Source organism: Haliotis cracherodii, unplaced genomic scaffold, assembly GCF_022045235.1.
Source record: "Haliotis cracherodii isolate W230 unplaced genomic scaffold, xgHalCrac1.p SCAF_21, whole genome shotgun sequence".
Lineage (NCBI taxonomy): Eukaryota > Metazoa > Mollusca > Gastropoda > Lepetellida > Haliotidae > Haliotis > Haliotis cracherodii.
Window position 1 is genome coordinate 13432248 of NW_027266277.1, and position 212840 is coordinate 13645087.

The 212840-nt window shown below is 39.1% G+C and overlaps 3 protein-coding genes across 9 annotated transcripts; 1 reads left to right on the plus strand and 2 right to left on the minus strand.

Moving 5' to 3' along the window:
* Positions 1-4939: 4939 nt before the first annotated feature.
* Positions 4940-26208, minus strand: LOC139470883 (uncharacterized). 3 transcript variants are annotated; one of them, XM_071253206.1, is made up of 2 exons: positions 26100-26208; positions 4940-8559 (listed from the first exon to the last, which is right to left on the minus strand). In XM_071253206.1, exons 1-2 carry the CDS (start codon positions 26179-26181, stop codon positions 6794-6796), a joined length of 1848 nt encoding a protein of 615 aa, XP_071109307.1. In that variant the 5' UTR covers positions 26182-26208; the 3' UTR covers positions 4940-6793. The 3 variants fall into 3 exon arrangements, with proteins under 3 accessions (XP_071109307.1, XP_071109308.1, XP_071109309.1); XM_071253207.1 differs by lacking the exon at positions 26100-26208 and adding an exon at positions 17135-17234; XM_071253208.1 differs by lacking the exon at positions 26100-26208 and adding an exon at positions 10030-10127.
* A 46406-nt stretch (positions 26209-72614) lies between these two features.
* Positions 72615-110020, minus strand: LOC139470838 (peroxisome biogenesis factor 2-like). The gene is made up of 8 exons (XM_071253154.1): positions 109973-110020; positions 109529-109606; positions 103056-103118; positions 80582-80779; positions 79393-79545; positions 74962-75009; positions 73428-73634; positions 72615-72809 (listed from the first exon to the last, which is right to left on the minus strand). The coding sequence occupies exons 1-8, from the start codon at positions 110018-110020 to the stop codon at positions 72702-72704; spliced, it is 903 nt and encodes a 300-aa protein (XP_071109255.1). The 3' UTR covers positions 72615-72701.
* Positions 86912-206449, plus strand: LOC139470836 (rootletin-like). Of its 5 annotated transcripts, none has more exons than XM_071253149.1 (30): positions 86912-88125; positions 154026-154313; positions 158741-158779; positions 179690-179872; positions 180844-180927; positions 182358-182461; positions 182789-182954; positions 183384-183596; positions 184018-184730; positions 185249-185500; positions 186743-186870; positions 187190-187353; positions 187911-188034; positions 188210-188316; positions 188719-189040; positions 189861-190030; positions 190482-190661; positions 191049-191245; positions 191879-192054; positions 192404-192589; positions 192853-193530; positions 193772-193998; positions 194518-194638; positions 199991-200154; positions 200409-200588; positions 201704-202114; positions 202382-202582; positions 202794-202963; positions 204528-204669; positions 205048-206449. In XM_071253149.1, exons 1-30 carry the CDS (start codon positions 87115-87117, stop codon positions 205384-205386), a joined length of 7440 nt encoding a protein of 2479 aa, XP_071109250.1. In that variant the 5' UTR covers positions 86912-87114; the 3' UTR covers positions 205387-206449. The 5 variants fall into 5 exon arrangements, with proteins under 5 accessions (XP_071109250.1, XP_071109252.1, XP_071109254.1 ...); XM_071253153.1 differs by lacking the exon at positions 86912-88125 and adding an exon at positions 141372-141473; XM_071253152.1 differs by lacking the exon at positions 86912-88125 and adding an exon at positions 141480-141599.
* Positions 206450-212840: the final 6391 nt, after the last annotated feature.

Sequence of the window (212840 nt, forward strand, 5' to 3'; positions counted from 1 at the left end):
GCTATAGCCGACCTACATGGATGGTCAAACACAGTGTAGCTATAGCCGACCTACATGGATGGTCAAACACGGTCTAGCTATAGCCGACTGACCTTGATGGTCAAACACGGTCTAGCTATAGCCGACCTACATGGATGGTCAAACACAGTCTAGCTATAGCCGACTGACCTGGATGGTCAAACACAGTCTAGCTATAGTCGACTGACCTGAATGGTCAAACACAGTCTAGCTATAGCCGACTGACATGGATGGTCAAACACGGTCTAGGTATAGTCGACTGACCTGGATGGTCAAACACAGTGTAGCTATAACCGACCTACATGGATGGTCAAACACAGTCTAGCTATAGCCCACTGACCTTGATGGTCAAACACAGTCTAGCTATAACCGACCTATATGGATGGTCAAACACAGTCTAGCTATAGCCGACCGACCTTGATGGTCAAACACAGTCTAGCTATAGCCGACCTACATGGATGGTCAAACACGGTCTAGCTGTAGCCGACTGACCTTGATGGTCAAACACGGTCTAGCTATAGCGGCGTTAGTCAGTATGTAAGTGCGGTATGGTGTTGGGTGGTGATCGTTGGAAAAAAACATGGTTTTGTTTATTTGTTTGTTTGTTGCAATGTTGCAATATTCCAGCTGTATGGTGGCGGTCTGTATATATTAATGTCTGGACCAGACCATGATTGACATCATGAGCATCGATCTACGCAACTTGGATACGATGACGTGCATCAACCAAGTCACGAAAACATGGTACAAAACACGGAATAAATTGAAACCAGAAGTGTCCATATTGTTTTAAACATGCCTGACTGTGTTGCTTAAACATTTTGAGAACATTATTTTATTGTAAATTTAATTTGACGCTGTGCTGGTGCCTCGCATCAAAGTTTTCTTGTGTCTGTATATATCCTGTAAAGACACACAATTTAAACGATTATATTTCATAAACAAATGAAGGAATATTCCCAAAATATCGACACTCGTCGCCTTGGCCATGTTTTATTGTACTGCTCATTTAGTAGTAAGGCAGTTTGCAACCTTTCAGCTGGCGAGGTTTCAGCACCACTAACCCGAAGGTTGATGGAGTTACTTCCCTTCCATCAGTACGTTACCGAAGCACGAGTCACCTGCTTCGTGTCGCTCCACATGACACTAAATTTAATGCTTCAGGTGTTGTTTCCGGGTAACAAACATTTCATGAGTTTATTTCAGCATAAACATTTAATAAGTTTGATTGAAGATGAAGAAGGTTTACAGTTAATGGTGTTCAATTTCCCTTATTGGGGAAGCGTATTGAAATACACGTCTAAATAGACGGACGCCATTTTCTTCTTTTGTCATCATATAGATTTATGTGCACCCATTGCCAACCACCTCTTTCAGATTGCTCTGATTATGAAACTAAACATCATATCAGTTCATTGAAGGTATACATGTGCCTAGACTAAATATCCTTTCCTCTTTGTAAGTATTGTGGCAGTGCAACCACAACTTTGTTTGTTTGTTGTTTAACGCCGCTCTATGCAATATTCCAGCTGTCTGTAAATAATGGAGTCTGGACCAGACAATCCGGTGATGACAACATGAGCATCGATCCACGTAATTGGGATACGATGACCTGCATCAACCAAGTCAGCGACCCTGACCACCCGATCCCGTTAGTCGCTTCTTACGACAAGCAAAGTCGCCTTTTACGACAAGCATGAGTTGCTGAAGACCTATTCTAGCCGGATCTTCAAGGGGCTTTTACTTGTGTGACGTCAGAGCACCAACTAGACAAGACGATAAGGCTTTCCTTTGATGATTTTATTTTAACTTATATTTCTTTATGCTTAAAATTTATATGAATTTATAAAACATGTAAACATATATCCATAAAAGGAGCGTTCGTATAATATTGTTGTTTCTGAGGCTCTGACCAATGGGCAGTGCTGCATTTAAACTCAAATTCCACAAACACGTTTGCAAAAGTATTCTCTCGCCCAGTCTAACAATTGCACTAATAAAATATTATGTACACAGTCTAAATGTGACAGACCGCGTATATTAGTCTCACACTAAAGTATGACACTAGGCCCTCAACTAAGCTCTTTATATGTAATGTTGAATGTTCTCTACAGTGAGGTATTTTGAAAGTCTATATTAATCCATACGACAATATCTTCTCTACGATACCCGACCGCATTTAACGATGTTATTCACACAGCGATCAGAACCGCCATTTCGTCACGGACTGCTGCATGGAAACTCAAAATTGCATATTTACATTATGACAATCACCCTTGTAATATTTCCAGGCAACACAAGATTTAATCAAATCGGTGATAACGCTGTCTTTCTAATCCCCTTATCGTTGTATGTTATTCAAGAGAGACGCGAATTCCGAAATGAACGACCTGATTTTAAATCTATCCGTTGATGAAGCTGCGTATTTCATATCGAAATCGAATAATGGCATATACCTGTTGTTGTACCTTTAGTAATATGTGCAACTGGGTGCCCGTATAATGTTGATGCAAGGGAACAGGTGTTCCAGGCCCCAGTCGAATGCAACCACGGGTAAGCGCTAACGGGGTGGCTTTGTCGGTATAGTCAGAATTCTTATAATGCAAACTGCTTGCGCTCGACTAAATCACTTTGAGGTGAATGATCTGTGGGATTAACACGGCTTTGGCTAGTACTTCAGTTATAACACAGCGGACCCGTGAAGATCCGGGGTAGAATAGGTCTTGAGAAACCCATGCTTGCCGTAAAAGGCGACTATGCTTGTTGTAAGAGGCGACTAACGGGATCGGGTGATCAGGCTCGCTGACTTGGTTGATACATGTCGCTGATCCCAATTGCGTGGATCGATGCTCATGATGTCAATCTCTGGAGTGTCTGGTCCAGACTCGATTATTTTATTCCTTTAGCTGGAATATTGCTGAGTGCGGCGTTAAACAACAAACAAACAAATGCTTGATGCTTGGTGAATTTATTACAGGTATAATTAGCGGTAGCAGCACTCAGATTACGAATAAAGGTTCCCATTCGTCATTTCGTGTGTTTAGGGTAATTATTCAATCTAAATCCAGGTTTGAAGTGAGGTGAAATGTGTGTTATGTAATATGCACGTGGTAGCCCAGAAAGAGATGAATGATCAGTTGATTTACTATTTGTAAATCAGAGGATCATTCCTCGCCATCAAAGGATCAACAGAAAATACGTTGATTGATTAATCACTGTTATCTTGCACTGTGGATTTGTCAAAAGTAAGTGTTTACATGTGTATGTTTACTAAAGCCAACGGAATACACTCACACCATGGCGTGAAGTGCCGATGTAAAAACAACATACTTTAATTTGTTCAAAGGGTTAACCGATAATACGTTGATTGATTGCTCATTGTTATCTAACTCAATGGATTGTTTTAAGAACCGTGGACATTATGAAAATAGTTATCACGTGGGCTTTCTCAGCCGACCTTTGAGAGACACCTATGTAAAACAACTGAAACAAACTAAGTGATCAGTTGAGAAACGAACACGGGTTATAATATCCCGAAACGATATTTTAAAATATTTTATTCTTACAGAGACAGGTGACATCGAATAAGTTTCTTTGTACAGCTGCAGACGTGTTGGATACATTCGTCGAACAGGGAAGCTGCCTAATATTATACATAACTTTGGTATGTTATTATTATGATATTTGCATTTTGTTTTTAAGCATTTGCTGTGGCATTGAATAGAATCATTCTTATTCCTCTACGTCTTGGTTGGAAAGTTCTTCGATTCGCGATAGACTTCTTTTCCTTTGTAAGCGTGTATATGTTACAGTCAATGTGTAAAATGTGATTCACTCAGGCAATGTCTAAATATTTCAGTAATTCTATAAATTGACTGAAAAATCTGTCCATATATTTAACAGACAGACTAAAAATTATTAAGACGGTAAATACATCACAATAGATTAATAATGCTAGGATTAGAAGCCAAACAATATACAAATGTACTTATAATCCTAACATTTTCAGTCACTTTGTGATGATATTAAACATGAAAATGTTTGGAATTCGTTATCATAATAATACAGATTGACATATTTTTCAATTTGTAATATAACTGAATATTTAAGCGTATGACTGTAAAATTATAAACGTGATAAAATAAGTAATTCTCGGGTGAAATATTTACTTTGTGTTGCAAGTCAAAATAGTGTAAAAGAACATCGCACATTACCAAGCATGTGATTTATAAAAACTTCGTCACCATTACCTACAAAATACCTACATTCCTTATTATTTCCACAACTGTATTTCATTTTGTTGATCAAAGTGACCATACGCCCTTATCATGCTTATACTATCAATAAAAGTGAAAAGTGATAAAAGGTCGCGAACTAGATAGATTTCCCGGGAATTGCTTCAGATCAGTGCCCTTTTAAACTGTCACTGATCGATTGACGCAGATGCAAGGCAATCAAAAACACTGCACTATAATACCGTACGTGCAGTACGTGCAGCTCCATGACCATTTTGTTAATGCACTGGGTGCTTTTTTCCGAATCGTACGTGTTTCCCGACTAATGGTTTGAATGTCTTTGTTGTGATCATTTTGATCAGGACAATTTGTCACTGACATTATAACACATTAAACCTCTTCATTTTGCACCTCTTGGTCCACTACGTTTCCTTATATGACCAAAAATACGCTTATTGCGTGTTTTTTTAAAAGAGTATACAGTGTAGCTGGAATATTGCAGAGTGCGGCGTTAAACAACAAACAAACCACACTATCCCGTGAACTTTGTCGGCACAATAGACTGGGCCCACTTGCACAAAGGGGTTATTGTAAGTCGACGTGTAAGTATATACAGCCTTAGCGCTAAGATTGCTTTGTGCAAGTGAACCCTGTTTGTATATTTATTAAAAAAGAAGCAAAAATAATAAGTATCTATTCATTTTATTGTAAAAGTAAAATATCAATGTAAAGGAATTCTGATTCAATGCATTTAACATGTAACGTTGCAGGCGTAAAACACGTAGTACAAATGCACGAGGATGCCAGTATATATTACAATTGACACAGAACACATTATACAGAATGCACAGTACACACATACAACACGCTCATTCATCCATGGATATATATATGGAATAGTAATCATCATATTAACAAACAAGAAATATACAATTCTATTGACAAGACGAGTCGTTATTGTGCCTTCTAACGCGATGATTCACGGTCCGATGAACTTTTGAATTTGAACACCTGACTGAACCCTCGACAAATGGACCTAACGGAGTACACGTTATGAATTATGACTTTTAACTGTTCCCTGTTTGGGAATTCGAGTTTTAAGGAAACCAGCGTAAAAGAATTGCCTTAAAGAAAAACGATTTCATATGTTTTAGCGTGAGTTAATTTTAACCAGACGACAAGGGCAGGCAACTCCTTTTCATTTTCCATTGCTAATGTAAAAAATCACCTATTCTTTTCTATGTACCGTACAAAACATATACTTTTCACAACCTAGACAACGAGAATCGATGTGGCAGTGTCACAGCCTATAGGTTCCATGTCCCCCTGTCATTGCTACAACACCCGTATATAGTCATGACGGTCGATCCGCTTTGATCTAGTCCGAGGTCAAGGCATAATAGATCGTTGCCCACGTTTACTTTGCTTGATTGGAATATGTATGACAAAAAGCACAGAAAATGCCTTCCCCCAAAAGGTTTTTAAAAAAAGGTTAACGCAATTTCTCAAAATACGAAAGAATAACCAATCATTTGTACAAGGTGTAAAACATTTCAGGTTATTTGGTGTCGAAAGTTATGAGAAAATGCAGCTCTTTTATGGGGCCTACTCTGCAAGTATTGCCTATAAAGAAACACAATTTATACCACATGTACAACGAACAATACCACGTGTGTGAGGAACAATAGAATCATTGATAGCACCAAGAAACGCTCACTGTGAGAACTATCTCCAGTGTTGCCTCGCTCATGCTTATGCAGGAGTCGAAGAGCTAGCAGAGGTATGAAAGAGCAATATCATTGATACCAATTGCAAGATGATAACTTCTTGCCAAAATGCCGCTTCAAGACAATATTTGGTGAGTCTTTTCAAACGAAACCCACACTTACATATATCTGCGTAAGTGGTCTTAAGTATGTACAGAATGTTGGGTATTTTGTCACAGTGGATCAATGTTATTAACAAGGGTAGAAAAGCTCGTGTAATAATTTTACGATAAAGGAGATTCTCAATGCTGATTGGTCAGTTTGGGCGACACACATCCATGCTCAAAATCGGTATAATGGATTACTTGTCACTTTGGACAAATCATTTCTCTCTACTTAATTTCTCTTACATATAGCCCATTTCTGGTGTCCCCGCCGTGATATTACTGGAATATTGCTAAAAACGGCGTAAAACCATACTCACAAACTCACTCACTCTTTACTTATACTGTAAATATTTGCACTTCGTCACAGCTGAAATGCTTGATCAGGGCATGTGAATGTCCACTCATCACAGTACAGAATGTCCCAAACCAGTTGGCCTATACTGCATAACGTCAGTTCGTTTCTCCATATGCCAAGCAAGAATGTTTCTCCAACGTAACAGATCTCTCGCATAATGTGGAGGCCAGATTCATCCGCCCCAGAAACATAGTTCAAGTCATCCATCGCCCTTCCATAACCAATTGGTCTCGAATGAAACGAATCGGGGCGGGATGTCGCTGACTGGATTTCAATTTGTTGAAGCAGAGTTCTTAAGTAGAGTTATCTCCCCTACACACTCATGACATTAATACCGGCGTTTTTTAGGATCGCTCTCGCGACGTCAATAACAATACCGCTGGTGTATTTTACCATGTCGGCATCAAGTTCTGGGAAGTTGTCGACCCAGTGTAGAGACATGGTGTCATTTTGCCAGCTGAACGATCGACCTGGCTTGTTCTGGATGAGCCTTGACCTATAATCACCCTGCCACGTGGGATGGCAGTTGTGGTTGAGGCATTTCACCTGAAGATGGGGATTCAGCAGCATCTGTTCGGGATGCAGCTCCAGTTCGTGGTATGACAAATAGTGGTCCATAAACCAAAAGTCTTTGTCGTTAAATTTCTGAAATACATGTCGCAGACTTTTCAGATACCCCGAGTTTCTTTTCGCCATAAGTGTGCCGTGATTTATCGATTCCGGCCACCGCCCATGCATATGCCAGTCAGGGGAGGCAACTGCGCTATAACCGAACAACTCGTGGGGCACTTGCTGGGTCCACAGAACATTGTGGTCGTTGTAGACGCCGCCGTATTTCAAAAGGATGTCCACACGCATCGTGATGGTTGCCATGGGAACGGACATCTGTTCTCCCGATTCCGTTTCCGGAAACTCCCTGTAGACGTAAACAAATCTGTGGTCCGAGGACAAGCGTTTCCACCAAGTACCTTGAGGAGGAAGGGGTCCGTGGATGAAGACTTTCTGAAAACCGGCGACGTAGATGGAACTGAGCATGCTCAAGTATCCGGTGAATTTGATGAAAGGGTCCTCAAGGCAAATGTAGTGAGCTATTCTTGGTATAGGCGACTTGAGGTCAAAGCTGGGCTCGATATGGCGAGAGCCATACATAATGACACGTGACAGCGTGGAGAACTTGTTCCTGCTCTTCCATATGTCCTTAGGAAACAGCTCCCGGTTGATAGTCACGCAGATTATCTCCCCTTTCCTGTCCCTGTTATATTTGGTCTCAGACGCACATGGTTTCAGACCGCCATGTTGCTCCCGCCCTTTTGCCATGACAACCTGCAACTCCTCCGGGGATTTAGGTTCGTTGAAACTAAGCCTCTTGCCCACCATTATTCCTTCCAGGAACTCAGCATGCGTCCGTGCGTAGGCACCCGTGACAAGAGGCATGCTACGGAGGTGTACGGGAAAGTCTATCAAGATGGCGTCTTCCGGTGTGTAGATGCCGCCATATTTGTGCAACAGACTCATTATTAGCATAAACCGACCTGCTCCTTTTCGGTGGCAGGAAGTGTCGTTGATCTTGTGTAACAAAAGATGTCCGATTTCTGCTAGGGACTGGTTAAACCACCGGTAATATTCTTCAGAATCTGTTGTCGGAAGTTCTTCGTAATGAAAGTAAACTTTATCAGGTTTGATCACTCTCACGGCGCTCTTTAACGCAAGGTAATGTTTGAATTCAAAATGGCGACTACCACACCATAAGTAATGGAGTGTTGACGGAGCGAGGTCAGGCAGAAGGTCATTGCTGGGGTCATATTCCGCTGGAATGTCAAGGTCGGTCGCTTCGGGCTCTTCTTCTACTTTTTGGACTGCTTTCGGAAAGCGGTTGTTAATACTGTCGACGATGTATTCGCTATCGGCAGTGTTGACCCTGTTGACACGTGCCTGCATCATCTGTAACGTCGCGTCGTTGAACGCCATCACAAGCACGCACAACAGCACCGTCGTTACCCAGAATGCAGTTCGCTTGGTCTTCCGGCTGCGAGGTCGAAGGCGGACACAAAATTTCATAAACTTCATCTTGGTTGTGGCTGTAATAGACAAAAAAAAGCACGTTATTTTTTTGCAAAGTAAGACGTTTTTATCAACGTATTCCTGAAAAAAACATCATCACAGTCTTCCTTAAGGTAATCTCATTCATACAGGGGCGGTCTAGTGGTTAAAGCGTTCGCTTGTCACGCCGAAGATCCGGGTTCGATTCCCGAGATGCGCACAATGTGTGAAGCTAATTGCTGGTGTCCCCCGCCGTATTACTGGAATATTGTTAATAGCTGCGTAAAATCAAACCCACTCACTACATTGTAATTACCCTGTTGCCATGTAACGTGAATATATTTATGTATGATCGTCATATGCCACAGTGTGTGAACAGAAAAGTCACGTCATGTCAAGATCTATAGGAATATTAAATCCGAATCAGAGATTCGACAGTGATCGTAGCGCTATGACGACTGTAATCCTATGTGAAAGTATTGGCAGTACGACAGTCGTAGGAGTAGGGACGCTTCGTTGGACTAAACACTAATATGATGAGATTGCCCCTCCTTAAAGAGATTTAGAATGTTCGTGTATGATTGACTGTGCTGGATATTACATTGGCGTTTATAAACACGTTCCAATCTTTAACAATATATTCGTCATCATTCACCACGATCGCATAACGCGTTGTTGGGGCAAACGGGTGAGCTTATAATGTACCATAGAGAGGCGACACAATGGCAGCCGGGCTTGCCGTGTCTTTAGGGTGGGTCTCGCTGAGATAGTTGACAGGAGTCACACCCCTTTGTGATAACGTTTCACACACAGTAACAGAAGCTTGATATTCAATTAATTCACCTGAATTCCTTCATTTAGGGCTCGATGAGAAGCGTTCAGGTGAAAGGGGATAGAGAGAAGGGGAGGAGAGTATATGATATATGGTGGTTGTGTTTGTGGTGTTGATGTGGAATCTCTGGAGAGAGAGGGGAGTGAGAGAGAGAGAGAGAGAGAGAGAGAGGGGGGGGGGGAGAGAGAAACTGGTCGAGATCGATAGAGAGAAGGGAGACTGGGCGAGATCGTGAAAGAGAGACTGGTCGCAGAGAGGGGAGACTGGGCGAAGTCGAGAGAGAGACTGGGCGAAATCGAGAGACTGGTCGAGAGAGTGAGACTGGGCGAGAGAGTGAGAGAGACAAGGCGAGAGAGAGGGGAGAGAGAAAGGGAGAGAAAGAGAGAGACTAGGCGAGAGAGACTGCGAGAGAGAGAGAGAGAGAGAGAGAGAGAGAGAGAGAGAGAGAGAGGGGGAGAGAGACTAAGCGAGAGAGAGGGGAGGGGTGGATGGACGAACGGACATTCAGACACGGACAGACAGACACAGGGAGAGACAGACAGGCAAAACACAGGGAGAGACTGGTAAACTGATTACATGAGCAACACATATTTATAAACTGATACTTCGAATTAGAGTCAGAAATATCAAACAGATTATCACTGTAAGAGACATTTACTAAAAACGAATATCTTACCAACGATAAACATGGTGTATTCCCGATACCCTACTCGTGTTAGAACGCGTGGCCTCTTCTACCCGTATGTTAACGCTGAATGACGAATGAATGACCGAGTCCCATTGATAACCTAGTCGTGCGCAATGAATGCTGGGATTGGCGTAGTCAAAACCACTTGTGACAAACAGTGGTACAGCGGTAATATTTGGTTGATATGTAAATAAACTATTGAATCAACACGTTAGGTTGTGTATTCGCATCACGTTCAGCCTATAGGTCCAAGTCAAGAATCACTTGATATCATATACACTGTATCTCATCGTCGCAATTGTGACTGTTACACAAATATGTTGATTTTGACCGATAGATTATTTAGATCTTGTGACATCGAAAAAAGTTAAGGAACGCAATTGAAAAAAAAGAAGAAATGTTGTTGATTGATTTTAGAATACTGGATGAGTGGTTGATTGATAAGCCACCGGAAATAAACTACTTAAAAGAAGTTAAGGAACACCCAATTATTTAATAAAGTTAATTTTGTTTTTTTTTATGTCATAATATGAGCACTTTATTTATTTTTTCATATGACTGTAGTTAATCTTTTTTGAGATGAACACGATTTTTTTCATGAATATAGTTAATTTGTCATAACATGACAGATTAACTATCGTCATATGAAAAAAAATCGGCTTTCTCTAACTTCTTTTGAGTTGTTTATTCTAGCTTTAGCACCACGGTAGGTACATAGCCCGGACGTAGAAAACCAGGGGATGACACCATGAGCACCACCACAATCAGGTCACACACTGTCACCACCCGATCCTCGTGTCGTCCGAGTGATGGTGGGTAACTTAGTGAGTTAAGCGTCGGCTCGTCACGCCGAAGATCCGGGTTCGATTCCCTACATGGGTACAGTATGTGAAGCCCATTTCTGGTGTCCACCGCCGTGATATTGCTGGAATATTGCTAAAAACGGCGTCAAACAAAACTGACTGATTTAGTAAAGCATAAATACTGAAGAAACGTGACCCCGAGGTTCCCAGCATAGTATAGTCAACACATAAAAACAGTCATTGTCAGTTCGATTGATATCAATTATAGTATGTATTAGAAGAACTTCTTTGGGAAGCGATAACATTGCGGCCTTTTTGGAAAGAGTATCTCGCGGTTCAATTAACAGCATTTGTCACAATGTGGAGAGACGTGACATGGCGATCATTACCATGTCACTCCTATAGTCAATAACCCAATAAACTCACACTATTGGACTATATACAGGGTTTAACTGGGGCCATGGGGGAAATTGTGAGACTGTGACCCCACCGCTGTATACACGTGGGAACAAACAGTCGAGTGTCGACGCATGTTGGTTGGGGGAGGTATCGTTTCTGGGAGATATTGGGCCTCATGCATGCACAAGCTAATATATTCCATTCAGGCCTCGACAGGTCAAGCAAAACAGATCCCGTATAGACGCTTTGTCATGTGAAAATACCAAGCTAGCTGTGTGATATAGATGAAAGCTGTCAGTGTTATACTCTTTCCTGCTCACATGTTATTTCCTTCAACGGATACTACAGCAGCTACCACTACCACTACCACTACCACTACCACTACCACTACCACTACCACTACTACTACTACTACTACATGCTACTTCAACATGCCACTCCTACTTGATGAAACAATTATTATTATTATCATGATCATTATTAATATCATCATCGTTATTATAATATCGGTAAAATATAATAATAATAATAATAATAATAATAATAATAATAATAATAATACACCTGCATACCATGGACTGTTTCTACAACATACCACAAAAGTGTAAAAAAAAAAAAGCCCTAAACGTGAAACAACCGTAAACAAACGCTGGTCGAATGCTTTGACGTCACAGCCGTAGCCACGCCCTCCATAAACAGCTGATCCTACATGCACAGCGCTATTGCGTGCGCATCGATTATACAGTCATTATGAATACAGTGAGGTGCCCCCAGCAGTACATGCACCTGGTGGTGAATGAACCGTTCTGAGAATGCCCTGGCTCAGTCGTGACGTGGGTATGCGCTTGAATGATTTGGTGTCAACAAAGTTGTTTGTTTGTTTGTTTGTTTGTTTAACTCGGCGGTCTGTAACTAACCTGACTGGACCATACAATCCAGACATCAGGAGCATCGACCTACGCAATTGGTATACGATGACATGCGTCAACCAAGTCGTGTTTATTGGTGTGCTCAGATTGAAATTGAAAGGGAGTGGTAATCAAGGTCTGGCCGGGGTAGTGTCGTTTCGTACCCTCTCGAGGATTAATATTTAACCCTGATGTACTTTGTCCAGGCCCGTCGTGATTTGGGTCAGAGTTGCTTCCCTTAGCGGATCGGGGGTTCGAATCCCAAATTCAACCCAATTAAGATCAGTCCTTTCCTTTTAAATTGGATTAAATGTTCAAACATCGTCATGTAGCTTTCTTTATCGCAATATAACAGAAATATTGTGACAAAAGTAATTCTGACCTACATGAAATAGGCTTTAATCCTGTGGTGTTATAAACATGTTGTATAGCATCTTGAGAGGTCATCAATAAATACACACCCCAATGGGTCAGACAGGTAATCAAATGTGACAAGAAAGGGAGATAGTTTCTATAAAAAAATTGATTCATTAGTCACGGGGATATAACAGAAAGGGTAATGGACCACCCCGACCCCCACTGCCCTACTGAACACGTTTTAAGACACCGGATTGAGTATCAAACGGTGGAGCTGCGTAAGGTCACCACAGGGTGGTATGCACAGACCCTGTGTGTATACAACGTTTCAACAATGAACATCAGTGTTGTACGGTGCAAATGTGACACGGGTGTGAGGGGAGGTGCCACCCCATACTCAGTAACGGGTGGGGCAAGGGTCATGTTTATATACAAGAAACAGAATGACAGGGACTGGCGTTAAATCATTCATACGTTATAATGAGAGATTGTAAATGTTCAAAAATGCGGTTCATATATGACTGGTCACGCTCTGGTGTTTTTATACATATAAAATAGAATACAATCAAATACAATAAACAGTTCTTTTCTGAATAGGAAAAACAGAATTAATGGCAATGCTAAAGATGTTGGAGTCTAGGGATGGGACGGAATAACGAGGTATATTAAAAGCAGGAGAGGGAACATGAATAGCGTTAAACGGTTATTGGATGGTGATGTGTGTGATACGGGTTTCATAAACAGCAAACTACGTATATAACGAACACGCTTATAACGAAGTGACGGATATGACGAACTTTTTTTTTTTACCCAGCCTTTTGCTGTATATATGCTGTTTACGATTACAGTTTGCAGTGTTTCGGCGAATGTTTTCAGCCAAGTGACGTTTTGATAACTTTTGTAATATTTCGGCCAAATCCAATTTACAAGAGTTTACTTCCTTTTTGCCTGGCAGTTTACATCAAGTCCCGTGAAACTTTAGAGTAAGCCATCAAGCCTTTTTTCATTGTACTTATCAAAACCAATTGTAAGCAGCAAGAACATTTTCTTGAACTCAGTATTGAATTATAAACTATATACATATTTTCTTACAGGGAGCATTCAAGTTAATTTGAAGGGGTTGAGGAACAATCCATTTTTTTCGAGCTGTATCCAACAAACTATTTATTTACTGAACGCCACCAAACGATTTTTCATTTTCACAATAAACACAAAAAATTGTTCTTTTGGTTATCTTCCACAAAACAAACTATTCATTTTCTCACCACAACCGTTAAACTATTCACAATTGGGCATATTTCTGAACAAACTATCCATTTTAAGACTATCCTGCTCCTCCCTACCCCCAACCCTTCTCCTTCATAGGGGATCCCCAATAAATAATATAAGGGTAACGCTATTTTTCAGGGCATTATCATTTGCAGAAGCCTCGAGGTCTTCCATTAACTTGAAAAGACCTAGGGCTCCTGCAAATGATAATACCCTCAAATAGAACGTTGCCGTTATTATAGTTAAAACGGATGGATTTTTTTTTCAAATATAAAGAAACAACAATATCGGTTTTGAAACATTTACTGCAATCAACAGGAATGCCACTGACCCACTTTTACAAATATGGAAACTTCATAGAACAAACCAGATGACGTCACTATTGAATGTGACGTCACCTATCCCTACTCTATGACGTCACCTAACAACGCACTTGATAATGGCCCGTCGTCAAGCAATATGAGGGCATTATCAAGTTACAGTGGCCCGCACATTTCTGATAACATGCGGGCGGGTTTAATGATAATTCTATCCATTTTAGCTATAAAACTAAATGATATTGATCCGTGGCCTTTTTGAAATTCCAATTAAATACATTTATAAAGATGCTATCTAGGGACATTACGGGTTAATATGATTTGGGCGAGTAAATCTGCCCACCGACATCAGCTCGTGAAAGCGGTATGGTAACCTCGGACCTTATCTAATGGAGGGCGGGGTCATAGGGGTGCTCCTAAGAGACAGAGTGGTTGCTCGGTGATCTACAAAACAAGTATGTTGAATTAAACGAAACAGAAAGGGAGCGCCTCTGAAATAACGCTGGACAATGACCAGACTCAAAAGAACAATGACCACAACATACAAAATATTTAGTTTCGTCACCGAATATATTTCGAAAGTAAACAACAATACCACCACCCGTAACTACACCCGTATATAAATAAGATTAAGTGACAGTTCTTACTCTTTGTAACAAGACCAACAACGGTATGAAGTTACTATTTCAACAAGCATGGGGAAAGACCAGACTAATTTGTTGACAAAGGTAATTCGATTGACTGTTTCGGACAGCGTGGAAAGGATAAGCTTAGAACTGTCCCGGAGGTTGTGAAACCAACACTGCCGTGTAAACAAGCGACAGAGGTACCGTTAGCCGTTTAAGACCAGAACGGTGACGCGAGGACTGGGTTTCGTCTGTGTCCAGGATGCGGTCTTGATCTCGTATCGAGGCGGGACATCCCTCGATATCAAGTGGAAGACAAGGAATTCTTTTCAGTCTGATATCGCATGTATGTGCAGAAAAATGAAGTATGTTTTCGCGCCCTGGGTGAAAAGGGTCACGCAGGAGATCTTAAGCGGGTTCGGTAATGTTTGCTTTGGAATAAATATTCGGCACGTCGAACGTGTCGCATTCAAAGAATTGCCTTATTAGATCAATTACTTGAACAGATTGGCGCAAGCGGGGCACAGTTGCGGCAACCAGTCTATCATATTTCATGCCATAGGTTGAAGACCTCAAATATTTCAGGTTAAAAGTATTAAACTTTATTTAAAATAACTGATCTTTCTGGCACCTAAGCAAACATATTTGTTCACATGTGAAATTTAAAACGAGACGAAATGGAAGTCTTTAGCTGAAGAACATTCTGTTCCTTTCAGGTTGGTAACATAAACAGGTTTTCTCTGACGACGATTGTAACATGATCGGAATCGGTTCTTTTCTGAATTATTGAATAGGAAATACGAATCTACACAAACAGGTAAGCAATTATCTCAGACGCACCATGCTGTTACAGGCTAAGTCTACAAAACTAACTGTCGAGGCGGCCGCTGAAACTCCTAACCTACATTTTACTGAACATCCATTGTGTGTACAGCAAGTCTTTGTACATACTCTTTTCTTCTTCTTTTTTATCTCTCTGCTTCGCTATGATTAAGTTTTTAGGATAGTCCTCCTTGGTTTTACAACTGGCAAACGTCTGAGACCTGCGCCATTCTCGTCTTCTACACTGAGTTCTCCTCTACGTTCGCCATCAAGACACTCGCCACTCGTCACCCAGATAACCATCCCTCGTCACCCAGACAACCACCCCTCGTCACCCAGACAACCACCTCTCGCCACCCAGACAACCACCTCTCGCCACCCAGACAACCACCTCTCGTCACCCAGACAACCATCCCTCGTCACCCAGACAACCATCCCTCGTCACCCAAACAACCCTCTTCGTCACCAAAACAATATCCCTCGTCACTAACACACACACACCCACCCCTCCTCGTCACCACAACAACCACCCCTCGTCACTAGGACAAATCTCCTCGTCCACCCAGACAACCACCCCCACCACCCAAACTATCACCCTAGCTTCCCCGAACTCAACCTCTACCCACCAACTGCTACCTTGACACCCTTTAAACACCCAGACACCCACCTCGACACCTCCCCCTTAGTGAGGTTGTCGAGTACACCACTGTTCCCCACACCTGTCGACAGACATACCTATACAAAGCTTGCAGGTATCATACTTGGCAAACAAGAACGCAATGTAAAGCTCTCTGTGGTGCACGCATAACGGCATATAAATACTTCAAAGTTAAGTCATTCTACACATCTTACCCTTATAATGGGCTATTTAAGCTCAAATGGGATTTTATTTCAAGCTGTTGCAGAAATTTGAAACCCAGGTAAACATGGAAACTTTTTGTCAAAATGAAAAATCAGTAGATCCACGGTGAAGCTATGTTTGACTTGCGAATGGGTCGCACAAAACTGCTCTTAAAAATTGAACTTAACAATGGGAGCGTGCGGGTAAAATAACGCACCTGCAAATATTATATTGGTCGAATAATCAGAGTCATTTTTAAATAGCAGGATTGTGGGTGAGGCGTGACAGTCGACCAATCACATATATATCCGACTTTCAGTTGTCACGCACATCTCTGGGTGTCACAAGCGGACATGACATTGATAAAGATCTATGGTCGGTTGACGTGAAGGAGTGGTTTCACAGCGTAGGCCTAGTGCTCGTGACGTCATTCTTTCAGGGAGGAGAGCATACGTTATGAAACACGTTGATGGTATAAATGTGATATACACTGACATCCATATTAATATATTTTGATATCTGAAAATGAGGTTATTACTGAAAAAAATTAGTGATATTTTATCACCTGTAACAGATTACAGACCTTTTCTTTATTCTGACCCTACATCAAAAAAGATGCTAAGATACCATCTTAGTATTGCCCATTGTTAGATTACAGTTCGTACGTACACCCAGTTACAGTTTTCAGTTCGAAAACCCTCCTCATTCACCATGAAAACTATGAAACAAAATGAGTTCATCGTATACTCACCCGGCAGGCACAACATGAAAATAAGGAGCCTACGAATATTTTGCAACATCGTGTACGCGTAGGCTGTCACGTTCCTCACACGCGCTGTGGGACTTGCTGATCTAACTGGGTATTTTAGTGTGCGCGTTCAGCTCCCACAGTGAATTGTTAAGAAAACACGTTTGGGGCTGACGAGATTTATTTAACTGCCCAGACTATGTGAACGAGTCCCATTGTGTTGTAAACGACAGACAGCCTATTCATGCGACAAGTTGTATTAGTCGTCCTAACGTTTTTCATACAGTTTATGGTTGAGCATGAGCGAATTGCAACAACACGATGTGGTAAGATAATGACATAGGCAGAAAGACATCCATTTACACTTGGCCGATGTAGCATTATTTGCAAAACATTTTTTTTAAAAAGGAAAATGATTATTACTTGTTTAATACTAATAATACAAAGAAATTGCTCTGGTTCAGCTGATGGTGAAAGGGATGCTGATGGGAAATATCAGTTATTAAGTTACCATAAAATATACATAGTGACGTTAATCAATTTGACATACGTTTGAGTTGCATTGTAAGTCAGTGCACATCACTTTATTAGCAGAAAAGTATAACACGGTCTGTTTAACCTCAGTTCTATATCGGACACAAAATAAAATTGTTTCTTTTATGTGAAAGGCCATGGTCTTAAAACCGTTTTGGTTGGAAATAAACTAGACTTACACACGTCTCTTGGGCAATAATTATTACTTTAAATCATAATTTCTAGATGTTTGCAAATAATAAGAACGTGTGCCTGTAAGAGATTGGACAGTCCGCTTATCTAGATTTGTCTATTATAAGGATATAAATACGATGCACCCAGGAACTTTACATTACGTACAGTCTTGGAGCAAGGCTTAAAGCATACCTCTGTTACGTGAAGCATATATTAGACTAATAGAATCTGTTCATGCATATATATTTAATGCCTTTAAAGTGCAGTAGACACGGTTGTACTTGAAGAAATAAAATATTTTGTAAACCGTTATATATATATCGAAATTTAAACAAGGGGTTTAATCTACAAAGAAAATGCAGTGAAATGTACATGTATACTTGTGAGAATTATTTTTGATACCATTACACGTATAACGCCTTGTGATTTTAAAAGTCCAAGGTTGTGTGTACAGCCTGAATGGAGAACAAGCAAATCCGTTGAAATACGTTTTCATAATTTCGATTCAGTGATGTAGAGATCATCATTGGAAGTTGAAGTGGAATAAATATCATTTACTCACTCACTCACTCACTCACTCACTCCATCGTCTAAGATACTATATGGATTGTTACTTTGTCCCCACGGTACCAGGTTGTTTAATCAATTGTTATATTGCATAAAGTCCCTAGATATTAGGTGTTGCTACTCAATCACCATAATTATTAACCATGTAAATTTTGTTCTCCGTCACAACAGATGATAACGCTGTGTAGGTGGGCTCAGGTTAGGGGCGGACATGTCAGATTTCTGATTTCTTGTTTCTGATCTTTGTTTTCAAGAAAACAGGGTTCAAAGTTCAGACAGAAGTCCTGACCCTCACAGGCAACAACTGGACATTGTCCAGTCATTATTAATGATCGTACTAAATGCAGAGCATCATTTTCCCAGGAGGAAAGAAAGAGAGAAATATGCTTTGGGAGGCCTTATTGTAATTCATCGTTCTATTGATCCTTAAACTTCAAATGACCATTCCGCTCCCACACCACGATGGCGTGACTAAGGTCACAATGAAGGTCACCCGTGTCCCTGGCTGTGCCCGATGCCATTTGGTATTCAACAATGGCACTAACATCAACCATTTACACCAGCCTTACGACTTCAGTCGGTAAGATATTTCCTTCTATTTTTACTATTGTAAGAGCGAAATATATGCTTAAATCGAGTCTTGAGCTTCTTAAATGGCGCGGAATAATCCGTTGGACTTTAAATTGAAATGACTTCATTGACATGAATTACTGTTCAACACTAACCCGGATTATTTTATCATAAATTATTGTCAGAAAGTCCAGTTTAAGCATCCAGGACTTGTATTTGACATGTTCTAAAAATGAAACCCCACTCCTTTGTGTACAATGTCTTTAATGGACTTCAACTAATTTTGCCAACAGTTCTGTCTGACCAGGGATTCTTTAGAACATACAAATTTCAGCTGAACATACACTCATGGATACTTAAAACTTCTAGTGCCCGAACTTTTTAAGTAACTGCTGCAAAAAATGGAATGCTCGTCCCTTTGTCCTCAGAACAGAGCCATCACTTTATTTTTGTCAAGTCAAGAACATTTCTGTTTGCTCAGCCATTTTCACTTTTTACATATGCATGTGTGTTGTCGGCGCTGTGAGCATGCTTTGTTGCGTGGAAGTGAGGACTTTATAAGAATTCTTATTATTATATATCAAGATTATACAAATGTAGGAGTATTAGTTATCTTTAAGATGCACATGCGATACAGGTTATAGTATACACTGGTAACATGTAAGATGTAGAGTGAAAGGACCCTTCGTCCCGGGTTCGAATCCAGATTTGTCATGATTATGAGCCTCGGTTTTCAAGCTTAGAATCAAGCGTATCAGGAGTGAGCTCTATTGATGTTCCGATCACATTTTTTATAATATTTGTTAAAAAAATAGTTTTAGATCATGATACGTAATAATACTTTCTAGCAGTCAATCATATAATCTCTAAAAATCCACGGTTATACACGGAAATATAAAATGTAGAGAGTGATTGAGTTTGAACACTACGATGTAGATTTAGAAAACCACGTCACCTATAATTGTTATAAATGTTTTAAATAATTCATAATTAATATATAAAAAATATTCCCGTAATATGATTACATGCGTTCGATAGCATGTGGAGATTCTTCAATTTAACGCTAATTGGAAATACAATTGAATCTCCTGTGGTAGTGGCAGTAGCAGCAGCAGTAGTTGTAGCAGTAGTAGTAAGGTTTATGGGGTTTAAGGCCAAGGGAAGGTTAATGCGCACCATATCTGGTGAATATATATATGTGTTGCTCTTTTGTCATTAAATCATCAGTGTCGTTCATAAATGACTATACAAGTCTGCTACCGATTTCATTTTTGTTTGTTTTTCTTTCAAGCGACATCATGGGCGACCCCAGCATCATTATCACCATCCTGCGACAGTACACATGTCCGCGATGAACGATATCCCATACAGGACAAATGCGGTTTTATTGATCTGCTCGCTCGTTGACCACGCTGTTCACAGGACTGGAAAAATGTCCATGAATTGAATTTACGACTTCATAAACGTATCGGAGATCAACATAATTGAACATGCTCAGCAATGAGGAATGATGTGCTAGCACAATACTACAGACGTATTCAGAAGTCAAGGTTACACTATTCACAAGGGAAACGTCAGAAAGGGCGGGGCAAGGAACTGTCAAACGCGCAGGTGGTTCTTTCAGTCGAGCGGAAAACTAAACGAGCAACGCAAATGCACATTTAATTGAAAATGTATACGTACAAGTGTGATTTAAGGTATTAAGGGATATAAACAGCATATATGTACAGCACTAGGGAGGGTATGTATGTATTAGAGCAATAAGCCCGTCGGTCTCGGAGGAATATGTCTTTTTAAGTGTCAAAATTCACTTTCGAAGAACTTTAACAATAAAATAGGAGGTTGACATCCTTCAAGTTTGAAAATGGGATCTTTTAAAACGAGTATATGTAAAATATTTCCGATGGATGCAAGGGAAGCACACACTGTAATATATACAGTGTACGAAATATAACGATATCGTGTTTGTGTAGGAACAGTTTAACGTAGGCAATATATGGACACGAAGTTTTAACTGTTTTGAAACAGAATAGTTCTCAGGCACTTCACTTGATGAGGCAGCGAGTTTATATAACGCTGAACGACTGTCACAACTGTTTTAATCAAAGGTATATATAATTGTAATTTGAAAACATCTTGACTAATTCGAATCGATTGTGGTACACCCGGAATATACAAACAAGACAGAGTGCACGTATGTCTGGAAATATCGGGTTTAATCAGATCAAAGCTGATTTGGACAGACGTTAAATCACAATTAATACATTTACTTTGTGATAATGACAGATGTTACTCATACTGATAGTGATATAAAGAGCAGCCGCGTGTTTAATTTGACAAAAAAGTCCCTTTCAACCGAGCTCATCAGACCGTGGCATTATGGTCTAATTGGTCAAAGACAATGCCCTATTCAAAACTGAAACAAGCGTTCGGTGTGATGAATATCGACCTTCACACAAATTAATTGCTTTGGCAATTTAGACCCAGGTTCAAAAAGGATGTCACATACCTAGACACCCGTCGTGTTTGTACACTGTTTTCTATGGCTAGTGGTGGATCAAAGAAAAGGTACGAAATGCCGTTGGCTATTTTCTAACGGTTGCTGTTTTGCTTATAGCTTTAACACCACTGATGGCAGACTTGATTAAATTGTACGCTGCTTATTTTAATTATAGTTAAAGCTTATATAATAGCTTATTTGAATTATTGCAATAACGCGTTTATGTAATCGGATTGTGACTAAAGATGATGGAAAAATTGTACAGCGAACCTAAGAAGACTGGGCCACCGTGCCCCCGAAATCTCCCCCCTCTCCGTTCTGTCTATCGACCACGTCATATTCACAACCATATTTAGATGCAACATATTTTTCTGAGGAAAATGATCTCATTCTGCTGAGTTCCTAGAAATACGATTACCTTCTACAAGGCATTATTTTTCACTCAGCCAATTGCATTTCGCTCTTTACACATAATAGTCACCTGTACGGCTTCCATCAAGTTTGTATTTTTCTCGTCATGTACACTAGCTATTGAGCCATGCTGTCGTTAAACAAACCAGACAATTGAAACGCACTTCAAATTCTTCTTTGGACCGGTCATTAACAGACATGTACAATTGGTGGCATTCTCGTAAAAGACGGGCCGCTTTCATAACTTTTCCTATCAAGCCCAAACTGATTATACTTCTTAAGATATCTTTTCCCGATGACTGCATGTTTCTGAACATATATTTTTAGGAGAATATAAAACTTGATCTGGTTGAAAACAGTGGAGAGACGTGCCGGACTGACATTACTTCACGGGCTTTCTTCAGGATTGCGCAAGCTTTACAAAACGACATCATTTATTATGAAATACTTGCTAAGTACTCTCACCATAGTGCAATAACTACAAGTACTTTGACTACTATATTTTAGCACGTATGTGCTTTTAATTGCACACATAGATGTACATAAGTGTCCTGTTAGCCGGACGTTGGTTGAATGGTTGGTTTGTTGTTTAACGCCGCACTCAGCAATATTCCAGCTATATGACAGCGGTCTGTAAATAATCGAGTCTGGACCAGACACTCCAGTGATTGACATCATGAGCATCGATCCACGCAATTGGGATCGATGACATGCATCAACCAAGTCAGCGAGCCTGACCACCCGATCCCGTTAGTCGCCTTTTACGACAAACATAGTCGACTTTTACGGCAAGCATGGGTTGCTGAAGACCTATTCTACCCCGGAATCTTCACTGGTCTAGCCGGACGTAGACAGTGTATATACCTGTAGACTGTCCTTATTGAGGTATCCACACGACTGTATGACAAGAGGGATGAGATCAACTTTCCGTTAGTTAACTTTCCCTTCATGTCGAGCCATATTTTAGCAGCCCCAGCCTTTAGTGTTTCAAACTTTTGAGGTACAATCGCGCATGCCCTTTCTATTTCAAAGAACGCCATACGATTATTAATCTGTGTGGTAAAATATCCAATAATAATAATAATAATATTGCACTTCTATAGTCCGGATTAATGCCAATTTTATAGTGCTAGCCCACTGAGATACCCTGCCGCAGTTTAACTCCGAGCCGACCAGTCCTTGTTTTAGACCCTTAATGCCGAGCGCCAAGCAGGGTTACACAAAGAACCATCTTAAAACGTCTTTTGGTATGACGCGGTCGGGGATCGATCTCCAGACTTTAACTCTCCGGGCGGACGTTCTACTAGACCACGGAGGTGGTCAAGTTATGAAGAGATAAGAAATGAATTATGACAGTAAAGAAGGTCAATCTCATGTACATATATATAAAATAAATGTCATGATTCCATGAAAACGTTTCAGTATAAATCACATGACCCTCAAGTGAACATGTTTTACCATTTTACAAGGGGTGTCAAATGGCGTTAGACGCCTTACATCACCATACACCATACAAATATATAAAATTTACATATTGAGTTAATGCAGTCAGAATAAGTAAACAAGCACGATGGGGTATAATGTAAGGAGTGTATAAATGCAATAACACCTCACTTGGGAGGGTTTTATAACATCTCACTTGTGAGGGTTTTATTGTCATTTTATATCAAATAAGGCGACCCCGGAGGTGGTCGTCACGTCTCTAACGCTCTGTTAAAGGTAAATATAACCCCGATTCTCTTTAATGCTGTGCACAAGCGCGTTATTCATCATGTACGTCTTCAACAACAATGTCGTAATGACTATGACGTCTGCATGTAGTTTTATTTCAGGAACGAGAAATTGAAAAGGATGGCTGTCTCCTTGATGTCAAACTGTTTCTAGTTGTTGTACATTCGTTTTATATGGTCATAAATACTCATATATGTGTTTGAAAACGTTTTGTGTGGTGACGCATCGTGGTTTATGCGTGTTAAATAAAAGTCATAAGTCTTTAAATCGATGTGCAGTGTTCAATGTGATCGGCTACTGTTAAGATAGCCACGTAATTCTGTCCAATATGTTCTGAGTGTAGGAGTGTGGGTTTAGGCCAGTTTTAGCAATATTCCTGTAATATCACGGCTGGGGACACCAGAAAATGACTTCACACAATTTACCCGTGTGTGGAGTCGAACCCGCGGCTTCTGTGTTACGAGCGAGCGCTTTATCCACTAGGCTACCCCACCACCAACGATTAGAATCTCAGATGAGGGTGGATGTGAGCGAATGATGTTGAGTACTAAAGCTACAAGAATTGCTGCTATTGTTCCTCTGTCCTTTCGGGGCCATCTGCTTTTTTGAAATTTTAACCTGTTATCTTGCAATGTCAACATAGCATGTTAAAATATAAACTTAATATCTTGGAATTTTTAGAAAATAATAGATTGCCCTGTAAGGATTCCGTATGAATCAAATCTTCATCTTTGTTGATCTTACAAAACCTGGCGCAGTTCAGTTGTTGTTGATTTTCTGTTGTTGTATTTTGTTTGTTTGTTTGTTTATTTAAAGCCGCACACAGCAGTATCCCAGCTATTTGACGTCCGTCTGTAAATAATGGAGTCTGGACCAGACAATCCAGTGACTGACATCATGAGCGTCAATCCACGCAATTGGGATCGATGACATGCATCAACCAAGTCAACAAAGCCTCTTACGACAAGCAGTCACCTATTACGGCAAGCATGGGTTGCTGATTTTCATTTAACCAGGTCCAAATATTTATACAATGAGTCATGACTCGGCATCTGAGAGTCTATTCATCACTATACAAGAGGTTACGCTGACATTAATGTCATGTGATATGAGCTGCTTATCCCGGAGATAAGTATACACCTTTCCACAAAACCATTTAACCTTGCTACTGTGTATTATAATAATAATTATGCTCTCGAGAGCCGCGCAGTGTTATAAAGAGACGGGTCCGTTTGAAAACGCGAGCTACTCCATCTAAACATGTTATCCTCTTGAAAGCAAAACATTATTAATAAAGAAATCAAAAGCTTCAAAATGAAAATTAACCTTCGAAAATATAGCTATGAAGTTAGGATACATATATTGCAACTGTTATATGCAATCAACCATTGCGCCGTGTATCCATTACAGACAATACACATTCATAATAAATTGATCAAACAGACATCGTAAGTATTCTCCACGGTATAAGAGTCTTGTATTAGTCATAAACCATAGCCTATCATAGGTGTTTGAGTGGTCACTGAGTGCCACTATTTGAACAGTTCAATAAGCCAACGCTCCTTAACAGGTAGGTTAATGAATGTGGATTAAATCCTTTTAGAGGTAACACGCTACTAAATTGAGATAGTATTCGCGATAACGGGACATTAGAGGCCCCGCTCCCAGATTTATTAATGGTTATTTAGAGGATCTAGCCAATAGATCAGAGACCTGTTTAGAAACATGCGATCATCATTATTATGTTTTTCATTTGGTCCCTTTGATACAGTATACAAAATTGTTTGTGATCGATAGATGCAATCCCCTTATTTTACTTGTACCCGTGCTTTTCAGGCGAACTGTTGTCTTGCCTTTGCGTGTGTTTGTGACGGTGCCACCGGTGAAGCGGGATACGCTCACCTTTCCTCGAACACCTGTATCATCACTTTTTGAAAGTGATTTGTAAACACATGCTCATGATAGTCATGAAGTTTTAAATTTAATTTCGATCACGACTGAAAGCGTGAGTAAGACGCTCCATTATACTTAACATTATGTCAGGATTGTTGGCGGACACAGCCCGACATTCCGCTGACAGAAGATCGTACAATAACATAGGCACACCCTCGTACTTAAAGCGTTCTATTTAGAGTATTATTAAGTATGCCGGTGCATAAATTTTCAATAACAGCACTTCAGTCTTTTTTTTTCATTTTACAAAGAGGCGGACAGCAAAACTTGTTGGATTACAGTTACCTATGCATAACCGACAAATCACTTTAAGTTACTTTTTTTTATTCAAATGATAAGGGATAGAGACTACTGGTTAAATAAACATTGATCTCAGGTTCTGAATTTACAGTAGCACACTTTGACATTTATTTATAGTAAATGGGTGTGTTCCAATGACGTTTTGTGAAACGTGATTAGAATTATGAAATGCTGAGCTAGACGTAATAGAACGATAAGGCCTAAAAGTACAAGAAAGTCAAAACGTACCTGCTCCTCTTAGTAGTCGATGTCCGAGTGTGAGGGGCTCCAGTGGCAGGTGAGGGGGTAACGGTTGTGGGAACAAACTCATTTACAGGTGCGTTGAGCAACGTCCAGGTCACTGTTGACAGTCAAACTGACCTTACTAGAGCCAAGGCAGCATTATAAAGCACGCGTGGAAGGCTCCGCCCCTTTTTCTGCACAATGGTGTGCGGCAAGGTGAGGCTTTGTCTCCTATCCTTTTGCTACTGTAAACAGATTATCTAATCAGCGTGGCTGCCTGGTCTGATTAACTATTCAAATGTTAAATACAATAGGGCTGACATGCGATCCCGTTTTAGTAATGCTTCAGATAAATATTTTCACTCTGAATAAACGATATTGTTTTTTGTTGTTAATATTTTGAATAAAACGCTACCGACTAAGACACTGGATTACTTAACTATCCGTAGTCTAACGATCTGGGACTGATATTGTATTTTATGTTTTGTTTACAGAATGAGGTTGTTAAAGCTGAAACCGGCGTCTATAACTAGAGTCTATGTCAAGTAGTACTACTTGGCTAAAAATGTGATAACACGCTCGGGGGCAGGTATTATGTGAGGACTGTCTGTTTCGACTCTTGAAATCCACTTCTAAGCGATATGTGCTTTCAAATATGCCGCTTTATCCTCCGAACACATTTTGATGTAAATAACCTGTACTTACAGATTAAGATGATCTAGCTAATGTCACATACCGATTGTATGCGTCATATATAGATATTAATGAAGTTTTGGTTCAATTTTATGAATATGAAGAATAAAATGAATATTAAACACGGTGCTGTATTTATTACTGTGTTTCAAACATTAATTTGTCTGGATGCACATATGGTTTTTTTCTTGGCAGTTGAACCTGCCCAAACCGGTCTTAACTTGGCTTGCCTTTGTTCATCTTTTCGCGAATATCTTGTATCATCACAATTTGTGAGTAGTCCATAAACACATGTTGATAATATAGTCGGAATCATACAGTTGAATCTACTTTCAGCAGAAATTTCTTATGAATATGGAAAGGTAGACACAATTTTATGGATAACAACTTATTTAACACCGTAAAAAGCGACGTTTCGGTATAGATCCTTATACCGTTGGGCAGTCTTGTTTGACAACGGTATAAGGATCTATACCGAAGCGCCGCTTTTTACAGTATTAAAGAAGTTGTTGTCCATAAAATTGTGTCTACCTTTCCATAAGAAATTTCTGCTGAAAGTAGATTCAAATGTATGATTCCGACTAGATTATCAACATGTGTCTTTCTTGTTATCCATCAACTTCTAAGTAATGCCTATCAAACTATTTAATATGGAAAGGGTTTTGTCGCTCTGATTCCAGAATACCTTACTTGGTGATAAATTAACAGAAACAGTTCCCCAAACCGCCAAAGGTGTATCATTATACATTACATTTTCAAATAACAGCACAAACACGACATGTTTCTTTTATCGTTCTTAGTCTAAGTGTTTTGAATGTGGTAAGTATATACCTAGCAATTGGTATTACGGGACCGCAGAAGTCGCTTTGACGCGTTGCCGTTTGGTCATGCACACGACTTCTCGGGTATATAACCACACAGTCTATATTGTTTTGGTCCATGCGCGAAATACGCATATGTCGGAAAGCGCACGTTAAATTCCTAATTTAAGTAAGTTGTTTTGGTTCCTTCAATATTTACAGTAAACTACGGTTATAACGAACTCAAAGGGACCTCTAATTTTAGTTCGTTATAACCGTGGTTCGTTATAAGCATATATGCAGCATAACAACAGCAAATAGTCGGGACAAAAAGGTAAGTTCGTTATATCCGTCACTTCGTTATAAGCGTGTTCGTTATAAACGTAGTTTATTGTAATGGAATTAGGCACCCACGGCACACTGCTGCATAATGTACACAGTCGATGTGCATGTATGCAGCAAGGTGGGGGCTGTAAATCTGCTCCGGTATTGACAGAGATCCGGATTAGACAGAGTCCAGTTTGGACAGATTCTAGTCTATATTTTAATTTGTATCGCCGTCCGTGTTTGTAGACATACATGCTGTTATTACAGGCTCGCCTCGGATAAAATACAACACGATACAAATACGATTAATAAATCTGAGCCACTTCATGTGGAGTTTCGAGCGACTTTAAAAAAAACGACAGTGAAAACATGGAAAGAGATAACTAAATAGCGGTGAAAATTATATGAATGGATCACGAAAAATCAATGATAACACCAGATGTTCGCGATGAAGGTAAGCATGCCCGGTCTTGTCGGTAGCACATATTGTATAAGCGTTATTAAATTGAAATCGTACTATTTTTTTATTTTGACAAAGTGAAAGACAAGTTGATATATTCATTAGAATAGCCATACATGGCTGTAGTAAATTCAACGATGTAAATCATATAAATGTTAACGATGCTGCATTTGGCAAGACTTGATGTTTGATATGTTTCATGTTAACTTTCAATGTGTAAATATTAAACGCCAACGCCATCGAATAACCAGTCTCGATTATCCGCCGAGAAGGATTCCATTGGGTGCAAAAGGTGACATAGCGTTCAAATTATATCAATGAAAACACGTTTATTATTTTTCTGATATCTTTGTAAGGGAATACAACGTTTCCCACCAGTTGGATTTTTTAGTACCCATGCATCTACATGTTTGAACTGCCGGTAGGGTATAAAACCTATTGTCTTCATCGTATTAATCCTAGTTGTTTTAATCACTCAAGGCTTAAGCCGAGGTGTCAACACGACCTGACAAACCCTTTGTTTTTTGGTTCTATTCTCTCAATGGTGTTACGACCCCAGCGGGGTTAATCTAAAAAGCCCTCCGCGTGCAGCTAAAACAATACTCAGATCCGGTTTTCATTCCGTCTTTGTTTGGGTTTGAATTTTGTATCCGATGCATGTCAGCCCTGTTAGCTCTGCTTGGTGTCCACACCGCCAGGTGTCAGGCTTTGTGTGCTTCTTGGGGCAACATAATATATGTCGTTATGTTTAATTACATATATTCAGAATATTCACTATGTGGAGTGCTAGAATGTGTACTTGACTAAGATTGTGTATATAACATATGCTACTTTTGACCACTCTCTAAACGCAATCGTCTATTCATATATTCAGTAGTATTGGGACAGTGAGAACGGAAATGCTGGTGATGATGATGATAATGATGTCGATGGCGAAGATGATGATTCTCTCTCTCTCTCTCTCTCTCTCTCTCTCTCTCTCTCTCTCTCTCTCTCTCTCTCTCTCTCTCACAGTATACCGATTTCGAGCCGACTAGTGTTTTGTTTTACTTGTTTTTAACTTAAGTGCCGAACGCAAGGCAGAGTAACAACAAGTACCATGAATTGTTTGATTACTTGGGAGTTGACGAATGACAAAGTAGACACAATTTATGGATAACAACTTCTTTAACGTCGCCTATTAAAGAAGTTGTTATCCATAAGTTGTGTCTGCTTTTAACAAGTACCATCTTTTAACGTGTTTCGGTATGACTTTAACAAGTACCATCTTTTAACGTGTTTCGGTATGACTTTAACAAGTACCATCTTTTAACGTGTTTCGGTATGACTTTTACAAGTGCCATCTTTTAACGTGTTTCGGTATGACTTTTACAAGTGCCATCTTTTAACGTGTTTCGGTATGACTTTAACAAGTATAATCTTTTAACGTGTTTCGGTATGACTTTTACAAGTGCCATCTTTTAACGTGTTTCGGTATGACTTTAACAAGTATAATCTTTTAACGTGTTTCGGTATGACTTTAACAAGTATAATCTTTTAACGTGTTTCGGTATGACTTTAACAAGTATAATCTTTTAACGTGTTTCGGTATGGTGCGGCCAGGGATGAAAGCCACGACCTTCCGCTCTGAGGGCAGACGCTCTATCAACGAGACCACGTAAGCCGTCAAACAACTAACATACATGTATTCTGATCCGGTTGACAATGTTAACATCCATGTTTATACTTAGTGGAATCTATCCATGAATTGCCTCCTTATACATCAATGTGATTTCACATTAAATATATTAGCATGATCTTAATGTCATTCCATGATATTGATATTATATAGTTCTTTTTTTTTATTCAGTCGGTGATGTTAGTATATAATATATATGATTGTGTTGACCTAACGGGATCGGGTGGTTAGACTCGCTGACTTGGTTGAAGCATGTCATCGATCCCAATTGCGTGGATCGATGCTCATGCTGTCAATCACTGGATTGTCTGGTCCAGGCTCGATTATTTACAGACCGCCGTCATATAGCTGGGATATTGCTGTGTGCGGCGTTAAACAACAAACAAGCAAACAAACATAACAAAATTTGACGGAAAAGATTTTCTAACGCAATCCATGAAAGTATTTGCGAGGGAAAGAAGGACTACAAAACGTTATACCCAAGAGCAGTGGTACCCGTTAGGTTTTCCTTAGCTTTATAGGTCGGTAGTGTAGCCTTGTGGTTAATGTGTTCGCTCGTCTCGTCGAATGCCTAGGTTCGATCCCCACATGGTACAGTGTGTGAAGCCTCTTTTTAGTCTTCCACGCCGTGATATTGCTGGAATATCGCTAAAAGCGGCGTGAAACCTAACTCGCTCACTCTCGTAACTTTAAGATTCTCAGTGTACAAAAGCGATCCTTTAAAATAGTAGTCGTTTATTCAATAAATATTATTCTTCATTTGTGTTGACCTAACATTAGTGTACCAGACTGCCGTTTCATCATTGTCAATGCTGGGTCTATGCCAGGTCATAGAACTACATCGAAAGGAGACTCGCTGTTGACCATTCTGTTTTTCCTTTGGGAAATACATATTGAGTAAAACACCAGTATTTTGTTTGGTGGCACGTGATAGCGTTGTACATTTATTATAACCATGTTTATTCAGGGACAGATAGGCACACATACGGATTTTGCCGATCCCAATACCTTCCCTGAAACTCCAGGTACGAATAGATGTATGTTTGCGCTGATCAACTTGTGGTATCTATTTTGTTTGGGGAATGTGAAAGATTAAACGTATATATTCCCTCGTATAAATATGTAAAAATGTAAAATGATATGTATCATTTAATACAGATTTTGTAGCATATTGTGAATTTGGTGTTGGACAAGGTTGGAAGCTATCACCATATTTCTTTTCAGTTCTTTTGATAACCGTGATCTTTTTCACTCTATTGCTTCATATTATGAGTGATGTGGATGTCATTGCTGGTTGTATCCTACTTGCTGGTATTGTATGCAAGGGTGAGTGAGTATGATTTTACGCTGCTTTGACCAATGGTCCAGCAATATCACGGGGGAGGACACCAGAAATGGCTTCACACATTGTATCCACGTGGCTGTATGCATGGCAACACTGCGACAGCACTGCGAAAGGACTACAGATGAGAATTCTTCATCAGTGCATGTGGAAAGTTGTAGTTGTTGTTGTTTGTTTTTTAACGCAGCACTCAGCAATATTTCAGCTACATGACGGCGGTCTGTAAATAATAGTCTGGATTAGACAATCCAGTGATTGAAATCATGAGCATCGATACACGCAATGGGGTCGATGACATGTAACAACCACGTCAGCGAGCCTGACCACCCGATCCCGTTAGTAGCCTCTTACGACAAGCAGTGTCGCCTTTTACGGCAAGCACGGGTTGCTGAAGACCTATTCTACTCCGGATCTTCATGTGGAAAGTAAAAAGGTTATTTTCATTAATAACTGACAGAGAATAACAAACGAATTATGAAAATATATTGAATATCTATGCTATAATGAGGTATATTATGAGCCATAACTCTTAGTCATTTTTTAATGCATTATTCATGTACAATGTACATGTATATCAAAGTAATTTTAATTTGACCGTTTTACTACTCCGTATGGAGTGACTCGTGCTGTTACCGATTATTTGTTCACATTCAAGGTACATAAAGTAAAGATCTGTCTCTGTATCGGTAATCTCCCATTTGATAACATTGAGGGGTGGTGGGTGTGTGTTGTTATTCGTGCAATTACACAAACCTGATTTACGGATCCTTCCACTCAAACTGTGGCATAAAATGAAATTTTGAAAATATTGACTTTAATGTTTATCATTTCAGTCTGTCAACTTATTTAATGATACAAACACTGTAAGGTAAGCCAATATAATAACCCTTTGACTTTACACTCGTTCTCACGTCTTTCTGTTCTACTTTGTTTTTATTTCCACAGACTGACAATACCTTTAAGGAATCACTTTAAGAAAGTGAAAGTGTTAAATTTGTAATTTCAATTTGGCCATCAACCCTGTGGGTATGAAATTCGTAAACCAAATAATGAAGAAAAATAGGTTTAATTCCCACACGTCTGAAGCTCGGTAAACTTTTATAAGTATACAAGTTTTCCGCGTAATCGCACCGTAAACAGCGAGTTTTATATTTGATATTAATCTATTCGAACCATGGTACGAGGTATGGCCGTGATTAATGTCATTGATGGCATGCACCTGTTGCTTTGCACACAGACAAGGGTATCGGTATGCTGTTCTACGTGTGGGTACAGGAATGTTGCTGCTGAGACTAAGATCAATTTTATCAGTGTATACAAATTCCATTTTCAATTTACTTTATGTAATTGTATTTCCCCTGCGATGTTTTGCAAGTTCGTTCTTTTCAGTTAGACACACCTTGTAGTCATACTTTTAAAATTTTTCAAAGAATATCTATTGTGGTTTAGAGTTGACAACATTTTATCGCATTTTACTTGTTTGGGTATTTGTATACAGGTTTCGTTTCAAATGTTTGTGAATTTCTTTCAAGTTCATTTGAGGTCAGAGATTCGATCATTAATGTTATATTTCCAGTGCTTGCTCTCGGTGCGTTGAACGTTAACACGATTGAAATGATCGCAATTTGGATGCACAAACACACATACACATACACATGCACCTACGTACACGCATATATATATTTGCATGCACAAACGCACACACACATACATCACACACACACACACACACACACACACACATACACCACACGCACACACACATACACCACACATACACACACATACACACACATACACACACCACACATACACACGCACACACACATAAACACATACACATGCACCTACGTACACGCATATATATATTTGCATGCACTAACGCACACACACATACATCACACACACACACACATACACCACACGCACATACACCACACATACACACACAACACACATGCACATACGTACACGCATATATATATTTGCATGCACAAACGCACGCACACAGGCACCCCCCCCCCCCCCCCCCATACACACACACACACTCACACACACACACACACACACACTCACACACACACATGCACGCGCCCATTTTGACCGGCATGCATCACCAACAATGACGACGTACACCGACACTGTGTTTCAAAATGGCGGTGTGTGCTAAAAGGCGTGGCCTTGGTACTTGTAGCCGACAATGTTTTTCCAGTGTCAAAACCTACAATTTGCTGTCAATTTCATAAAGACGATAGTTTAAATAGACCAAGGCCAAAGTTACAAACAAGGGTTACATAAAGATATGTAGTGTTTACACAAACTTCCCATTTGGTGAACTGCTATAGCTCCATTTCAATTATATGTTATCTATTCATTTCTGTAAAAACATGTCACAAGACGAGCCTTGAAACCGCCTTGAAACCGTCTCTTTGTGTTTCTGAACTGTGTCAAGTCCCGGAAACCACGTTCCGTGGTTTAATACTATATTTCAATTTTCACTGCTGACATCAATTGTTGTGCCAAATGTCTGTTCCCCTATAAAGAACATTGATAAAAACAATTCGGTATCGCTCTGCACTGATATCGCTTGTTGTGCCAAATGTCTGTTCCCCTATAAAGAACATTAATAAAAACATTTCGGTATCGCTCTGTACTGATATCGCTTGATGTGCCAAATGTCTGTTCCCCTATAAAGGATATTAACAGAACCAATCTATCACATATCAGTGCTGATATCGCTTGATGTGCCAAATATCCGTTCCCCTATAAAGGACATTAATAAAACCAATCTATCACATGTCAGTGCTGATATCGCTTGTTGTAACAAATGTCTGTTCCCCTATAAAGGACATTGATAAAAACAATTCGGTATCGCTCTGTACTGATATCGCTTGATGTGCCAAATGTCTGTTCCCCTGTAAAGGACATTAATAAAACCAATCTATCACATGTCAGTGCTGATATCGCTTGTTGTGACAAATGTCTGTTCCCCTATAAAGGACATTAATAAAACCATTCTATCACATGTCAGTGCTGATATCGCTTGTTGTGACAAATGTCTGTTCCCCTATAAAGGACCTTAATAAAAAACAATTCGGTATCGCTCTGAACTGATATCGCTTGATGTGCCAAATGTCCGTTCCCCTATAAAGGACATTAATAAAACCAATCTATCACATATCAGTGCTGATATCGCTTGATGTGCCAAATGTCCGTTCCCCTATAAAGGACATTAATAAAACCAATCTATCACATGTCAGTGCTGATATCGCTTGTTGTAACAAATGTCTGTTCCCCTATAAAGGACATTGATAAAAACATTTCGGTATCGCTCTGTACTGATATCGCTTGATGTGCCAAATGTCTGTTCCCCTATAAAGGACATTAATAAAACCAATCTATCACATATCAGTGCTGATATCGCTTGATGTGCCAAATGTCTGTTCCCCTATAAAGGACATTAATAAAACCAATCTATCACATATCAGTGCTGATATCGCTTGATGTGCCAAATGTCCGTTCCCCTATAAAGGACATTAATAAAACCAATCTATCACATGTCAGTGCTGATATCGCTTGTTGTGCCAAATGTCCGTTCCCCTATAAAGGACATTAATAAAACCAATCTATCACATGTCAGTGCTGATATCGCTTGTTGTGACAAATGTCTGTTCCCCTATAAAGGACATTAATAAAAAAAATTCGGTATCGCTCTGAACTGACATCGCTTGATGTGCCAAATGTCCGTTCCCCTATAAAGGACATTAATAAAACCAATCTATCACATATCAGTGCTGATATCGCTTGTTGTGCCAAATGCATGTTCCCCTATAAAGGACATTGATAAAAACATTTCGGTATCGCTCTGTAATGATATCGCTTGATGTGCCAAATGTCTGTTTCCCTATAAAGGACATTAATAAAACCAATCTATCACATATCAGTGCTGATATCGCTTGATGTGCCAAATATCCGTTCCCCTATAGGAGGACATTAATAAAACCAATCTATCACATATCAGTGCTGATATCGCTTGATGTGCCAAATGTCCGTTCCCCTATAAAGGACATTAATAAAACCAATCTATCACATGTCAGTGCTGATATCGCTTGTTGTAACAAATGTCTGTTCCCCTATAAAGGACATTAATAAAAACATTTCGGTATCGCTCTGTACTGATATCGCTTGATGTGCCAATGTCTGTTCCCCTGTAAAGGACATTAATAAAACCAATCTATCACATGTCAGTGCTGATATCGCTTGTTGTGACAAATGTCTGTTCCCCTATAAAGGACATTAATAAAAAAAATTCGGTATCGCTCTGAACTGACATCGCTTGATGTGCCAAATGTCCGTTCCCCTATAAAGGACATTAATAAAACCAATCTATCACATATCAGTGCTGATATCGCTTGTTGTGCCAAATGCATGTTCCCCTATAAAGGACATTGATAAAAACATTTCGGTATCGCTCTGTAATGATATCGCTTGATGTGCCAAATGTCTGTTTCCCTATAAAGGACATTAATAAAACCAATCTATCACATATCAGTGCTGATATCGCTTGATGTGCCAAATATCCGTTCCCCTATAGGAGGACATTAATAAAACCAATCTATCACATATCAGTGCTGATATCGCTTGATGTGCCAAATGTCCGTTCCCCTATAAAGGACATTAATAAAACCAATCTATCACATGTCAGTGCTGATATCGCTTGTTGTGACAAATGTCTGTTCCCCTATAAAGGACATTAATAAAAACATTTCGGTATCGCTCTGTACTGATATTGCTTGATGTGCCAAATGTCCGTTCCCCTATAAAGGACATTAATAAAACCAATCTATCACATATCAGTGCTGATATCGCTTGTTGTGCAAAATGCATGTTCCCCTATAAAGGACATTAATAAAAACATTTCGGTATCGCTCTGAACTGATATCGCTTGATGTGCCAAATGTCCGTTCCCCTATAAAGGACATTAATAAAACCAATTTATCACATATCAGTGCTGATATCGCTTGTTGTGCCAAATGTCTGTTCCCCTAAAGGACATTAATAAAAACAATTCGGTATCGCTCAGCACTCATGTATCTCAACTCGTCAAAAATGCGCTGCAATTGCACAACAATCCTAAACCGGTCTCTGTATAAAACGCTGAATTTACAACGCGCGACACATTGCCCAGGACAAATGTACAGCTGATTCTAGGTGCAACGGCTGCATGAATAGATGAGCGTGTGGACGAAATTTAATTTGATAACATGTTGATACATACAAAGGGTATAGAAAATAGACTCTACACATTAAATACGTATATGACAATGTCATGGTGGCAGTCAGTGTGTCAAAAAACACCAAAAAAACCACGAGAAATATGTGCCAATTGAGTCACTTTCTTAAGCATTTATAACATAACACGCCCAAGGCAACATCACACACCATTGCTCCTCGTAACACGTGCCGGTACCCGTGCACTTATTATATCGTTGCTCCACTTAAAGCTCTTGTAACAAGTCAGTTGATATACAAGACTTGTAAGGTTACCTGGTGACACAGGTAACAGCAATGGAGGAAGGTTGGCGTCACAGGCTGCCGTGAATGAGGTTGCTCGGATTGGCTAAATATTGAGACGGAGATTTGGCCAAGAAGTTAAACTTCAGCTTCAGTTATATCGATGATCTAATATCGTTCAGTAATCGTCAAATAGCCAGTGATTTAAACAAGAAGAGCAGTGAGATCGCTTCAGCTGTTTCATGTTCAGATCTATGCATTAAGACTCAGAGTCACAAAACACTCTCCACAAGACTTTATACAAAAGAGTTGACTTCAACTTTCCCATAGTCAACTTTCCCTTTATGTCGAGCAATATTCCCGAAGATCCAACCCTTGGTGTCTACATTTCACATTTTTCAGGTACAATCGAACATGCACTTTCCACCAAGATTTCAAAGAGTCTTATACAATTCTTGCTCAAAAGTTGTTTGATCAAGCTGACAAACGGGTGCCACCTTCGGGGCCGTTTTCCTTTATTATAACTACGGCCCCTGAATTGTATTGACAAATGTAAATTGATAGCGACCTAAACACTCGACAAAGATCTTAGTTTAATTGATACAATCTGATCTGGCACTATGATTTTGTTTGTTTGTTTGTTGATTAACGCCGCACTCAGCAATATTCCATCCATATGAAGGCGGGCTGTAAACAATCGAGTTTAGAACAGACAATCCAGTGATTGACATCATGAGCATCGTTCCACGTAATTGGGATACGATGACATGCATTAACCAAGTCAGCGAGCCTGACCACCCGATCCCGTTAGTCACCTCTTACGACAAGCATAGTCGCCGCTTACGACAAGCATAGGTTGCTGAAGCTATTCTATCCCGGATATTCACGGGTCTCGCGCTATGAAATAAATGTTTCGTAAACCAAGTTAGGGATTCACAAAGAACGATTAATTTTTATCCTGTCTAAATTTTGAGGTAATTGGATTGGGCTGCCCACTTTGGCATTGTGCTGTTTGAAAAGGTTTCGAACGAAGCTATGCCAGTACACACGTGCATGCACGTTGCCCTTTCAGTTCAATAATCTTGGACGCGACGTTTAACCCCATTTCACCTCACATCACTAAACAGCGAACTCCATGACACTGGATGATACGCCAATTTAGCATGTTATTCTCATGCTATTAGAGAATTAATGGTGTGTGAGCAATTGGTATTTGATGAGTTTCCTAATCTTGCAATATCTTTAAGATCTAAGACACTCTCGTGGGTTGGTGCCGTTGTCCGCGAGACCAACAAAACAGGGCTACTGGGTCAGATCCGCTTTATATAATGTTGTATACCCCCTTGACACCACTTACTGGGCCTTAACCCTGCATATAATGTCGGCACGTGGCCATTATCCTGGCATAAAGTATTGGTCGCCGTATCGGAGACGCGTCACGTGTGACCAGTACCATTGAAACAGTGGTCAAAGACTGACAGAATTGTACCAGTAAACTATAATGCTTTCTCCGAATGACGTGCAACCGAGAAATACTGCTCCAATTCCGCGAGTTCTTTTATGTTCCTTGGTCTCAGTGATGTGTGATGCTGGGGTATACTATATACAGTGGGCGGGTTTAGTTCGGCATTGATGGAAATGCCTTTGTGTCGGAAGCATTTACGCATGAGCACATAGCATTTACCAAGTCAGGAAAAATGTTACATTATATATGGTGAGTTGGTCCTTTTGGGCAAAGTGGGTGTTGAGTCCCAAAGCCTCCAAAGTGTATATTGATTAAAACATGAAAATGTCTTTACCATTTCAGTACAAGGCGTTTTTGTAATATATAAAGTGGAATGGTTCTATTAGGCATTGGTGGGAAGAGCTTAGTCCGTGAAGTATGTTTGGATCAAAACATTAAAATTTCTTTACCATTTGAGTACAAGGCGTTTTTGTAATATATATAGTGGGTTGGTGCTATTAGGCATTGGTGGGAATAGCTTAGTCCGTGACGTATGTTTGGATCAAAACATAAAAATTCTTTACCAGTTCGTTTCAGTTACTAGTTTACCAGTTTACCAGTTCGCCAAAGTTGTCACGTGTTTCTTGTGAGGTCGCGCATGATCCGACGGTGCCGCCTGGGTACTTCTGGACTCACTGGTTGACGCCATGCACCAGCCACAGGAGCACTCACGTTCTGACGTCGAAACGACCTTGAAGCTTACACTGATTACAACGTGACTTTCAGGGTCTAGATTTTCGAAACGATCTTAACGATTATTCTCAACAACTTGAGTTCAAAGATAAGATATTTCAAGTAAAAGATGAGATACATTTTCGAAACTACCTTAAGTATGTCGCAGATCGTACAAAGTTACGATACCTGTCGTAACTCTGAAAGAGAAGTCATTTGGGAAAAAGCGGGTCGTTTCCCAATATCGCCATCTTGGATGAAGATAAAATACCCTTACGACGGTATGGCGCTATCTTAGATTTGCGACATTCTTACGATAACATAGGGTTACGATAGTTTCGAAAATAGGCTACGACAGTCTTCGATATCCCTACGATGACTTTACGGTTATTTTAGGGCTGAAATCGTTTCGATAATCTAGGCCCAGATCTTTGAGTCAGTTTGGCAAAACTAAATTTACAGTGAAACCCCGTTAATCCGCACGACACCGTTCAGTCAAATGGAAAGGATTAACAGGTACTGAGTGACGTCCTAAAAAAAGAAATGTTTTTTCAATGGTGATGCACTTGATACGGGTATCACAGGCGATATTACATACATCATATCAATGAGTATCTCACAACAGGTGACGTGACCATGGCATGTGTAGGTCACAATTTTAAATCCAATTTTCTTGTGCACGGCAGTAGATGCGTCAGTTATCTCCCCGAAAGCAGGATTTCCAGAATAGCGGGGTCCGGACAAACGGGATTTATGTGATAACAAAGATATTATTGATTGACAACATTTTCATTAATATTAAACCTCGCAGATCTGACGTCTTGTACGCCGAGTTGACGGTTAAAATTATATAATGTTATGGTTCCAATACGGTCTATATCGGTACCTCGCTTGTCTGGAACTACGGATAACTCGACTTCGCGATAGCGAGGTTTCGCTGTATTTCAAATCTTCAAGGAAGGCAGTCGTCCAAGGCGTCGCAATTCGCTGTGCCTGAGTTGTGTCCCTTGGACGTACCAGAAACCAGTGGTCCTAGGTTCGAATTCCGTTTCAGCCGTTTGTTTCAGTTTCTAGGTTTCCAGCACCATACCCGTGCACGTGGGTTTCGCCAAAGTGGTAAACGTTAAAGCTGACATAAGGTGAAAAACTTAATACTGTCCAAAGCGGCGTTTGATTACAGCCTTGTACAGGTACGCACAGTTTTAAATAAATTTGCTGTCACTTCGAACAAGGTTACAGGTATCAAAATCATTTCATTAATTTCACTGAAACTGTCGCTAATTCTTTGAAATTGGAATATATTCTAATGATAGGTGACAATATTGAATAAATATGTTGGTTGATGCATGTCATCGTGTTCCAATTGCATAGATTGATGTTCATGATATCAATCACTGGATTGTCTGGTCCGGACTCAATTATTTACGAACCGCGGTCATATGGATGAAATATTGGTGAGTGCGGCTTTAAACAACAACCAATCAAACAAACAGCAATACCATTTCCAGCAAATGGTTATTTATTCCGAAATCAAGTTAAACTATTTTTGTTTTAATTCGCTCATTTACCGGTTACGGCTGATATGAGACAGCAGAATCTTAATAGGAGGACAAATCAGATTCGTTGTCTTGGACGGTTGAGTGATAAGTGAGTTTTGCTTATAAACTGAGGAGCAAAAGAAACTATACCTCATAATTTATTTTGTATGTTTACTTTCAATTTAAAATATCTTAAGTTAGCGATGTTATATCCAAAATAGAAGAATACCTCTACGTGGTAATATTTTTTAAAATGTAATTTGAATAGTAAAAAAAACACGCAATACATATTATATCCATAATACGCAATTGATGATGGGTATCTAAGAAAATCAATAAATTGGAGCTTGTTTCGGCAGAGATATATATATAACATGGTGGGCATGTTGCAATTCATTTTCGTACTCCAGTCTTCAGTGAACCATTTTTTTAAACACAAATTTACCCAGCCACAGATTATTGTTTACAAATTGTTGCGGGAATGAGTGATGGTTACATAGACATAACAAATTCAACAACAGTCCACTATCGGTATACTTTCTTTTCCCCCTCAGTATAGTTATTTCAAATCGTAAAATAACACGTGCGAAGCTGACATGACAGACTCATGACTAATCTCTTAAGACCCCACCTATGGCTAAAGACGTCAAAGCGGGTTCAAATCAAAGAAATCCAAGACATTTCGTTCAAATTATATAAGATATGTTTGTTGGTATATGAAACAAAGCGTGAAGTCGTACAGATAACATATAACAGAACTGTATCTATTTGCACCTGCTCAAACCGTCCGGGATGACAGTGCAATATATTCATTTCGTTTGATCAAAAATAAAGCTAGTTGCAGAAAAGAGCGTTTGATTTCTTCACAATAAGACGATGGTTAAGCTGAAGTGTTTCATGGTGAATAAATCCATTGACGAACTCACTCCTTTTCGTCGGCAGGATCGCGTGAAAGAATGGATTTGCTGACACAGAAAAAGGAATTTCACCGTTGGGTTAGGCCGCCGGAGAATGTAGATTCTATATAGCTGTTAAATATGCCGTTGTATGTCTTTCAGAATCGTGATTGATTGACACTTTATGGCAACCAAAGCGGGTGTATTAGAATGCGGGGGATTGAAGTGTGAAAAGGTCTTTGGGACCGGAAACGGCGAAGGAAGAGGTGGGGTGGGTTAAAATTGGGCTAAATGTTGGGTTCAGGTTTATTACACTAATATTTCGACGTGCCTGCGAGCGTGCATGTGTGTGCGGCTGCGTGTACTTGGGACGAATTGCGGTTTTATAGATACTGTTTTGTTTGTTTGTTTGTTTGTTTGTTGCTTTACGCCGAACTCAGCAATATTCCCGCTATATGACGGCGGTCTGTAAATAATCGAGTCTGGACCAGACAATCCAGTGATTAATATCATGAGCATCGATCCACGCAATTGGGATCGATGACATGAGATACCATGCTGCAGTTTTAACATGAGTACAAACCTCTCACACACAGTATACTGTAGCGTAGCAAAACGGAATACATTTTGTAGTAAAGTTCAATGGGTCTTTCACATAGATTCTTTACGACTTACACCAACCTGAATACCCCAATTAATTAATAAACAAGAGCTGGGTCGAACGCCGCTTCGAATAGTGTTTCAGTGAAGGTGTAGGGTCTTATAATTAATTCTAACCTGGAGTCCCCCCAGGTTCTTTCCTCGTGTTCTATTCATATATTCTGCATATTTTCATAATACAGATTACAACACACAGTTCGTCGATTGTAATAAAATGCAAATATTGAAGTTAAAGGACATATAAAAAAAGAAAATCTTTTCAATTCTTTTTCATCAATAAGTGTTCTCTTATAGATCTACATGTATCACAATAAAGGTGCTTGTATAATTTATGATTGACTATAGAAATACATGTATTATTCATGTGCAACTTCTTGCGTTTAGTTGTTATTTAGTTGTTAATTTGATGTATACGTATGGATGATACATCAATCTGTAATAGAACTATGTTTGCTGAACCATAGATTTTTGACATGTATGCTGAATGTTCTCACACTGGCGTAGACGCCACCTTTATCATTAGTGTGTAGCACAGCGGTGGGCGTACACACCCGAGAAAGGCGTGGTAGCCCTGAACTTTCATTAACATCTACTTGTGTTCCCCGGTTTAAATATTCCTCGGGTGTTTGGCACTGAATTAATATGTCTATGTTGATGTTAAAGTGATCACAGGATGTACGCGAAATGTTATTCTCTATAGGGTTCTATATTAAGTCAGTGAAGCAAAATTTATCTGCATTAGTTTTGCATTAGATTTGCATTAGATCGCATCTATTCAGTTACATTGTATTTTGTATACGGTGCAGATTTACCGGGGCGCTGCGTGGGTTGTAACCTGATGGTGAGTGATTTGTACGGTGTTTGTTTGTTGTTTAACGCCGTCTGGGCCAGACAATCCAGTGATTGAGATCATGAGCATCGATCCACGCAGTTGGGACACAATGACATGCATTAAACAAGTCAGCGAGCCAGACCTCCCGATCCCGTTAGTCGCTTCTTACGACAATCATAGTCACCTTTTACGGCAAGCATGGGTTGCTGAAGACCTATTCTACCTGCGATCTTCATAGTTTTTTTTGTTTGTTTGTTCGCTATATGACGGCGGTCTGTAAATAACCGAGTCTGGACCAGACAATCCAGTGTTTGAAATCATGAGCATCGATCCACGCAATTCGGATCGATGACATGCATCAACCAAGTCAGCGAGCCTAACCACCCGACCCCGTTAGTCGCCTCTTACAACAAGCATAGTCGCCTTTTAAGGCAAACATGGGTTGCTGAAGACCTATTCTACCCCGGATCTTCATGGGTCGGATGCCAAAGGGCTTATACAGTGAACCATGACATGTCTGCATGATGTGGGGGGAAAAAGATGCAGGTCTTGAACGTTTATTACTAAGGATAACCCACGAGCACGGGTATGGTGTGGACAAACCAAGAGGCAATTAAAGCAAATGAGGCATTCGAACCCATGAGTGGGTGAGTGAGTGAGTTTAACGCCGCTTTTAACAGTATTCCAGTTATATCACGGGGTGTCAACTTAATGTGGGAGGAAAGCCCGAAGTGATACAAGTCCTAGACGTTTACCACTTTGGTGAAACACGCGAGCACGGGTATGGTGCTGACAAACTGAAACAGGAGGTGAAACGATATTTATGAGTAAGGCTGCATAAAAAAGATGTTTCTCGACCATTTTCAAAAATAAATTATTGAAAACATAGTGACGAGGCAGGAACACTTTTTTTTGCCTCACCAAGATTGCCAAGAAACTGACACTCTTGAATACAATGTCAGTTGTTAAGCATGGATAAAAGCGTCTGTTTCATATGAGATTTAAAAAATATTTTTATTGGCAATAAAAGTGACTGGCGAGATACCCAAGAAACATTTCCTTTCTTTTAGCCTTAAGACTGTATACAATAGTAGGCTCCATATTGGGGAGTGGGTCTGATTTTACCCCGCTTTCCAATATTCCAACAACATCACGGCGTAGAGATAATTTATGCCTAACAATTTCTTTATTTTACTGTAATTTATGGCCAACAACTTTATTTACTGTAATCTATGGATAAAAACTTCTTTATTTACTGTAATTTATGGATAAAAATTTCTTTAGTTACTGTAATTTATGGATAACAACTTCTTTATTTTACTGAAATTTATGGATAACAACTTCTTAATTTGCTGTAATTTATGGATAACAACTTCTTTATTTACTTAATTTATGGATAACAACTTCTTTATTTTACTGTAATTTATGGATAACAACTTCTTTATTTACTGTAATTTATGGATAACAACTTCTTTATTTTACTGTAATTTATGTCCAACAACTTCATTTACTGTAATTTATGGATAACAACTTCTTCATTTACTTAATTTATGGATAACAACTTCTTTATTTACTGTAATTTATGGATAACAACTTCTTCATTTACTTAATTTATGGATAACAACTTCTTTATTTACTGTAATATATGGATAACAACTTCTTTATTTATTGTAATTTATGGATAACAACTTCTTTATTTTACTGTAATTTATGGATAACAACTTCTTTATTTACTGTAATTTATGGATAACAACTTCTTTATTTACTGTAATTTATGGATAACAACTTCTTTATTTTACTGTAATTTATGGCCAACAACTTCATTTACTGTAATTTATGGATAACAACTTCTTCATTTACTTAATTTATGGATAACAACTTCTTTATTTACTGTAATTTATGGATAACAACTTCTTCATTTACTTAATTTATGGATAACAACTTCTTTATTTACTGTAATTTATGGATAACAACTTCTTTATTTATTGTAATTTATGGATAACAACTTCTTTATTTTACTGTAATTTATGGATAACAACTTCTTTATTTACTGTAATTTATGGATAACAACTTCTTTATTTACTGTAATTTATGGATAACAACTTCTTTATTTTACTGTAATTTATGGCCAACAACTTCATTTACTGTAATTTATGGATAACAACTTTTTCATTTACTTAATTTATGGATAACAACTTCTTTATTTACTGTAATTTATGAATAACAGCTTCTTTATTTACTGTAATTTATGGATAACAATTTCTTTATTTTACTGTAATTTATGGCCAACAACTTTATTTACTGTAATTTGTGGATAACAACTTCTTCATTTACTTAATTTATGGATAACAACTTCTTTATTTACTGTAATTTATGGATAACAACTTCTTTATTTTACTGTAATTTATGGCCAACAACTTTAATTACTGTAATTTATGGATAAGAACTTCTTTATTTACTGTAATTTATGAATAACAGCTTCTTCATTTACTTAATTTATGGATAACAACTTCTTTATTTTCTGTAAATGCCTTAACAGTAAATAAAGAAGTTGTTATCCATAGATTTTCCCTACTTTGTCATCCGTCAACTTCGAAATAATGCCTATCAAACAATTCAGCAATATCCCGGTTGGGGACAACAGAATTGGGCTTCACACATTGTACCCATGTCGGTTATCGAACCCGAATCTTCGGCGGAAGTTTGAAACGCTTTAAGCACTTCGCTACGCCGACGCTCCGCTCTGTGAATGAACCGTCTGGATTTATTTTGTTTGTTAGTTTTTTGTTTATGTTTATTGTTTAACGCCCCACCCAACAATATTCCAGCTCTAATATCACGACGTAAATATGTAAATAAAGTCCGGGTCAGTAGATTCAGTAACTGGTTTGAGCAGCGGCGCAAGACGTTGCGCCACGATGACAAACGATCAACCAAGTCAACGAGTCTGTCCACCCGATCCATTAATCCGCATCGTTCGACAAGCTGGGGGTGCTTGGTTACTGGGTTGCTGGGGACCAATTCTAACTCGGACTAGCCAAGTTTAGCTGTACACGGTACGTGCTGTTTCATAGCTTGAATATTGCTGCGTTCACCATCAAACAGGCACTCAGTTCAATAAGTGCTACATACTTTCTTGAACCGAAAAGCTTAACCTGCCGGTTAAAGCAAGAACTGTTGAAATGTTTAAACTTTCAGCACCGGAGTGTTTAGTTCACAAACGTATACCCAAAAGAGCGCCAACAAGATCACGATACCTCCGTGTGGTACTTGATATGAATATTTATAATCACGACAACACGTGTTGTTTGGTCCTACCGCAGTACATAGAGGCCATACACGCTGTTCATGAAACATTCATAAGGGACACACCAACATAGGACGTTTGCTTGCACGTGTCTGAGCGGCTCTAAAAGTTGTGTTTCTTGGATAAAGATATTTCAAAAGATTTAGTTACGGTATAACATGCCAACAGTGCGAATAATAAGTATTGAAATTATTGCACCGTGAGCACGACGGTATTCGGTTATTGAAATGGTGCGTTAAATGAGTAAATCATATCACAGGTCACGTTTGTCCCCTCGCCTTGTCACACATTCCGACGTTGCTCCGGATACCGGAAAAGAGTTGCATTTTTGTTTGTCATTCTAGACACTTCGTGACTTTTTCTTTTGATCGAGTTTTGACCCGCTTTCTAAGCCAAGTATAAAACGCATACGTCGGGTACTTCCCTGTGTCGTACGAGTTGGTTGGTTTGTTCTTTTACGCCGCACTCAGCAATATTCCATCTATATGACGGCGGTCTGTAAATAATCAAGACTGGACCAGACAATCCAGTGATTGACATCATGAACATCGATCCACGCAATTGAGATCGAAGACTTGCATCAACCAAGTCAGCGAGCCTGACCACCCGATCCCGTTAGTCGCCTTTTACGATAAGCATAGTCGCCTGTTACGGCAAGCATGGGTTGCTGAAGACCTAATCTACCCCGGATCTTCACGTGTCGTTATGGGGTAGGTCTTTAAAGCGATAAAAATGGATCGGGTGGTCAGACTTGGTGTCGTGGCTGACTGTGTGTCACGTACTCCGACAGCGTGGGTCGTTGCCCATGCTTTGCTTTGTTTATTTATTTGTTTGTTTAACGCCGCAATATTCCAGCTATATGACGGCGGTCTGTAAATAATCAAGTCTGGATCTGACGATCCAGTGGGTGACATCACGAGCATCGATCAACACAACTGGGATACGATGACATGCATCAGCAAACAGACCACCCGATCCCGTTAGTCGCCCCTTACGACAAGTATAGTTGCCTCTTACGGCAGGCATGGATTGCTGAAGACTATTCTAACCCGGATCTTCAGGGGTCCTCATGCTAAGAAACTTAAAATATCTGTAACATATATAACATGTCGTCGCTTCCTTTCAAATGACATGCTTATCTCGTTTCGAGACTTTGAACTCTGACTATGACTTTATGAACAGATCAACTTTAGCAGTTCCCGAGATGAAACCAACATGTTATTTTAATACAAGACTCCAAATATCCTCCGGGTTGGAAGTGGTCCCTTGTACCATTAACGGATGAAGTGGTTTTTTTATATATTGAAATGTGGGGATGCCTCGCTGGGAAAAAAAGTAAGAATTCAACTTTATTTTCCTTTCAACATTTGTGACTTAGTGACCGGATCTTTATTTTATTGTAGGTAAAATGCAATTTTCTAATTACAATTTAGCGGGTGTCGGTTTAACGCCACTTTTAACAGTATTCCAGTTATATCACGGCGTGTCAGTTTAGTGAGGTAGGAAAGCCCGAAGTGATGCAGATGTCAGACGTTTACCACTTCGGTGAAACCCACGAGCACATGTATGGTGCTGACAAACCTAGAAACATAATCGGGGCGGACCGGGATTCGAATCCACAATCATAGGTTTCTGGCGTGTCCAAGGGACGCAGCTCTGCACAGCGAGCCGCGGCGCCTAAGACACTGGGCCACCCGTGCAACCGTCAATTATATAAATAGTATTTATCTTCTCACCTACTCAAGTTGGTTTCTTATTTCCTCCGTGGTCTAGTGGTAGAGCGTCCGCCCGGAGAGGGGGTTCGATCCCCGGCCGCGTCATACAAAAAGACGTTAATAGATGGTAGTTGTTGTTTCCCTGTCAGGCGCTCGGCTTAAAGGGGCTAAAACAAGGACTGGTCGGCTCTGTGTCCAAGTGGGGTATTCGTGTTAAACTGCGGCATGGTATCTCAGTGGGCTAGCACTATAACTCGGCATCAGTCCGGACTAGTACAAGCATGCACACACACGTAAATGCACGTCGCTATATAAGTGCAATAATCTTGAACACGTTAAACCCCTTTTTACCTCACCTTTTTCCTCCTTTATAATCATGAACATTCATGGAATGCTGACAAATGCGTTGCGGAAGATTCGTTAGAAAACAGAAAACCTACCCTTAAATAGGATGGACAGCCACCGTGGTCTAATGGGTAGAGCGTCTGCCCGGGGAGAGGAAGGTCAGTGGTTCAGTGCCGAGCACCGTCAAACCGAAAGACCTAAAAAGATGGAACTTGTTGTTACCCTGCCTGGTGCTCAATATTAATTTGATAAAACATTAAGGGGATAACAGAATATTTATTCGATACGGGCGTCATAGTTGTGTTTTGGGCCTTACGTTTGCAGTGTTTAGGCGACTGTTTTCAGCCTGGTAACGATTTGAGAACTACATTCTGTGATTTTATCGAAAAAAATCAATTGTCACCGAATTTTTTTGAATTTTTTTTATTATGCTTCCGACTGTTGAAAAAAATTTTAATTGCCTGTTACATTACTTACATTGTTGCACGGTGTGTTACTTTTAAAAAAATCCAGTTTCCTAGGTTTAAATAAAAAAATATGCAAAAGCTGTAACTGAAACAAAATCCAGGGCCTTCGTCGTGACAAGCGAACGCTTTAACCACTCCGCTACCCTACCAACCCCTCAAACCAAAGACGAGTAGTATGAATTGGGCGAGATTTAATGTTATCTTTTTTCGAACGAAAGTGAAGAATTAAGTTTCGTTTAGTTATCACTTCACTAAAAGACAGGGCAGTTAGAAAAACAAGTGAGGGGAGAAGTTCCAAGGGGGATTTTCCAATCTGAGGACGTTCAAGGGTCACATAAAAGAGGGAGTTGCAAGTCACTCGTAAGATAAGCCTTGAAGCACTGATAGTTTATACACTGCATACCGCCATTCAATGTTATGCGTTTAATGTCACATTTGGGAGCGGATGGCACGGTTCATTTACGCCTGTATTGGCGCCGTTTGACATCGGTTTGACCCAGGGATTGTGACACAATTTATCTGCACTGATCACAAAGGTTTCTCGAGGAGTTGAAGAGGTTGTTTACGCGTTAGGTGGAACTATGTTGGTACTAAAATGTTGATCGATCTATAACTGTGTCGAGGACGTCCTGTGCCGTTTACACAGATATTTGGTTTCAGGCTAGGACATCTGGTATTCATGAAAGACAACTGAATACGTAAAGGACGAGGGACGGTGGGAACCCGGGTCAGATTCTGTACATGGGTACACTTTGTGAAGCCCATTACTGGTGTCCCCGCCGTGGTTTTGCTGGAATATTGCTAAAAGCGGCGTAAAACCTCACTCACTCACTCACTCACTCACTCGTTGGCCTGAAGGTGTAAGGTACCTTTAGCTGACACACATTAAAACTACAACAGTCCAGCACTCACTTCAGGGAGATCATGTGAGTGAGTGGGTTAAACGCCAGCTCGATACCCTTGCTCGTTGGTTTAACCGAAGTGGTAAACGTCTGAGACCTGCATCACTTCGGGCTTTCCTCCCACATTAAGATGACACTCCGTGATATAACTGGAATACTGTTGAAAGCAGCGTTAAACCCAGCTCACTCACTCACTATAATCAGATCGGAATTGGGTGAGCAATACTTTTAAAAACATCAGAGCTAGGACTCGTCACTCAAGCTTCGGCTCAATTGGCCTTGTTAACCCTGCCTGGCACTCGGCATTAACGGAATAAAACAAAGACTGGTCCGCTAGGAGTCTCTATGGTGCGTGTGACCAGGGTAGCCATGTTGACCCAGTTCTAGCACTATAACACTGGAAGCAGTTCGGATTAGTTCAAGCCACTTGGGACACGATGCACATCGCTATAAGTGAAATTATCTTGAAAGCGACGTTAAACACCATCTCGCCTCACCCACCTTCCCGAGGCCAGGGTGTTAAACTGGACTTTTACAGTCAGTTATCGACCTTGCCTCGGGAAGATGCATCTAACCATAATACTTGCAGTTTCAGAGGAGGTGTAGAACTTGTAAAAGTTAACGATGAAAAGACGGACAATCGGACGACGGAAAACGGGCCATGTCAGTACCTTAGTTGAATGTCAGTCATTTAAGCTGAAAATAACCTTGGCGCTCATTGACCATGCACAAGTTTCGGAAAAACAGAACGATTTTGTCAGTAGTTCGGAAACAAAATAACAACATGGACGCATGGGCGACTTGCGAAAGTGAAAACGAACGTTGGTCCAGGAGATACAAGTTTTCAAACACAACATAGGACAGGAGTGTCGCAAAGTTTATTTAAATACACAAATATTTAAATAAGGATTATCAAGGCGAGTCAAGAGCCCAAACGTACTTCGTAATATAGTTGGGTGTGGATTCAGACACAGCGTCAATACTGCATGGTCTTGTATTAATCAGATAGTTCCTCCATCACGGGGAGACGAGACAATTATTGAGGGGCAGGGGCGGAGAGTATACACGCCCGTTGGGTGTTGACGTTGATTCAGCTAAAGTAACAACTGGGTCAGGTTTCACTGTCTCGTCTTGTCTAGACCGTTAGACGCCGGTCGTGGCTGCAGATGATATGTGAGTGATGGTATGGAACAGACCAACCAGGGGTTGACAGTATGAGCAACAATACACGTTGTCGGTTTTAATTAAATAAACTGCCAGGCGAAAGAAAGTATACACTCATGTCTGATGGTGGCTAGGCAAGAAACAAACAAGAAATGCTTATTGGAGGTGGTGTACTCGTATTTGATACGGGTATCAGATTTGTCTTGGAAGTAAGTCTATCATAAGTAGAGTGGGATTATTTCGAACTTGTTTTATCCAATTTCATAAAGCCATTAACTCAAGAGTCGATACCCTGTGTGTATGGAGAAATAATCAATAAATAGAACAGAACTTTATTTCAATCAGGCCGATATAGTCTGCAGATGACTTACGATGGTGGTGGTGTGTGTGAGTGTACTTGTGTGTGTGTGTCTGGGTGGGTGGGGGCGTAGCTGGGGGTATTTAACACATTAACACATGATTATATTACAGCATTTGCTTAATTCATCCTGATTCCAAGTTTGGTACATTTAAAAGAAGGTTGCAATCTAGCAGATTCGATCGAACTGAAAAACATTTAGGTAGATACATCTCTAAGGTCGCACCAATTGAACTTTCTATTCAGACATTCATTGTGAAGATTTCGAAATTCTCAGTACGAGTCAGCATATCAGACATATATGACATCATGTCTGTGATACCTAAACGAGATAGAATCACAAGGCCCCGTAGCTCACCTCAATCATAAAGAAATGATTTAATGTCATGTCAACCTTGAGAAAGTTAATATATTAAGATTATATTCAGGATGCAAGTGCTTTTAGACAGTTACGGAATTTGTTTAAGAACACTTTGAAAATGAGGAAGGAACAGTATTTCAGTGTACAAAATAAGTTTGTAGCACCTAGTAGGGACTATGTTTGGTGGTATATCAGAGTCAGTGTCTAGTCAGCAGTGGGTGGATCACAACGTGTCACTCCTGTCTGTTGAACCAGTCAATGTATTTCCCCCGCCTTTTGACAATTCGCTTCTTTCTACAGGATGACCAACTAGATAACTTTATCAACCACTATAATTGATATACAAAATGTTGATAAAAACAAATCACAAGGATCAGATGATGTGGCTGCCAAATGTCTAAAAGCTTCTTGGAATCTTACTGTATCTTATCTTGCTCAACGTTTTAATCAATTTGTGATAGATGATACCCCAGTTGCTGGGGTAAGGGTATTATGTCCTCTCTTCAAATCTGGTCTAAAATGAACACAACAACCATAGAGGTTGCAGGTAAGGCGACCCATTGTCACCTTACGTATTTCTTTTTGTGGCTGACATCCTAGCTTGGAACTATGATAAGAAATAACAATGATATCAAAGGAATAGCTTTGAATGGTGAACCGGACAAATGAGGTGTGCTGAAGACACTCAGTTATTTCTTGATAGGATTTTGTTTGTTTATTCAATTTTACTCTGGGCCACACGGATGAAATACTGTATAAACACGTATGTTTGTTTGTCTGTCTGATGAGTCAGAAAGGGGATTGTAGGCTGCAATATAAAACAGGCCTCAGAATTAATGTTGAAAAACAACAGTTATTTGGACTGGGGCTATGATGGGCAAAAGTGTACAATTTTGTGAAGAGTTTGATCTTGACTGCCAATCACGCAATTGGTGTCTAATTTTGGGTAATTCTAAATAAGATGCAGGACTTTTGGGTCATTAACTCGCGAGAATGACTAAAAACAGCTAAATGAGAGCTAGCAAACCGGAAACATGGACATATAACACTTACCGGTAAAATGACAGTTCTTAAACACTAGCTTTATCAACCCGAATGCATATTTTATCAGCATTACCCAAAACGACCCCACCCCACACACCACACACACCACACCCAACACCCACCTCAGAGCAATTCAATAAGTGTCTCATTAAAATATTCTACAATTTTACATGAAATGTAAAAAAATGACAAAATTAAAATAATTTACAGCCAAGTCATGAAGATGGAGGACATAGAATGATAGGTTTGATGTGTCAATTAAGGCCTTAAAACTCTGTACACAAAATTCATAATTCATAAAACAAGTTGGTTTTCAATAAAAGAATATATTCAGATTGGATGCAAATACTGGGGAAATATCCACTGCAATAATCCTCATTAGCAAGACATCGTTGTCCTTGGCTAGATGTCTAGTCAAGCGAAAGATTAAAACACATAATACAGCAAACTACGGTTATAACGAACTCAAAGGGACCACTAATTTTAGTTCGTAATAACCGTAGTTGTTCGTTGGCCGGGACTAAAAACTAAGTTCATTATATCCATCAGTTCGTTATAAGCGTGTTCGTTATAAACGTAGTTTACTGTATTCATATTTTGCCACAACCCCTTTGGCTAAATCACCATTTTAAAAACAAAACAACTATAATAAGAAACCGGTTTGATTAGGATATATGGTATATCAACATTTGAAATGCGGAAAGGAAGTTATAATATTGAGGGACCTTTCTGGGGTATCAGAAAATGCTACACTGTGTGCCCTTTAGTTGGAAGGACACTATTAGACTGAATAGAAATGTTACGATATTCAACATGGCAATTAGTCATAAATAGAGGGTATTTCATGTGTCGCGTGAAATGTCATTTTCTCTCATCGAGTGACGGGGAAAAGGGGAGTGGTGAAATATCAAGTGTTATGTTCACTTCAATGAAAATATCACTTTTCTCAACTTCAGAAAAGTCAGTCTTTCACAATGAAGTTTATAATAATATATACTTCAGAGTGAAAGACTGAGTTTTCTGAAGTTGAGAAGAGTGATATTTTCATTGAAGTGAACGTAACACTTGATATTTCACTGCAGTGGAAATAACGCTTTGGCGGAACTATTGTCATAAAAGAGTTACCTCCCCGTAAATCGTCCCCTTTTATTTTATTTTTATATATGTTTTAATAATCTTTATTCACATTTCAAATAAAATATAACGTGTAGCATTTCATCAATTATACGTTATTAAAAAAAACAATCCCTTTACATCAAACTTTCAAAACATATTGCAAATATAGACAATCATAAAATATGATATCGTACTAGTATTCTATGCTAGGATTGAAAAGCCTGTGGAAGGAAGACCAGAACTGAAAGAAAGCTGTATAATTGCAATTTGAGAATGCAATAAACTTGGTCATATTGTAGTATCTAATAACCTCACGTTGAATATGTTTCAACTCGAGCTGAAAAATCTTTCGTGCTTGTTTAAACACAATAAATTTGATAAGTAATATAACTACATTGAGAGAGTTGTTATTCTTCCCCTTAAATCCAAACAAAATATTCTCCTTTTATCGTACTTGTGTAGCCCCTACACAAACTGTTGACTTCCTTTTTACGTTAGGTCCACAATGACAAGGCAAAATAATTTCAGATGGCCATTTATGGAGTTGACATCGGTACTTGACGTTTGTCATTCTCTTGAAAATGTTTGTTTTAACCCTAAACTTCTAATTTAACTCGTCAGTCGAGACTGGTTGTTTCACGAAGCGCACTATTTATGTTACTTGACCAGGGTTTATTCTCTCGCTTCAAGGGGCGGTCGGGTAGCCTAGTGGTTAAAGCGTTCGCTCGTCACGCCGAAGACCCGAGTTCGATTCCCGACATGGGTACAATGTGTGAAGCCCATTTCTCGTGTCCCCTGCCGTGATATTGCTGGAATATTGCTAAAAGCGGCGTAAAACCAACCTCACTCACTCACTCTCTCGCTTCAAACAGCGGTCTCGTAGATTTCAAGAATATTTTTTGTTGAAGTTGAGTCTGTATATAATCTCATATAAAATGTAATATAAAGAATTTTCGTAACCCTAAATATTTTTTTGTTATTAATCAAGTTAATATTTAAGATTTTGCAAACAGGGAACTACTGTTAAGTCACTAATAAAAGTGGCGTTGAAACGGGTGTTATGTAGGGAAAATTTACGTTTCAAGGTTTTACACTTTTCGTGAAATAATTTAATTTTCCGGTAGACAACTACAAAAAAGTATATCATAATGCAATTCCAACTGTATCATGATGATGTGTTTATGAACCACTACCAAATAGTGATGATATCAGGTATTCGCGAAAAGGTGACCGTATCCTGCCCCTCCAATGGTACCCGTCATAAACACATGCAAAACCAAGTAAAGTTTCACTATCATTTTATGATTATATTATCACAGATAACACACACACCACTGTACACGAAAATTGCAAGTTCAGCTAGATACCATGGTCAGATATAGTTATGCAATATAGATATTGTACGAAGGATGTGAAGTTGTGTAAACTTTTGCACCCTATGATATACACTAAGAAAGACTTGAAATACAGCCATATCAAAATGTGTGCTCTTCTACCCCCTTGTACCTGTGCCCATGCTGGAAATACAAAAAATGTGGTGGGAAAAAACTATGGCGGTATTTCCCTCGAAGACTCAACCTGCAAAGTATATTGTAAATCCGATATAATATGCACAAGCGTGATCATGCTTTTGTGTGTATTTTGGGCCGGAGGACCTGTACTGAATAAAACTTATCAGCCTTGAAACAACATCTGTAGTGAGTCAAAAAAAAAGTGTTGCAATAGATTCGGTTAAAAACGGCTTGGGACTAGCTTTCAGCAACCTACAGTAAACTACAGTTACAACGAACTAAAAGGGACCACTAATTTTAGTTCGTTACAACCGTAGGTCGTTATAAGCATATATACAGCAAATGTATGATTGTCGTAAGAGGCATCGTATCCCATTTGCGTAGATCGATACTCATGTCCAACACTGCATTGTCTGGTCCAGATTCGATTATTAACCACCGTCATACGTCTGGAACATTGCTGAATGTGGCGTTAAAAAGCATCCAATCAAAGAGCATTTTACGATAATGAGGTTGAGTGCAAGCCTTGACCCATCTTCCCGAGGCAAGGGAGTTAACTGACTGTAAAAGTCCACATGGAAACTGGATTTTAATGTCAGTTACCTCCCTTGCCTCGGGAAGATAGCCTTGACCCAACTTGATTTTCTAATAGCCATTATCATTCACATAATGGTTGACCCGTGAACAAACGGGGTCTTCAGCAACCCATGCTTGTCAAAAGAGGCGACTAACGGGATCAGGTGGTCAGGCTCGCTGACTTAGTTGATGCATGTCATCGAATCCCATTTGCGTGGATGTAATTCACTGGATTGCTGTCATAAAGCTGGAATATTGGCGACAAACAAACACTGTACAAATCACTCACCATCTCACATCATATGCAGCGTCCCAGTATATCCGCATCGTATACAAGATACAATTAAACAAAATAGATGAGATCTAATGCAAATTACTGGATATTGCCCAGTGCGGGGTTAAACAAACAAACAAACAAATACAAAATGTTTCAGCTTTCTACGCCTTGTGTAAGATTTTATAACTGTTTATAAAATTTGTATTTTAAATATTTTTAACAAAAACATTTTTTAAATGACAAGGACTTGGACAAAATACGATGTCTTTAACAGAGGAAATATGAAAGTTTTAGTTCCATCATCCAAGCAGTAAGAAGATATTTTAAGAGCATTGTGAAAATGCAAAGATCTTTCCATTGCAGTAGCTTTTTAGAAGTCCATTACAAGAAAGAGACCCCTCTGTTAATTAATTTGTCCTCCAATTTAACTTTATAAGGAATGGAAACATGATTAGAACACAGAAGTTCACACATAGTACCCATGTCGGGAATAGAACCTTTGGCGTGACGAGCGAACGCTTTAACAACTAGGCTACCCGACCGCCCCCATCGCTGTTGTAGCATGATTGGAGCATGAACTGGTGCAATTAATAAGCCAAGAGTTGTCCCCCTTATATCGCGACCCGAGAAGTTTCTCGTTGGGATGTAAGAATGACTGAATCAAAATATTATTGCAATAAATGTTCACTGAAATCCCATTATCTTCAATTACTACATCGATTTGTCGCCTATTACAATGAAACTCCATTGAGGACTGAATCCTCTTTGACAATATCCGTGCGCGTCACAACTGGAGCTGCAACAACCTATATTAAGTGGTGCGTCACAACTGGAGCTGAAACAATTAGAGACTAACTCATTATGTAAAGTGGCGTGTCACAACTGGAGCTAAAGCATTAGAGACCAACTCATAATAAAGGAAAGTGGCACTACTCAATAGGACCTAAAACATTATACACCAAAATGATCATTATAATAGGAAGTGGTGCGTCTCAGCTGGAGCTGAAACAAAAGGGAGCCATTGATTATGGGACGCGGCGCAACACAACGAAATCTGAAACATTAAAAGACTAGGTTCTTATACAAGTGGCACGTCTCAACGGGATCTGAAACATTAAAAGACTAACTGATAACAATAGGAGATGTCGGGTCTCAACTGGAGCAAAACCATAACAGACCAACTGAAACATTAAAAGACTAATTGATCATTATAGGAAGAGGCACATTTCAATATAGAGTCTAGGTTTTGTTGTCGCTATGATCCTTTGGGAGTGATACACAGATCGTTATAAATCTCTACACAATTTAATTGCCGGAACGGGTACTCACACCAGAGGTCCTAAACTCGAAATCTTTGCACTGACTATTGTTCTAAAGTAATGGTCAAACGGAGACAGTGAATCTCTTCATTTTAATCTGTAGCGTGGAGCTTTTTAATATGTATCAATATAAGTGCAAAAGAGATGAGACTTCCAGACGACCTCAGCTGACACTGCAACTGCCTTTCTACGGTAACTGGGGTATCATTGGGTGTGGACAGCACCCGCAACTCATTCTTACACTTCACCATGAATGCGGAAGGTTATACTTTCCCCACTACTCGGAACATTCGGACCAGCAAAATACACCCCTATATCTACTGACCACATTCTTCACAGAGAAAGTCCAGCATATCATGGTTTTCTCAGAATGGAGCCCACGTGACCACGGACAGTTGCAGTGTGTAACCCATGTCCAGCACCTTGGTCGTCTAGGTATAGCCTACAATTGTAGAAGGACATGTTTACATTCAGTCAAAGTAACCGTGACTATAGAAACTATATGGAGTTAAAGTAGTGCAGAGATTAAACCATAATACTGAAGAAAAAATTGATTCTGTCTGGAAAAATACCAATCTGCTTCATCTAAGAGATGCGTCTCAACTAAATATGAATCATAACAAAACAACTCGTAATACTAAAAAGAGGCGCTTCTCAACTGAGAGAACATCATATAATTACAGATGTCTCAACTGGAGCTGAAACATTTCAGACCAACTCATTATATGAAGTGGCGAGTCACAACTGGAGCTGAAACATTACAGACCAACTCATTATATGAAGTGGCGAGTCACAACTGTAGCTGAAACATAAGAGACCAACTCATTATATGAAGTGGCGAGTCACAACTGGAGCTGAAACATAAGAGACCAACTCATTATATGAAGTGGCGAGTCACAACTGGAGCTGAAACATTAGAGACCAACTCATTATATGAAGTGGCGAGTCACAACTGGGGCTGAAACATAAGAGACCGACTAATTATGCGAAGTGGCGACTCACAACTGGAGCTGAAACAATAGAGACTAACTAATTTTGTTAAGTGGCGTGTCACAACTGGAGCTAAAGCATTAGAGACCAACTCATAATAAAGGAAAGTGGCACTACTCAATAGGACCTAAAACATTATACACCAAAATGATCATTATAATAGGAAGTGGTGCGTCTCAGCTGGAGCTGAAACAAAAGGGAGCCATTGATTATGGGACGCGGCGCAACACAACGAAATCTGAAACATTAAAAGACTAGGTCCTTATACAAGTGGCACGTCTCAACGGGATCTGAAACATTAAAAGACTAACTGATAACAATAGGAGATGTCGGGTCTCAACTGGAGCAAAACCATAACAGACCAGCTGAAACATTAAAAGACTAATTGATCACTATATGAAGAGGCACATTTCAATATAGAGTCTAGGTTTTGTTGTCGCTATGATCCTTTGGGAGTGATACACAGATCGTTATAAATCTCTACACAATTTAATTGCCAGAATGGGTACGCACAACAGAGGTCCTTAACTCGAAATCTTTGCACTGACTATTGTGCTCAAGTAATGGTCAAACGGTGACAGTGAATCTCTTCATTTTAATCTGTAGCGTGGAGCTTTTTAATATGTATCAATATAAGTGCAAAAGAGATGAGACTTCCAGACGACCTCAGCTGACACTGCAACTGCCTTTCTACGGTAACTGGGGTATCATTGGGTGTGGACAGCACCCGCAACTCATTCTTACACTTCACCATGAATGCGGAAGGTTATACTTTCCCCACTACTCGGAACATTCGGACCAGCAAAATACACCCCTATATCTACTGACCACATTCTTCACAGAGAAAGTCCAGCATATCATGGTTTTCTCAGAATGGAGCCCACGTGACCACGGACAGTTGCAGTGTGTAACCCATGTCCAGGCACCTTGGTCGTCTAGGTATAAACATACAATTGTAGAAGGACATGTTTACATTCAGTCAAAGTTACCCTGACTATAGAAACTATATGCAGTTAAAGTAACGCCGAGTTTAAACCATAATATTGAAAAACTGATTCTGTCTGGAAAAAACAATCTGCTTCATCTAAGGGATGCGTCTCAACTAGATATGAATCATAAAAAACAACCCATTATACTAAAACGTGGCGCGTCTCAACTGAGAGAACATCATATGATAACAGATGTCTCAACTGGAGCTGAAACATTACAGACCAACTCAAAATATGAAGTGGTGCGTCACAACAGGAGCTGAAACATTAGATATCCACTCATTATAGGAAGTGGCGCATCACAACTGAAGCTGAAATATTACAGACCAAATCAAAATATGAAGTGGTGCGTCACAACAGGAGCTGAAACATTAGATATCCACTCATTATAGGAAGTGGCGCATCACAACTGAAGCTGAAACATTACAGACCAAATCAAAATATGAAGTGGTGCGTCACAACAGGAGCTGAAACATTAGAGATCCACTCTTTATATGAAGTGGTGCGTCACAACCGGACCTGAAACATTAGAGATCCACTCTTTATATGAAGTGGTGCGTCACAACAGGAGCTGAAACATTACAGACCAAATCATAATATGAAGTGGTGCGTCACAACTGGAGCTGAAACATTAGAGATCAACTCATTATAGGAAGTGGCGCATCACAACAGGAGCTGAAACATTAGAGACCAAATCATAATATGAAGTGGTGCGTCACAACAGGAGCTGAAACATTAGAGACCGACTCATTATATGAGGAAGCGCCTCATAACTGAAGCTACAACACTGGAGACCAACTGATCATGACATGGCTTGACGCATCTAAGCTGGAGCTAAAACATCAGAAACCAACTAGTGATGATAGGGTTTCACATATCTAAGCTGGAGCTAAACACCAGAAACCAACTAATTATGATAGGGCTTCACGCATCTGAGCTGGAGCTTAAACATCAGAAACCAACTAATTATGATAGGGTTTGGCGCATCTGAGCTGGAGCTAGACCATTAAAAGACGAACTCAATATGATTCATTCATTCACAGTATTTCATGATAAAATCTGTTGTAGCAAGTTCCATCAGCGACACCGACAGCAACATCCCGGCTTCAGCATCAGCAAAACGCCCGACTCGCCAACAGCTTTCATGCTCCACCGTCAAAGTCTCTATCCAAAGCCTCCGACCCTACCACGATCCAACAAAGTTCTGCCCCCATTCTTCTTTAAATAAATAAAATCGGCAATACCCTTACCATATTCAATAGAAATTTCTGCGTAAAGCAGAGTAGATTTTACGATTCCGACTATATCATGAGCATGTAATTATAAATCACACGAGAATAGTAAAGATACCAGGTGTTCGCGAAAAGGTGAGCGTATACTGAACCACTGGTGGCACCCGTCACAAACACATGTGAAGGCAAGTCAATTGTTCACGGGCACATACCCCATGCAACCCCCATAGCAACTTAGCAACTTAGCAACAGGATCAAAACATTAATGTAAAATAGCATCAAATTATCAAATTTATAAATTTATAAATTTATATTCCAAATCGTAAATCTAGATGGACATGTCCCTTTACACGAAAAATATTACAAAACACAATTTTTCTAATTCGACCCATTTAGAAAAAAATAAATTCATGAATTCACAAAGCCATTGCAGATCTAAACTTTGCAACTAAACAACACAGTGATCAATGTAAAACTGCAAAACAACCGACAATCGAGGACCTTGACAACCCTCTTCATATCATGATCACTAACAAACTTCTGTTCAAGCGCTACATCAAATTATGAAAACAATCTAGCTTTACTCTTCAGACCATTTAATGCATCGGCAGTATTCTCGGCAGTTTCAAATTTCATTAAATATACAGCAAACAATTTAGATTAATCTCTAACAAATCAATATTCCAAACAAACCAATTGCCAAAACAACATTTCTCCATTTCGGAGCGGGATCGTTATTTATCTCTACATATTGTAATCTTCCTTCATATGGAAGAAATAAAGAATATCTTCTTTCTGTGAATCGACAGGCCCTCGTAGTCTTGTGGTGGGTTCGATCACCGACCGCGTCATTCCAAATGACGTTGAGAGATTGTACTTGTTACTCTGCCTAGCCCTCGGCTAAATGAAGGAAGCGTACATAAAAGGAAAGTAGTTTAGTTTCAATAGTAGAATAATACTTTGCATCATGTTTTTTTTCAAAGTCGAAATCAGGAGGTAAAGACAAGTAATCGCTCCAAACTTCCTGGGTGTCCTTAGGTTCCTCTATTACATTTTCTAAAAGCTAGGTATAAACGTAGTTAGTAATTCTTGTGGACCTCATGGTGCCTGGCCGTCAGCTGGCTTTGTATTCCGCTGAGTGCCACACTGTGATGACGTCGCGGTTTCTAAAACGTATACCTTGTATCAAAAGGGGCCTTATTTCTTAACACAGTGTAACCACATTGTGTAACATGCAACTCAAGGTCCTTCCAACAGTACCTAAAGTTAACAAATCCAAAAGATCTATGCTTTTTTGTTTGTTTGTTTGCTGTTTTACGCCGCACTCAGCAATATTCCAGCTATATGACGGTGGTCTGTAAATAATCGAGTCTGGACCAGACAATCCAGTGATTGATATCATGAGCATCGATTCACGCAATTGGGATTCGATGACATGCATCAACCAAGTCAGCGAGCCTGGTCTATGCACTGCCTAGCCATTGATAAAAGTTCTGGTATTGCAAGTTCTTAAAAATTAACGAGATTATGCTAACGTACTGCCACCCAAGAGTAAGTACACGCATATTCAACCAAAAATCGTTCAATCGTTTTCATGGTCAGCAAATCTATTCAAAAACCTATTTTCGATCACTCGTACCTCGGGCGCAACTTTGTCATACAAGCATTGCTTCGTTGTGCAATCACTAAGACCGCTTATTTATACTTCGGGTGTTATGATGTGTTAATGGTTTAAACCTAACTTATAAAAAACTGTTGTTTTGTTTTGTTTTTTTGTTTTTTGTCCAGGCCATTTGCTGTATATATGCTGTATGCATGCTTATAACAAACTACGGTTATAACAAACTACAAATAGTGGTCCCCTGGAGCTCGTTTTGACTGTAGTTTACTGTACAAGGAAATGATAACTTGCACAGGTGAAAGAAGGCAATATTATTGTTTTTACAGTACAAATATAAATACTGTCTAGATTAAGTGAAAGAGAAAATTACGGAAAATATGAATTACTTCAATTAAAGTAGTGTTCAATGTTCAATGTTCATGTTCTCAAAACTCAAATTGTACAAATTTGCTTCACTATGACCACTAGAAAACATACATCCTCGTCTCAGCATGTATTTCGCACTTGGCTGCCCACCTTATACCTTTGCTCAAAAGATACTTGCATAGCCTGTCCATGAAATACAACTTTTTCTTCCATATTGTGTTATAAATACCACCTTAGTGTTTTAACACCTAGGTATGAACATGTATACATTCAGGGACATGTGTGATTGTTTATTTCCAGTACAGTTCCCATTTTATCCGATTCTACAAAAGGAAATGTTTGAAATATATAATGATTGTAGGTCAATGAAAGTAATGGAATTATTTGTCATAAAAGATACAAAAGAAAGTAATTAATAATACTAAATACGTATGTCACTAATAGAAGTATTTGATAATTTAGACAATGCAGTGAAAAAAAAAATACAGTGAAATCTATTTAAAACATTAAAATTATGAAAAATCACATTTACACTAAAAACATTTTATCATCCAGAAATCGATTATTCTGTAAATATTGTGAGTAGATCTAATTACTTAATTTACTGTTATTAACTGAACCATACGTTAAAAAGGTTGTTTATTATTGGATCCATTTTGACAGCTTGCTCACTGTTAAACATTCCATTCCACTACTCAACTATATGCACATTCTTGGAATATTACGTCCTCAAACATATGAAAAGCATATATGTATACCAAAATTAGAAAAGTGCGCCAAATATTCTGACAGTGTTAGTCAAATGATAAACCGTCTCATTCACTCGTCGGTTGCCGTGGAAATCTTCCCAGTCGTGATGTACTATATCTTTCTAGTTCAGTCAAAGAGAATATTTTTATTTGGAAACTGAAAACACGTATACCCATTAGACTACCACAACATTAGATCAGCTGTTTGACATGATGTCATAACATATTCCTTTTTCTGAGGAGATGTGTATTTGATAATAGATATACATACACAGTTGGTTATCAATTATCTTTTACAATCACAGCATGTACCATGTACATTAGTCTCATGGAATATACTATTTCAGGAAACCAGGAGTTTCAATGAAAGGAAAAACAAATCCAAATCGAACTTTACAGCACATCGTATCCATAAGTGGTTAGAACACAAATGCAAAAAGGTATTGCTGTCATCATTTTAGAAGTTATGTTGATGTTTTCAGTAGTTGTATTATATGTTTGTATCGCGTGTACCAACGACAGAAACGGGGGCCGAGCAACAAGTGACACCGACCTTGACAAAATTTGTTTTCAATATGGCGTCGACTCAAGTGAGATGTCGTCGCCACACTTTTGAAGTCTCCTTTTGCGACTAAATGCCAAAAGGCTCAGGTTGGTCAGGTAGTTTTAGCAATCACACATGACCCTTCGTCATTTCATATGAAAAAAAGGAGCAGTTATTTGTCGAAACGGGCGTGCATGGTAGACAAGAAATCGTGGCACTGCTATGATGCGGACATGCCCTGTCGATCACTTTGGTCATTCAAAGTTTACGTTTTGATCATGAACTTCCTGCACATAAATATACACTATACCACCTTTATATTAACGATCATAGCTATCTTTCCAAATCTCAGATTTGAATATTTTCTGTAAATTACCATCATAAACAGAAAGACAATCTGCGCTGCCGTTTCGTCTCTAGCATCGTGCTAAATCTCACGGTCGATAAAAATATGCAGTACTTGAACAAAACACTTCCGTTGCGGACTTAATTTGAGTAGTCTTACGCCAATAGCTGTGCATTGCGGAAAAGTAAATATTTCTGACCCGTCTGATCAATTTCTTTTTTTCAAATTATCTGTCTGATATTATAATAGTTACGTGTATGTGACATGGGTGCACAATATAAAAATCGCCGTAATTCACATGAAGTGCAACATGGCAGAAAAAGGTCGAGAGGCGCGGTAACCACTTTACTAATTTCGCCATATTTCGCAATCCGTAGCACTGCATAAAATATGAGTTACACGATATTAATGCTAGATTAGGGTGATGATGGTTATAATTTCATTCACTGAACGTTATAAATGTAATGGAAATATATACTGTCGTTTTCTCATGTTTACCGACCATTCCGCCATTACCGATAGTCGATAAAAATAATTATACAAAACGTTTAAATAAACATGTTCATAAAGGAGTGAACAGAATTGTATTTACGCGAATAAGTATACAGTTGGGAAAAATATGTCTTTCTGACCACTCAGGTCATATTATTTCTTTTGAACACGGATTTTGAACATATTTACGTGTATGTGACATGGGTGCATAATCATAATTCGCTTGGTGTTCAAACATAGCAGAGAAAGGCCAAGAAGCGGGACAATCCGTAGCATTTATAATTGTATAAAGTATGAGGTGCACGATGTTAAAGCTAAGACGATTGGGGATGATGATGGTTATAATTTTACTTTGCGCACTCAGTGTTTGATATCAAAATTCAGTTTGAAAAGGGCATTTTCTCGGGACCATATATGGTCCCTTGGCACTATGCGGGTGTGAAAAGTGAGGGACCATATTCTATGGTCCCGTGGCACCAAGAGGGTTAAAAAAATAAAGGCTCAGAATCAGTATACTTTGACTGAGTGTGGATAAAGTGGGTATTCATGTATTCATAGTATCTTAGTCGGTTAGCACTATATAAGTCGCTATATAAGTGTAATAATCTTGAACGCGACGTTAAACCCCATTTCACCTCACCTATCTATGAATCTACCCAACTCGATTACACCAACAACTTATCTAGGTCACCACGCCCACACAACAACAACACTGCCATCATCAGCCGCCTTACCCCGTCTCCCAGCCCAAACTCTACCCAAAATTTATGTTTCACCATGATTCCATGGAAACGGAAAACATAAAACAATTCAGAATCTTCAAACTAGCAAAAGGCACAAGTACTCATTATGGTAAATTTGTGGAGCAAGCTTGATGAAGCTAGGATGCATAGTTAAAAAGATATGGGCCGTACAAATATCCACCCTAAAAGTTTAAGTTTCTAATGTTTCCATGGAAACGGCAAAAATTAAAAAAATTAAGAATCTTCAAACTAGCAAAAGGGACAAGTACTCATTGTGGTTAATGTTTGTAGAAAGTTTGGTGAAGCTAGGGTGCATTGTAAAAAAGTTATGGGCCGTAAAAAAGCTCGGACGGAAGGACGGACACACGGAACGCTATATACCCCCGATTTACTTCGTAAATGGGGGTATAATAACCAAATATTTCGCTATGCATATTTTGATACTTAATACATGACTTAACATCTATACATTTATAAACGTACCACCGATTCCCAGCTTACTAAGTTTAAGCCACTTTAAATACTATCAAATGCTTTTAAAATCTATGAATGCCCAAAATAATTTACCTTTATCTTTAAATAAGTGTTCTTATAACTGTATAACTGTACCATATAACCATGAAATCACCCCGTATCCTAACAAATATTCAAAATAAAAATTGCACCTATGGTTCCACATCCTTATTTAAATCCATATTGAGCATCAGATATTAAATTAAACAAATATGAAATATGTGATAAGCTACAATTTAAAACTTTTGTGAAGTGTTTTCCAAAACTGCTCAGAAGAGGGTTCCCCCTATAGTTATTAGGGTCTTCTCGGGAATTCTTTTTGTGTAGAGGTACAATAGCACCAACTGACCATATTGATGGAAAACACCCCGTATCCTATAAACAATTAAACAATTTGACAATATCTTTACCCATAACCTCAATCAAAACATCTGCATATTCAATCAAAATGTTATCCATACCAGGTGGTTTATTCTTTTTCATAATGCTTAATAGCTACATTTATTTCTTCTATTATTGGAGAATTTAAAGAATCATAACACTCAGTTGAGACATTTTCTAATAATTCTTCCGCCACAGTCTAATTTCTAAAGTTCATATCCGAATATATGGCCTTGAAGTGTTCATAGAAATCTGATATAACTCTCTAGTACATCCCATAAGATATAAATAAGAACATTTTTTCCCAAGGTTTTACACACACACACTAACACTAACACTAACACTAACACACACAGTGACTGAGAAACGCTTCAACGGGCGAGGTGCCCATTCCATGTGCTGTTTTGTATCATTTATAATATCACATCATCTGTGAATGTTTACAGCCTCGGCTATTATACTTTTACATAATCATATGTTCACAAATAGATTGTTTAATTACATATTGCTGCACTTACCTTGTCGTTTTGTTCAACGTCCTCTTCAGAATGAAAACATTCGACAGGGCAGGAAATCACGCGGAAAAATGTTCTTGTGAAAAGTCTTCATAATGCACATGACGTACCAAAGTTTTAAAAGCAGCGTCCACCGTAGTGCGCGTGAAAAATATAAACATGAGAAAAATGGATCTAAGCCCATTGTAATCTCCATTTTAAATGAATTCTAAACAGCTTGTTGAAATTAATTTAACATGCACCGGTGCATTTGATAAAGGGAGCGTCGTCTGCTTCGATGGATTGAGTCTGGATTACGCGCAGGAAAAACTCGTGCAGCGGAAGTGTTTCCCGATTGGCTAAACTCGAAACCATGACATCACGTGACTTTTCCGGTGAACACCTGCGTGAAATATACAACACTTCTGACCTGTTTGACATTTGTTTATGTAAATATTCTTAACCGACAAAGCCATTTGCGGTGGGGTTTGTCTAGCCAGGTTAAAGCGTTGGCTCGTCACACCAATTCACCACATGGGTACACCATGTAGAGCCGATTTTGACGCTCCTCTCCGTAATTTGGCTTGGATTTTGTTCAAAATTTCGTACATGTTTTTTTTATTAATAAATGGTAATTTTTAGCGGTATTCATCATAATAGAATGGGGATATGATACAGTGGAGTGAGTTGCCAAGCGCCTTAAGCAGTTTAATGCATTTTAATCATTATGATCATTATGACAAAAAAATACAAAATATTTATGAACAATATGTAAAAAGTACCCCACGAGCCAAAAATATATTAACTGAGGGTCAAAGGTTGTGTTTAATCGAATGGAAAATTAAAACAACTGTTGTTAAATTTGATTATATCTACTAGTATTTAACCATCATTCATTTCTCAACAGTTTGTGAAAAGTAATCTGTGGCTGGGTAATTTTGTGTCCAAATATATTGGTTCAATGCAGACTGGGGTGGGAAATGAACTTGCAACCACATGACCCCCAACATGTTTAAAATGTTGTTAATTTATGCCGAAAATAGCAAATGTTTTGATTTTGAAGATAAGATATCTGAGATACCCATCAACAGTTGTGTATTATTTGAATTATATATTTTTTTAAATTTTTAAAAGTTCAAAATCAAATCATATTTTAAAAATATAACCATATAGATTTTTTTTGAAAGCTAGCAAAGCGCCAGTATAATATTTTTGTGTATGATATTGCTAACTGTTTAATTGAAAATCAAAGATATGATAAAATCCACTGAGATGTATCGTTTCCTTTGCCCCTCAGTATATGGTTGGAATGCAACATAGCGGTGCAGCTAGCAAAAAGCAAGCGCTTACACTTTGAAAACGTTTAAAAAATATATTAGATGATCAAATGCTCTATAGTGTGTTTTTGCAGTCGTTGATTTTTTATAGTTTCATGGTCTTTGGTCAAGTTTTCAAGTGTGGAAATTGTCGTTTATGAGTTGACTCGATATCATTGTGTTTGCTCGTAACATCAGTTTTTCGGATATCCAGTGGTTCAGAGGATATCGGGGTGGGTAGGGTGGGGCGTGTGTGTGTGTGTGTGTGGGGGGGGGGGGGGGGGGGGGGGTAAGGGGAGTGGCATTGTGGTGGTTAAAAGCATTTGCTCGTCACGCTGAAGACCCGGGTTCGATTCCCCACATGGATACAACGCGTAAAGATCCGGGGTAGAATAGGTCTTCAGCAACCCATGCATGCCGTAAAAGGCGACTATGCTTGTGGTAAGAGGCGACTAATGGGGTCGGGTGGTCAGGCTCGCTGACTTGGCTGATGTCACCGTATACCAATTGCGTAGATCGATGTTCATGATGTCAATCACTGGATTGTCTGGTCCAGACTCGATAAATTAGAAACCGCCATCATATAGCTAGAATAATGCTGAGAGCGGCGTTAAATAACAAACAAACCCACATGGGTACAATGTGTGAAGCCCACTTCTGGTGTCCCCCGCCGTGATATTGCTGGAATATTGCAAAAAGCGGCGTAAAACCGAACTCAGTAACTCAGAAGATATGGCGAAAGGGGGAAAACAAGCTGAAGTTACGGAGAGGTGAAAGGATTAATAATCAGTTTTATAATGATATATTTAAATATACTGTCACATGCATAAATCTGTGGCACAACCGCTTTTGTTGTGATATTTTCAACATAATAAAACTATTTATAAACAAAATTACCACGAAAATGCCAAACTTATCAACAGAAACATCATGCATATTCCAGAGACACCCATACTGGAATTATAAGTACAAAAATAATCAACAGAAAATCTTTATTAAATATGGTGAACATGGCACCCATGTTAAGAATCGGATCAGAATTCTGGTAACAAAATGTGAAGAGACACCAGGGTTTTACCGGGGGCAAAATATTGCGCCGTGTACGCATAACAATTATGAACGGACGCAAATGATATCCATTTTTCACATATGAGTTTGGGTGTTGGAATGATTAAACTGAAACTATAAGATCGATTTGTATGATATTTCTGTTCTGATAAGATGTACAATCAATGTTCGGACATTCCTTGTCAGATTTCTTTACTCAGTCATTAAATTTCGTTTCAAACAAGATCGCCTCCGTGGTCTAGTGGTAGAGCTTGGTACTTGTTGTTACCCTGTCTGGGGTTCGACATTATAAGGGGCTAAAGCAAGAACTGGTCGGCTCGGAGTCAGTGTACTGTGTCTGAGTACTCATGTTAAACTGCGGCATGGTATCGCAGTGGGCTTGGACTATGAATCGGTATGTCTGGACTAGTGCGCACACGCACGCACACATGCCTAACTCAACAATATCCCAGCTATATGTCTGGACGAGACAATCCAGTGATTGATATCATGACCATCGATCTACGCAGGTAGAGGGAGCATGCATGCTTAATATGTTGATGATATTAGTTGTAGTTTGTTTGTTTGTTGTTTAACGCCGCACTCCGCAATATTCCAGCTAGTAGTATTAGTAGTAATAGTATTAGTCGTAGGAATAGAAGGTTTGTTCTGGGTTTGTTTTTTATTTAACGCCGCACTCAGCAAAAATTAATGAATGGACTCAAGACTGGTTAATTCTATATAATCCGAGCAAAACAAAATCAATTCTTGTTTCCACAAAAGAGCCGCAGAGAACTTTGAAATTAATTTTGGATAATCAAAACATTGAAGATGTTAAAACACACAAACACCTGGGTGTAATACTGTCGTCATCGGGCAAGTGGTCATGTCATATTGATTCAATTATTAAAACAACATCAAAGATGATTCATTCAATGAAAAGCTTAAGTATATGCTCTGTAGTGTGTTAATTAAGATTTATGTAATGTTTATTAGACCACATTTTGAATGGGAAGTTTGGGACGGTTGTACCAAGGAGCAGAGTGACAGATTAGAAAAACTCCAACTGGAAGCAGCAAGAATTGTAACTGGTTTACCAACCTATACTTCCGTCCAAAATTTATATTTCGAAACTTCCTGGGAGCCCCTATCAGAGCGCAGGAGAAAACGTAAATTGTGTTTATTCTATAAAATGTATAACAATATGACACCTTCATACCTTAAAGATCTTGTACCTCACTCTGTCGGGACAAACATAACATACAACCTGAGAACCGCTCACAATATAACTATGTCTCTATTACGAACTAAGTTATCTGAATCCTCGCTTATACCATCCGCGATCAAATTGTGGAATACATTACCTATTCAGCAAAGGAATATTGAAACATTCCCTCGATTTAAATCCAGTTTAAGAACAGATAGTCATACAGTTCCATCATATTTCTCATATGGTTAATGGAGAATTAACATAATACATACAAAATTAAGATATGATGACAGTGAATTAAAAAACGACTTATTTAGAAAAAGTTTAAACGAGGATCCAAAATGCCGATGTGGCAACCCATGTGAAAATTCATATCATTTTTTCATTGAATGTCCTTTATTTAAATCAGCTAGAAACGAAAATTGATGCACTCACTATTGTTAATTGTGAAAGATACTTGACCTGATGCTAGTTGGAAATGCAATTTTACCTAATTATGTGAACGAAAGCGTTTTTAGGAATGTACATACAGATATAAAGACAACAAAAAAGGTTTGAGTGAGCAGTGTGCATGTACAAACGTTTCTCTATCTCTTTCCTTTCCTTTCTGTCATTTGATTTATTAACTGAAAGCATACATGTAAATCTATGGGAGAGGGCGTTTCTAAGTTCACTCACTCAGTGGTTTATAGAGCGCTGGTCCACTGTTCATCCAGTGGTTGATAGTGAGAGCACTAATCCACTGTTCATCCAGTGGTTGATAGTGAGAGCACTAATCCACTGTTCACTCAGTGGTTGATAGTGAGAGCACTAATCCACTGTTCACCCAGTGGTTGATAGTGAGAGCACTAATCCACTGTTCACTCAGTGGTTGATAGTGAGAGCACTAATCCACTGTTCACCCAGTGGTTGATAGTGAGAGCACTGATCCACTGTTCACCCAGTGGTTGATAGTGAGAGCACTGATCCACTGTTCACCCAGTGGTTGATAGTAAAATGACAAGAAAATAAATGAAACAAATTATATCATGTGTATCTTTGAACCTACTCTTGTGTGAGATAGCTGCGAGGACACCTCAGGATAAACTGAGAAAAGAATCCATCCAAACATAAAAAAACACCAAAGCACTGTAGCTCACCTCCCGTGTAGTAAACCAGTTTAAAAGCTGTCAGCATTGCTATGTTGTGCATAATTACTCAGGAAAATCGAACAATATGGTTGCTGTGGTGGCCATATTTAAATTAAGATTTAAACCTCTTGTACAAATTGGGGGTGTCATCGTTAGTGGGAACAAGTACTTCATTTCAGGTTCTCTGGTTCACTGGCTTCTGGGGAGATGTTTACAACTGATGAAGCTTGCCGGCTTCCTTCACTTACCGACCCGTGAAGATTCTGGGGTAGAATAGGTAGAACCTATTCTTGCCGAAAAAGGCGACTTTGCTTGTCGTAAGAGGCGACTAACGGGATTGGGTGGTCAGGCTCACTGACTTTGTTGATGCATGTCATCTATCTCAATTGCGTGGATGGATGCTCATGATATTAATCACTGGATTGTCCGGTCCAGGATCGAATTATTGACAGACCGCTGTCATACAGCTAGACTATTGCTGAGTGCAGCGTAAAACAGCAAACCAACCAACCAACCAACCTTTACTTACTGGACAAATGTTGTGCTAATACAGTAAACTACAGTTATAACAAACTCAAAGGGACCACTGATATTAGTTCGATATAACAGTAGTTCGTTATAAGCATATATACAGCACATATACAGCAAATGGCAGGGAAAAGAATATGTTTGTTATATCCGTCGGTTCATTATAAGCGTGTTCGTTATAAACGTTGTTTACTGTATATTAAAAATTGTCGTAGCCGACAGAGTCCAGACACTAGTGGTTTGGAGTTTGGAGGATGTTTTTAGCATTAAATTTCCAGCAAGAAATGTAACAGTGTGTCTGGTTCTTACACCCTTTTGACAGTAGTTTGATTACATGGTGTGTCACTGACAACTGGGGCACCGATTCCCAGCCAGTATAGGAAGTAGTTCAAACACCACTCTGAACACAAACATCATCTGATGTAGTCATAGACAATAGTTTATTTCACACATTGCAGTAATTGCATGTAGATGCCCAGACCACAGAACATAGTCTCCCTTTAATAAAGGCATTGTAAAGCTTAACAGATTCCAGCCAATCAGGATTGTGGTTGTATCCGGAGTCGGACAGACTGAATACTGTCACAGTCGGGAATGTCCTTATTACACAGGGGACAGGTTAAACCAGGGTCTGCTTTATAGTTGCTCTGAAAGAGAAGAATATATACAAGTTCAGTTCATCTGCATGTATGGTTATTCACATATAACTGTAACCCTCTGGGGATGTCGGTTAGCCCAGTGGTTAAAGCGTTCGCTCGTCACGCAGAAGACCCGGGTTCGATTCCCGACATGGGTACAACGTGTCAAGCCCATTTCTGGTGTGAGTTGGGTTTACTGCCACTTCAGATAGTATTCCAGTAATATTACGGTGTGTCAGCTTAAAGTGGGAGTAAAGCCCGAGGTGATGCAAGTCTCAGACATTTACCACTTTGGTGAAACCCACAAGCACTGGTATGGTGCTGACTGAACCAAGATTCATACCCATGATAACAGGTTTCTGGCATGCCCAAGGGGTGCAACTCTTGTCAAAACCTTTGGATGAAAATCTAGTTTATTGAGTGAGTGAGTGAGTATGGTTTTATGCAGCTTTTAGCAATATTCCAGCAATATCATATCGGGGGACACCAGAAATGGGTTTCACACATTGTACCAAGGTGGGGGGAATCGAACCCAGGCCTTTGGCGTGATGAGTGAACGCTTTAACCACTCGGCTTCCCCCCATCCCTAATTTACTAAGGCCTAAGGAGAAATATATATTTACTTACATGTATACAGTAGTAGCAGAACACATGTACACAGCCGATCTCTTGAGGGTCAACCGGCCACTCCCCACACACACCACATGAAGTCAGATGGTGTCGGGATCTCTCCACCAGGGGGCGCTGTGTTGTCCGACGTGGGAATGTCCAACGTACCACAGTGTTTTTGATTCTCTGTAAGTTGACTAGTGGGAGGGCAAAGAACAAGAATTCCTGGAGGAAGAAACAGGATTGGAATCAATTTAGTGAAAAGTTGTAAAACAGATCTTAAGCAACCAGGGCTTCTTGTATGAGTGAGTGAGTATCGTTTTACACTCTTTTAGCAATATTCCAGCAATATCATGACGGGGGACTCAAGAAATGGGCTTCACACATTGTACCAATATGGGGAACTGAACCAGGTCTTCGGCGAGACAAGCGAACACTTTACCACTAGCCTACACCACCGCCCCCTTCTCATAAGAGTGCACCCAAGACAAGGTTTTCACCAAATGTATTGTCTACTAGGGAGGTGGGGTAGCCTAGTGGTTAAAGCACTCGCTTGTCACAACAATGGCCTGTGTTCGATTCTCCACATGGGTACAATGTGTGAAAATATGTCCCCCTACCATGATATTACTGGAATATTCTCTCTCTCACTCACCCTCCCACCCACCCAATAACACACTGCAATCTCGACTTCTAAGAAAACTTGTGAAGATTCTGGGGTAGAATAGGTCTTCAGCAACCCAGCTTGCCATAAAAGGTGAGTCACAATCACTGGGTTGTCTGGTCGAGTCTCAATTATTTACAGATGCCGTCATATAGCTGGAATATTGCTGAGTGCAGCGTTAACAACAAACAACACCCGGCTGTTCTACCTTGTGAGACCACGAGGCCGTTCTACTTATTGAGACCACCCGGCTGTTCTACCTACTGAGACCACCCGGCTCTTCTGCTTATTGAGACCACCCGGCTGTTCTACCCTCTGAGACCACCCGGCTGTTCTACCTACTGAGACCACCTGGCTCTTCTGCTTATTGAGACCACCCGGCTGTTCTTCTTACCGAGACCACCCGGCTGTTCTACCTACTGAGACCACCTGGCTGTTCTGCTTACTGAGACAACCCAGCTGTTCTACCTACCGAGACCACCCGGCTGTTCTACCTACTGAGACCACCCCGCTGTTCTACCTACTGAGACCACCCGGCTCTTCTGCTTACCGAGACCACCCGGCTTTTCTACCTACTGAGACCACCCCGCTGTTCTGCTTACTGAGACCACCCAGCTGTTCTACCTACTGAGACCACCTGGCTGTTCTTCTTACTGAGACCACCCGGCTGTTCTACCTACCGAGACCACCCGGCTGTTCTACCTACTGAGACCACCCGGCTGTTCTTCTTACTGGGACCACCCGGCTGTTCTACCCACTGAGACCACCCGGCTTTTCTACCCACTGAGACCACCCGGCTGTTCTGCTTACTGAAACCACCCAGCTGTTCTACCTACCGAGACCACCCGGCTGTTCTACCTACCGAGACCACCCGGCTGTTCTACTTACCGAGAAGCCATGCCAAAGCAGCTCCCTCGTCATGTACTCAAAGCTGACCTGAAACATGAGTTGTTGTTAGATTTGAGGGTGTTATTCAGTACTTGACAACAAAAAAGTCCATTGGAGTTCTTAACACACTTATTTTCTGCAGCACTCTCTTTCAACCTGCACAAGGATCAGTTATGAGACCAAAGGGTCACTCTGGAATCCAAGCATCATATAGATACATGGCTGAGACGCTGAGTAAAATGAAAAACACAAATGTCACCATTTTTCAAATTTTGGAACAAAGAATAAAAGTAATACTTTTATTAATAATAGTATTCCAATTGCACAAATTTCTGGGGTTTGAATCCCACAGGACAACATTTTTCATGGTTCCTGAGTGAGTGAGATGGTGGGTGAGAGAGTGTGAATGGTTGGTTGGGTGGTTTGGATACTTTCCGGGTGTGTGAGTGAGTGAGTGGTTGGTATGGAGGGTGAGTTAGTATATATGGGTGGATTGGTAGGTGAGTGGTAGGGAGGTTTAGATACTTCCTAAGTGAGTGAGTAAGTGAGTGAGTATGTGAGTGAGTGAGTGAGTGTCTCAGTGAGTCAGTGAGTTAGGAGGTAGGTGGGTGGTTGGTAGGGTGGGTGAGTTAGTATATATGGGTGGATTGGTAGGTGAGTGGTAAGGAGGTTTAGATACTGAGTGAGTGAGTGAGTGAGTGGTTGGTAGGGTGGGTGAGTTAGTATATATGGGTGGATTGGTAGGTGAGTGGTAAGGAGGTTTAGATACTGAGTGAGTGAGTGAGTGAGTGGTTGGTAGGGAGGGTGAGTTAGTATATATGGGTGGATTGGTAGGTGAGTGGTTGGGTGGTTTGGATACTGAGTTAGTGAGTGAAGGGAGGGTGAGAATAAGGTGGGTTGGGTAGATGTTATGAGTGAAGGGTGGGTGAGAATAAGGTTGGTTGGGTAGATGTTATGAGTGAAGGGTGGGTGAGAATAAGGTTGGTTGGGTAGATGTTATGAGTGAAGGGTGGGTGAGAATAAGGTTGGTTGGGTAGATGTTATGAGTGAAGGGTGGGTGAGAATAAGGTTGGTTGGGTAGATGTAATGAGTGAAGGGTGGGTGAGAATAAGGTGGGTTGGGTAGATGTTATGAGTGAAGGGTGGATGAGAATAAGCTGGGTTGGGTAGATGTTATGAGTGAAGGGTGGGTGAGAATAAGCTGGGTTGGGTAGATGTTATGAGTGAAGGGTGGGTGAGAATAAGGTGGGTTGGGTAGATGTAATGAGTGATGGGTGGGTGAGAATAAGGTGGGTTGGGTAGATGTTATGAGTGAAGGGTGGGTGAGAATAAGGTTGGTTGGGTAGATGTTATGAAAGAAGGGTGGGTGAGAATAAGGTGGGTTGGGTAGATGTAATGAGTGAAGGGTGGGTGAGAATAAGATGGGTTGGGTAGATGTTATGAGTGAAGGGTGGGTGAGAATAAGGTTGGTTGGGTAGATGTTATGAGTGAAGGGTGGGTGAGAATAAGGTTGGTTGGGTAGATGTAATGAGTGAAGGGTGGGTGAGAATAAGGTGGGTTGGGTAGATGTTATGAGTGAAGGGTGGGTGAGAATAAGGTTGGTTGGGTAGATGTAATGAGTGAAGGGTGGGTGAGAATAAGGTTGGTTGGGTAGATGTTATGAGTGAAGGGTGGGTGAGAATAAGGTTGGTTGGGTAGATGTAATGAGTGAAGGGTGGGTGAGAATAAGGTGGGTTGGGTAGATGTTATGAGTGAAGGGTGGATGAGAATAAGCTGGGTTGGGTAGATGTTATGAGTGAAGGGTGGGTGAGAATAAGCTGGGTTGGGTAGATGTTATGAGTGAAGGGTGGGTGAGAATAAGGTGGGTTGGGTAGATGTAATGAGTGATGGGTGGGTGAGAATAAGGTGGGTTGGGTAGATGTTATGAGTGAAGGGTGGGTGAGAATAAGGTTGGTTGGGTAGATGTTATGAAAGAAGGGTGGGTGAGAATAAGGTGGGTTGGGTAGATGTAATGAGTGAAGGGTGGGTGAGAATAAGATGGGTTGGGTAGATGTTATGAGTGAAGGGTGGGTGAGAATAAGGTTGGTTGGGTAGATGTTATGAGTGAAGGGTGGGTGAGAATAAGTTTGGTTGGGTAGATGTTATGAGTGAAGGGTGGGTGAGAATAAGATGGGTTGGGTAGATGTTATGAGTGAAGGGTGGGTGAGAATAAGGTTGGTTGGGTAGATGTTATGAGTGAAGGGTGGGTGAGAATAAGCTGGGTTGGGTAGATGTTATGAGTGAAGGGTGGGTGAGAATAAGGTTGGTTGGGTAGATGTTATGAGTGAAGGGTGGGTGAGAATAAGGTGGGTTGGGTAGATGTTATGAGTGAAGGGTGGGTGAGAATAAGATGGGTTGGGTAGATGTTATGAGTGAAGGGTGGGTGAGAATAAGGTTGGTTGGGTAGATGTTATGAGTGAAGGGTGGGTGAGAATAAGCTGGGTTGGGTAGATGTTATGAGTGAAGGGTGGGTGAGAATAAGGTTGGTTGGGTAGATGTTATGAGTGAAGGGTGGGTGAGAATAAGCTGGGTTGGGTAGATGTTATGAGTGAAGGGTGGGTGAGAATAAGATGGGTTGGGTAGATGTTATGAGTGAAGGGTGGGTGAGAATAAGCTGGGTTGGGTAGATGTTATGAGTGAAGGGTGGGTGAGAATAAGCTGGGTTGGGTAGATGTTATGAGTGAAGGGTGGGTGAGAATAAGGTTGGTTGGGTAGATGTTATGAGTGAAGGGTGGGTGAGAATAAGGTTGGTTGGGTAGATGTTATGAGTGAAGGGTGGGTGAGAATAAGATGGGTTGGGTAGATGTTATGAGTGAAGGGTGGGTGAGAATAAGGTTGGTTGGGTAGATGTTATGAGTGAAGGGTGGGTGAGAATAAGGTGGGTTGGGTAGATGTAATGAGTGAAGGGTGGGTGAGAATAAGGTGGGTTGGGTAGATGTTATGAGTGAAGGGTGGGTGAGAATAAGATGGGTTGGGTAGATGTTATGAGTGAAGGGTGGGTGAGAATAAGGTTGGTTGGGTAGATGTTATGAGTGAAGGGTGGGTGAGAATAAGGTGGGTTGGGTAGATGTAATGAGTGAAGGGTGGGAGGAAACATGTGGGTGAAGTCAGAATTTGAGTAAAGTTCACAGTGAGTGAATGTGTGAATAGTTCTGTCAAATTATTGTGTAGATGACGCCAGAATGAAAATCAAATCAGATCCTCTTGAACAAATTGGGTTTTAATTTTCAGTGGAGTGAGTGAGTGATTATTGCATAATGCCGTATCAGCAATTTTGCAGATTCATGAGAATCATCATTACAACCATATGAAGCTTCATCTTTTTTGGTATAAGACCAGAAACAAATGCCAACGAGCTGTGGACAAACACACCATGACTTAAGATCAAGTGAGCTTAAAGGGGAAGTGTACACGCAAAAATCACTTTCTTTCTTTTTCTAAACAAAACGCAATTTTAGAATTAGTTAGTATCTGTGTTTGAAAATATACACTCATTTTTTTTCACAGTGAAAGTAGGAAGCTCACAATAGTGTGAAAGTGATATGCTGTTATGAGGCCTTCGTTTTACGAGCGAAATAGGCCTGAGTTATCCCCCTTAGATTATGACGTAATTGGTGCCAATTCAACTGGGTCCCTGTCTATTCTCAACGCAAAAGATATCAAGGACCAGTTTGCGGTAAAACAACATGGTCTACGACACACTCCAGCGCAGTGGTGACTCAGCATAACACAATTCTGGCTGGCATCTGAGACGCTAGAATCACAAAACTGTACCTACACCACGTGAAGCGGCTCTAACAAAGCATGATGACGTCATAATGTTTATCAATTGGCACCAATGACGTCATATTGCAAGGGGCATAAGCCATGGTGTTTTTGTTATGGAAATAGAACACTTGGTAAATGTGAAAAATATAAATCGTTTTAGTGCAATAAATATGTTAATTAAATATGATGTTTGTATATTTTTGTCTATGATACTTCTATGTTAACACTTTTAATGTGGAAAAAGTACAAGAAAAACTGGTTCATTTCCGTGTGAACTTGCCCTTTAAAATGTCACAATCTATCATTTTGTTTTTGTTTGTTTGTTTGTTGCTTCACGCCACACTCAGCAATATTCCAGCTATATGACAGCGGTCTGTAAAATAATCGAGTCTGGACCAGACAATCCAGTGATTGACATCATGAGCATCGTTCCACACAACTGGGATCGATGACATGTATCAACCAAGTCAGCGAGCCTGACCACCCGATCCCGTTAGTCGCCTTTTACGACAAGCATGAGTTGTTGAGGACCTATTCTACCCCGGAATCTTCACGGGTCCACAATCTATCAAATATTGAGGTTCATCTATACAACACAGACAGGTGTATAAGGGCATCTTCCCACCTGTCTCAGACCCTGTCTCTGCGGGAACATCGACTGAACACCCAAAATCCTCTCCACCACGCTGAGGTAGCCGCCACGATGGAGGAACATGAGGAAATTGACCAGTGCTGCCACCTTCAGGGTCGTCTCTGCCCACTGCAAGTACTTCTCTATCTGGGACAGAGAAATACACAGTCAATAAACAAAATAAGTTGACCTGGGCCATGTTCTACAGAGCAATCTTAGTACTAAGATGACTGTAACTTCCATTCTTTAACATAGACTAACAACACTCGTAGCCTAAGATGACCGTAACTTCCATTCCTTAACATAGACTAACAACAGTCGCAGTACTAAGATGACCGTAACTTCCATTCCTTAACATGACTAACAACAGTCGCAGCACTAAGATGACCCTAACTTCCATTCTTTAACACAGACTAACAACAGTCGCAGTACTAAGATGACCGTAACTTCCATTCTTTAACATAGACTAACAACAGTCGCAGAGCTAAGATGACAGTAACTTCAATTCTTTAACATAGACTAACAACAGTCGCAGTACTAAGATGACCGTAACTTCCATTCTTTAACATAGACTAACAACAGTCGCAGAGCTAAGATGACAGTAACTTCAATTCTTTAACAAGACTAACAACACTTGTAGCCTAAGATGACCGTAACATCCATTCTTTAACATAGACTAACAACACTCGTAGCCTAAGATGACCGTAACTTCCATTCCTTAACATAGACTAACAGTCGCAGCACTAAGATGACCATAACTTCCATTCTTTAACATAGACTAACAACAGTCGCAGCACTAAGATGACCCTAACTTCCATTCTTTAACACAGACTAACAACAGTCGCAGTACTTAGATGACCGTAACTTCCATTCTTTAACATAGACTAACAACAGTCGCAGAGCTAAGATGACAGTAACTTCAATTCTTTAACTAGACTAACAACACTTGTAGCCTACGATGACAGTAACATCCATTCTTTTACATAGACTAACAACAGTCGCAGCACTAAGATGACCATAACTTCCATTCTTTAACATAGACTAACAACAGTCGCAGCACTAAGATGACCGATGCAGCTGTTCTAGGAGAATACAGGTCATTCAACATACTAGGTCATTACACAAAATGTACTGGCCTATCTGTGGCAGTTTTTGGCACCCCAGCCAATCAAAATTAACATACCCTATCCTCCCAATTCTCCAGGCGAAGTAATCTGACGAGGTCATGTGATCGGTCTCGTAGCCAGGGACAGCCAATGAGAATGAGGGCATATAACCACTTCTGGCGGCTGGACATCCATGCTTGGGGTGCCGTGTTGCTTCCGTATCTGATGTTGAGGATCTGCTGCCCAATGGAGGCATCCCATTGGTGGATGGAAAACTGAAATAAATGGCACAAAAACTTGTTTGGCAAAATTTGAGATCAGAGGTACACTTTAAATCACTGAATTAATGCATCATCCAATTAATGTGGTGGAAAGGGTGAATGGGAATCACGCACGCATGAATACGGTGTTAGCGTTTGGCATCTCAACGTGCGTGATACCCGTGCACCCTTTCGAGTTGAGTTGATTGGTTCAACTGTGTCATATGGCCCTGTGACACAGGGGTAGCATTATGCAGATGGCTGTTTCAATGAATGCTCGTTCCACCCGTGACGAACAGGTCTGGTTGTTGATGAAATATAGTGATAGCTAAATAGACAGAATTTCTTTTCATGCACCGATTGTCTTTAAATGTAATATCCAGTTATGTATGACTGTTTAATAATCTCATACCAACGTTGACCAGAGTAGGTCCAATAGTTTTTCAGATATTGTAGTAAACGTCGGTACCTTAAATTACCTTCCAGGCTATAAGTTCTCTTTTAAATATGTCTGATCAATGTGAGCCTGGACTATTTATATCCTGGCAATATTGTTTGAGTTATCTATTACAGACTTAATAACTTAAGTTTTTTGCAAAAACAAATATATTTCAATGAAAGACTGGAAAAAAGTAATGTAGCCTCAGGATTTACACACAAGCATTTTTTACGGACTTGCTGAATGTCCTAAGAAAACAAGTGTGTTGGGAATAGTAAAATAACTGTTGGTCTTGAAGCAGCGAAAATCCTAGACCCCTGGGGTATGAAATGGTATGTTTTTGTTTGTTTGTTTCTTTGTTTGTTGTTTAATGCCGCACTCAGCAATAATTCTGCGATATGACTGCGGTCTGTTAATAATCATGTCTGGACCAGACAATCCAGTGACTGACATCATGGGCATCAATCCACACAATTGAGATACTATGACATGCATCAACAAAGTCAGCGAGCCTGACCACCCGATCCCGTTAGTCACCTCTTACAACAAGCACAGTCGCCTTTAACAGCAAGCATGGTTTGCTGAAGACCTATTCTTCCCCGGATCTTAAAGGGTATAAGAAAATCATGAATGTGCAATGATCTTGTCAAGCTTGCGTGATGTATGGCCACATAAAAGGGACTCGCTTAAAGAGAAACAATAGCAACATTAAACAAATCTTCATTTTCTCCTTGTAGAAAGTAAAGAGCCCAGAAACGTCCCTGACTGGGACTTCTCCATTGACTGTTGCCGATCAACAAACGTACCTGACTCTTGAGCTGCTCTGACACAAGCCACAATAAATACTGTCACCGTTTTATTACCAACATCAACTTGAAATGAAGCAAAAGCACTCTGAGGTTATATACACCAGCTTGCACGAAGAGATTTAGTTTCGTGGGCAGATCTAGGGGGCCCACAATTTCAATGAGGGCATGAATTGTACATGCGTGCGTTGTTTACATTTTTGTCCATATTCATGCATATACCCAGGTATGAAATTCACTTAACCAGTTTGAAACAAGCTTGATGCTGTAGTAAACTTTGGAAATCTCAATTTCCTACACTAATTGTGCACAGACGACTTTGAAAAGCTTTAGCTACAGCCAGGTTGGCATTGTATATATAACAAGGAGCATCTTCGCGAGGCAAGGGATTTAACTGACTATAATGTGTGGTGAAATTGGGTTTAACGTTGTGTCCAAGATTGTTGACCTTATGTAGCGAAGTGCTTGCTCGTGTGTGTGTGGCTGCATGTACTAGTCCAGACTGATGCTCATTATAGTGCTAGCACACTGAGATACCATGCCGCAGTTTAACAGGAATACCCCACTCAGACACAGTATACTGACTCCGAACCGACCAGTCCTTGTTTTAGCCCCTTAATGCCGAGCACCAGACAGGGTAAGAACAAGTACCCTCTTTTTGTATGACGCGAACCCTGGACCTTCTGCTCTCTGGGCGGACGCTTTACCACTAAGCCACGGAGGCTGTCCAACTGACTATAAAAGTCCAGATTCCACGAAATGAAAATAAACACAATGTGGGAAGACATGTGAGAGATCTTGAAACACAATTGTTTGCACATACACTTCAAACTCACCCCTCCCTTCTTCAATATCTAGGATCCTCATAACTCTTTTGTAAAAATAAAGAAGACATTTTCAAAAAGACACATTTGGGGAATAAAATTATGTATGTCTATTCATAAAAAAATCTTATGCCGTGAAGATTTCCGCGCTACATACACTCCCACTGGTTTACAAGGTACACTGCTCATAGATATTTAGACAGGCGCCAGTCCCACAGGACTAGGTGCGTTTCCAAGTCATTCAATTCCATGAAATGGTAAAATGCATTAAATATCATTTTCACTCTCAATTTCATCAATTCCAAAAGACCAAACAAAAATAGCACATTCATATTGAACATATCAAGATCAGTCACCAAAGAATATTAAATGTCAAAAGCTCATAAATAATAATGAAAATTAAAGATATACCTTAACGACATGATCTGTCAATCTCACCTTGAATCCATTACAAATGAATACAATTTTCTCATGCATCATATCCCCTCAACATGTCTGTGAATCGAATAAAACTGGTAATAATTATCATAAAAGTTAATCATTATCATACCAAACAAAGAGATGCTTCCTTAAGAGTATGACTTTTACATGTTCCAGCTGAATATTTGCATATCTTTTAATCTTTAGTCCAGTCCACAGATCTTAGATTCCAATATACATCAACAAAACAAGTAACCCAAATATATTTCCAAGAACAACATTTTTGCATTTATTGATCTGTGATAAGTTTCCTATTTGACAATCTAATCACAAGCATTTGAATACAATTGATTTGAACTATTGACAATCAATAAAACTATCATTTGACCATCTATAAGGAAATCATTTTACCATTTACACATCCACGGTTACCGTGGTGATATCACAGGAAGCATATCGTGAGATAATATTTCTGAAAATGTTACATGAATGATTGATTAGCATGATTAGCGTGCAATAAATGGACCCGTGATAACAGATAATCAATATGCAATTATCAATACCCAGTACCCAGATATGACTTGATATCATGGGAAGGGAGACAACTCTGTATTCCCTGCCTGGAAAACCTTTATATTTTACAAAAGGATTCCCCTTAATTTTGCACGAGTCAAAACAACAGAAACAAGTCACTGTGCTGCTCCCATGTCTCTTTCATTTGAGAGCATGGTTTAATATAAAGGAATGCAATATCATTCCATAGTCATGGCAACAAATATTCATATATTTTATCACTGTATATGGCAGAGCTGTTTCGGAGAGGCAAGATTGATGTATTTTGCCTTTTTCAGCATTGTCAATGGCCAAAGCTGATTGCAGATGAATACCTAAAAGAAACATGTTACAATCATCATCATCATCATCATCATCATCATCATAACAATAATAATAACAATAATAATAGGCTATTTATATTGCGCATATTTCCACACCACTCAGGGGCATGCTCCAGTGCTATCATTACCCCAGTCACTGGATTATTGTGCACTCAAGAATCATTCTCAGCTTCCTGGGGAGTATACAACCCAAGCTAACTAGATTGTTAACAACAAGCTCCTTCATCAGTAACAGTTTCTAAGTATATTAGCCACTTTGCAAAAATAACAGGGGATCTGGGGGACTTGAGACCCACAATGACTTGAAACAAATCCTATTGTAACGAAATGTCATTTTTAGTTTCCTAAGGTAATGAAACATACTACGTTTGTTGAAATGAGGTTTGGATCGGTGTCACCGTGGAGGTTACCGCACGCCATTATAGAACTTCTAATTTTTCGGTAATATTTCCATGTTGATGTCCAATTTTCCATGCTTGTGAATTGCCTTGATATTTGAGTTTTAATTAAAATGCAGAGAGTCATTTTGGTCTCCTTTTATTTTGCTTCATCACTCGATTTAAAAATAGTCATACTGTTGCGTATTGCTGTATTTATAAGTTGAATCGAGCAAACATGGCGGCTAGGTATCCGGTATTTTGTTGGTGTACAAATTGTTTTTAATTCTTATGATAACTTTATGCAATAATTACTAGTAATCTGAACACCAATAGCAAAATTGTTCCATATCCTCACATAATATGTGTTCTCTTTGCTTTTTAGTTTCTGTAAACAAATTAATAATATTTGTTCAATTGTAAATATATCCACAATTTGTCACTTCCATACCATAATGAAATACCCATCACATCACGGCCATACTAATAAGACAGTTCCAGTCTTGTGGCAAAACCTAGTACTTTATTTATGTCTTAAATGGCTGGAGAGTTGGAGAATTGTGTTTAATGTAATGACAATCATGTAATATTACTCTGCAGCTAATTTGTGCATTATAGCAATATCTCCATGCGCCCTTATTTCCTTCCCTCAGTATATTTAGAATAGGTCTTCAGCAACCCATGCTTGCCGTAAAGGCGACTACGCTTGTCGTTAGAGGCGACTTACAGGATCGGGTGGTCAGGTTCGCTGACTTGGTTGATGCATGTCATCGATCCCAATTGCATGGATCGATGTTCATGATGTCAATCACTGGATTGTCTGGTCCACACTTGATTACTTACAGACCGCCCTCATATAGCTGGACATATTAGTTACCATGCCATCCCAATCTCTTCAGTCCTTTCCAAACATACTGAAATGAAACAGTAGCCATTTGTTTGTTTATTTGATTGTTAATTTACACTTTATTCAACTATATGATGGCTGCCTGCAAATAATACAGTCGGAACCAAACAATCCAGTGGCATATACTATGACCTTGACATGCCGTCAACCACGTAACTGACCCAGGCCACCATCCACCTCTTACGACAAACATAGGTAGCTGGCGACTAATTCTAATGCAGACTTAGTCAGTGTCTTCAGACCCTGGGGAATAAATTCAAAAAAGAGTCAAACTCAAGTCTAGAATGAAATAAAGGATTGCCCTGGGCTCAATTTGGATTTTATAAGTTTTACTTTGTAGATATAGATTTGAAATAAGATAACTTTATTTCTGGGACTAAATGTCAGTTGAACTCAGAATTCCCATAGAAAACCAAGCATAGATTGCTGGGGACCTATTTTAACCTAGAATCCCATTGGGGAAGCAGCCTAGTTGGCTATGAACAATGAATAATTGAATTTCTAAATCCAGTTGAACATGTTGAAAGCTTTACATTTTTATAAAGTACCTTTTGGGAATATTAAAAGCTGGCTTTCTTAAAAGAAATTATCTACATAATGGCCCATACTTACCGGTATCTTACATAAGTGTATACAAACATCTCGTCAATATTTTATATTTTGATTCATTTGTTTCACCAGGGCTGGTTGTGATGACACCCATGTTGTCAAGTAACAAATATAAGTTCGTAACCAGGATACAAATAAACATTTCAAAACAGCAAAAACATGAGGCACTATTTTTCTGTCCCTTTTGTCTTAAACACAGCCAAACGATAGGGATGTTATCAAGACAGTCTTAACATGACTATTATACCCTTAATAGATTTCTTAGGTGCGGCTACAAAACTGGTCCAAGCTGACTGGCAAGGTGATTTGTGTGCAAAGACTCTGTATTGACTAAAACTGCTGTCTGTTAACGACCTGGGTGCACACTCGGCAAAACCCATTGATGATCCCAAAACAAACAAGGCTCTGAGGAGACGACCAAAATGTATTCATAGAAAAAAATATGATAAACGACATTGTTGCTAAGGCTTGCTAAAGCTGGTTGTCATGGAAAAAAACATTCATAAATTATTTTCGAATCTAGATTAAATATTGTCTTATTGTCATGATATTAATGTGTGTAGTAAAAATAGCCAGGCAGTGAATTAAATACGGGTCGCATGGACAGCCACAGGTTAGAACATGTAACGTACAATACGACAATATATACACCTGCTGAAGTAGAGTGATCAGCTAGGGAGCTGCTATAATAGCCAGATACTTAATCTTGGCGTGTGAGCAGCGATAGGATAATCTTGCACCTGGGTACAGCACTGGTCAATAGATGTTATCAGCCACTGTGGAACTGTTGTCACGGATGGATTGCCAAGGTTGAGGTCGTACGAGCACTCACGTTTCGTGGGGTTACAGCATGGTGGGTTTAAATCCTCTTGTGCTCGACTGGAGTATTTACTGTGAGCGACTGGGATGTGAATGGCTGTAAATGCCGGCTAAGCTGGGACAATTGGATTGCAGCCATGTTCAATACGCGGAGTTGTTTTGACCCCTGTGATAAGGGTGTGTGGGTAATCATGCTGTTTGGATATCAGTGGGCAGTATAAAACTCTGAGGGTAAGTGACTCTTGTTGTGGTCATGGAGGAGGCAGACGGACAACGCGACCCAGAGTCCCCTTCCCGTGTGGATGTTGAGGGGGCACCTGCAGACACAGGGTTTCAACAATCGGCAGTGTCTGAAACACCCATCAGCCAATCATCGGAGGGATCTCTGGATACTGATGATACCAGTCTTGAAATTCCATTGGCTGATGACCAGACAAGTGAGCCAATCAGGGATGGAGGTGAAATTCGAACCCCAGACCAGCTGATCGTCCACTCACCTCCCCCTCCCGAAATTCTTGTGTCACTGCCAGCAGATGAAGGTGAAGATGGTCAGAAGGAGGATGAAGATGAAGGTCAAGGTCAGGAAGAGGATGAAGGTCAAGGGCAGGAGGAGGAGGAAGGTCAATCTTTAGATGTCCAAGATTTACAAAGAGAAGGTGAAAATGACAACCTTGATGATGATGATGATGATGACAATGATGATGATGATAAGAATGTAACAGTTGTTGAGGACATTGTTGCAGCAGCTGAAGATAAAACTCAGCATCCGAGGGGGAGTTCTCATGAATCAGAGATTAACGAGTTTGACGAGAACGATGAAAATATTGGCAGTGTCAGTGATGAAGAACAAAATATTGCAGACGACTCCCTCACTAGTTTCGAAGACAACCAATCCAGCAGCACCAACTACATGGGCATGTCGCCCCGAAGTATTCCGAGTCTCTCAAAGCAAATTGTGTCCAGTATGTTGTATGGCGACACTGACGACCTTCTTCAAAATTTCAAAGATGACGGACAATCATCTGTCGTCAGTGATATTTTCACGGATGTCAGTGTCAACAAGACACAGACTGGTCCAGCCCACAACAGCAGAGTAACCTCAAATTCCTTGCCCTCCTCCAAGCAAATGTCACAACCAAGCAGTTTGAACAGTCATGGCTCAAAGACTATTGGAAGCCAAGCCTTCTTGAACGGCCAATCAGAGAAGGGCTTATATGTAACAAAGACTCCAGTTGGCTACTATCTAGATGAAGAAGAGGCTGAGGTAGGTTGTTAAACACTCAATTACAAACTTATCACTTACTGTGTATATATGTATGGGGGTTTTATCAACACGTTTTGAATTGATGCCTTCAGTTGTCTCCCGAGGAGGTCCGAGGGATGCCTTCTAATTATTTCGAATACATCAGTTCTATCCATTAAGTGTCCACCCAAAATATTGTATACATTCAAAGAATTCATTTGGAAATCGTCTGATCCTCCATTGACGCTCAAAATGCATAAATTTGTGTTGCTCTATCTTCACTCAGCACGACTGATATAAGTGTCGGAATAGCTCCTTTTCTCTTACTTAGAGCCACAAATGCTAATGTAAATGTGAATTATTTTTGGTGAATAATGTTATTTACCTGTTCTGAGTGAGTGAGTGAGTGAGTGAGGTGAGATGAAATGGGGTTTAACACGTCCTGTCCCAGATAATTGCACTTAAATAGCAACGTGCATGCACGTGTGTGTGTGGCTGCTTGTACTAGACCGGACTGATGCCAATTTATAGTCCTAGCCCACTGAGATACCAGATAACGTCTTTTGGTATGACGTGGCCAGGCATCGAACCCCGGACCTTCCACATTCCATGAGTGAGTGAGTGAGTGAGAGGGTTTAGGTGAGTGGGTTTGGGTGAGTGAGTGAGTGAGTGAGTGAGGATGAGTGGGTTTGGTTGAGTGAGTGAGTGAGTGAGTGAGTGAGTGAGCGAGCATACTTTTACACAACACTCATCATATTCCTGCCGTATCACAGCAAGCAAAACCTAGAACACTGTTCATGTTGTATCTATGTTGGAATAGAACCCAAGACTCCAGCATGACAAGCGAACACTTTCACACATGGCTATCCCGCCTAATACTATCCCCATATATCAATACGGACATTTCAATGAATGGTCGGACAGGTCTATTGTCAATAGCTACCGAATTCTCACCCAGACAACTAAAGTCACACACCGAATTACACAGCAGATCATATCTCCCCTCTTAGCCCTGAGTCAACCACTTCCGCTACGTAAACACATTAATGGGGCTTTGTTTTGGTGTCGGGTATAAGGACTTAACCTGTGCTAAGATCTGACTTAGTACCTTGAGGTATTAATCTCATAATAATCCTCATAGGTAATAACTGCCTGTTAACCTACTACCTGATACTTAGTTTCAACTGATGATTTTCCTACATTTGCAAAATAACACTGAGATAACGACTGAGATTTTTTAGGGGCTAGGTTCCTCAAAGAAACCCTGGGAAGATCTGTGTTAGTATTGGTCTTCAGCAACCCATGCTTGCCGTAAAATGCAACCATGCTTGCTGTAAGAGGCGATTGACAGAATCAGGTTGTCAGGCTAGCTGACTTGGTTGATGCATGTCATAATATCCGAATTGTGTAGATCAGTGCTCATGATGTCAATCACTGGATTGTCTGTTCCAGACTCAAGTATTAAGAGACCACTGTTATGTAGCTGAAACTGCTGACAAAGCAAGTTTGAATCGATCATTCAATTCAACACAATTTTTGTGATCTTTTGAACAAAAACAGGTTTTTATATGTTATGGTTATTTCATAGAAAGGTGTAGTTAGTCCAGTGATGAAAGTGTCAACTTGTCATGATGAAAATCCAGGTTCGAATCCCACATGGGTAGTGTGTGAAGCCATTCTTATTGCCACAATATTGCTGTAATATTGCTAAACACGGTAAAACCATACACACTCGCTCAAGCATATGATAAACATCCTAATGAGGTATTTTCTTTAAAAAAATAGAAGATTTCTGAATATGCCCTTCAGGCATGGTGAACTTACATGTCAACAATGACATTACAATTGTAACCTTGACATTGGAGCACTAATTTAAGGAAGTCAAATCCTGTATACTGATATCATACACAGGGATCTATCCAAGATTTCAAACTTCAAGTTCTTGGCAAGTAAATTGAAAATATTTTTTTTCCCAAATTGAACTTTCCTTTTTTCTTAAATTCAGAGGTGTTTTAAATTTGTGTATTGATATCACATTCAACTATGTAAAACCAAGTAGTATTGCCCTTCTTTAGTCTGTCATACAGATCCTGAAACAAATATATCCAATACAGCCTCTGCAAGTCTATAATATTTAGCAAGTCTAGTTTACAGCGGTATCTGAAAATGAAGAGTGTCTGGGCTCATTTTATTACATTTCATAACTAAAATTTAACAACTGTTTTTATCCGCAAAATATGTTCATTTCAGAGACTAGATGTTAGTCTAACCATTCCATTATGTCCTGACATCAGAGAAATCAAGTCGACCTGACCAAACCATCACATTAGATAGAACTATATTAACATTAAGGAGTACATTACTGACATTTGCTGCAGACTTTAGGCTGAATACTGGACTCTGGGGAGGTCTAGATAAACCCTGCACATATCTGTAGCCTGACTAGCATGGTGTTGAGATGGGGCGTGAGAATATCTCTCACATAACACGATTAATGAGACAAACTGAATAAATATTCATCATAATTTTCTACCTGACAATATCAAACAACTGTCCATTCCAGTTCACGAATGTTTATTTAGAAATGTGAGACCCTCATGTCAAGTTGACCATATCCCTGGAAACAAACCAACAACAGCCAGATTACACTATTCTTTGCTGTTGCTATGGTAACCTGACAACATAAATGCTTGACACATTGGTTTAATGTACACCATGTCACAATGCAAGTCAAACGTGTGATTATGTTAAACAGTCGTGTCTTGTCAGGTAAAGCTCTCGTTAACGGACAGGTATATATCGGTCATATACATAAATTACACAACCATCATATTTGTCGTGTGTACAATGTGACAAAACAAAGAGTAGTATATCACCCTTAACTGAGACACCTCATATTCACGTATTATGAATCCCCCGTCCCCACCCCAAATACACCTCTCACTCCCTGCCCCACACCTCCCACCCCTACCTCCAAGTCCCCCGTCCCGCATCTCCCAGTCCCCCGCCCCACACCTCCCACTCCCCGTCCCACACCTCCCAGCCCCCGCCCTACACCTCCCAGTCCCCCGCCCTACACCTCCAAGTCCCCCGCCCCACACCTCCAAGTCCCCCGCCCCGCATCTCCCAGTCCCCCGCCCCACACCTCCCACTCCCCGTCCCACACCTCCCAGCCCCCGCCCTACACCTCCCAGTCCCCCGCCCCACACCTCCCAGTCTCCCGCCCCACACCTCCAAGTCCCCCGCCCCGCATCTCCCAGTCCCCCACCCCACACCTCCCACTCCCCGTCCCACACCTCCCAGCCCCCGCCCTACACCTCCCAGTCCCCCGCCCCACACCTCCCAGTCTCCCGCCCCACACCTCCCAGCCTCCGCCCCACAACTCCCAGTCTCCCGCCCCACACCTCCCAGCCCCACACCTCCCAGGCCCCGCCCCACACCTCCCACCCCACACCTTCCACCCCACACCTCCCAGTCTCCCGCCCCACACCTCCCAGCCTCCGCCCCACACCTCCCAGTCTCCCGCCCCACACCTCCCAGCCCCACACCTCCCAGGCCCCGCCCCACACCTCCCACCCCACACCTTCCACCCCACACCTCCCAGCCCCCGCCCCAAACCTCCCAGTCTCCCACCTCTCACCCAACCCCATGATCAATCTTTTGGGTAAACAGATGACCCAGCACTTGTAGCTTCAAAATCTTAGGTATGTACTGCTTCACTCTCACTGACCACCTCCGAGGCCTGGTAGAGAGAGCATCTGCCCCGAGATCCGTGTCGTAATAAGCGCCTGCCAGTAGTCCCCTGGCAGGAAGGTACCAGGTCAGGACCATAGTTTCTGATTAGTATGTGTCCTCAAGTCCTACAGAACATTTACATGTCGATTTATTTGTCACAATAAGCTGCATTTTGTTAAATGAGGGCCTGGAGAATTTAGTCAGGGCCTGCAGCTTCTAAAGTTTGATTCCTGATGGCAGCCTGGCAATTTATTTTATTTGAAACACTGCCTGAGAGCTAAATGTCGGTGGTTCAATCCTGGGCTGCATCAAACCAAAAGGCGTCAAAAGATGGTACTTGTTGTTACATTGCCTGCCACTCAGCATTAAAGGGGCAAATCAAAGACGCACACACGTTGCTACTTGTGCAATAAACTTGAACCTCCTTTCACATCACCTCACGTCACCTTGACTACACCAGCACCTACTAGTGGCCTACAGTACAGCTACAAATCTGTCCTACACCAAAGTCCTTGTTCGAGTCCAATGCTGATTCTGCACCAGCCTCACAAAATTCATCAAAGTGCACATTTCAGGTACATAACATAAGTAACACATATATTCAATGACAATATGAAGTAAGTATTTTGGAACTAGGGGATATAATTTATTATATCATTTAAATCATATTAACATTGATTTGATACCATCCTCTATCGATTCGACAAACCTTCAAATGATTTCCAAATTCAAAATTCATACATCATCTTGCTAGTTATTGTAGCTTTGGATTGTCAAATTAATTCCACTAATATTCTGTCACCTGCGAACCAGATGGTCCTACGTCCACATGATGCTTTGCATTTTTTTCCAAATGGGTGCTTTTCTAACACAGTTGTTAATTTCATGAATCCCCTGTTGCTGGAAAGTAGTTTTCAGTGATTCTACGTCCAAAAACTCACAAGTTACTTAAAACCAGATTGTTCCCCTTCCATGTTAATGCCAATGTGTCCAATCAAATTCTTCACAGAAATCATGTGACAAGGAGATAAGTCATTTACCATTACTGTTGAATGTGAACATTGGGAGTGAGTTTTGTGATCTGTGAGCTGAAATACTGAAGAAAAGGTGGTGACTCCATAACAGTAAGCTGTCTCAAGAATGTGATCTCTCCTTGGGTAAAAACTGTGGTCAAGAATAATCAGAATACGCCAACTGAATTTACTAGTGGAGATAGAGCAGTATGGATCTGAAACTAAGAGTCCTAACTTCTTTGGTACTCTTACATAAAAATATTATTGATCTGTAAATGAGAAGAGGGACAATTACGTTTGCTTAAAAAGAATATCAATAAATTTGTATTTGTAAGTTCCATGTGAAATAAATGCACATTGTTTTTTAACTTGATATTATACATATTTTTACATATAATTATTAATATTTACAAATTTTAAAATATTATTTACTCAAAACTTGTAAAAATGGAGATAGGCATTTAATATGTTTTTTTGCGATGATTTGTTTTTTGTAATTAACATATTTGTAAAAATTTGCCTCATGAATCTGAACTTTTCTTTACTAAAGAAAAATAATTTTAATCCTAAAAGAAAAGTCACGAGGCACCATTGGAGAAATACAACGCAGTCATGGAGGTGTCTTTACCAACAACTGAAACTTTCTTAACACCGGACATGAGGATGTTATGTCAGAGGCAGATGTTTCAGTGGACTTTATGATGCCCAGAGTCCATCATTGCTTCGTCTTCACTTCGTCCGACTGAGCTAGTGTATTGATAATCAGCAACAAATATTGATCTTGTAACTGTTCCCCGATACAACAACGTATCCCACAACACCTCAATACTGTTAACCTCCGAAGCAACAAAAGTTGTCAATCCAATAAATGATCTGTTGATTCAGGGTAATGTAAAACAGTGTCGATTTGCCGATATCTCTCATTATGGCTTGTTCAAACGTGGCGGTGGACTGACACAATAATCGTGTGTGAATCATAATCACATCTCTCCACTATAAAGCAACACAATCAATAAGCAGTGTTTCTCTGCAGGTGTCCCATGTCAGTCAATGTGACATCTATCTCAACCACCTCGGGTGAAAATCAGGTGAATTTCTTACTTCTCCTCATGCAACCATTTATGTATTCACCATGGGGATTCCAGGCAGAAAAGATCCCCAGGGCCCTGTTCAACAATGCTATCATAGAGCTAAGACAATCATAACTCCCCTACTTTAACACAGAGTGAGTGAGCGAGTTGGATTTAACGCCGCTTTTAACAGTATTCCAGTTATATCGCGGCGTGTCAGCCTAATGTGGGAGGACAGCCCGAAGTGATGCAGGTCTCAGACGTTTACCACTTCGGTGAAACCCACGGGAACGGGTATGGTGCTGACAAACCTAGAAACATAATCGGGGCGAACCAGGATTCGAACCCACAATCATAGGTTTCTGGCGTGCCCTAGGGATGCAACACTGCATATCGAATCGCAGCTTCTTAGACGCCTGGGCCATCCGTGCCCCCTGAAGTCTGAAGAAAATAGTTTGATTACATATAGTGTAATTATCAGAATAACTGTAAACTCTATGACTAATACAAGTGATACGAGAGGTTGAATCTGATTGGTCAGTAGGAGAGGCATTGAAAGGACATAACTTGCAATAGCCACTGGTGGCGCTACGATCGAGCCCAGGAATTCCAGCCTAGTTCTGCACAGCGAATCGCGGCGCCTTAGACGACTGGGCCACCCGTTCTCCCTACTTCAACATAGACTTCCAACAGCTGTAGCGCTAGGATTGTTTTGTAGAACAGGGGCCCTGTACTATAAGCTTGTCATAAGATTTTACTTCAACGAGGGACCCATGAGTGAGTGAGTGAGTATGGTTTTACGCCGCTTTTAGCAATATTCCAGCAATATCACGGCGGGGGACACCACACATGGGCTTCACACATTGTACCCATGTCGGGAATCGAACCCGGGTCTTCGGCGTGACGAGCGAACGCTTTAACCACTAGGCTACCCGACCGCCCCCGAGGGACCCATGAAGATCCGAGGTAGAATAGGTCTTCAGCTACCCATGCTTGCCATAAAAGGCGACTATGCTTGTTGTAAGAGGCGACTTACGGGATCAGGTTGTCAAGCTCGCTGACTTGGTTGATGCATGTCATCGTATCCCAGTTGCGTAGATCAATGCTCATGATGTCAATCACTTGATTGTCTGGTCCAGACTTGGTTATTCACAGACCGCTGTCATATAGCTGGAATATTGCTGAGAGCGGCATTAAACAACAAACAAACAAACACACTTACGGCAGTCGTAGCACTATGATGTTTTTGTGGAACGGGGCAAAGTACCACAAGCTTGTCATAAATGATGACTGGATGGCTACAAAGTTTGACTGCGTCATCGAACCCTGCTGGCATAGGTCATGGCACATGTTATCAACCTCTGGTTTTGCTTGCTCTGACTTTACCATCTACAGTGGTGATTTTTGCATCATAACTCAAACACAGCTGACTGCAATGTAAAATGACATTCACTCACTCACTCATTCCTTCCTTCCCCTGTAAAGATCCAGGTTAGAATTGGTTTTCAGCAAATTGGTGTGATGCTTGTTGTAAGAGCGATAGAAACAAGCCGTTTTTGTCAGCTAGTCATTATTATGATAATGTATCGCAAAACCCTTAAAAATGGCAAATGTCTACAGACCTTATGATACCTTAACTATTGGGCAGTTTGACAAGGACTATAGGACTAGTGCCAATTTCTAACTCTGCCGTAAGAGGTGACAAACAGGATTGGATACCCTGCCTCAATGACGTGGTTGATGCATGTCATCGTATCCCAATTCAAGGATCGATGCTCATGATGTCAATCACTGGATTGTCTGGTCCGTATTTACAGGTTGCCATCAAATAGCTCAATTATTACTGGGTGCAGAGTTAAACAACATACAAACTCATTCCATTATTCATCCATATTAAAGTATTATTGAACTTCAACAGAACATAAATTAATTTTATTGAGAAAATATATGTTTTCATGGCTGTAACTTAACCTACAACATTTACTGGCCCATATAATGATAACATCGATATTCAACAATTTTGTCACAATAAAAAAGCCAATACTGATTTACTTAAGTGCAATAAATGTAATCATAATACAATGTAAGATGAATACCATTTCCTTTCAGTTTGTCCATTTTATATGGACGTATCCATCATGAACAAAATTCAATCAACTATTAGCAACAAAAATGTTAAGTTCATTAATAATTTTGCAATGTATTTGAAAAGAAATTAGCCTGTTTAATGTAACATAAATATTTTATTGAGATAGTATAACATTTGACCCACTTGTCCATGTGTCTTATCTATTGTACTCTTGGAAATGTGGCCTTTGATACCGAATATCTTCTAATTTTCTTCCACAAATAAGGACACCCCTCAATAAATCCTGAAATTCTACTAGACCTTAAGATTCCATGAACATTAAACAAACTGGCTCTGGCCTGCTAATGAGTGCTGTGTTGTATCCATGATTTATTGTTGTGCTCGCAACACACACACAATTACTCCTAATTCATAATATATGTTCAAAAACATTGGGATTTCTGTCCAAAGGCAAAATATCTGCCTGAGGTTATTTCATAAAAACCAAAAATAGACATCAATAAAGGCCACATATGTGGTCAAGCTCTGGATAAACACGTCCAGGAAATAGCTGGCCCTGGTCAAACCCCGGTTCCAGTACTGTACAGTCACTTGGTGAATAACAGGTCAATATTCCCACGTTTAATAACTGGGAGTATTAAAACAAATAACTGCAGGCTGCCCCACAGGGATTGTCAGAAAGGGGGTAAGGACACACCTTATTAATTTTATGTTTTGCCAGGAAGAATGGTCGAAGAATAGGTAACACTAAAAAAATCTTTTCATGAGAGGTGTTCAGTCATATTAGTAATACCATATGTTTTGATAAATTCATATTGTTTTAAAGGTGTTGTGTTAGAATTCGAATTAATATGTTTTTGTTTACTAATCCATCAAGAATAGAAAAGTGTGAAAAATAAAATAATAATATTTTTATTTATTTTTTATCTTATTTTTCTGATTTGTGATTTTGCATAAGGTCTGTCGAATCCATAAGGTGAAAAATTAAAAAATGTGAGGCCTCAATATACCTTTGTATATATTGAAAACGTTACCATTGCTGAACTGGTTATCATGGTAACATCTTTAGTTCCATTGTTCTTTGTGCATGGGACATGTATGGTGTTCGGGAATCAATAATCATATGTTGTACAAATGGATATATTCAATATCAACCATCAAAGGCGTAAATATTTCCCACGGGGTAAGAAGTCGAACAGATTAGAAGTAAATATGCTAAACATTGGATACAATTCATTTCTGTGCTTTCATCTTAGGGATCAATCATCACAATTCCCTTCCAAGAGAATATCCCAAATGTTTGAGTTCGTTCTGTTTCTTCTCCGCATCTTTTCCAGCACATAAATCAATAACCCCAGCACTTGTGAACACATCTTGTAGAGTCACTGCCTACTCAGTGCCATCGACGTCTCCAAGTCTACCTTGCCTTCATGCAAACTGTTAAAATACACCTTAAACGTATGAAGACCTCACAGCTCATCAGTGCTCCACATATCCATTCTTAGCCTTTGAAGGGGCGGTCAGGTAGCCTAGTGGTTAAAGCGTTTGCTCGTCACACCGAAGACCCGGGTTCGAATCCCGATATGGGTACAATGCGTGAAGCCCATTTCTGGTATTCCCCGCCGTGATAATGCTGGAATATTGCTAAAAGCGGTGTAAAACCAATCTCACTCACTCACTCACTCTTGGCTTTTGAATATTCACCATGTTTACTTACACATATTCATTCTTATTGGGTATTTATATTTTTTTCGTTTTTTAAGCCCTCCTTTGTTCACACCAACATATAACAATAATGATGAAATTGTTAACCTTTTTTGAAATACTTATCAATATTTGAACCACTAAGAAGCCTTTACCCATACTTTCCAACAATGTACATTTTCGTACATTATTTGGGCTCATTTCAAAGCCTAACATGTCCGCCATTTCCTAGACGATAGTTTTGTCTCAGGAATTACCTTCCAAAAAGTCACTTCTGGATATTTGGATGTCTTTTGAAATAAACAGCCATTATTTTAGGTACCTGGCACCTCCTTTAAGAAAATAACAACCAAATGTCTTGAAGCAGTGGGTGAATAATATTCTGTCTCGAGTAAAAATGCTTGACCCCAACCCCAGAAGATTAAATTCATGGACCTGTAGGAAAAGAAGAACTTCCTTTCAAAACTCCCCTTATCCTGTTTAATTCTGAGTGAGTGAGTGAGTGAGTGAGTGAGTGAGTGAGTGAGTGAGTGAGTGAGTGAGTGAGTGAGTTGGGTTAAACGCCGCTTTTAACAATATTCCAGTTTTATCACAGCGGGTCAGCTTAATGTGGGAGGAAAGCCCGAGAGTGATGCAGGTTTCGGATGTTTACCACTTCGGTGAAACCCACAAGCACAAGCTGACAAACCTAGAAACATAATAGGGGCGAACTGTGATTCAAACCCGCAATCATAGGTTTCTGACCCAAGGACTCTGTACATCGAATCGCGGCGCCTTAGACAACTTGGCCACCCGTGCCCCCTGTTTAATTCTGAGCACACTTCAAAACCCAGCCAGCCCAATTTATTTCACAGCACACAGCGCTGTAAACAGGATGGGTGGTTTCAAACATTCGAGGCTTCATTAAACAAGGGACAATTGAACCAATACTTCCACATTCATTCCTGACAGAAAATACACATCACCTGAGCATTTATCCAAATCATACATAACTTAATGATACATAAAGCCTACATGGTATCAGTTATTGGGAGTTTTATTTGTCCTCATGCTATTTTCCTGACAAATAGGTTCGTGTACAGAACATGGCTTGCAACACACTGTCAAGTGGGTTCGACAGTATCATTTGGAGCATTAAATACATATTTTTATGTTTGTTTATTTGTTTATTGTTTAACGCCACACTATGCAATATTACAGCTATATGAGGGCGGTCTGTAAATAATCGAGTCTGGACCAGACCATCCAGGGATTGATATCATGAGTATCAATTGAGATACGATGACATGTATCAACCATGTCACCAAGCCTGACCACCTGATCCTGTTAGTCACCTCTTATGACAAGCATAGTAGCCTTTTACAGCAAGCATGGGTTGCTGAAGACTTATTCTGCACTGTCACCTGATAACATGTTACTTAGTTGCCTCTTACAACAGTAAGGTGAGATGTTGTCTTGTAAGGACGCACTACCCGGTAAGGATATATACATTTCTTTTCATGATCAAATCCTCCAGAAAAACTAAGGCAGTGGTGTGGTGACAGTGAGCTATTGTCCGCGCCCTGTTAGACTCCCGGGGACGTGGAATGTTCTGATCTATCTATATCACAGCAGGCAAACAATGCCTCATGATTGTAATTTACACCTGAACGGACACTAATTAACGCTGTTGAACGAGCACGTAGGTAAACATGTTTGACACACCTTTGTTGGTAACTACCTGAGAAATCCATAGACACTGTGTGATATATAATGTTAACACTCCAAACATATGATAATACAAGAGGTATGCTATATTCCCCTAGTTTAAATTGTCAGAAAGACAAGCATTACTAAATATTCCATTTTATGAAATTGTTATAAAAAATATACTGATGGTCTACCAACTTATTCAGGGCTGTGTATATTAATGTACTTTTGCTTTTGATAAGCAAAGGTTCACTGGTACCTATATGTTTCTTTGTTGTGAAACACCCCAATCAGTCTGGAAATCACTATTGCGATAACTATTGATATTGAAAGAAACTACATTGTATCGCGATGATTTTGATATTGCAAGCAACTATTGCGATAAATATCGATAGTTTTCAGTGTATCATTTTAGATGTATTTTAGAGTTGGATTAAACTTTGGAACTGAAGTTTCCTTTGAATGCGATAACCATAACAACAAATAAAAAGTAAAGTTTGAGATATGACTGATTTGTTTTTTCTTTACTAGAAAAAGAAACTTCCACGTTACCATGTGTAAATTACTACCACTCATGATTGAAAGAAAAAGAAATTTGTACAGCATTGCATGTATTTTATTGATATGGTAAATGCAATCGATATCGATATTCCTAACTGAAATCGATACTATTGATCGGAAACTGATTAAACAATCGATAGATTGACCTTAAGTGCTTACCAATAGCAATATGTCGATATATTTCCTTTATCATGACACCCCTAGTATTCACCTACAACAAGCTGTAAGTAATGAAGTCTGGAGCAGACAAACCGGTGATTAATATTATGAGTAAAGTCCTATGCTCTAGGGTAAGTAAGTTAGTCAGTAATTATGGTTTTATGCCCCTTTTAGCAATATTCCAGCAATATCATGGCAGGGGGCACCAGAAATCGGCTTCACACATGTGGGACATCAAACCTGGGCCTTCAATGTGACGAGCAAAGGTTTTAACCTTTTGGCTACCAAATGTCCCCTTATCTCCTTTTGGAAAAAATTACACTCAATCAACCAAGTCACTCGATGCATTTCGACACCTCATTATACAGCATGCATAGGCTGCGGGAGCCAGTCCTAACCTGGAATCCCCATGTGGACCTTATAATGAAATACCCTCTTCCATTACATGCACTACAAAGTGAGTGAGTGAATGTTGTTCTATGCCTAAGATCATGGTCTTTATTGAACCAAGTCTTAATCAGGAAAACCAGTACATTTATCAAAGGTTTCATACAATAAACAAAGTATTTTAGTAAAAAAATATCCTCTTTGAGTGTGCCTTCAGGCATTGGGCATTATTTTAACCATGCCATTGTGATTTTAACCAACCAGTGACAATCGAGTGCAAGGAATTTTGAGCCCTGTTCTCAAAGCCAACAAACAAGGCAATATGAAACTGATTTCCATATTCCCAACGAAACGTCCCATTTACACAACCTGACCTTACACGACCCGATAAATACCTTCAGAACAAGGTGCATGAATCATTAATACATATACCACGTCTTCATGGCAACTAATGATATTTGAAATATATAGCCAACATCTACTGTTATTGATACAAGTCGATGCTAAATATTAGAGCTGCAACGAATATGCTATGAGGCGAATGCACTAGTGAATCATAACAGCCCTACTAAAAACTATCTCTCAAATAATGGACAGAGTAATTGGTGCAATAAACCAACTGATACATTTAGTATCACGATCAGATAAAAATGTAAATGAGGTCCCGAACCAGGAACTACTTTCAAGCTTCAACTATCAATGCAATGTTTGCTTTCTCAATTGTCTATTGAGAAAGTTCCCAACGTTAATATATGTTTCATAGTGTTGTGGTTGTTTTTGTAGACAATCCTGGCTGCAATTATTTGGCACTATATAATAAATGGGGCTATTCACTCAAACACTGTAAATTCCCCACATGTTATTAGGTGACGGGTAAGATGCGACCCGTGAAGATCCGAGGTAGAATAGGTCTTCAGTTACCCTTGCTTGCCGTGAAAGGCGACTATGCTTGTCGTAAGACGCGACTAACGGGATCGGGTGGTCAGGCTGGCTGACTTGGTTGATGCATGTCATCGTATCCCAATTGCGTGGATCGATGCTCATGATGTCAATCACTGGACTGTCTGGTCCAGACTCAATTATTTACAGACCGCCGCCACGTAGCTAGAATATTGCTCAGTGCAGCTTTAAACAAACAAACAAACATGTTATCAGTTATAGGTCAAATGGGAATAATGGTTGAGATATTACACAAACTGAAAATGATGAATAGGTATATTAGGATATGCTAGGATTTGATTGTTTTTTGCATATTACAGCTGATATTACGGTAAATACTGCATCAAATGTCAAGGTCAGAAAGCGACTTCCGGCCTCCATGTGGCCTACTTCACAAGCTTGATTAGACTGCATGTTGGGTAATGCATGTAGCACACTCGACACTCATAATGATGGATTTATTTAGATTAATGCTGCAAGTTACTTGCAACGGCTTTTTACTTACGTAACAATATTTCACGTTGGGAATTATAATCCTTAATTCATTCCTGTAAGTTGTATGTTATTCTCTCAATCTCAGGTATATAAAATATAGAATCATTTCATCCATATAGAATATATTCAAAACTGAAAAAGTTCTGATATCTATGTGGCAGCCATAAAATTTTCGAGTCCTGTGATCATGGTGATGGGATTCGAACCACAAACAACCTGATCCGAGGTCAGACACCTTTCCACATGGCCAAACAGGTTAACCCCTCTAGCAAGTTGACAAGCTACGGATGTCATCTGCCCTGCTACATCTACAAGTCACAGCATTTCATGTGCAAAGTAGCCTCCCTTAGCCATGTCAGGATCCACTTGTTTGAATTCAAAAATTGACCTCATTTTCAACCTTGGTCAATCAACATCATCCGTCCCTTACATAACTCTCAGTCAAGGCCAAGTATGGTCCCAAACTGTCTGTACAAAGTTGTGTTCCTTGGATGCAAAGATCTCTTCATCATGGGTTCAAAACTTAAATTGGGCCCATTCATGACCCTTTGTCTCTCAGCTTCATGCCTGGGTCTCAGCCTGTATAATGGGCTTTCCTTAAATACTCTAGGCCACCATCTTTCCCAAATTACAATTGGTATTTTGTTACAGTTTTCTCATCAGAACACCAAAGGAAGACAATATGAATCATCTACAATACAATACAGCCATGTGATTCAAAAGCTTGTTTACTTTCAAAATCGACTACAGCAACTTCTGATACTACGAGAGGAGAATGTTAATTGGACAGATGCAACACTATAAATAGATTTCATCAGCGTAACTTTAGTCCTTGTGATTTTATTCCCGATGATTGGTATGTTGATTGCATGAATTTGGGAAGAAATTGTATTTTTAGTTGCACATTCGTTACAAATACAAAATACTCGGGACAATGGGCAGCAATGCATACTGTGATATCTAGGGCTGGGACGATATACCAACTGTGAGACCCGATACTTATCACTATACCTTGCTCACGATCCGATACATATCGCAGTGAATCGCGGCACCTTAGACAACTGGGCCAAACATGCCCCCCACACAAACATGAAGCATTTCGATACTGACCTTCCAGAGTACAAACTTGAGCAGGGCGTTTATTTCTGGGTCATATGCTGTCAAAAAGCTGCTCTGAAACACAAGCAAAAGGATGTTGCATTGAATCTTAAAAAGGTTCAAGTTGTCTTTACAAGTTACCTCCCTGGGTTTGAATTCCAGGTTCGACCTTACTTCAATTCTTGGTTTATCAGCAATATACCTGTCCTTGAGGGGTTCCATATTCCCGAGGCAAGCGTGTTAACTGACCGAAAGTCAAGTTTCCACCCTTGCCCAACTAGGCTTGAATTCCGGGGTTACATTTTGGCTGGACTAATGAGTCTATGCATAGTCCAATCAAAATCATTCAACAAACTAAACATCAGGTTTCTAAAGAACATGGATTTCAACGTGGAGATTTCCGTTGACTGCAGGATTTGCAAAGAATGTGTTCTGTCAACAGGGCATCGACAGATATTTTCCAAATGTTATAATGTTTCTAATCAAGGTGCTCAAATGATTTGGTGTACTTCATGGGGTAAGAACCGTTTTATGACAATATAGATCTTGATTATCAATCAAATTGTCTTGACTGGGTGCTGCCATTTTGTTTAAAGCAAATGCTAGTGATGCGAGAGGTGGAATCTGATTGGTCAATAGGGGGAACATAAAAGGGACATAACTCGTAATAGTCACTGGTGGCGCTATGATCAAGATACAAAATTCCAGCATAGTTCGGCAAGGTGGAAACTGGACTTAAGCAGGAAGCAAAGAAAGTGCAAATTTTAGGATAAAACAAAACAAACAAATTGGTCAGGCCTAAAAAATCAGAAAATCAGACCAAGCACCTGAAAAAATACCCTGCTGTTTATACAGGCTGATGTTAAAACATTTTCAGACTAGTTATCATCATTGATTACAGATTAACTCAACAAAAATTAAAATAGTTTTGAAAACCTGACAAATATATACAGCTATCAAAGACTGCTATTATTTGCACAAAGAGTCAATGTGAATACTACCGACACAAACACAAGCTGTTTGATTCAAGTTTTCATATCAAGATATCCCCAAACACCAGCAGGGATTTTCTTATCTATCAATCAATGAAATCAATACTGTTTGATTTATATTGATCTGCCTGTATCACCCCCAGGGTTACCAAGAACAGGGAAATGAGTTCAGGAAGAGGCATGTCAAAAGATTTTATAGTATTTAAAATATGCTTCACGGTTAATCATTCAGGGTTGGTGCTGTTCTTTCAAGTCCTTTATCTATTTTTATTATTAAACCTGGCAACAACATTTCTCCTGTTTCAAAGAAGGTCACATGTGAACAAGACTTCTTACTATTAATAGGGGGAAAATGATTAATAAACTTTTTGAAACTGTCCCTTATCTAGATGAATATGCACAGACATGCAACAAGCAATGGCTCCATGTAGTATAAGTACAATTGGGACTTGTGTGAAATTGAAAATGTGCATGCTGGTACAAAATCCCTTATTCCATGCCGGTTTATCTTATTTCAAGCTGTTTTATCTAGTATCAAATGATTTGGTGTAATTCGCAGGGTAAGACCTGTTTTATTACATTATAGATCTTGATTATCCATCAGAACATCTTGACTGGGCGCCAACATTTTGTTTGAAGCAAATGCAAGTGATATTACAGATGGTGAGTGAGTGAGTGAGTTGGGTTTAACACTGCTTTTAACAGTATTCCAGTTATATCGCGGCATTATGACAGATGGAATCTGATTGGTCAATAGGTGAGGTGAGGTGAAATGGGGTTTAACGTCGCGTCCAAGATTATTGCACTTATACAGAGACGTGCATGTACGTGTGTGTGTTTGTGTGGCTGCTTGTACTAGTCGGGACTGATGCCGATTTAAAGTACTAGCCCACTGAGATACCATGCCGCAGTTTAACATGAATATCCCACACTATATACTGACTCCGAGCCGACCAGTCCTTGTTTTAGCCCCTTAATGCCGAGCACCAGACAGGGTAACAACAAGTACCATCTATTAACGTCTTTTGGTATGACGCGGCCGGGGATCGAACCCCGGACCTTCCGCTCTCCGGGCGGACTTTCTACCACTAGACCACGGAGGCAGTCGCTTGGTCAATAGGAGGGACATAGGAGCGACATATCTCGTAATAGCCTCTAGCCACAACGATCGAGCCAATAAATTCCAGCCTAGTTCGGCAAGGGTGGAAACTGGACTTCAATAGTCAGTTAACGCCCTTGCCTAAGGAGGATGGGCTCATGATGTCAATCCCTGGATTCAATTATTAACAGGCTGCCGCTATTTAGCTGAAATATTACTGAGTGTGGCATTAAACAACAAATAAACTTGTACACTATGTCCATAGAATTCTCTGGTTGAACAGGTCCTGATTAATCTCGTGCCGATTGTAAGAATGGACTTACATGGATCAAGTGGTCGGGCTCTGTGACCCTGTACCCCTTGGGCATTGATCCATGCATGTGTGTTCAGCATTGTTCAGTCACTGGTTAGCCTGGTAAAGGTTTTTACATGCTGCAACTATGTAGCTGCAATATCGCTTACTGCTGAATGTTTCCGGTTTCATTCACTCATTTACACACTTTTGTGAGTTTATCACACATGTTTGACATGAGAGTTTATTCATCATGTTTATTCATACATGTCTGACATGGAGTTTATCCACCATAATTATTCATAAAAGCTTGACATGGAGTTTATCCACGATGTTTATTCAAACATGCTTTATATGGAGTTAATCCACCATGTTTATTCATACATGCTTGACATGGAGTTTATCCATCATGTTTTATCATACATGCTTGACATGGACTTTATCCATCATGTTTATTCATACATGCTTGACATGGAGTTTATCAATCGTGTTAATTCATACATGCTTGACATGGAGTTTATCCACCATGTTCATTCATACATGCTTGACATGGATTTTATGCATCATGTTTATTCATACATGCTTGACATGGAGTTTATCAATCGTGTTAATTCATACATGCTTGACATGGAGTTTATCCACCATGTTCATTCATACATGCTTGACATGGATTTTATGCATCATGTTTATTCATACATGAGTGACATGGAGTTTATTCTTGTTTATTCATACATGCTTGACATGGAGTTTATCTATCGTGTTTATTCATACATGCTTGACATGGAGTTTATTCTTGTTTATTCATACATGCTTGACATGGAGTTTACCCATCATGTTTATTCACACATGCTTGACATGGACTTTATCCATCATGTTTATTCATACATGCTTGACATGGAGTTTATCCATCATGTTCATTCATACATGCTTGACATGGAGTTTATCCACCTTGTTTATTCATACATGCTTGACATGGAGTTTATCCACCTTGTTTATTCATGCTTGACATGGAGTTTATCCATCATGTTTATTCATACATGCTTGACATGGAGTTTATCCATCATGTTCATTCATACATGCTTGACATGGAGTTTATCTATCGTGTTTATTCATACATGCTTGACATGGAGTTTATCCACCTTGTTTATTCATACATGCTTGACATGGAGTTTATCCACCTTGTTTATTCATACATGTTTGACATGGTGTTTATCCACCTTGTTTATTCATACATGTATGACATGGGAGTTTATCCATCATGTTTATTCATACATGCTTGACATGGAGTTTATCCACCTTGTTTATTCATACATGCTTGACATGGGGTTTATCCATCATGCTTATTCATACATGCTTCACATTGAGTTTATTCATCATGTTTATTCATTCATGCTTGTGTAGCAGGGCGTGGAGTCACCCTACAGATGACATCCTTACCTTGTCAGCTTGCTGATGGGGTTAACCTCTTTGGTCATGTGGACAAGGCGTCCGACCTCGGATCAGAAGGTCTGTGGTTCAAATCCCATCACGGGACTCGGAAATTTTACGGCCACTACACTTGTCATGGAGTTTATCCACCATGTTCATTCATATATGTTTGACATGGAGTTAATCAATCGTGTTTATTCATACATGCTTGACATGGGAGTTTATCCATTGTGTTCATTCATACATGCTTGACATGGGTTTTATCTAACATGTTCATTCATACATGCTTGACATGGGAGTTTATCCATCGTGTTTATTCATACATGCTTGACATGGGAGTTTATCCATCGTGTTTATTCATACATGCTTGACATGGGACCATATCTATCATGTTTATCCACACATGTTTATTATAGGGGATGGGGGTGTTCCGTGGGATTATGCTGACATTTCATTTTTTTTTCCATTAAAAATTAGTTAATCCATCATGTATATTCATATATGCTTGAAATGTCGTGGATATATTTCTGTTGAAAACAAACTGTCTCCCTTTAAATAGGACACCATACACGCCACTGTTGTTGCTGCCTAAGTCTAACCCTGTCAGTCTGCCCATACAAATGCAGTAGAGTGCAATTTCTAGAAACATGATTTGTGTGGGACCCAAAGTTTGGTTTGGATGACAATGATTTTAGCATGAGTTGTGCCCCTTGATATTAACATAAACCCAGAAACCAATCTCATTAAAATCAGATCTTAGTTTTTGCTATTGTCAGAACGATCTTTCATCTAAACCATCTAGATCCAAACTAGATCAGGAAAGTGTGTACTAATCATGCACCCACAAAAAGGTTAAAATGGGGTATTCCTAACAACAGTTACAGGGTTTATAACTGAATCTGTCAAAGTCATCCTCCATGTCTCACTTCCGTGGGGAACTGTGAAGATTCCGGGGTAGAATAGGTCTTCAGCAACCCATGCTTGCCATAAAAAGGCGACTATGCTTCTCATAGGCGACTAACGGGACTGGGTGGTCAGGCTCACGATGCATGCCATCGTATCTCAGTTGCGTGGATCAATGCTCATGATGTCAAAATACTGGATTGTCTGGTCTAGACACGATTATTTACAGACCGCCGTCATATAGCTGGAATTGCTGCGTTAAACAACAAACAAACAAACAACTTCTGTGGGTTAAACGTTTGAATGGAACAAAGTTTGCATTGACTGATTGCAATCTATCAGACATTCCAGAATATTCTTTTGTTCAGTTTTCAAAAAAAACTTTAAGGTCTTTGTTAGAATATATTTAAAAGCGTAGACTGGAATGGACGTTGCCAGTTTGAAACCAGTGTTGTATAGTTCAAGAAAACTGCTTCCTGATTGGCTAATGTTGACTTCTTGTTAGTCATTTAATTGGTCAGTCAAAGTTTGTGAAAGGCCGTTCTCAGCTGTAATGGGATGTCTTCAGATCTCTGTTTTGTGGTAGTGAGAAATAAGTTCTGATTTTAATGCGACTGCCCAGAAACATAATCAGTGAGAGAGTGGGATTCAAACCTCCAATCATAGGTTTCTGGCATACCTTAGGGACACAACTCTCAACAGCTGATTTTCTTTGAGGTTTTGAGATTTAATTGGGAAAATAGAAAAATCTTGCCGTACCAGTTGTAGTCAATTAGAAATAACTTCAATTTGACACCTGTGTGTTATGTATTGTTTCTATTGCCAAGTATTAAAAAATGTTCATGTTCATTTCAGCATTTCAGTTGATGTAAGATAATTTGTTTATATTTATCAAAATGTTTTTACTGTCAGGGGAATTATTAAAACCACATTAGTGTCCTTTTCCCAATTTATGATTCTAAGATCAGCAGATCTGCAAATCAAGTAAAACTTCAAGGTAGTATTTAACCAAATTTTGTTTACAACAATATCGGGGGAAATCATGTTATTCTTAATAGGTATTGAAGCATTTAACTGCCTGTGTCATGTGTTAGAGGCGCAGAACATTTAAAGCGATTTTTGTTTTTTTGAAAATGGAAATAAAAATGAAACGTGCGGCAGACTTTATGATGATGCAGGAGGTGCCTGAGAACCAAGACTATTTTTTGTTTTAGCCTTATGTTTTATCTGTAGTGTCAGTGTGGTTATGTTTGTTACTCACTTGAGTGCTACACTTTCAAATTAGTGCTGCAGGCTTAGGGATTGTGAAGGACTAGACTAGCATTGCAAACTAGAAGCTAGGCTAGGTACTTTATAAGCGATCACACAACACAAGAGTTTGTTTAAATTGACATTACCACCAAAAAAATACAGATGCAAACAAATGTAAACCTGAGCTCATTCGCACTAGTCAGTTTTCATCTTATATTTTAAGCTACATGTGCCATTGCCAATCAGTAACAAATTTGGCACAGATCATAATGGGCAGGGCGTTGATCAGAAAGCGGATCGTCAAGAGCTATAAAGGTAGTGTTAGAAGTAATGATTGTAGGTGATACCAGTGTAGTTGGACCCACCGACTCAGGCATTTAGTGCTAGTGCTACAAGCCTGCTCAGATTGTGAGTGTTAAATTGCAGTCTTGCTCCAGGGACTTCTAGTTTAACTACGTTTAACTGTATACAGAGGAAGTAAAACGATCCTATAACAGCTGAATAAATGTGATCCCCATACCTGGTGGTATTTAAAAATTTTGTTGAGCTGTGTCTTGGTCAGTTGTACTACTTCCTGATCTAACTCAGCAGCATCCAGCTGAAACAGAAAAAAAATATTCTTGTGATGTAAAACTGAAAAGAAAACAGGTTCGCCAGATTTGTCAAAATAATCTACTCGTAAAAAGTAGTTTCACTACAATTGTGCCACTGTTAATGCAGCATACTTGCCTACTTTGGGGGACATGGGCTGAGTAAGTTTAAACTCATGTCATGTATGTCACGTTTGAACAATAATCTGGAAAGATATTTGATTATGGGATCCGAAAGCGACAGTAAGCAAATGTTAAGCAAACTGGAATCTATACATAAAAACTATCTTAATTTACTCTCTAATGCTCAATCTTTCTTCTGATGACAATATCAATAACTGTCAAGGCGAAATCGGGATGAAACATCAACTTACTTGGCTTACTCTTAGTGCTGGAACACGCCCATCCACGTTTTCCGCCATTTTGTTTGTTTATGGGTGATGATCTGTAACGCGCCCTGTGATTGGTGAATAAACTAGGCTTTGTGTATAAGCTATTATCATTGGATAAAACAATCTATGTTTTTAGTACAACTAATGCTGTTCTGATTTTTACCGAATTCATACAACAAACCTAAACACATTAGCCAGGATACGTTCTGAATAACTGACATCGACACAAGATTATTTGTTTATATAGAAATTGACCCCGTAGCCTTCGCGTGACGAAAGTGGCTGCTAATCGCATTTTATTTTGCTAATCCAACTGACGTTTTCATAATGTATGGTGGTTGTTAAGAGAATTACATCTACCTAACGATATTGCTGTCAGCCAATAGAATATTACTTTAGAAACATTGGGATTTTACACACACCAATTATAACCTTTCTTTCATACTTCCTTAGACTGGCGGGGGATTAGAATGTAAACACAAGTTACGACTAGCTGTTAAGCCATGTATATAAATTGGATTTGATAAGACCAAAGCTATTTAAGGGTCTTGCGATCAGTCAACAGCACTCCGTCCGCTGCAGGCAAGGATTGTATTTTCGATAAGGTAAGGGCTGCGATCGTGTAAATGAATGTAGCAGGATAACTAAAAGTGACAGTTGCACAAGATCTGTCACTGTCAGTGTCAAATACTTTTCAAATGTATGAATATTGTTTGTGTGTGGATTTAATATTATTCATAAATAGTCATGCCCTGACCTTCATACAGATATGACAGTCATGTCAAACTGGCAACTTTCAATTATTTTTTTGCATTATTTTTTATTTTTATGCATTCTCCATTCATAATTTGTATGTAAGTTCAATATATTCAACTTGAGTTAGAGTCCCAGATGTGCCCAAAAGCTTTGATCCTTAATGCTCGACCAGAATGGGAGCTTAGATCTACATGGGCAAGAGTTACAGAAATATATTAATTAGTCGGTGACACCACTATTATTCCAAATATGTATTGACATATATTGACTATTCACACAAGTAAGGTGTGGTGTTATTCAGGAAGAAGCCCAAATCTAAACAAACTTGCAATATCCAAGAGTGGAGCCAAAAAATAGGAATACAAAGTGGCTGAACTGAGATAAGGCTGCAACATGTCCCGACATATGAAATTGAGTAACAATCACCACGATCACCACAATCACCAAGATCACATCGAATTATTACAATGACATTGCTTTCTTCATGTTATAAGTTATATGTGATATACACATATTTCCTTTTGAAATATTACAATCACAGTGCTTCTAGTTGAATCCGTTTTGCATGTTTTGGGCTATATTTACTCAAACGACTCTGACTTTTAGATTTGCATTTCTATTCATAGCATGCTTAGTCACGTAAATTCAGCAGTATATTGCCACCAGAATGACTTGTCAGCTTGACTTTACTACAAACAAACAGTGTCAGTAGTAATATTTTTCTTACCCTATCGACACAATCTTCTTACAGCTGTAAGTTAACAGTGTAAGTTTTTATCAACCTTTCCTTACGAGTTATAAATGTTGTCAATCTATTAGCTCAAACTGACTGACTGTAAACTAATGGTTCCTCTCAAAAACATTAAAAAAAAATATTTTGTATAATATTTCATATGTGTGAATCTTTTGAGAACATAAGTGGTTTGTTACCATAATTGCTTGCAACTTTTATTGTCATATCATGGTACTGAGTGAAATGCAGCCTAATAACATAAGAACATTTAAAATCTTTAAAATTTACTGAGTAAAGAATAATAGCTGAGGTCTTTTTTAATTCATTTGTTGGTTTTTGGTCGAAACCTTTGGTTGGTGGTAAAAGATGTATTTTCTTTTCATTGTTTTACACACTGTAAAAATAGTACCAAAATGAAACTGTTTTGATAGAAAGTATAGTATGTTTGTTTATTGTTTGCTGTTTGCCTTTTTTGTTCATCGTTATTCCAAGAGCTTTGTTCAGGAAATTAACCATGGCTCAATCCAGACATTCTGGCAACATTTTCTTTAGCATATTTGACACATTCTGACCACAATTATTTTTTTAATATAATTTTTTTTAATATCTCTTTAAGCAATGTTAAGATGAAAACAATGATTCTTCTTTCAAATGTTTTCAGATCAAGTATTGAATGACATTTTGTTATCAACTAGAATATCACAATGTACCTAGTATGTTTGATATCCTACTGTACAGTATATCTCTTTAAGACATCAGCTCAACAGGCCCGTGTGTTAACAACAAAATGGACTTAGCGTATTCTCCATAATTAGGGCCAATTTCTAGACCAAAAATTTACACGACAGTCTGAATTTTATTGTGTATATTCCAAAAACAATTGCGTTAACCAGTAAACAGGGCATATAATTGCCAACTTTTATTGAAAACAATTTAGTTTCATCGACGTTTGATTTGTTAGTTGTTTGTTTTTTAACGCCACACTCAGCAATATATATGACAGCGGTCTGCAAATAATGGAGTCTGGACCAGACAATCTTGTGATTGACATCATGACCATCGACCCACATAATTGGGATATGTTTATATGTATCATCCAAGTCAGCGAGCCTGACCACCCGATCCCGTTAGTCGCCTCTTACGACAAGCAGTCACCTTTTACGCCGTTTGAACTAAGTTTGTCTAAATTTAACTTCCTGTGTATGGTTTTAATAATCTCCCCTCCCCTCCTCCCTTGGTCAATTTGCTAAGCACCCAGTGGGCTTATTAGAGCGATTATGGCGCAATGTACTATCTATGTTTGTTTAACATGTTTAAGTACCCGTTTCATTACTAAGCGTGTGAGGTCTAATGTTTACCTTTTATTGTGTGAAGTAATTGTTTGGTACCTGTCACTTGTTTGACGTGTTTGATCCTCAACTCAAGTAAAATGTCCGTTTCTGGTGTCCCCTGCCATGATATTTCTGGAATATTGGTGTGGCACTTACCCTGCTCACAGTTGGAAAAAAACCCAGGCATATAGTTTCTGTGTCATGAATATGTCCAGCCCATATTTTCAGTCATACTGAACAAAATTGAATTCTTGGGAATTTATTCAGTTTAAATCATGTTTAAATATATTACTTGGAGCTGATTTGAATTTGAAGAATATACATGTTTTGACATCATGACTCAAAAAGTAGCTGAACCGGAAAATTTCATGTCCTTGTGTAGGGACTGAGTGAATGTTGTTTAACGCTTAAGTCAGCAATATTCCAGTGATGTCACAGCGGCCGGTGAACTTGGTAAATAATGGAGTCTTGACCAAACATTACTAAGACAAACAAGTGACTGACATCATGAGCCACAGTCCACAACTAGCCTGACCACCTGATCCTCATTATTTGTCTGTTACCATGGTTACAACAAACATGGGATTCCCTTGAATCCCCATAGGTTAGCGCCATGTGTGGCACTGTATGTGGAAACGCTGTATGTGGAAGAACTGTATATATAAAACTGGCTTCCATGGGAGATATTGTTTGAGGGAGATCAATGAATTGCATCACAATGCTTTGCAGACCATTGTGATGTCATCAGTTACCATGATTTATTTCATATGACTAAAGGGACAGTGGGGTAGCCTAGTGGTTAAAGTGTTCACTCATCACACCGAAGACCAGGGTTCGATTCCCAACATGGGTACAGTGTGTGAAACCCATTTCTGTTGTCCCGCAATGTGCCATTGCTGGAATATTGGTAACGGTGGCGTATAACAATTCTCACTCACTCATATGACTCACTAATCTCTCTGCCACTGAAGCTTGTTAGCCAGATTTTCTACACTCAAGATACTGGTTATAACTGTTTATAAATTGAAAAGGTTGGAAGAATGATTTTCGATAAAGAGAATCTCTCCCTCTTTTCTTTTGATATCGAATATATCAACACTTGTAGATAAAAGTTCTAAACTCTGAGGCTTGCTGATTCATGTTGATATAGTTGATTGCAAAAGACACAAGGGCAGGGATAATTCTGGGATGGCCCCTTGGACTTTTGCCCCATAAATCATTTTCAAATGCAGTGGGGCTTTTAACATGGTGGGTGAGGTGAGGTGAAATGGGGTTTAATGTCGCGTCCAAAATTATTGCACTTATATAGCGACGTGCATGTACGTGTGTGTGTGTTGCTGCTTGTACTTGTCCAGACTGATGCCGATTTATAGTGCTAGCTCACTGAGATACCATGCCACAGATTAACATGAATACCCCAGACACAGTATACTGACTCCGAGCTGACCAGTCCTTGTTTTAGCCCCTTAATGCCGAGCGCCAGACAGGGTAACAAGTACCATCTTTTAGCGTCTTTTGGTATGCCGCGCCCGGGGATAGAACCCCGGACCTTCTGCTCTCCAGGCAGACGCTCTACCACTAGACCACGGAGGTGGTCTTAAAAGATGGCATTAAATAGGCATCATATAGAAATTGTTTGAAATTTCACTTAACAGTGCTAATGGCCCACAGAAAATTCCCAAAATGATCACTGCAAGGGTGAGATACAAATTTCAGTGGAAAATATCCAGAGGACAATATTGCCATGTGTGTTACTATTCTGTGACAAACATATCTTTTTCTAGGAAACAAGCTCATTTCATAATGAAGGCATGTTTGGCATGATTTAGTGACTGTTTGAGGGCTCCATTAATGCTGAGGCTCAAATATTAATCCAGTCACTGATAACAAACGAGATCTGGCCAAACAGTGAGATTAGTGTGTATATCAGTATATATGTCAGTGTATATATACAGTCATTTGTCACTGTCAGACTGTCGGCAGTAGACTTCATGAACATACACAGATTCAACCAAACAGCAGATTACAGTGGTGCGTCCTGAATAGCGACCATGAAACTGTAGGCAGTAAGGAAGATGTGTTGTTTTAGAGTATCATTTTATTATGGTAATTTTTATTATCCATTGAATGCAAGCGTAAATATTCATGACAAAAAAACTTAGATTCAATTTACTGTATTCGACGTAATAAGCGCCCAGGGCGCTCTCAAAATTAGAAATAGGGTGCTCTTATTAGAATATTATGTTGGTGGAAAAAACAGAATTGAAAGATAAATTTCGTGGTTAATGCTGACAGCCTGAAATGTTTACATACGACAGATATATTTTTCCAGAATTTAATTGCCCATAATTAAGGGTGCATATAACACACGAGTGCATATTATACACGAATAAATAAGTCTTGTGTACATTGATCAATCGGAATGGGGGGCTAATTGGGATTGTTCACTATTAGGAAATATCGCTATGGGCGCTTATTAGAGCGGGGCACTTATTACGTCGAATCGAATACGGTAGGTCATAAACTGTCAGATGAACGAGACCAGTTTTAAGAAACACACATGATCAGATAACTGTTTGATGAACAAAAGCCAATCTGAAAACTGTTTTTCAACTGACTTACCATGGTGGCATGTGGTCCTGTGCACAGCACACAGGTCATAAATCACGTTGGTCGTGGAGAGTTGTTGGATGGGAGACCATGTTTGACAGCTGAGAGATTCTTGGGCTTTGTTACTTGTTTGTTTGTTTGTTTGTTGTTTAACGCCACACTCAGCAATATTCCAGCTATATGACGGCGGTCTGTAAATAATCAAGTGTGGACCAGACAATCCAGTGATTGATATCATGAGGATCGATCCACGCAATTAGGATACGATGACATGCATCAACCAAGTCAGCGAGTCTGACCACCCGATCCCGTTAGTCGGTGGTGCAATAATGGTGTGGCGCTTTGAGAATGCCTTTAGGTGGTGTGGAACTGCAGCTCAATATAAATGTTCACCAAAAACTCTGGAAATCAAGCAAACTATGAAATAAATATTGTTGCATGGAGATTATACAGTTGTGTCCTAGCTTTGAAATATAAAAAAAGACATTATTTTAATCATTTTCATTTTCCCCATGACAAATACAAAAGACATTTCTATCAGCCAAAGCTCCCTGTCAAGTTCTTTTAATCAAACATTCTTGATTCTTAACAACTGATTCTGCCAATTTGTCTTTAATTCCAGCACATCTAATCTTGCATCACCCATGACTGTACACATTGTCAAAATGTACCAGCTGGGTTCATCATATTTGTTATTCCAATTTATGCTGATTCGTCATTTTTTTCAATCCCCACAATAGTCAATGCTTGGGGCCATCATGAATTTCTATCTATATCCACAGTCTTTAATCTGACCCAGACTTCAAGAAAAGTTAACTTGCAAATCCACAAGTCCGAACAAATCAAGGCATTACACAGTGCAATAAAGACTGAGCCGTGAAGAGGGTATCTCACCAGTTTCCAAGATATGTCCTATTCAATCCCCCCACCCCCCAAGTCTATACCCAGGGGGTTGTTTGCCACCCATAGACTCATTTGTCCCTTGTGCCCCGTGAAAGAGCTTTGTGTTCATGGCAGATCAAGACAGATCAATAATTCATTGATCGGATGTGATTTGTTGGTCTGACCAACTACACCTCCCTGACACAATAGGGGTGGTTGTATGTCTAGTTGGCACCTGTATACGGAGTATATCTGTCTGTATATCTGTATACCTCGTATACACGGCACCTTATAGTGAATCTATAACACCGATTTAAACTTGTCACAATGAAGTCTACCTCTCGCGTTGTCAGCTTGTGGAGTCACAGGTAGATATTTTACACACATTTTATGTCTATTTAATGCGCATGTATGTATGATTTAGACTTCATTTTGTGCTATAAAAATTTCAGCTATTCAATTTTTATTTAATGCCTTTTGTTAATGAATTGGAAATTTGTCAAATCTTTTGTGTTCAATCGTATTTTGTAAAATATATTAAAACATGATAAATTATAGATTGATATTGTATGAGCTCATGGTATTGGTCACTGTAAACAGGGCAGACCAATTTCATTTTTTGTTTTCAAAATGAAAATACCATAAATCTTCAAAAAGAAAAGCGAAATAGATATACAAGATATATGGTGTGTTTATGATTTAAAAACTGCTCCTTAAACATCGGTATGTATGTTTTCAAAATTAAAATACCATAAATCCTCAAAAAGAAAAGCAAAATAAATATACAAGATATATGGTGTGTTTATGATTTAAAAACTGCTCCTTAAACATCGGTATGTATGTTTTCAAAATTAAAATACCATAAATCCTCAAAAAGAAAAGCAAAATAAATATACAAGATATATGGTGTGTTTATGATTTAAAAACTGCTCCTTAAACATCGGTATGTATGTTTTCAAAATTAAAATACCATAAATCCTCAAAAAGAAAAGCAAAATAAATATACAAGATATATGGTGTGTTTATGATTTAAAAACTGCTCCTTAAACATCGGTATGTATGTTTTCAAAATTAAAATACCATAAATCCTCAAAAAGAAAAGCAAAATAAATATACAAGATATATGGTGTGTTTATGATTTAAAAACTGCTCCTTAAACATTGGTATGTACTGTTTTCAAAATTAAAATACCATAAATCTTCAAAAAGTAAAGAAAATAGATAATCAAGATATATGGTGTGTTTATGTTTAAAAAAATGCTTTACATAAGTTTGTTTTCAAAACTTGAAGTCACCATCTCTCCAGTCATTTCTATTTGCACAGATTATCACTCGCTTATCAGCTTGATATCTACACTATAAAACGATCTGGTCACATATACACTGATGTTGAATGAAGCTTTATCTTTAGTCAAACTCTATAAAAGTCAGAAGCTATGCATGCATTGTCAGAAAGAGGGGCGGTCAGGTAGCCTAGTGGTAAAAGCGTTCGCTCGTCACGCCGAAGACCCGGGTTCGATTCCCGACATGGGTACGATGTGTGAAGGCCATTTCTAGTGTCCCCCGCTATGATATTGCCGTCATGGCCATTATATTGTGTGATATTTTATACACCCTGTTGCTTTCTGGAAACATACCGCATAATAGACAGGGGTTCCAAATGTAGAAAAATAAGGCAGTGCTGTCATGGCCATTGTATTGTATAGATGCTTTATACACCCTGTCGCTTTCTGGAGACATACGGCATAACAGAGAGGGGTTCCAAATGGAGAAAAATAAGGCAGCGCCGTCATGGCCATTATATTGTGTGGATATTTTATACACTCTGTCGCTTTCTGGAGACATACCGCATAACAGAGAGGGGTTCCAAATGTAGAAAAATAAGGCAGCGCCGTCATGGCCATTATATTGTGTGGATTTTTTATACACCCTGTCACTTTCTGGAAACATACCGCATAATAGAGAGGGGTTCTAAAGGTGACATCCTTACCTTGTCAGCTTGTGATTGGTTAACCTCTTTGGTCATGTGGACAAGGCATCCAACCTCGGATCAGAATGCTCGTGGTTCGAATCCCATTTTGGGACTCGGAAATTTTATGGCCACTACACATTGACACTACATCATAAAAGAATGAAGCAAAGTTAAATCAAACTCACTCACTCTGACGACTAAATCGGTAGTAGTAGTAGTAGTAGTAGTAGTAGTAGTAGAATTTAGGGCATGCTTTGCACCCATAACATGCTTTGTTGCGGTACAAGGATTATCTCCCTTGGCAACCTTGGTTATCTCCCCTAGGCAGTAATGGTTACAACAATGGTTAAGCGTGTATATACGGGCTCGCACTGAACCAGGATGTGCCAAGACCTCACAGGAGAAGATTAGAGCTGCATCAGTAAAACTCTCTGAAGTCCACCGACATGGTTCACAAACCAACATATTTTTCATGCGACCTGACCCTTCACATTATAATTCCATTAAGAATAAAAGGTTTAGTGGGTAGTTTAATCGCCTAGTACCTCGGAGTAGTGTATTACTGGTTATTTGTGTGTAGACTTATGGCTAGCTGTGAAGGGTATTATTTGCCATAGGCTGGGAGATGTTAGGGATTCCATCGGCTTTATTTCAAGATCAGTATAATTTACATTGGGCTTCTTGAGGTCAGCGTTTAAAAGCTGTTTAGCGTTGTGCTTGTTTGTGTTGGGTACCATTTTGGTGCTTATCTCTGCTATAAGCCTGCTGTCTGATTGGTAGTTTTAGTAAATTGTAATTATTAGGTTTGGAAATGAGAATACTGTTTCCATTATTGCAGAAATTGTTTTTGTGAGGGTCGGATACTTCCAACTCTATTTTCAAAGTAACAGTTTTGATGAGGATACTGAGGTAGTTGTCAATACTTCATCTACATATGCGTGACTCAAAAACATAAAAATCGCTGTCAAAAGTTGAGTGGTTTATATGCGTGAAGATCATAAAGTTTGCACTTCCATTGACCTAAAGCAAAGTAGGCAGGCAATAAAATAAACGAAACTAATTTCATTTATTTGTTGTTTGGAAATATGACAATCAGTATTAGGAGAAAAGGTACAGTTTATTGATGTGAGGATATGTGGGAAATACCAAACTTAACCTGTGTTCATAAAATGGACTTGTCGGATTCTATTCAGGGAGTCATCTATTTTTAGCATACAGGAAAGTTTTTATGAAGTTTGTACATTTTATTAACATTCTTAAGAGGCTGTACATAATGTTGATATCTCATATAAGAAATAAACCATGAGTGGTTAATGTTAATCGAACAATAAAACACTGCAGGAAGAATAAACCACTCGGGGTTGCTCCCCTAATGGTTTATTCTCCCTGCAGTGTTTTATTGTACGATAAACCAATAACCACTCGTCATTTGTTTCTTAATTAATTTAGAAGTTGGATTTAAAGATGACGAGGATTATGGATGACAGTTTATTTACTTATTATTCATACATGTTTCAGGGTTACTTCTAGCCCCTTTGTCAGGTGAATGACAGGATGGGGGAACTTGACACAGACACACACAGACACAGAGACAAATACAATAGATTCACCTGTTTCAGGGGCAAGAAGTAGCTCTGAAACGTTGCATATGTATAATATGTGTCAATAGTCAATATCAATATCACTACTTGGCCCAGTTCTACAAAGCGATCTTAAAGTTAAGGTGATCGCAGCTCCCATACTTTAACATGGGCATTCGATAGTCCTAGCACCATGGTCGCTATGTGGAACAGCATGGACATGGACAGGCGCTCTACCACAGGTTCATCGAGCCATGTGGCAATCATGACACAGTTACCACCCCTTGAATTAATCTTGCACAACACCCGCTTCATGTTGCTCTCCCTGTTTTCTGTATGAACATAAGCTATTCATAATAAAAATCTTGGATTTTGAACATAACTGTTTTAATTATGGTACAAAATATGATCATTAAGGTAACATTAAGCTTTACAGCCTTAAAAACATCACCTTCCATAATTCAGTCCAACCCTTACATAAAACTCACAGTCCATTCCTGGCAAAGTTTTACTACATTGTATTATCTAGTCTCATACTTATATGTTATACTCTTCTTATCATTATTTTAATACGGATGTATCGAACTGGATGTGTCATATTCCTGGTTGTATCGTACCAAAAGTTAAATGTATAAATTAAATACTTAACCAACACTACCTAGGTGTCTGGTCCTAACTTTAACAAGGACTTAGAAATAAAAAATCTATTATAAATATTCGACATAATAAGCGCCCCACTCTAATAAGAGCCCACGGCGATATTTGCTAATATATTGGTACGTGAACAATCCCAATTAGTACCCCTTCCGATTGATCAATATATACAAGACTTATTCATTCGCGTATAATACGCACTCCTGTGTTATATGCACCATTAATTATGGGCAATTAAATTCTAGAAAAATATATATATCTGCCGTACATACTAGTATACATTTCAGGCTGTAAGCATAAACCACAAAATTTATCTTTCAACTCTGTTTTTTTTCACCAAAATAATATTTTAATAAGAGCCCCCTATGTCTAATTTTGATAGCACCCTGGGCGCTTATTATGTCGAATACGGTAATTTAAAACTTATCCTGGTAAGTTTGAGACAATGGGGTGCGACTGTATCTTGATCATGTCAATACAGATATTAACTGAGGATGGTAAGGTGAGGTGAAATGGGGTTTAACCGCACTTTCAAGATTATTGCACTTATATACTTATATGCATGTGTGCATGCGTGCATGCATGCGTATGTGCATGTGTGTGGCTGCTTGTACTAGTCTGAAATAATGCCGATTTTATAGTGCTAGCTCACCGAGATACCATCCTGCAGTTTAACATGAATACCCCACTCAGACACAGTGCACTGACCGAGCCTACATTGCCTTGTTTTAGCCTCTTAATGCCAGGCAGGCAGGGTAACAAGTACCATCTTATAACGTCTTTTGGTATGACCCGGCCAGGGATTGAACCCCGGGCCTTCCCCTCTCTGGGCAGACAATCTACCACGAGACCACAGAGAACTGTGGACGGGAGTGAAAGCAGTTATGAATCTGGTTGCTATGGCAATGTATTATAAAATGCATGACAATTTCATGTGAGTCCTATATGTTAAGGACAGGATGAAATTTGCTAAAATATGATAAGTCATGTAAAAGTTGACATCAGTGAGAATGGTGTCGGTCAGTTAAAATCTTATATCACCTTTGAGAATGTGTATACTCCCAGGAAGCTGAGAATTTAAATCAAGAGCACGCTGATCCATTGACAGGGTTATTTTTAATTTATTTATTTTATTATTATTATTATTATTATTATTATTATTATTATTATTTATTGCATGAAACACAAAACATGTATACCGATTTTCATTTTTTCAATGTCAAGATTTAGTGATAACTATTTAATCACATGTTAATAGATGCTATAAACTTTAATCAGTTAACTGAAAATCCCACCAAATGTTATGAAAGCATGACAGTACAAGTCTAGATTTGTTTTCTTAAATTTTAGCGAAGAATAAATACTGAGCACCCATTGTGATACGGTCAGGGAAAACACAGCTGCCATGGGAAATAATTGTAAAATTAATGTACGTTTTGTTAGAGTTATTGAATTTGCAAATTATCATGCTAAGAATCAGATGAGAGAGGACAGCATCAGAAAACATTCATGTCCTTCATGAAAGAAGCTTACTTGCAATATCCAATAAAATCATTTCTCAGTTGTTGTTTTTTTGTTAATCATGTAAAAAAATATGTACAGGATGTGAAAAGCTAACACACATTGCTGAAACTAGATATAAATATTTTTTAAATAAACAAAACAAAATGTGTATGGATTTATGACAAAATTTCCCTTGAAACATTATTCCACATCAAACAAAACACAAATATTTATGAGAAGCTTAATTCCTTCCTTACAAAATATCATGATGACTCAAGGTTTTTATCCGACATTCAAATATGATATTGTTGAACTCAATATATTGATTGGTAGATCAGTTAAATGACATGACTGCAAATACTTTTGTATGTACCATGTGCAAATTCTAAACAGCTAAATAAGTTGAGGCTCATCTTGAGCACATTTACTCTTCAAGAATATATTTCATAAAAATATTAAGAGTTTTTTAAAAATTAATCAATATCTGTATAAAAGCGTGTGCCTGGAGCTTAGCCAATATTATATCAATCATATATGTTTACATCTCAATGTTTTACTTGGCATACTCAATTTGCTGGCAAATACACTATGCTTACGATGTATATAAAAAAACATTGCAAGAATTTGTTTCTAGATTAATGAATACGTATGAAGTTTACCAAATATTTTTTCAGTTGATATATGATAAGGTGTGTACCTTTTTATTGACATACTCAATTTGCTGGCAAATACATTACACTTAAGGAGGTCTTTATATTAAAACATTACAAAGGGCATGTTTAGACATGTTGGTTGGTTGGTTGGTTGGTTGGTTTGTTGTTTAACGCCACACTAAGCAATATTCCAGACGGCAGTCTTTTAAATGATCAAGTCTTGACCAGACAATCCAGTGATTGACATCATGAGCATTGATCCACGCAATTGGTATAGATGACATGCTTCAACCAAGTCAGCGAGCCTGACCACCCCATCCCGTTAGTCGCCACTTACAACAAGCATAGTCGCCTTTTACGGCAAGCATGGGTAGCTGAAGACCTATTCTAGCCCGGATCTTCACGGGCCAAAGGTAGTCAGGTATAAAGTATAAACTTGAAATTAAAATGATTAATTCCAGAAATTGTTTTCTGATTTTAGTTCTTGTTTATTTGTTTATGAAGAAATATAGATTTTGAATTAAGAGAAACAAAACAACTAACAAGAAGGTGAAGGAGTTGGGTTTAACATCGCTTTTAACAAATATTCAAGTTGTTTGACAGCGTGTCAGCTTAATGTGGGCGGAAAGCTCGAAGTGATGCAGGTCTCAGACGTTTATCACTTCGGTGAAAGCCACGAGCACGGGTATGGTGCTGACAAACCTAGAAACATAATCGGGGCGAACCGTCAAGAAGGAAACATGTTGAATTAAGAACACTTGCAATCAAGCATAGTATGTCCTCTCTTTTTAGTTATTGCAAAATTCAGGGAAGGTTAATTGAAAAAGCCTTTAAAAGCCTCTCCAAACACAATGTGACCTTAAGCCAAAAAATCATCAATATCAGTTTTTGTGGTCTTTTTTTTGTTATATTTTTACAAAAAGTATAAATCAGCTGCTTGATTTGATGTTACACAGAAACATGTTTTATTTCCTGAGGCTAAATCATTTTAATCTCTTGTTTTATGGACAAGGTAACCTATATCATGATCATAATTTGCAGAAATAAAAAGACTAAAACAGCAAATATGCTTTCTTCAACATATTTTGGTTTGTATATTTGTTAAAACTTGTATATTTATTCATATTTATGTTATTCATTGATCACACTAGATGCCAAAATAAGCAACACAATACCTTACTTATTCTACCATACTTTCCAAGATCGAATACAGACTGTATATAGGCCTGGGACGAGTCCAGATTTACTACCCGGGTACCCTCATCCCTATTACCCGACCCCACCCGGGTACCTGCTGTTGGTTTCAAAAGATAGGTACAAAATGTCCGATTGGGAATAGTTTGACCGTAGCCCTGGCAAAATGTATTTAGATACAAGTATAAAATGATTTGGTCATGCATATACACTGAAGTTTTATGTTTATTCAAACACATATACGGTAAGTCAGAAGGAATGCGAACATTAGTGACTTGTGTAACAATATATCACATGACTAACCACGGGTCCGGGTAGTCTTGTGGGTCCCCGGGTCCTACTCAGTACCCACCCGGCCTGAGTACCCGAGTAACCCGTCCCAGCCCTAACTGTGTAGACCCTTTGGAATCAGCCAATGAGGTGACTAACAAATGACCAAGTGCCATTGTCAGGGTGAATATAAACTGATTATTCCCAGTTCATGTTGCTTTGGTCGCCAGTACATGCTTCATTACCTTCATTGGGAAAGGGAAACGTTTGTTACGATCTACTGGGCAGACAAGAGGTTGTGTGTATCAACTGGGGGAGGTGTTACGACTTGATATCTCCCACATAAAGTACAACACAATGGACTACTGGAGCATGTAACACTGACTTCTCATAGTCTAGAGGTTTCTGCAATATGATACAGTTCTTGTGGAATAAAAAATATGTAATTACTTCCAGGGGCCCAGAGGGGTCAGACACCCTTTAAAAAATGGTTGGTTGCTTTGTTGTTTAACGCAGCACTCAGCAATATTCCAGCTATATGACGGCGGTCTGTAAATAATCAAGTCTGGACCAGACAATCCAGTGATTGATATCATGAGCATCGATCCACGCAATGGGGATCGATGACATGCATCAACCAAGTCAGCGAGCCTGACCACCCGATCCCGTTAGTCGCCTTTTACAACAAGCATAGTCACCTTTTACGGCAAGCATGGGTTGCTGAAGACCTATTCTACCCCGGAATCTTCACGGGTCCTTTAAAAAATGACATATTCACTTTAGGACAGATTAACATTTTCTCTTGTTTTATGAATAAGCCTGCCCTGAATTTCTGTTTTATTGAAAATATGCTTGTTTTGTGAAACAATTGGTAATATGTCTGTATTGTTTGTATTTTTTCTTTCTCTTTCCTTATTGATGAAGAAAATCTCCAAAAACATTTTTACAAATATCGCTATAACTGTCGTATGTAAAAGTATGAGAGTTACGATCATCTTAGCGTAATGACTGTTGTAAGCCTATGTTGAAGTATGGGAGTTATGATCATCTTAGCAAAATGACTGTCATAGGCCTATGTTAATGTATGGGAGTTACGATGATCTTAGCGCTATGACTGTCTTAAGCTATATTAAAGTATGGGAGCTATGATCACCTTAGCTCTAGAACTGTCGTAAGCCTATGTTACAGTATGAGAGTTACAATCATCTTGGTGCTATGACTGTCGTATGGAAGTTACAATCATCTTAGCACTAAGATCGCTTTGTGGAATGGACCCTGGCCTGTAGTGTCAATCGGTGCAAGTTTCTGTTACATTAGTTAATAACACAACGTTTTCAATTGTAATATGCATGATATGAGCACATTAACCTTCCTACAGTGCAGATTTCCGTGCATTAATCAACATGACAAAACCTGTCTCTTCCACTTCTTTCCAGAGATGCAGCTAAGCTGCATATTTTGCATAAACTACGCAGAAAGTTTGATTTGCTTGCATACAACATGTAAAAATACACATAAAAAAATTCAAAAAGCTAATATAGTTTTCATCTTGCATACCCCAATATCTATATTTTTAACTGACAGAATGCAGACAAAATCTATTATAATGCACAAAAGGGCTACATGCGTACTGTAACTGAGACATGAATAACTGTCACGACTTTTTGTGACATTGGGCCAGAACATGACCAGAAGGAAATTAGCAGTGACCTGAAATAGTGATTTAAGCAGAATTGATTAATTAAATGTCTATTGATTGGTTTGAAATTGCCCAATAGATTGGATCCATGAGAATAACAACGTACTGAATACCCTATGAAAACGATCAAATACCCGATGTGAATGGTAAAACGTGAGTCAATTCTGAATAACTTAAAAACTTGTCTGCATCTGGAGCCCTGGACTCCATGTTGAGCATGAAGTGTTTAGGGAGCGAGGAGTGTCACCTCTCATTATTTTTAATGTAAGATTACATGAACATGGGGCACGGGTGTCCCAGTCGTCTGAGGTGCCCCGATTCGCTGTGCAGAGTTGTGTCCCTTGGGCACACCAGAAACCTATGATTGTGGGTTCGAATCCCGGTTCGCCCCGATTATGTTTCTAGGTTTGTCAGCACCATACCCGTGCTCGTGGATTTTACCAAAGTGGTAAACGTCTGAAACCTGCATCACTTCGGGCATTCCTCCCACATTAAGCTGACACTCGGTGATATGTCTGGAATATTGTTAAAAGCGGTGTTAAAACCAACTCACTCACTCACTCACTCACATGAATATTTTCTAAAAGAAATACCACATATATTTTCAAATCAAGTATATCTTCAACCCAAATAATGTAAACATCGTAAAGTTGATAATAAAGAACCAACCTTCCCTATGCCTCCCCGAGACCCAAGAGAATAAATTAGAAAAGGAATCCATTTCAAATCTAGAATGATTTAGCAAGTCTAGATTGCCTCTGCTCTGAAATTAAGCATTGTTCTGAGCTCCATTTCGATTTTATTAACTTTTTTGTTGATATATTTTGAAATAAGATAACTTTATTTCTGGGACTAAATGTTAGTTTACCCTAAACCCTGTACTGATAGACTTTCTAGTAACCTTGACCTGACGTTATGTTCAGACATCATAGGAAACAGAGCTTTATCTTAATCTGACCCAACAATCTTGTATTTCCAATATATTTTTTCATAATCTAATCTTTCTCACCGAAATCTATTTGTTACAAGGAAAAGCTAAGCGAAGACACTGTGACTCATTTTTTAAACACATGTGGTTATGTGCATAACAAATCAATGAGTTCATGTTTATCAGGCTATTAGCTGTATTTGTGAAATAGTTAAGTGATGATAACATTTACAAAAAGTATTTGGTTGAATTATGTTTTTTTAACAATTTGAAATCATCAATTATTGTAATTAACTAAAACAAATCTAGTTTTGTTTATTCCTCCTGAGACAAATTGAAAATTTGAAGGATGTGGAGGATATTGATTTCATTATCAATAAAGGGGATATTTGTTTCATGTTGGGGTTTTTAAAAAAGAAATCCTACCAAGGCAAGAAACAAGCAAGAACTTGTCTGTCATTTGACAGCAGACGTATTTTATCTTTAAGTTTCATAAGGAGCTGTGTAAATGACCATTTAATTGCTTATAATAATTTTCTTGTTTCTTATAAACCACCCGCCTGTAATAGGTTTTTATATGTTTATACAATTTCTTCAATTCAAATTCCGTCTATGCACAGGATTCCTACTTTTTGCACATACTCTATTCCCAGTCAGTGGGATTCATAAGGGAACTCAGCCATATTCTCTCCACACTTCGAGTGGCAAGGAGCTTGGCCAATAGAAGTCATGTGATATATTAGATTCAAGTTTACTAAATTTGTAATCTACTTTTGAAATAAAATGTAAAAAATATTCCCCACCCCAGGTCTGGTTTTTAAAATAGCCAGTCAAAACAAGACTATTTTTTATGGCTGACAATATGCAATATATGTTCTCAACAATTAACTTGCTGTCGAGAATAAAATCCTCATTGGGTAACAACTCATTAATCAGTGTCACAGAAAGAGGAACAAATGGCAAGTTGTAACTACAATTATACATTATATAAGGATCATTTGCGGTAGATTGAATATAGTATGTGATAGCCATTAATTCTGAATCTGGGTTCTGCACCATATGTGCTTCCAAGATCGATAAGTACTATTTAATTACTACAAGCAATGTCATATTCACAAATGAGGATAATGAATATGGAGATTTTTTTAACATCAGTTACTTACAAGAACTTGTAATGAATAATAGTTGCTTAGGATTACGTGAAAACAATCGCCCGAAATAACCCGACCTAATCATGATTCATAATCTATACTGACTCGATATTATTTATAAGTCATTAAACACGTCAATTTCCTGGAAACGCTTGATCGATTACGACAGCAAGCTGATACTAAAGAAAAGATACTGTGTTAATATTTGAGGCTTTGCATTTTTGTCTCGTCAGCAGTATGCGCTTATGTCGACGCTATAAAATTATACGTTTTGTTTCGTATCCTTTCTATAAATCATTTCACGAGTCAAACGTGATATATGACGATCAATTGATCCTGGAATGAACAAGTGAAGTTCCGGGAGCTAACAAACGTCGTATTGGTACGTTCTGAAAGAAGAAAGTTTCAAGCAGCGAGACTGGTTTGCCTGCCCTAAAGCGCTTGCATGCCTCGCTGTGGAACGAAGGCCATCAAACCAATCTACAAGCAACGGGGATCAACAACGTCCAGAAAATCGAGAAAGAACGATACCCGTCATATTTTACACATACTAAAATGTGCATATGACATATGCTTTAATTTGACAGGGCTACGTTTTATTATTTATTTGGCAGTTATACTTCATCTATCAGCTGAAACAATCTCATTTAACCAGATTTTTAATGAGCTTTGAATGAGATTGTCACTGAAATAAATTGAAAATATTTGTTGTGTGATAATTTAAGATACCATCTCTCTTCAAAGAGGTGGAATGTAGATATCGTCTTTCTGACGTCATTTTGGAATGTATCGACGTCATCGAACAATGGATGACGTCTGTGTTGCCGTGACAACAGACAGACGGGGTAGGAGAATAAATAAGGCATTTGAGGTGACACAAGAAAACGTTGACGCAGAGCATCATGTGATGCTTCAGAAATGCATTATTATTATGTTACTGAGGTAATGAATCAAAATTTAACGTTTGGCACATTCAACGGAAGAAAAAATATAGCTTGAATATACAACACGGTGCTTCTGCGTGGCAGCAGTGAAAGGCGTGAAACTCCATAATTATATTTACCGCAAATAATACAAGGTTGGTATTTAAAAACATGATATTTATTTCGCGTCTCTCTCTCAATACAGTTGCTCCATTTGCATAAGGTAGAGCGATTAAAAAATATCTCGTATGACATGCCAGCACTTGATTGCACAAAAACGATTATGTGGAAAAAGCACCAACATGGTCAAAACTGCCAGCAATAAAGACTAATGGCAGATGCACGCACTCAGATGATATATACCACATTGTTTTTTCCACTTGGCAAAATGATGCATTTGGTTATAATGATGTAAATGCAGATAATAATAATAATAAAAATGAGGGCTCCATTAGCCAAAATGGGAGGTCTTTTTGAACAAAAATAAACACCTTACGCACTTCTACCTGTGAACACGCTATATTGTGAAACTAGGCTACATGTTGTGATGTTCCGATTTCGTACAAAATGGTAGAAAACAAAGGCATATCTGGTTTCTGTGATTTCGCAAAGTATAACTGGCCACACGATATTTTCATGATTGAAAATATATCTTCAGGACATTTTGGATGACATTCAGTCAATGTCCTAGAAACGGAATCGATGTCTCAGTGAAACCCTGGGGATCAATATCGATAGGTGTCGTGTGGGAACATTTCAGTTACACATGAACAAACAAATGCTAGAATGTATTGTGAGCCACAGAATACTCTCACCACGACATGCCGGATACGGAGTTACAATGGCTTACACGTTAGCATAGCGGAGTTATGTCCCTTTTTCTTTGTACTCGTAGACCTTTCCTCTGTGTCGTGACATCATAGCAGGAAATATATTTTCGCCACGTAAAACAAGAAAATTTCCATATCAAATCTTTCGGGTTATACATAACCATATACAATTCTTATATATGGCATTTTCTTCGTTCACAGTTAACATGGTGCTGTGAAATAAAACTTTTCGATACTTTATGGATGTACGATAATAATACATATTGGAGGTCTTTTTCGTTGGCGAATTGGACACTTGGACAACATTTAGCACTTTATTGCTTTTCAAACCGACCCGTGAAGATCCGGGTTAGAATAGGTCTTGCCTTAAGAGGCGACTAACGCGATCGGGTGGTCCGGCTCGCTGACTTGGTTGATGCACGTAATCGGATCCCAATTGCGTGGCTTGATGCTCATGATATCAATCACTGAATTGTCTGGTCCAGACTCGATTATTAACAGACCGCCGTCATATAGCTGGAATGCGGCGTTAAACAACAAACAAGCAAGCTTTTTTAAACCAGTCTTTAATATTTCACCATGCATGGGGTAGAAAATTCAACTCCGATAATTGGCAAGTCAGCGGTTGGCCGAGTGCTGCGCGACCGCAATTCTTCCATGTGATCATTTTTTTCAAAACTCTTCGTCTGAAAATTAACTCGGCAACCAGGATTCCAGCGGCAGTGTAGTGAATCCCAAGCTTTTGGTCAGAGATCTCGCGAGATCCGAGCTGTATGCAACTCAACGCCGTGGGACTGGGTTAATTAAATATGGAAAAACAGCAATTCCCAATATATGTTTCTAGCTTTTTGAGCATCCAAACAACAATCAGCAGTGTGGTATGTATTATGTGGAATTGAGCCATATTACATGTAATCTAAGATGTTCTCATTGTTCATCCTCCATTACAAATATCCAAATTAAAAAATATTTTATTTGATTACTGAGGAATATATTATGGTGTTAATGACGATTTCCGGATTATAGTTCTTCTCTTGTATTGATCGTGTGAATCGGAAAATTAGTCTTTGGGGAAAACGACATAGGATTATTACATTGAGTGAGTGAGTGAGTTGGGTTTAACGCCGCTTTTAACATTATTCCAGTTATATCACGGCGTGTCAGCTTAATGTTGGAGGAAAGCCTGGAGTGATGCAGGTCTCCGACGTTTACCACTTCGGTGAAACCCACGAGCACGGGTATGGTGCTGACAAACCTAGAAACATAATCGGGTCGAACCGGGATTCGAACCCACAATCATAGGTTTCTGGCATGCCCACGGGAAGCAACTCTGCACAGAGAGTCGCTTAGACAACTGGGCCACCCCTGCCCACTATTACATTAAGCGTTTCATAATGGCAGTTAATTATCTGAAACAGTCATATACAGCAATTAGCTGCATAAAGCTGATTTTAAAGTATCTCTTAATGCGGGAAAATAAAGCATTAACGTTTCATGCGTATGATTTGGGTATTTCGTTTCAGTAACTCTATGTGGTTTCAAATTTCAATAAACCAAAATGGCGAAATACATGCTATCAAAAAAAGTAACTTCTACACTTCCGCCTTCACAACTGGAAAGAATGAATATTCTCTGTATAGTTTGAAAATATGGAAAGTCGTATTGAAAGTCAAATAGAGGACGTGTGAGTAAGGGGAGATAACTCTTAATTGCATAACTTTGCAGGAACTTTGCTGCGTCAGTCTTTGAAGAAACCTCTGGAATTGTTTCTCTACATAAATGGCCGCCGTAATTGCTATAGAAATAACAAACACGATATAAGTATGATAATGACACGACATTTATTTATTCGTGTATAATGTTTCACCAATAAATTCCTTAATAGTCGTACGATATTCACAAGAAACATTTCCCTCGAAAAGAAGCGCGAGTTGAGACCACTACCGGAAGTGTCAACCACGTTATCAATGAATGACCTTGTACTTGACGTATGAGCAATACATTGGCAATGTTCCAACTGTAGACGTTCATTATCCATAATACACTGTAAGGTCTCCAGTGGGTTAACACACTCGTCCACGGTTTAGCTTCTTCTTTGAATCGCCTTATTGCTCAATGGAGCAGTTAAAGGCGGTTAAACCATGAAGGATTTAATGAAGATTAATATGTTGACTCCGACCCCCCTTGCTGTTTCTAAATTGTTTGTGGATGGTTTTAAAACTCCAACGCTGAAGGCATAAGATTAATTCATATTTGGGTGAAGCTATACAAAGAAGTTTATTCAGAGTGTTTAACTCCGGCCCTTCACAATTTAACGTTCATTTCGGCATGTCGGAATGTCTTTATGTCGTGGTTTCGCTGTTAATACTCTTCATGGGGATTCCGGGATAGACTTGGTCCCCAGCAACCTATGCTGATCCTCAGAGGTGAACAAATGCTCACTAGTTATTCATATTATCCTCATCAGAGAAAAAATCCTTACTAAATGACTGGTTCGTTAGTGTTCTTGACTTAGAATGTTTCAGTTATCTAGGAGTAAGTTTAACGCTGCTTTGGTCAGTATTTGAGTTATAAATCGGAGTGTCCGCATGTTGTGGGATGGGGAGCTCTCAGTTTGGCGAAACCCAAAAGCACGGAAATTGTGCAGACAAACCTCCATAATTAGGATTAATCTGCGATTCGTACGGACGATGATAGGTTCCTGACACGCCTAAGGGACGTAACTCTGCACACCGAATTACGCCTGGATCACTTGTACCGCTTTGTGAAATGAGGCGCAAAATCCTACGGGTAACCTTGGTAGTTAAGGCGTTTGCTCGTCACACCAAAGACTCGGGTTCTGTTCCCAGTATTGGTGCATTATGTGCTGTCAATTCTTGTTGTCTGTCGCGGTGACATTGCTAACATGTGTTAGAACGGTGTTAAAATACATGCTCAGTCGATCAATGTTGCTGAACAATTTGAATCCTCACACGAAACCTGGGAACAGCACTAAAATAATAAGAGTAGGTGTTTTAATGTGTTGCACCAATTAAAATGTCAGTTATTTGCATTAATATTTGCTTTTCATTTCTTCATTACCTTATTCGTCATTGTCTTACTTTTAACGGGAACCTACATTACCATGTGCCTATAATCTCATAATCTATAGGTTAAATGTCAATCTCGTCAACGTGAGCCTATTAAGGACGAGCGTTCATCCGTAGTTAATCCAGACGGTGAAACAAACAGGAGTTGTTTTGCCCTAAGATTTGCTGCAGTGATTTTGAACATACAGTAAACTACGTTTATAACGAACACGCTTATTACGAACTGTTTCTTGGTGCCGTCCATTTTCTGTATAGATGTTGTACATATGCTTATACCGAACTACGGTTATAACGAATTAAAAATAGTATATAACCGTAGTTTGCTGTACTTAAGCGATCTTGTGACTCTGCGTCAACTGATATTAACGATAATACCGAAACCCGAAAGACTTGCTGTGTAAGCTGATGTGATCAAGTGATAAGGTGTCGGTCATGTTATATACATAAGTATGACCTTACCATGCAGAACAGTAGATATCCAAATATATGGGAATTAAGTTTAAGAAACAGGCAATATTTGCTGTGGTGATATTCTTTCATCGATACGGAATATAGATACTGCCCCCTCTTGAAATGTCAGTACTTCATGCTATATAGTCCGACGCCGCGGACTCTTAATTTTGAAACAGAAACAACTTTTCGAATCTTCACGAAACGAATAATTGGTGCAATACAGACCCATCCGTTTCACAATCAACCTTTTAGCGCTGCGTTTGCCTTTAGCGTAGATGTACGATGGTCGTAACGTTTTAAGATAGCCAACTGAAACGGGACCAAAACATCATTAGTTTATATATACATTGAGGCTGTCATGCATGCACATACATGTTGGGTGTATGTGTTTGTTTAATGCCACACTTAGCAATTTTCCAGCTGTATGACGGGGGCCTCGAGTCGGGACTTCAGGCGACTATGCTAGTCGTAGGAAGCGACTAACGGGATCGGGTGGTCAGGCTCGTTGACATGCTTGATACATGTCATCGTATCCCAATTGCGTGGATAGATGCTAATGATATCAATCACCGTATTGTCTGGTCCAGACTCGATTATTTACAGACCGCCGTCATGTAGCTGGAATATTGCTGAGTGCAGCGTTAAACAACAAACAATATGAGCAACGACCAACGCTGTCATGATACGCTGACATGCCATCAACCAAGTCATCGAGTCTGACCACCCGATCCATTTAGTGGTCTCTAATCCAACTGTAACACGGAATCCCCTCGGGGAGATATATTTTGTGCATAATATTTATCAGTTCAGTCGTTACACATATTTCGCATCATTCCCAGAGTGAGCTGCACATGTTTGATATATTTCGTAGTCCACTCTGTGAATGGTGACAAACGATGTTGCACGACGGAACTGGTAATATAATAATAATGCACCAGGATGCAATTTCCGTGTCCAACACAGCCGTGCACTGGACCTTGGGACAGGCATACAAGGATACAATGGCCGAGATCCTTCAACTCTTTAACAGCCTTGTCAATATGTAAAAGTAAAAATAGTCTTAGGTATATTACCACTTACAGGTCCGTGTGAGATAAGCCTTATGATCGTCATGTTCGGTCAACATTTTACAGACATTATAATTCATCGAAGACACGTTGTGACTTCCTCCTCTATGACGCCCCCGTGTGACAGGGGACATCTGGATATCCATTATACCCTACTTATCTATCTTAGGGGCACTTCTCTGTAACGCCCACTGAATCTGTGACTTGGTCATAACCGTCAATAAGCTCTACCCATCTCGCTCAGGAACAGGTTATAACATCTATATTCCCCCCCCCCCCCCCCCCCCCATCAGGTTTTAGACAGGTAAGGTGTGGATGTCCATGTCAATGTACCCAATCAATATATCTCAGGGGTGGATAATAACCTATGTTATTCAACTTCAGAGTTCAAGATAACTTGTTGAGCCATTGAGTTTTTACTCTAGGGTTTCTTTTTTAATTAGGTTATTATATTTTTCATTGGGGGGTAACCAATATTTTGTCACTCATCTACTCATCACTCTGTTGGGTTTTTCACCAAATGAGCTAACATTTTGAGAGTTTAAAAAAACTATAATGTTTTAGATCTATATAGGGGTTCTAACCAAAGGCTTGACACGGTAAAGTAAATTAGCTCGTAATTGTGTTTCGGAAATTAGCTCCATTGTACGCATGCTGAAAAAGCTTCATTGGGTATTTACGCGAGCTGTTTTTAAACATGAGTTTTTCATTTAATGCATGCGTTTCTGTACGCAAGTTAACTGTAACTGTGTTTTGAATATTTATTTATTTTTTATTTTATTTTTTTTATTTACATATATTATATTTATTTATTATTATTTCATTATTATTATTATTTTTTTATTTTTTTTTATATTTTTTTTTTTGGGGGGGGGGGGGGGGGGGGGGGGGGGGGAGGGGGGCGTATTTCTCAGAAACAGGTTTAAACATCTATATAACGCCCATCAGCTGTGTGACATGATACCCATCTCAGTGTACCCTTGTGTCAGGGGCAGGTTATCATATAACTGCTCTTTTAAACCAGGGCACCTTTGTCTCTGACCGAGCAATAACGTACTGATTTGCTATTTTAACCTCCTGCCACCTTTGCCTATTGTATTGCAGGTATCTTCCTATCTCGTAAAACGCCAATTGGCAGTGACATAAGTTCGTTTTATCTATCATTAACTTTGACGATGAAACAATTTGACGTAAAACGTGTCGCCAACGGAATTCGAACCCGCGAAGGCTAACGTATGTATTTTTCTTCGACGGTGACGTCACGCAGGGTCGACTCGCGTGGTGTTCTCACAGCTAAGCCCGGGGTTCTCGGATATGTATTAATACGGTTGTCACAACAATTAGTTTAAACATATACCTTTCCTAGGTCTATGAATGTTGGCCACAGTTTAGATAGGTTAAAGCACTTGGACCCCTGGCGTTTGACCTTTACATAACGCCCGCCATGCTGGTCTGTCACACATGGCGAGAGGATATCCGTCAGTTAACCTTATAGCAGGGGCAGGTTTCACGCTCAGAAGATATGTGTATAGACCTGCTCAGAGGCCGATATTCGGCCCCAAATCTGCAGAATACATCAGTATGAATTCCCAATTATTTTGTTACATCAGTTACCTGACATCCAACTTTTGGATTGTTCTTTCAATGACAGTGGCTTACTGTTACAGGAAAATTGAAAAGGGTATTGTCCATCGGTGATTTATCTGGACCTTCTCTGTGGCCAATATTCGGTCCAAGTCTGCAGTTTTGTCCCAATTTTGAGCAAAATATTTTTCCCACTTTGCCTTCCTTCAGAGGCCTTGATATATAGACAAATCCGTGCACACGAAGATTCATGATGATTTTGTTACATACGAGTTGCGTCCCTTGGAGTCAGAAACCTATGATCGTGGGTTCGACTTCAGGTTTCGCCCACATTATGTTTTGAGGTTTGTCAGCACCAAAACCATGCTTGTGGGTTTCACCCATGTGGTGAACGTCTTAGACCTGCATCACTTCGGGCTTTCCTCCAACATTAAGCTGACACGCCGTGATATAACTGGAATACCGTTCAAGGGGAGTAATACTCAACTCACTTAATTTCAGAGCTGAAAAGGGAATGAGTGAAGGCAGTTTTAGATCTAAGAAAGGGTGAGAATGGAAGTATAATATATATGCTGCCAGAAAGACCATCAACGGCAGTACAGGAGTCAATACTTGTGCAGCACAAAGCTCCACAACAACTCTCTTTGACAACCATAGTCTCGTTCCACTACATTCGTGGTTCCCGGTACGTGAGCCGAACAGTCCCCTGAAGTATTTTTAAGTGACCGATTAATCAGGCCTGACGTTGACAACAGTGCCACTACTGTAGTACTCAATAGCGACCTGTACTCCCCTGGCCCGGTGTAATCGGGCTGAAATGTATTTCAGTGATATTACACCCGGATATAGGGGTAAATAGTTATACTTGAACGGGGTCAGTGCCAAAGTCGCCGCCAAACATCTGCCCACACGTGATCTTGGTTGCACCCGTATGGTAACAGTGCACGTGAAGTTGCAATGTTATACTTCAAATCTCGACCGACGCTTCTGTTGAGCCCTGATTATGTTCGTTGGATTGTCAGCGCCATATCCGTGCTCGTGGGTTTCATCAAAGTGGTAAACCTCTGAGACTGCATCACTTCGGGCTTTCCGCTGACATAAAGGTTACACGCCGTGATATAACTGAAATGCTTGTCATAGCGGCGTTAAACTCAACTCACTCACTCACTCACTCACTATACACTACTGTATACGCTGATACTATGAAATAATATCTTAAAAATAAATATAGTATATTCTTCTTTGAGCTATACATTTTAAATAATACAACCGTATTTGTTAAAATGTAACTCTAATGATTAATGTATTCAGAAGGAACTCTTTAATAATATATTGACTGGTTCGTTTCTGTTTTTGCGTTGCATCACCTTTTGATATGTAAATACGTAATCCTGTTTGATGTATTTTCTAATGAACTGTCGTGTGAGGTTGTTAAGAGAAGAATGTCTTATCTAGGGGTTTTCCATATACATTAAGATTCGGATATAAAAGAAAATGCAAATCATTGCTGAAGCGTGAGAAAGAAATTCAATCTCAAAGACATTGTGGCTTGTCAATTCAATGTTCGTCATGGGTATAAACTAATATGGTTTGTTAAGAAAGCAAAATTTAAACTCATATAGAAACATATCACCAAAATGTCATAGTTGGTCTCTATAACAAGTCAAAGTGTTAAAAGGTCGTTATTTTCATGCAAAGACGGTAAAGTGATTAATATACACGCAAGGTGGACGTCAATACACGGTGTACACCGAGTGCTCCAGACAGTCGAGCGCGCTCGCCGGATCACGACATACGTACATATACTGCTTATTATCATACACGTCAAAGACCAGTGTCTCTCGGTACACCGTTGCGTGACAACCACATGAATAATAACAAAACCAACACCTCGAGATAAAACAATCGGCTTGTTTGGGCAAAGTGCAAGAAGTGCACGTAAAATTATACAGTAGCGACAAGGGGAGATAACTCTGAAACAATCCCTCGACGTCGGTGCAATCTTGCGCCAGTGCTTACTTTAAAAAAAAGAAGGAAAATCCAAGTTATTTCACCTTGTCAGTAATGTATTCTATAAACATTCAAAGATTTTTTTAAAAGGCATGTTTTACGCGTATTAACTTTTGTAATAATGAAATATAAGCTCTTTCAGTCCTTTGTTATTACAACTCTATATACGCTTTTAGATTAAAGGTGAGGTGAGGTGAAATTGGGTTTAACGTCGCGTCCAAGATTATTGCACTTATACAGCGACGTGCATGCACGTGTGTGTGTGGCTGCTTGTGCTAGTCCGGACTGATGCCGATTTATAGTGCTAGCCCACTGAGATACCATGCATGTTTAACATGAATACCCCAATCAGACACAGTATACAGAGCCGACCAGTCCTTGTTTTAGCCCCTTAATGCCGAGCGCCAGACAGGGTAACATCAAGTACCATCTTTTAACGTCTTTTGGTATGACGCGGCCGGGGATCGAATCCCGGACTTTCCGCTCTCCGGGCGGACGCTCTACCACTAGACCACGGAGGCGGTCTAGATTAAAAAGGGTCGGTGAGGTGTCGTCGTGGTTAAAGCGCTGGATCGTCACGCCTTAGACTTGTGTTCGATTCGCCACATGGATACATTTTGTGATGCCAATTCCTGGTGTCCCTACTATATTGCTGTAAGAGACGACCGATCGTAACTCGCTCTCTCTGCAGACCCAGACAGACTATAGTTTTGTGGGTTATGTCTTTGAATTAACTCCCGTCTATCCCTGTGTAGGGTCTCGGCATTGACATCATGGTGTATACCCATGGGCACGCCAGAAACCTATGATTGCGGGTTCGAATCCCGGTTCGCCCTGATTATGTTTCTGGGTTTGTCATCACCATACCCGTGCTCGTGGATTTTACCGAATTGGTAAACGTCTGAGACCTGCATCACTTCGGGCTTTCCTCCAACATAAAGCCGACACGCCGTGATATAACTGGAATACTGTTAAAAGCGGCGTTAAACCCAACTCACTCACTCACTCATGGTGTACAATTACAATTTCGTCTCAGCCCTTGTGTTAATGTAATCAGGGAGACTATAATTATAGACTACCTGGTGTAATATTATTTGTATAAATTTGGCATTGTTTCTGATATTATTTTGAGACCGTGAGAGATATATAACAGTGAATCGCAGCCTTGACTTGTTTTACTGGATCCAATTAGCACAACGAGAAAGATGTCAATTTTAGAAATTCTGCAATGCTGGTCAACGCGTCCTCTTTCCGTGTGTCACAGATTGAAGCGCCCCCATTTGATGTGTAAATGCGACTGGGGGCGGTCGCGTAGCCTAGTGGTTAAAGCGTTCGCTCGTCACGCCAAAGATCCGGGTTCGGTTCCCGACATGGGTACAATGTGTGAAGCCAATTTCTGGTTTCCCCCGCCGTGATATTGCTGGAATATTGCTAAAAGCGGCGTAAAACCTCACTCACTCACTCACTCACTAAATGCGACTGGATAATCGAGTCTAACGGAAACAATCCCACGTGAACCTGTTTAAGTAAGTAATGAGTAATACTTCAATTTCTGGACGAACCTATTGACACAAGTATAAGCCAATGCTATTCAAATACATGTATATCTAACTTTCTCAGCCAGTTGCTAAGTTATTCACAGTGTACCACTGTGACAATCACTGGACTATCTACCAGATTCTAGTGTTACCCATGGAAGGTTCTATAATACTCAGTTCGACAAATCCATCGACCTATAGCGGTCATATATTGAACAAGATTGCAGGTGCCCGCCTTAGACCGCACGTAGCCTGACGGGGTGGACCAGGTGGAGTGTCTTACGTGTTTGAATATAAGAACGAAGCGCTATTCTAACTGTAGTTTGATTATTATATTGCGCTGAAAATGAAGATGCATATGAATATAAGTTTGTTTGTTGTTTAACGCCGCACTCAGTATATTCCAGCTGTATGACGGCGGTCTGTAAATAATCGAGTCTCGACCAGACAATCCAGCGATTGATGTCATGAGCATCGATCCACGCAATAGGGATACGATGACCCCCCGATTCCGTTAGTCGCCTCTTATAAACGACAAGCATAGTCGCCTTTTACAGCAAGCATGGGTTGCTGAAGACCTATTCTATCCCGGATCTTCACGGGTGTGGATATGAATAAATATGTTCCTGTTATGACTGGACCCATGGAGATTATATCCCAATTGCGTGGACAAATGTTCATGATGTCAATCACTGGATTGTCTGGTTGTCCAGATTCGATTATATACAGACCGCCGTCATATAGCTGAAATATTGCTGAGTGCGGCGTTAAACAACAAAAACCAAACAGTTATGACTGATGTATTGTGAGTATATTGATGGTTTCACGCAGCGTTTAACATGTTTAGCCATAGTCAAGCCACGTGACGTTGAGGTACGTAGAGAAGAAGTTTCAGATACTCTATATTTGTTGGGGAAAAAGCTTTATAGCTAATATTCGGGGGTGGGGGGGGGTGGGGGGGTGGGGGGTGGGTGGAGTTTCTACTGAGACTAGATATTTGTTCAGCTACAGCTGCAAAACCAGGCCTTATTTTAGTTACAAAAATGAGCCTAAATGTGTAAATCTTTCTAAAACGCACTGCAACTTTTTTCTCTTTTTTTTTTGTGGCAGACAAACTAATTATTTTTCAACAGCCTAAAGCATAATTATTTTATTGAAGCATTTTCTGTAACATTATTTTTTTCCGATACCTCACAAATGTCAAATGATGGGATTAAAAAAAAATATTTTTCACACCTCCGTGAAGATCCGGGTAAGAATTGGTACCCAGCAACCCATGCTTGTCCTGGTGGCGACTAACATGATCGGGTGATCAGATTCGCTGACTAAGTTGATGCATGTCGTATCCCAAATGCGCAGATCGATGCTCATGTCAATCCCTGGATTGTCTGGTCCAGACTTGATTGTATACAGATCGTCGTCATATAGCTGGACTAGTGTTGAGTGCTGCGTTAAACAGGAAACAAACACCTCCACAAACACGACAGTTCTTGCACATCCGAGATCAAGCCATAATGTTGTATAACATTTAACGCTTATGGCATGCGTTAGTGATATCCGTTGCTGTTGAAACATCTTCTCATTTACCTTTGTGTTGCGTAAGCAGAAACGTCAACTTATTGTTCATCATTATATTTGTGCAATGTTATGTTTGCTTAAACTTACCTACCCTGATACATTAATTCCAAAATCAACTTTATTCACTTATCAATTTGTGAACAAAATCTCAAGTGTTCTTTCAAACTTCGATTTTACCATTTCTGGCACCGACTAGCGTCTCTGCCTACAGGTACGGCCGTGTTAGCTTTGTCAAATTCTTAAGGGGATTTTTTCCACCTCAAGACGCGCGTTGGGTATTGATGTTTATGAGCCGACACTGGTAGATATTGTTCGCGGGAGAGAAGGACAGACAGGTATAGACTTGATAAATCTCACGTATAGAACATCGCCATATTGAGACTGGTCGCAGCGCCATCTGTGTCGCAAGTATGTCCGTGTCAACATGAACGGGAATATCGACTGCACCGAGAGGGGGAGAGAAGGACGACATCGACGATAGTTGTGTCTGCAACTGGTATGGGCTAGAACGGCGTCTTGCTAGATTCCTTGCTTTTGTAGATATAGTAGTAGATTATCGCTGTGTGGCTTAGAGGAGATGTCGAGGGAGGACAGAGATCATCGCTTGGAGAAAGTTATACAGGTGGGCTTGTTCAGGTTAAATGTATATGTCTATTTATCTTCTTCAGGTGTGTGTATATATATGATCGCACGCGTGGTTTCTGTGCTATACAGGGTATTTAATAAGATAAGGTTATTGTGTTATAAATCATTTTTCAAAGACTGATAACTGATACACGTGTATACATTTGACACATAGTAACAGGATATTCGATCACTTGTTAAACATTGATACCTGATACAATGTAGCGGTTTTGAACTACGTTATTCGTAATGAATGGATATTGTTACTTATCGCATGACCTGGTTGTCATTGATATTAATTGTCATCCGCCGTTCCATTTACGTTCTCTTTTATACTCGGATACACGAGGAATTGCGAAAATTGAGAACCGGTAAAAACATCACCATGGAAACATGACGCTCTGAGTGCGAGCCTGTTATTACGGATTGTCCGAAACTGTTATCTATTTATAGAACAGGAAACTTCGAGGAAGCGTTCGGAAGTTTTGTTTGAATGTGCAAAAGTCATTGATGAAAGTTCATAGAATTAGAAATCTGTAGGATGAGTTACTTGGAAAACAGGAGGGGATCACCCCCTGTAAAGGATGACTTGAGTTTCCTTGGTAATGGAGACAGAATACGGCGAAACTTGGAGCTGACATTAGATGATTTGGTAGGGGCATGTCGACATACAGTTATCAGTTTACTGTTACATCCAACGCCATTTTCAATACGACTGCTTGCGGTTTGTTTGCATGCTTGTTGTTCAATATTTGAACTGTTCTGCTTTGCTGAAGCTAAGTGCTTTGATGTATGGCTCATTATGAACAAAATTACTTAGTGCTAAGATAATCGATTCTGAGGGAGGAAAAATATTCAGCCATAAATTAAAGTGATTTTCGACCATCAGATTTCTCTGGCCGCTTCCGCCGAAGTATATGTGGAAGATGAACATATTTTCGACGCCCTGTTGTGATGCAGAACCAAAACCACTAGCATGTAATGCCAGGAAATGTGAAACAATTTGTGTTCGGGTGGATTGATCAGCCACACATCGCTTGAGAAGAATGTGAATGGTCTCGTCACGCCCGATTAGGTTGCCATTGTTGGGCGCTGATCGTCCGCAGGGCGACTGCAACCTCTGGTTGTCACCGACACTGAAGCCATATGTTGTAACCTCACCTAAAAATGGCACTCCAAACAAAATTAACGAAATGCAGAATCCTTTCAAATGAATTGAAGACTTACGATATTTCTATTCCTTTTTATGTCCTTGGTCATCTGTCAGTATCAGAAAGCTTTGCTTCAAATAATTCAGAACCAACTTTTAAGTCTGCAAACTCAAATTTGAAGGTGTATGCCAATCTAGTAGCTGATGAGTATGTGGACTAAGATGTTGTCCCCGAATTGTTATCTATAAGGTTACTGAAATGAGTCTGTAAAGGATCCCTCTAGCTTTAAGGAAGCTTTAAGTCACTTAATTTCAGGAGATGAAAAGGGGAGGAATTTTGGCTGCTAGAGCTGAGAAGGGGTAAAAATTGGATGGGGGTGATTGTTTTAATAAGTACATGCTCTGGGGTCTGTGGTGGAGTCTTATGATTATATATTAATTATATGGAATGTTTCACACTAGTCACTTATTAAAAATTATTAGTCTTTATAGACGTGAAATTGCACTAACCAGTTTATGGAAAATAGGCATTGCTTTATTTTTTTTTGCTTGTTCATGCTTTGAGTCTTCGCAGTGAAATTTTGCCTGTTTGACTGCGGATAGAAACAATATTTGTGAACGAGGTATGAATGGATGGATTTATCAGTTTTCATTTCTGTGCAGGTCTACAATTTTTGTAATTTTACATTTTTCATGTAGTATAGATGTACTTGATCTATTGAATTAGAATAGACAAATTCTCTTGTCAATGTTAACATTTAGATGATTGTGTCACTAGTCAAGGAACTGATGTTTTTTTAATGAAAAGTGTGACACAATATTTGTGGAATTTTTTTTTAGCCAAGCCATATTAATATTTTTAATCAAGGCTTGGAGTAATGGTTAATACCTTTATACTCTTAAAATGATGAATTTGCAAGCTCAGCAAAATGCATGACTACAAGCAATTGGTTGAGAAATAATTCAAGTTAGACAATAAAATACTAGGAAAATTTTAGGTTCAGTTCTGACTATGAGATATTGAAGACTTGTTTGGGGCTTTTGTTTTGTTGAATTACAAGTTCATGTCTTTTTTAGTATGACTAAGCAGACTGTTACATTTCTTTAGCACCATACATGCCATATGGATGCAATAATTATTTAAATGAGCCAAAGTAATTGTTTGTAAATACATCATGTGTACATGATGTTAAGAAAATGCAATATTGTTCTCTAAAAGTAAATAAAAGCAACAATATTCATTCTATGATCGGAAGAAAAGAAATCTGTGCTAAAACAATCAATTGTACAACATGAGCATGTGTGTATGAATCACTATCAAATAATAAGAATACCAACTGTTCATGGAGGGGTGGCACCAGTCACACATGCAAAGGCAAGTCAATTATTCACCTGAAAAAGACATGGAAAAATGTAGTACAAGTCAAAATAGGGAATTGCATTGGATATCATTTTTGTTCACTTTGTCAAATTTGGAAATACAGCAACTTGTCTGCCATAAAACCTTTTGGAAGCTTTACTGAGGCCTTGAATTTTGTAACCTTGATCAGGGGCGGTCGGGTAGCCTAGTGGTTAAAGCGTTCGCTCGTCACGCCGAGGACACAAGTTCAATTCCCGACATGGTACAATGTGTGAAGCCCATTTCTGGTGTCCCCCGCCGTGATATTGCTGGAATATTGCTAAAAGCGGCGTAAAACCATACTTACTCAGGCAGTGTAACCCTGATCAAACAACTTTTGAACAGAGTTGCATGACAGTCTTTTAAATCTTTGTGGAAAGAGCGTACTCAAATATACCTAAAATATTGTACAAATATCTTTTCCCTAACATATTAGCATGCTGACAGTAATAAAAGGGAGATCTTTACCCTAAAGGTTTTCGTAAATAACAAATAGCCAGTAAATCAACTTACATTTATACCAGTTGTACAGCTCTGTGTGACCAAGGTCAAGGGACCTCTTGTTTAAGTGGAATGGATCACCTTAAGACTGGGCAAATGTCATGTTTTATTCATATATCCTATCTCAGTGTAGGATATATAGGTCATTGTGTTTGCTGTATTCCATATCTTGGGCTATTCTATATCCCTGAATAAATAAAGAATATACGGCTTCATATTTCCCTAGTAAGCATTGTATGGAGCTCTGTGTGTTCAGATTTTATATTTTATCCTGGATCTCAAAGACATTGATAGATCACAGTCCTATTATACTATTGTAACCTTTGATGAATTGACGAATCATGAATAATTAATATGATAATAATAACAGTTCTGTATGATCCTTATTCATCCATTTCCTGTTAATGTTGATGTCCAGAATAAGCTTCATTAGATTTCTATAGCACGATAAACACTTGCAAGCCACCCTCGATCTTTAAAAGCTTATAGAAGTTTATATGACACAGACCTAGCATGGACATGTCACATAATTATATTTCATATTATAAGAAGCCACGCTCAGTCTGTAGAAGCTAATAAAGTTTATATGACATAGATAAATTAACTGGCATATATTCCATATGGACAGTGCAGTAAATAAATGTCAGTAAATATATATGTATGAGAGATAAATGTTGATTTTCTCTTTATGAAAAGCAAAGAGGGACTTTGTCAGGAGATATGTGTTCTCTGTCAGATCAAATATTATATTTCTGTCTTCATATCAGGAACATATATTAAAATAGTGTCAGTATTTATGATAACAATATTTGAATCTTCAGAAATGCTTTGATCAACAGGTTGAAATAGAGGTCTTTAGAAACAGGCACTGCAGGATATGTGGACACTTGACGTGAAGCTGAAAAAGATTCCGCTGCCTGTTGTAGTATGTTGACAGGAAGGACAATGCCCATTGAGACGAGGGTGGCCACGATGGGGTGGTGATGTCAGAATTGAATTAAAGTTCACATTTTTTCAGCAGGGGCTGTGGAGCGTAGACTATTAGAAAGCGGTATTTTGTGGCTGTTGAAATTTAGCGAACTCTGTGAACTTTAAATAGTCAGGGAGTGTGCAGTTTTGTACCTGTGTTGGATTATGTATTGTGGTTGTGTTGTAAGAAGTAACATTACAAGAGGATTGGTATTGGTGCACTGACACTATAAATGGCTACTGTTGGAATGAGGTACTTGTTTGTATGGGGGGACCAGCTCAAAAGCTCAGTGTAGGAATAAAAAGTTCATCACTTACGTTTTGAGACATACCCCACCATTGACAAAGTAGACACAATTTCTGGATAACAACTGCTTTATTTACTGCAAAAGTATAGATCCTTATACTGTTTTCAAGCAAGCCATGTCCATGAAATTGTATCTACTTTGTCTATTGTCAACTTCTAAGTAATGCCTATCAAACAATTCATACCCACCACAATCTCATAAAAATCAGATCTTAGTTCTTGCTACCGCTAAACAAAGATCTGAGGACATCCCATTACGGGTAATGTCGGACCGACCTTGCCCGAACTTGGATCAACCAATGGCATGACTGACAAGAAGTCGACATTAGCCAATCAGAAGGCAGCTTACTCGTGCTTTACGGCACAAATTTCAAACTGGCGACTACGCTTTGAAACATATTTTGACAAACTCTCAATTAAAATTTTGAAACCTGAACAAAAGGTCATTCTGGAATGGCTAATAGAGGGTCTAGAATGTATGGATTCAGTCGTTAAACCCGTAACTTTTGTTTGGATTACCCTGTGTAAAAAGTTTTCGAGGATTCATGATTAGAAATCACATTCCAACTGTCACTTTCATGGTCTGGTAAGCGACGCTGTGATTGGTTGGATTAAAGGTCGTTCTGACGTGACCCCGAATGGGATGTCCTAAGATCTCTGTTTAGCAGTAGCGAGAACTAAGATCTGATTTTAATGAGATTGTACCCACCATTCCCTAATTATTATTTCTGAAAATGTAGGCATACTTAAAGAGATAGTTTTGGCAAGTGCATCCTCCTTCATGATTCGTAAAGTTGGCAATGGGGAAGAGTCATTTGGTTTGACAAGATAACTATTTAGTCGACAACTCGTATACTCGCCTACAGCAAAAATATCATTTGTTTTCAAAGTAGATTATGACAATTAGAGCTGTTATTAATCAAATTGTCTCCCAAAAACTGATTTTGATGGATGGAAAACTTTCAGACAAGTTATCCCCAAAAACACAAAACTTAAGAAATTAATTTCAAAAACTTTTTCTCTGGCATCAAACTTTTACTGCTAAGTGTCAGGGAGTTACTGGTACGGGAATATTGAAAATATAATGTTTTTGCACGTTGATGAGGTTTCATAATATCTCGTTTATTGACAATATCCTGAACTTGCTGACTGGGTGTTATTAACATGTTTGTTACAAAGGTTCTTTTAATATCCATTCCTTGTGAAGGTGACCTTTTATGATAAATTAAGGTAAAACAATATACATTTAAACATGTTAAAATTTATTATGCCTCAAAGCCAGATTGACCAATCAGAGAGCAGAACTACTGACCTAATATGAGACCGTATACCATAAGAATCAGCCATTTTGGATTTTACAACACTCACCTCACATATTTCACTAGAAAATTCTGGTACAGAAATTTGTTTTACGGCACTGTTTTGGGTTTCATTAATTGTGATGTGCCAAAACATTAATTTTTTATGAACCACGGTCGTGACTTTATTAATAAAAAATAGAGAGAAAAAAGCTCGCAACGGAGCTCACTGATTTACAAATAGCAAAGTCAGCAAACATAATATAGGATGACGTCACAAACAAGAAACATGACGCCGGTGACGTCACATAGCAATAGAATAGATAGCACCCTGCCGTTTGGGAAAAGCGGACTGTTTCAAGTTACAATGGCCCGCAGATTTCTGATTTCTGCGGGCAATTCTATGATAATTATATCCATTTAGCAGTAATACTTGTTTAAACGTCCACATTTAATGCATTATATATTCCATTGTTAATGTTTGTGTTTAAACTAAAGTGCTTTATCAGAAACATATGTACTGGTCCTGTCATTTAAACCGGTTGTAAGTGTCAAGTTTTTTTTTTGACATCACATGTGTAACATTGATAACAAATAGTGTACACTTTTCGGCATTATCAATATGTTATGTTGCCTTCAGTTGCCGTATATGGTGTCATATTAGGTTAGCAGAACGTCTCCCCCAATATTTCTCTGCTAACCTGATATGACAACGTATACGTCAACAACAGACACCATAACTTATAATGTGTTGATATTTAGGGTTTTACTGGAACAATATATTGAAACATGATCTCCAGGTTTCATCTCAGTATTCTTGTATTGTCTGGTCAGGTATGAATACAAAATGAAATACTGTATTCGACGTAATAAGCACCCAGGGCACTCTCAAAAATAGAAATAGGGGGTTCTTATTAGAATATTATTTTGGTGGAAAAAACAGAGTTGAAAGATAAATTTCGTGGTTTATACTGACGGCCTGAACTGTTTATATACGACAGATACATTTTTCTTGAATTTATTTGCCCATAATTAAGGGTGCATATAACACACGTGTGCATATTATACACGAATAAATAAGTCTGGTGTACATTGATCAATCGGAAGGGGTGCTAATTGGGATGATTACGCCGAATAAGGTATGTATAATGTCACAAGGGGGACGTTATACATGTTTAATAAAAATCCTGGCTAAAATAATTCATTTTTGCCCCCAAAAGTGTCTCCTTACCATGCAAAGTTAGATTAACCTCTTAATTCCCACGACTTCCTACTGATGTAAATCTCTACAGTCGCTAAGCTTTTATCACTCGTGATGGTCATATTGATTTGTCCCTTGCTATAGATTATCACCTGTGTCTTGATTTGAAACCTCACCTTGTAAGGAGAGATGGCATGAAAATTGGTGGATCACATGTGGTGTTTGAAAGGGTTAATTAAACACCCACATAAAATACAAGGCAAACAGGAGGGGTTAATTAGGCTGACAAATGTGGCAGAGTTAATTATGAAAGACTTGACAGGGGATCTGTGAGCGACTTATTAAGAGTGTCAACCGCCTGTGAAATAATACCACCTTTATCAAGATGGGCCCCGCTCCATTGTCACCTTCTGGGTCTTGTACTTCAATAAGTCACATTGTCAGACAGCTTTAGTAAGGACCACTGGAGCAGCAGTAGGGTTTAACTAAATATTGCTGTGTGGATTTCTGAACTTTAAGCGGGAATGATTTTCAGGTGGTAGCGATTATTTGCCAGCCTTGCCTATTAAAACAATAATTAGTCTGCGTTCTTGCATGAAACTCCTTCTAATAAAGCGTTCAGAGATCTCGCTTGAGTGGTAGTTAATAAATAATAATTTTGAAAAACATTGATCTGGCTATAGTTGCTGAAATAGAGTATTTTATGACTGTGAAGGTTGTTGAACAGAGAAGTGTAATTTTTTAGGGTATATTCTGACCCAATTAAGTGAATGCTGGTTCTTGTTGAAATAACCATGTAAGTTTACTTGTTGAAATAACCATGTAGGTTAGATTATATCTTTGGTTGTCATGGTTACAAATGTGACTTATTTTCGTTTGGCACATTCGACAAAAACATTGGACAACATTCTACAACCAGATGAATTTGGATGTTTTGATGGAGAGTAAGCTCAAGTAATTTGCTGTAAGAAAACAAAAAGTGGTCACTCCATTGAAGAACCATTCTAATATTTTGTTTTCTTTCTGACCTGATGGTGCCCCTGGAGATTTTGGGTTAGAATATGTCCCCAGTTACCTTAGCGACTAAATGGATCATGTGATCAAATTCAATGACTTATTCCCACGCTGAAGACCCGGATTCGATTCCCCACTTGGGTACAATGTGTGAAGCACATTTTCAGGTGTCCCCGCCGTGATATTGCTGGAATATTGCTAAAAGCGGCGTAAAACCATATTCACTCACTCACTCAATGACTTAATCATTGCTTTAATTTATGTCATCGGACTGTGATCTTCTGGACAGATTTCGGATTAGTGTAGGTCCCCATTAATCTATCATATTGTATGAGGTGACTATTAAATCTGGTGGTCAGACTCAATGTCCTAACCCACAACACACAACACCTTTATTTCAAGTTAGAGGACGCAGGCCCATAGAACATTACCGGAATACAATTACTGATAAAGGGACTTATACAATTTCATTGCATTCAATATGAATTTCGATAGCTGTACAATCGTAGGTTTGTGATTAGATGACATCAGACGAACAAAGGATTCCAGTGACGGATTTACGAAGTAATTAGGATCAATGTATCGATATCTTAAATCATTATAATAGCAGGGCATACAAGTGCAAAATGATATTCATTTTCCACTAGACTTATACTCAATGGGCTTACATTCGGTTGACATTTGTTAATTACGGTATATTTATATGAATTATGATCGTACAGGAATGAAATGAGTGATTTAATCTTGATGTTAGTGTTGTGAAATTGGTGATTTGTTTGCTGCTAGTTTCACAGATTGCACGGATTCTAAACTTCTAAACTTCTAAAACGTTAAGAACCACCTTCATAGTACTTTTCTTTTCTTTCGTATTACTATAGTCCTTAACTTTTATTGAGTAAAATATGAAACAACAGGCCTTAAAGTTTTTTATTCCTGAGGAGCAATCTGTCTCCACAATATGTTTTCTACACTAAACTGTGTGTCATCATACCTAATGCCGTAGGATGTTGTCAGTAAAATCACTGGTTTCACTATTTGCTGGCTGCTGTTATGGCTGGAACGCCTCTGTAAATCTGACTTGATGGTGATTGGGTGGTTACAGTGTATGACCTGCCAAATAAGGAGGGTTACTCAGACAATTAGCCAGTTACAGCGAGGGGCATTTCTCATAATATCAATCACTGATTTGTCTGGTCCAAGACTCGATTACTTACAGTCTGTTTAGAAAATATTGCGGAAATAATCTTGACTGGATAAAACAACATTCACTCACTTATGCGAGTACACAGAGGCTTCTCATGTGTGATGTTTATTTAGAAATATTGTTGCTATATACTAGTCATACTAGCTAGGTAGTTAGATAACTACTAACACCATCAGATGCAGTTGAATCATTCTGACCCACCAGGAGAACAGGGGCCTTATGGGTGCTAGGATTCAATTGTGCTGTGACGTCATAAAGACGTTCGACGTCGACTTACTTCAGTGAAGATCGCCACATGTGCGGACTGAACAAAAATATCTTATTTTTCTCTCGTTAGTTCGTAGTGCAATAAAACATTTTTTCAAAACCTTTCAGTATACATATCAACTTTCAATTCATCAGACATTATGTCTGAAAACTGTAATTATTGCAAAACCAGTTATAAGTCGGAAAATGAGCCCAAATGTTTGTTGTTATGTATCTCTGTAATAAATATCAATTGAAGCTTGTGAATTGTATTTTTGTGTAATGTAGTTTTAAGATATAATGAAAAGTCAAAATAGGATTCTTTCCCCACAAGTTCCTTTTTCTCTTGGTGGGTCACATACGTTGTTCAGGGATTCATCTAGGATTCGAAACTTAGTGCTCTTGGGATGCAAATTGGGGGGGGGGAAATAATTGTTGAAATTAGGATTTTTTAAGAATTCTTTTACATGTATTCTGAAATCAGATTTATTTAAACATTGCCTTGACTGCAATAATGTAAAACCTAATTAAAAGCCTCTTCCACTTGATAGTTTCATTGTTCTGTTATCAGCGAAATCAAGTCACCTTGACCAAGCCATGACATTAGTTGAATAACAATTTATTTATTCCAATTTGGGAATGTGTACTGACATTGGCAGCAGGCTTGGAGCTGAATATCGTCCTCTCAGCAGGTTCAGAGAAATCCTTGTGTGATTATCATTTTATCAGTGATGGCTGATGTGCATCTTGTATTTTTAGAAAGACCATTTATGATATTTTACCTGGGCCCCATTTCACAAAGTGATCTTAGAGCTACGATTATCGTAAGCCTATGTTAAAGTATGGGAGTTTGATTGTCTTAGTGCTAATATTGCTTTGTGCAACGGGGCCCTAGTCTGACCTGTATTAACTACCCTAAGTTTGATAAAAGTCATAAAGGGATAATTACAGAAGTTAATAGTGCTGTTTTTGTTTGAAAACAATTGTTGGTCAATTGTCCAGGGTTGTAGGAAGAGACCCAACATTCCGAATTCTTTTCTGACTGAAGATGGCGTACATGTTTTGTCTGTAAATATTTTTCTTTTGCCCTGACTTAAATAATATTTTTGTTTGAAGCCGTCCTACCTGTGTAGCCTGAGAAAGTAATTACCACAGCTAGAGTAGTTAGTGGTTAGTGTGATCTTGCTGTCTAGATTGGTGTTGTTGATACACTTAACTTGATCCCCCAAGATCGAGATGATCCTGGTTAGAATTGGTCTTCAGCAACCCATGCTTGTTGTAAGAGGAGACTAACGGACCAGGTGGTCAGGCTCGCTGACTTAGTCGATGCATATCCCCTTATCAATTGCGTAGATTGATGCTCATGATGTCAATCCTTGGGTTGTCTGGTTATTAACGGGCCACCGTCATAAAGCTGAAATATTGTTGAGTGTGGCGTTAAGCAACAAACACTGTACTTATGAATCCTGTAATATGGCAAGGTTGCACAAATGGGGAGTGGAACCCATGCTTGAAGGTTGCACACACAAGCTGTGGTTGCACACGTTTGAAGGGTTAATTCATATTTAGAGTTTGCAATCCAGGTGTTTTTGTTTCAAAAAAAATAATGAAGATAGCCTATGTGGATCTAACCAGTTCTACACATGACACTGACTATTTGTCAAATAAGACCTTGTTTCATTACTTGGTTCTCATTATTGTTTAAATAAAATTAGATAAAGTGTTCAAAATGGAATTAAAATTGCTGAAACATTTCACAAAAATTAGATGTACTGCATGTAGTGTTTCTTGTAATAAGTAAAATAGCTCCCTTCCTTTAGAAATTACTTAAGCTGTTTATCATGTTTATTGTTATTGTAAATAACCAGGGAAAGAAGTAAAAAATATTCATGCAAAAATCAACAATGTCAATAAATATGATATATCATATATAGAATTATGAACCCGTGAGAAAATATATCAGCTAGAGCGAGTTTGAATTCAGCATCGTAAGCATGGCGTATTCGTTTCAAACTCATGATGAGAATGTCAGTCAGTAAAAATATACTAACTTTTATAACCCCCTTTACACCACTATTGTATGTTAATCCAATTGAATTAAATAAACTATCATACTATGAACACATTGAATGACCATCACTTACTCACAGGCTTCTCCAGTTTATTAAACTAATCTCTCGAAAACAAAGGAATTAAGCCCCTACTCCCAACACGATCGCTAAGCACCCACAACTTGAAAATGTTTGTGTAAACAACATGACAATACCAATCGGCCCGTTATTATCAATGCTCATTTCCTTGTGTACCGTGTTGCTTTTTAAACAACAGGAAGCAATCACAGTGATCACCGTTTGTGACGTCACAGGAAACAGCTGATCACATGTTTTTGCAAATGGCGAACGGAATAACTCGCCGATACAGTTGTTTATTTGCCTCTTTCAATAAAGGTAGACACTTGTTCATTATCAATTTATGAACTTTGCAAAACGTACGTAATAGCTATTGGCGATTTCATCTGGGGATTATATATTATAGCTGTGAATTACATATATTGTTACATGTAAAAATTGTGGAGTTTACAAAGAACGATAAACTTTGAACATTCAATTGAAAACTTATTATCGGAAGTAGTAACATGTATAACATTTTTTTAATAATGACAACATTGGTGTATAATAATAACTTTATTGATAATTTATAACAATAATGGCTCTAGTCGTGGCAACTTCCAAACTTTCGGGAAGTTGTGATCTATCGGACCGTCATTCAGGCGATGTTTCTGACAGATTACGATCTGAAAAATACTATCATGAAAGTGTATCCCGTGGATAAGCCGACCCCTTTCTACAGAATCTTTTTTCTGGTCCTCAAAATTCGGCTTATACGCGGTCATATACGGTAATCAAATTGTTTAATTTTTTAAAAGATAAAATTGTCACTTTCAATCTATAATCAAGGTAGTGACTTATGAATATTCTAAAAGTACTTCTTTTATTGTTGAGTGTCGATGTTACTAGAGACTAGAGTATCGATGATACTAGAGACAACCTTATCAAATATGCCTGTCTCCTTTATCAATTATAGTACTTGGTTAATCCTGTGTCCATATTTGACGTATTTTTGTTTCATTGACAGAAATTAGAAGATTCAGTTCTCCGTGACAGCAAGGATTACACACTGAGGGGTGACGACGGGAGCTCATCAAGAAAGGTCCCAGCTCGTATCCGAGAAATAATCACCCGAAACTTGGCAACAGACAGTCTAGCGTACACAAACGTCGCCATGTCGACATCGACCCCTCAGCGGTTGCAGGAGGAGAACCAACTCCTTTCGAGCGAGCTGAACCGTTTGGAAGATCAGCTATCTGCAAGTCGGGCGGAGAGAGATGAGCTTGGCATCAAATACAACGCTCTCAGTGAACGGGTAAGAGAGATTTTAACATATGCCATCAGTAAGTTAGAGCAGAAAATGATATATTTTATTTGTTTTGCCCTTCACTCAGCAATATTGGAGCTGTATGATGTCAGCCTGCAAATAATTGAGCATGGACCATAGGGCTGGAATGAGTCCAAATTTACTACCCGGGTACCCGACACCCTATTACCGGCCCTACCCGGATACCCGCTATAGGTCTCAAGAGTTGGGTACAAAATGTCCGAATGGGAATTGTTTTCCTGCAGCCCTGGCAAAAACTATTTAGATACACGTATAAAACAATCTGATCATGTATAATCTGCAGTTGATAGACGTTTTATCCTTACTCGAACATATGAAAGTCAGAACGAATGCCTGCATAGTGAGAAAGAAATGTGAACATTAGCTATACTTGTAGTGTAACCATTGAGTTTTATTGTTAATGTCATTAAAGGGTGTGTAACGTGACTAACCACGAGTCCGGGTAGTCATATGGGTACCTGGGTCCTACTCAGGACCCACAGGACCCAAGTTCCCGAGTTACCCGTCCAAGTGGACCAGACAGTCCAGTTATCAGTGTTGTGAGAAGCGATCAACACCATCTGGGCATGAGGTCAAACCAAGACACCAAGCCTGTCCACCCCGTCCAAGTAGTCACTTATGACCAGCATAGGTTGCTGGGGCCCTATCCTAACCCAGAGACTCCTGAAAAGTAGTACATAGGGATATCTTAGGATCTACCGTATATTATTGGGTATGGTTTGTAATCACCGGTAGATTGGAGACCTTGTGTGTATAGCTGATTGCTATTTCCGGGTTCGCTGACAAGACAAAACACACGGTAATCATTATCCCTGCATATAAAACAATGCCTTGCAGAACAAGAAATACATCATGTCTTGTGATGTTTAAATGCAAATTTCACATTTTCATTGACAAAGTTTGTAAGCGTTGTTCATTCACCTTAAGGGATAGATGTAGTTTTTTTACCAACAGAAAAAGAGTTTGATGAAAGTGTAACCCCTTCCTACAGAATTTTTTTTCTGGTCCTCAAAATTCGGATTATCTACGGTCATATACGGTATATCTACCTGGGTCTACTTGCACATAGCAACCTTAGCGCTACAGCTTCTGTAACTCTGATACTCTCATAGACTTCCAACAGTTGTAGCGCTGAGATCGTAGGCCCAGAAGACATAGGAGTGATGTATTTTGAAACAGAGCTACAGGTAAGCAGTGTATTTGGGTAAAATACCCCCCAAAAATTTCAAAACACAATTATTTTAAATTAACTTGCGTACAGAAATGCATGCATTAAATGAAAAACTCAAGGTATAAAAACAGCTCGCCTAAATAACCAATTAAGCTTTTTCAGCATGCGTACAATGGAGCTAATTTCCGAAACACAATTACGAGCTTATTTACTTTCCCAGTCAAGCCTATATATTAGAACAGTTATATTCATCTAGATCATTATTTCATTTTTTTTTTAATCTTAAAATATTCACTAATTTGGGGGAAAACCCAAGAGTGATGAGCAGATGAGTAAAAAATATTGGTGACCCAATGAAAAGTCTAAAAAAAACAATCAAAATAAAAACCCTAGAGTAAAAACTCAATTGCTCAAAAAGTTATCTGGAGCTCTGTTGAAAGTTGAGGAGAAATAAGCCAAATATACAGTGACTGAATAATTCTGAATGGGTGAGTGAGTGAGTTGTAACACCAATTTGAAAAGCATTGCAGTTATATCACGTGTGTCAGTTTTAGTGGGAAGAAAACCCGAAGTGATTACGGTCTTAAATGTTCTGGTGAAATTCACGAACAAGAGTATGGTCTTGACAAACCAAAGTCTTGAATTCAAACAGTATCATGGCACATCTAAGGGACACAACTCTGCACAACAAATTAAGTAATTATCATCACTAGCACTGTAGCAGTAGCCACACCTGGATAGTTGATTGAGAGAAGTTGGCTGTCTGCGGTTTCATGCCCACTCTCCAATTAGCAAAAACACTTCTGTCATCTGTGAAGATTCCACGGGCTGATGCACCGATCCATGGACGATATTTCAGACATTTTAATAATTAATCGGCAAATTACTGATGGCCAATGACAATTTGAATCAATGCACAGCAGGGTCGGAAGGCTATATTGGTGGAATCGGAATTAGATGTTTAGCAAGATGAGGAAACAGCTGACAGGCATATTGTATACACAGTGAGAATCTAGCGATCTAATGATTTCGTTATTTGCAAAACGACAATTTGTAATGAGAATCAGTCATTATCGGCACACTTTGAAACAAATCTCAATTCATTGACGATCATAAAGAATGATTAAGATCGGACCGTAGCTATTTTAGTGGCACTCAATAAGGGGAAATAAGATTAAATATACTACTCAAAGGAAGTTAAGGTACACCCATGAAAGATTAACTATATCAATGTGAAAGAATCAGGGGGCCCTTTACTTCTTTTAAGTAGAATATTTACCAAAACCTCCCACCCTAACCAACTTACAAATACTTTGTGTCAACTTGCTGTCCATCACGATTTGCGTGAGAGTGACTGCAGAGAAAAGAATATGGATTAAAAAATGAAGGATGTGGAGTGTTAATTAATTAATTCAGAAATCAATAATCTTTCATGTGAAATGTTTAAGAAATAATTTTTTTAAGTGTTTTAAGGAATGTATTCATGTGGAAACATTTGATACATTAGAATGGGAAACAACCCCCAACCCCCAACCCCCAACCCCCCACCCCCTAAAAAACACAACCTTAAAATGACTAGGAAAGATAGTGAGTTTTGTTTAACACCTCTTTTAACAGTAGTCCACTTATATCACGATGTGTCAGCTTAATGTGGGAGGAAAGCCCGAAGTGATGCAGGTCTCAGACGTTTACCACTTAAGTGAAACCCACGAGCACGGGTATGGTGACAGAACTAGAAACATAATCGGGGCGAACCAAAATTGAACCCACAATCATAGGTTTCTGGCGTGCCCAAGGGACGCAACTCTGCACAGCGAATTATGGTGCCTTAGACGACTGTGCCCTCCACTAGGAAAGATAAGATCGCCATATTTTTTTAGATACCTGTATGAATTTGGTTGAGGAATTATTTGAAGTCATACTCATACACATGGTGAAGGCAAATGTCATCTGTACAATAATTTATAACAAAAAAAGTATAGAAAATTCTTTTTAATTGAAAAATAATGAACGCCTCTTAGGACTCCAGCTGATGTGAAATAAATGGATGAAAGTCTAATAAGTAATTTTTCATGGCCCTAAGTAGGATGGATTGGTTCACAGAGAACTGGGGTCAGGTTAGGCTTGTTTCGCACGTCACGTTTCACAGGTTTAAATTGTCCAACATGATGAATGTCTTCGGGGGAACATGAGATCATTGTTGCCACTGGTGGGGCCATAATCACCACGATGTATGGTGGAATGCTTGATAAGATTTCATGCGACTAATCTTCACATATTGATTATTGGATGACAAAAATGTAATTGACTTTGGTTTTGTTTTATTACTATTTTTTTTGTGATCAGTGCTTGTTTCAAGTTTCAACTTGTTCTTGAGGTATAACATTTTTATACTGGCGTCGTTTTCTGTGAATTGGGAACATGAAGTAGGTGGGATCCTCGAGAGACAGACGCATTAGAAGGCTGTTCAACCGTAACAGTGCAACGGCTACCTGTACAGCTGAAGCACAGACAACAGACACCCACCCATTTGATAATTGTGTCTGGCTGGGATTTTGAAAAGGGTATTCAAATACAAACAGGAAAAAATTGCTGAAATATGCTGGCTGTCCGGAAAAATTGTAATAAAAATATATTAATTGATCAGCTCCTACTGCTCCAACAATGTCAGAGAAGTGAATTTATTACATGTCTTGAAAACTGAAAACTTACTCTGCCACCAACAAAAGCATCTTCCCTCCAACCTCTCTTCCTCCTCCTCTCTCCTAGTCCTGCTCCAGCCCCTCTCTCTTGTCTTGATGTCATTGCCACTGTGATGGCATTGCTGTTGTGACAATGCTACTAATATGATGTCATTGCTGTTAAAAGCCAATGCAACAGTTATCATAATTGATGTCACTACTTTAATGTCGTTGCTACTTTGATGTCATTGCTACTGTGACATGATACCTGCTGGGCTTCCATTACCAATGCGATGCCTCTGCTACTATGAAGTGTTAGCTACTGGGATGTCATTGTTCTATGATGTCATTGCTACTGTGTTGTCCTTAGCTATTGTGATGTCATTGCTACAACCATGTCATAGCTACTGTGATGTCATAGCTACTATGATGTCATTGCTATTTTGTTATAGCTACTGTGATGTCATTGCTACGACCATGTCATAGCTATCACAATGCCATTGATACTGTATATAATAATGAAATCTCCTTACCTCATTCAGACGCGGACATTGTTTGTCCGAAACGGAGCCCTAGATTATGTAAGTTGAATTATAGACAACACTATATACCATGTACACAGCTCAACTATAGACAACACTATAATTATAACATATACAGTAGACTAGCAGAAACAGCACTAATACAGGTGAACTGCCACAGTCTGTTAGAACTAGATAGAACTGCTTTATCATGTTCATATAATCTTCTTTATGAATGAAAAAATATTAGAATTAGTACAAGAGAATAAATGCACAATGGTAAAAAAATAATTGGGTGAAGTTCTTTGCTATATGTATTAAAAAACTTATTTTTGTTTCTTTTGGTAAGTATACAAAAATAATTAGCTCAAATACTTTGGAAAGGACGGGTGTCTCTTGTGTGTGTACCAATCTAAATTAGTGATAGGGATTGGCCTGACTTTTTTATTGCAATTTGTTGCAATAATGATTCATGTATTGATACGTATCACAATATATTACATGCATTCTTTCATCTGTAATATTGTTATGAACATGAATATAAATGGACCAACACGTAGGACGTTTTTGACAAGATCATGGTCTTCTACTACTTTATTGGATGTTGCCATGGTCACAAAGCATGTGTAATAGACATTATATACAGGAAGCTGGTCGCAAATAACTTCTTTGATAAGCATTTAGAAGTTAGAGTACTAAGTAAGGATAAGAATGTATGGATGAACAACTTCTTTATTACAATTATTATTGACGTTTCGGTGTAGGTTCTAACACCGTGATCACTTTGCTGATAACGGTGTTAGAGCCTACATCAAAAAGTCGCTCTTAATTGTAATGAAGAAGTTGTTCGTCCATAAGTTTTATCCTTACTTGGTCGCAAATAGTTTCGCTTTTTCGATCATAATAATTAGTTGCTAATTTCATCATTTTAGTTCAACTTGTCACTTACATAAACAAGATAAAAGTATGCTAATTTTGAAAAATACAATATACTGGTATTTTCCAAAAATATTGTGGTATGTTTTCATTAGTATTAAGATTGTGGTATACCGGGAAACTGGTAATACCGCGTACCCCTAATCTTTAAGACAAGCCCTTTCTCTTAGCTGTGCAGATCGAGTGTATCTATATATAATTTTCATATTGCTGCACTAATGTAGAATATGGAAGACATATTTTTAAAGATTCACATTGCATTAGGCAGTGTTGGTGTATGTGTGAGTGAAATCTGAGCCTAACAAGCACAACAAGAGATCCTTTGGTTCAGTAATGGTGTTCTCCTAACAACTTAGTGGAATGTAGTTTATAGCAGTTATTTAGGTTAGATTTCACGATAACCATATCACTTCATCTAAACTTTCACTAGTCTTTTAGCATTGCATTCCTTAGAGGGGTTAGAATTGTATGATTACTCATACTATATTAATAATATTACAAGTTTATGACATCAGAATAACCAAAATTCGTTTTTGACTAGTATTTATATTTTACCAAACAGAAAATTTAGATTTAAAATATAATTGATTTTTTATTGATCTTGTGGCCGATAATCAAATTGTAACAATGATTGTGTTGAATGGTGAGTTCAATGCTTTGCAACAGAGGTTACGCCTGGCTTGCCCCGGAGTCTGGTACACTGGCATACCTACAGTCTCTCCATGTTAAGCAATGGTGGCTTGTGTAATCGATAGCTTTGCAGGGGACGCTCGAAGTACCGTAATCATACTCACGGTCAACATGTTTCCCTGAAACAAATTACATATCTTGGATATTCCTTTAGTGGTTGGTTCAGCTCTTAAATCTTTTTTTCATTTTTAAATAAAGCTGCACTCAACAATCACATAGTCTAGTGTAAATAATCGAGTCTTGACCAGACAATCCATTGATCAATAATCGGGAGCAACGATCCTTGCTGTCGGGGTACAAGGACATGCATCAACCAAGTCAGCGAGCCTGACCAACCGATCCTGTTAGTCGCTTCTTACGACACGCATAGACGCCTTTACGGCAAGCATGGGTTGCTGAAGACCTATTCTACCCCGAATCTTCACGGGTGGGGATGCAGTCTTACCACGAGCACTGTTAAGTCACCAGTGTAGGTTGGTGGGGACCAATTCCAACTCAGAATCCCCACAAGCTCAGTGCTAAAAAGAGACCCGTGAAGATCCTGGGTAGAATAGTCTTCAGCAACCCATGCTTGTTATAAAAAGGGACTATGCTTGTCGTAAGAGGTGACTAATGGGATAGGGTGGTCAGGCTCAATGACTCAGTTGATGCATGTCATCGTATCCCAATTGCTTTGATCGATGCTCATGATGTCAATCACTGGATTGTCTGGTCCAGACCCGATATATTTACATACCGCTGTCATAAAGTATGAATTTAGCCGAGTACAGCGTTAAACAACAAACAAGTGAGACTCTGCTCAGTTATATGATGTCCATTTAAAGTGTTGATCTATGTCAGTGTATATGTTGCATTTGTGGCACCACGTGACAAACATTACATGATGTGAGATTGAAATGTATCCTGAAATGTGAGTTTGTAGGACAACCAAACTGTTTCTAAGTGACTTATATGAAACCAGTCTATGGACCAGGGTGCCATTGTAGAGAGCCAATTTAGCCTTAGGTGATCGTAACTCCCATGCCTTGTCATAGACTTACGTCAGTCGTATTGCTAAGGTTGTTTTGTACAACGGCACCCAGGTGCTTGATAAATGTCTATATTGTTTCACCATGACAACTTGAGCGTTAAATAACTTCATTGTAACAAATGGATACAATGATCACTGGCAAATATCTCAGATAATTGTTAAATGTTAATATTATATCCCATAGCTAAATGTCCACAATCCACCAGGTGTTTGATAAATCTCTATATTATTTCATCTTTCAAGACAACTTGTTGGTATGTCAACAACTGGATACAATGATCACTAGCATATAGACCAAGTAATTGTTAAATGCATATATTGTATCCCATAGCCAAACATCCACAACCACATTTTCGACCAGATTCTATATCATGTATATAAATGCCAACATTGTTTCATCTTTCAAGACAAACTTGGGGTTAAATGCCTCTATTGTCAACAGCTAAACATCTATAGCCTATACAGACCAGGTGTTTGATAAATGTCTATATTGTTACATTACAAATGGCCACACAAGCGCCCAGTATTCTGGTGTTCGTTCATGTCAACGTACTCAAATCCACGGACACCTGGATTCTCTTCCATCTGTTGTTTGACTTGCGACTTGTGGTATTTATTCACGACTTGACTTCTGTATGTCTTGGTCAGTAGCTATGAAGAGTCAACATTTGTCGGACGATGTACTACAGTGTGTAGTGAATTGCCGGACCTTTTTCTTTTCTCTGGTCCCATGGGTGAACGGAGTACCTGTGTAAATATGCGAGCCATGTGTTACATTCACACAGTGTAGACTTGTGTGCTCTCTTCACAGTGGTAACTAGTTGCTTTCATTGGGAGTAATGGGGAGGGATTGACTCAAGCTTTCACAGACCATACTTGCATAACTTATTGACTTGCAGGAGAGAAAGAACTTACCTATACAATGGGCTTACATTCTGTTAATTACGGTATATTTATTTGAATCATGATCATACAGGGATGAAATGAGTGATTTAATCTTAATGTTAGTGTTGTGAAATTGGTGATTTGTCTGCTGCTAGCTTCACAGATTGTACGTATTCTATACTTCTAAACTTCTAAAACGTTAAGAACCACCTTCATATTACTTTTCTTTTCTTTCGTATTACTATAGTCCTTAACTGTTATGGAGTAATACATGAAACGACAGACCTTAAAGTTTTTTATTCCTGAGGAGCAATCTGTCTCCACAATATGTTTTCTAAACTAACCAAATCAACTTTTAAGATACAAACAAATCCATTACATATTAAATAGTCAGGCTCCATGTTATTTTTTAATCAAACTTGAAAACAAACATTGTCATCTTTATCAAAACATCAAAGAATATTCTTTATTGATGGCAAAATTAACGAAGTGTATAAAAGAGATTTAATATTTGAATAAATCTTATAATCAAGAGGTATCACCATGAGGTAACTTCAAATAGAATATGGTGCCAAATGTAGTGAGTGAGTGAGTATGGATTTACGCCGCTTTTAGCAATATTCCAGCAATATCATGGCGGGGGACACCAGAAATGGGCTTTACACATTGTACCCATGTCGGGAATCGAACCTGGGTCTTCGGTGTGACGATCGAATGCTTTAACCACTAGGCTACCTGACTGCCCCGCCAAATGTAGAATTTGTCTGATTAATCAAAATGGCTTCCAGATTGAATGCTTAACAGGGATATGATTATTTTGGACAAGAATTATTTGGGGAGCTCTGATCTCTCCGATGTACCCCAAGAATTGATTATAAATGTCTTTGCATAATAGATGAAATGAGAAAATAATTGGCAAATAAAGGTGCAACTTATTAGAAATGACTTTCATGTACCTCAATTTTAATTAATGTCACTCTTCAATTGAAGGTCACATAATTTTCTCCCCTCATACTCAGACATCCAAGCTCCTCACAGCAATAGCCTGTTCGCAGACAGCGCTCTCAGTACTATCACTGCCACCCGTCACAGCTCCCCACTGTGCTAGGTGTCTTGCAACCATGCATGGAATATCACTCGTAACAACCGACTTCCTGTTATTTATACAAACTAGTGATGACTGTTATGACACCGAATACTCTTCTTCCAGCTAAATTTTATTTTTTGTTGTTATTTTTAATTTCCGTTTCTTTTTAATTGTTAATTTATTTTAACTTAATTAGTTTGGTGAGAATGTAAGGAGGAAGGTGGGTGCTTTTTCTGCAGTTTTGAACTAATCTGATGAAACACACAAGCGAAACTTCACCTGGGAAATAGTAAGTCAGTCTTAAGCTATGTTTGTTTGTTTCTTAACACTGCACTCAGCAATATTCTATCTATATGACGGCGGTCTGTAAATAATCAAGTCTGGACCAGACTATCCAGTAATTGACATCATGAGCATCAATCTCAAAATTGGGATACGATGACATGCATCAACCAAGTCAGCGAGCCTGACCACCCGATCCCATTAGTCGCTTACAACAAGCATAGTCTCCTTTTACAGCAAGGGTGGGTTGCTGAAGACCTATTCTACCCCGGATCTTCAGGGGTGTCATAAAACATGATAGTAACATACTTGTCACATGCTGGGAAGGCGCTTGTCAAACACCTTCACTATTCAGGGTTTTATAAAGTTATCTAACCTTGTAGTCAAACATCTTCATTAATCAAGGGTGTATTGAGTCATGAGTGTTTTCCTACCCCATACTCTTGCATCCTCATTAGAGGAGCGTCTAAAGTTATCTCCCTTGACACCCATCAGTCAACTTCATCAAATGTCAACAATGTAAATCTTGACTATTGTCTTCACCATCCCCAGGAGATGTGGTCTATTGTAATCACTGATGGTGGTGTATTGTCTCCAACAACCCCCATGACGTACGACCGTTATTTCCCTCATATTGGTCTATAGACACCGATGCCTGCACAATGTATACAATGCTCCAATGACTTGGTAGCTGAAGCAGCACCTATCATCATTAAACATTCATAAAAAATACATCTCGGTTTGACATTGACTTTCCTGTCGAGTTTATGATCCCATTTATAACACATTAAGTTGAAGTTGTCAGTGTCCTTAGGAAAATAGTACATGTTTGCTTGCGATGGACTTGAAAGACTGGCGGAAGGCATTTGATTCAGTTGGCCTGACACGTGCTCTCTGACAGTAGATATATTTATTATTAATGATTCAGGTTATGGAACTTGAGAAAGAACCTTATAAATTTAATCACCTGTGTCAGTGAAGAATGCTTATTCGTTTGAAGTTTCATTCTCAAATTGAAAGTAGTTGAATACATGTAGCACTTCTATAGTCTCTATTTCTTTGATCTTCTCAGTGAGTATCCTTGTAATTATCTTAAAAAATAAAAGAATTGGTTCTCAGGAAATGGCTTTTGAGGAGAGGGGGTGTTTAAAATATTATGTAACCAAAAAAACAGTTGTGTAACCAAATAAACAGTTGTGTACAATCAACGGGAAAGGGCCTCCCCACATAAATGTATTCCTTGATGAGTAAAATACAGGAATACAATATTTGACTACCGTTGGCCTTGAAACATTGGAGGATTTTTGTTTTGTTTTTTGTTTTTCAATTGGAATTGAAAACAAAACGTGTGGCGAACTTTATGTTGATGCAAGCAGTGCCAAGACTAAGTGCTCAGAACCAAGACTATTATTTTTTGTAGCCTTAGATTTTCCAAAGTATTTAAGTAAAAGCAGTTACCAAATAATACCGTGCTTTATCCTTCACAATTTAATGAGGATTTTTTAACAGGGAGCCATCATAAAGTGCTGAATGGTATGGCCATTAAATCTATTATCATCCCATCCAGGAAAGAATCAAGAGAACTTGATGAGAATTATTGTTATTATTTGTAATATTTCTTCTTATGTTATTTGTCTGAGTGAAAATATGGATAAATGAGAGAAATTTTATAATATCTCATTTGTTGTCTGTAAGATGCGATTTAATGTCTGGATGGTACTTTATGTAATGTTAAAGCATTTTAGTGTCACACTAAAGGCCATGTTCAAATACTTAGAGAGGCTGTCTGGAGAGCGGAAGGTCGAGGGTTCGATTCCTAGCAGAGTCACACCAAAAGACATTGAAGATTCTTTGTTGTTGTAACCCTGCCTGGCACTAAGCATTAAGGGCATAAAACAAGGGCTGGTTGGCTGTGTCTGAGTGGCAACACCCAGTCAAGATGATCGGATCAATAATCAAAATCTATTTTGTGATAAAACGGGTCTTACTACACGAAGTGCATCAAATCACTTGGGCATCTTGATCATAAACATGAAAAGATTTAGAAAATATCTGATGCCGCCGAGTTGGCGGTACACATGCTTTGCATCAAATCACTTGGCCACCTTGATCACAAGCATGAAAAGATTTAGAAAATATCTGATGACACCGAGTTGGCGGTACACATGCTTTGCAAATCCTGCAATTGACCGAAATCTGGACGGCAGTTTACGAACCAGATGTTGATTTTGTTACACGATTTTAATTGGACTATGCATGGACACGTTAGTCCAACCAAAATAGAACTCCATCATTCCAGCCTGGTTCGGCAAGGGTTGAAACTGGACTCTTACAGTCAGTTAACTCCCTTGCCTCAGGAAGATGATCCCAGCTATGAGATATGACTTGTCTGCACCCAGCTCCCTTGTGTCTGCTCTCTTCCACTTCGTGCCAATTGGCAGATCCTAACCTCACTTGTTCCTACTGGGGATCTATTTCACCCCCCTTGTATCTTATTGGAGTGGGATATTAATGTATATTACTGTCAGTATTATCGCCCTGTCAGTGTATACAGATAGCAAGTGTTTGCCTGGCAACTAGTTATCTCCGGTATAAAGCTACTGTCCTAGAAACCGAGAAATGTGTACTTTGTTGTGATATTGACTCGAGGATTGTGATTGAATGTCAGGAAAAAATTCATTTTGATATTCAGCATATCTGTCTGAATGTTATTTTATTCTTTCCACTCAACGTTTGAATTTCCAAAATTGATGAATATTTTTGGCAGCATCAAGTTATCTCCCCTGACCCTATTCATGTTTGTCCTGCCCTTGGTGAAAAAGTGACAGTGTTGAGGGGAGGTAATAAAAACAAACATTGTTTCGGTTCATGTAACATTAACAATTAAAAATAAAACATCACATGATTGTGGCATTCGTTGCACGTGCTGCAACAGGATTCTACTCTGATGCATTAAGGGGGGCACCGGTGGCCCCGTCGTCTAAGGCGCCACGATTTGCTGTGCAGAGTTGCGTCCCTTGGGCATGCCAGAAACCTATTATTGTGGGTTCAAATCTCGGTTCGCCCCAATTATGTTTCTAGGTTTGTCAGCACCATACCCGTGCTCGTGGGTTTCACCAAAGTGGTAAACGTCAGAGACCTGCATCACTTCGGGCTTTCCTCCCACATTAAGCTGACACGCCGTGATATAACTGGAATACTGTTAAAAGCGGCGTTAAACCCAACTCATACACTCACTCACTTGATGCATTGAAATAATCAGTGTAGGCTTTTCATTCGATGGAGCAAGACACACTTTAATGTTCGTCTTTATAGAAATAACATGGACCAATATCCGTGGTCCTTATAAATGTAAAGTGTGTACATGCTGCTATAGTTAGTGGTTCATTTCTACATTTGTGGTCATGTCCCTACCATTTCTTCTTAAATTTTCGTCTATTCAATAAGAGAATCATGTTTAGTTCCCCATCTATGTCATCTTAAGAGAATCACATTTAGTTTTTCATTATGTTCTTAAAACATATAATTTCAAGTGGAGTTAGAAGGACTAAAAGGTAGACACATGAACGTCTCCTTCCACTGCATAACAGACAGTTTTCATTTTGTGGTAATTGTTTTAATTTGTGATGTTCTTCAGCCATTATCAGCAGAGTAACTCCAGCCATAGTGGACAATGCTACGTTTGGTCTCTTACAAAATCTGTTATTTTCTGCCGGTAAACAATCAATTACAATGCATAGTGTATCCTACATTAATAGCCTATTATGAATGATTAAAGCGTTTGGATGGCACGCTAAGAATGCGTTCAATTCTCCACATAGATACGATGTGTTAAGCGACTCCTTCAAAGATACTGGGGTAGAATAGGTCTTCAGCAACCCATGCTTGCCGTAAAGGGCGACTATGCTTGTCGTAAAAGGCGACTAACGGGATCAGGTGGTCAGGTTCGCTGACTTGGTTGATACATGTCAACGATCCCAATTGCGTGGATCGATGCTCATGATTTTAATCACTGGATTATCTGGTCCAGATTCGATTATTTACAGACCGCAGTCATATAGCTGGAATATTGCTGAGTGCGGCGTTAAACAACAAACGAACCAACCAAACCAATGTAAAGCCCATTTGCTGGTATATTGCTAAAGGTGGTGTTAAACCACACTCACTCACTCATAATATGTGAGAGGCAAATTCCATCGGTTAAAGAGAGAAGTTCCATCCTCATTTTCAAGCAAATTACACACAGAATAAGAACTTGTTTTCGCTTTTTGCAATAGTTTAATCTAGAGGAGACTTGAATCTAAAGTGTGCTAAGAATAACATTTGTCTAGTTAACGCTATTCACATTGACTTATTACACTTGTCAGAGGGGTACTCAAAGTATGTGATCTTGACTACCAGTTGTCGGACTTTCATTTTTGTGGAAGCCTCGTTGGCTGAGTGGGTTAGATCGCTGACTTTGTGTGCTGGTGATAAGGTGCCTCACTCTGGCAAGTGTGGGTTCGAATCCCGGACAGGACTCAACCCCAAAAAAGTATGAGAATCTGTACTTTACTAAGAAAGTGTTATCCCAAATATAACATTTGTTAGACTTATTACCAGTTGTACAGAAAGTAATCCTGAATAAATGCATATGTCAGCAAATCTACACCTCAGAAAGGTGCAGATGATTGATTATACAAGAGTGATTATGATATTCAGGCAAAGCTGTTTTATGTGGACATACATTTTGAAGAAATAAAAGGTAAATTATCGCGAAAGCTCAATGCTGTCATGTAAACTCTCTGAGCTGGAAGTGATTGTCACAGTTGGCTCTGTGTTCTTTTGAACAGTAAGCCGATCTTCTGTGTTTCTTTGTCAGAGTTGGTTGTAATCTTTTAACTATGTCAGAAAAACATGCTATTAGCATAAAGCTAACAAATGAGTTTGGGTCAAATGTTCGGTAATCTCCAATGCTCCCGTAGTGCAGACAAGTCACTGATCAAAACGCTGCAAACTGATATGGTTTCATGTGATTGGTTATTGAAATTTAGTGAAGCTTATCACCATCTGAAACTCATGAACCAGTCGTGTTAAGTGGTAGCTATTGTCTATATCGCCTGGCTGGCGTTGTTGTGTTATTTGCACAGCATGAAGAGAGAAACAAGAGGCTGTTATAAGTCGTATTCACCCCATGGTGAAGCAGCAAATCATTTCGATGGCTGATTGAGAGGGGTCGATGTCAAACATTTTCTGACTGTCACCTGAGACAAAGCAAGTAAGCACTCCTAATCAGACTCAGTCACCTGTGCCTAGCTCGAGTACTGTCAAAGACGAAGACTAGGATTTAACACCGCCTTAGAGTTCGTGCCAAGGCGTGACAACACAGCTTAAGCAATGGCTTCTGATCCTTCTCCAGTGTCACTTTCGGATACTTTCGTTTGTATTTAAGTCTTTTTATTCCTGGTTTGGATTGTCACACACATCTGGTGTGTGGAAACTCTTGCTTAATGAAATATACCAGCCCTCAACAGGTTTCACACCTATATAAACAATAGAAATAACTGCAGTGGAATTTCCACAACTAACCGTCAAAGAAACTTGCCACTGTGAATGTGATTTAGCTTGGATATGGTTGAAGTATGGTCCAAGCTGAACCGTATTTCTTGCTGAGCATTCATGTTGGATTAAAGGTGTGAGAATTTCTGTGTGACCAAATATACTAGGATTACATGTGACTGATTTGTGTGGAGTATTGATACATGGAGAACATACAAGCCATGAATGCTGGATCGGGATTAGTTCGAAGATAGGGATTGTTGACCTTGAGTCAAGTTACGTTCTGTCGTGCTACTTGTTAACGTCTTCCATGACGCTCAGATTGTAACCCCTTGATCGGAGACAAGGATCAGTAATGTACTGAACTGTTTTTGACAAGGGTATGGAGTAATATTTTTGATACCAAAAATACAATATATACTTTCTTGCAAACGTTGGAAAATACAAATATTGGACAAGCTACAGTATATTGCTGAATGGATGGATCATTCTTGAAGCAAAAACTTCTTTCCAGAGGCTTGGAAATACTACTTGCTGGCAACTATCAACTGGATCTTTATGTTGGCAAACACATCAATCTCAACTTAAGACTTTTTTCCAGATACATCTTGTCTGAACATACCACTTGCCAACAACTGCTATTGGTTGGGTATGGACATACTGCTTGTGTGATGACTGGTCTTTAGTAGTTAGAGATTTCCTTGTTTGAAGGAGTTGTGACAGATTGTTGTAAGTCCCACAATGGCAAGCAAGGAGGAACTGCAATCCGTTGATGCCACTGAGAAGGAGAAGGATGAGAAAGCAAGTGACAATGGCCCTTCTGATGAGCTTGCAAAAGTACGAGCTAATCTCCGAAAAGCTAAACCGGAAACGTTCGGTCCAGGATTTGTGCAAAGGAGGATATCAGAAGCAAGTATTTGGGGGCATTGAGAATACAGAATACTTCTCAAATGCCAGATATACTTTAGTAATATGAAAGTATCGGGTGGTCCTTAACTTTCCTTAGTTGTATATCTTATTTTTATGGATATGAAACAATGAATTTTCAAAACCTTTATATTTAACTTTACATAAAAAAAATGTATTACTATATTACAACAGCTTGTTGAATTTGTATTAATAGATATTATTTTGAAATAGGATTACGCATTTAAATAATGATTATTAATTGGCTTTTTCCCAGATTGTTTTAATTATTGATTTCTTATTATTTTAAGACCCAGTGCAAAAAGCATTAGGCTGATTATATTGACTCAGAAGTGTACATAGTTTTGAGAAAACTGTGTGTTTTGTAATATGTGTGAACCTGAAAGTTGTATTATAGCATTATTATTGTGGTTATGCATCATGTTATGAACCTTGTATGTTTAGTCGATTGTTATTAAGTTGGTCCATGGCATACAGTCAAACATTTGATGCAGTAAAAGAGTTCTTTGATCCAATCCCATTTAACGATTTTCAACCAATCAGATTGCTGCACACACTTCTATTCATTGTGCAATAGTGCTTTGCAAGGGCAAGGTTAATTATGTTAGTACCCGTGTCCTTCCATTTCAAGGCAAGTTCTCCATGTCTGCGCAGATTCCGAGAATTGTCAGGAGGATTCATGCATTACAGGAACATGTGTCCTCTATTTGATTTTTGGCCTTTATTATTTGCTGGGCCGCGGATCTGCCGACCCTATTTTAATCAAAAGTCGAAAACATTCAGTTATTTTTCTTGGCGCTGACTTGTTCCACTCACAAAGCTATTTGTGATTACTAACTATTTTAGAAACAATCTCCATGATCATTAACGCAATGCTCAATTTGACTACCAAATTTCGCTAAATTGGTCAGTCATAGCTGATTCCTTGCATAATATATCTGGATTATTGTCCCTGGTCCTGACAGAGATTTCGCTGAAATATATTCCCTTAGTCTTTGAAGAAAAGCCGATATTTTGGCCCAGCGTTGAGTGTGAAAATCCAAATTACTTAGGTTGAGATGTTTTGGTTCAATTACTGAAGTAATCAGGGTGGTGCATCATGGGAAAATAAAAATCATGAGTGATCTTTCAACCATATATGAAATAAGAGTTTTTAAGACATTTTGAGTGTCTGCATTACTGTAACCATGGTAACAATTGTTGAAATTATTGATTATCTGCAGGTAACCCTCATACAGTATAAGGCTCTTCATGTACAGGTGTCTGTAATCAATTGCCTGCTTCAACATTATTGTCTATATTACCTGCTTCAACATTATTGTCTATATTGCCTGCTTCAACATTATTGTCTATATTGCCTGCTTCAACATTATTGTCTATATTGCCTGCTTCAACATTATTGTCTATATTGACATGGGGTGGTGGGGTAGCCAATGGGGCTAGGACGAGTCCACATTTACTGTCCTGGTACCCAACCCCCTATTACCCGACCCTACCTGGGTATCCACTGCAATTTTCAAGAGTTGGGAACAAAATGTCTGATTGGTAATTGTTTTACCGCAGCCCTGGCTAAAACTATTTAGATGCATGTATCAAACAATCAGATTATGTGTTCACTGAAGTTGACTGAAGCTTTATCTTTACTCAAACATATACAAGTCAAAAGGAATGTGTGCATTGTCAGAAAGAAATACAGACATTAGCGACTTGTAGTGTAACCACTGAGCTACAGTGTGTTTTTGTCATTAAACAATATATCACGTGACTAACCACGGGTTCTGGTAGTCCTGTGGGTACCCGGGTCCTACTCAGGACCCACCCGACCCGAGTACCCGACTTACCCGTACCAACCCCAGTAGCCAAGTGGTTTAAAGCGTTCACTCATCACACTGAAGACCCGGGTTTGATTCCCCATATGGGTACAATGTGTGAAGCCCATTTCTGGTGTCCCCCGCAGTGATATAGCTGGCATGTTACTAATAGCACCTTAAAACCATACTCACTCACTATATTGCCATACATCGCACCTACTGACTTCGGATAATTAGTAAGGTCAATGAAGGTCACTTTAAAAAACACCATCCTCTATTTCATCTGACCTACCTGTCGGTAATTACCTGTCATTGTTTGGTAATTTGTGTAATTATTTCGTCGGACCTACCTGTCAGTAATTACTGTTTTGTAATTAGTTTAGTTAGGTGACATGTTGTAACAGTAAATGAGTCTAGTATCTTGTGTGTGACTAGGTCAGAATGTTCAATTTATCTTAACGAGATTTCGTGCTTCATTTGTTATTTGCTTATTGAATCAATTAGTGAGGTAAGTGGATCATCAAATGTGCCACGTTTTTGGCAGAGGCTTACAAGATTGACATTAATGGCAATTGATATCATTGTTTGTTTTAAAACAATTGAATTCAGAAAGAAAGATATTGTCCTCATCAGCCGTTTTTCTACTGGTTTTACTGAATAGAAAATATTGCTTTTTACACACAAAATACAAGAAATAGGGAATATATGTATTTGATAGTTATGAATAATATTATTTGTTTCTGTTATTGGTTTTATAAATTATTTTCATGTTTACACAGAGCTATTCTTTGCTAAATCTTAACAATAATACAAGATAAAAATCATAAGATATCAAGCTGCCACTTATAATTATAATAATAATAATATTATTAATGAATTGTTATATTTTAAAAAGAAGAAAACCGGCTTATTTTCACTGTTACATCAAAAAGATTTCTGATATTCATCGTTCTGTGAACAAAGTATTGCAGTGTTTATCATGTGACTTCAGTACGTCCATTCAGCTCTAACTTTAACATAGGCTTATAGGACTAATATAGACTAACACTTAGTCTCTGAAAATATATAATTTTGATAGAAACAAACAGAGCTACAGATAAGCAGCATATTTCCGTAAAATATTCCCCCAAAATATTCAAAACCCAATTACTTTCAATTAACTTGCATACAGAACACATGCATTAAATGAAAAACTCAAATGTATAACAACAGCTTGCGTAAATACCCAGTGAAGTTCATTCAGCATGCATACAAAGGAGCTAATTTCCGATACACAATTACGAGCTAATTTACTTTTCCGAGCCAAGCCTATATATTTGGAACAGTAATATACATCTAAACATTATTTAGATTTTTTTTTAAATCTTAAAACGTTCACTAAGTTTGGGAAAAACCTGACAGAGTGATGAATAGATGAGTGAAAAAATATTGGTTACCCAATGAAAAATGTAATAACCCAATGAAAATAGAAACCCTAGAGTAAAAACTCAATTGCTCAAAAATGTATCTGGCGCAAACAAACAACCCCACTGAAATTTAAAAGGTGTCCCAGTGAGATGGGAGAATCAGAACCTTTGGACAATCTAGACTTGCTTCATTTAGGGCTTTAGCATTACAGTAAGGGCAGAGCTAGACTAACATCTAGTCTCTGAAGTGAAAATATCATACAGACAAAAACAGTTGTTCAGTTATTTTAATAAAAATATAATAAAGGGGAGCCCAGTGACTCTCTTCATTTTCAGATACTGATTTCAGATTTCCTGAAACTGCAGTAATCTAGACTTGCCAAACATTATAGACTTGCATGGGCTGTATTTGATATATATTTGTTTTAGGGTCTGTAAGACAGACTAGGGCAGAGCAAAAGCCTATATAAAATGGTTCAGGGACTGTGGGACAGGCAGGTGCTATTATAGCCCCGTGGAATAATGAATGTGGGATTTATCCCAAGAATGCATGTTTGATGATAGACAAAGGTAACATATAATGCATGTCAGTGATATATTTCTTTGGTGAATAATATTCCTTTGATTGCAATACATGAAAGGAAAGTAGCATCTTGTCATAAGTCTGTCATGTCTCAGGGGTGCCTCGTCTGGCTTAACGTTTTATCCACTGTTGTATCAAATCTGAATTATTCAGACTGTTTGTATGGCTATCTGACCGGCCAAGGTGACCAGTGTTTATGCTTTGATAGGCCAGATAATTGCTGCAATTAGCCATGTGTCTTTGACCGCTGATGCCATCACGGCCTATCGATCTTCTCTGTCCACGAAGGGTCATCCATCGTAGATGCTGTTATCCTGACAACTGATTGTACGCGAAGAGGTAGAAATCTCTATTGATTATCAATTACTCTGATTGTCAGGTGTACTGGGGGTGCAAACTGGAATACAAACAGTTACAAACATTCTACAAACATTTAGATACACACACGTGGAAACAATTCAGTGCTTGATACGACGTTGTCCTCACCACTTATTGAATGTAAATGTTTGTATTTCTGAGGACTTGAAAGTATATGTTGAGACTTGTGATTAAGGCAAGCAGTGTTTAACAAGTGAAGCACAATGGAATCAATTAGCATGCTTGACGACAGGAATGATTTGCCAGGATCAAACGACTGGTAGAAGCAGCCTGATATCAAACATGGAGAAAGAGGACCAGCCATTTTATATTCTGAAGCTGAGCCTGGGGATATTTAAAAATATGGTCCACTGACATTGTTTTACATATACCGTATTCGACGTAATAGGCGCCCAAGGCGCTCTCAAAATTAGAAATAGGGGGCTCTTATTAGAATATTATTTTGGTGAAAAAAAACAGAGTTGAAAGATAAATTTCGTGGTTTATGCTGACAGCCCTGAAATGTTTATGTACGACAGATATATGTTTCCAGAATTTAATTGCCAATAATAAAGGGTGCATATAACACACGAGTGCGTATTATACGCGAATAGGGGAAGGAAGAGGTGCGTATTATATGCGAATAGGGGTCGGAAGGGGTGCTAATGTGGGATTGTTCATTAGCCAATATATCTGCAAATCTCGCCGTGGGCGCTTATTAGAGTAGGTCGCTTATTACGTCGAATACGGTACCTCGCATTGTAGGGGTAAAAAATAATGTGCCCTTTTCTTGCAGACAAGTGTCTAAAGAATACAGTTATTTATTTAATTTAAAATAGTTAAACACCTGCATATGTTGGGGGAAAAATAACAAGGCTCCAAAAAGAATGCTGTGTGAAACCAAAATCTTCCTCCTCCCCTAACCCCTCGAAAAGCAAATGAATGCTCCCTCACTTAAAACTTTAAATTGTTTGATGGGCATTACTTAGAAGTTGACGGATGACAAGGTAGACACAATTTTATGGATAACAACTTCTTTAATACTGTAAAAAGCGACGTTTCGGTAAAGAACCTTATACAGTCTTGCTTGACAATGGTATAAGGATCTATACTGAAATGTACTACCTTGTCTACCTTCTCACTTAAAACGTTTTCTTGTTATGGGGATGTATCAGTGATGACAGTGATTCTACATAGGGTATTGGGACACTTTCATTAGGATTTTATGAACTTTTGTTCAAAGTATCACAAGGAAATATTTACCATCCTTTAGTTTTATATCCTAGGAATGAACGAATCTGAATTACTGGATGTTTTATAACATATTGTTTATTTAAAATCTCTTGATTTTAAGATGTCAGCTTCAAATAACTTAGTGAAATCAGATTCATCTGATACCATTTACTGAGCAGCCACAGATATTTCTGATACTGTTGCCCTCACAACTAGTTGCAATGGCTAAGTCTGTCAGGAGTCAGTATTGATTGCATTAAGACTGAGTGACAGGTGGATTATTGACAAAAACAATCAGTAAATGATTGACAAAAACAATCAGTAAATGATTGATATTTGTCGTTTACAGAAATGATGTCCTTGGACATTCTGTGACTGGCAAGCAGTGTTATTGAAAGAAGGCGTTATCGATAAGATTTGAGCTTTTCCTATCTGAAATTTGTTATATTATTAAAACCAAAGGTGAGTCTTTTGATGTTGGTTGAACATGAAAATACAGACTAAAATTGTTTGAATATTGTCCAGTGGCATAAAACCCAACTCACTCACTCTAAACTAGATGAACATTTAATCCCCAAAAATAAGTTATTTCATTATAAGATATATATCCACAAAATAAAAAGTAAATTCCAAATGGAGCCCAGAATGATGCTTTATTCAGTGAGGCAATCTAGACTTGCCAAATGATTCCAGGTATGAGTTGGGTTCAATCTTTAATTTATTCTTGGGTCTAGAAGACAGACTAGATATCATTTGGTAAATTTTCATAGATTCAAATTTAATGAATATGTATATTTCCACACAAAGAGCTTTTGAATTAAAGTTTACAATAAATTTCCTGACATGTTTGGATTTGAAATATGCAAACTGTGAAAGAATCATTTCAAATGGTTTTTGGTTTGGTTTTTTCTTTCTTTGTTTTTAACTTCAAAGACTTTAAAGCTCACTGTTCCATTATAAGGGGTATGCTATATAAGACTTAGAACTGCACAATTAAGTGTTCACAGAGTAACAAGTATGTTTTGTTTACTTAATGCGCTTATGTATTTCAAATTCACCAGAAAAGTGAGGTTTGTGTGACTTTGGAACTTTCGACTTTGGGGGTTCAAGTGCTAACACACACAGGACAACTAATGAATATAAAATGTTCACCATAACCTTGCTGCCTTCCTTGTGACAAGTTGTTTATGGCGCCAGAATTCCCTGTGCAGAGAGGTTAAAGCATTTGCTCATCACGACGAAGACCCGGTTTTGATTCCCGAAATGGTTACAATGTGTGAAGCCCATTTCTGGTGTCCCCTGCCGTGATATGGCTAGCATATTGTTAAAAGCGGCATTAAACTATACTCACTCACTCCAACCACATCTGCTGACATACCGTGATATAACTAAAACACTGTTCAAATGGTGGCAAACCAAACTTACTCCTTGTGGCAGAAACAGCTGATTGCCGCCCCTGTTGGCAGCTTGGCCTTGAAAGTGGGAATGGCTCACCAGCACCGATTTCATACAAAACATTTTTAGCCCTGTCTGGATTTCAAATGACCAATCTCAGTCCTGAAGTAAATCTCTATCCCTTGTTGTATAACCACTAATCACTTGTGATAGATTATAGGCAGATTAAGGATTACTTTAAATGGTAATTAGCTAATCTTTGAAAGGGACTTCAGCTTTACCTGTAATTACCCATTTACCTGTAATTAGAGAGCTGTAGACACAACTGAAGCAGATTGCTTACAGCTTAGGAATGTCTATTGTCATTTATGCAAAGCTTGTTGAATGTTATTAATTAAATCTATGGCTTTGTTCACAGTAAGTCAGAGATTTTGATATGTCTGTGAAAGTAGATCTCTTAGTCCTATCCTCCATTTATGTAATAAAACTGTAATATGATTAAGGATGTTTTCATCTGAAATATGAACTATCAATAAACATATGTTTACTTTGAATGTCAGCATAAGTGAATTAATGTATTTTTTTACAAATATTTTTATTATAAAACTGACAATAAGATAGTCAAATCTATCAGTGAAATATATCCTTTCTCTATATTTCTGATCATGATATACACATTGTTATTTATTAGAATTTTTCATTCACAACTTCAAAGATGCATTTTTTTATCTACAAGGCATTGTTTGCTGCAATTTCAGTTTTATTTCTTAACATATACAGTTCATGTTAAACTTGTCATACAGACCCTGAAACAAATATATTCAACACAGCCCATGCAAGTCTATATTAGTTGGCAAGTCTAGATTACTGCAGTTTTAGGAAATGAGCATCTTGGCTCTTTTTTAATGTTTTATTAAAATAAATTAACAACTGTTGTTTTATCTGTAAAATATTTGCATTGAGATGAGATGTTTGTCGAAGTTGAAATGATTAGTTGTGTTAATAACATAATGTAGTATTATGTATATCACACCTTCACTAGGGAATAATCAGATATTAGTGCTTGAGACATATTGCACCTCTCTTTAATGATATTACCAATATCACCTGGGGTGTAGTTAGCCTCCTGGGGATTACATTCACTGAGCCGTGTATGTAACAGGTAGATCTAAGACTTCAGCTGAGCAACAGGGGATTAGGTTAATTCCTGCTACCTAGGTCTCGTTAGTGTTTCCATGGACGCGAGGTACAGGTGGGTTCGTTATTCTGTCAAAACATGTCCGTGGAGGAGTATATAGGTGTGTGGTTTAGGTTATGGCAGCATTCGATCACAGTCCTCAATCGGGTAAACATGGCAGCAGAGTACGATCCTCTAGTCTTGGCTGTGAGTAGATATACCACTTCCCTGGATACTTCTTACATTGAACAAAAGCACTCTGTTGGAGTGACATGTTTATGTGCTAATTCATGGTGTTCTATAAGGGCTGTGTTTCACATGTGGATCTACCTGTGTTTTATGTACCATTGTGCTCTGTTGGAGATTCTTGGGTTTTTTTAAGTGGGAATTACCTATGTGCCAGTGACCTATTTGATTTAGATTTACCTTTGTTCAAACAAGATTTATTCTTCAAGGAGTTGAATGTTTTATGCAGTTATAATGGAAAAAAGACCATTTTCGTTTTCACTTGAAAGACATGTTTGTCAGTTGTAAGTTTAAAATTTATTTATTTTGTCAAAGAAAATCATTAAGAGGTATAATTTTTGTGTCAAAAAATATCTTTAGAAGTATAAAAAAATTCAAAGTGTATCTTAGAAGTATCCATTATTTACTGTAATACTTGATTGTATTTTAAATATGACAACTACATTTAAGGTCCTCGTATGTGTTGATATATTGGAAAAGTGGCAGTTTTAATAGCATTACTCGCCTTATTACAGTAATGAATCATACTTTAATCATTGCAGATCGCGATACATTTCTATCCACAGAATTTTTTATTTTTTTTAATTATACCCTGGGAGACTGAAATGTTTTGCAGACTGTCTCCACGTTTGTAGATATGATATCTGCCACAACTACCTTTAATGTATGTGTGACAGCCACTGCATGTTAAATGACTGCGACTGTCATTAGGTTGAGTGCAATTTGAGATAAGGCTGACAAATGGCGAAGTTGTCAACATTTATGGTGTAGGTACCTTGTGTATAATGACATGGGTTTTGACCTCTTGCAGGCTGTCTTTGAACAAATCTCTGCAGTATGACTAGTTCTGTCTTGCCTTCATCAAACGGATTTGAGTTTTCTGTAGTCAAGGGAAAGGGTTTATCATTGTGTCGAGTTGAAAGTTGATTTCATTTTTAGTATCAACATTGAATAAGGGGAATATTATGTTCAATTCATTATTGCACTAATTTGCATAAGTTAAAATGTGAAAATACAAAGTGTAAAAAAAATGTCTTTCCTATTATGTAATATGTTTATTTTCTGAGAAATTAACATGACTTTAGAAAAATTAGAAGACAAGTTACCATACGTTATTAAAGTAGTCTTTTGAGTATAGAAACCGATTATTGTCTCTAGAATGTGAATGAGTGGTAGTTAAAAAATGGATAAAATACACTCATAACTATTCTAAAAATAGCATAGACTTTAGTCTCTAACCAACTCATACCTCTTCTGCCATCTATGTTTTTCAACAACAAAAATGCCCACCAAAATCAGAAGTGAAGGTGGTATTTTGTATTTGTTCTTAGTGGTCTGCAAGCCACAGAAGACAGGAAGTGTGACAGAGTTACTGTTCTTGTTTCAGCTGGAGCAGTCCCTGAAGGGAGATGGCCCTGATGATGAATCCCCTTCCAAGGGGCTGGTGCAACAGAACATCGACCTGCGTCGGAAGCTGGAGGAAGAACACGGCAACTATAAGAGGAAACTCCAGGCGTACCAAGATGGCCAACAGCGCCAAGCTCAACTCGTGCAGAAACTACAAGCCAAGGTATTTACATATCAAACAGGGAGCAATAGGGTTGGATTTGGGTTGGGTGTTGAATTAAGGTCAATGGGTGATAAGTAGTATCTCGAGTGAAGACATATTCAAACCATCTGGGGAAGAATTTGAGTATTGTATGGTCGGGTGTCTTGGGAAGTATTGGTCATTTTGGGGTTAAATAGTGGTGACTCTGATTATGCCAAGATGGTGTCAGTTCATAGCAAGGCACAAGCAAAGGCATTTACAATTCAGGGGAACAATTGGAGTACGGTATAGTTGGGTGTCTTGGGTACCAACAGCCATTTTCAGAAACTTGGTAAATGACAAGTGGTACGCCAATTTATGCCGCAATGTTTGACGGGACTTTGGTCAGCTGGTACAAAAACTCAAGGTGTTTACTAGAATTGGAAGTACTGTTGAAGGTTTTACAAGCCAAGGGAAGGCTTCAGAATGTCAGTGATGAAGTTTAACTATGGGGTAAATAGTCACAAAATGAAGGCAAACAGTGCAGCAGTCATGGCGTTGTAATAGAAACTTGGGAGTGCATGGTTCTGTAATCATGAGGTGAAAAGACCAGTGCACATTTATGATGAACAATTGACTTGCCCTTGCATGTGTTTGTGATGGGCATCACCGATAGGGCAGGATTTGCTCACCTTTTCACAAACACCTGGTATCATCACTATTTGATAGTGATTCACAGACGCATGCTCATGACATGTAGTCAGAGTCATACAGTGAACTCAGTAGAGGAGATTTCTTATAATTATGAAAATGGTTTTTGTGACCTTTATTGAAAAGCTAACCTCTCAACAGGATGAGGAAGGGCTGGTATTGGGATAAGTCTTATTGGAAACACTCTCAGAATCAGAAGATTTGCAGTATGTGGTCAAAGCAATGGGTTAGATGTGATAGTTTCCTGCAACTTATTTTCCTTTGTAAGAGGAAAGATACTTAATGAAGAAGTTGCATTACAGCTTCTTCAATACAAGAAGAAATGTCAAGAACTGGAGGATTCAGTTCGAGGAAGCCAATATGATTTTCAAAGAACGTCCATTAAGGTAATTATCAAATGAAATCATGGTAATAATTCTGCCCTTTACAACACAGGTCATTCAGTACAAGAAAAAGTGTGAGGACTCAGAACTGCAATACCAAGAGCTAAAGGCTCATTATGATAACGTATCAGCGGTAAGCTTGTGTCTGTGTGCTGTGATAGTGCTAGCCCGACAACTGGTTATGTTGAAGACAACCTTCTATCGTCTTCACCTGACATCTCTCATTTGTTCATCTTGGCACCTGTGTGAAGTTTCTTGCAAAGTCTTGCATGTCATTTCTACTTTCAGGAAAGACTTTGAATACACACTTTGTTGTAACAGTGCACACTTTTTGATCTAAGTATGTCATATCACAAGTGACAATTTCAGGCAATCCCACTAATATTTGTTCTTTTACATGCATTACCCCAAAAAGTACTTAAGTTTTAGCTGCACATAAAAATCAAACTCACTCAAAAATGAAATTAAGTGCTTTTATGCTTGCTTCGGTCTATCCAACTCTTTACCTTTGGAATTTGGTCATAGAGATAGCTGATGAAACCAAACTTAAAATCTTCACCTTCAGCTCTGACAGATAGGTCCTTTAATTAGAGCAGATATTTAGATAAAAGTAAATACTTTCATGAGAAAGAACAGGTGCAGGATAACAATGCATTGACCAACTACGTTACCCTCAGATTAGCAGATGAATTAGGTATCCCCCAGAAGTATATTCACATTAATCAGTTTATCAATCCATTGCACATCCACTCATCCATCCCTCCATCCATCATCTGTCCATCCACTTATCCATCCATCCATCCATCCACTCATCCATCCATAAATCCACTTATCCATCGATCTGTTCATCACTCTATCTGTCCAACCACCCATCCACACATTATTCCAATGATGTTCCAACCCACACAGTTCCTCAAGTCCATCTGCACCAGTGATGTGCAGGGATTTGTTGAGAACCATAATTTCGTTTAATATTCAATAGGATATGATGGTGTAATGACCAATGACATTTTGTCTTCTTACTCATGGTTCTCCATGCCATATTTATTCCATACCATCCATGAACCCTAAGGAATAGTTTAACCTGCACTGCAGGACCATGCTCTGATGTAGCTGTCATTCTTTCCAGAAATAACCTCACTGTCCCCAGAGTATAAACTGCAAAGTTGCAGAAATTCCAAGTTTCTTGACCAGTTTAAAGGTTTCATTGCCTTGTCTCTTTTATTCCGCTTTTGAGTTTTAAATGCGGAATGTCCGAAAGCTGACATTTTCAATGTAGATAGAACCTTCAATCACATTTTGCCCATCCATCATCCGTCTTCTTTCATCCCAAGTCTTCCATGTAACCATCTTGTTCACAATTCATCCTTGAGGTAGTTGATCTGTTTGTGTTGTCCCTGACCTTGGTTTGACCCTGACCTGTCTGCTATCAGCTTTCGACCCTGGACAGCGCGGAGACAAGACTGAAGTATTCAGAGGCGGATCATGTCATGGATCTGGAGACAGCCCTCATCAAGTTGGAGGAAGAGCAGCAGAGGTCAGTAGCTGCAGCGGTGGTGGTAGAAGTGGCAGAAGCAATAGTAGTTGTGGTAGAAGTCACTGCAGTAGCAGAAACAGTTGAAGAAGTAGTCGACTTGCAGCTTCGTGACTAGTAATTGTTGTGATGATAGTGACAGTCTTAGAAGTAGCCCTCATCAGTAACAAATACACAATGACAAAAACATTATTTGTTAAATGAATTGGCTCATAAATGTCTCACACGTCATTGCCTGAAAAATATTTATTCAGGACTTTGCATCTGGAATTGCTTTTAACAATATTCCCCCATCTCCTGTATTCATGTGATGTACTGTCTGCTCTGCAGGAGCTCCAGTTTGGCCCACGTGAATGGTATGCTCCGAGAACAGCTCGACCAAGCTACCTCGGCCAATCATCAGCTTACGTCGGACATCCACAAACTCACTACCGACTGGCAGCGGGCTCGGGAAGAACTGGAGGTGAAGGAAACAGAGTGGAGGGAGGAAGAACATGTGAGTTACCATGGCAACAACAACAATAATAATAATAACTCCATTCAACATGGTGATGTAAATTTGTGTACCCTTCTCAATCCACATTGGCACTCTGGCTTAAATCAATGCTGGTTCTGATTCTGGCACTGTGATCTGATATCTTCACAATGGTCTAATATTGGCACTATGGTCTATGATCTGATGCTGGCACTATGATTCTGATATCTGCACAATGGTCTAATATCGGCACTATGGTCTATGATCTGATGCTGGCACTAAGATCTGATATCTGCACAATGGTCTAATATTGGCACTATGGTCTATGATCTGATGCTGCCACTGTGATCTGATATCTGCACAATGGTCTAATATTGGCACTATGGTCTATGATCTGATGCTGAACTTTAATATTATCATGAACATCATTTCAACCTTTTTACTTTCCAGACCTTCAACGAGTACTTCAGTGCTGAGCATAGCCGACTTCTGTCACTGTGGCGTGCAGTTGTAGCTTTCCGTCGCCAGTTCAGCGAGATGAAGACTGCAACAGAAAGGGACCTGGCTCATGTGCGCACAGACGTTACCAAGGCAGCACGCAGCATGCATTCAGCCTGCCTGAACCTCGGTGCCAACATGCGCAGTTCTGACACACAAACTCAGGTAGGTCGGGAACTCACATCATGGCCAGTGAAATACTTCCAGCAGTGCCAGAAATTGGATCTCAATGTGCTTATTCTTAAAATAGACAGACACAGGTTCTTCATATACACTTGGCTTCATCAGCAAACACAATACACCTCCTGCACTCACGCTTGATGTCACTCAATTGCCAACTTAAAGCAAACCAAGATGGCTGCCGTAAAGTCATTTCCAAATCATAGGGACAGTTTCGTATTCAAGGGGAAGTTTAGTATCCAAATGTTAACATTTAAGCAAGTTACCTTTGATACTTGTTAAGAAAATAGTTTTAATTACTCTTTTGTGTTTGTTGTGTGTAAACAAAAAACTAGGTCCTATTAGATTCATTTGTCATGATGGTGCCTGTTACATTAATCCACCCTGCTTATTTGACATCATCCAGGTCTTGGTGGACAGAGAACGCAGTGAGAAGATGACCATCGAAAACCAGCTTCGTGAGGAGATCCGCAAGGTGACGGAGATCCAGACAAGGTTTGATACCCACAACTCCGACCTGTCTTCTCGAGTACAGGAACTGACCATGATGAACGAGCGTCTGAAGATCCAGCTGGACGAGAAGGACAAGACCGTCAACACGCTGCAGAGGACCATCAACCAGCTGGAGGGCAACACTAGCGAGGTCTACGAGAGGGAGGTACCCGAGAGCGATACCGCTCGACAGATCCGTGAAGAAACCGAAGCGCTCCATTACGCACTCCGCAACATCGCCGAAGCCGTCATCAACGACGCTGACAGAACGGTAGAGGACAACATAGATGGAGTCACTTTACCCGAACCATTAGTCAGATCTTCATCACCACTCAGGGCAAGGTCAATTTCTCCAAGGTCAAGGTCACCTGGCATGAAGAGTCGATCCCCAACTCGTTCACCTTCCCCACGAGGGCGATCCCGCTCTCCCGCTTTCGCCGACGCCACCTTCTCAGCCGTCCAGGCTGCTCTCAACAAACGGCAACTCCAGGTATCGGATCTCCGCGCCAAGCTGGGAGCCAGCCGGGATCACACCACAACACTGAGGAAGTCCCTGGATGATGGGCAGAATGAGAAGAGGCGTCTTGAACTGCAGATCCTCAACCTCAAGGAAGACCTCGATAACGCGTGAGTTACTCACCCAGTGATCCATGCAACCGTTCAGGAAAATTATATTCGACGAGATTATAACAATCACTTAAAATGTGTCCACTTTTGAACATAATAAGTGAGTGAGTGAGTTTGGTTTTACGCCACTTTTAGCAATATTCCAGCGATATCACGGCGGGGGACACCAGAAATGGGCTTCACACATTGTACCCATGTTGGGATTCGACCCCGTGTCTTCGGCGTGACGAGCGAATGCTTTAACCACTAGGCTACCCGACCGCCCCAGAACATAATAAGATCTACTACAATATTCTATACACGGACATGGTCATAAGGTCATGTCTTGTTTTGCTGTTAGGAATTAACCTAAATTCAGTTGAAAGCCTTTAATACTGTGAAATTCTTACCACATTTTTAATTTCTTTTCCTTTTTTTATTTGCCTCTTTCCTCTTAACATATTGGGAAAGAAAATTGTAAAACAAGATATGAAGTTTTTGCTTTTCATTGACCGCCACTTCTTCCATCACTCTTACAGTCACAGAGATAAGGAAGACTCCTTCCGGGACCGAGACCGCATCAAGAACGCACTGAACGTGACAGGAAGTGAGAAGTCACAGCTAGAGAAGGTGCGACAGGAACTCAACGAGAACATCGAGGGACTTCATCGAGAGATGGAGAAACTGCAGGCCGCTAACTCTGACCTTCAGAGACAGCGGGACAACCTTGAGGACGACAAAGAGGACATCCTCAAGGACAGAGAGAGAGGACAGAAGGAGAACGAGAGATGGTGAGGATGAGTATTTGTTATCTAAAGATCACCCTCCCTCCCTCTCACCCTCCCTCCCTCCCTCCCTCCCTGTTTAAAAGCCACAACCGCATTAATTCACTTAAAATCTGAAAAAAAATAGGCTGTTATATGACACATATTGTCTCTTTAGAAATAAGGCTGCTGGATAGGAAAGAAAAAATAATTAGATAACTTCTTTACTGCTGTTATTTCATAAAGTCCACATTTATTCAGAGAAAATTAGGAGTTAAAGTGGCAATTAACTCACTATCAGAAGATGAAATTATATATTCTACAAGGATAGCATAATCCCTTATAGCATAGGCTCTTTTTGGAAGCATAAATTCAGATTAACACTTTATGCCATCAAACTTACTATCAAAATGATTTAAAGACCAGGACCTCATTCCACAGAACGATCTTAGACTTAAGATCTTAGATATAAGACTACTGTAAGCCTATGTTAAAGTATGGGAGTTACGATCATCTTAGCGCTAAGATCTTGTTATGCAAGTGGGTCCTGGGCCTCATTCCACAAAGTGATCTCAGCACAAAGCAAACCCCCATACTTTAACACTGACTTATGACAGTCGTGCTAAGATCGCCTGTATTCCACGGGGACTCCTACAGCCTTGCATGTGTGTCAATATTTGATGAGATGGGCCAATCAGCATCGTGCTAGTCTGACAACAGATCCACGCCTACTTTGTCTACTATTACGCTTTCTTATCATAAAAAATCAATTATGTTTTGTGCAAAACTTCAGGATCAATAAAAGAATAATTGCTTTGATATGAGGGTATAAATTGTTTACTACATGGGAGGCCACACAGTTTGTATACATTGTAATAAAATTAGCTCCAGTTACAGTGAATTAACAATGGAATAACAGTCATGCAACAATGTTTAAACTTACAGCTTCATTGTTGAGATGTTCCAGGGATTACAACATTGTAAATATATGCATGCACTGATTGATGATGACAGCTTATTATTCACAAATCCGCAGAAAACAGAAAGAAGATACACACAGGGGGATAGGGAATAAGAGTTATGACATTTGATTACCCTGATACTTGATGATGGTGATGTCATGAAAACACAGATGGAAGTTACGTGAAGGAAAGCATATCCCAAACTGATACTCATACTTTTGTCATGGGAAATGTTACAAAATAATTCAACTGCACACATAGTTATCATAAATGAAATGACTGAAGTCATTTTGTTTCGCTGTTTCAGCCAGAAGATGATTTCCCAGTCTGAGACGAGGCTGTCATCTCAGCGAGAAGAGCTTGTGGCCACCAAGGAGGCATTGAACCGAGCCCTCCTAGACAAAGAAGTCCTTGAAGGACAAAGGAATGAAGTTGGTACGTACACTGTCTCAGTACATAAATGTTTGTCTCTGTACATTTTGGGTGCAGGGATGAACTTTTAGACTTTCCAAACATATTAAACAACATTCTGTGATAACTTATGCAGTAATTTTAGGATGGTGTGTAGAAAAGAAATCACTTGTGATATATACACCATATTTAGCAATAATTCATTCTTGTACGGGAGACAAAAATGATAAGAAGATATTGCGGGGGTTTTATGCACATTCTAAGAATCAGATCTCTGTAAATAGCTATTGACCAACATTTGTGTAATTTCCTGATGTTAAAAAAGATGAATATTCTTTCGCAGGTGATGCGCTGTCTAGAGCTGAGCTTCAGAAGGCAGAGATTGAAGTTGAGATCAACAAGCTGAAGACGGAGGAGGCAGCTCTCCGTGATGCTCTTCTCAAGATGCAGGCTCTCAATGAGGGACTTGGCCAGGACAAGATCGAGCTCAACAAGATCATCATTCAGGTAAATACAAACCCACTTTCTCTCTCATACAAGTAAATACAAACCCACTTTCTCACTCATACAAGTAAATACAAACCCACTTTCTCACTCATACAAGGAAATACAAACCCACTTTCTCACTCATACAAGTAAATACAAACCAACTTTCTCACTCATGCAAGTAAATACAAACCCAATTTCTCACTCATAAAAGTAAAAACAGTTCAAATCCAATTCACTTACTCACTCACTTACCTGTAGAGATCAAGGTTAGAATTGGTCTTCAGCAACCAATGCTCATCTTGAGAGGTGAGAATGCTTGTCCTAAGAGGCGACTGACGGGTTGATGCATGTCATCGTATCCCAATTATATAGATCAATGCTCATATCAGTCTCCAGATTTTCTGGTCCAGACTAGATTATTTACAGACCACCATCTTATAGCAGGAATATAGCAGTGAGGCCTTACACAACAAACAAACAAATACTCACTCACAGAGGTAAGAGAGGAAAGAATAAGACATTGATTGCATCTCTAGGACTTTAAAGAATCAATAAGACTATGTCTACTCTTGTAGATGGAAGCTGAGAAGTCTAATCTGGCCAGTGATAAGTCCGCCTTGGAGCAGGATAAGGCTGGTATCCGCGAGGAACTGGTCCGAGTTGAGCAGGAGAAGATGGATCTCGAAACCGAGAAAATCGGTAAGTCATATCTGGAAAATTAGCTTCATTTTTTAAAATTATTTTTGACTTTAAAATGATTTTCAATAATTTGTCCTCAAAGAAGTAACCGGCTTGGAGTGTCTTAAAATGTGATTGTTTTGGAAAGAAGATCTGTAGCTCTTGATATTAACAATTGGGTATTGTTGACCATCAGGTCTGAACCAGACACTGGAACTTTCGGAGTTGACTCGTCAACAGCTGGAGGAAGAGATCCGCGCCTTGAATGGCGAGAAGGCCAATGTGCAAGCTGAGTTGTCAATGGTGAGAAGCAAATATCGTAAACTCAAATATCTATAACAATATCTGCATTGATTCCGATAAACTTTAATACATGCTTGATCTTAGATATATCTTAGATATATCTAAGAATATCTGGAAAACTACCTTGTACAAGCAATTTCTAAATTAACCAATACTGCAATTTTTACCCATCTTCTTTAAGACCTATATCCAAACAGATTTTTCTGTACATCTTTGGGTTGATGGGGTAGCCTAGTGGTTACAGTGTTCCCTTGTCACACCTAACACCCTTGTTTGATTCTCCACATGAGGACAATGTGTGTATCCCATATCTGGTGTCCCTTGCCCTGATATTGCTGGAGTATTGCTCACAGCGGCGTAATAACCACACTCACTCACTTGTGCATCCTTGTTTTCTTTAAGGTTTCTCGTCAGAAGCAAGCTCTTACTGACGAACTGCTGACCGCGAGGAAGGAACTTGAGCGCAACCAGGCAGCGTATGACCGTATCGTTAAGGAGAAGGAGATCTTGATGACTGACAAGGGCGAGCTCGTGGTGCAGGTGACTGCGACTGAGCGAGAGAACCGCATGCAGAGCGAGAGCGTGGCCTCCCTAACCTCCGAGAAGGACCAGCTTGAGGCGGCACTGTACGAGGCACAGCAGAGCGTGCAGATGTTGGAGGTCAGGAAGTCGCAGCTGGAGGGCGAAAACCAGGAACTCATCGTTCGCAAGGAGAACCTGCAAGGTCAGGGTCACTGCACATGTGCAGATAACATACGAAAGAAACTAGGATGGCTTTTAAGTGTCACAGTAAAAATATGACACCTTGTTTCTAGATATAAACTGTTTAATTATTTGTATTTGAAAGTGTAACATTTCTGAAAGTACAAAGTTCATGTTCATTTTGTGTATACAAGAGCAACAATCTTTTCTCTAAAAATCCCCCATTGTTTCTAGTTTTACAAAGTTTCCCATCATTTTGAATCAGAACGTGAAACAGTGTACTGGTATAACAAAAGTTCATAGTGTTCAGTGTCACAAGGGGCGGTCGGGTAGCCTAGTGGTTAAAGTGTTATCTTGTCACGCCGAAGACCGGGGTTCGATTCCCGACATGGGTACAATGTGTGAAGGCCATTTCTGGTGTTCCCTGCCGTGATATTGGTGGAATATTGCTAAAAGCGGCTTAAAACCATACTCACTCACTCACTCAGTGTCACAAAGTTCCCCTCTGTTCTTTGTGTCACAAAGTTGTCCATTGGTCCGAGTGTCCGTGACTCAGTTATATCTAAAAGCTGATCACTGTTTTGTTCAGATGTAAAAGCTGCTCTCTGGATACAAAGGTCAAACAATGTGTTTGGTGAAGGTTGAACAATGTGTGTTTAGTGAAGGTTGAACAATGTGTGTTTCGTGAAGGTTGAACAATGTGTGTTTCTTGAAGGTCAAACAATGTGTGTTTCGTGAAGGTTGAACAATGTGTGTTTCGTGAAGGTTGAACAATGTGTGTTTCGTGAAGGTCAAACAATGTGTGTTTCGTGAAGGTTGAACAATGTGTGTTCGTGTTGCAGCTGAGATCCAGCGTCTGGTGAAGGAGAAGGAGGCAGACATTGATCGGGCTGAGCACCACCGCGAGGGTCTCACCTCACGCATGCAGCAGATGGAACGTGACCTGCAGATGGCGCTCACACAGGAGAAGCAGTCACATGAGGAGGATGTGGAAAGACTCAGTCGAGAAAGGGTGCGTGCTACAGCTTTATCCCCAATCGTATCACTTCATTATAAGAATTGACTTCAGTAAAGTTTGCCTTTATGGAGGTATGAACCTAAAAAACAGTGTTCATATTCAAAGTCAATTTTTACAAATAAGTATGTCATAATAACTTCACAGGCAGCCTATTAAATCATTAACATTAAAAAACTGTAGAAAACAATACGAAATCAGTGGCAGTATTCAACGCAATAATGCCACGCAAGCCACACCTACCCTGTTATCAGACAATCAGGAAACATTAATTCGGTACTGGGCAATGCTTAAGAATCGGTTCATGGCTGGGTTTGCCAATCAAATGCTACAGAATCACTTGCTTTATTTTTATATACCTATCAACAATTTATGAGAAATGTCATTTTTGGATTAAAAAAGACATTGATGAATCGATATTGATAATGATGAAATCGGTACATTTCAGGATTCGCAGCGCATGCAGTTTGACAACGAGCGAGAGCAGCTCCTCCACCATCACAACCTGGAGAAGGAAGACATGAGTTCCCGCTTTGACAACGAGCGCGAGGAACTCCATGAGAATCTGGCCTCCCTACAGCGTGACCGTGACGACGCTCTCCTCATGGCCGAGAACGACAAGCAGCAGGTAGGTCGGGGTCCCGAGATGTTTCTGATGAATCACTGTACAGAGTTGTGTCCCTTCTCTGCCAGGATTTGCTGACTGGGGGTTTCAGATCTTAAATTGTCATCCAGATTATGATTCTTGTCTGTAGGTTGTGATTTGTGGATTTCATGAAACTTGTGTCATGTAAAAAAAATTAAAACTGAAAAAATATTAAGACTAGTGTCTAATTCCCAATCACTTGATCACTTGTTTGTAGGTTTCTTAAAATCTTCATTGGATCGCTGTGGCAAATTCAAGCAATTAATGTCAGACTTTGAAACAAGAAAATAATCATTTTAGTTTTAATATTTCAAACATTTAATCTTGTTTATCGTTAAATGAAAATAACAATTGAACTTTCCGCTTCAGGCAATGTCCATCTTGGAGCAGGAGAAGAGTACACTGCAGGAACGGTACTCGCAGCTGCAGGTCGACCTGAACAGCCTCAACACCGAGTACGAGCGACTGAAGCGCGAGTACCAGACCCGCCTTGAGACGGACCGAAGCAGCATCAACAGTCTCCAGTCTCAGCTCAAGAACTTCCAGCAACAGTTTGAGGAGACCACGTACGTTACCCACAGTTTCGAACTTGTTAGCTTGGACATTAGAGCATTGTACAAACCAACAAATAGTTTTACTTTGTGACCTATACATCCTCCAGTGGTCTAGAACTGTGAAGATACGGGGAAGAATAGGTCTTCAGCAACCCATGCTTGCTGTAAATGGGGACTATGCTTGTCGTAAGAGGCAACTAACGGGATCGGGTGATCAGGCTCGTTGACTTGGTTAGTGCATGTCCTCGTATCTCAGTTGTGTTGATCGATGCTCATGATGTCAACCGCTGGATTGTCTGGTCCAGATGCAATTATTTACAGAACGCCGTCATATAGCTGAAATATTGCTGAGTACAGCGTTAAACAACAAACAAACAAATCAATGGTTTATGGTGTCGAAACACATAGTTGTCTCCCTTACATGTGACAGGATAATTGGTCATCGTTTGACTCCCAGATCTGGTAGATAATGATGTTGGGGATTTCTGTGCCAACCTGTGAACCTCGTCACACTGATTAAATCAATGTCCAACCTCTCGTCAAAATTAATTTTCAATTTTAAATACATCTGACACACCTTACGATTGTAAAACAATTTGTTCGCCACACAGGATATTTATTGTTGGGTGTTTTTTTCATCTACAGCGAGGGACATGAGCGAGAGGTGAAGGATCTCACTCTGCAGATCCGTGAGATCGGCCGTCAGCGAGAAGGTGCCCTCCGTGAGGTGGCGGAACTCAAGGTGCAACTCAAGCTGGTTGAGGAGACGCGAGACTCCATCAGACGAGACCTCATCGATGCTAACAGGAAGATTAGAGAAGGTGATTCATCTTAATGCCAAGGAAACACTGTTCAAGCAGTGTTTGTTTGTTTGTTGTTCAACACCGCTCTAAGCAATATTCCAGCTATATGACAGTGGTCTGTAAATAATCGAGTCTGAAACAGACAATCCAGTAATTGACATCATGAGCATCGATCCGCGTAACTGGGATACGATGACATGCATCAACCAAGTCAGCGAGCCTGACCACCCGATCCCGTTAGTTGCCTCTTAGGACAAGCATAGGTTCAAGCAGTGAACTTATATTCATGACAAAATAACAAACAGATGAGAAATTGTTTTCATATTTCCTGGAAAATGAGATCATTTCAATCATTCTTTTTTTCCAGCCGAGGAAATGAAGGATCAGCTCCGCAAGGATGTCCTTGACCTTAAGCGTGCTGTAAATGACGAGATCCACGAAAAGGATGCCATAGGGAAGGCAGCAGATGACCTCCGCAACAAGGTGAAGAAGGCAGAGGCCGACAAGACAGAGCTCAGTCGCGGCCTCCAAGAGGCCAAACAGAGGATTATCAGTAAGTGAAATTGTGTTCTTTTGCATCGCATCATGATGAGGTTTATAAGTAAGGATAAGATTTATGGATGAACAGCTTCTTTATTACAATTAGGAGCTTACTTAGTACTCCAACTTCTAAATGCCTCTCAAAGAAGTTATGAGGTTTATAGCTCAGTAAAATGATTCATTCCAATATATAGTATTATTCTATTCGACTGCAATAAAGCTAAAATCGGCAATTTTTGTTTACGTATATTGTCATGGAAACACTTCTCTCTTCAGTCATGGAGGATCAAAGGGTTGTCATTCAGAAAGAGTCTGGTGACCTCCGCATGAACCTGCGGGAGGTGGAGAAGGCTCGTCTTGAGGCTCGGCGTGAGCTGCAGGATCTGCGTCGACAGGTGAAGATGCTCGATGGCGAGCGCAGCAAGCTTGGCAAGGAGGTGTGTGACCTCCAGGTCAGGGTCGCTCGGGACGAAGACAAGGAGGAAGAGTCGAGGAAGGCTTCGTTCGACCTCAAACAGAAGGTTGTCGAGACCGAGGCTAGCCGCGAGGCTCTCCGTAAGGAACTGGCCAACATGCAGAGAAAGATGGGTGAACTCATTGATGAATCGCGTCTGAAGGAACGTGACTACCAGCTGTCATTCGAAGACAGCCGTAGAGGAGAACGCAAACTGATCGACCAATGCAAGAACTACGAGATCTCGCTTGATACCACCAATAATGAAATATCGGATCTCCGCCTCAAGCTGAGTGGCGCTGAAGGCAGGGTTAATGCCCTTGAAGCAACCCTTGCCAGGCTAGAGGGAGCTAAACGCGATGTGGAATTCAAACTGAGCAGCATCGTGTCAAGTCTCCGACGTACTATCGGCTTCCGACAGGACATGCCCCGAGCACGTAGCCCTATCCGTTCTCGCAGCCCCAGTCCAAAGAGATCACGACCAACATCCCCATCCAAAGGTAAAGGATATTCAACAGATGCATAGAGTAAAATGTCAAGTCAACAGTAATAACTCATAAAATAATCCATCTAACTCCTTAACAGTAGGAGATATAGAAACCATTTATTTTACAATATAAGGTTGAACTGAATATTAGGAACAACATCAATCAAAAATCACTCTCACAACTTCTCCTCACTGATGAATATTCACAACATATGCTGCAAACCCATGTTATATATCGCAACAATCTTCTTCAGGATTTGACAGTACGTACGCCACCACAACTGATGGGCGTGGCTCCCCCATCCCCCGCACAGGATCACCCACCCGGTCGGGCAGCCCCCTCAGGTCCACCAGCCCCCTCCGTAGCCGCAGCATGTCCCCAATGCGACGTGACTTCGCCGCTCTTGATGTCGACCCCGAGGCTGTCCGTATGGCCCTCCGAGACTTCATGCAGCAGCTGGCTTCATCCGAGAGAGAACGAGTAAGTATTCATCCTACAAGGGGCGGTCGGGTAGCCTAGTGGTAAAAGCATTCCCTTGTCACGTCGAAGACCCGGGTTCGATTCCCAACATGGGTACAATGTGTGAAGCCCATTTCTGGTGTCACCCACTGTGATATTGCTGGAATATTGCTAAAAGCGGCATAAAACCATACTCACTCACCCTGTCCGTAGCGTGAAGACCCAGTGTAGATTCCCCACATGGGTACAGTGCTCATGCTAGTGTTCCCTGTTATTCTATGGTTGGAATATTGCCCCAAACCTGCTCAGTTCATGTTAACCATCCTAAATTGCCATGCTTTGGATTTGTAACTGGTGTCTTCACACTGGTGACACATTTATGCCCATTGCTCAAGGTACATGACTGAGAATTTACTCCATGCAGGATAGTAAGGCCAAATACGTTTAAGATTTTGTGAGACAAGAAGGAAAATGTGATGAGTAAAGATAGATTATCGTCCAAGTGTCATGTGACTGATGGTGAAATCTGATTGGTTGCAGGACGACGCCATGGTGCAGGTGCGCAGCATGGCCACACAGGTCAAGGACACTGAAGAGGAGCGTGATCGCACGGAGATCCGCCTTCAGCAGCTGCAGAGGTCACTCGGGGAAGTTGAAGAAGGTCAGTGCCGTTTTCTGGGTGAATTGTATTTTACATTCTTCGGGGAGAGTCGGGTAGCCAAGTGGTTAAAGCTTTTTTTCTGTTCTCATAGTATAAAATCTTAGATCTTTAAACAGACCCTCTTCACTGTCTGCTATCCAATTAGTAGTTGCGCGGGAAATAGTATTAAAGGATCTAAATTTTAGATAGCTTTTAGGAGAAGCCTTAAGGATGCAGTCATGATCAGAACAGGTTGTTGTAGTTGTTGAGGTTGTTTTAGTTGTTGTACATGTGGTGGTCAGTGGGGCAGCATCGTGGTTTAAGCATACGCTTGTCACGCCAAAGACATGGGTTCGATTCCTCACATTCGGAAACCCATTTCTGCTGTACCCTGCTGTGATGTTGCTGGAATACTGCTCAAAGCATTGTAAACCCAACACACTCACTCACTCACTGAAAATGTGGTTGGTGAAGTCAATGTGATGTTGGCATCAGAGGTATACTTTGGGACTGAGGCTGGTAAGAGTTGTCTCCCATTATTCTTCTACCATCTCAGTGTTGATCTCCTCCAGTGTCAGAACCACAGCATCTGTTAATGTAGTAAAGTATGGTTTACCCTGTATTCATATTTTGATAATCACACAAGTACACAATACATGTTTATTTATTGATCACAAAATCATGTCTATCTTACAAAAGTCTGTTTACAATATAAAGCAGGTCATTATAGACATTGCCTTATTCAAACTGAAAATAGCAATGTTGAGCAACACTCACTTACTCTTTTATTCACACATTGAATTTTTTTTAAAATATCTGTTTTGATTAATTTCCAGTTTCATATTTTTTGGACAAAATCGGTATCATTCTAAAATAAAGTTTTCAAAGCTTCTTATTAACTTTAAGATTAGAGCATTGTTAACCAATGTTCAATCAAGATGTGTATTTCTCTTGTCCACACAGTCTGACCGTCCTGTTTTGAGAGTAAGCTGCAATAAAACCGTCAATACCGATTTGTGGCAACTGTTCTCAAGGACTTGCATAGGATCATAAATAGTGATCGATGATAGCGAGTGCGACAAATCCTGTCATGAAATTGTGATCTGCGTGATAGGGTATTAGTGGTATCTTAGGGGGGATACAGTATCTGTAGAAAGCATGTTTGAGTTGATGGGTTTGATGAAACTCATTCTGACAAAGTCACCAGTACGCCCGACACCACACAACACATCAATTGGAACAACTTGGGACCAATAATGTGTTTTTTATTCTTTACATGTTTCATTATTTCTAATTAAATTTTCATTTCATCAAATTTTCATTAAAAATTGATAAAAATTTGTTCCATGAAATTCTTCTCTCAAATAGGATGAAATAATTGAATTAGTGACATGGGCTGGTTTGACGTAGTGAATATAAAACTATTTATATCATAGGCCTTATGTTTTTCAAAGGTAGTCCTGTAAAGTCAGTTAATATAAACTCTGTATGATATTTCTCATGATGTTCCAATATAATGCACTCCTTCACATGGTTCTCTTTGATGTTAGCATTTTGCTGACTTGATAAGTACCATTGACTAGTATGTGATTACACGCAGGCTTCGGGTCATTTGATCCCTGTAAGATAGAGTCGTGAGGCGTGCAATAACTAATCAAATGGATCTGAATTTGACACTTATGGTAACGATTCCATTACAACCTGACAGACAGCAACACAAGGACATTTTATGATTTATTGGAATTATTACCTGACCAGGAATACCACTTCAGTGGCAACATTAGGAAAGCAGTATATTATATCATCCACATTGAACCCACATGATGAAAGACATAGAGGTTGTCAAAAGCTTTATGTCTGAATTCTGTACTCAACACAATGGGCATTGAATAAGTTTGGATGAATCTACACAGGCTAGGTGCTCCTGTATTAGTTGTATTTGCTAGGAATGCCAACAGCTCCTTAAGTCAACACTTCACTTTTCTGTTTTCCCGGTTACCTGCCTGAAGGTCAGTGCAGGCTTATTACAATCAATATTTATCTGAGACGACTCCCCCCTGGATCCAGACTGGTGTGGACATGTTTGAAAGGGTATAACGCCTCATTGTGACTGAGATATGCTGTGACTTATTGGCCCTCTTAGGTTTGCTACCAATGCCAACTCAGGAATTTATTCCCGCTGACAGATCACTGGAGATCGGTGGAAATAATTTACAGTTGTGACTAGTTGTAGGTAACACCTCTGAAGCGGCCATTTTGTGACACTTAGAAACAGGAGGCTGTGATTTTGTGAATATGGTGTGAGGGTATTTAAATGCAGGTGTTTTATCCTGCATATTTTGGCAGCAATGAATCAGGATTCTGTGCAATAATGGAACGTTGAATAAGAATGTTGCAATACTAGCCTTTCACTGCCTCACCACTGTAAGGAGCTTTGTGACTATGTATCGCATATACCAACTACCGTCCTATCACCTAACACTGCCGGGATTTCTACCCACATCTCAAAAGCAGTCACAACACTCGGACTGTCTTTCTAAAGGATCATCCTTGTCTGTTTTATCAGAACTTCCCTGTCACGATGGTTTGTACACTCGTTATTTGATTTTTGACAGTTCTGTTTTGCAAAATCATTGCCATTTATATTTTATATGACCTGGCATTTATATTTTCTGATATCAATTATGCATGCTTCATGTTTCCATAGTTACATTTCTGTCTCTGTTTATTTTATTTTTTTAACTTTGAACATGAAAAAATAATTGTGAAGAATTTTGCATACATTTTGTAAGTTCCATATTATATTTATCTGTAAGTCAATATTTCATTCCCTTGAGATTAGAACCACTTCAAATTATAAAATATTGTTATAACTCATGTGTTTGAGCTAATGAAACCTTAATTAATTCACTGTGTATTAAAATGGGAAATATATCTAGTGTACATGCTCTCCTGATCTCTTGTCTTTCCACATTGTATGATATTTTTGTATTAGTATAAAGCAATATTTTTAATTTATGCTTGGAAATATCTAATCATGAACAGGAGTTTTATCTTTGTTGTTAAATATTCAACTTTCCAAAGTTCATGTTTAATGCAAAGAGCTATTACAATAGAAACAAGAAAGTATATTGTATTTTCACCTGTGTTCACCTGGTTTATATAACGAGTGATTCAGGTGAGAGGTCGTTAAGGAAGGCCTTGTATTGTTATGAGTGTATCGCATTGTGTCTCTGCATAATAACAGGCCTGGATTATTGTCTCAGGTGCGACATTCCCGGGATGCCATTGTCCTGTAATCAATACCTACCTGTTTCACTCCTTACAACCAGAATGAATTAATGATTGACTTGTGTATTAAGTTACTGCTACATTCTCCGGGTGGGCGTTCCTGGTAGAAAATTAGTTCTTAGCATGGTTAAGGTTGTAGATGAATGACATGTGCTGTTGGAAAATCCCAAAGCAATAGGTTCCCATAAAGATTTCATTACTTTCGTGATCCTTTTCAGCTAAAAAATAACATTTTATAAACATATCTGTAGGATATTTATCTCCATATATAAATTATAATAGATTCTCATTAAGATTTAATCACTATTGTGATCATTTTCTGTGATGCTAAAAAATGTTTTATAATATCTATATAATATATATTTCCATATAAAGCTGTCTGTTCAAGTTTGCTTAGCTATCAACAACAAAAATTAGCATATAATACAATTAATTCCTGATCTGAATGTCTGCCAATATATTATAGTACATTTATTTAAGGTATTGTGAGAGTTTGTTGATAAACGAAAGGCTATAAATTGGAATTGTAAGGTTGATTAAGCATGTATTTATTCATAGCTACTTTCCAGAGAATGTTATTATCCTGCTAGTGAAAGAGGTTTTGAATGGTCTCTGCTTATATCGTAATAAATCTACAGGGAATAGTTAACTCAAACATAAGCACACAGAAAGGCTGGGGGCAGCATAAGTATGTATATTACCCTTCTCCTCTGTTAAGCGTTATGGCACAATATTGTCCGGTCAAAGGGTCAGGCATGATTAGCATAAGTACGGGTTAACATTGTACTGGTTGAATGGGTAATGGTGTGATCTTTGTAGGGTTCATTTTGTTGATGTTGTCAGGAGTCCTGTGGCTCCAATACAATTAATTGTGTCGGCTTGTCACGGTCATAATAACCCTTTGACCAGTCTAAGGTTTTGAATAATCGACAGATCAGACAACAATGTTGTGAGAGTAACTTAAAGCTAGTCGGGTGTGCCAGTTGTATGTTATTATACCTCACTGTGGCCTTTTCCCCTTGAGTGAGTGAGTATGGTTTTACGCCGCTTTTAGCAATATTCCAGCAATATCATGGCGGGGGACACCAGAAATGGGTGATACACATTGTACCCATGTCGGAAATCGACGCCGGGTCTTTAGTGTGACGAGGAAACGCTTTAACCACTAGGCTACCCGACCACCCCCCTTTTCCCTTGAGATTAATATACCCCTTTAAGACTTGGCACCAAGGGTAGCTGTAAAATTGCTGATGTGACAAGTAATTTTTACTCTCAGCAATGCTAGAAATATAGATGAAATTCAAAGGCTCTTTCTTGCTATCAATATAATCCTTGAATTAAAAATTAAAGATTTTGTGAGTCCTTAGATTCAAATTGGAACTCTCTTATGGTAATACTCTAGGGGGTACACACTTTGTCATGTTTGCACTATATTTTTTATATTTGAATCAGGAATTATTTTTGTATTGACCTATAAAAAAAGACTAGGGCATTGAACTCATTGGCCTTGTATGTTTAGTAGTATCACTTTCACATCTTGGGATATTTTTCAGTTTCTATTGTTTACATGAAGCTGATTCTTCTAGGAAAGATAAGGAGTGATTGATGTGGTCAGGCTCCAGAAACTACCGTTACTTATCAGCTTTGCTTTTATTACAATCTCTTAGATTTAGGTGTTCCATTGATGCAAGATAAGCTGTTCTGGTGTTCTTCTGTTTAGCTAAGCCCCTAGTCATTGGTTCAGCTGAATACTGATTGAAATAAATCAGTATTAGGTATTGAATAAGTCAGTTGAAACAACAGATTGTAAAAGTTGTGTGGAAACTAGCATGTTTAAGTTGGGAATTCAAATTAACCCAAATACATTGAATAACATTTGGGCTGGTGAGATACCTCAGATATAGTTAAAAGTTGATAATGAACAGACAAGAATGATAATTTTATTATTTAAATCAAAATTACCATTCATAGCAATATTTTTAGGACAGTTGATGAAAAAGGCTAGATTCTCATTTTATTTAATAATTTTGATTTTTTTCTTTGAAACAAACCTGTTATATTGTGAATGTGTCCTGATTACAGACAAGCGCGGTATTGATGGCCGCCTCGCCAGCGCCCAGACAGCTCTCATGCTGCAGGAGGAGACCATCCGACGCAACGAGCGGGAGAGGAAGACGATGGCCGACAAGGTCAGCGCCCTCGAGAGGAACGTTGCAGCCACTGAGTCAGAGAAGAGACAGCTGCAGGTTAGTGTAAACATCCCACTTCACCCAATACAGTGTTCCAGCTAATACATTCAAATAAACATCACAGATTTGAAATAGGATTTTGAATAACCGTATACCTTACAAAGATCTTTCAATTCACTATTGTTTAATTTGTTGACATTAACTGAAATATATAGCTGGTTAAGTCAACATTAAGCCCATTGGCACCATTTTGATATGTGAAGATGAGATTGAAGGTGGAGATTTGATCAAGCATCTATTTTACCTTTCAGGAGAAGATTGCCAAACTGAAACAGTCCGAGTCGAAGTTGGAGGAGGATAAGAAGACAATGAGGTCCTGCTTGGACGATGCTGAGAACAGATGTACGAAGCTGGAGCTGACCCGTCGCTCCATGGAGGGAGAGATGCAGAGGCTGAAGCTGGCCATGAACGACAAGGAGACCGAGAACCAGGTAAATACAGCCACTGATTGGTCAATAAGTTATTTTTATTTCGTTAATTATTCAAAATTCATACTTGGCTGCAAGTGTGCAATATTTTTAATGAGCTGAAGAGGCTTATTGTTTTATTTTTTAATATTATATAGAAATATTTATATCATAATGAAGTTATTAACTGTTGATTTCTTTTGCCTCCGGGTGTATATTTCCATTATTCCACTTGTCTGAATTATGTGAATTGCTCAAGCTGTGATCTTTGAAATCAATTGCAGCCACTTGCTGCTAACATGGCCCAGTTAATCAAAAGCATTGTTGAGGTTTTATTAATATTACATGAGAATTGCCCTGGCCGCTAATTAACTGCTGCAGTCTGATGTGGCACGACTCAGATTCTAGCAGATGTAAGAGACCAGACCACACTGTCTGTGTGTACATGATGGCCTGAAGCTTTCTTTCTATCTGTGAGGGTTAGACATTGTGATTCGGGTATGGATCATCGTTCAGAGAAGCGTAGTAAATCTCCCAAGTCCATGGACTTGCTTCTAAAGCATGTCAAGTCTAACTGTTTCAAGCTGGTAGCTGTAGGAATTCAGAACAAGCCATTGAAGGTGTGTGTGGCTTTTGGGAGACTTGTGAAGGCAGCCAAGCCAGGTTCAGATGGTGCTGTGTCACTTTCGTTGGATTTCATTCTGCAGTGTTGTTTGAGCAAGATCCTTGGGATAAGTGGTTGTGATAGTTTGAAAAAGCAGAGGAAATGAAAAAGCATTTGTTTTCCAAGTTGGTGTAAAATATTAATTCTACCAGGTATAAATATAATCTCTTGATATGACTGTCCTGGTTTTTAACAACCTTTGACCTTTATTTGTTTTGCAATGCCCCATTCCACAAAGCTAGGATTATCATAAGTGGATGTTAAAGTATTTGAGTTACACAATTGCACTAAGCTTGCTTTGTAAAACTGGGTCCAGTACTGTGGTCGCGAATCTGTATCTCTGAACAATGGCCAGTAGTTCTTCACTGACCATGTTTCATGTTCAACCTGGTGTGGTATCTGTAGCATATGTAACCTCAGTTCCACCTGCCTGTGTGTGTTTCCAAGCTTTACAAGGTTCTTCTCCATCTTCCAGGTTCTTCAAGACCGTGTTGAGAGTCTCAACAAACAGATCCAGGACCTCGAGACCAAAGCCCAGTCCCTTCAGCTGACCGTGGACCGCATGAACCTGTCCTTGGCCAAGACGGAAGAGGAAGGTCACCACCACAAGGACAAGGTCCAGTCGCTCAACATGTCTCTGTCGGACAGCAACGCCGCCATCAACGAGCTGGAGGACCGTGTGTCGCAGCTCCAGCGTACTCTCACCAGCAGCGAGCAGGACAGGCGGGTGCTGCAGGAGAGATTGGACACCACCAGGCAGAGTCTCAACGACGCCAAGAAGCAGAACCACGTCCTGATGGAGAGGATGCAGCAGCTGCAGGCCGAGCTCGAGGACAACGAGGTCCGCCGGGCCGAGGTCGAGGGACAACTCCGACAGAGCCACGGTGTAAGTGTTTTGCCGATTTTTCCTAAGGGTCAAAACAGCACTATTGTCAACACTCAGGGTAACAGCTGTAACTTCCACAAGTATCAGGTTTTGATTTATAATAATCTTACAGTCAAGATACAGTGTTAATTCTATAATTATTGCTGCCAAAGTTTTCAAGAGACAGACTATTGTAGGTGTGAAAAGTGGTTGATCTGTTTGATCGTGCAAAGATGCCAGTAACTGGAGCTAAATCAGATTACCCAGAACCCCACTTCCTGTTTCCAGGTGATCGTACAGCGGCAGGAGAGTGAGCAGGAACTGAATCAGCGAGTCAACAAACTGGCGATCGAGAAACAGGGCCTGTCCGAGCGGGTCGCGTCTCTGTCCAGAACTGTAGGCAACATGGAGTCTGAGAAGCGAGAAGTGGAGAGATCGGCAGTCAGGCTGGAGAAGGACAAGTCTGCCCTGAAGAAGACCCTTGATAAGGTGAAGCCAAGTGACGATACAGTCAATGAAACCAAAAATATCTCGGTCAATGTACTAAGTTTCAGGCAAATTAGTTTCAAGAAATGTTGTCAGTCCCTGGGAGATATTCCTCACGCTTTTTAAACAAAAGTGGATACACACAAAAAGATGTTCAAAATATGCATATATTCAATTAGACAACTTTCTTATGTAAAAATATATCTCTGTGCAGGTCGAGAGAGAGAAGCTTCGCAGTGAAGAAATCTGCTCCAAAACTGTTCACGAACGCAGCAGCCTAGATCGAGGCCTCCAGCAACTTGAAGCGGACAACGTCGAGATGCAGCGTCAGGTGCAACAGATGCAGGCTCAGTTGGCTGAGGCAGAACAACAACATGCACAGAGGTAGGGGAGATAACTGTTTTTACTACAACTTCAGCTCAAGGGCTTCTTCAGGCAAGGCTTCACACTTGGCCATTTGCTGACACGAAAATAACAATAAATAACAAAAAAAACATCTTGCTCTGTGTTTATGTTCTGAAAATACAAAACTCTTGAAAAGCAGGAGTATCTATGGAGGTTAGAATGACCCAGGATTTATCTAGACCAGCTAAGAGTCTTAAGTTTGGCCCCAAGTCTGCAGCAAATGTCAGTCAAAATTCTCAAATTGGATTTACAAATTTTCCAATTCATGTTATAGAGGAGTAACTAATGTTATGGCTGTCTACAAGAAGAGCTGATGATTCAACAATGTGTCATCTTTTTAAGACATTGTTTTGTAAACCTGTGGCTGTATGTTGAGAACATAATGAACTCGGTGCTTGAAATACTCACCCCATAATGCAACAGTCTTTGAATGCTCCTTTCTATCATTTAATGTATTGCCAAAGCATTTAATGGAAAGAAAAAGTATAAGTGTGCCACATTGATCCTGCTATGCAAGTCTTAAATAATAAATTGAAAAAAAGTGGCGATATTTCAGCTAATCTCATCTTCTTCTGTCTTGTTAACCTAGCCAGTGCGAACTTAACAGAGACCATTTAGCAAGGTATCTCATCAGCATGGCATGGACGGAATGCAGGCCACTGAACATACGTGTGATCTAGCTTGATCGATATTGTCACTTTTTCACAGACTTTTCATGAATAATAATGATAAAGATAGGGAATGACTGCACTCTATCGCACAGCATGGCCAGGAGTGTGGATGTGATGTGTGAGAATACAGATAAACAAGGCATGCCTACAGCATGTCAGCATGGCTTCAGTTTGTCCTATGCTAGTGATGTGAACACGAGATATGTATTAACCATCCCAAGCATGATGAACGAGTAAATGTTATTTCACACTTTGTGTCAAGCATGATTTCACAGGATATCTTATATAATATTTTTCATATTGTGGAAAATTTTCATGCACATTGTAAATATTGTTATCCATTATTAATCTGAAATTATATTTTTTGTCAGTATTCTTGAAATTTTTTATGATAATAAACTAAAACAGACAACTCTTTAACTGTTAGTTAATTAGCATGATAGCCATGTTGAAGATCGCTTGGGAACATGGTGTGCTATAGGCTATGGCTGATTCAGTGGGGGTTTGATTTATGGAGTTAAGAAGTCAAACTTTTATACAAGACACCCTTTTAAGAAATCCTTTGTCTGTCTCAGATTGGTACATCACTGATCAATATACTGCTAAGAGATGAGAAGGCAAAATTCACCATGTCACTGACCAATCACATGTTTGTGGAAGACAATCCATCTATATTTCCTGCCTAGCTATGAGATAACGGGTCTTGACCATGTGACAGACCAATACTGGAAGACAATCCATCTATATTTCCTGCCTAGCTATGAGATAACATGTCTTGACCATGTGACAGACCAATACTGGAAGACCATCTATCTTTATATACTGCCTAGCTATGATATAACATGTCTTGACCATGTGATTGTCTGCTTCAGGCTGATTGACTTAACCACGCGACACCGTGCAGAGACTGAGATGGAGACAGAGCGTCTCCGCAGCGCACATCTCCAGGCCGAGCGCCTCCTGGAAGCCAGGGAGAGGTCACACAGGCAGAAGTACAAGGGACTTGAGGAAACAGTGAGTTAAACTTCAAATTTCTTTTTCAAGGGCAGTTCCAAAAGGGAGCGGTCCAAAATATCAAAATTGTCTCTCAGATTATGCCTACAACATACAACATTTGGTTTTGGTTTTCAAGGTGGGAATGTCCAGTCCCCTGGACCATCTTTATATACTGCCCATCCCCTGGACCCTCAGTCTCAATCCACCTATGTTTTAATAAATGCTATAAAACCAATGAGTATCTGTAAATTAGGATACTGTGCTAGATCAGTGAGTGTCTTTGAATTCTGTAAACAAAGATGTAGTCTCGGGATGAACTCCAAATAGTATCTTCATTGTTAACATAGAGAGATGACAATGTTCAGCCAATGTATAAAAGCCATCTTTCTCCTCCAGGTGGCGACACTGAAAGACCAACTGGCCCAGGAGATCAAGAAGCGTCAACAGTACATTGCTCGTAGCGTCCGAACCGGCGACGAGATCCGCGACATCCGTACCATCCTTGACAACTCCCTGTGCAACGTCACCCGTGACTCCGGCCTCGACCCTATCCTCCTGGAGCACGAGTCTCGCAAGCTGGACGAATCCCTGGAGATCCACAGCTCGTTCCCGGTGCGACTTCCCCGTCATCGCTCCCCGGTGCGTGGTTCCTCCCCCATCAGGCTGAGTGGCATGCAAGCATTCCGCAGAAGTGGACGTAGTCCGGTCACACTTCGACAGAAGATGAAGCAGTAGAGCCTGATTGGAACAAATGAAGTTTGACTGTGATATTTTAGCAATGCTGTCTCATATTCACAGCTGGTCAGATAAACAACATCAAAAGATTAACCCCACGGTGTGTATGTTTACATACATCAAATTAAATTTAGGACAGTGTACATGATTTCGACCAGTCTGAATTCCTTCAGGAAGCAAAGCTGCTTTTCTAACAACTTTCCTGACTATGCAATGTGTGAAACGTATCATAAGGTCAACAGCCGACACCATTGCTGGTATTGTCATCATGTGAGAGAGTATATCGTTTCCGTCCATAATCGAAAATCTAGTTTTATACACAGAATGACGAGTGACGTGCTGTGAAAGAACTTGTTTCTCGTCTTCATTTCATTTTTTTACAACTGTTTTCTTGTTTATTTTATCTCACATAACTTGTTGCCGAATATTTTAACTTGGTTTGCAATCTTTTTCTCCATATTTGACTTTTTGTCTGTTTTTCTCTGTATCTGGATCAAGCCAACAAGGGAGCTAACTCCTGTTTGACAGCATTGTCTGCTATTATTTTGTTGTAGTCGTGTAACAGTATTACATTGTTTTACACTGGTATTTTCTGCTGTATAATTCTCCTAATACAGGCTGTGATATATTTATTTAATGAACATATTTGATAATTTATGTATTGTTTTCAGTTATATTAGAGATATATTTAATCCTGCACAGAGTTTGAACTTCGCACTAGTTTTGCACAATGATTTAGTAGACGTTTATCAATGATAATGTATGTGTAAATTTAGAATGAATAATTCTACCCCCTACGAATAGTCCTTATATGAAATCACTGAAATGGTTGCTTGTCAATAGTATGTAGACTGTGTTATGTAGTTGTTTGTTACCGTGACAACCCAGAGTCTAATGTATGTTACAGATCAGTTGTTCTGTGTCAGATACATTGTTGAGGTTTGACGTTTGAACATGTACTTGGATATAGACTGACTCGGTCTGGTGTAGATCTAGTTCTAACTGTTTGAGGACCAAATCATTTTTTCATTGAATCACATTTTCATATATGAATAAAGTGTGTTTTAACTAAAAATATTTCTTGTTTTACATCTACACAGACCCGTGAAGATTCCGGGGTAGAATAGGTCTTCAGCAACCCATGCTTGCCGTAAAAGGCGACTAAGGGGATCGGGTGGTCAGACTCGCTGACTTGGTTGATGCATGTCATCGATCCCAATTGCTCATGATGTCAATCACTGGATTCTCTGGTCCAGACTTGATTATTTACAGACTGCCGTCATATAGCTGGAATATTGCTGAGTGCGGTGTTAAACAAGAAACCAACTAAACTTCTACACAATATTAAATCCTCCTTCAAATGGAACGACAATTCGTCTGGAAGATCTTTTAGCCTCAAACAGGACTACATTTAACAAACTTTCCTGCTTGGTGACAGCGTTTGAGGTCTATTCAGAGTTGCTTCCCTTTAGCTGCAAGGATATGCTGCTAAATTTTTCCCTGATTATGATCCTTGATATGTCAACATAAGTTTGTGGGTTCCACTCAGTGTATCTTTTGGGCTTTCCTCCCACTTTAAGTTGACATAACTTAAATACTTTTCAAATATGGGTTTTTCATATTATGTAAATCTTGAAATTAACGCGAGCGTGACTTAAATGTGAAAAATGTGTGTGGTCTTTGCTCGCATTTTTAAACATCTCATTTATATCAACAATAAGACATTTTGGATAGCAAAAATACCAACTTAGACATACGCTGATGTATTCCACACCACTGTTTATTGAGCAGCACTTGTATATAAAGTATGTAAACAATGTCATTCAAACACCAATTACGTCCTGTGAATTGTCATTGCTGGGGTCAAGATGAAAATTCTACTCACTTATGTCAGCACTGATCACACCTGCAAGTCCAGACAGACGCCACCCTTTGTTCTTTGCGACTGCGTCAAAGGCCGACACAAGCCAGCACGCATGTAATGTTTTTGAGGAAGTACTTAACTCAGCACTAATAAGCAGTGCTATTTGGTGTGTGATTGGATTAATGTAAGGTTGAATTAAGGTGAGGATTCTAAACCTGACTGAGGACATCTTTAGATATATATCCACTGATGCTTGAGAGGAGGGGGTGTCGCATTCATATTGAGTCACATTTTTAGCTAGGGTCCAGTGGTCGCATTCTTTTGGAGCACATTAATTTCACGATTTACAGTATTGGTGGTCAAAAGCATCAGCAACTGTTTGCCAGGATGCCCATTGTTACCACCCAATACCCACAGGAGTGAGTCAACATTTCAAAACAACATTTACACACCGCATCATGACAAAGTCATAAAACAAGATAAAAACATGACAACATGATATTTAGACATGCAGTATCGTAATTCACTTACAGTAAACTATGGTTATAACGAAGGGACCACTAACTTTAGTTTGTTATAACCGTAGTTCGTTATAAGCATATATACAGCATAATTATAGCAAATAGTCTGGACAGAAAAATCAGTTCGTTATATCCGTCAGTTCGTTATAAGCGTGTTCGTTATAAACATACTTTAATGTATCTCAATTTAGACATGACAACATGATATTTAAAGGACGAGAATATATGGATGTCAACTTCTTTATTATGAGGAACACAACATTTTGGAGTATATGCTTACTCCTTCATCAGGTGAATGAATGCCATGAGGCAGAGAGCATATACATGTACAGGTAAGGACAACAAAATAATACGATAAAAAAGGTGGAAAATAACAAAGGGTAGAAACTAACAAGGGAAGCCAACAGATGATTGGCGCTGATTAGCAACAAACATGCAGTATGGCAATTCACTATATCTCCATTTGAACATGACAACATTGTAACATACCATATCATAATTCACTATATCTCCATTAAACTTTACATCATATTTAATCATACCATATCATATTCACTATATCTCCATTAAACTTTACATCATATTTAATCATACCATATCATGATTCACTATATCTCCATTAACTTTACGACATCAAATTTAATCATACCATATCATGATTCACTATATCTCCATTAAACTTTACCACATGATATTTAATCATACCATATCATAATTCACTATATCTCCATCATGATTCACTATATCTCCATTAAACTTTACGACATGATATTTAATCATACCATATCATGATTCACTATATCTCAATTAAACTTTACCACATGATATTTAAACATACCATATCATACTTCACTATATCTCCATCATGATTCACTATATCTCCATTAAACTTTACGACATGATATTTAACCATACCATATCATGATTCACTATTTCTCCATTAAACTTTACGACATGATATTTAAACATACCATATCATAATTCACTATATCTCCATTAAACTTTTCGACATCATATTTAATCATACCATATCATGATTCACTATATCTCCATTAAACCTTAAGACATCATATTTAATCATACCATATCATAATTCACTATATCTCCATTAAACTTTACGACATCAAATTTAATCATACCATATCATAATTCACTTTATCTACATTAAACTTTACATCATATTTAATCATACCATATCATATTCACTATATCTCCATTAAACTTTACCACATCAAATTTAATCATACCATATCATATTCACTATATCTCCATTAAACTTTACGACATCAAATTTAATCATACCATATCATATTCACTATATCAGTGTACTTTTACAGGGATGTTAGATGTGTTCGGTAAGGAAAGGTACTAGATTTAACGTTCCGTTGTTTCTGCCATGTATGACAGAGAATACGTTTTGGAATTAAAACAGTCATCAAACCTTCAGAGTTTTTTCACAGCAATGGCCCTTTAATGGCAAGACATTTAAACATGGCTGCATGTCTGTTTAAACAGGAGCATATCAATTAAACATGACAGCAGTGCATTTACATATGACAGCAATACTATTAATAAACACATATGACACTTAGAAATGACAGCATATCAATTTAAACACTGCCACAAAATGACATTAAACATATGTAAATATCTTTCATGATCAAACATGCCATTTACACATGACAATATGCCATTCAAATTTAAGTATTGTTGGCGTGGGATATAGAAACAGGCTCCGTCCGTCACGTTTCGTTTCCGAAGCATAACTCAGAAACTGTTCAATATTTTTTCATCAAACTTTGCAGGTCTGTCAAGTACATGTGAACTGGTGCCTTTTGCTATTTAGAAATTTTAGAAATTTTATTTTTTACGTTTCCATGGCAACAAGATGGACTTAGGTTCTTTGAGGGTAGGGTTCGTTTACGGAACATGACTCAGAAACCGTTCAATATTGTTTTCATCAAACTTTGCAGATCTGTCAGGTACATGCTGAACTGGTGCCTTTTGCTATTTAGAAATTTTTAAATTTTTATTTTTTACGTTTCCATGGCAACAAGATGAACTTAGGTTCCATACTGTTCTTTTTTTACAATTTCCATGACAAGTTCCACCTCGGTTAAAAAAGATTAGGGTTTGTTTAGATTTAATTATGTCATAAATTCTGCAACAGGGGCGGGGGATATAGCCACGTTAGTGGCAAACTCTTGTTGTTATTGAAACATATTTTATTGAATGACATTAAATGGATTAGGCACAAGTGATACACTTTTAACATTCAAACATGGCAGCATGACATTCAAACAAGGCAGCATGACATTTCAACATGTCAGAATTAACATTTCAATATTGGCATCTTGACTATTAAAAAGGAGCATGACCATTTATACATGGAAGTACATTATAATACATTTCGATATGAAATGACTATTTATAAAGTAACGTGGTATTAAACATGCACGACAGGATATCAATTTAAACATGACAACAAAATGGCATTAGACATATTAAATAGCATGACCATTTAAACATACATGTATTTACACACGACAACATGACATTCGAACACGGCAGCATGACTGTTAACACAGCAAAATGAAAATGAAATATGTCAGCATGCCAACATTGTCAAAATGTCACATTGTCGCGCAATTTAACGCCTTTTTACACATTTTTGATAGGGCGACAATGTGACAACGCGACATATTCTGACCTTGAAATATTAGTCGCCTTGACGAACAATGCGACATATGGCCAAAATGTCGCGTCGTCGCATTGTCGAGGTTTGGTTAATTTTGACACGTTTCGCTTGTTTTTGATGGGGCGACAATGTCCCTTATATGATTCCATAGAATACGGAATCATGATTTACATGACAGCAGGACCATTTGAGTATGGAAAAGATGAGCATAAAACATGGCAGCACACATTCTGTCCCAGGACCTAGTTTATATATGTTCATTTGAATCAGGGGTATCAAATCTGGTTTACACATGCTTGTAAGAGTCGACAATGCTAGTCGTAAGAGGCCACTGATATAACGGGGACGGATGGTCAGACTCGCTGTCTTGGTTGATGCACGTCACCGTATCCCAATATTGCATAGATCGATGCTCATGGTGTCAATCCCTCGATTGTCTGGACAAGGCTAGATTATTTACAGACCTCCATCATATAGCTGGAATACTGCTGATGCGATATTAAACATCAATCAATCAATCATTGGTTTACATTTGTTATTTTTTATCTATTTTCTATACATATTTTATCATGTTGTGAAGAAAACAGACAATGCCCACCCAGATTGCCAAAAAATAAGAAAGCATGTCCATTGAGCCATTCGATTGCATGTATATTCACCTCATTGTTTCGTTATAACGCATGGTAGGCATTTCCGTTCGCATCCTTTTGTTATGTAGACTGTTTCATTTAATATTGTGCCCATGGGGACACGAACTTTAGTGAAATTACTACGTCTAGCTGGATAGCATTATTTTCGCTTCATGGCAATTTGTCACTCTTTTCAGGAAAATGGAAGACGGGGGGGGGATAAACTAAGAACATACAGGCGTTTTGAGACAGAATATGGAACTGAAAATTATCGATTACGAAATATGCCAAAGACATACCGTTCAGCTTTCGCCATGTTAGATGTAGGGGAGCGCCGATAAAAACAGAAACTGGGCGTTTTGAAAATATTCCAGAATAAATAGAGTATGTTGGCACTGAAAAAAATAATTAAAATGAAGGCCATGTTCTATGATGATCTGAGAAGCCTGCTTTTAGAAAAATGGCAGTATTATGATACAGGTTGTCGTACTTTCAGCAATGATAAGCTATGTTTTATTCTGCAGATGTGATGTAAGTTATTTCAGTGCCAAAACCTGCTACCAAATTTGACACTGACGGACGTAGACATATTTTATATGGATAACCTTCTACTGTTCAATTTGTGTATATATCTGTATATTTTGATTGTTTGTATATTTTTAAACCGTCTCACATAACTCTTTTAAAGAGTAGCGTTGTATCTGAAACTATTGTACTATGTATGATGTGATCAAAGGTGAGACGTAAATAAACAATTGTCTGTCTGTCCTGCTTGGTGGTGGTTGATGGCGTGCCAACGTACCCGACGTTGTGGATTGTTTCTCACAATATCAATCACTGGATTGTCTGGTCCAGACTCGATAGTTTACAGACCGCCGTCATAGACCTGGAATGTTGCTGAGTGCGCACGCAAAATATTTGAAGATGGCGAGGTCCCCTTTTTTATGATAAAGGTTAAAAACTGTTGATATTATCTTGAAAACAATGGCTGTGGGTAATATACAGAATAAGCCTACTCGTAGAATTGAAGAACTCAGAAGTAAGTCCCTATATCTAGTGGGTTAATTTTCTACAATTAACTAGCTAGATTAACAGCGCGCGCGTGATTGTATCTCGTACAGGGTGCACGGGTGGCCCAGACGTCTAGGCACCGCGATTCGCTGTGCAGAGTTGCGTCCCTTGGCCACGCCAGAAACCTATGATTGTGGGTTCGAATCCCGGTTCGCCCCGATTATGTTTCTAGGTTTGTCAGCACCATACCCGTGCTAGTGGGTTTCACCGAAGTGGTAAACGTCTGAGACCTGTATCGCTTCGGGCTTTCCTCCCACATTAAGCTGACACGCCGTGATATGACTGGAATAATGTTAAAAAAAGCGACGTTAAACCCAACTCACTCACTCGTATCTCGTACGTTTACTTTTGCTGGTTTTCATTAGAAGAGAGAAATATTGAAAAGTGATGGCTATCGATACAGATCATAGCGATCGATAATCGTTAATTGAATATTGATCAATTATCGATAAATATCGGAGAAGTATCTTTGTGTAAATACGCAAAAAATAATCCAAAAGAAATCAACATATTTCACTCCAATGGGGAGTGGTGGCACATTTATGCAGGGATTACTTTGTGGACATTTGAGACATAACAAAAACAGTTGCTTTCCATCTTCAGCAATTAACATTATTGACAATAACAAGTCTGTTTCGGTAAATCTAAACTTTATTTCATCACAATAGTTT

Excerpts from the sequence above, each read along its gene's own strand:
- LOC139470838 (XM_071253154.1), bottom strand. The coding sequence starts at position 110,020 with ATGGCGGAAAACGTGGATGGGCGTGTTCCAGCACTAAGAGTAAGCCAA. Across the intron at positions 73,635-74,961 it reads TGCTTTGGCATGGCTTCTCG|GAATTCTTGTTCTTTGCCCT; the intron begins GTAAGTAGAACA and ends TTCTTCCTCCAG. Across the intron at positions 72,810-73,427 it reads TCTGCTACTACTGTATACAT|AGCAACTATAAAGCAGACCC; the intron begins GTAAGTAAATAT and ends CTTCTCTTTCAG.
- LOC139470883 (XM_071253206.1), bottom strand. The coding sequence starts at position 26,181 with ATGAGTTTGTTCCCACAACCGTTACCCCCTCACCTGCCACTGGAGCCC. Across the intron at positions 8,560-26,099 it reads TCGACTACTAAGAGGAGCAG|CCACAACCAAGATGAAGTTT; the intron begins GTACGTTTTGAC and ends TGTCTATTACAG.
- LOC139470836 (XM_071253149.1), top strand. The coding sequence starts at position 87,115 with ATGGAGGAGGCAGACGGACAACGCGACCCAGAGTCCCCTTCCCGTGTG. Across the intron at positions 88,126-154,025 it reads TAGATGAAGAAGAGGCTGAG|AAATTAGAAGATTCAGTTCT; the intron begins GTAGGTTGTTAA and ends TTTCATTGACAG. Across the intron at positions 158,780-179,689 it reads GAAACGGAGCCCTAGATTAT|CTGGAGCAGTCCCTGAAGGG; the intron begins GTAAGTTGAATT and ends TTCTTGTTTCAG.